The sequence below is a fragment of the Lampetra planeri genome, chromosome 8, assembly GCF_965212315.1.
Source record: "Lampetra planeri chromosome 8, kcLamPlan1.2.h2, whole genome shotgun sequence".
Taxonomy (NCBI): domain Eukaryota; kingdom Metazoa; phylum Chordata; class Hyperoartia; order Petromyzontiformes; family Petromyzontidae; genus Lampetra; species Lampetra planeri.
In genome coordinates, this window is record NC_136114.1 from 10,433,452 (window position 1) to 10,671,975 (window position 238,524).

General features: G+C 40.7%; 2 protein-coding genes, 1 long non-coding RNA gene and 1 pseudogene across 3 annotated transcripts; 2 read left to right on the forward strand and 2 right to left on the reverse strand.

Moving 5' to 3' along the window:
• Window positions 1–8,775: 8,775 nt before the first annotated feature.
• SND1 (staphylococcal nuclease and tudor domain containing 1) lies at window positions 8,776–229,135 on the reverse strand. Its single transcript, XM_078596968.1, has 24 exons — window positions 228,974–229,135; window positions 225,457–225,606; window positions 222,120–222,240; window positions 220,222–220,303; window positions 215,066–215,226; window positions 214,552–214,643; window positions 213,253–213,411; window positions 186,236–186,342; window positions 178,361–178,451; window positions 176,881–176,994; window positions 173,588–173,677; window positions 166,841–166,941; window positions 157,048–157,158; window positions 145,212–145,284; window positions 128,297–128,438; window positions 121,343–121,452; window positions 34,292–34,480; window positions 29,591–29,735; window positions 25,418–25,541; window positions 24,532–24,601; window positions 23,285–23,398; window positions 17,324–17,527; window positions 10,275–10,319; window positions 8,776–9,568 (listed from the first exon to the last, which is right to left on the reverse strand). The coding sequence occupies exons 1-24, from the start codon at window positions 229,019–229,021 to the stop codon at window positions 9,503–9,505; spliced, it is 2,709 nt and encodes a 902-aa protein (XP_078453094.1). The 5' UTR covers window positions 229,022–229,135; the 3' UTR covers window positions 8,776–9,502.
• LOC144720312 (uncharacterized) lies at window positions 64,410–65,712 on the forward strand. Its single transcript, XR_013585741.1, has 2 exons — window positions 64,410–65,337; window positions 65,545–65,712. It is a non-coding gene; the product is annotated as an uncharacterized LOC144720312 (long non-coding RNA).
• On the forward strand, window positions 65,756–69,332 carry LOC144720311 (leucine-rich repeat-containing protein 4C-like). The gene has a single exon (XM_078596969.1). It carries the CDS (start codon window positions 66,332–66,334, stop codon window positions 68,351–68,353), a length of 2,022 nt encoding a protein of 673 aa, XP_078453095.1. The 5' UTR covers window positions 65,756–66,331; the 3' UTR covers window positions 68,354–69,332.
• A 1,334-nt stretch (window positions 229,136–230,469) lies between the features above and the next one.
• Window positions 230,470–230,586, reverse strand: LOC144720485 (U2 spliceosomal RNA; annotated as a pseudogene).
• Window positions 230,587–238,524: the final 7,938 nt, after the last annotated feature.

Consider the following 238,524-nt stretch of genomic DNA (forward strand, 5'->3'; position numbering starts at 1 on the left):
TTTAACATACAAAATGGTGTACGATGCTGTATTTTTGCCCGGGATTTTTGGTCACGTGAGGCTGTATTGTACTTAGTAATAAGGTCCAATGGACTTAAATTTGCAAGTTACAAGATTCTGATTCCTTATAAAAAATGTTTTACCTTAGGCAAGCTCCTTCATCCACCACCACCACCACCTCCCTCAAGAGCAGTGCATTGCAGCATGTCAAGAGGTCAATTTTTGTGGTGCAACAAAGTGTGAACACTTCCTCCATCCCAACTTGCCAAACACTTAAATATGTAATAACAATGTACAGTACCAAATATCCATGTCAGCTATACGGACCAATAATTTATGAAAATTGTAGTTTTATTCCATCATAAGCTACCATTGACCCTCATACGCCACCCTGTTGGGTAGGCTGGCTTGAGTGTCCATTGAAATAATTAAGGGCAAATTTGGTTAAGCGATTTAGATTAATTCATTTCATTAATTTGTATTATGTATGTTGGACTTCTTTGGCACCGTACGTTGCCAGCCGTGCTAAACGGAGGTGCGGGGGAAGGACGACAAACTAAACACATCACGCAGTTAGAACTAAATTAGTTTTCAATCTAGGTTTAAAAGAGCATAGCTCCAGTGAGTCTAATATTGGAAGAGAGTTTCAGGCGGCCGTAGGAGCGCATCTGAAAGCGTGTGCTTTGTCCGATGGCGAGCCATTTACAGTCCAAATGCCACGGGAGATAAATGACTTAACAGTTGACACCATGCTGACTATTCCATCTGGATTCCAGACACCCGAATAACACTGTCATAACATAGGTCTTTCCTGAACAACTCAACATCCGAATTTGTAAATATCCATTAAGCATTAAATATGCTTCTAAAATCTGCATGCACCTTGTAAAATAATAACTGTTATGCATAGCACACCACCACAGTTGTGATTAAAGCATACAAAAACAGTACGCAACATATGTAGTGTATATGCAACGGCCCAGCCAACAAAATATTAAACCGAATGATTTGGATTAGCACTACATAGGCGATGGGAGGAACGGTGGTACTTTCATAAGAACACTGCCACACTGCATTCTAAACCGAGTGATCTAAGTTAAATTCCTGATCACGTTCAAGATCAGTGGCGAGTTATAGCGGAGGCAAGTCCTGAGTTTCTGACCCTTCACAAATCTGCACTGACCAGCGTGGTGAAGTATGGTTAAACAATTGTCATGCCTGACACGGCGCGGGGTGGGGCGACCTTCATCCAGCAATTGATTGATGAAGGGCTGTAATAATGATAAAAGGGAAAATGATTACAACCTCTCGATTGAAAACTATTTTAAAATGGCAATAGCTGAGGTGCCCAACGTTATTTTTACACACCCGTATGGACAGATTTTATTGCAAGTGTGATGATAGATTTGTGCATTTCACATTAACTCCATTAGTCGCAGCTGACATGGGGATTTCGTAGAGACAGGGATGAAGTCCCTGGGCCTCCATCATCCAGAAATAAAGTGGAAAACCCACAGACGTTGCTGTGCATCGCATTCTTACCTGTGTCAGGTCTTCATCCAATCGTCGACGATACATGTTTCAAATATTTGCACAGAAATGAATCATGTTCCCTTAAATAAAGATCCAAATGTAACTTTGTGGATTAACTTTAACAGTTGTTTTCGTGTAAATTTAAACAGTGCATATCTATGCTTTTCTGAACTATAAAAATACTATTTTTATTGTTTTATATTTTTCTTATTTTATTATTTCCCTTCTACGTGACTTTACCGAAAGAACCAAGAATATGAATATCTGTATTCACGAAAGCTTTAAATCAAAATTTATTTTTTTAAAAATACTATCAAGCTTTATCACCATACAGTTGCCTTTATCCCCAAATTAAATTCAAGTTTTTTTTATATGAAACATTATTTTATAACGAGAGCGGTGGCGCAGTGGTTAGCACGCTGCGCCATAAGCCTCCTGAGTTGAGTTTGTTTCTCGGCCATAGCTAATGTCCATGGTCGAGTGAGATCTGAACCAGCCCTAGGCACTCCTTAGGATCAACCCGCAATTTAATGACATTCTGATAAGGATTACAATATTTTTATTACAATATTGTTGAATTCCAATATTGCGATTACAATACTGTGAATGGCAGTGAAACTCTGCTAATCTGTGGCCGCTATCCCAAGTGTCTAACATCAAACATCCACGGGGCCTGGCTGATCTATGAGTCTTATTCCCCTGCCCATGGAATTGGCGTTCCCCTCACATTTAATTTTGTGGATACGAGCCACAGATGGCCACTAAATTCATCATGTTGATATCCATCACTTGCTCCCATCAGATCACATTAAGGCTGCAAGAGAGTAAGGTAAATACATCCATTCCATTATCCACTATGATCGGTGGATAATGGATACGGTGGTAACAATGATGATGAATGTGTTGCCAATGATGGCTAAACTCTATCGTCGATGTCGCTTCCTTCGTCACGGAACGTGGCTGCTGCCGGCACCACTTGCCGCCGTCGTCAATGATTGATGATGACGATGATGTAGACCAGTGACGTGCGGTGAGGTCAATGGCTGGGGAGGCACTGGTTAGTGTCAGAGCCAGATTCACGCACTGACGGGGGGGGGCGTGTCCTCACGGAGGAGGCGTGGCTTCGATTAGGGGGGCGTGTCCTCATGACGAGACCAGCGAGCCTAAACACATTCCTGCGGAGGGAGCTGCTGGTAGGAACGTTGGGTTGCTCGGTCAATGGCCAGGGTCAACGGCGGCGTGGTGTATTCCGCAAATATGCCCGACTGTGAGGGCGGGCACAAGCCGGCGTGAGTAGGTTAAACGTTGAGTTTTATTAGGGCACCACGGGGTGACCAGCCCCTCCCCACCCAGCCCCACCCCTCCCACCCCCACCCAGGACATGAAATGAAGGGGTCTACAAACATCACATTGGTGACATACTGAGATAGTAACAGGCACGCGCTTATTGCCCGCGCTCCATCCAGTTACTGAGGGGTTGCGCAATCAGAGGGGAGGCTGAGCTCGTCGCTGCCTCACCCCTCGTCACTTCCTGTATTTGCAGCGGAGCTCCGCAAATTTGGCGATTTTGACTATAAAAATTATTGGAATCGTACAGAAATGATATTCATAACACAGATCAGTCGAAAAATCTTAATATTTATTTTATTATTTTTCCTTTACATTTTTTTAACAGCTATTTTCACTGGAGTATGACAGGCGAGGCTCTGCCTGCCCTGCCTCCCCTGACCGCACGTCCCTGATGTAGACTCCAAATCGTCGCCGTTGTATCGTCTCCACTGCCTCCGGTCACTGTCGCTGAGATGGTTTCATGGGACAGGCATCGACAGAAGCATCTCGAGAGGTGGATGACCACACAAGAGACGTGGATAAAAAAAAAAATGACGATCACGATGAAGATGATTCATTAAGGTGATGTTGCTAGGGATTGTCAACTCTGCTTGCCTCCTTCAACCTCTGCCAATGTCATGGCAGTCACACGATCCAACACATTGCAAAGACGCGAAGGATACACATTCATTTCAAAGTTCCACATCTATTGTAAATAAGTCGCAGTACTGCATCGCATGTGAAATTAATCCTATGCAGAAGCCATGTAAAGAACGTGGCAGTGTCGTAGATAGAAGTAGGCAAAACAACGGTTGCGCTTGGTGGGATGGAGGAGGAACAGGCAGTGAAATGGTCTCAATGAGTCCGGCGACCAAAGGGAAAAGAAAACGTAAGACCAGCAGATTGTGGGATACTCAAAAAGGGCATCTTTTGTATGTCTCGTATCTACTGTGCAGCAGTTGTGGGATCTGGTTTTCGGGGAGAGGTTGGTAAGGCGTGGGGGCATCGATGGCTGAGGCCATGGTGACATCTTGATCTTGAATCGTGCGTTACCCCCGGTCGTCACAGTTGAGGAGTTTATTTAGTACTCTTATGAAACAAAGTATTCCATCAAGATTTGAAGTTTTCGTGACTGCAGGGATCTATACTCTTTGGTTCTTTCGGTAAAGTCACGTAGGTATAAAATAAATTAAATTACGACGTTTCGGGCGCAACACAAGCGTCCGTCATCAGGTGGGACAACCACAGCAAGAAACAATTGCTAAAGTGGACAAAAAAAATCGGATGACAGACGCTTGTGTTGCGCCCGAAACGTCGTGATTTAATTTATTTTATACCTATGTGACTTTACCGAAAGAAGCAAAGAGTAAAGTATTCCAAATTGTTGCGGCACTGATGCTCCTCCAATATCCAACACCAATTTTGTTGATCGTATTTCATTAATTCGTGAGGCTATTTTTCCCACACCCCTATACAACGGCATAATGTTTCGCATTTTCTTTCAACAATAAACATCACATTGAGCAGAATACAAGATGTATACAACCTATTAAAATATTTAACATCCAGAGCACGTGCTTTCCTTGAAGGAGTTCAAAAGCGCAAGCCTTCATCGAAGTGAAATAAATTACGCTGAAAGAAAATGAAAGTTTCGTGCTTGTATTTCACGATTGGAGGTCCTCGGTATAATTGGGCAGCTGCCACCAATTGCAGCAATGCTATCGGCCAGGATCAAGTGTTGAACATAAGTAGATGCCTAATGAGCATAGTTTATTATCCATCCGTATTCTCAACACTCGTGTGTTCGGCTGGCAAAAATCACATTTTCACTCCTTGGCAATGTTTATAAACCCAGCAATCCATGAATATTTGTCAAACATATTTTTGGAAATGTTAACTTTTCGTAACATTATTTTTAAAACAATACCTCCTGAAGTAAATGATTTACGATTTATCGACTCCAATACATTCCCATTTAGTGTTTAATGACATCCCCTTGTCGATTACATCCCTTTGTCGACCCTATACCGATGAAGACATTCCCCACACTGCGCTGGTCGTGGGAGTTTCAACTTCCATCTAAATACATACTGGTAGGAACCTCCTGGTTACACCAGCCCACAGGGGATTATTGTGTCCGTCCATCGTACACCCAAAAATGGGAGGGGTGGGGCTGGGTGGAGAGGGGAGGGTGGGGAGGGGCTGGGTGGGGAGAGGAGGGTGGAGAGGGGCTGGGTGGGGCTGGGTGGGGAGGGGCTGGGTGGGGGGGCTGGGAGGGGTGGGGCTGGGTGGGGAGGTGCTGGTCACCCCGTGGTGCCCTTATAAAACTCAACGTTTAACCTACTCACGCCGGCTTGTGCCCGCCCTCACAGTCGGGCATATTTGCGGAATACACCACGCCGCCGTTGACCCTGGCCATTGACCGAGCAACCCAACGTTCCTACCAGCTCCCTCCGCAGGAATGTGTTTTGCAAATTCCTACTGTTCTCAGTAATGAAGAGGTTCAAAGCGACAAGTGAATAACCATTTTTCTTGCTGTGGTTGTTCCACCTGATGAAGATTGCTTGTGTTGCGATCGAAACGTCGTGATTTGTTTTATATTATTTTATTTCTTCCTACGTGACTTTACCGAAAAAACCAAAGAGTATTATACTGACGCTCAGGTAAAGTCTGTTCCAACTCTGGCAGAATATGTTGTAGGTATATATCCAGCAAGAGTTTTGACAGGGTAGAGAAAACATCGCAACTGTCAAAACTTTTAATAAAGTCAGCAAGCCAGGCTGTCATTTAGAAAAAAAATATTCCTATCTTGAGCTTTGTTAGCCTCAGTGTCGCTTTGGCAACAATTTAAAACTCGTTGCACCTGATAATAGGTTTTTCTACTTTCTCTGGCAACAAAACAGATGTTAAGATGTCAAAACACCAAACTGAAACCTTTAACAAGGAATCATGTCTGCATTAACCACAATGCTTGTGGTTAGAATGCAAACAAAAAACACTCTGATAATATATGCATTATCTTTGAAACTGATTGGTCCACACCAGAGACAGCTTTCTTTTGAGCCTCGTCTCAAACGGTGTTAGACCAGAGGACGCCAAAAGGCGTTGCACCTTTTAGACATTCCAAAACAAGCGGACAATTCAAGTTCATAAAAAACAAAGATGATCAATTTAATTGTCCTTAATTCAAGAACACGAAATATTTCGCCTTTAAGAATTTGACTGCATTTAAACGCCGAGTATTAAAACGTATCAGCCGACAATTTTAAGTATTGCTGACGGTCAGTGCTCAATTATACATCACGTTTAGTCTTCACGCCCATCCGTTATTTTGCATCCACAGCAAAATTCAGCGATTCAAGTTAAAAATGTTTTTTTCCTTCACAAATATATGCACCTACATGAATAGCTCAAATGCCAGCTCCATTTGTTTTGTTGTTTATTAAAACCTACCTAAATGCAAGATGATAATTAAGTGTGGTGGCAATTGTGCACGACTGTTCGCGACAAACCATAAGTCATGGTTGTCGCACGGGGAAAGGAATTGGCGGTACATTTCAAATCGAAACATTTCCCGCACCTCCGATGAGCGCGGTTGCATACGTACGGCGAGAAAGAAGTTCTACATGAATACACTGCGATTATGTGCATCTCTAAGATGCGTGTGTGTGCGTGCGACTGTTCAGTTCCTGAAGAATTAAATGCCTGAAGAGGGCCCCCCCGCCCCCCCAGCACGTGGAGTGAAACGTTGGGCATCGTGCCAAACAACACACTGCACAACCCCAAATCACGTCGAGATGCGCTGCTTACTCAGAATACTCTCGAACCCGCGAGGTGCATAATACAAACGTTCGCAATAACTAAAAAAAAAATCCTTCAACGTGCAGTACATTTTTAGACTGAAAACAACTCTTCCTTACGATGGTTCTAAATGGCTTTCCAACGGCTCGCAAGAAGAGATAGCAAACTTTTGAGGTAATATCACTGTAAATGGTTTTGGCAATGCGTTTTTGCCCATTACCATCAATATATCTGTACATTGAGTATATATACAATCGACCTTATAAACCGCTTAAATAGTTTGCTTGAAGAGTGTGGCATATCACAACTCTGCAAACCAGACAGAATCCAAAAAATATAATCGTGATTTACAAACTCAAAAGCTTTTCACCCAAGGCTGGTCGAAGCTGGGATGTTTTCATTGCATATCGGATGGCTGCATTGAGAGCACGACTCTTGAGCAAGGGAGCACTAAATGTAAAGTGTTACTTTTCATGTATGCACGTGTGAATGCGAGTGATGAGGTTTGTATTTCAAATTTTCTAAGATACAATTTCGGATCTTGTTTTTGGACATTCGCATGATTGACACTGTCAGTGTGCCTTTGTTCTAACGAAGGTGATGTAAACGGACACCACGTGACACCACTTTGTGGAATAGCATGGACATAATGATAACATTACATCATTACCTGTGACATAATACTAGGATAAATCCAAAATCTCAGGTGTGGTTTTCTGAAGGTTTAAATAATCCGAAACTTTGAAATACACCAGTAGATACATGTTCTACACCATGCTGTTTAATAAAATAAATGTATTTTAATAGGCTTGTGATTGTAAAATTAAAGTAAAAAAATGACTGTGATTTCAATTGGCAGGTTTTTTTATGGTAGCGTTTAAACTATACCCACAAGAAAATACTTTTGTAACTAATCCAAGCAGTTATTGTTTTAGAACACCAGATTTAACTCCACAGGCCTTGTTTACAGAACTGTTTGTTGTGTATAGTTTGTTGTCTTTCCCCCACACATCCGATATACTGGTAGGAACCTCCTGGTTCCACCAGCCCACACGGAATTATTGTGTCCGTCCGTCCGTCGTGCAGGGAAGGGCTGGGTGGGGAGAGGAGGGGCTGGGTGGGGAGGGGCTGGTCACCCCGTGGTGCCCTTATAAAACTCAACGTTTAACCTACTCACGCCGGCTTGTGCCCGCCCTCACAGTCGGGCATATTTGCGGAATACACCACGCCGCCGTGGATCCTGGCCATTGACCGAGCAACCCAACGTTCCTACCAGCTCCCTCCGCAGGAATGTGTTACCGGTTGGCTACGTACGGTGCAAAAGATATTCAACATACATTGTATATGTAATTAGCTGAAGATCACAGCAAGTAATCCATGCTGTAGCAGAGGCAAAATTAATCCGATACAATTTTTTGGTGAAAGTAGAGGGAAGGCGGTAATTAACGTAGACAAGAGTGACATTTAATTACTGCACCCAATCCAGGCTTGCAAGCATCTCACCACAAGCAACTAGCAACATACCATCCATTACGATCAAAAGCACGGGTGGTATGGTGTGGGAGGGTGTTGCCTATTAAAAAGGAAATAAAAACCAGTCATGATTCATTAAGTGGCTCATCCAGTTTCTTCACAACTTAAAGAATTTAAAACAGCACCATGTGCAGTATCCCAAACCAGGGCAACTTGTTAATTATTACTGTCACATTCTCCAGATGTTTATGAAAGAAACCTGCCACATGCCATCACTCTGACTTCATTAGCAAATAGGAATAGTTCAGGCATGTAAAATATTCCCAATGGGGAATTTTTTTTTTTTAAATGTACAAATAGGCGAACAGAAATTCTATAATGCCATACAAATTATCTGAGAATATAATTCCGAAAATGTAAAAAAATTACAAGCACGAGTTTGTTCAGGAAACACTTGCAATTCTGTTGACTCACAATTGATGTAATAATTGGCCCAGGGATGAATTACAATTTGAAGACATTTGTAATCCATCGCTGATGTGACGTTTCACACATTTGTTTATCATCACATTCAAATACGTGTATAGTCGTGATGTGTGTGGAATCGTGAGAAAAAAAAACTGACAATGAGAAAATGCATTCACTGATATTTGTTTTAATTCATCCAGTAAAGACATGTAGCTTCTATTGGTCAAACAGTAAGCTGCCAGTATACAGCAGTTCAAGGTAGCCAAACCAAGGGTTGTACCAATACTGACTGAAATGGTGAGCATTATCGACGATGATCTTTCACTTCATCAAACTAATTATAATTACATAGACTGTATATACCTTTCAGTCATATAATTAAAACAATGCAACGTTCCAAACAGCTTTCACAGATTCATGTATGGTCGAAGATGATTGTGGGTTTTGATTAAAAGGCAGAAACAACTGCGGGAAGTATGTTCATTACATTAATGACACGGGCACATAACATTTTGGAACAGAATAAGGAAGTTGCAATCGGTCATCAATTACAAAACTATTAAAATACTATTCATGTCACTCTCCCGTGCCAAAAAGAGCCCTGTTGATTTCTTTGTCACAGCTGAAATGTACCACATCCTACCTTAAAAGCATTTGGCATACGAAGAAATTCCCCACAGCCTGAGCAGTCTACCCCCCCCCTCCAACTGACATCACAAGAAAGTAGAAGCAGAACTATCACTAGTAAATGGAGGCTTGAAATGGCACTAAGCAATAAACTGTAGGCAGCTTACAGTATTTGCAGGTTGATAAGATAGTATGAGAAATGGCTACATGCGACTTTTTTTTTTCAGGTGAGTTTTTTTCTCATTTCCCCCATGAGTCTGCTTGGCTCTGTCTAGCGTTTATAGCCAAACTCCACGGCGTCGTCTGCAGTGAAATCGCCATAGCGCCAAATGTTCAGCTGAAAGAAAACAAAAACACATGCAATAATCAAAAGAGCCTCATTTCTTGCTCATGCCACCGACGTCGGAAGGGCCCTCTACTAACTACAGGCAGCTTCCTGGAAAAGGTGACAGTATACAAAACACTTCCCACCACCACCACCACCACATACGACCTACTACTGATCGACTAACTGTGCTATGGCCATTTATACAGAAGGGTGGACAGAGGCGGATGTAAGAAAAGTGGACATTGATTTGACTGCCGTGTCAGATCAAACTGGAGAACCTCTCGATTGGAAGTCCAGTGTGCTAAGCATTAAGCCGTGGCAGCAGCCCATATACAGTTAAACTAATTCTAATAGATATGAAAACGACATCATACAGGCCAGTTGATCAGAAATTAAATATAAATATATTTTTTTAAAGATAAAAGTGAAATATTGAAATTAACAAATAAATGTTACCACATGTGACCAAGCACATTTACAGCAATATATTATTTTATAGTGGTAGTAATGCCACTCCTCCGATTAACACGGTTGGCTATGTGCAGTGCGAAAAAAGTTAAAAATCCATAAAAACAAACATTTTCACAAAAATGTTGTAAATTTGGAGCTTTGTGACTGAGAACCACATACACGGCATGTTTAGTTAGAGTTCAAAGAACTATCAAAATATCAGAACTAAACAATAATACATCTGAAAAGTCAAATGAAAACTTACCCTGCTTCCTTTAGCAGACTCTTGTGCCTTGAAATACTCAGAGACCTGAATAAAATAAAATAAAACAAAAGTTCTAACTAGGTCATGGGTAACACCAACAGTTAGAGAAATCAAAATACAATTATTTTGTGGTAAGAAATATTTATTATTTTCTGTGCATTATTGAAGCATTGTGATGATTTTATATTTTTTTGTTATCCTGCAAACCATTTCACTTATTACTGCCACTGTGTTTTCACAAGTGCAAATTGCACACTGAGTAGACGCTTCAATAACTCAACAATAAAATAATGTTTTTGAAGTTTGAGGATTATTTTAGATTCTTATGAAATTAAATGATTATTTAGTTATTCATAAATAGTGGTTTAAAACTATTTCAATGTGCACTCACATTTATCTCATTACAAGCAGCCAGTTTGCAAATGTAGAGCGTGAATGTGGTGATTGTTGTTACTCGTGGTAAATAAAATACACGCCTCAAGCGGCATTCCTTTTGGAAGCTTGGCATTGTTCACAATTTCACATGCTTATTTAAGATTCACATTAGAGAACAAATTTAGTCAAGATCATGTTTTAAGCTTGGCTGTAAGGAAGCCGAGTGTGTTAACCTAATATTGACAAGTGCTTACCGTAATTAAATTAAAATGTTGTGTCCATGGTGCAATGTGAAATGAGAACTCAAGTAAACAAACCCTGAGAAACCGGTTTAGTTACAAGCTGGTTGGAATCTAGATTCTCAACAGAAATCTCATCAGGGGTGCTAGCTTGGTGGTCTGAGCTCAAACTACCAATATGTTTTAAAGTAAAAATTGAATGTGTGTGTGTATATAGCGCGGTTGGCTATGTATGGTGTGAAAGAAGTTCAACATCGAATGCATTTAATCACAGTCCTCAAATATTTTTCAGGTTTCCCGACTCCACACCACGAACAACTTCGGGCTGATGTTGAAATACGTTTTCAGCACACTCCAAGAGATTACTTGCTTTCAGTATGGGATAATAAAACATTTACACGTGCATGGGAAGGCATTAATATGTTGTGAAGGTAAAATATAAATAGGCAAATATAAATATATCAATAGACAAATACAGGGTGCTTCAAAAATGTTTTAACACTTCTGAAAATTTTCAAAAATACTACGAGAAATGTGCCCCCGGGCTCTGGAGACCACCTGGAGAAGACTCCAGGCACGTGTTGACAATGATGGCGAACAAGTGGAGACTCTTTGACTTTTTGAAGCTATTAACATACATTTGTTATCATGTTACAGTGTTTTATCTGTTCTTTTTCCACTAAAAACGATAGTCTCATATAAGTGTTAACATTTTTTTGAAGCACCCTGTATAAAACCATTTCAGTAAAATAGTTCCCAAAATTAGTTTTTTTTGGAGCCAAAGTGACCTGGGCAGAGGTTTGAAGATCCGACAAAACTCATAAAACGCATGCACCTAAGAAAAACACAAATTCCAATTGCACAAGTCTGTCTTTTTGTTCTCTACAAACATACTGGACAATTCACATTTTTTTCAGATTGTTCTCACTACAACTGTCATGTAATAATATTATATTGAATATGATATTATTAAGAGTTACTTAATATGTAACTGCTAACAGCTGTTTTACATATTCAAGTAATTTTAATACTTGAATTCGAATCTGCAGTATCTATTTTGGAGATAATGGAGGAAATTTGGTCAATTATTAGATTAATGACGTTAACCAATACAATTTTAAAACTGCTGGCGGTCTTAAGCAGTTTACAACGTAGGCTTTCGTGACCAATATCATCGATAATACAGGTTTTTTTAGGTTAGATTGCGTAAATATAAATGTGTCGTTAAACCCGCCACTATCCAACACAGCCAATTCGTAAGGTTTGTCACTTCATTTTTTACTAGTACAGCACACCAGTGTGTTTGAGATTTCTTTTTCACCCATTGCTTATCAAGCCATGACTAGCACTGACACACATACCAACTTGATTATATAAATTAATTCGCAGAACAATTTCCCGTGCTATTTAAAACAACAGCAACCTGCAAAAGATAGACTGCTGTAGATTATTATATTATTAGGTCTTTCGGTAAAGTCATGTAGATAGGTTCAAGGAAAATAACAAAAAATAACCTATCTACGTGACTTTACCGAAAGACCCAAGAATATGAATTGCTGCAGTCACGAAAGCTTTAAGTCAAGATTTGCTGTGGATTGCATACAAAGAAAGCAATTTGGTCATAAGCATGCATTATTATGGAACAGAAAACCTGGTTTTGCTCTATGAACATTTTCCATGTCCACTGAATTTTGCTCTTGCATTATAGCATACTAAAACTCAAGGTAGCCCCAAATTATTTTCATGAACCCGCATTAAGCGCCATTTAATAATGGAAGCAAGCCAAGTCATCCCCATTCTGAAACCTGGAAAGCCGCAAGCCTTGCTCTCCAGCTACAGGTCAATATCCCTCGGAGTGTCCTCCACCTCCAAGCTAATGGAACGTGCCAAACTTTCCAGACTTTCCCCGACTCTCGACCACCAACTGCCTCGCCAATAAGCCGTGATGTCGAACTGGCCATAGCTGCTGCTGCAAACAGACCGTTACCGTCACCATCCTCACAGAAGCTGATTTCCAGCCTCAACAGAAAACTAGCACAGCAATGATTGACCTCTTTTGCTTGGCATCGTGGCCTACTGCCGCTGTTGACCAAAGTCATCAAATACACAATCAACCGTACCTTCAGGGTATACCTTCGCTGGAAACACAGCCACAAGAAAATTATCAACAATGGCCTCCCTCCTCAAGGTTTGGTACTAGTGCCGTCACTATTTAATATACACGGGACCTGCCATTTACATCATTTCGCAAGTTCATATGTGCAGATTACATCACCCTTGCTGCACGTGGCACATACCTTGAGGACATTGCCAATTCTCTAAAATCTGATCTAACTTTATTGGAGGCATATTATTGTCACTGGAGACTCTGACCAAATCCTTCTAAAACGATCACAAGGGCTCCCCATCTCAACAGTCATGCAGCAGATGCCACCATTGATGTGTCCTTCTGTGGTAGCCTAGTATGCTGTGACCCCCACTCCAGGATATCGAGGCGTTATCATGGATAGAAGCCTGACCTTCAAGCCCCACATGAAACAGATCTGCGAAAAACCCAAATCAGGAATTCCCCTGCTTCAGAAACTTGCAGGAATGACCTGTGGCCCCTCGGCTGATGTGCTGCGAACTGCCGCCCTCTCACTGATCCACTCAGCAGCAGAGTATTATGCCCCAGCCTGCTGCAGGAGCTCGTACACAAAACTGCTACATACACAATTAAATAACGTAACGCACATGATAAGCGGAACACTGAAACCGATACAAATCCCCTGGTCCCCTTTATGCCAAACCACCTACCCATAAACCAAGACTTCAACAATGTACCTCATTGCCGATTCAAGTCACAATCCCATTTCTGGGCCCATGCTGTTACTATCCGAGAATCTCATCCAGTTCCAGACGAGCGCTGGCGAACAGAGGGGAACAACGTGGACATCCAGAATATACAACCCGTATGAGACCCAAGCATCGCACCTCTCCTGGCTTTGACATTCCTCTAAGACACTGGTATAACCAGGGGCCATCCATTTAGTACGTACGCAAAAATCTGTTAAAACTTGACCCCTCCCCCCCTCCCTGTACGCACGTGTACTTTTTACTCCCCCCCCCCCCCCACCTGCGTGGGTACGCTTGACGCACCCCCCCGAATCCTATAGAACAGCCGATATTTAATCCACGCAGAAACGATCAATGATTAATAATACTAACGTGTTGAAGCAAACAGATAGTCCACCGCCGGACTATCTAACTCATTTAAAGGCGAATGTAGACAAATTATTATCGAGGCTTCACCCCCCCCCACCCACCGTTTCCTATGCGTACATTGTCAGTAGACCCCCCATACGCAAGCGTACGCATTTGGGTTAACTCCCCCGCCTCCCCCCTCCATGCGTACGTACTAAATGGATGGCTCCCCATGAACAGCATCAGACCTTCAGCGGGCCGATGCGCACATCTCCTTCATGAATGGCAAATGAAGACAAGCCACAGTAGTGCGATCGTGGTCACGCAACTCAAACTATGGACCGTATAAGTAAACCACTGTCATCTGCCCTCCTTCAACGGAGGAATATAAAAACTGCACGAAATCTCACCTGAAGCCCTCTCGTGGCTAGCAGACTACCGTCATTGGCATTTAGCTCCTGAGCATATTGCCGCACGCACGGCAAGAATAGAAGTATGATTAAGGGGAGATCTGTATTACATTTTATACTGCTCTTGGCATTGCCTCTTTGGGCCTGAGGGTTTTGCTCTCACTGTTTAATGATGCCCCTACCACTGCATGAAGATCGATAAATTGCACAGCTGTTAGGTGTTTCATAACCATCACTTATAAAGGTGGCAGAGCAGTCTTAGACAGAATGTCTTTATTTATTTATCGCAGCACACTAACCGATTAGCATGGTTGGCTACGTAAGGCTGATTTGGCTGTCACGTTTCAAACGGCCAGCAATATAAGAAACTTATAATAATGCGTAGTGGCACCTGCTTGAACTCTACTGCAAAGTATACTGCCATGGGAACACACTATAGGCCCCTGATCTAGGCCAGAGGGCGGGTGAAGACTCTTAATAGGCTCCTTGCCATTTACAGGTCAAAGGACTATTCATAGGCCATGCCTACACATCTTGGCAAGCTCCAAACACTACCACCATTATTGCCCCTCGATATTTTTAGAATCTATTGAAAATGCGTAATAGTCTATTATATACTCCAACCAGACGTAAAAAAAAATCACGTTGATAAGAAGGGATGAGGGAAAATGCATTCACAATTTAACCATTAACATGAATATGCTTCGCTTTCTTTATATTTCCTGAAATGTTTATGTATGATCATGGTTGATGATGATGCTGTTTATGTATGTTTTATACATTCTTATGTAGAGCTAAAATTTAAGACTCCAATGGAAACTGATTAATGTGCAATTTTATTGGGGGACTGTGTGTTGTCTTGGTGAGGTCTGGGACTGTTTTTTGCTTGTTTTGCTGCTTTGCCCCAAGCCTTCATTGAGCTGAAAAGTCGGCAGGCATTTATGTACTTATGCAGGTTATATCATACACTTTATATCTAACAAAACAATGTTTATGTTGTTATTTTAATTAGCTACTTTTGCTTACCTTTGCTCTATTTTCCACTCTATCGTTTATTGTATTGTATGTTGTAGCGTGCTGAGCCGCCTCTATTGGACATCTGTGAAAAAGAGCTCAATAGCTCATCGGATTCCTCCAAGATTCCGATTACCAAAGAAAACGATAACCCTGCATTTTAATGATAGTATTGCTTTACTACTTTACGATTTACTCAGCGTTACACAAATTGAGAAGTGCAATGCGAAAATGAAAATAACGCGCTGGATCTCAGGCCAGAATCTAAAATGGCTGGCCCACGTACAAACTAAAAATGTAGCACACAAAGAAACATTTCCCAACACTTTATCAGACGTCTAAAATTAAGTCTTGGCTAAGTTTAAACAAAAGCGTCGGTATCTTCGAGCCCTCTGTGGATGCACACAATAATCAAGTCTAGTCCTACAGGGTTGGTTTGTGCACCCAAACAGCTCATCAACCAGCATGTGCCCGCGAAAGATGGGCATACAACCCGCTGGTAGAGGAAATTGAATCTGGCGGAGGGACTGTACATCACTCCCACTCAGCTTCGCAGCTGAACAAGAGCCGTCCCTGCATGCAGTCTCAGCCTCCCCCATCTTTGGGCTCCACGGATATACGATTAGTCAGCAACAGGATTGGTGATCTTTTTAGTGGCTCGTGTTAAATGTCACTGCCAGATGGCATCGTGGCTAAATGAGTTATCTCTTAAATTGATTGAATGTTTTCCACGTGTCGGTGTGGTACTTTGATAAATGAAGGCGTCGCAATGCAAATGACGACACCGACGAGCCGTTGAGCCTCGTCGCGCGAGCGTCTAGATTGGTGTCTCACGTTCCGTGGCGTTAATGCGTGCAAGGTGAGACGACGAATACCGCAGCTTTGCCAACGAAACTTGTAACGTTCAAATAAACCTTAATAAATAATAACCAACAACATGTGCGCTTGTTTTGTATATTTGGCAAAAACTAAAAACTAAGCCAAATGGCTCTAACTAAATTCGTATCATTGGTTTGGGAAAGCATCAAACTTCACGTGATTATTATAAAATAAATAATGTATTGACATTAACTCACTTTGCCAGCAGCATTATTTTGTTGCTATATGTCAGTATTTCAATATAATTGACTTGTAATACCCTTAACGCACCAATTTTAAATGTGATCAATAAAATGATATATTCTGAAAAAAAATCGGCCAAAATAAATGTTCACTCTACAGTAAGAGAAAATGTAAGTTGCATTTACAATACTTAACTAAATCGTTGCGAAGAGTTCTGCCGTTATTACTGAATCACACTGTGTGGCTCCGCGTGTCACTCAAATAAAACCAATTTTTGTACAAAAATCCTCAAACTCGAGACTGCAAATGCCTCACACACAGTCAGACAGGGGTTTTATCATCCACAACAATAAATGTGAAATGTGTAATCATACTCTTGACATTTTTCGTTGGATTTTGGAATTCAATACTGCCTCTTACTAAACAATTCTAAAGGTTTCGCTTGAGATAAAAAAACAGATTCACAGCTTCATTGAAAAAAGGAAGATAGAAATGATACAGTAGCACACAAACAAACCTATCGGTTTCACACGTTTCTTGAGTCAACATCTCAAAAGCAACAAACAAAATGGTACTGTACGGACTTCCACAAATGCTGAGCAAAGTCTCCAAAAAAGCAGTTTTGGCAATCCTCCTGAACTGCACAGCAATTGTCTGAAGCCAATGACTCAAGTTCACCTTCCTGAACGCCTTTTTCAATGGGAGGGAAGGGGAGAGTGACACAGATGCAAAAGCAGGGGATGATCACATGCAAAATGAGACTCACCAGCTTGGCCAGCCGCTTTTCTTTGCGAAGCTCGACAATGACAAGGCCCTCCTTGACCAGGCCCAGACCCACGTCATCCTGCGTGTCGGCGTAGAGCAGTGTGACGTGGTCGCAGGTTGCGCCGCGATACTCCACGTTGAGGAGACACTGGATGTTCTGAACGTCACGAACCAGCGAGTCCACCGTATCCCCCTTGGCATCCTCCTGACATGCATTCAATCCACAGACACACGCACACGCAACCAAACAATGCACACGCAACCAAACAATGCACACGTTATGGAGTCCCATTGGGGAAACTGCCACTGGCTGCTGCAATATTGTAACATACTTACCATAGGGGGGTATTTATCACATTGCTGACCTTTTAAGCAAGCCAGAGGAGGCATCATAACCTTTTAAAATAAACACTGGGTTGCGAGTATAAAAAAGGAGATAGCTATGTAAAGCATGCAAACACACAATCGCTCCACCATTGATCGTGCGCCTTTTTCTACCATCTGTAGCCAAAAGATAAAGGTTTGTGCATCAACATTGCTAAGCTCTGACTGCTTGAAATACACCTATTTCTTTTTTAAACACTAGTCAAAAATATTTATCTTCAATATAGAAATGATGAACAAGGGTTAAACAGTTGTACATTTTATGTTTGTACTCCTATTAACAATTATTTTTAAAACGTGGCACAATAAACGTGGTACATGGAAATGGTACTTGAACTCACCTCTCAAAACAATCTTTTAATGATTATTATTTTAAAGATATCTAATGCGGTGGTTTAGACTACACAAAATAGTCGTTTTGTATTAGTACACAACTAAAAAGGAAAAAATCCTGTTTGAAAAAATAATAAAATACAACAAATAAACCACTACACAAGAATATAGAAAAATGGTTGAGTGTGTATAACAAGAAAGACAAGCTAATCAAAAACAGTTTTCATATGAAAGCTAATGGAATGCTTTGAACATAAAGAGTCAACACCTTTTATCCAAATGAAATAGAATAGACTATTAATATAGTAAACTACAACGTTCATACAAATTAACAATTTCCACAATAACAATTTCTCCAACCCAATGAGCAGATTTGTTTGCATTACACCAAATATTAAAAACACACACACGGCATATTCTACAGCGCAGAATAGATCTACATCGTCAAATATTCTGTTTCGAGCTGGAAATGGTCTATTTCCTATTGAATGACCATTTTTTAAAATTAGCATAAAGATGAATGTACAGTTCATTCAATAAAGGCATTGCTTTTTGACTCTCCATACCAACAACTAGTTATTAAGTAAAGGTCTTGAACGGAGAGCAGTGGCCGTTTTATTAGGTTTTGCAGCAAAGCGCGGGCAAGCCTGTGAATACAAATCAGCTTGCAAGACAGTGGTGTTTATGAATTACTGGGTGCAGAAGACCTGACCCCCCCCCCATACAAAGCAATAAAAATGATGTTACATTTTCACCAGTGCTATTAGCTGCCAGGGTGCCACACATGTTCAAAGGAATGGGATATTGAGGCTATCTTAAAAATTGATGATGCGACGGGCTGAACCAGACAATTTAAAAAAAAATTCCCGTACGATGTTCGAGCAAGAGCATCAGTTCCATTGCACACGCTTGTACCACCAACACAGCAATCAAAACTTAATGTGGACTGCTGTACATAATGCTACGGCTATATATAACGTATTTGGTACCTTAAGAATTTTATGGAAAATGTAAAACACTTTCGTCACAGTGAGCACACGTTGCATCCTTTAAAAATAAGGTTGCACAAACGTATTGTTGTTTGTATGCATTTTTCAATTGCAAACATTCTTTTTTTCAACTATGTTTGTACCACATCCAATTAATGCATTTCAGCCATGATTACAAATCCCATGAAACACAAATATATTTTGTTTTTCTTTTGAGGCTCAGTTGAATGACCTTTTTGGACAAGAAAATGACTTTGTACGTGGTTATAGCACACTGCTGTCCTTTCTACACAGTACAGACCCGCAGTAGCAGCGTGAGAATATACAACGTGACGTAAGCTGATATATTGCGCAGATGTTTTTTTTTATATAAGATGAAACTGGCAAAAAACTATCCTTATTTTATAACCACTGAAAACTATCATAGGTGTGAAGGTACAGAAATGTTGTTACGTAAAACTGTTTATTTTTTTACGATAAAAATACTAAAACAATCATCCACACAGTGATTGCAGAAATAAGCTATCTAGAGACAAAAGGTAATGTTCATGTAAATGGATGATAATTAACATAGTTAAAAAGGACTATGTTTCAGCAATTATTGGTCTGGAACAAAGACGATCACCCCTCTCTGTTACCTGTGTTACTCTCGCTATGTATCTTGGTAATATCTGTCTGCTAATATGTCTGTCTATAGTTTTCTGGTTAGATTTATGTCGCTATTTCATTATACCTGATGATGATTGCTTGTGTTGCAATCGAAACGTCGTATTCTATTATTTAATTTATTATTTTATCTTTAGACGTGACTTAACCGAAAGAACCAAATAATAATTCCTGCAGTCACGAAAGTTCTAAAATTAAGATGTGAACAAGAGGTTAACAGAAGAATCAAAATAACCAAGACCGCTTTTGAAAAGGTCACAGGAATCTTAACAAGTCAGACACGACACAGTACGGTGAGGATGAAGATATCGAAAGCTTTAGTGTGGAGTGTAGTGGGGATATGCCAGTGAAACATGGACACCGTGAAAAGGATACGATCAAAAGACGAAATGTTTTTGAGATGCGGCATTATAGAAAAATGGACCAAGTACGCTGATGTGACGAGAAGAATAAAAAGCACGTGCTGTAAGAGAATGGCTACTGGCAAAAATCAGAAGTCTGATGAGAAGATGGCTAACGCTGGACAAATGCTGAAGTCACGGCTGGAGTTATGACGAAGGTAATTATGCCAGGGATAATGGAGGGAAGAGAAGAGCAAAGATCAGTTGGCGGGACAATGCAAGCCGTTAGGATGGCACTCTCCAAGAGAGACTGAAGATCACAAAAGATGGAAAGCATTAACATGGACGTCAACCCTCAGTCATGAACATACTGCTTGATATAGACGTCACATTGTTATCATTACGGTGATATGCTTAAATTTTGATTTAAAGCTTTCGTGACTGCAGGGATTCATCTTCTTGGTTCTTTCTGTAAAGTCACGTAGAATGGAAACAATAAAAATAATAAAATAAAACATAATAAAATAACATAATACTATAACATAATAAAATAATATATTTTTTTTATTATGTTTTATTTTCTTATTTTTATTGTTTCCATTCTACGTGACTTTACCGAAAGAACCAAGAAGGTGATATGCTTCTCCCATTTATTGTAACATCCCACAAGTTGCACTTAAAATAGTCAAAATAATAATTTCTGAATTAAGGGCCTCCTCATCCCGTGTCGGCCATGTTGGTTGTTTGACCATGCTTCGCCATGCTGGTCAGCGTGGGTTGGTTTAGAGGGAACAAGGATTCGTTCAGTTATCACCGACGACTGATGTTAGCCGGTGGCTTGGAATCAAACTCAGTTATCAGGTTTAAAGCTTTCGTGACTGCAGGGATTAATCTTCTTGATGGTATGAATGACTCGTACCGAATTATAACTGTGTGCTTTGTGTCAGTATTAATGGCAAACATAAACAAGCACTTCCTGTTCGAGCAGAGCAAAAGTTGTTCAACAACCGCCTGAAACTCTCTTTTCACTTAAATTCCCTAAAATGCGTGTGAGGAAGTGCACACCACCACGCCTGGCACTAAAACATACCACTAAAACAAACCATGACCGTGTATTTTGATGGTTGAAAAAAATACCCAATGCAGGTACATGTGTCGGGGTGGTTACGGGAAGGGAAGCGGACAAACACACAGGGGGTCTACACCCACACGCAGGGGTGTCTACATCCACGTCCGCAACGGTTAACCCTGGGGGGCTATGGGTGGCGCTGTGATCCCCCATAGCCCCACCCCTCGGAGGCGATTCGTATAAAAGGCGGGGAGCCGGAGGGCTCGGGGTCCAGTGTGTAAAGCTTAACCAGAGAAGACTGAAGACCGGCAGATAGGCCCTGGAACTCCCCTGACTCGCTGTCCTTCTCAGGACCGAGCAGGGCAAGCCAGTGGCGCGGCCCTGAGAGCTTCAGGACCGATGCTCTTGTAAGAGCCGGTCTGGTTAGCTGGGTGCCGGGATCCGTGCTGGACCAGGGCCGGATCAGATAGCCTCCCCTAGCACTCTTAGCGGAGGACTGGGATTAGAACAGTCAGGGGATAGTGCTAGGGGTGTTCCCATTTAGTACGGGTGAAGGGGCCATACCCCTTCAAGAATTGTGTTACTGCCCTTTGGTTAAATAAATAAGTGTGCCTCCACTACGTCGTCTCCGTCTCACTGAGAACCCACTACACATGTAAAGGTGCAGAAGGACCTCTGCTAGAGGGAGCTCTGGAGAGGCCCCATCAAGAAGTTGGCCTACTCTTCCATGCTGGGGAGACATCTTCGGAGATGGGCAGACTCTTAAGATGATGCCATCACACGTGATCTGCCGATCGACATAACTGCTCAATGCAGAAACCTGTTAAACTAAAAAAGATAGCGTAGAGTATATTGCAACTGACACGAGAACAAAAATGTATTCTAAACACTGTTCTGTAGATTGTCTTGAGATATGGCTGCATCGTAAATGCTATACAAATACAAATTGGATAGTAAAAGTCATTAGGTTGTGTATTGAGTTTCTGCTCAAACACAGCTCTGAACAGACATTGTGTATTTGTAGAAGTCCTTTGGGCAGGACAATTTTCAACCGCCTAAAATAACGACTTTGAGCATATTATGTCTTCTTATCTACACTCTGCTTGAACTCTCTTTCAGCGTCCAACGGCTAGCCTTGTGAATTATATATGAACCATCTCTTTCGTATAATTATTATGCAATGAGTATGCAGATAAATAGCATGTCTGGAATATAACAGCAACCTTTAATCTTTCATTCTTCCAGCTGAAAAGCACATTTAGAGGCATCTCGCATAAAAAAGACCCGTTCTCCCAGAGCCTCTACTAATATTCGGCAAGAATTGTTTTCAGCGTTTAACATTAAAACCCTCTTTTTTGCAGCAGACACTTCATTTGTAACACAGTCGGAAACGGCGAGGAAACCTTTGTGCGCTGTAAATAAAACATGCAGTAGAGCCTACCCATTTGATCATGTATTCAATCACCTGTTGCCACAGCTGCATTAAAGCACGAGAGCTTGTTAGGCTTGGGAACGGTACAATGTACACCCTAATTGCCTACACGGGAGAATCGGAATGCGTCGCCAAACTTTTTCCCGTCATTCACGACCACGATAAATCTTAACTGCTCAAGCACCGGTACAAATCGAATGTTGCACAATGTATAAAAACGTGCAACGACAAGACGTTTGCATCCATATACCCATTGCATTTTTTGTTGTTGCTTAAATCGTACAGTGTCCTTTCGAGAATATGGTTTCTTTAAAAGTTACTCTCAGAATAGAGAGACAAGTCACTCTTTCTTTTAAATCATCCATGTAGGAAAGCTCCTAGGAAAATAAATGAAACATAACAATTGTAATAATTGTTTTTTTACCCTTTTATCTGGCAACAAAACTGACACCTTTTTTTACAAGGAGTCATGTTTACATAGACCACAATACCTGCAGTCATAATGCAAACAAAAAACACAACTCTGATAATGTGCACTGTCCTTGAAGTTGATTGGTCCACACCCGAGACAACTTTCCTTAGAGCCTAGTCTCACATGGGTTGGACCAGATGACGCCAAAAGGCGCATGTACTTACACATTTCCATTTTCATGGATGGAATGGAAATATTTTAACATTTAGCAACAACAAAAAACTTCACAAGAACAAAAGTGGTGTGTTTGGTGGCCATGAGTGCTCGAGAACTCACGTCGTCCGCAACCTGGATCAGGGCGAAAGCGTACTCTTTGGCCTGTGCTGGGAAGGAATGTACGCTGTAGCCCGTCGGAAGGGCTGCGAGTTTCGCGTTGGCCACCGTCTCCCTCTGCAATGGTGAACGATGACCGGCTTGTTTAACAATAACATCAGACTCATAGTAATAGGTTTTTACCCTTTCAACCGGTACAAAAACTGACACCTTTATACAAGGCATCATGTTTGCAATAACCACAACACAAGCAGTCAAAATGCAAACAAAAAGAAACAACTCTGATGATGATAATGATATGCACTGTCCTTGAAGTTGATTGGTCCACACCCGAGACAGCTTGTCTTAGAGCCTAGTCTCCATTGGCGTACGTCATCTGGTCCAACACCAATGGAGACTAGGCTCTAAGAAAAGCTGTCTCGGGTGTGGACCAATCAACTTCAAGGACAGTGCATATCATTATCATCATCAGAGTTGTTTCTTTTTGTTTGCATTTTGACTGCTTGTGTTGTGGTTATTGCAAACATGATGCCTTGTATAAAGGTGTCAGTTTTTGTACCAGTTGAAAGGGTAAAAACCTATTACTATATTTTGCCACTGGTAAAGAAGATGTCTCATAACATCAGACTCCTTTTTTTTTGCGACAAAGCAAAAAGGCGAAAACCCGCGTGCGCTCAGGGGCCTATGAGTAACGGCAACCGTAAGCCACACGATGCTCAACGCAACAATACTTCTGTCGGCCTTTTAACTTGCATTACGGAATTACCGCAGCTTGTAACGCTTTCTCTTTGCCTACGATTGCGCCAAACATTTCTCAGCGTCATCTAGCCCCCAAAATGTGCTTGAGCAAACGGGGAAATAAATACATTAATGCATCGGCATTATGTAATACATATAAATAAAGTTGCAGCCCTGCTTTACATTTTGTAGATTACTTTTTAACATGAGAACTCAACATGTATATTTGAAAGATTAATGCACAAAAGTACAGTTGCAGACGGCAGAAATATTTTCAAGCATCGTGAATTGAAACATCGTTGAAAAATGAAGCTGCAAAAGCAAAAATATGAATTATTTAATTTAACCGCATTAGGTTCCATCTTTCCTTTAAAAAAAAAGTAACATTTGCTGAAAAGCTACCAATGCTTATGTGCACTGCTTTTCAATCTGACAAACATCGTGTGCATGTAGCGTGCGTGCGCGCCGCTAGTACTTTGAGATTGATGTGGCCATGACAGCTTTGGACTTACATTGCCGTAGTCAATGTAGAAAACGGACACCTTGGACAAGCCCTCCACTTTCTCAATGCGTGCCCGATACCTGTCAAAACAAACACGCAGCCGATCTGATTTGCCATGCTGGGAGACACACACATAATTGGACAGATATATAGGCAAGAACCTGGCAGCCGAAAACGGTAAACCTTCCCATATATTGCAGACAGCAAAAAAGCTAACATTGCCAATGGCAGACTTGTTCAAAGGAATGTGTGTTGTTTCGCCTTTCTGCACCGTAACATTGAATCAAACTGGAAAGTGACACATTTAGCCGTTATACTCATATGTTATGTTTAAATAGGATGTGCAGGCTCAAATGCTTTTAGGCGTATCAATACTGTAATTGCATTAGGGAGGAAACATCTGAAATGTGTTTACAACTGCTTTCACCACCGCTTGAATTTTAATACATTGTAAGTGGAATGTAAACATAAATGGTAGCATTTCTCAACTCAAATGAGAATTGAACTAGTAACATATGACTGCATTAGTGGTTTGTAAACAGCAACCGCAGCAAAAACAAACTTCGTATATTGAAGGCCTGGAGAGTCAAATCGTTTTAGGATAATGAAAATACTTGAAAAAAAAAGATAATGAAATTGGGAAGATCGTATATGTATATACCAGTAAGGGTTAATACAGGCACGTGAACTCAAGGGATAAGTACGTGCACATAATTTCAAATACTTCACCGCCCTATTGTAAATGCTTTTTTTTTCCAAGACAAGCCAACAGTTTGGTTTGCTTTATAGGGGCCAAATGAGGGCAGATGCTCCCACATTAATGTTTAATGCCGCGTGACTTGCTTTCAGTCTTTCTGGCGCAGATTGTGTACATGAGGGAAAGGTGATCAGTTTACCATTCTCCGTCGGCGAAGTTGGAAATGCAGTAGTCTCCACGGTGAGGTGTAAAGGACCCTTCCAGGGGCGGGTTGGCTGCGAGCTCGGACCGCATGCTCTCCATCAGCTTTTCCAACTGTGTGCCTGGCACGTCGGATGCAGGCAGATCACATCGCAGATTTAAGCTTTCCGCAGCCTTTCTTAGCATCGGCAATGGTACACTTTAAACGTGGGTTTTTTACGTAGCCAGTAAAATGATCCGTATATGTTCTTGTGAAAGGCCACGTAGTAATTTCATGTCAAATGTCTTGTCATTAACCTGCCACCACCCAGAAATATTGTCCCAATTTTAAAGATATGATTTGTGTAAATGTTTTACCATTTACAAATACCATTTGGTTCTTTCGGTAAAGTCACGTAGGTATAAAATGAAATAATACAAATACATTGGTGGCTTAAGATATTTCATGACTGATTTTAACATCAACATACTGCTACACAATATTACAATTCATATTCTAAGAACGTTACTTGTGTCAGACTCATCTGTATGGCTTCGTCACTAGAATATAAATTTTAGATGACATCCGAGTTTCCCTTTTTTTATTATACCCGATCAAGCTACCATTCATTTGCACGAATATATGGCACCATAATCATTATGTATATTCAGCAGTGTTTCGATGACAGCGTTCATTGTAATAAATACTTTAAAAATATGCAACCTATCGCAGTTTATTAAAAAAATATGAGCTGCTGATATTTTCTTGGCTCCAATTATTAAATATGACGCGATTATTTTTTTCTCTTTCTGTGAAATGGAAATATTCCATGAAAATAATCTTCTCTCATCAAGCTGCTAGGTAAGAAAATTCTAAAGTCTAACGGAAGCACAGTTATATCAATGGTAAGTACACTTAAATTAAAATCCGCTTTCAAGTGCACCACTAGATTGTATATCCATTGTGTGGTATCATTTGCGACAACGTAAAGGCATCAAAACGCCACCGCAAATTCATGTATGTGTATACATGCTGCAGAGTGGGCACTTAGCCGACTCTGAAAAAGGAAAACAAACTGAGACTTTGTGAATAATCAACTAATTCACAGCTCCTTTTGGCAATTGTCATCTGCTAATAAGTGTAATAAAAAGCAAATTGGAAAATATACCAATGTAAATGGATGATAATGTGGCAATTTAGCTTTCTGATTAATGGCTCAATAAAATACATTTTATTACAGTTGTCAATGACCAGAATCACATACGGCCATTAACGTGTAACCTACACGTATATTTCAACCACAAAGTAGTACAAATCAACAAAATGTGGTATGCAGTGGCCGAGCGTGAATACAGTTCCTGAAGGTGAGTGAATGTATATCTACAGTATTCTTAGTTTTTTTCGGTAAAGTCACGTAGGTAAAACATCAAAATTATCAAAAATAAAATAAAATAAAAAATCACGACGTTTCGGAGGCAACACAAGTCTCCGTCATCAGGTGGGACCGTCACAGCCGGATTAGCTGCATCACACTTTAAACGTGGGTTTACTTGATGCAGCTAATCCGGCTGTGACGGTCCCACCTGATGACGGAAACTTGTGTTGCCTCCGAAACGTCGTGATTTTTATTTTTATTTTTGATAATTTTGATGTTTTACCTACGTGACTTTACCGAAAAAACCTAAGAATATGAATCCTTGCAGTCACGAAAGCTTCAAATCTAGAATTATATCTACAGTTTTGCATCCAATGCTAAAGAAAATCAAGACATCCACTGCAAATGAAAATTCGTAGTTTCCTGCTGCTGTGCAATTATCCACAGACACTGAATAGGATTAATTTAGCGTCTGTCTGCAACGAGTGCTAATTTGTGAATAATGGAAGGAATTGCACATTGGCCCAACCCAGAAAATAGTGGGCAGAGATAAAGGGGAGATTTTACTATGCGAAAATTATATCTTGGTACAGAATGTCGAAGCCCGTGTGTGTGACATGTGCCACATGAGAGTTAATTGGCATCAAAATAAAGCTTTGAATTAACGATCACATCTAGGAAAGGTTTCTATTTTCTTAATGTAAACATAGTTAACTTTTGATTATCCAAGGGTGTATAATCCAGGTCGTGCATTAACCATGCTTGCATGAAAACACACGTCTCTTTGAAAGCAGGTTTAATCACGAGTTGGCCCTTATTCTTCAAGGGTTGGCAACTGTGCGCGCAAGTGACCATACACATGATCGCCAGTAAACCGATTACCTTAAAAACATTTTTTAGATCTTCACTACACTTTCTACGGAGGTAAGCAATGTTTTTTTGTGTGGTAATTTACATGTGATTGTATTATCTGTGTTTTTTTTTATGCATGCCACTCCCCTTGCTCCCCCTACCTCCCCCCAATTACCCCAAATGATCTATAGTTCACTGTATCTGTATGACAGGACAATAATAATATACTTTTGCTCCAAGATGAACAAATCACAATTAATTCCACATGTATTTCCCTTGTTTTACGTGTCAAACACATCTAATTAAGAAGATGCATCAAAGATATTCATGTAATGCAAAACAAAATTCGACAGGTGAAAGCTATTTAAGGATTCAGGCTACAGTGCTCCTGTAAAGCCAAATTTTTTCCAGCTTCGCCAAGAAAATTGTGTTTAATTCAGAAAATGGTAAAGCGTTACAATAATTAGATTCATGTATTTTGCGATGGAAATAAGCAACCTGTTCTGTACGTATGCATGTAGAACTTCTTTCACACTGCACGTAGTCAACTGTGCTATTTGGAGGTGCGGCCCCAAATGGTTAATGGTTGGCTTGCTAATTGTTTTTTTACCCTTCTATCTGGCAACAAAACTGACACCTTTTTACAAGGAGTCATGTTTGCATAGACCGCAATACCTGCAGTCATAATACAAACAAAAGACATAACTGATAATGTGCATGTTATGTCTTTTGTTTGTATTATGACTGCAGGTATTGCGGTCTATGCAAACATGACTCCTTGTAAAAAGGTGTCAGTTTTGTTGCCAGATAGAAGGGTAAAAAACCAATTATCATATTTTTACTGGCAAATGAGGTTCCCATAGGGTTGGCTTGCTGTTCAAGATACCCTCGTCAAAAAGTCTCGGTGCCGCATTGTGAGTCGGCTGTCGGTTCACCTGGAAACCCATCGACTAATGTCTACAGTACTTCAGTTTCAATTCACGTGATAATCCTAGTACTCTTTGAAGCCACATTTTGCACCGTGTGGAAACTCACATCTGGTATTCAATGCATCATCCTACTAAAGATGCTAAAATAACAAAACTGAAAAACATAGCTACACATTTATATTTATATCAGATTTTAGTCGTAATGTTGCAGGTCAAGGTATTCCCAAAGTTAATCAAGATAAATAATTGCTCATTATCACAAAGTTGATTGTTATTTATGAGCACAATTATTAGGCTGAGTTGTCAGTTTAGCAGCAAATCAGATTTCACCCCCTCACAGTGAATTTTTTTGAGAAAACATACCATAAAATAATATCAACGACACGCATCGCCACAAAATAACGGTAACAAATACTTGTGTGCAAACGGTTTAATTCATTAAAAAATAAACATGATAAAGTGACAATTAAGCAATCCTATTGTCAATGTCAAACGTTATATTTTCAATGTCATGGTACCTTTGTAAAATACATTTTAAATGGTTGCTATTAAAATAAATTTTTCTTAAATGAATGTTTTATTAATTAAAAATGAACATTTTCTAATTAAACCCAGAATTACTTCAATACGTTTTTCCTTCCACATTTATCTCAATACATATTTATAAAATAGACGAAATTTTATATATATGTACAATAAATAGAACTTGTTATCCAAACATTAACTAAATGAAATGTCATACGTTAAAATACCCATGAAAGTGAATTTTATATATACATATGTGCTGAACACTTTCAATTAAATAGTTAAAAATGGACTTCATAAGTTACTTAATTGTTTAGAGTTGAATTGCCACAAAGTTCTGCGTTTTTCAGTGGATGCATCTCTAAAAAAGAGGTTCATGGCTCATCGGATTCCTCCAGTATAAATAAATATTCTGATTCTGAGAAATATCCAAGCTTATTTGTCTCAAGGAGGCTCCCCCGTGGAGTGGCGGATGCACTGAATGTGTGTGAAGGGAGACCACGTGCTTACCAGTCTCCACATCCTGGGCAAAGAAGTGCAAGTCATCGTTGATCTCTGTGATGACCACTTGCTTGTAGACGGTTTTACGCTCCGTCTCTTCTACGAGCGGCACGGTTGTCCCTTCCTCTGGCTGTTCCGTATAGTCGGCCCAGATCTGTTCAGTGAGAAGGTTGTCAGTGGATCACACTAACAGGGCTCACGGCGAGTATTTCGACAACACATTTTAACAATTTCAAAATATGCATGTTTTTTTTTTTACTACGTGCAGATTATTACTGTAGATAGTGAAACAGGCAGATACATTGTGATAGTTACGCAGTTTAAATTTCTCCTATGTAGATACATTATCTCCCATTATGTGTAAATGTAATTGATCTCACTTGTACTCCATTATGTGACTACAAAACTCTTTTCTCTATTCCCTCTCCATGCTGGCAATTCACCACTATCTAGATTCACTGCTTCTTGTGCCTTTCAGATTTTATAACGCAACTAAGCAATGCCCGTGCATTTGCACGGGATACATGGCAAGGGTGGCGTATAGTGGTGGGGGGGGAGGCTCCCGGCTAAACGCCGTGGGATGCCTGCCTGCTTGCCAGCCAGCAAAACTTTTTTTATAATAACATAGTATGACACTAAAACCATTTGATTGTCAGTGTGGTGTGATGTCTGGGATTTACACGTACGTGCATACGGATGATAATGTGTAATGTGAGGATATATCAGGCTCAATGACGTATCACAACTTGTCATGATGATTGGCTCTGCCGGTCCTGGTTTATAGCCAATAGGGGGAAGCCTAGGTGCGTGGCCCTGACGTAATGGAAAGGTGACAGCTGGAACTAGGGGATTGGTTCTGCTGGCTTTGGCCACAGCCAATGGGGAGATGAGTCAGGGGCGTGGTCCCGGCAGCTTACGAGGGGGCCTAGAATATTCCATGGAGGCTAGCCAGGATTGGGGGAAACGTACCACGTGACCCGGGTATTAAATAGGGGTGGAGACGAACGACACATGGTCAGAACGGGAACGAACAGAGGAAAGGGGCCACGTGGGAGCGGGGCTCCGGGTTGCCATGTGGCAGTGTGTCTCTCTCGCTATCTGTCCCTCTCACGCTGCCTGTCAGCAGCGTGAAGGAAAAGCTGTATACAAGTTGAATGAAAGACGGATTCCAGAAGTCGTCTCAACGAGCTTTATTACAAATGTAAGGGGCTTCAAATCATTTTAAACTATTGTCATTGTAGTGCGTATTTAATGTGGCGCTGCACTCTGATGTTGTAGGAGAAACATTTATTAAAAAGTCTATTTAATTAAGTAGAACGCGTTGTCTATATTTATTTAAAGTTGCGCATTTTGATGTAACGTCACATTTCTCAAACCCCCCCCCCTCATCACACATCGTCACAAATGTCTGACCTCCCCCCCCAGGTGCGATACGTCATTTATGGACGGCCCCTAACATTGATTTCCTTGTTTACATTTACCAGACCTACCCCTGTGCATGAATTCTCGAATTATGCTAGCAATTTCGCTCACGTATATTAAAGAAGATGTGTGGCTCACGACAACAATATTACATTATTGTCCAGCACAGAATAACATGAAATTATATTAAGTGGCTGTAGAATTGCTTGCGTGAATGTTGTATACTTTAACTATAGATATTTTTTTCATACATCCCCTCCCGTTTTCTTTCCCACAATGAATCAATATGAAAGCTTCCGGTGACTCATTACCTCAATGCATGCAAACGCCTAGAGGATAAAAAAAAAACTCGCCAGCCGCTTTTGAAGTGTCCCCATCGCGTAAGCTGGCGATTTGGTGGCATGTGCTACAAATACCGAGGTGCGTTTTCCACTGAGGATGCAAAACGAAATGAGACACCTCTCTTTCCAACAAGCCCGATCTATACAACGGCCCACACACGATAGCCCCGTGGTTGCCACAGCAGGTGCGGGTCCCCTACACATTTGCTATACATGGGTTTGTTACACCGCGGTCTCATCTGCAGCTGCCAAGTACAAGACGGGAAACATCTTGCGTCCAAGGCAGATGGCATTATGTGTACGGTAATTGTGAAGGCGAGATGTGCCAAATTAGCTTCACACACAATTCCAAGAGCTAATTATTTTTTTTGCCATAATTGTACGAAAAAAGCTAAATGAAAAACTTCAACAGAATGCCACTAAATTAGTAGTCCAGGGTAAATTTCTTTCCCAATTAAATTGTACTTCTGTCTCATAATAAGGAACGCTTAGAAGCTCAAAACATCATCCAATTCAAATGGGATATTTTAAGTCTTCGTGCAAAATATGCTCTTAATTGTAGCAGCTACTCATCAAATGTATAAGGAAGCTGACACCAGGCTCCCAATCAGTCTAACTCATGAGTTCAAGTTGATTTTATATAACCAGGTGAGAACCCAAAGAAACCAGGATAGTCTCACATTTGCAATAGTGACCCTGGGCATTAGGCTGTCAGTACAAGGCAATGATTGTTATGCATGATCCAAATAGAGCAATTTGCAGGTAATTTTAAAATATGAAAAAATTTGGACCCCGATGTCAGCATACGACGGCTTACTCTTGCGAATGGCGCCTTTAACGTCCACTGTAAAGCAGACAAGCGTGTACTATTATGGTTAATACACCCGCTGTAACAATCGGGGCAGGCAGCAAATGGATTCCAACCGCGGACCTCTACTGCAAGAGGGGAGCATGCTGCCTACGAGGCCACGTCACCCACCCAGGGATAATAGTTACCAATTTCTCAGAAGGTACGGTACACATCATGGTGAGGTCTATAAGCAGAAGCAAACCAAGGTAGAAATATTCTTATCAACATGGGATTTTAGAGTGGTGAAAACGGTAAAAGTTGCATGAACATGTTTGTACATGTTTTCCTCAAAGTACAAAACATTTTCTTTCAAAATAATGCACGTGTCAAATCTTCCGCCCCCCCCCACCTCCCTCCCCCCCAAATTAAAATCTGGGTTTGGAATGCCCAAAATATAGCATCCCCTGCAAGAGACATTAACTGTACAAAGCAGAACAGCGAAAATATAAAAAAAAATTGTTCAAAAGTAAATCCATCAATAAATATTTTGCAACCTATGTAAATGGATTTGCTTAAACAGTTAAAACAAAACACATGTTTATACATAACATGGCACAATTATTCTTGGTACAGTATAACATACTGAACATATTCAGACATGTTAAATGACTGAGAAAAAATTGCATGCAATTGCACTGTATATCATATAAAAAAAACACATTCTCAGCTGATGATTCACATTAAGCTATATTGTGAGTTATATTTTGTACTATTGTATCATGAGCACAGAAAGATGTGAAAATGCCCATGTTTATAACAATCCTGTCTGTATATGTGCAGTAAAGTTTCTGGCAACTCGAAAAAAATGGTGAATTGTAATGTCGGTAATGTGCTTCCTCAACCTAAAATTGGCATCAAATTCCATCTCGTCTTTTTTTTCTAGTGCTGTTGTATATATGTCAGTGCAAGAGCAACCTCTTAACAGTAGCATTAAATAACCGACGCTGTAATGCATGTGCCTCCTGCAAACAAATTTACTGCTATTGCCATCGAAAGCGGTCGTTTTTTTTACTTACACATGCTTTATTTAAAGCTAGGACAGCCATACACTAAAAACAGCTACATTTAAAAATCCTTTCACGAACGTCTAGCTGTTGCGCCTGATTTTATAATTGTATTCCAGTGTGGCATCTGTTATATAAGAGTCATCTTAGAATAGATACTTGCAAAACGTATGCTGAATGTCTCTCGTCACAGCATCGTTTTACCCTCCCCAAGATATCGCCCCTGTTGCCAAGCTCCGTTCTTGGTCTTGTTTTTTCTCTTGATGCCAACTTAATCATGTGGCCAGATGGGTATTCTATACATCTCAAAACGAAAAATTACGTAACATCATATTGTTTCATGTAATTTTGAGTGGAATACAGGTCCCACAGTATGTGATATGAGAACAGCAGTGGTTAAATGAAAGGTTCTATGTCCTGTTATGTTAAATGATCAACACTTTTCCATTTACTATCCGCAGGCCCCTCCACGCAGAATACCACACGGACCTAAATGTGCATACAACCACCCAGAAATGTTTAATATTTAGATATCAATTGATTTCATTTTTTTTGAAGTACGTGCTCAACACCAAACTGGCAACATGCTTAAAGCGATCCATTTTCTGAGAAGAGTTGAGCACGCGTGTGGCTATTAGCCCAAATGGACTCAAAAAGGTGCAACTTTTAATGAGCCAAAACAAATGACTGGCAAAAGTTAAATGAAAACAAAAATGCAAATGAACCCAATTTTCAGTTTGCCTGATTTACAGTTTGGTGAATTCAGAACTCAAACAGATGTATTTTTTTGCCCATGCGCTTTTTTTCCAGCCCCTTACCAACTCCTCTAATGGTTATTCAAATGCAGATAAAAAAAAACACGTAGATTATATTTTAAATATCATGGGGCTAACAGCCACGAGTGTTGTTTCATCTACCATTACGTCGAGATGTCTTGGTGAGCTGCCAACAAGGTGGCATTTATCACCTGCATCTAAAAAAAAAGTCTCGGAAACTGTCAAGGGGACAATTTTGTCCTTCTTGTCTCAGCATTCACCCGGTCTGAAGGACGCTAAGTAAATCCAACAAAAAAAAGTGGAGGGCGCGCATTTACCTTCTCCTTTGCCTTCTTAGCAGCTTCCTCGGCGACCGTGAGATTTTTGAAATAGGAGCTGCGCTCGGCTGTGAAGTGCACCCGAGAGAGTGCGTGCTCAACCAGCGCCACTGACAAGTTGACTCCTTCCACCTGAAGCCAGCCGATGAAGTTTCCGGCCTTGTCCATCGTCTCCACTTCTACCTCCACCTGGGGCACATCGCAAAAGAAAAAAAGGGATGGCAGAGTTATGTTTGGTGAAGTTTTTGGACGCGCGTTGACGCGTCGTGCGCAGTGTTCCGAATGAGTAAGGTACTTTTGTTTTAGGCAAGGCTTTGCCCCCCCCCCCGCCTTTACTAAGCTGTGCTTATCAACACGGTGAAGTATGGTCAAACAACCGCCGTGACCGACACAACGCAAGGAGGTTGCAATGGGAGGAAAATGTACATACATTTTTATGGTATTATATACATTGATGAACGTATAATATACAAAAAGGTATTATAATTGTATATTATATTAAATAAGCATGAATATTACGTTATTGGTGTTATATAATTGGCCCATTTATAATCAATAAAAGTAAAAGTGTTTTGCAGTGTTGTGCCCAATAAAGTGACATAATATATCAACCTGTACATTGTATTGCACCTGCGAGGTGTTCTCTGAAGACTCTTCTTATGGACATATATTTTGTCGAGGTGATACTTGAGGCAAATTTGGAATGTCCCATATGCTGTGTGCCAAGGAATTATATGGGATTTATAACACTGGCAATCAACGTAACGTGCACACGCACAACACGACGTTGAATAATTTAAAAAATAATCTTCTCTCTGATAAGTGTGTAAATATGCAATTATAATATAAAATGGATAACAGCTGCAGTTGTTACTTTATCATTTATTAAAATATAATAGTTTTAACATAAAACATGCAAAAGGGTATTTTGAAAGTGCAACTGAGACAGATCCATGGAAATTGCATCCTCAAACCAAATTAATACCCTAATCTCGTAATTTGTGAAAACATTTTAAGCAAACTGGCTGTGATCTTGTGAAGAAACTTTCAGAGAGCCCCATTGCACATCGCCTTTGCTCATGAATTAGCTTTACGATTGCCACTTTCCAATTTCGCTAAGCTTGTACTTCAATACATGGTCACTGACCCTTGAGACCTTTTGAAGATGACAAATTCCTTGATATAGTCTTCCATTTCAAAGTGTTTCCAACTCGTGTTGCCCCCCATCCCTCGCTAATTGTGTGGTTCAATCACGCCACCATTCCAGAAAATCCAATGCAATACCGTTTGGATCTTCCGTACGAAACACACAACTATTTACAATTTTTTTTCTTATTATTTATTCTACCAGGTGAGGCCCACTGAGCTATGTAGCTCTTTTTCAGAAGCGACCTGACCACACGTGATAGCCCAACGAAGTGATTTATCATGTGGAAATGTACAGCAGCCAAATACTCTGAACACATATTGATTCTAAATGTGGAGGGAAAAACCGGAAGACCCGGATAAAAATCCACGCGACCACAGGGAGAGAGACATGCAAACTCCAAATATACAGCAGGCGTCAGGGTCGGGATTAAACCCACGACCAGCATACCAGGCGACGGAGTTAACCACTCGCCACTGCATCGCCCCAAGAATGTCAGAGAGCTAAATACTGTGCATAGAAATTACACATGTTAAAACATGCTCTATTAGGATGGGCAAGGCCAATAGTAACAAAATTCGGAAGTGCTGAGCACTGTGGGTTATTCATTACTCGTGGGATGCAAACTGAGATTCAATGGCTCTTTCAACCACCACACATTCCCCTCTCTAACAGGACACACCTAGCCATCATATGATCGTGAAAGGGGGCATTCATTATGCATCAGACTTTTGTAAATGAAAGAGCGCATAAGCAGCAGAAAGGATGGGCAGAATAAGCAAAATTATTGAGGCAAGGGTAATTTTTTTCCTTCATGATTTAAATCTCATTCACATAGATTATGTCATAAGCTTTGAAATGACGCCTCATTTATTTGAAATTGGTGGAGTGGTTTAGGAGGAGTTCTAAAAAATAAATATAAAAATTAGCGGCTTATTTAGATGGTATAAAGACTATATAAGGAGACAGAGGTAAAAAATGATCCAGTACTGAGTTGCAGAAACCCTCCCGGGGATGAGTACCCATATTACATCTCAATAAGAGCTATAAGTCGAAAAATAACGTCCTGGTGCAATAACCAAGGAATTTATTTTTAAATAACGATGTTCCCAATTAGATCTACATTTCCATGCATAAAAATGAGGTCTTACGTTCATGAAATGACAACACAGGACTAACACGGGTAGACACACCATTAGATAACCTCAACTCATCATGTGCAAGTTCAAATCTTGGTCAACTCAAATCCTGTGACGAGTCAGCCCATCATCTCTCTGGGTTTGATAAAATTAGTAGTACCACTTTGTGGTTGTCCGATGGATAGATGTGCTACCGCCATATGAACGTGGAATGTCCACCACTCGTTCGGGGCTGCAAATGGGAGCAGCACGCACGACAATGCTCATTTGAGCAAGAAACAGATTTACTTTTTAATTTAAGACACGGGTAACTCTCTTGTGAAATGTAGGTTTAAACCAGTTGTATACATTCTTACCAACAAACTTTCTCCTGAAATTATACACATTATACTACATAATATCCTAGCCATCAAATTCCATACAATGTAAGGATTACGATAACAGTGTTGTAAAACATTTTTTTCATAGCTCTGAAAATAAATCTCATGTGGCTATCTCAATTGCCATGAGAGAATAAAAAAAGAAACAATCGTTGGAAAATCAGAACCATCTGTCATGCAAGATAATCCTCCCAAGCAATTATTTTTTTCTCCGAGTGACAACTCTGCCATTAGGCCGATTATCACAAGTACTGGACATTGCATTTGAAAGTTATGTGCTACTTAGAAATTTAATTTGAACATTGAGCATATGCCTGAGGATTAACGAACACTTGAGCTAACTGAGAAAACTAATATAGTCGAGAGGGTTTTTCTCACCAAAGTCTGCGAGATGTGGATTGCCAGATTTTCCTACTTTCTTCAAGAATAATCGGAGAGCTTTGAAATGTTTTATTTATATACCCAACAGCAACATATGCATGTCAAGCAATTAAGATTATAGCAATTTAACGACTATCCCAGACGAATAAACACAATTAACTATTATTTTGAAACGCAAAAAAACCTTACATTTAGATGCATTGTGAACCTCACCGTTGCATCTATAATGCAGTGCAAATGTTTTTTTTTACATGTTCAAAAGAAGGCATTGTTTGTGCTAATGTAAGCATTTCTGTTGACAAGCTCATCGTGCAGAGTGCCATGCTTACATTTCTAGCATTGTCAGGGAAACACAATGAGCGTTTAAATAGAATGAACCAAAGGGTAGGCACAGATTAAGTCTGTAAACGACTTTCATTCCACCATGAAAAAGACCCAACCAACCTCAACGTTTCGAATTGCTCCCCAACAACATTGGTGTAAATATGGGAACCTGCAAAAAGGTGAGCCACATCCAATGTGAGATATATATTTCTTACGGTCTATTTATTTCACAGGGCAAAGCTGTCAAAAGGCGTTTGATTGGCCGCTCAAGGGAGCTCCTGGGTTCTCGAAAGCATCTTCATGGTGCTCAAAACCTGCCCAGGAACCTGAGGCACATTTTCAAGACCTCAGCTAATTGACTTGAGTCAGCGGTAACAAAATAACAGAGCCATTTGAAAAACAAAAATTATAGCTTTAAGATGTTTTTTTCTTTTCTTCGTCAACACTAACCATGTATCAAAAAAAAACACACAAATTGAATGTCACATTTGCTGCATCAACCACATGTCACGGTGCGCGCCATTAACCCATATACCCGAGCGGTATTGGTTCACCCCTTCCTCCAGAGAGAGAGAGAAAGAAAGAAGTTGCACCTGCAAACGTCCACGGATTAACTTTGTAAGCGGAACGAACAGACTTTTATAGGGGTGCTTGACAAGCTGGCCGTGGTGTAGACCTGAGTTGGTTTGGCCATCTGCCAGACAGGGGTCTCTGAGTTGCTTCATGTAATGGCTGCAACACGTAAGCCAATCATTCTGATGGGAGGACACCGGCAGAAAATCTGCAACACTGGAGTAATTAATGTGGGAATAATCAGGGACCCCCAATATGATGGGCATTTATGGAAAATGACAATGACTTCAACCACTCACTGATCATCAAAACTAGACTAAACTGGGTTAGTGCATGGAAAACTTTGCATCATGTATATCTCAGGCCTATTTTATGCATAGTGCTTTCCTGCTGATAAATGTGTGTTCAAAAATGTAACGGGAAAAAATGCGTTACTTCTACGGATTTACCACTGCATTAGCATCACAAAGAGTTTAGTCCACATACTCAAAATATCTCTTGATTTTGCTCACTTTAATTTAACAGAATATCCTCAAAATCAAACCAAACACCACATGAAATTCACTGGCTGACTACTACTGTCCAAAAGACACAAGCACAATAATAAAATGTGGGGGTTTCAAACTCTTGGACTACATTACAATTCGAAGGCAGTGCTTTTTGTGAAATGTGAAAAATTCATAGAAGGATAGTATCCAGTGTGTGATGTCAGAGCAAAATGAACTGCTTTCCAGGAGCAATAAATCTTGGGCTACTTAAAAATTACATATACATAGTGAGTGTTCTCACTTTATTAATAGGCAAACTTATACAGTAGCAAGATATCAATAAGAATCAAGAATGTGATATTCAAGAATCTCTATTTACTAGTTTTCTTGACTTCGCAAAAGAAAAACACGCTATAACAGTTTCCATGTAATCCTTTTTCAGCCCTGTCCGTTCCAATCAACCAATTGCTCAGTTTATTGGAGCACTTCAAGATGGACCTATTCACATTCATACTGTTTTGATACTTTAAAACATGTCGTACTTTTATTTAAACCTTGACACATAATTGTAGCACAAAACAACTGAAATGAAAACCACTAACAGATGTAAAAGTGCAAGATGTCATGGGTGACAATTCACAAATCACCCCAGATGCCAAGAAGTAAGGCAAACTGCAACATCAACACCAAAAAGGTTGTTGCCAAATTGAATCGGCTATTTTCAATACCAAAAGTATTTTTTTTTAGATAATGTATTAAAATATTAATCAGACCACTCTCGTACAACAAAGCACATGATATACATACGAACATATCAAAGGTACAATTCTTGCCAATGCTCCTGCTATTCAGTGGATTTACAACAAAGCCCGCGACTGAAATACCGGAATGCGAAAGAGGTCAACATTCCCAAACCCACGGCGCTGCCCAAGGACCACCAACTGCGTCAAGCTTCCTCACCTCAATTTGCCACTCCAAAGCCTGGTTTCACTGGGAAAGGAATGACAAATTTGTAACAAGACCAGAAACGTGGCCGTATAGTAAGGCCTTTTTTTTGGTACTTTTTTTTTCCTCTCTCTCACACCTCCCTTAGAATTTCGAGTTGAAGCCAATTACAGAACACTCAACCACGCTCTAAATGTTAGGCTCCCCCAGCACGGGGTCGTCAGGCTTTGCTCTCATTAGTTTTCTAAATAGCACCAGTGCAGGGGAGGTGAATGGTAGAAATCAACGAGCACCATTGATTTAAAAATACTCGCATTAAACGAGGATTTTAAAACACCAAATTGACCGAGCAATCGAATACCACAATACGAGGGAAGATTATTGAAACAGTAGGCTATGGTTATTATTCTATTATTAGAATGAAAAACGTGTGTTTTTAAAAATCTATTTAAAGTGCAGTCTTAAAAAAACACAATGACCTGAGTGTATTTTTGTTATCAAAGTATATTGTATTTTTTTAAAGATGTACTGGCGTACTGAAGTTACAATGAGTTTAGGAACTAAAATAGATAATTTATTTGTAGAACTTTTGAAAATCCGACATTAGCAATGTGTTATCAATGTAATCCGACACCAAAGCTACATTCTGCTGTAATGAGAGTATGATGTCGTATACATCATTGTGAATTAAGCTATGAACATTGAAGGCTATATTTACAGAAACATAACAAAAACTTTTTCCGCATTGATGTATACAACGTCCTGTTAATATGTATTTAAATCACCTCATTCAGGAGATATGCATTGCATTGTGATTAAATAGATGCAAATCGAACGTTTAAGCTGCGACAGAACGCAGTAAACACAAACTGAGTATAAACCAGACTCACGTTAGAAATAATCCCAATGAGACGAAAAATTATCTGTTTTTCAATCTAATCATGACCAATAGTCATGTAAATGCATCAGACTGATGGGGTGGGAGGGCGGGGGGCATTGCTGCTGGCCCAGTACATAATAATAATGTATCTATATAAATAGACATTTTTATGGAGAATTATTTTTTTCAAAATTTTGTTTTCTTTTTGCTGACAATATTCGAGCATCCTCAAATAAGACAAACTAGTGAGCAAGACAAAGATTGCATCATTTTGCTAAGTTGTGTCTACGTCAGATCAGGACAATGCTTGTTTTTTGTCACTAAACCAAGCCATTTCTGATAGATGTATGTTGAACTTCGTTTGCACTGTACATAGCCAACCGTGATAATCGGAGGTGCGTGGTAAGAACAAAACACAAAGCAGTTCTAAAGAAATGAGTTTTCAATCTCGATTTAAAACTACATAGCTCCAGTGCCTTCCAAAAATCGGAAGGGGGAGCATTCCAGACGGTCGCATAAGCGCATCTGAAAGCACGCGATGCAGTGACCTTCTTTGTTCGATGACTAACCAAAAACTGCTACGGAGAGGATGACCCGAGTTCGCGTAACGTAACAACAGCACCGTCTGTAATGCACTCTCCCTGGATTCCACTTTGCTCATTCCAGCATTCCTCACAGGCAATGCCGAGTGCAAAAAGGAATCCTTGCCGCTGGCAAGAGAAAACCTGCCGAGTGTGCAAGGGACCTGCTCATTTCCATGACATCCTTTTTCACTGCAAGTGCTGGGTTGTCACTCTTTTCTAAACCAGTGTGGATGTACACAGTTTCTATCCGACCGTAAAATTATAGCGGTGTGTGTCACACAGTACAGTGCATTTTCAACAACCTCTTAATTAAATGTGTTTATGCTTTCATAGCCTATACCATCATACTCTCTACTACCACGAAAGTAAACATCAGTACGTACATATAAATATAAACACACAGAGTATATATAACAAAACATAATACCGCGATGGCATGCAGTGTAAAGCAGTAATATTCAAGTTATTATTTGGCCTTTTTTCCCCTAAATAGATTGGAAAGGATAGGCGACGATGAAAAACACAGTTCACTTTCTCAGTGAATGGGCCTTTTACTTCCTGATGACACAAGGCTCAAATGTCAACCGCGGACAAAAGGGAAAAGCTGGTGAACACGAGAAAATGTCATGATACGCACCAGACACACCGTCCTGGCAATGTCAGTTACCAAGAGAAAACATGTTAACAGATCTCAGGAGGGTAATCTCTGATCCTTGAGGTGGGGCTTCAAGTCAGAGGTGAGGAAATTCAAGTTACTGAGCAATTAACTTACCTGTATTACAGATTGAACTGCCCATCTTAAAGAAAGCTTAATTTCATCTTTTCACACCATCCAATTGCAATTTCAGGAAATATCTCTTGGTCTTGCCATTTGGAGAATACGACCATGACTATTTTGAGACGGCTTAAAATGATACTTGGGACTTTTAATGTCTCGTAGGTTTTCAGTGTCATCTAAATCAGAAAATATGCAATACTTTTCAATGTGAAATTTTCAAGGACATTCCATGTTCTTCAAAGAGTGAAAGTCAAATGTTGAACTCAAAACCGTTTTGTTCAGATTATACATTTTAACAGTGGGTATGTCTACAACACGTTCATTGCCCTAGCTAATAATGTGTATTGACTAGCAATTGCCAAGAGTAGGGTTGAAAATGTCCTACAGCCTAATGAGAAGCTGTCGTGCAGCATTAACCCAACTTGTGATCCAATAGCTCCAGGAGAACTGCTGCCACCACATTTTTACGTCCTTGTTCATGGAGACAATATCAGGTGTGATGTCTCGCCGTTTTAGGCTATCACCATTTAATTCCTTGTCCACAGAACTAGCTATTGGAGGACATTTTGTGGAACAAACAAGTGTTCAACGCTTTGTCCCTTTTGTTCATTCATTGACATTTCTTCCTGAAATCTACAAAAAAAGTTAAGCCTACCGCAGTTGCAACAGTAGGAATGCAATTGAAACATGATGGAACAAACAAATAATTCAAAGCTGTTGCAAAGCAAGAAAAAGCACTTTGGTTACGAGTACAAATTATGAATAAAACATGACAAAGCATGGTAGAAATATATTTGCAGTTAAATTGGGGCAGCGCAAAATGATGTTGTTGATTTGAAAAAATTAAGACAACACGTTTCAGCCGAGAGTTTGTACTGAACATCATAATAGTATAATTCACAAACTTTGCAATTAACACTTGCAAATAAAATGTATATTCTGTCCTGAGCAATGCTTTATTTAACTTTAAGGGCTTTACTGTATAAAAAAAATAGAGCGTAGCAATATTTATTTGGTTAAAAACATTTATAAGTAAAGGTTGTGAATCTTACATTCGTTTCCAAACTGACATAACCTATGGACGAATTTCATTGGGAAGAAAAGTATAATGATTTATAACACATTTTGCCAAATGCTTAATCAATAAACAAAAGTCATCAAAAACAGAAATTATTTTACTAAATTTATTTGAAACTATTCATTGACAGTATTCCATAAAATTAATATTTATTCTATCCATGTAAGTAGCAGATGTGGCAATATAAAATTTTGTGGTAAACGTTAATCACGTAGCAATATTGCTCTTCGCTGGCTTGTGCTGGATGACAAATTGCCGAGGCTGGGTATCTGATTCACAGTTTTGCATGATTATATGCAAAGCACCACTGTTAGAGGGCCCAGTTATTGAATATGCACTGTGAAAAAATGTAAGAATATTATATTTATTATTTATGATATTCAGGAAACTGCATAGTGTATTTATGGAACTCTATTAGTCGAAAAGATGTACAAATGCACAGATTTTGTTGATTTCTGCGCACTGAAAACAAGGCTGATTTATAACCACGATGAAGTACACACCGTAACGTACCCTGCCCAACAGTGTCTTATATAAGTTAATGCCCGGAATACAATGCTGTTGCAATAAAAACATGTAACTGTTTTTTAATTGTTGCATTTAACAATCTGTCCACCCAGCAGCATAATTGAGTACATCGCAGTTAGTCGATCAACAGGTCTCATGGGGTGGGACAATGTGTCGGTACTCTCACCTCTTTAAAGACATCTGGCGAATAAGAAGAGTAGGCCAAATACTCCCAACAAGGGATCTCTAGAGTTCCCTCTGGCGGAGGCGGTGTAATACAAACAATGGCAGGATTGCACCCCTTGACGTTAAGAATGGTTACAAAGTACGTACATGATATTTAATAATCTACAACAAAAATACTGGTTCTAGAGAAACACAACCCCTCTGAACGACTAATCGCTAAACGACGGGCCTCGATAGAGCCCAATGTGTATTGTATAGTAGTGTATAGTGTAGTGTATAGTAGTGGTGTATAGTTGTGTAGAGTAGAACCCCTCTGAACGACCACCCTTGTTAAGGACTAATCGCTAAACGACGGGCCTCTATAGAGCCCAATGTGTATTGTATAGTAGTGTATAGAGTAGTGTATATTAGTGGTGTATAGTTGTGTAGAGAAGAACCCCTCTGAACGACCACCCCTGTTAAGGACTAATCGCTTCAGGACGGGCCTCCATGGAGCCAAATTGTTCGCTTACCAACCATTCCCCTGTTAACAATGGGCTGTTGGAGGTACAGAAAATACAAATGCATTTATTAACCATGTTTCTTTTTAATATTATGTGTTTATAATGTTGTTAGTACCGTTATGCATGAATATCCATTGTTTCATAATTACAAACATATTTTTTTGGGGTGAATAAGGGAAACTTTCGATGCTATCGGAACGAATTAAGCCTTGCACATGTATTTCCAATAACTCGTCAAGGACTAAATCACTTAACGACCGGTTTAGTGGAACCAATTACCGTCATTAAGAGGGGTTGTACTGTAATCCCATTGCATGATATCAGCATGTGTAAAGAAAATCAGGTAGAACCCACAAAATAAGTGACAACTGCAGGCTGTGCTACTCAGCAAACATGTACAAGCCTTCTGTTGTAAATTGAGGTATATTCCCTACTGGACATATGCCTCGTGCCTTTAATGGCTCAAGCATATGGAAAATGTGAGTATGCGCTACCAGTATGATACAGAAAAAGTGCAAATTACCCTATGTTCGATACATTTGATGGGATGGAGAGGAGGGCAAACATGTTCAAACTACCGTTAAGGAATAATTTATACCATATGATAAAATTCATCGGTACAATTGTAATCTGTGCTGTTTCCAAGATACAGATCATTGCATTTTCTTCCAAATATACACTTTGTGTAAAAAAAAAAAGTCATGTTCGGTAAGTAGATGTTTTTTATTGCGGGTCTATGTGATATGCAGCAGGGGGCAGTGTAGCAAAATACCACGTCGTGCTGTACCTTCTATGCTCCCATATCTTATGCTCACTGCCTTCACCAGCGTGGTAACGTATGGGAAAGGGGTGGGGGAGGAGGAGAGGCCCTCATCCAGCAGATTATTGACATGCACATGCAAATAAAAACGGTGAGAAACGATCAACGTCGACCGAAAAAAACCTCTATTACTGGGCAGCTCTTAAACCAACGTGCATTCTGGTCCAGGGGGGAGGGGGGGGGGCTGGGTGGGGGTTGTGGGCCTGGGTTGGGTGCGAGCACGCAACGCACGGCGCACGTCACTGGTGGGCTCCTGCGCACTGCAAAAGCTGCAAGGCTCAGCTCTCCCGTGGCTAGCGCCGACTATAAACAGCATCAATCTTGCTTGTGTCTCAATTTTAATTGCCGCATGTGCTCGCAAAGATATGCACACGCCTAATAGGACATTCCTAATTAGCCATTTCAGAAAAGGGGGGGGGGGGGCAAAACACATTTTGCAAATGACACGATGCCTGGGATCCACCGATTACTTTTAAAGATGCACTGTTTTCTTTTGTACACAAATCTTAGCAAGTGTTTTAAATAGCCCTTGCAGAATATCAAACGTGCATTGCTATATTAGGCATTACACCGTAATGCAGATGCATTCATAATGACGTTTTTAAAGCGTTACTATAAAACCAAGACATTTTTACATGCAGTTGCGACAAATAACAACACGTAAACAGTTAAGGAGTGAACAAGAGTCAAATATACTTCCAATATTTAGTTTCATCGTAATTTCAAAAGAATGTAAAACAATTTTTAACAGATCTTTTAAAATTTGCATGGATTAAAACTATTACTACATTGACATCACCCACCACATTACATGAGTAGCACCCTTTCCCCCACACCCCCTTAGCATCCCAGCCCACATCAACTGAAAATTATCATTTAGTTTTTTGTTCATCATCACCAAACAGCCATTCTCAATCCACTGCTGCATGAAGGGTCATACCGTTAATCCGTTGGAAAATCACGTGACGTGGTGTCAAGTGCAGGTACTCGCACCCCTTCCAAGATGTCTACTCAGGGTGGAAAAGTAGGCCAAATACCCTCTAGAGAAGCTATATAAACTCCCTCTCGAGGAGGCAATGTGTAATAGACCTTGACCCCTACGGTACATATGATGAAGGTTAGAGACCCACAAATGTAGTTATTTTACAAATAGCAAGTTAAATTTCGATTTAAAGCTTTCGTGACTGCAGGGATTCATCTTCTTGTTTTTTTCGGTAAAGTCACGTAGAAGGGAAGTAATAAAATAATAAAAATAAAACATAATAAAATGAAACAATTCTCACGACGTTTCGGCCACAACGCAAGCAGCCGTCCTCAGGTGAAGAATGAGACACTTCAAGCTAGGAACTTACATATAAGCTGGGTTGGGGGTGGTAGAAGAGCGCCTTAACAAAAAGAATGTGCATATCAAGATGAGTTTAGCATATACATGGGAAATGCGCAGGGGGCGGGGGGGCTTCAAAGTCATACCATGCCCACGCACTATGCAGGATCAAGAGCACCAAGGGGGGGTGCAGGGATTAGCATTAACAAAGGAAAGGAATGCCAATGATATGTAGCTGCAGTAACTAAACAACACCGTAGAAAACTAAGGTATAAACTACATACAAAGACTATAATATAAACTGCATAGCACCATCAGTATACTTACTATACTCTACAATAAGCTGAGTTACTAACGGCAAGTAATACATTACAATACTACGTCGTAAAAGTTATATAATATGCTTCCATCTAAACTTTATTCTCTTACATCAACCGAGCATATACCGTACTATATACTGCCATAGATAAACCCAACATTAAATTATATACTGTATTGCAATAAACCACATTTCAACATAACACTATGTATTATTCTACCTACCCTAATGTGTATCAAAATGGTTTATTACGTCCTTCCAATGATTGCTAAGCCAGAATCCATCTTCTCGATTAAAATTGTCTCTGTGTTTGTATATGTGGATCGCCTCATGAACGAATCTCTCATGATAGCCAGGTGGCTTGCAGAGAACCTCTGTCTTGGAGAAGTCAATGTCATGTGAGCCCACTGAGTTGTAACAGTGATCTGCCACGGCTGAGGTGTTTGTCCTACCGTGTTTCAGGTCAGCTTTATGTTCACGGATGCGGTCCGAGACATGTCGTTTGGTTTGTCCAATGTAACTGCTACCACAGAGGCAACTTAGTTTGTAGACACCAGGGTGCTGTATGTCTGGAACCACATCTTTTACAGACGGTACCAGATCACGGATTTTATGTACTGTGTTGAATCGGACCTGGATCTTGTGTTTAATCAGGATTTTGGAGATCTTTTTTGTGACCCCAGCAATGTAAGGTAAGGTGATGGTCTTGAAAGGCTCCTCAACAGGATCCTTCTTGATGGTTGGAGAGATGGCTTTGCGGATTGTGTAGTCGGAGTAACCATTAGCCTTAAGAGCTTGGCGTATGTGTTTGAGTTCACTGGAAATGTGTTCATGGTCGGATATGCATTGGGCTCTATGATATAGAGTCTTGATGAGGGAATTCTTCTGGGATGGATGGTGGTGGGAATCCGGTTTTAGATAAGCGTCCGTATGGGTGGATTTCCTGTAGACAGAGTGGCTCATTGAACCATCAGGTCTCCTTTTGATTAGGACATCCAAAAAGGGTAGCTTTCCATCTTTTTCGACTTCCATGGTGAATCTGATGGCTGGATATCTCCAGTTGTAGCTAACATCTTCATGGAGAAATTTGAGACGGACGCCATCCAGACTGCCACTCTACGCCCGACCTTATGGAAGAGGTACGTAGACGACACTTTTGTCATCTGGCCACATGGCTGGCCTGCTCTAGACCAATTTCTTGACCACATCAATTCCATACACCCAGCCATCAGATTCACCATGGAAGTCGAAAAAGATGGCAAGCTACCCTTTTTGGATGTCCTAATCAAAAGGAGACCTGATGGTCCAATGAGCCACTCTGTCTACAGGAAATCCACCCATACGGACGCTTATCTAAAACCGGATTCCCACCACCATCCATCCCAGAAGAATTCCCTCATCAAGACTCTATATCATAGAGCCCAATGCATATCCGACCATGAACACATTTCCAGTGAACTCAAACACATACGCCAAGCTCTTAAGGCTAATGGTTACTCCGACTACACAATCCGCAAAGCCATCTCTCCAACCATCAAGAAGGATCCTGTTGAGGAGCCTTTCAAGACCATCACCTTACCTTACATTGCTGGGGTCACAAAAAAGATCTCCAAAATCCTGATTAAACACAAGATCCAGGTCTGATTCAACACAGTACATAAAATCCGTGATCTGGTACCGTCTGTAAAAGATGTGGTTCCAGACATACAGCACCCTGGTGTCTACAAACTAAGTTGCCTCTGTGGTAGCAGTTACATTGGACAAACCAAACGACATGTCTCGGACCGCATCCGTGAACATAAAGCTGACCTGAAACACGGTAGGACAAACACCTCAGCCGTGGCAGATCACTGTTACAACTCAGTGGGCTCACATGACATTGACTTCTCCAAGACAGAGGTTCTCTGCAAGCCACCTGGCTATCATGAGAGATTCGTTCATGAGGCGATCCACATATACAAACACAGAGACAATTTTAATCGAGAAGATGGATTCTGGCTTAGCAATCATTGGAAGGACGTAATAAACCATTTTGATACACATTAGGGTAGGTAGAATAATACATAGTGTTATGTTGAAATGTGGTTTATTGCAATACAGTATATAATTTAATGTTGGGTTTATCTATGGCAGTATATAGTACGGTATATGCTCGGTTGATGTAAGAGAATAAAGTTTAGATGGAAGCATATTATATAACTTTTACGACGTAGTATTGTAATGTATTACTTGCCGTTAGTAACTCAGCTTATTGTAGAGTATAGTAAGTATACTGATGGTGCTATGCAGTTTATATTTTAGTCTTTGTATGTAGTTTATACCTTAGTTTTCTACGGTGTTGTTTAGTTACTGCAGCTACATATCATTGGCATTCCTTTCCTTTGTTAATGCTAATCCCTGCACCCCCCCTTGGTGCTCTTGATCCTGCATAGTGCGTGGGCATGGTATGACTTTGAAGCCCCCCCGCCCCCTGCGCATTTCCCATGTATATGCTAAACTCATCTTGATATGCACATTCTTTTTGTTAAGGCGCTTTTCTACCACCCCCAACCCAGCTTATATGTAAGTTCCTAGCTTGAAGTGTCTCATTCTTCACCTGAGGACGGCTGCTTGCGTTGTGGCCGAAACGTCGTGAGAATTGTTTCATTTTATTATGTTTTATTTTTATTATTTTATTACTTCCCTTCTACGTGACTTTACCGAAAAAAACCAAGAAGAGAAATAGCAAGTTCTTATTGTCTTTTAATTCGCATTATTAAAATTAAAGATCACATTTGCTTTGGACAACAAAAATAGAGAATGTGTACACACCTCTCATGCTTGTCAAACATGTTACAGCTTTTTAAAGATATTTTATTATTGTTTCCTGATTTTTCTGCGTTATTTTCGACGCAACCTTTGAAATCCAGACAACCAAAAATTAAGTGTATTTTATTCAACCCCAAAATTCGAGCTATCCCCTCAGTTAAAGCAACTGCAAATAATTGTATGTTATGATTAAAAACAAACGGATCAAATAAACATATAACCATCATCTTAGTACGCTTTACGATTTAGTTTTATACAATAAAGAAAAAGAAACAAACCACAAATAAATCTCAAAGCACATGGCAAATCAAACAATGCACTCAAAGCCTGCAGATTTTATTTCCGATTCCAGCAAGTCATTTGCTGTTGGGATCAACTACCAAAACCCTTTGATCTTCTAACCATCTCCAAATTGTGATTTTTAAAAGATGACACTTCAAGCTATGGATGTGGCTTTAAACATTAAATTACTCCATGTCCTCTATTGGCTCGGTATAGTGTTGATTCAGGATATTTGATGAGTTGCTCAGTTATACTTAGTTTTGAATGTTTTCTAGAAAATAAACGTAACGGCAAATTAATTGCAAAATTATATTTTCAAGAACTACATGGGCAATTGAAAGACAAATTAACAATTAAACACTGCTACCAAAAACAATCTTACAAGGCTACGGCCAATGCAATGAATGTTCAAAAAACAAGATTTGCACATATATGCATGAAACTAATTTACAGTCTAACCTAGTTTTTACCTGCATGTTGCATAAATGGAAAAAAACATTTTACGTGAGTACATTTCAAAAAACGAATAACAAAGAAATACAGCTCATGTAGTTAACATGGCCTTGCAATTGTTAAATTTAAATGACTAAATATAAACTAGGGGTGTTAAACAGTCCTGTTTATATGCATATCAAAATGTTGTGTGGCAAACAGAAAAAAAAGAACTATTTCCACAGTTCAAGTCCGTACACCATTCTGCGTCAAAACAGGAGCAGTGCTGCTTTTAGTTTTCACCATTAAATAAAAATTCCAAGCACATTCATTTCCAAGGATCAGCCATGTGGGCACAGACACTTGCAGTACAATGGATTTCAATCAAAGTGCTGTAGACTCATTCAGCCAGGAAATTGTTGCCGTTCCATCAAATGATCACCTTCAAAAGGACTGATATATGAAGGTCAGGGACAGAATTATTGCCGCTCGCTGCAGTACCGTTTTGCCGGCCAGATATGAACTGTTGATATGTTGGAAGGATGGAAAGGGACTGGCTTAGTTTTCCTTATAGACCCAGCAGGATTTGTCAAGATGTAAATTACTGGACCTTATCTTAAAAATGAATGTACAATGAAAAGGTCAATATTGAAGTTTATATGTCCATATTTTATAAGTTCATATGCAAGGTCCATTTTTTTTGTCCCATTAAAATGCACCACATGCTCGCAGGAAATATGAGGTCGTCTATCTGTGACATATAAAAACTAGCATGTTTCCTTTCATCCTGTACCACCTTGCATTTATCAATGGCTTTGTAAACAAACTGAAAGATACATTGGAATATTTAATCAAATCTAAAAATAGTCATGCTTAAATGCCAAGAAAAACAATTGAGCGGCAATAGCTAAACACATTTCTTCAAATCTCTTTTGACATTCTCAAGACTAATCTCACATTCTAGCGCCCAACTAAACAAGAGTGCAGTAACAACATGACAAAAGTGAACGGCCCATTTCACGCCCATTGAACCATTAGAGCAGAACACTGGTAATACAATCGCTCCACACTTATAAAATCTCATTCCATGTTTAAAATTTGAATTGCATACCGTGAACACGGAATTGTAAACATAACGATGGGGACGGTAGGCGGGCGCGTGTTTTGAGAGCCTTTGAATTCACATCTCGGAAATAATGCACCTTAGGTGATACTCCAATGTGGTAATGCTACAGTGATATGCAAAGTATTGGTTAATCATTTAGCATATATATATAACAAAAACCCAGAAAACATTATAGCAATAATAACAGAAAAAAATCCCACCGCATTTATAATAATGAGCTGTGACAGGACTGATGGGACTCGAGGCTTCAGGTTCAAGAGTTTGGAAACCCCTTGGTGGCCCTCATTATTTGGGAACATCGCCCATGAATGTGCCATCTTTATTGAGGGGCATTGAAGTCCCTTCTCCTCCCAACTGTTTCTCTGCAAATTAGGGCGTTGAACAAACACTTGCTGAAGAGAGACATGATCATCATCATCGTGGTCCCTGGGTCCAATGCCAATGTTTGAATGAAAGTTTGTCACGGTCAAGGAAGACCATCCACCACCGCATGGAAGACCGCTCAAAGGCTCCACTACCCACAGTGGTGTACAAGTATGGCGTTTTGTTTCATTCAGCAAAACCAGTTTAAAATGTGCACATTTAAAATCAAAGAAGTGCATGTGTATTTCTAAATTTAATGCTGGTAAAAAAATAAAAACGTCATTATAGTCTGAGGCTAATGTTGGGTAGAAATATTCTCCGAGCTTTTTTTTGCATCCAATATATAAAGCATAGTCAAAACTACTTTAATTGCCACCTTGAGCCAAGTGGTGATGGATACATGCCTGTAGTCTAGAGCTTTGGAGGCCAGAGTTGCTGGGTCACATGTTTATGAAACTCCCCAACCCACTACCAGTACCAACAATTACAGCCATTGTGAAATCACCACAGATATTTTTCTGAGACGATAAGGAAAAGTTATTTGCTCAAACAAAACTAAATCAAAAGCACAATTATATTATTCCAAAAGAATTGCAATACATTTAAAATTAAAATTACTCAGTGTTACTGTTGCTCCCGGTTTGCATATTAAAAACGTATAAATCACTGCAATAAAAAATATACCAGCTTAAATCATTTTTTACACGATAAAAAATAACCCAAAATCACAGCTTTATTATAAAGAAGTCACAATGTATAAAAAAGATAAAAAGGTAAAAGCGCAGTACTGCAGTTGTTTACTCGCAACAATGCTGACAGAAAGGCCTCCATTAGAACTATCTGCCGTGTAGTTGTTTGGCCTACTCGTGCATGCTGGCGAGATGTCTTGGAAGAGGTTGAGTTACCCACACTTTACTCCACTACACGCAACCTGCCGATCGACTGCGGTTGTACCCATTCTATTCTTGCGTATGGCAATATGTTAAAGGGCTAAATGCCAATGTTGAAGTCTGCTAGCCACGAGAGGGCTTCAGGAGAGGGTCCGTGTCGTTTTGCTATTCCAACCCCGGTGAAGGAGCGCAGACAACAGTGGTTTACTCTATGGTCCATGGTTTGGGTGGCATGGCTACAATCACGCTAACTGTGATTCCTCTTTAAATGTTCCGTGTACGGAGGAGATGTTTCGAATTAATCTGTTGATGTTCTCATGCAGTTGATGGTTACACGAGTGTCTTGCAGGAATGTCAAAGCCAGAAGGTGCCATACTTGGGTCTCGAACGAGGCATTTTATTCTGGACAACTGCGTAGTTTCCACTGCTCACTAACGTTCTTCTGAATCTGCGTGAGATTCTCTGAAGGCGACAAGCGCGATCCCACGAGGAGGATTGCGACTTGAGTTTGGCGGCGAGGTACATTTTTTTGAGGTGTTGGTGGATGCATCTCTCTACAGATATTTGGTGCCAAAAATGTTTGCCAGAACAGGGACCATAGGGGATTGGTATCGGTTGCAGTGCTTCGCTTATGATGCGCATTGCGTTATTTAATTGTCCATTTGGCAGTTTTGTGTACGAGCTCCCGGACCAGGCTGGGGCACAATACTCTGCCACTGAGTGGATCAGTGAGCGGGCGGCAGTTTGCAGCACATCAGCTGAGGCGCCACAGGTCATTCCTGGAGGGTTTTGTAGCAGGGGGATTCTTGATTTTGTATTTCACAGATCTGCTTTATTTGGACCTTGAAGGTCAGGCTTTTACCCATGCTAACCCTTAGATATCTTGGGAGTGGGGTCGTAGTCACTGGGATACCAGAGAACGACACATCAAGGGTGGCATCTGCTGCGTGATTGTTCAGGTGGAAGGTGCTTGTGGTCGGTTGGAAGGATTAGGTCGGAGTCTCCAGTGACGTAAATATGCCTCCAATAACTTAAATCGGCTTTTATGGTATTGGCTAAGTTCTCGAGGTATGTGCCGTGTGCAGCAAGGGCTGTCATCTTCATATATATATAAACCTGTGAGATTATGTAAATGGAATTTCACTTATACATGGATATATAAAATCATGACAGTGCGAGTAACGAGGGAGACCACTGTTCATGATCCTCTTGCGGCTGTGTTTATCAATTGGTTGCTGAGCATCATGGCAATTAGGTGTACAATAGAAAGGTATCTGATGATTTCGGTCAAAAGCAGCAGTAGCAGTCAGGCCACGATGTCAAACAAGCATCATAGGCAGCAGAGAGGTCAATCATTGCTCTGCCAGTTATCTGTTGACGCTGGGAACCAGCTTCATTGAGGGCGGTGAAGGCAATGGTCTGTTCGCAGCAGCAGCAGCTGCGGCCAGTTCGACATCCGGCTTAAATGGGAGGCAGCTGGGAGTTGATAATGGGGGAAAGTCATTTATACTGCTGGATCGACAAAGGTGGGTGATATTTAATAAACGTGCACGTTGATTCAACTGCCGTGCCAGGAGATTGAACTGGAGACCTCTCGATTGAAAGTCCAGTGTGCGAACCATTAAGCCGTGGCAATATCCCTTACAACACGATACAAATTCGTTGTGTAAAGTGAGATGAAAAAAATATATTTAAATGTTACAAGAACATCCCGTTTAAGCGGTCAGGGGGGGGGGGGGAGACGCCGGAGAGAAGCAGCCTTCGGCAAACACAGGACATCAAAACCCATTGAATCTTTCTCGACAGGAGCACATGTCAACAAGATATGTCGGCACTATGAATATATTATTCTCGACGCTATAGTGGGAAAACCATAGCCATATGTTATGCAAAGACGATAACAATATACAAGTAACCTAAAACATTCCTCCACCTACTACTTTATCAGGTTACCAACTGCTTCTGGTAATCAGATTGTAGATGTATAGCTAACGATCAAGTCACTCAGCACAGTAATAAAAAACTTGTATTTTACGTAATCTGCGTGGGACTTGTATGTAAATGCACAAACATGTTTATTTAAATGCTAAAGCAGCATTTGTTTAAGTAAACGTGTGTCTAATATATAAGTCACCGATGTGTAAACAAATTCTGCTTGAAAATACTGTCTATATTGAGGCTGAAATGAAGAAAAAAAAACGACCAATTTCGGAGATATGAACGAAAAGATGTTTTTTTTATAACACATTTCCCCCCTCAAATCCTGAAAATGTATGAGCCCACTCCCATGTGGGGGTGTGTTTGCCAGGTTAATTGGCACAGGGCTCTGCAGTCATACACAAGGGAAGACCTGGTCAAGAGGTTTAGCCCTTGTGGATGAGAGGCATTCCCTCTTCATAGACCTTCTCATGCTTGTTGACCTTCACCATCTGCAACGGTCACAGCCGCACCACTGGCTTTGAGAGGATGCCTCCGTGATTTTGTGGCTTTAGTTTTTAAAGTTTTGAAAGCTTTCGCTTTATCGGAAAACGATCAGAAGTAGCCTTGGAGCAGTGTCAAGGTTCAAAGTCTGACAGGCAGTCAATAGCAACAAAGTACAATTATTTTGAGAGATCATATTTTTTAAACCTCATGTTAGGATGGCTAAAATGGGCAATTTAAATAAAACACACACATTTTTTCAAATAAACACTCAAATCACAGATTAATCCAGCTATACGAACAAAGATGAATCCAGCTCACATTCCTTTGCTGCTTTCCGCTTGCTTACTCAGCACAAGAATGCCATATGCTGGGTGTGGTCTCTTGCAAAAATGGGTACGTTTAAAAATGTCCCATACAGATATACAAACACATGCATGTGTTAAAAAATATATATATATTAGATTGTATTGGGATTGATTACATTGCACCATGGTAGCTATTACATATTCGTCATTTAAAGTTTATTTTTTTCAAAAACAAATGTGTTGTCACTGTTGGCCTCAGAACCATACAGAAGATGAATTTGCCATTTCTAAATTTATCCATGAGTTTTGTTTACAAACAATGTTTGTAGTACAGTGTCGATTGGGGATAGCAGTTTGCTGCCATATTTCAGGGAGCTATTTTTCATCTTTCAGTTAGCTTGCTTTGTGATATACTGAATACCCACGGCTTACGGCATGATTTATTCATTAAAATATTTTGCATGAAGATAAAGCTTATCCTAAGCAGCATATAGATGATATCTTCATAATATCACTCTTCAGCTGTGATGCACGCAAAAAATCAATTTGTTAAAATACCAATGTAATGTAAATGCTTTGAAAGCCTGTGCCTTATCAAATTATTGATCAAATTAAAATTGAAGGCTTTTGGACCACAATCGGAAATATGTGGTGGCTGAGGTACTTTCTGAAGTGAAACATTAAAAGGCAAGCAACTGTTCAATACGTCCTTTCATATAGCTCTGCTCTCAAATGCCAAATCAACTTCATTCAAGTGAAAGAACAATGATTAGCACAGTTTCCCCAAATGATGCATGAGTAATCTTTTTTTATTTCCAAGCATTCCACAAATACCTCCCTGGCAGCATTAAATAAAGTACTGCTGTGCATCCCTATAATAAGTGTAGCTTTGAAAGAGCACATTCACAAGCCTAATAGTGGGTCGATTGTAAATGGCCTTGACCTGAATGTCAGCCTCTCGTTGAGCAAAGGGACCGCGAGTTGAGCATGTTGCCGAAAGATTTATACACTCAAATGCAGAATGGGGTTTCAGGCAGCCGACTAAACTTGCGTCCAGGTGGCAGACAAGTGGCGCCTGCCCACACTAAATGGCCACAACTTCTCCAATGGCATTATCCAAGATCAATTGCTTATTTTGAAGCAATCAGCCCTTAATGTTGTCACAGGGCACTTTCTTTGCAGAAAATTACATGCTCTTTTCTAAAAGTGAGCAATCCGAATACAATGCCACCATTGCACAGCGGTCCCAACACAGCATTAAAACAGCTGTGCCAGAAACTGTGAATTAAACGGCGGCTTAACTACTTAAAATTAAAAAAAACTGTAAAGACAACGTATTCCTAACGACCAGGTACAGTTAAGGGCGAATTGCTATATATAGCGATGGACGTAATTGTGAAGTAAGAAGATATGTGAAAATGAGATCACAATAAGATGAATAACTTTTTATATTTCATAGAAACTAATTTTCATTACAATCATAGAAGGAGTTTTTCAAAGTCTATGTAATCATCTCTCAACTCAGTAACATCACTTCCATCATATAAAACACATCAATATGAATCACTATACCAATGACATATTTCTGTGATGATTACAAAAGCAATGTTCAGTCCATTCAATTCAGCGTCGCACAACATTGAGCTTCCTGTTAAAAATCAAGCAAACTGCACATCCACAATCACACAAACACACCATTTCCCTCTGCTGCTATTCTCACAGTAATATACAGTTTGCTTAAAATAAATAAGATGTCAATATATATTGAAGATATTGATTGACACAAATTTGTGCGAATCAGCACCTGACAGGGAAAAAGATCAAATCCATTTCTTTCCGCTTGGCATCCTCAGCCACAATAATACTCCTGGGGCCCTGCACAAGGTTACAACAGCAGTTTTCTAAATGCTCTATAGATGCGTCTGTCTTCCTTCAACACCTGCCAGATGGAAGAATGCTTTCTGCTGCTGGCTATGTTGTCAAGTAAGCCTCGGATAACTAAAAATAAAATACACCTTTCAAATCTGATTTAGAAATAATTTGGAGGACAGCGCACTGCTCTACATACCTGCACCCTTGAGTTCAATTCTGGCCATGGATATAACTTGAGTGGTGAGTGTGGTGATATCTACATCGGTCGTGGGTGCCTCGCCATTAACCTACTCACACATGGTGATGTAAGGCCAAAGAACACCCATGACCGATATGGTACTGGATTGACAAAGACCTGGCGTTAATTTGTTGACCACTGTTAACATTTTATTATCAATTTTTTTTGCACCTCAACCATCGCCCACTTACACAATGGTAATTAAATACGTAAATCAAATTGAACTCCGAAAATGAAGATGATTATTCGAGTGCACGCAACAGGTTTTATTAACTGTGGGTAAAAATGTATTTGTATTAATCAGCGGACTCTTAAGCAGCAGCCCTTCAAACCTAAAAACACATTGATCAGCACCCACAAGAGAAACAATCAATTTCTCACAAGGAATTTGTTTTAAGGGCCAGTTTATGCATAAAAGAACTTGCCTCATTCACCGACTCTCTCTTACCATTATTCCGCTGCCTCCGAAGCAGCCCCCAATGTGACACTCATCAGAAATCCATCAAAAAGCACCGGGCGAGAAAAGGAGGAAATCCCTGCGTATTGTGGAGAGGTAAATGGCTGCCATCAATCAAGGACCTGAACGTGCACTGGACACGTGGCACGCTTCCTCAGTCAGAACATCTTTCCTTCTACAGCCCAATCAATCCTGATGTTGCTCCAAACGAGCCCCCCCCCCCTCTTATTACCTGCCATGTAACATTCCATGCTGCATTATTTAAAATCAAAGCAAGTCACTCTGCTCGGCAAAATGGCAGAATTTTGTATGTACATGACACTGCACAATAATGGAAACTAATCACCATCGCGCTGCTGAGACACTCATTCCAAGCCCGTGTTACTGTTATGCCTTTCATGAGAATATTACAACATTTTATTGTTTCCACGGCTATTTCATTTTACACTGTTTACTTGAAATATTCCCAGACTATAAAATGTATTATTTAAGAAAATACACAAAATTATCTCGGGCATACATGTTTGTTTTTCAGAATGATGTGCCTGTGTTTTCTTATTGTTTTATACTCTGGTAAGCTATATCACTGCCTATCACTGTAATGCTGGCCATCATTTTTTTAAAATACACTCCATGGCACAGCATGTTCCTAACAAACATGTGTATCTAAACAGGATATACATTTTACAACATTAAATAGAAAACAATAAAAAAAAATCTGATTCTAGTGAACCCTGTGCTGGCAGTTAGATATTGACACATTTAGCAATAATTAAACTGTAATCTGTGCATTGTATTCTCTCGACTTCAAGAATCGCTCAGCCATGAAAATGCTTGCCCACACCACTGTTGGCAGACGTTCGTCCAAAGTAAACTCTAAGAGAGCTTCTGTTGAGGATAATAATATGGCCTGCTCGTGCATGCTGGCCAGATGTATGTAATTATGTATCTGGAACTTCTTTCGCACCGTACGTGGCCAACCGTGTTAATCGGAGATGAAGAGGTGGGGGTACCCACACTTTATCCTACTTCACGCAATCCGCCAATCGACTATCTGTGCTATATACCCAGTTTTCCTGCTGGGTGCACAGGGGCAGGTGATTTAAGAAACTTGCACAACTGTTTCAACTGCCACACGGGGAGATCGACTGGCGAGCTTTGGATTTTAAGTCCAGAGTGCTGCTAACCTTTGCGACCACGCCAGTATTCTACAAGCTGAACCAATGAGTAATTGCTCACAGTTCACAAATATACGTATTATGGCGTTGCACCAACATGCACTACATTGTGTGGAAGACTGCACACCTTGCCCTTAGCGACAAGACATATATCTCACTTTGACAAAAACAGGTTTAACAATGATAGGTAGCACAATAGAAGAGGGGACTGAACATTAATATTAGACTTGTAGGTAAGCAAGGTAAGGATAGAACTAGCAGATGTCAAGTTTGTGAATTATAAAATCCCAATTTTTACCACACTTTGTGATAAAAAAAAATGAAACGCACTTGGAATCTTACAATTATGTACAAGTGTAAACAAAAAATAAACTATAATTACAGTTACCCAGGTCTCCTTTTGCAAGACGGCTATACAAAAAAAAAATCTCAATTGGAGCTTACCTGAATGTATTCCATTTCGTAACTTTACCACTTTTAAAATAAATATTTTAAAAGTTTGTTATGAGGTCAGCAACCCGAGTTCAAATCGTGCCCTATAGCTGACTCAGTGACAAGTGGTGGCTGAAAAAGTCCTAGGCCCTCCGACACCAACTCGCTCTGACCAGCGCGGTGAGGTATGGACAAACAACCCTCCCTGCAGACTCGGCTGAGAGGCAGTCATCCAGAAGCACATAAAGCACAGCTGTAAATTATGCATTTATTTATTTTATTACGAATGGGCTCATGCAACGTCTGATAAACATTTCTACTTTTCTGCCTCTGTAAGGACTGCATTGAATATCAAATATTGCATTTCAACTTTACTAATTTTAATAACATAGCATACCTCGGTAGCTCATTATAACGCATAACAAACTAACATTTTAAATATAGATGAAGCATTTGCAAACAAAAGTGCATGTGAAATAATATACGCAATTAATCTGAAGTCTTTGAGATGTTTCACATACTGTGTGTATTTCTGGCAAAGCCACCACTCTTAACTAATTACCATAATGGCAGGGCAAATTAAACAGTGCAGTCTGTTTCATCAGTACGAGATGCATATCAAATGCACAATGTGGTTCAAGTAGGACAATTGAACTGAAGCTTAAATTGTTTCCTGAAAAAGTTGTATTTCCTTGTAACAGGAAATTTGCACAATGTCATTGTATATCTATCAATACAATTGCTTTATGAAGTACAAATAACTCAACTCCACATTTCTTACAAAGCTATTAAAGTAATAAGAAATAGCCACAATTTCTCAAACGTATACACAACCAATGACATCCTAGACATAGTGCTAGCAATGGGTAAAATACTTTGTGTGCAAACTAAGATTTGTGTTTCTTCCACGGTACTTTTGTTCTTGGTTACTGAGATTGCCTCATTGAATTTCTTTAATGTTAGTAGCATCACTAAGTAAATTTTTCTATCATAGCTTGCTATTGGATTCTTAAACAGTATTTTTCGAGCTAAATATTTTTGGAAAATGTTTAAATACCATATACTGCCTACAGACAAACTTAGCCAACCCTTCATTATCTGTGCGGCACAGACATCCGCGTCATTACTATTCAAGTAGCTTGAAATTGCTCCATTGTGCAGTGTCAAGCTGTAATACGGGGTATGATAATAGAGGCTATTGATGCCCTTAACATTGAGAGATTCCAAAAGACAGGTCGCTACGCACACACATTGCAATTTGTAATAATCTGCTGGCAACAGTTGTAGCTAGAGTCAAAATTTTAAAATATTTAAATGCCACACCATTTGACATATTTTAGCTGCTATAAAGTGATTTGACAGCAGACTCATCTCCCCAATCCCCACTTTTGCCATAATGTACCCTCAACATGGCACTCAACTGCTTCATCAGGTGAGGCTGACAGTGGATTTTAAAAAGTACACAAAAACTGTTGTTTTGCAAGAGATAATTTAATCAATTATTATTGTGTACTTTCAAATAGTTTCTTTCAACGATTCCCTAATTAACCCTTACATTTGCCATGCGTATCCCATAAAATATTTTTCTCAACTTTCCATGCCTCTACTATCAAAATAGTTAAATTATGCTTAAGCGGTTTTAGTTTATCAACATTGACAATTGTTATATTTTTTTGGAATGGGAAAAACTGTAAATTTAACATTGGCTCACTGACCTTAATATTTCTAATTCACTTCTCACTGCTAGTATTTTTTTTAAATTAAACTTTTAGAACATATAACAAGTCAATTCTCTATAACAATGAACATGTGCAAAGCATATGCTGCCATAACAAGTAGACACGTACTGTATAGTCAAAGGGACCTATTGTGACTAATGCCATTTTTATCGCTCTCTTGAAGATAAAAATATGTCTCTTGAGTCTCTAGCCACTAGATCTCAAAGTCAAAGCTCTTTTATTGTCATCATCCCTCAGGACTTTGCAAGCTTCCATGTTGATAATCGGTTTAGCTGTGTAAATAACAATACAGTTAAAATCTGAAATATGCCACTAATCTATATATTTTAAGTCAATGACTCCCAAACCTAACCGGTGACACAAAGTCAATACTTTACCAACATCTTGCTAAAATAGCAGGCACAATGGAGCCATTTTACAAATCTTCCACAAACTCTACATTTTCCAACTTACAATGTACAAGCAATAAGTCACCAATGTAGGATTTAAAACAACTGCTGAAGACACAATAAGATTATATTAAACGGTTAAGAATATTTAAGTTCACTCAAACAAAGGTAATATCATTAACATTTATTTAATACCGCATTTATTTAATAAGTAACCAGATCCATTTCATCGCAATTTTTTTTTCAAATATGCCCCTGTAATATGTTTGCAAAATGGTCAAGATCTATCAATATTCGTTCTAGGACAAATATGTTTACAGTAACAGTTACAGAACAATTGAGAGTAAGAAATCAAATAAGTGATTAAAACCTCAAAACATTGAGACCAGAGGAGCCAAGGGAGCATTTTTAGAAACAATCAGGCCACTTAGAGCAGACAATGTGGAGAGCTAACTGGGCCTCCAGTCAATAGCCAATTAACAACAACCAACAGCTGGAGAATGTTAAGGGTCAGAGCTTAGGCTGTGTGTGCACTCACTAATTCTTGTGCCACAAATAAAGGTTCTGCTGAATTAACCAAAATTTGCTTTTCTTGCATGACCCCAAGTGAATGTGCAAGGTCTTGGACAAGCACGCACTACAAAAGCGAGGCTCTGCATCGCGTCAGAATTGCAATGTTCCAAAGCAATCGAGCATTACCGCTCGAATAAAGGAAAGAGTTGTATTTATATCAGACATAAATTATGCGTGAAGTAAATTCTTCTTCAACAAAGCAATTAGTGAAACTTGGCTACCAGAGACACTTAAGCTCTTTTGTTTTTAATTATAAAAGAAGACTGGCAAAATGGTTTTGTAAAAAAGAAAGTCGTTATGTCATTATCGTCGTCATCATCGTCTGTCATTCTTCCCCATGATCCGCGATACCACAAGCAATCAAACACATCGGTTGTCGTCTACGGTGCATTCTCTCCTTTGGCTTGTGCATCAGCCATCAGCTCTCTCCTACGTTTGTGTCCTTCCCATGCCACTGCATTTCTTTAACGATCAATATTATTCTCTGATTTGCATATGTCCCCTTAACCACGTGGTGCCCTTCTCGTCTCTCGTCTTAATTCCGAGCACGCATTTCTCGCACGCTTCTTTCCAAACTGTTCAGTTTTTGTTCAATTTTCTTTGTCAGTAATGACATATATATGAACAGACTTTTGCTTTCAACTACAACTAATGCTCAAGTGTCTCGAAACGTTCATTTATCCTGGTGTTCGAGTAAATGTCATTTAATCAAAGCGCATAGTAAGGCAGTATATTATATTAATCATGTCAAACTTTCAAAATACAGGAGTCAAAATACATTAAAGACTGCTTTACTTTGAACGAAAAATAAACGGTTTAAATCTTAAGCGACTTTCACGAGCCCATGTTTATTGAGAACATGAATAATACCATTGTAAAATTAAGAGCATTTTCATAGAACGTTGCCTCTCATGTAAAGATGAAAGTGTGAATTGATTTATGACTAAAGAACATCCAACAGTCAAGGAGGCTAAAAACAACCATACTATTTTTTGTACAAGTCTTGGATGTGTGAGTCATCTACTTTGAATGCCCGTTTTCCATCTCGGTGTACTGTACTATAAATGCTAATTCAATCACAATGTCTGCCAACGGAAGATGTACTTAAATCAAGGTTACACGGAGAAAATGAAATTAGAAAGCTGATCAAAAAACAACAACTCAAATACACACAAAGGGACTGCCTTTTTAAATGACATTATTTTTTTGTTGGTCACCACCAAGCTGTACAAAAAACATTACAAGTTCACAAAGTAATCCAAAGGAGAAAACAAAAATGTCAACATGATCCCTCTCCCAAATGACACTTTTATTGCAGCCCACACACACACAGCCCACACACAGCACACAGCACCACCAATGGGTGGAAGCACATCACAGCAGGCGGCTTTCGCTGTGTGCTTGCCCGTCTGTCTCGGGTGCTTGGCTTGGTTGGTGGTGGCGGTGGTTTGAGAGAGAGAGGAGGGTGATTTTAAAAAAACCTTCCCACGCTGCAGAGAGAGGTGGCGCAGTCTTAAGACTTGCAGGGAAAGGAAGGAGGAGGAGGAGAGGAGAGGGGGTGTTCGATGTTCGTCACGTGGCATTGCAGCAGCCACGTCATGCGGTAATCCAATTGACCAATCAACGCGGAGATGATGGGGAGTAATTGGATGATTATGTTTTATTCATCACGTTGGGGGTGGGATTGTGAGCGGGGACGAGAGCACGGGGGGGGAGGGAAGAGTGAAAGCAAAGCCGACGGTGTAGCACTGGGGCTTGAAGCGAGCGGGTGAGCCTGCCCGGACGGCCGGCCAGCGAGAAGCGCTGCGGGATTAGTGCGTCTCGTCGTCGTCCTCCTCCTCCTCGTTGGCGTCTGTGCGAAAGCATCGCAGCTGCTGCTGCTTGCTGTGGCTGGCCGAGCAACAACATCAACCCCCCCCCCCCATCGGCCTTCGGAGATGCTGCGAGCGATTTAAGTCAACGAGCCCATGAGGATGACATAAAATAAAGAGAGGTGCTTTGTGGTGGTTGAGGGGGGGGGTGAAGAAGGAAAAACCCTCCACCCGTGGCTGTCTAAAAAGACTTTCTCGTTGGACAAGAGAAGGCTGTTTTATCAAGAAAAAGGAAAGAGCCAAGAAAAACCGGGCGCTTTGCGAAATACGCGTTCGCGCGCGTTTGCAGTATACCTGTGGACTGTTCCATTTATTATTTTCGTTTTTTTTTCTCCCCCGAAGAAATGAATGAAAATGCGTCAAAGAGCCTTGCTGTTGATTTTCATTTCGTCGCCGACTACGACGAAGTGAACGCGCTGTTCGCGAACTAAAGAGGAAAAGGTAGTGAAGGAATGAGTATTCAGAAGAAGACGACGACGACAACGAAGAAGTGAAAAAAAAAGAATTGCGCACCGCTGGGCCATTTAAACTTACCCCTGGGGATACAAACGTGCTCGCCCGCCACTCGCTAGCACACACCACCACCACCACAACAACACCACCACAACACCACCACCACCAACAACACCACCACCACGACAGCTTCGCAAACAACACTTCTGCCCCGGCTGCGGTCTCTTGCTCCGGCACTCATCCTCTGCGTGCTTGCGAGCGCACCGGGTTGGGGGGGGGGGTGATGGGTGGCTGAGTGGTGGTGCTGGTGGTGGTCACAGCGAGCGCACGAGGGAAGGCGGAAGGACCCCGCGGGCGCACGGGGGGGGTTGGAACGGAGATCATCGGCGGCGGCAGTAGCAGCAGCGACTGCCAGGTGGTGACTTGCTGCTACGGTCCCCATCTGCTGCACAGCTCTTCTCGGACATTTGGAAGTTTAAATAACCAAAAAACCTTCTACCCCCCCCCCCCGAGAGATATTGGGGGAGCTCCCCCACCGGACGACGAGCAAGAGGGTTTTTGGGGGGGGGAGTGATGGAAGCGAATGATTGAGAGCTCCACACACAACAAACTCTGCCTGGGAAGAGGCTCGCGGGCCGTGCCAGGGTTCGTTTCAACCGGACAAAGGGGAGGAGGAGGAGGGGGGCAGTGAAAAGACTTTTTTCGAGCGGCAAAAACAGCAATTGTTGTTCGTGCACCGTCGTCGAGAAAAAGAAACGAGGCATCGAGACAAAAAAATCGCCGCCGCTGCCGCCTCCTCAAATTCCGCAACGTGCAAAGTGACGGCGCTAACGAATGGAAGTCATCATCTTCAGAAAGGTACCGAACGCTGAAGTAGTTATTATTATTGTTGTTGCTGCTGCTGCTGTTACATCGTATTTCTGCATTCGGCACGGCGGTAACGCACGTAACGCACGCGCAATGGCTAAACCCTGATGCGTTTCTTTTGCTGGCTGATCTTTATGTCTTTCTCTCTCTGTCTGTGTGTGTGTCCCTCCTCTGTGCCTTGTTCTTTTGATCGCGAAGCTGCAGCTTGCGCCCGCCACACTCTCGGAGCAGCCTCCAAACGAAGGGGGCAGCAGCAGCAGCAGCAGCCGCGCGAATGAAACGCGAATTTGGAATTACGCGAGCGAGCGAGAGATCAACCTCGCCAGAAATACCAAGAGCTACACTTAAACCCATCGCCGCTTGAATGAGAAGGAAAACGCAGTAAGTTTTATCGATACGGTTTTTTTTTGTTCTTCATCTAAGAACGATTTTTTTTTGCGTGTGTAAAGTACATCCTCTGCGAATAAGAACAAACGACAAAGCATATTGAACAAACAAAAAAAGTACATCTATCCGAGGAATAACGTAAGGGGAACGTAGAAGACGCCAATAAACCCCTTGTTTTTGTGCGTGCGCGCAAGCTCATTTTGGTGAACACGGCACGGGGACCCCCCCCCCCCGTCATTCCTCGTGATGTAGAGAAAGAGCTGAGAGCAAGGACGCGCTCCTATGAAAAGGTTCCACACGCAGCCATTTTGCTGCAAAGAAAACCGCCCTGCCGTCAAAAGATGTGGTCGGTACGTGTTGGACTGACATAATAGCTGTCGCGTAATTTATTTGCCAAGTTTCGACGGACTGCGGCTAAAAAAAAAATAACCCATCCCATGGACCATACATATGCGGAGCAATGCATCTTTGTGGACGGCGAGTGGAAAGTTGTACAGCACTCTTCAATGCACACTGCAATGTACATAGATTTAAAAAATTATGAACGTTGTCGGCGAGCTTTTAGAATCTTCTCTTGCTGCTTTAATCAGTTGCATTAATGATGACGTCAGATTTGGAGATTCCAAGGCAAATATCCGAGCTCCGGTTGCCAACGTCTATCACGCAATCTGTGACTCTGCTGTGCCTCTTTGCCATGGTTGTGACTTTATTACCACCAGTCAAGGGGCAGACCTGTCCAGCTGTGTGCTCATGCACGCAGCAGTTCAACCGTGTCATCTGCTCCCGCAAGGGGCTGAATCAGGTGCCCAGTGGCATCTCCAACACGGCGAGGGTTCTGAACCTGCAGGAGAATAGCCTCAAGATGGTGCAAGCAGACAGCTTCAGAAATCTGCACAGGTTGGAGGTGCTGCAGTTGGCGCGCAATGCCATTCGGCAAGTGGAGGTGGGGGCTTTCAATGGGCTGACGAGCCTGACCACTCTGGAGCTTCTTGACAACAGGCTTACGGCCATTCCCAGCGGAGCCTTTGAATTCCTTTCAAAGCTGCGTGACCTGTGGCTAAGGAACAACCCCATCGAAGACATCTCGGCATATACATTCACCCGCATCCCGTCGTTGCAGCGGCTGGACCTGGGAGAGCTGACAAAGCTGCAGTTTATATCGAATGAAGCATTCGAGGGCCTCAGCAACCTGCGCTACCTGAACCTGGGCATGTGCAACCTGCGTGAAGTGCCGAAACTCTCTCCACTGGTAAGACTGGAGGAACTGGAACTCTCGGGGAACCGAATTGAGGTCCTGAGGCCAGGGTCTTTCCAGGGCCTCGCCAACCTCCGCAAGCTGTGGATCATGCACTCCGAGGTGCGACTGGTGGAGAGGAATGCGTTTGACGAGCTGCAGTCCTTGAAGGAGCTGAACTTGGCGCACAATAGCCTCATGTCTCTGCCACATGACTTGTTCAGCCCTTTACAGAAGCTGGAGCGGGTCCATCTGCACCACAACCCGTGGACGTGCGACTGCGACATTCTCTGGCTCAGCTGGTGGCTCAGGGAGAACGTACCCAACAACGCCACCTGCTGCGCACGCTGCGCCTTACCTGCGGACCGCAAGGCAATTAACCTTTGGGAGCTGGACTCCAGCAGATTTACTTGCTACCCTCCATTAATCGAGGTTCCTCCGTCAGACGTGAATATCAGCGAGGGAATGGCAGCCGAGCTGAGATGTCGAGCGCCATCATCTGCAAGTTCCGTGACGTGGATCACCCCAAACGGCACGTCAATGACGCATGGATCTTACAAAATTAGGATTTCTGTTTTGCACGACGGGACTTTGAATTTTACGAACGTTACTGTGCAAGACACGGGGATTTACACTTGTCTCGTGGCCAATTCTGTTGGCAACTCTACTGCTTCGGCAACATTGAATGTGACAGCACCGGACACGGGCACCAATGGATATACCTATTTCACCACCGTGACGGTTGAGACGAGCGAACCGACGCGCGGCGGTGTCAGGGACGGCAAGGGGTTCACGCACTCCCCGCGTTTGACCACCACGCCGTTTTCCCTGAACGGGCCGTCGGATGAGACCGCCGTGGGCACACGGCCAGCGGCCGTCTCGGTGAGCCCCGGGGACGAGGCGTCCACGGCAGGGCTCGACGAGGTCATGAAGACCACCAAGATAATCATCGGATGCTTCGTGGCCATCACGCTCATGGCGGCCGCCATGCTGGTCATCTTCTACAAGCTGCGCAAGCAGCACCACCGTCAGGGGCGGCACATGATCCAGGCACGTGCCATCGAAATCATCAACGTGGACGAGGACGTGGGGGCTGGCGCCAGCGGGACTCTGGGAGGTCGGCATACGCAGCAGCACAACCCGCACTACCTTCACCATGCCTCGCCGCTGGGCCTGGACCTTTCGCTGGGATCGCCCAAGCAGAAAAATCACGACGGGGTCATTAACCCCACAGGGCTCTACAGCACATACAAGCCCATGTACGGCTACAGCAACCACATGGGGACTCTCAACCACACGGCGGTCAACTCATTTCACCATTCCATACATGAACCTTTACTGATACGTACAAACTCGAAAGAGAATGTTCAGGAAACGCAAATATAATTGCAGTTTGGGACTAATGTATGTACGTATGTATGCGTGAAAGGACTGCGTGGGTTTTAATTGTGCAAAAACTCAAATATCTTGTAAAAGATTTATTTTATTCAAAGAAATATAAGGATGTGGTCACAATGTCCTGATAAGGTGGCCTATGTAAGATTAACTGGTCAATTTGCCAATTAAACCTCTGTTTTATATAAAAGTACAGTTCTTACAAGGTAAGTTAGTTATGAAACAGTTGTGGAGATATACATTGTTATTAGTTAATTTGGTGAAGTGATGTACGACTACTACACAACAATATGCGTCTTTTAAACATTTAAAAAAGACACAATTTGTAGCATTTGTCACATTACCAAAGTTTATTTTTATGTTGTCAGATCATCAAGCATCTATTCCATGTGAAGTTTGAATATTTACAAATGTAATTATGAACTGATTTGTAGTAGACATGCCAATAGAATTAAATAAAAAATTGATAGTTTTCAAACACTGATGACAGTCCTGTTTTAAGAGTGTTTTTACAAATGGAGAAAAAATATTTCTTCCAGGTTGATATAAACAGTATTTTACTTTACCACCTGTGATGGGAGGAAAAAAAGAGCTGCATTTCAGTTCTTCATTTATTTCATTTATGTATATCTTTAGTTCAATATGTGTACTAGGTAGCATCACTAATCTGCACACTGATAGAATCTGTTTTGATTTTGGGGAATGAGCTATTTATTGTGGCTGGTGTAACTGGACACGGAAACTGACATGACAGCCCACTTTTGAATCTGTTGTCGTGTGTTCTTTGGCATTCACGGAGGAAAACATATGACGCACTTCTTGATACTGTGCCCACGGAAAGGTATCGCAAGAAATGAGTCGAGGGCTTCTCTAATACTTCTAATGCATTGTCATAGAAAAGCCAACAAAAAGCTGCATTGCATATAAAAACAAATATTTAAAAGAATAATAAAATAAGAATGTTGCAGCCCATATGCCCCTGACAGTATTTTTGTGCCGGGAACAGTTTGTGATTTACTTTGCCCATTCCTGCAAAAAGCACACAACTTACACAAGATGCAGTACTGAATTTACAACCTGCTCTTTCATGGGGAAAAACAAATAACACTTTAATTTGAAGAGGTCGAATAGCAAAGGTGAGAAGGAAAAGAAAATTAAATCAATGGTTACTGCAAATGGCTATATTAGTGTTCCCCTTGTCTGGATGTAGTTATGCCATGCCACCTCGCGTCATACGCTTGGGCAGCGGGCATCGTGTTCGGATTGCGCACAACTCCTTTACGATCTTTAAAGGGATTGGTTAATGGGGCTAAAGAAATAAACACCATTGGAAAAATGAATGTAGACAGGAAAGGCATTAAGGAGCCCCTACAGGGGACAAAAGGTTGTTCCCAAAAGGTTTGTCAATCCTCTAATAGTGGACTATCGACCTTCAGAATAAGCAGCCAAAAAAAAGTCTTATCATTCGTTCTTGACAGGCAGCTGGCCCCCTCGGGCTCACCATCATTCTAAGCGCACCGGGGTGCTCACTATTGATTTAATTATGTTCACATTCTGTGCCGTGACTTTAACTGTCATCAACACGATAATTAAGACAAGCTCTGGGTGGCGAGGCACGCCTAATGATATCACACCTAAGACTCATTTTGCGGTGTACGGTGCTGTGACAATTTCATAAATCCTAAAGGGTGAAAAAAAACGATCCCGTAGGGTCTGAAAGTGAGGATTAACATTTCCGTGCAACAGCTGTTTGGCAGGAGAGCTAATTTTTCATAAACAAAAAAGGTTGACGAGGTTTGTGTAAGAAGGTGGCATTGGTGCGAGCTGCCTACCATTGGGCTTTTTATTTTCGCAAAGTGGAGCCTTCCCAATTGCAGCGAATACCGCTTCTCTTTTTGAGCAGGCGCAAAGGCCGCGTGTCAGAAGGCTGCCCACGCCACCCACCAGCCGTCGCGCTTTCGCTTAGAGGCTCGTTGCAACAAAAGCGATTTTTTTCTTTCTCAGTCTTGGTCTGCTTGCTTTCAATTTAGTATGACTAGGTATACGCAATGACGTGACGTCACGGACTTCTGGTAAATTCTTTAAAGATGTAGATGTCCCAATAACGTAATGTAATTTTCTGTCTCCCAGTACTGGTTTTAAAAAAGGGAAAATTATTGAATTCATTTGTAAATATGTTCCAGCTAATAGGGTTTGTAAAAAAGAAAATAAACGTGAAAAATATACAACATCAGAAGGAACCGATTTAGAAAACGGATACTGTTGACAACACAGTACCAAATAAGCAGCTCTAGAATTTGGAAAGAAGCTCTTTTAGTTAAAATCGAATTATGAGTTTAAGACCCCAGGCAAATGTTCTTCAAAAATAATCTCTTACCTGATACAAAACCCAATCAGGTAATAATTCGTGGTTTGAACGTTTACACTGAACAACTAATGCATCTCCAGGTTTTGAAAACATGAGTGAATAAGATTCATTTCAATGTATTTTGCCCAATGCAGGGCAATGTCGTAGAACTGCCAAACAGAATTGAAACCCTTGATGTTAATGGCCATCGATATATTTTAGCTGGCATCCGTCTGTCTTGAGAACTATTGATACCCCGCGAGTGTGGAAGAGGTTCAGTTACTCTGCGCAGTACTGTGGCGTACTCACAAGTCTTCGCCAGAGTGTAAGGTGCAGGTCCAGGGCATGAAGCTGGTTCATAAGCGGCACTGGAGTTACTATATATGAGACATATTTCTGAATTTAAAATGTACAACTTGAAAGACAATTAAAAATTATATGTACATAAACATATGCTAATGAACTGATATAAATTATGTTTATTACATTTATCCCAGAAAAATGAAAATGCGGTTTCTATAGCTTTTATAACATTTTTCAATGACAACCGATTGTTTTGTTCAAACATAAGCCTTGGTAAAAAAAAATGGTTTGCCCTTTAATTAAAACCTATTTTTTGCCTACAAGTGCCATTACAATACACATTCCTAATTCTGTTGCTATGCAAGTGAGCATGTTTGAATCGCAATTTTACATCAATAGCCCGCTGTCCTTTCGGCTCCACCAGCACACAATGTTGACTCTAATCTGCCTGCACAAAAGGCCCAGCTAGTTGGTTTTTTGAATTGCATAATACTGCGTGTTGGGGATTGAATTCGAATCAAATGCAACAATAATTATTATATAATTGGTCTTGCCAGTCTCACCTGATATGGGTGCTTTGCAGAAGAATGTGTTGCTATTTGCGCAGCTGGTAACTCTAACCACAATACTGCGGCAAATGCCTGATGGCATAACCTATAATTTTAAATGGCATGGCAGATCCGTATTGAACGACCAAAACACCGCAAACCATTAAATATTCCACGTCAGTTGTACAAATATTAAATACTGCGACAAGATGAAAAATAAAAAGTCAGTCAGTAAATCAAGAAATCAACCAGATGAACATATATTGTCAGAATTAGGTAGGCAGCGAGCCCAGATATTCAACAGAGAGAATGATGGTCACATGAGCAATAAGGCGTAAAGCAATGTGCATTGACATTACTGCAATCTTAGAAACAGGTGCACACTAAAAAAAAAATGTTCCCAATTTTTCACGAATCAAATATGAGCAGGACCATAAAGGTCCACCACCTAGCCTACTGATTGCCTCTACAATTTCCTCTAGCATGGGTCATTACTTCCATTTGTTTCCTGACAACTAGTGCATACAAAACATAAACATACCATCGTTCATAAACAAAACCCCAGTAATTCAAACGCAGGTAGCTCGCTTTTCCCCTAATACTTATTAACCTTGTGGTGAATAGATGGAACCACACCAATGCTTATTTTTTGTGACAGGCGTCTCTTGGATGCCTATTTTTACTAATAATTGCTTTCAAATTCAGCAAGCCCCTGGTTCTTATACGTTCCCTCATAGATAATACTGCCAGATGACGCCCGGGGTAATAGTAGGGTGTAGTTTTGAAAGGCTGTAGCTCAAACATAATGACAATGCGACACGTTGGCACTTTACATTCAAACCAAAGATACGCAGAACTATAACAAACGAATTTTAACACTTGACGTTTCTTTTAAGCAATCTTGCTGAACGTATATTGTACTTCTTAAGGACAATTAATTGGCACATTAGGAAATTAACCAAAATGTGTGTCCCTATTTCATTGCGGATATTGTCCGAATTCGGTGACACACCAATTAGCCAATAACTGGACAGTACACTGTACTATTTAAAGGACAGCCCAAGGAGGTGTTCCATACAATCCCCCACCTCCTCCCCTCCCACCTCCTCCCTTTCCCTATTCTCCTCTCCTTGCCTGAGGCATGTGTGCGTCACACAGCAGTCAAGATACCCAGGTGCCAGCCCCCTGCGAGGCGGGAACTGCCTTGGTATACATCAACGTTCCCGACCCGTGTATACCCCGTGTAACGGATATTCTACTGCACACACCACGCTACAAACTTACTATCTGCATCATCCATTGCTCTGCAACAAGCGCCTCACATTACCTCGCTGGTGCTCTGCAACTACAGCAGCAGCAGGTTAAGCTTCAAAGAAAACATGGAAACGCAATGTATCCAATGTCCATCAACACCTTGGAAGACGGTCCTTGGCCTCACAGCAATATGTCACAACCCCTGGCCCGCAGTATAAAACTAGGAATGTTCAGCTTTGAAGGCCTCAAGTGACAGGATGTCCTACAGCGACCTACCTTGAGACACAAATTATTTTTCGCCATATGAAGTGTTGTAACGTGGGATCATAGCAAAGGATTATAAGAGGGGACCGACATCCTGCGCTGCTGACAGCAAGAGCCCAAGCTCACACTGCGAAAACAATTGAAGCCAAAACAGCTTCAGTTTTATGAGAAGGAAAAAAAATTGGGAGCTACTTGAAAGCCAGATGCTTCCAAAAATAAGAAAATGGACAGCACTGGCATTTTAGTATCTTATTGCATCAGCAGGGCACTTCACTTATACCAGTTCACGTGTAGCAGAGTGGCTAGAATAAAAACGTGGATAAATGGATACACAGATGGTAATGGAAGGATTGATTCACGAATGGGAACAAACAGTCTAAAGTGTGGTCCTCAACTCACATTCCCACCACTTATGTCACAGGTGGAGAATATACAATCATACGGTGGAGATGGCTTCCCCTAAAGTGGTACTTATTTTAGACCCTTAATGGAATAAGGGCTGAGTCAACCTACGACTGGCATTCAACTGGCAACCTTCTGATTATAAGCCACATGATCTGACCACTCTGCCATCCAACTGGATGAAAATATGGTTGTAAATGGATGATATAAAGATGAGGGCATATACAAAGGAAACAAGGATCGGGTGAAAATGCAAAGATATACCAAAGAAATGCTGTTATTACGTATCACTAATTACCAAACGTTCACAATTAAATACAAAATGTTTAGTTGAAAACATTTAATTAATACTATAAATCTATCACAATACATGCTATTTTCATTGAAAAGCCAGTGTGTACAGAATGTCGAGAAATCATAAATATTTTCACGACCATTTAGACGCTGGCCTAAGTTATATATTCCCAAGGATACTCGACAAAACAAAATTGTGTACATCTACAACGGTAAGTGCAGCAGCCTTGCTGTGCAACATACAGTACTCGACGCACGTATACTGCACATCAGCTGGTGTGTCAGTCACACTTACGTTCGGTTGCATGCAGGTGCAAAAAGGTATATACGGCTGTACAGCCAAAGCTATGGTATCATTGTTAATGCGATTACCTTACGCGTAACGCGCGATAAATTGCGATGCGACTTTTTTTTGTTTAATCGCACTGCATGCACCACTTTGCATTACTGCCCGTCGTTAATGTCCACACGTTATTGATAAAGACAGCGCGAGGCACCCCCCCCCCCCCGCATTTCAAAACATTTTTTATTTCTAGCTCTGGACCAAATCCTGCTGCTATTTTTATACTGCAGAGAAGGCAGAAAAGACATTTTGTACCATCAACGAAAATACAGAGTTGACAGGAAGGAAGCAGAAGAGAAACAAAGTAACCCCTGGGGGCTCTATCCAAGCATGCTCTGGCTCCGGCTCATCTTTACAGTGGAGTACACCTTCAATAACACCACCACAAGCCAATGTGAACACACACTTACTCTGTGCACACCGTCTAGCACAGCAAAGATAATTTTCCCAATACTCGGCACGAGTTTTTAATACACGCTGTACACAAGAAAGGAATGTTTCTCGTGGAAGGTGTGGAATAACGCAGAGATGAAACCAAATGGACGATGCCATCAAAAACCAGTGTGAATTTCTGAAATGTGAAGAGTGCTGTTATAACCATTGGCTGGGTTCATATAATGAATCAATAAAGGACATATTTTATTTTATCAGTTTCTTTGGATCAACAAAAACGGCATGCTGTGTCATTTCTTTCCAGTTTTATAAATATTTGTATTAACAAATCAATATGATAAATATTTTAGTTCATACTCAAAAAAACAGTATATATGCTAATCCTTTAAACTTAAATTTATCGTGGCTTCATCCTTTAATGGACCCCTTTCTCCAATATTTTTTCCCCCTCAGTAAATCAATATTTTTGAAATGACCTTTCTCAGAACAAATGGTAATCCACAAGGTTTAAATAAGTGTCAAGATCCCAAAAGTGCGGGTATGCACCGCCAGCGACGGAATCCTCTGTGGTACTGTGGGGGCCTCAGTGCCTGGTAGTTAACCTTGGGAATGCCCTCCCTATTCAAAGACCAGGTCTGAACTTATCAGCACCGACAATTCCAATATAATTGTTGTTCATCACCCCAACGACATCTGAGAAATGTCATGGATCAGGTAACAATGCCTGTGCAATTATGAAAAACACATTAATGTCTGAAAATAGTGATTAAAAGGCTGCATTAGCCAAAACAAATTTAATGGTTCGAAGCTTTGATTCAAGGTGTAAGCATCGTCCGAAAAATGTGAGGATTTATTTTCTAATTTTAACTTTTATTTATAATTAAAGGAAATAATACGCCGTGTGAGATTAATACAACACAAACTGTGAATTATTATATGAACATTGTATAGCCTCAGATGCCAAAATTAATACACTACCAAGCAGATACAAAGCAGTATTCAAACAGCCTAATTAAATTGAGCATATCTTCTGTTAAACTGCTCTGTTGAACATGATACAAGGTGCACAAAACGGAGCATGGGCTGGGGGGGGGAGAAAGACAAAGAAAGAAGAGGACACGGCCAGAAGCAGCAGCGCAGAAAGGACAAGAAAACTGCCGAGCTCTGACGGGGCAAATTAGTGCAGCCTTCCCCTCACATGGCACTTTGCCACGGACAGCTTCCCCGCTGCACACTGCCTGCAAGTCACCCACATGGGGCCTTGTAAGCCAAGACTGGCCAATAGAGTCCAAGCTACAAATCAGCCTAGATTGGATGGCTATTTATTGGCAAGGCACATTGTAGAATTACCGTGGAAGCTCCTTTGCAGCTTTTAGCAATAGACAGAATGCCAGAAAAGCAAATTACTGGAAGTACTATAACTGCTCACAAGTGCCAAAGAACTCTAACGTCAGCAAATGATTTACAACTATTCAAGTCTAACGGATTGCCTATTTGATTCTAGATTGTTTTTTATATAAATGGACAAACTGTGCAGCTTTAATACCAAGCAATGAATTGGAATAATGTTTGAAGCTTTCAACTGTTGCAGGTAGATGTGATTCATATTCCCTGGAGCTTCACTTCTTTGTTAATTGCCATACTTGTGCTGTGTATTGAGACTCCAGTTTCCATTGGTTTTACTGCCTCCCTCTGTGCAAGCTTTGCAAGTATTCCCTCACCAGTCGAACATCTTTGGAAGAAGGTTTTCCTTTTCAGATTCCCCAGTGTCTACTTAATCAGCGTAGATAACTGAGCATATGTCCAAGATATTTATTTGTGCCCAATATGAGAAAAGAACCCAAGTATTCCCACAAGATATTACTCATTCCATTTGTTGCTATGCGTTAAAAACGATATTGCACATACGCCTCATCGTGTCTCGAGACTTTTCAGGAGGATTCTGCAAACGTTTTTCGCAGTGGGAAATTATTGCTTTCATCACCCAGTTAAGTTAGTTGTTTCCCAATTCAAGTAATTAGAATATTTTTTTCGGATGTGGACCATGATGCCGGCACAATGGTTACTCTTTTTCGAATTATATCACGGGCTCTTGAACGTCAACTGTGGCCAACCTGCAGTATTAACCAGGGTGGCCAACCAGACTCATAAACCACAACCTGCTGAACCAGCGGCGAATGCACTACTTCCGGACCATGTCACCGCCCCAAGACAATGCACCTCTCCTTAAAACAAAGTAATGACATCGTTCAAATCCCTGATATTTAACCCTGGTTCATTGTGGTTGACAAATGGCTCCACTTTTTTTACGTCAACAAAATTAAGAGCCTCACTAGCATCTCACATTCTGCTCTGCAAACTCCAACATGTTTATGCAGTACAGTACAACAATGGTGTATCCATGTCTCTGGGGGCGACTTGTGTGGTCAGATGTGTGAATATCTGGAGAAAATGTAATTACACCGTGCACAAATAGGTAATGAGACAAAACTAAGCACAAACTGCTTTAAACATTCTTTAGTGTACTTTATAAGTAAGCGAATATATGTGAGATTAAGAACACCTTACATATTTGTGAAAAGGTTCGTTTGTAAACACCTTTAGGAAAATGACAGTTACGCCATGCACATACTTCCTACGCTGGGTGCGGGCGGTTAATTGGGCACTGGGTGATGGTTGGATGTGCAACGCTGTACTTAAATATACGTAATATTTAACATTGCATCAAAGTTTCACACTTAAATGCATACATACATACATTCGCAAGCTTTATTTATACCCAGGTCAGAGCCCATTGCGGTAAAAAAGTATATTTTTCAAGATGGACGTAGTATACGATGCCCTCTGGACACATGCATGGAAGTGATTTAAGTGTATTCACTAGGGGAGGTAGGACAGTCTCCCGCTGGAAAAAGTCTAGTCGCTCAGACACGCCCCATCCCTAGCCCTTGACCCCACAACTGACAAACGGGGAGATTTTAAGTGCTGTGTTTGCCACCGCTAAGATTGTGGATTACATTACGTAACCCCACAGAATCCCCACATGATGGAATTCTCTGCCAAAGAAATCTGCACTGACAGTTGGGAATGATAAAGCTTGGACGGGTGTTATTATATGGTGCTTTTATGCACTTTGTCTCATAGTTCTGAAAGAATAAACAAATAAGTTCACTGCACTGAAGCTAATAATGGATTCTGATGCAACATTTTTCAAACAATCTATTTTTCCACAAAGTTGCGGACTACTCTGCCCTCCCTAGGTAATTTATGTCACTCGTATTCCCCCTGGCGGCCTTGCAACCTATGAAATATGGGCCTTCCCTGTCTTTCAGCCTGTCTATTTAGTTGCTATATTTCTGGAGGCATGTACAGACACCCACATCAACAGCTGCCCATTTTCTAGTCCATGTCCCTATTGTTAAGTTAATTAAAAATCCACCTTTCCGAGGTCTTTTCAGGGTAATGAAGTGTGTTCTTAAAATAACGAACCAAGCCCCCAATTTGTGCTGCAGTGGACATGAATTTACAGCGATGGGATTTCACGGTAGCAAAAAATAAAGCACAATAAAAAAAGAGACTGAAATCAAATATTTTTACAGTCCACACATTTCACTGCCATGAGAGCTCCACTATAAACTGGCCTTTGGGGTCAGTTATTTATATCAATCAGTACGAGTGCCAGGATAGAAAAAGTATAGTTGAGGCATCACATTTTTTTGAGAGCGCTGCATATGTCCACACGTCAGTTTACCCACAAAAATTCACAGTGGATACCTTCATACCAGCTACAGCATAGACACGTTCAAAGTTATTGTAATATCTCAAGAATGCGCATGCACAGCTCTTTGTCAATCAACTGCTGGAGAAAGGCCTCCCACACCATGTGGCTCATGAAGTTATTTGATCATACTTCACCACGTCAGTCATCGCACACATCTGTATTGGTGGATGTGGGGCGCAACGACGCAAGGTCATAGAATGTGTGGTGCAAAGTTTCTTCACGATGCGCCACACTAACTCTGCCACTTACAACCTCCAGTATTTGTGCATGGTGGTCACGCATCCAAGTACTATCTAGCCTCAATCAACTCAAACAGCTGATGCAACTGTGTGCTTTCGGTGTGATTTGGTCACGTGGACATATAAACAAGAGCTGTACACATGAATGACAATTCATTTAATTACCTTTGTTAATCTACTACAGTATGAAGGCTGCCCCAAATGCCCCATCTGTAATGGAAGTTTTTTCCCTTACCATAATTTCCATGCAGGTTGGTAAAGGAGGTGGGCCCAGGACCAGGACCAATTCGTATATCATGAACCTCCGATGATAGCTGTGCCTGGGAATCTGATTCAGGTGGCAGGGTTTGCAGTCCAATGCGCTCACCACTGTGCCACTACTGTCTCCCACCTATACGTTAATATATAATTCTCTTTTTTTCGTGGCCAAAATGTCAATTGTACCTATGGAAGTTGATAGGAGTTTACATAGCGTAATGTGAGCCATTAATAAGTACTCTGCAGCAATTTATTAAGTGACCGCATGAGAATAATAGATTTATATAACCGAACGTTATTTTTCATGTAAAATGATAGTTCAAAGCTAGGTGCAGAAATATGAAGACAAATATTTTAGGTCATGAGGTTGCCAAGTAACCTCTATACATGATCATAAGCATTTATTGTTGCTTCATAATTTCATGAGCAAGACACAAAAATCCTGCGGAGGGAGCTGGTTGCTCGGTCAATGGCCAGGGTCAACGGCGGCGTGGTGTATTCCGCAAATATGCCTGACTGTGAGGGCGGGCACAAGCCGGCGTGAGTAGGTTAAACGTTGAGTTTTATAAGAGCACCACGGGGTGACCAGCCCCTCCCCACCCAGCCCCACCCCCCACCCAGCCCCTCCCCACCCAGCCCCTCCCTGCACGACGGACACAATAATCCCCTGTGGACTGGTTTAACCAGGAGGTTCCTACCAGTGCCAGAGCTGTGTAGTACATCTACTTTGAAGGCGACAGTAATACGCAAAGAATGCAGTGAGATTTACAATTGTGGTAACAATACCCCAAAAAAATGTTTGAGTGACGTATGTCAAGCATTGTGCATCTAAAAAGCAGTGTGAGATAACGGATTGGTACAAAAGTGATATCTTGACAGTGCAAATGTGTGATGCTGAAATTCCATTACATGTGCAATATACAGCCTTTTAACCAGATCCCAAAAAAATTTGCTGAAACATTTTTTTCTTAACAATACGGTTATAATACTTGTACACGTCAAGCCACCGTGACCACAAATATATGACAAGGTCTGATAAAGATTTTTTTCCAGCAGGCATCAAAAATAAGTGCTCGATTCCAAACATGTGGTGACAAAATTGTTATCTCCACAGATGAATGTCTATCTATGATGCCCGTGCATTAGTTTGCGAGGCTAGTCCAAGTTCTTCCACTTCTACGACTCTTCAAAACTTTTAATATGCTTATCTGCCGTTGGCCATATGTTTGTGTGAGAAATTGTAGGCTGTTGTAAACTAGAAACCCAACGAATCTGCCTGACTTTGAGTATTACGAATTTAAATAATGTTTTAAATCTTCACACATGGTTCAAATTGTTTTTATCACACGGGAGAATATGTACGCTTAAAAACTAAATATATTTGTTGGCACATACTGTCGTTTTGGATTTGTTTAGTTTTGCTCAGTTAGACTTTGAAACAGGAAATACAGGCAGGTGCTCCTGAAGTTTAAAATCCAGTTTGCCTCACTTGAAAGGGTGAGGATTAAAGAGAGAAATAGAAACTATATTGACATGGCAGTGACCAAGAACTTAAAAACGTAACAAAGGCTGCACACATAAAAAATGTTAATAGTCAAAAACGAAATTTACCCTTCAAAATATGCAAACCATCATACACAAACAAAGTCGAGTTATTGGCATTACCATCATCAGCCAATGTCTAACACTATCACCATTACTCATGGTTTTGTGATGCCACAATCCACCTCACTCCGGCACTTGACCTGATGTCATAACTCCCATGTTCACGGTGGTTGTCTTCTTTGGCACTTCCTCACCTTTGGCTGCCACTCTTTCATCAATCTGTTTCCCTGGCCATCATCCATTCCAGAAATGTGTCCTGCCCAATCCTATTTACTTCCTCAACAGTGAAGACGATGTCTATAATTAGCGTTTGTTCCCTGATCCATGCATTCCTTTTTCTGTCTCTCCGAGTAATCCCCTGTAGAGCCCTATGATTTTTTTGTCAGCTTTTGTTCCATTTTCTTTGCCAATTTCCATGTTTTTTCGAAGACACTTATCATTGCAAGTAATATTTAATAATTGAAAAATAACAATTTTCAGGCATGGTGAGTGGGTTGTCTTTCATGATCAAAATTCAGTTTTACAAAATCACTTAATTCTGCCTAATTATTTCATAACTTTGATCTTTATTTGCTTAAGTATACATATTCTGTCGTGGTTTTCCAGTTGATTTCCTCCAACAAAATTTTGGCAAAATAAGTATTGGCATAATGTTATTTTATTACGATGTGCTTATGAAATGGCTTCAGTTATTCTCAGTGGGTCTCACTGCTAGGTCTCGTTCTGAACATTTTTATCAGCAGATGTGATTTTTGTCAGTCAAATGCCACTGTTACCTGTGCAATAAGTCTTATTGAGTAACATAGGTGAATTTACATAAAGGCCCAGTTAATTCAGACCAAAGAGCTTGAATAACAGAACCTATTTTCAGGTCAAGAGCAAGTTGCTTCATAATGTATGATGCAGGGCATAAAAATCTAGCACATGCCAGCAGACAGGCAATGAAAAAAAATCATAATCGCATTTTTCAGAAACAGATGGGTATCATGATGTCACGAACACCTGCTACCATGCCACCCGGTCACGGGCAAATTTTTACTTAAACTCCACCAGATTTCAAAGCTCTTACCTCCCTTCAGGTCACGTAACTGCATGGCAACTGAAACCGTCATAGGTTCGTATACTACTAAAAGCAAATTTTTATTAAATGGAGGTTTTATTTAACGTGGGGTGTTATGCAATTTAAAAAAATCTCCTACATTAGTATTGCAATCATGGTTGATCAGACTTTTTTTTATTTCACTTCAGCCGACTTGGACACAATTAAATAAAATACAGTGACCTAAGGGATTAAGATACAACATATTCCCATGGAAGAAGGCTTCAAGTAATTAATCTCATTTGGCTGTATAAAGCAAAGAGTGACATTTTTCAATTAAGTAAAAGGTATACAAATATATTGTTATTTGAATTCTCCAAATTGCAGTGGTTCAAAATAGGTAACCACATGTATACAGATGTCCAGCTCTTGCTAGGTAAACAATTTCATCCATTAATTTTCCTAAACAGCAGTTGACCTTTTAGGTGAAGATACCCTTGCTCAAGTCGAGTTGTATCAGAGTTCATAACATTTGCAGATCAGTTAGAACCTCAGATTTACATTTCATATGAAAAATGTTAACTTTCCCAGCAGAGAATCCTGAATCCCAGCCTCGACAGAAAAATACTCCCTATTTAAGCTGCTAATGCAACTCACCCACAGCGACCTGATATTTCTTTGGTGCTCACCCATGCAAGTAATTATCTGGCTCGACACTGCTTAGCTTCTGAGCTATGATGAGATTGTGTTACAAGGTGATTTACATCTTTAATAATTACATCTTTCAACATTACAACTCCTGGACAGAGATTTCACATGTTTGTGCTTACATTCCCAAAAGGTCAAACGTGAGGAGAAATTTGAAAATGCACAATCAATTATATATTTGCACAAAAGCTGCAGATATATGGAACAGTACAATTTAATTGTTAAATATTTTTTTTTACAAAAATGTTACTTCGTCAATTATGCACTTTTATCATATATTTCTCGGTGTAGAGAACATGTTCATGAGGAAACATTACAAATGATATTTGCATTCAAATGTATTCAATATGTTTCAATAACATTGATTTGCATATAATGCAAAGCATGTAATTCATGCAAATTTAAACATTTACATCGGGCATATGACACAGGGCTAAGTGGCATGAACGTCTTTGTTTTTTTTATATAAAATCTACAATGTGTCTCTGTAAACCGACTCGAAATGTCACCACCTTTGGATACCGCAAGCCTAGGAAAAGGCCAATTAATTCAGCTCTTGTTTAACACGCCAGAGTATGTGCTGATACAGGGTAAATTAAGAGGCACTTTTGTAGCCTAATAATTTATGAAGCCGCTGCTACCGCTGACAAAATTTAAAACAAGCCTGTGAATTACGCTGTTACGTTTTTTTGTGACGGTCACCTGAAGCCGTCTTAATCCTCCACTTTTGCCCTCTTTAGTCAACAATCTGCATGACCATCTGCAGGTAGAATTTACTACGACAGAAATGATAAATTACTTTTTAGCACCAATACACAACTGCAACTTAACAAAGCGGCCCACTGTTGCCCTCAAAGAGCTGATCTCATCTTGGCCGTGGTCATTTGCAGTCTGACCTTGCTCAGTTTATTAGTCTGCTTGAGCCAGTTTTTCATCGTTGTTCAAGCCATGTTTTACCATCCCAATTTTTCCTAGTGAAAATCAATGAGCTGTCCAAATACGACACATTTTGCTTCCTGTGCAGCCTTCGAAATGAAAAAAATAATCAGATGTGATGTTCTTGCAGGATTAAAAAAAGGGTTGTGCACTAAACAACAAACACATTCATTATCAGAAAATGAGTCTCTTGCAATATTGCAGCAAAAAACAATCAATTAACATTTTCAAAAGGTGACAATTAGTATAAAGATGTCAATAATTGTAATGAAAATAAATAAATAATTTTGCCTATATAAAAAATGTCGGCATTAAACTAATTGATCTACCTGTGATAAATTCACTAGCAGCCATGATGAATCCACTCCTACATGAAGGCCACCCCCCATTATCACCATCCCCCTTTCCAAGGTTTTGGCGATGCCCTAATCCATCCCCGCTCCTGCCCACGAGCAAATCTGATCACTCCATCTCTGTAGTGGTCGCTCTCTCAGGGTTCCATCAGCCACCATCCCTTCTAACAATGTGTCCTGCAAAAGCCCACTCGCCCTTCTTAAGTCAGCATTGTATCCCTAAATTGTATTTGTTCTCTGATCCACGATTTCCTCTTTCCATCTCTCGTGTAATTCGAGGCATACTTCTCTCCACACTTCTTAGTATACTTTTCAGTATTTGCTCCATTATCAACGTCCATGTTTCTGATCTATGTCACAGCAGGCAATATGCATCGGGTGACAACTGTCCTCCTCAGGCAGATTGTTACGGTAACTTTCATCATTAAACTCCATTTTACAAAATCACTCCAACCTGTTCTCACTTCTTCAGGTGAGGTCTTCCAATGAATTCCTGCATACATTTTAGTTGGTTCTTGTAACTAGAGTTAGAAAATCTGGAATGGGTAATGCTTTCTCTATTATGTTTACCTCTTTTGATTATGCAATCCAGTGTTTTGAAAAATATCTTCTTTCACTGAATTTCCCTGGTAAAAGCCTATCTCTCTGCAACACTTCTCTTCCAATTTGTATTTTATTTTATACAATCTCAGTGTAGCTGTTCCATCTTTGAGTGGTTTTGATAATATCTATATAATATAATTTTCATTCAGGCCTTAGGTTTTAAGAGTATGAATGACTACATCAGTTTCTACTGAATCATATGTCACCATCTTCTACACTCGGCGTAATGATGATATAATGTCATTTAATATTAAGTTGTCTATCAATCAAATTCTAGAAAAAAAGACAAATGGAAGATTAGTTCCATTAATTAGTCGGAGGAAAATTCATTTTGCACAGTACACGTTTTCAAATCCTTTATATTTTTACTTGAGCGTATAATGTGCATTAATTACATTAAACTAAAAATACATCAGAATGTTCTCTTAAAAAATTATCACATTCCTCACTACAAATTTGGCTGGAACATCATTATATATATGCTTCTCTTTATATATATATAAAATGTCAAGGTAACGGAGGTTTCTATTTCCAGCAGGAAGCATCTCGTTCTGAAGTATAAGTCCAGTTACACCCATTATTCGTTCTTTCCTTAATATCAGCCACGAAACACACAGTGCATCTTGAATAATCTCCATGTTCCCTGTAGAAACCGTCCTAATGAAGCACTATAAACTGCAAAGAAAACGTCCCCAGAGTGCTCACACCGGCTGATGCTGCAACACTGTCAGGACTTCCACTGAATGCATTGCTCCAATCGTACAGATTAGGGGGGGGGAGTGAGATAACGGAAATGCTGCTCGCATCTCCCCGTGTCATAGTTGCGCGGAGTATACACGCTCATTACACTTAGATAAACGGAGGGCAGAGTTCACACCTTTTAATATGAGTGTCAATTAAAGGCACGGCGATTGCCCGAAAGAGTAGGTCCTTTAAAAGTGCTTTTTTTTGTTTTTCCGGGCAGAAATTACCTTGGCATTATAAATAACAAACTACGGCTAGAAATCTTACCGCTGTGTAATGCCAAGAGGATTTTTTTTATTTCCTGTTGAAACTGAGCTCCACGACTATATTAAACATATTAAAACGTGCATATCATGTTACATTCTGTTTTTATCATGCCGTTTAAAGCATCCTTTGTCAACTGTACAAGTTAAATGATGCATGATGTTAGCTAGAAAATTATAACCGATTTTAATTTATCACAATGTGCCTTCGATTGTAAAAAAAAGATTTGATCAAAATAGATGGAACCATCCCTTGGAAAAGGTTATTTTTAATCTTAAAATTTTTGCAATAGATAATGCAACAATGCATAAGCAAAATGACAGTCAAAATGAATCCGACTGATTTATACATCAATGCCAAGTAAAAACCTCATGGTTTATACCTGCATTTGTGGATTGCATTTTGGACTTTACGGTCCATGATAGCCATCATATGATCACAATTTGTTCAAATATATCCAAAGTAGTAAAAGCGATTTCATTTTTTTATGTTGCAATCCAAGATGCAGGTTTTTATGTACATCCGGTTCTCCAAGTGTGACTGCAAAAAACGTTAAACAATTCGAGCACAACGCCAAAAGATATAAGCCATATTCTATCCACTGCTAGATGAAGGCCTCCCCCCATATCATCGCCACTGTTCAAAGTCCCACGGCGCCACAATTCCCCCCCCCCCCCTGCTTGCTCATGCTTACAAGGCCGACGTCATTGCTCCACGTCCGCAATCCATGCACGTATCCTGAACTTCTTTCACGCCGTACGCAAGCCAACCCGTGCTAAGCGGAAGTGCAACGTTGGTCGGGTCCTCTCGGGTGCACTCCCTCCCATCGGCTGCCACTCGATCACCAGTCCGTCCCTCAGCCGTCATCCCCCTGCTGGTGATGTCTCCTGCCCAAAGCTCACTTGATTGCCTGAGCAGTTAACGTGACGTCTCTAATTCTGCATCTGTTGTCCGGCCCGTGTGTTCCCTCTTTATGTCACTCAGTGTTATTTGAAAGCATGCATCTCCTCGGGCTACTTTTGCACACTTTTCTGCATTTGTTAAATATTATTTGTCATAGTCCATGTCATGGCTAGTTTTGTGCACCAATTAAAAACGTCATCATTCAGCACATTCTTTTCTCAATTTTCTGAAGTTTTTGCAAAGCTGTGTGCATTTCACATCGTGTTTTGCATTATTTGGATAACTTGTTCTCTGCCTTTCATGCCTACTTCCCCTGTCGGCATACACTGTCCATTACGATCTTATATATTTCACGATTGAATGTGGTAACATGTATTTAATCATTTTGCTTTTCTATGGATTTAATAAAGAGTTTAGAAACAGCCTAAATTCTCCTACCTCCTGAGCTAGTTTTTGATGTCAACCGTCATGTTCGTTCCTGTAATTAGCTTTGCCTTCTCCTTCGCAATTGTAAAAATGTAACTCACATGCCTGTCAGCACTTCCTGTTTTGAATTTGCTTATTGAAGATACATCTTCCGATAACACTGAGGTGTGTCTGTGATAACCAAGTCAATGTAATTTATAATTTCTCCATTTGGGCTCATCCGTGTCGATTTTGATCGAATGCATTTCAAACAAGATGCTCATTCCATTCCTGTCCTTGCTAGCTGGGAACTCAAGCGGACTCCCACTTCTTTTTGCCCTCTTTACAATGATACATTAGCCCATCATCATCCTCCCATCTCTGCTCCTTTCACCACCTACCTTTGCACAGAAGTTGCACATTATGATACTCTCATTTGTTTCGCCTTCGTTTAGCAGTTGGTTATTTTTCTCATACATCTGTCCGATATTTGGACATGTTTGCAGCTTCTTGTTCGAGTGTACACTTTAATAACCTTCAGCTGAGAAGTTCGAGAACCCTAATGTTAGCCGAGTAACTCAACATAAAGTGACTCTTTAAACTTTCTGGAGAGACTACGAATTGCACTAATATCCCCTCTATGATATACAAGGCTACCATTATTGACATTGATTGAGTTCCCTCCTTGTTTTACTCACTGCACCAAGTACAACTACGTCCCAAATTATTTACGTGAGTTTTGTCTCCAGTTTCACACGGTTTCATTTGTTCTCCACATGTTTTCCACATGTTTTCCACATGTGTTAAAAATAGTTGATACTGAATCTCCAGTTGATAATATTAACTTATCTAGTGCAATGAGGCTTCCTCAAATGAGCAATTTTACTTTCACAAGAGTAAATAAAAAAAAACATGTAGGTACGTATGTAACGAGAACAACCTTAACACGGTCTGCTGCAATACAATTCACATGTGATCATTTTAGGTTAAATATACTTCACACAAACCAATTGCATCGACACATATTTGAGCAAGATGGGGTTTCTAAACTAACAATGCTGACCCAGCATAGAACGATGATATTACACAGTGGGAAATTTAACAGGCAACCAGGCATATTGTGTGATGAACAATAACATGACCTGGTCTATCTAAAGCTTTTATTTTTACTTCAGAAAAACATTGCTCAGTGTAGTTTACATTTTTTTTTACACAGAATGCCATGTGACACTTTAGGACACCGTTGCTTCAAATAAAGACATAAATGAAAACAAACAAAACTCACTGCATCTTAAAGATGAGCCTTTCAGTTCAGACAAATGTTGGTCCTGTGGAACCTGAAATATAGCAATGCTTTCAAAATGAAAATTAAATAAAATTGCAATAATATATATATTTTTTTATCAAAATGCTACAAACACGCAGTATCCAGCCTGCCACCAGGAAACAAAGCCACAACATTACACTTTAAAATGCAAATATTCCATCTCAAGAGAATTATTTTATTAAACATATGCCAAGCTGCGATGTGCCTTCAATCAAAGCTTTTTCAACTCTTCAATTAAGCAGCTCTGCATCAATCACAAACGAGGTATTGAAGTATCATTGGAGTGTACAGCAGCCGTATCACTCTTCTCCCTTTCTCTCATCTCCCCCACAGTACACGTGGCTTTGATGAAATATTCCTACAAGTCACCTGTCATATGCTCATGATGTCAAAAGCGTAAGACTCGGTTGTTTGCTAAATGTAAAATTTTATGGACTATAATTGTGGGTGGCACTCTTTTGTTGAATTTTAACAAAACAAATATCGTATATAAGCTCAGGCACATGGGACGATTAGCAATCTCTGCATATGCATTAGTTACAACAATGCTGAAGTCTCATGCAGCCAAAATAAATACCTAAGTAAGGCAAGTAAATTCCATTCCTGATCAATAAACAAGACACAGAACTGAAAAGGGTGGTCAAACAACTGGCACAGAGTTTGGTGACATTTAAATCTTACATAATAGAAATTTCAAGGTAATGGAATTCATGAACAAATACATCTATTCAGCTATAAACAAAATTCTGCAATTTTAATCGGGAATAATTTGCAAAAGTACCTATCCCTGCAACGGTTTTCATTTGAAAAATGTTTTATATAAGATAATATTTTATGCATTGCTGGATGACCCATCGTACAATCCATATCTTCATATAGCTGTGCAAAACTTACATTGCTTAAAAAATATACCAAAAAAAGATAACGTTACAAATATATCGAGTTTAAGCCACGTGAAAATCAACCAAACGATAGATTACAGTGCATATCAAAGCAACACCGGTGGCATGGTGGTGCTGTGGTTTAACGCACTGTGCTATGAACTCTGCAACCTGAGTTCGGATTCCCAGCCATGGCTAACGTAAGTCACAAGTGAAATGTAAACTAGCCCCAGGAAGATGACTACTCAGCGTGGTGATGTATGGTAAAAAAAAACAACGCCGTGACTGACACAGCATGTGAAGGCCTTCATACGTCGGTGAATTGACAGAGGGCTGATAATTATTGCTTTCATTATCCACCAATACGACGCACACGAGCAAGCGCAGGGCATGCAAACATGAAAAAGCCACAAAACGTAAATGACACGCGCACGTTATTACACGCAAAATAACACGTGCTCCAAGGGCACATGACCAATACGTCGTACAACACATGCCCTGTAACCCAGCCACTTGTTATGTGGATGACAAGGCGAGACCAGCCTCCAAGGCATGCCGAATCGTCCTCCTCCGACGCCTACAGCTTCTCCGAGCCTCGAAATTGAGCGGTATGCAAACCTAACGGTTCAATTAAAGATATTCACTGCTGTGCGTTACCATGTGCAGTCATGCAGGTATTCTTTATTTAAGCAAGAGGTGAAACGTCACGTGAGAGATCGCGCTTCCTTGGAAGCAAAAAGGTTTTGGTAAGTTAAAGAATGTACTATGTATGTATATACAGTACTACCATTTTGAAAATATACGCTGCACACATAAAAATTGGACAACATAATCCTTCTTTCAAGATTAAAGAATGTGTAAGATGTATGTGAATGCAAGGACCCTCAGATCAAATTAAATTAAATGGAGACGCTGACCCATGTATACGCAAGCGTCAATGCATATTTATGCAATTTTAGAGAAAAAATACAAATGTATAACATATTGTGTTGCTAGGCAACTATAGAGTTATGCAGTTTGTTGAATATAACGGCATCGTCAAAATCGCCTTTTTCAACCAGAAATAATGTGGAAAAATCTGCCCAGAACCCAAGGAAAGTTATTAACTGACCAATATATATTTGGGAAAGCACTTCAGTGACGTCGACCTAATCCGATAGAGGAACAAGGCAAGATGAGGACAGTGTTAGATGAGGTGCAAATCCACAACAAGCCAAAGAAAGGTTGCCTCATGAATTCCAATCCCAGTTCCCTCTCTCTCTCTCATTCCCCCCACAGTCCAACCTATTACCATGGGCTGTGTGGCAGCTCCATTGTAATGGCCATGAGACAGGATCTGCATTGCAGTGGCTTGAATGGCAGCCATGGAAACCCTAACAAGCCACCCTGCATGATACCACAGCACTGGCTTGCATCGTGTGGTACTCCAATGTGTGCATGGGGGGGGGGGGGTTGGGGGTGGCGTTGGGGAGGAGAGGGGGGGAGGCAGATGGGTGAAGTTTAAAGTGAATGAGTTGCTCAGCAAGCAGGAAGGACTGATGAAAAAAAAGAATACCGCGCAACAATAATCAGAACACAATACTCGGAGGAGAAAGCTGTGGGTGACGAGCGGGCCGAGGAAGACGGCAATAAAAGGAAACAGCTTGCAGTGCTTGCCTGAGTGGCAGAAGAAAACCGTGCATACACGCCATGCATAATACATTTCTGTCACTCCGAAACTTAACGCTGCCAAATAAATAATCAGGTTTTGGTTATGAGACAATGAATGAAGTCCGCTCTAAATTGAATAAAATTAGCTCAATCTTGGATTAAACCAAAATAATAATTTAATATTGATTACAACTTAATGCACTGACATATTCACAACATTCTTATGTTTGGTTGGCTAAACCATTTATCAGAATCTTTTGATACATATTTTGTTGCTGCTTGGAATTACACCCAGTAGTGGCTTGGTGGAATGCAGTAGAAATACTAAATAACCTCAATAAAAGCGGATTCGAGGCAGCTAATTTCCAACATATGTGCTGTGCTAAAATAGCCTCGAGATGTAATCAATATTTTTGTGTGCATAATGTATCCTCCGTCTTGCTTGAGTGAAGCCAATTAATAGATAGTTTTATAAGTGGCATGCCTAGGTTTTACAAAAGTAATATTTTAGAGAGATTTTGCTCCAATATACATGTTGGTAGTGACCATCTCTAACTACCAAGGTTGGCACAAAAGGCAGTTCTATCAACAGTTAAATAAAGTTAACTGGAAATGTTGTAGTGACAATAACCTTTGCAAGTCCAAAAACGTATTTACCACCAATTATTCTTATTGCTGGCATCAATCTAGGCCTCATGTTAAAAAAAAACCCAGAAAAGACCTTACATCTTGTGAAAGAAAATCTGTACCATTTAATTGGCTCGCGGGTTTATATCCTTTTCCAGCACTTTTTCAGTGAAACTCAGAAAGTATATATCAATTTATCGCAAGTCCACACGTTTTTCACTTTGTATGCTTCTGTATGCAATTGTAGTTATATTCCATCGTACGTATGTTTAACTTCTTTCACGCCAACCGTGCTAATTGGACATGGTAATTTGGGTCACCACACATTAAGTGAAGGGGTAAACTTCACTCACTATAACTTGAGGCGAGAAGACAGTGTGGCAACAACAATGTCATACGGAGACATTGCAATGGATCCCGTGTAAACAACCATTATTTATTTTGTATTACATTGTTCTATTTATTACCACTCACCCAGAAGTTTAGGGTGTATATCATTAACACATTTTCAAATTCCATGGTCTTAATCACTTTTTTTACATCAACTACATAATTAATTATCTTGTTGCCATCATAAATTATATGAATTAACAAATATGCTAAAGTCTAAATGTGATTTCAAAGAAAAAAAAAGGTCAGGTCTTCTGGGTTCACAATTAATGCACAATTTCACCATTGCAAACGGATGAAATTTAAGAGTGCATTTTAATGAAAATGTTGAAGATTATTTACACATTATATGGTGAAAAATATATAAATTTGAACTTATGGGGTAAAAATCAAATTTAAAAAAAAAAATTCTGACACTGCTAAGAACCTCTGTAAATTTATATGCAACTCAGACCTCCAAGCACTTTCTTCAATAATGAACAAAATGGATTTTCCTGCCTGCGTTTGCCTGAAGGGCACATCAGGAAAATGCTAAGCAATTCTGCTCATAAACCAGCAGCCACCTTTACCCCGTGTGTTTGTAACTATGAAAAAACATGTTATCATGAATGTCCAAAACACAAGGTCGAAAATATTGTAGGGATGCTATATGACAAGAGGACGCGATGCGGCAAAAGAGGACGCTATGCAGCCGAAGCCTCTAAAGGCAACCATCTCAGACGCATATGTGCAGAGAAAAAAAATACGAGGATGTTTCTTTTTGAAGATGATGCCTTTGGCAAGCAGGCAAGCAGACAATCAGCACACACTTGTCAATGTGTTAACCAATGCATCTAATGCCATATCCGTACAATTTCTATGCGAGCTTCTGCAACACTTCAAAATACATTGACATTTCTGGGTCATTTAAAAAAAAACCTTAAGTAATTGTTTTTCATCATATATTTAAATGTGACAATTTATCAAGAAACCATTTTTTCATTTCGCATTCTCTGCACTGAGAATGCTTCTCTTCTCCGTGTTTGTTGAGCAGAGATGTTCGCTCCTGCGGAATATCACCCTTTAGTGGACACTACTTATTATTGTTTCTGTAACCTTTTCTCTGGATCTCCACATTATTTCGAACAGCATACAGCCATTCCCAAATAAGTGTCCTATACTTAGCTTTATCTATTTTAAGAAAGCTCTTTGATCATCTCAGATTCAACACATTTTCATCTATTCCACTTGAGTGTATCTTGTAAAAATAAAATCTGACTTTTATGCCTAAATATACCTCATCATTTTGGGAAATCTAAAATTCCATATGGGACATTCAGCCTTGAAAGCAGCCTATCAAACCACGTAACAATCGATCCTCCTTGTTTTTTCACAATCCCCGGACGTATTTGCAATACCTTTGTGCTTAGTTTTATTCAAAATAACAATTTTGTTTATTCAATTTGGGGCCACAATGGTGGTTCTGCCTTTAAGAGTAAACACGAAATTATACATTAATATTCCTGAATACACTAAATTATATCACGAGAGTAACATCCTTGAATTGGCTTTGTCCAGGTTTAAACCAATATAGTTTGATGCATGTGCAATTTTCTGATCTACAACAACCATCACAGGCACTCATTCATTAAAACACACATTATTATACCCAAATAAATTACAGCCATGTGTCCATCCCCTGCTGGATGAAGACTTCCCATGAACATGTTAGTCAGAGGTGTTGTTTAACGAGACTTCCCCATGCTGGCAACTGTAGGATGATGACAGGAGGGATTCTGAGCACCGGTAAAGATTTGACTCACCACTGATATTAGCCAAGCGTGGGAATAAAACCCAGTAGTTGGCGAAGCGCACTAAAATACTACACCACAACACCAGCTCATTGAGAAATTACGAACGTCACGACAGAAACTATTCATTGCATTTGCGTACGTAACTTATTCATCACCACCGGTGGTGGGGGTTGCTTTATGATGCGAAGATGTTCATGACGTGCAGCACCGCTGTTAAATCTGCCCAACAAGTTATTTTGTTTTATTGTTCTCCATCGTTAAAATTATTTCACGTTCTTGCCGTGTTGCGAGATCTTTGCTGTGCAGACTTTTACATAAATAATCTGGAGCTGCTTTTTCATTGGGGATACTATATAAGTAAAAAACATTGACGTTTCACTGACTGTCAATGAATCATTGATTGCCCAAACAAAACTTTAACTATCAGAGAATTACAAATCCATGTTCTCCATATGATATGCAAACATATGCATACATTGCAATTTTTAAGAGTTTGTTGTAAAATATTAAGACTGAAGCCATGCCATATATTAAACAGCAATGTTAACGAAATATTTTAGGTTCATTATAATTACTGTAAACCTTTGATTGTAAAAGAGTATGGCAGATTTATTTTTACAATAATTAGCATGCCATAGACTTCATTATTTTAAATGTGCTTTTTGAGATGTATTTTTTAAGCATCCATCAGAAATAGGATGGAACACCTAGATCAGATAGCATATACAAGTCAGAGGCCCCAAATGTATTATAAATAAGAGTAAATGGATTTGGATAAAACATATCAGGTCAAGACTAAAGACACATTGGCACGTCAAATGAGGCAACACACTGGCCACAATGGAGATGGAACATTGAAATCAGCTCATGCGCAGGTGTGAGATGGATTGTTACATCGCAAGATACTGAGAGATTTTTCGATTTAAAGCTTTCGTGACTGCAGGGATTCATCTTCTTGGTTCTTTCGGTAAAGTCACGTAGAATGGAAATAATAAAATAATTATAATAAAATAATTCTCACGACGTTTCGGCCACAATGCAAGCAGCCGTCCCCAGGTGAAGAACAGGTCTGTCGGGAAGAATGACGCTGTCTTCCCGACAGACCTGTTCTTCACCTGAGGCCGGCTGTTTGTGGCCGAAACGTCGTGAGAATGATTTTATTATGTTTTCTTTTTATTATTTTATTATTTCCATTCTACGTGACTTTACCGAAAGAACCAAGAAGATACTGAGAGATGGTGAGGGCTTTGGGAGGCCCCTTCATCCAGCCATGGGCACATTGTGGCTGCTGATGATTTTGAGATAATAATAACAATTGAAAGGGTAAAAATGCCAGAGATCGTGGCAGTCGCGCCAGCCAGAGCATTAAAGGAAAACACCACTCTGACCAGTCACACAATGAGCGTGAAAGATGGAAATCCAACACATTCCTCTCAAATGGACCGAAACTCGTTGTTCCAAATCCAACCGTCACCAAACTGACAATGAAAAGGACCAAAAAACCAAGTGCTTTCTGCCATCTCATCTATCATGGCTTAACCTCTGTTGCAGTAGGGCTCAAAATAATTTCCAACCCTTTCAAGGTTGGCCAAACATTTTTGGGTTTGACACATTATGGCAGATAGACTTATGGCATTGACCATGACCTTACAGGACACACTTTTCCCTAAAAGAATATATATCTTAATTTAATATTTAAAAAAGTGCTTGTCAATATTATTTTTTCTGTAAACATTATTTTACATACAGCAAGGAATATACACGGTATATTAACATTCAATAAATAGTCCAACGCTCAAGATGGAATGGTATAATAGTACTTTGAGTTCATATAAATACAGCAATTCAATGCAGTTTAAATCCAATGTATCCTGCAAACATTTTTTCATTAACATACAATTAATTTTCACAACAGTTTTTAACACTTAAGCGTAAACATTTTTTTTATGATAACGTGTGGAAATAACAACAATGGACACAACTTAAAATTTGGTATTGAAATAAACATACATTTGGATGTGGTTAAAAAATATAAGGCATTAAATATAGTGATGCAAGGTTTTTGTAGTCACTCGACATCAACGTACTATTATTACATGATTATTACATATTTCAATGGTGTAAACTGTCTATAGGGAACAGGGAGATTATATTCTTTGGGTCTTTCGGTAAAGTTACGTAGATAGAACAATAAAATAATAAAAATGAAAAAGTGAATAAAAAATAAAAATAATAAAACAAATTCAAGCAATCAGGTGATGACGATTGCTTGTGTTGCGATCAAAACGTCGTGATATTTTTAATTTTTTATTATTTTATTTACTTTATTTTAATTTTTATTATTTTATTGTTCTATCTACGTGACTTTACCGAAAGACCCAAAGAATATGAATTCCTGCAGTCACGAAAGCTTTAAGTCAAGATTTAACGGGGAGATATTCAAATTGAAATAGGGTCCATAACCCAATGAAAAATGGGTTACTTTTCGAAGCACTGTCATTCTCTCCCCATGCATATCTATGCAGACAGTGCTCAAATACCACGCACAACAGAGTATATGATGGCGCACGTTCGCACACCTCTGCCTTTGTGAGGACCCACGCTCATGCTATGCACACAAAATACAAGATTGTGTACGTTCGCAAGTGCAGCATGATGGAGACAATACATAATTCATAAGCAATAAAAATTCGGAATTTGTGCAGATTCTGTAATATTAAGTGCTTCGCTGAGCAAGCTTTTTGTACTTGTTCAACCAGCTTTAGCCCTTCCTTTGCACGCCCCTACAGAAAAAAGGATTCTAATGATGTCCCGAGAGAGATTAGAACGCAGATACCATCTCAGATGGGCAGATTTTGCAAGGACTGCGTTTGAATAAGGTCACCCCTCCACACCCTCCTGCTGTGTTTGCCTTGTGACAAACAGTTGGGTCTCCCAGACCAAAGCATCCACAACTACTCGTCCCAATTTAAACACCTGACGTGCCCCTCTGCTGCTCTCAATCTTAACTAGAGCTTAATAGGCCTGATGAACGGGAACATTTTTGCTAGGGGATGCATTATTGCATCAAATGTGGCATGAGAGGTTGTAAATACATTGGTACTAGGATTTTTATAACTTTGTACGACAATAACTCCAAACATGTAATATATTAAATACATCGTACGAGCAGATTAAGCCTATATTATGCTATATAAACCGACATTGTTGTCTTTCAAGATGGGGAGTCAATATAAAATCACCATTAATTATATCAAACAATTGTTAGAAAATTATCATTATCAAATCCTTTTGTGTGTCCCTCCTAGTTCTATACAGGCAAACCATCTATTCACACGAACACCACGGGGGCTCCTGTACAAATACAGTTGTAAGAAGGCGACTAATTTTTTTTGCAAATGACTGAACGTTTGTTTGCAAAATACATTATGTAATGCACACATTATTATTACCATTGATAATCTACCCACTGTTGGATGAGGGCCTGCCCATGTAATATCAGTGTAGCTGCACGCATACATAAATACACAAATACCTAGAGATAAACCACGTGCACCATCGATACATCTACTGCTGGATGAAAGCCTTCCTAAGCAATCTCGGTGTAACCAAACATTCAATACCCGGTGTAAATTTCCAGGGAGATACCCCCCCCCCCGCGACCTGATTCGTGGCCTCTCCTCTGCCTCGTGGCCCGACCGTGTGCCCCTCGACCTTCTTCGAGGAAAGCCGAGATTGACGCCGCTCTTGACCCTCATGGCCAGGACCGAAAGTCTCCTATTGAATGCTTCCACCAATAATTTTACAATCTGTGCCAAATCCGCAAGACTCGAAATTTGTTCCAGTGGAAATCGTACACTCGGCAAAGTGGACCTCCTCCTGGGGTCCAGGAGTAAATCCTGCACCCCCCCCCCCCCCCTTTTATGTCCAGACCTAATCTGGAGAACCTGGCCCAATAAATGTCCATGCCGTCAAGGTCAAGGCCTGCAGGTCCTGATACCGCAACCTCCTCTGCTAGAGTAGGTCTGGCCTCGACGGACCCTGCCACACTTCACCCACCAGAATGGACCTCAGGTCCAAAAACCAGGATCTACTTGGGCCAGTTCGGGGCAATTAGGATTGTTCGAGCGTCTTCCCGGGCGATCTTCTCAAATTGCCTTCGGAATTAGTTGGAATGGAGGCCACCCCTGACCGACAATCGGACATTACGTCCGTTACCACAACTTTCTCCTGTCAGTATCTCTAGGTAAATCACCTCACTTTTGCGTTTTCTTTGGACATGAACCAGACAATCCAGGGCATCTTGAACCTCCTGGTGACCAACTTAAAAATCTTATGATGTAGTGACCACTCGGTCAGGCCCAGGGTTTCACAATTCAACAAACCTTCTTTCCACCCAAGCCAAAAGGCGAGCTGGCTCGCCCTGCTCGTTCACCATGGCGACCGCCGCCATATTGTCGCATCTCAACAGCACATCAGTTCCCATGACCATCGCTCCCAGTTGTTTCCGACGATAGCCTTGCCGTCCTGAGATTGATGTTCTCCATTCTTTCCTCTGCCGACCATATGCCCTATATGGCTCTGCTTTAGCAGCATGCTGCCCAGCCGAATAGGCTTGTGTATATCTCTGACCAGCTGCTCCTTGATGAAAACCCAGGGGAACAGCCTCATGCAAGCAAGCATACTCAAGCCACCACAGGGGGACCCTGCCTTGCCGGCAGGGAAAGTGCCTAATGTTGCCTCAGCAGGTGTCCCAATCCATTAGGAGACACCATTAGAGGGCCCTCATAAGTAACCTCACCCAAGGGAGCATGTCTACTGTTGCCGCCATATGGCCCAGGGTTACAAGGAAGCACCTCGCGCTCCCCCTGACCGCCTCTGCTTTGAAGTATCAGACCTCCACTGCGGGAAGAACCCTTCCTAGGACGGTGTTGTTTATGGCTCCCATTCCCAAGTTGCACTTGGGGCCGTTCAGACGAACCCGTGCTCCTGCAAGGTTCGAACCACCTTGGACACGGATTTCTCCAAGGGCCACGTCGGAACCTGCTTTTATCAAGAGGTCATCTGGGTATGGATAGACGTGGATGCTGTTCTTCCACAGGTGAACACGATTAACACCTTCGTCAATACCCTCGGGGAAGCCAAGTGTCCGAATGGCAGGACTTAAAGAAACACCCTGTTTCTTCTTGAAATGATCAAATGCAAGAACTTGTGGTTGCTTTTTAAATTTGACAAGTGCTGGTGCACGTCCTTCATGTCTACTGACACCATCCAGTCACCGAGCCTGAGGGCACTTGTGATCAATGGCAATGGGTCTAGTGTGAATCGGCAACATCTGAAGTACCTGTGGAGCCCGCTGAGATCCAGAATGGCCCTATAACTCCCAGATGCTTTGGGGGTCATTCATAAGGGTGAGTTGAACCCCAACTCCCACAGCCTCCCTGAGACGTCTCTTATAGCCCCCATCTCCAATAACCTTAACACTTATGCGAATAAGTCTCCCTTCATATTTGGGTCCAGCATAAGTTGAGGTTCTACCCAGGCTATCCAGATGACCCTGTAAACTCCAGCCCATATCCTAGCCTGACTTTACTCAGGACCCATTTGACTTGAGTAGTCTTCTCCATGACTGGGGTGAACTGCATCCAGCTCACCTCCCCCTCTCTTCGTCGTTTGAAAGACGTGGGCTCGGAGGTCTTGTCACCTTTACCCTGAGAGGGGGCAGCCTCCACCTCGAGGTGCTTGGGGACTCACACTACAGAAAGGCCCAGCAGCAGCAACACTAGCTCTGAAACCTCTTTACAAGAGGCTCAACATTTCTGCCACCAGGCTACCGATGAGCTCCCCCAAACCTCCTAACAGGCCCCCCCCCCTCTCTTGGGCCTGCCAGAAGTTCTCCTCAGTCTGAGCTGGTACAAGCTCTGCCACCGTCAATGACACCATGACCAATTCCCCCCGAAACTTGAGGTCCCAGTTAAAGGCCTGCTAAGGGGCACTTGACATAGGGTACATGGGCCATGAGTGCGTTGTCACGCAAATTCAGCCCTCCTGGCAGCCGATTTCTGGAGCGCCGTCGCCCAACGACGGTCAATGGCCTCCATTATTTTTACAGGCCTTGGCACTGCGCTCCTCCCCTTCCCCCCACCATTGCATGTGCGTACATCACCTTGGAGGGGCTGGGGATGCTCCCCGTCAACTCCACGTCGTCTTCCCTTGGCGGGCCTCGATAGCTCGGCAGGCGTATTACGGGCTTGCTGACGCATGTCAACCCCCGCCTCGGGAGCTTACGGGTCTCTGACAAGTTTTTTTTTTTACCCAGGAGCCTCTACCTCACCTGGCTGCTCTCTCGCAACTAGGGGTGTCCAGTGCTAGCTCCGGTTGCCCATGTGCCTCAGCGGGGCAACTGCGTACTTTGGAGCCGCTTGGTGCGCTGCCTCATTTTCGAAAAGAGCAAGGTGGCCTCTTGCCGGGCCGGCGCCGGCTATTCTCCATGGCATTTAGGTGGCAAATACACCGTACCTCCATGCTCCATCCGATCTGTCTCGTGAGGGTAATGGGCTGCGGTGAACATAGATGTGCTTTGGGTCCGAGGAAGTGAAAACACCGTGAATGCGAATCGCTTGCCCTAATTACTGATCTGCAATTGCGGCAACTTTTGGTGCATGCAGGCACGTTGAACTGCCGGCGTTAAATACAGCACGTGCACACGCAGCAGTAAATTCGACCAAAAAGGCTGCATTGTGCTGCTAACAAGGGGTAAAAACCGCTATGATTACCTGCAGGACGCTTTGTACATCTCACCTTAGCAAAGACTTCAACTTGAACTCTCGCATCTGAGCCAAGAACTTTAAAAACTTTGAGTAAGTGTTTAGCGGATGGTGAGGGAAGGGGCAAAGGGGCAAACTGCTGCTCGTCCAGTAAAAATAATTTATCAATTTAGTGATTTCTGAGTCCCAGTACAGGAATGTATGTATATTAAACCTCTTTCGCATCATATGTAGCCAACCGTGCTAATCGGAGGTGCGAGGAAGGTTAATTAAACACAAAAAGCAGTTATAAAGAAATTCGTTTTCAATCTAGATTTTAAAAGTGCATAGCTGCAGTGGCTTCATAATATCGGAAGAGCATTCCAGCCGGCCACATGACCGCATCTGAAAGCACGCGATGTGGTGACCGTCTTTGAACATAGTTCAACCGTGTGGATTCAGAGCGTGTCAATGCATGAAAAAAATGTAACAAACACATTTCTGGTGTTTGTTCCACTGGAAAAGGCAGAGCGAGATCAGACAGGGCTAGGATAAAAGACTTTGGGGAATTAATTGAAGCTAGGGGGCTGCCCCTCGTATTATTATTTAGGAAACATAATTTCACGTAATTTTCAAATATGAAGACACACAAAAATCGATTAAATGTTTGTTTGTTTCATATCTATCTGAATTGTTAGTATGTAATGCTTTTATTATGCAGGTTTTGGTTTTAACATCGAACAATACTTGTACGTGCGTATGTTGAACGTCTTTCACACCATACATAGCCTCACCAGGTAAATTTACTTCCTTGCAGAGGTCGAAATCGGATACCCGATACCCGTACCCTACCCGATACCTGGCTACCCGTACCCGGCCGGGTACGGGTACGGGTACCCGTTTGCGACCCTGGTGCGGCCGGGTACGGGTAGCCGCACGTGACTCACCCCAACCCTACCCGATACCCGGCTACCCGTACCCGGCCGGGTACAGGTACCCGTTTGCGACCCTGGTGCGGCCGGGTACGGGTAGCCGCACGTGACTCACCCCAACCAATGAGTGAGAAGGCCGTGAGTCACTGGTGATTAACCGTTTGTCACTCATTTCCCAACGTCTTGTCTCTTCTCACAATTCAAGTTCCTAGAATCAACCCACCCACGCCTGCAACATGGCTTCATCCCAGAGGTCGCAATTGGGTACCCGATACCCGTACCCTACCCGGCTACCCGTACCCGGCCGGGTATCGGGTAGGGTACGGGTACCCGTTTGCGACCCTGGTGCGGCCGGGTACGGGTAAGGAATCAAAACCCGTTTGCGACCTCTGCTTCCTTGCTGGTTTAAAATCGCATGTAGGCACCTGTATTGGCACAAATGGTGAATAAAATAAACTTGGAGAGTGCCAAAAATAGTTTTGTTTTTTTCTCATAAAATCCATACCACCTTCAGATTTTCGATTTAAATGTAACACTTAGTGGGATGAGATTATAAAAACACAAACTCCGAGGGAAAGGATACTTCCATGAAGGTGCTACCTCTATAAAACAGGCAAGACTGTGTTGGTCAAAACAACTTTAGTTTATCCAACCCCTGGCCATAAAAGCATATTAACGGCCATCAGTAGAGGCAATTTGCCTAACCCTCTTGCCCTTGCACTGTCATATTTGTTACCAGCAGCACTCTGGCAGATGAAACAGAGTCACAGTGACAGCAAATCGATTGCTGTGTTGTTCTCTGCAATGCCATCCCCATAACAATGTTAAATGCAACATGCAAGCCATGCAACTAAAGATTAGTCGTATAGCCTATTCGTTTAAGCTTAGAATTTCGGATTCCATCTTGTAATGAGCGGATTATGGTTCCGAAATATGAATTCAACATGCTTGTTGTCAGCAACGTTAATGAGAAACAATAAATTTAAAAAAATGCTATTTCATTTTCATACGCACAGGAAATGGATAAAGCATATTTGATGTTGATGCTTTTGAAAACAAAATGATTGAGATGTTTATTTTAAATGTATTATAAATTACTAATTATACCATGATCATAAATGGTATGCACCTGATTCAAAGCATAGTCACTAAAATGTATTTAAAATCTTTGTGCATCAGTCACCCACAATTTATACAGCACATACATTGTAGTATATTTATACGTATTGCATTTTATATTTTGGCAAAATCAACAGCCAATTTCAGTTACAAGAATATTCTTGTCAATAAAACTGAAATATTATGTGGCATGGGTTTATAAGTCATTTTATTTGAAAACAGGTATTTATAACACCAATAATTTGTGATTTAAACAATTGGGTGCATCAATAAGCCAAATAATACACTCTCAAGTCATCAGAAACGGCACATGCCTCACTACATAATCATAAAACTGGGCCGCATTCATTTTCTGAGAAGCCTCTCAAATTTTTCTACGTAGAATGCACAATAACTCTGTGGGTTATAATGGGAGGCAGTCAAAATGCATGTAATACCCTGCGCGTCTACATCCTCTTCCCATTCTACACAACCACCACCACGACCCCCAACCTTATTTCCTATCCTTGGCTCTCCTTAACCCCAGGCCCATTAGCAAGGGCGAGGACACTCCACAGAAAATAGCAATTCTTTACACCTCAAGCTTTTGTTCCAAATGTTAAAAAAATACTCATCAGATTGCAATGCAATTCCGTGAGAAAATATTTGCCGATACTCAATACTACATTCTCTCCAAAATGAAAACTGTCAGTGCGGATGATACCAGCACCACTGTATGTCTACTGTTAGTGTCCTTTAGAAAAGGGCCTCTATATTTTTCAGCAACAACAAAAAATGCAGGTGCCAAAAAAACAAAGTCCAAATTAATTTCTAACACACGTATTAAAAGCTTCAATTAAATCAAACAACTATGTATTATTTACTTTCCATTAAAAGAGTGTTTTGTGTAGATATCTAAATCATCATGGAGTATATTGTTCCAGTACACACTATGATCCATTACAATTTTGGCTGAAAAAATATGACAGGTTGTGATGACTACTAGGGTTTGGCAGAGGATAGGATGAAAGGTGGTGAAGGGCACCACTGCTCATGTCATTTTGCTTCGACATGGGCAGGTGTATTGGATGCCGGGCTTCATAAACATCAAGGAACTCCTGAAGGTAACCTTGTAATGCTTCTGAAAACGATTCCATTGTCTTTGGAAAACTAAACTGGAACACATTTTAGATAAAACAGCAACGTGGGGTTGCCTTCTTTCAGAATCACATTACATTGTTGACACGTTCACACTTAAATTACAAAGGGAGATTATCTGAGTTTTAAGCTTCATGCCAAATTGCATGTCAGTATAAATAGGTCATGGTTTCAAGTTTTGTACATTACCCACATGACAAGCTCGCACCTCTACTACTTTGTCGCATTTAATGTCAGTAAAAGTATAACTAAAATGTCAGACCTACACTGTTAAAATATATACATGCAAGTTAACTTCTTTAAAATAATTCCTTCTTTCAATAAGAAACGTGGCTCAAAAACAACTTCATCACGGGATCCAGTCGACGCTCCATGTGGATTCTGGCAATGTTTGTAGTCCCACTTTGTTTCCAAACTTTAGCACCAGTTTCTGAGTCCAAGGTCACCGAATATGCACCCACAACTTGGCACTCTTGATTGCATGCTGTGAGAATAGCATCAAAAAACGTGTAGTCCTTTGAAGAGAATGTTTGCCCTGCTGTCCCATCAGCTTGCTTCCAGGATTTAAAGATCCCACGGTGCTTCTTTAGATCTTAAGGCCATTGTTCACCAGTATAACAGCCAAATTTATCCTCTCGCAAAGGTGCTTTCCACATTAGCGCAGCATACATTTCCCGCACTAAGTGTCACGGCCGTAACCTCACATTAACTGATTACCACCTGATTGAAGCCCTTCAGTCAAGTGACAAACTGCGAATCCCAATTAGATCAGGGCAGTAAAAACAAGTGTGCATCTGTAGTGCTGCTTGAACAGAGATTTCTGGAAGAGGAAATACATGAAAAATGGTCACGTGCTTGTAAATTATGGTTCTTTTTCATATAAATTGATTAGTTATGGTCAAAAAAGAACTTGTTAAGGTTGATTGAATGAATTGATTGAATTAATTAATAGCAATAATTATTTACTTTCTATAGCGATTGAAGCCAACCAATGCATTCATCTTTTTGTTAAAGAAAATCTTTCATAAAACGTACATAACATTTATGCAATTTTGTGAAAAGAACATATTCTTTATTAATATCTAAAAAAAGATACGTAAAATATTATTAAAAATGTATGCAGGATGGAAAATAAAGAATTGTGCTGCAAATGTAATGTTTTGCAGGTGTAAAAAGTGTACAATGTAACTCTTGCTACCTGAGGCCATCTTAACCGCAACTCCTATTATCTGCCGGTCCGGGCTTTCACATTCATTCATATTATCTGTGTATCGGCCACCTAGCTATTACTTTGGAAAATTCATCCTAGGTTATCCTTGGTAAAAAATATGAAGATGATGATGATGAATGACGATTATGGTTATATTGATGACATTGAGAATTCGATATTTATTGCTTCCATCTCAAAGTCACCGGTTTACTGCAAATTACACCATATCGCACCACAATATATAGCCATGGCAAATCCTATCATCCATCTGTAGTGTGCTCAGAACAAAGCTGCAACACTTAAATAATATGCACATGCAAACCTACCTATTTTTAAATGCCAATGAATGCAAACACTACGTAAGGTGGATGAGTGGTCAGTGCACTGAGCCGCCACTAATGCGATCCTCAGTTTCAATCCAGATTTCATTAGAGCAATTAAACCGGTTTCTCAAGTGTAGTAAGTGTTAGTTCTCTGAGTGCATAAAAAAGCCATCATAATGAATTTGCTTTGTCGCGAAAGTTTACTAAATTACAACTCTGAGAATTTATTAAATATCAGCTTGACTACCATATTTGGCAAACGTGTGTTTGGGATATTGCATGCATATCAACATAATCCAGGCCCTGCATCGGCATTGGTGTAGAAACACTGCCACAAACGGTATACAACAAAAACGAGCACCGCACACGTTGTTGTGTTTATAACATTCCAGTAAGCTCGTGTGAAATAGCTTGAAAATACGTAATAACATGCATTGAGAATTGAGCACGATAAATTTAAAACAAATAAAAAAAGGGGCAGATAAGAGTCAGCAAATATTTGTGGAACTCACATTGACTGAAACTATTTAGCAACATGGGGAATTCACTCCTAATTTAAAACACTGCATAACAATTGTAGGGTGCGTGTCACAGTGGAAAGCTATTTGTATATCTGTAAACAAGATATTAATTGCCCGAAGGGTTAAAATGCCTAATGATAAGCAAAATAATACAGAAATACCAGAGACATATGGCAATTTAAAAGAAAGTTGCCACTGTTTGATATGCCAATGAAAGCAAAATCATTTTTTTTACTTGTAGACACTCTCTGAAATCAATATCAAATAAATCCGCAAGTAACAAATTGCCTAAAGGGTGATTGTAGTATTCAAAACAGACATGCTGTGCACACGCATGCACGGATGCAGGCAGAAGCGGCAGCAAACACACAGGACGTGACACAATATCCTCCAATGCTGCAGTGAGCCTACATTTGTCTCACCCGGTATCGTAAGATGAGCGGTCGTGGTGCAGAATATCAACCAGGGCCTCTGCGGCTCACCATAAATTTTCATTACTTGGGATCAAGCACAAACGATGCTGCTCTCAATTAGGCAGGTTCTTAAATCAAATTCTGTTTGGCAGGCCACGTTAATCTTTGTTAAAAAGCATCTATCCAAGCAACTTCTTTGTGGGTTAGCTGTCTCTTCAGCACAAAGATAAAACACATCCCTTTAACCAAGATGAACCTGGAAAAAGGTTGACTTAATTGGGCATGTATGCAGTTATTTGAAACAGCAAGAGACTAAATTGCATTCATCAAATACATTTGAAGCATTAACATGTGGCTTATTGTGCAGTGATAGAAATCTACATAATATTTGTTTAAAGGCATTTGTGCGTATTACTTAGTAAAACACATCTGTTGTCCTGTATTATTAATATACCAAATTAGTATAAACTATTTCTACTAAAGAAAAAAAATCCACATGTCCCATTTTCCTAATTACAATTAAATTAATCTAACATGGTTAAGTGATACATTATAAACAACTATTTGTATCTATCCAATGTCATAATCTACATGACAATTAAGGTCTAGCTGAAGTAAGATCAATTGAGAGAGCCACCACAACTTAACATACAGCTTCCTAGTTCAACACGAACATAAGATGAAAGGGATATTAGAGTAAGGGTTTGTGATTCAATTACACACATCTTTAAACCTCGTGATTTGATCCAAAAACATGACATGTCCCAAGCATGTGAATGATGTTAAATGATATCTAACTTTTAAGTTTCATAACTTCATTGGCTCCTGGATTTTACTCATCAACTCAGTGAAACCATGATCAACGAAATGCAATGTGTACGATCTCAAGTAACATGACAATTTCACATCTGCCATCACAGCATGTGTAACCTACCTTTGGCAAATATTTGATGCAATGGAACGTCAATATAAAACAGTCTAGCTTAACAAGAGCATATCACCTATCATTGCTATCGTATTATTATGGGTAAGGAAATCTACATGAAATACGATGCCCGTGCCTTTTTTCCATATTAAAAGATGAACAAAAAAATACTACTTTCGGGACAACCTGCCCGCCGCCCCCCACCCCCCAGCGAAATTGTCTCGTTAAAGGAAGGAGTACAACACACAGTTGCTGCTGACTCACGAGAAAGTGAAATCCAAAACAAACACGGGCAAAAAAAACAACATGATTGTGTTTCAGCAGGCTATTCTTACGCAACATTGTGTGGCTAAAAGACAACGTTTCTAAAAACTGTAGTAAACAAACCCTCGTCGTGGCCACCATGGAGTCATGGGAGCTCTAGAATTGAAGCCGATAACTCCAATGACACAATTTGTTACAACACGAGGACGTTAACAACAGCCGATATTTGCGCACTTTTCTTTTACAAAAAAAAAACTAATCGCACATCACGTTGTAATAATGACACGTGAACGAGAAATGTAAATGATTTATAAGCACGGGTAAGTAACCTGCATTTATTTATTTCAACGCATTCATGTCCAAGTGAAGAAGTCAGGATCCCAGCATATTTAAGTAGCAGAATTAAATTCAAGAATTAACAACTCTGTTTAATGAATTCATCAAAGTCATTGTAAGAGGTCACGGTCTTAAATTGCCAATATTAAATCAATTCTATTTGCTCACAAGTGAAACGTAACTAAATAAGTTGATCAAAAATTCTCAGCATGTTTGCAAACTACACATTTTTCTCTTTTTCAAACTGAAATTCAGTCAAATGGCAGAGTTACTGAAATCATGAGCCTCTGAACATAAAAAAATCCAGTTTTTATAATGAATCGTACATTCTCGAGTGAACAATGTTGGCACCTTCTTTGGCACATAAAGCAACGTACAGTCACATAAGTAAATAATACCATTGCAGACCAAAACAGTGATGCAAGTCCACACGATGAATTTCTGAACACAATGCTAAAAATATCTGTCAAGTGGAAATTAAAACGAAAACATTTCGTGAGACGTCAGATTCGGCACAATCAGATTTGACAATAATACTGTATAACACTTGGGTGGAGCATATCAAATATACTATATGCAATTATTTGTTGAGAATCAATATAATTGAATTGGTTTACAAGGGACTAACGTCTACTTTGGCAGTCCAATAAAAAATGATCGAAGCATTTAGGCATGACAGTGTGAAGTGTCACCAATGAACTGCATTTGAACAGCAGAAAGGAAAAATAAACAATCCAAAACATCTGAAGTGACCGTATCTTAAGAAGGAAAGTCTATGAAATGTAGCCTTGACCATTGTACCACTCGTAGCACAACACAAATGAAAACCATGCCTGCCATTACCTACAATCTCATACAATTTTTACATGTGACATTACTAAAGCTCGCATGGTGTAGAAATTCTAAATTTGAAGCTTTCATGACTGCAAGGATTCATACTCCAAGGGACAAGCTCTTAAATGTGGTACCACATTCAGATAAGCTCCTCCCCCCTCCAACTTGTATTTAAGAGCTTGTCCCTTGGAATTTTGCCTCACTTGATACAGTAAATTTAGCTGTGACGGTCCCACCTGACGACGGAGACTTCGTGATTTATAATTGTATTTCTATAATTATTTCTATTATTTTCATTATTTATTCTTACCTACGTGACTTTACCGAAAAAACCTAAGAGTTTGGTGCAAAAACGATTTGCCACGTGCGCGATATTGTGAATGCAAATGTAGAGGCAGCAGGATTGCTGTATCGTGCAGAGATGATGCCCATCGAGTGTTTGAGACACACCAACGAGCGCAACAATAAGGTAACTACGTAGGATTGAAAGTGCAGGTAACAAAAGGCCAAGGTTGCAGCCCTGCAATTTCTTGCTCATGCAACTGCTGGCAGAAGGGCCTCCCCTGAGAGGGGTTCTGTTGGAGAGTCCTCTGGAGGGTATTGGAGAGACTGTCCGGTCAGTATATGTAATTATACATCCCTGCAGTGAGCTGCTGCTGGTGACATTTTATCCTGGATGAATTTCTCCCAGTTCATTACAAGAGTCTTTTGGATTATTTCAGTGAAATAAAAATATAGCTTCAATGGCATTATGTAGAAGCACTTTAAGCTTTTTTTTTACCTGACAAGACATAAAATGTATGAAAAGGTCACTGTTAATATTGAGACACTGGAAATACTACTGGTTTTTAATTTTCTTCTGCCACACAAATTCTCGAACACAGAACATAGACTGCATGCAAAAAAATTGCAGTGTTGTATGGCAAAGCGGCATCCTATTTACAACTCAATTTGTTGTATCTTGCGTTTCAGGAGCTTGCCACAATGTATCAGGAATGTAATACAAAATGAAATTAATAAATAGGACTCACTTGATCATGCGGAAACCTTAACAGCTATCTATTTACTGGTGGCAGTGTATGTTCTTAACCGACCAAATCAAGCAATGCAACTTGAGGTCTTTCGATGCCATGAAACAATGACCTTGATACGTCTCATTCCACACCATTTACTCAAACGAAGCACATGCAATTATTTAACCACAAACACGTATTGTAAATTAGACTATGGGGGATATACTACACGCACACTTTCAAATCATACAAAATATAGCCAAGTTCATGGTCCTGTACCAAATCAACTAAAACAAACATTACATCGTTAAATTGGCACACCAACCAGAAATGAATTATACTGGTTGCAATATCACCACTGCATGCTGATGTTGCCCATCCGTGTATGGATTCAAGTTTCAAAAAACAAAAATCTTTCTTTCGTCACATTTCTTGCGTTGTAATTTATTGGGCAGTGATGGCACACGTGCACTTTAAGTACTGCAACCAATATATAAGTACGGGAGTAGTTTCCCCGAATGGTCTCATGGGCAATATAAAATATATACGGTAAGCTTTGAGCAAAATACTTCCTCACATCGAATTCCCCAAGGCATGCCAACTTAAGGCAATGAGCAGAGCCAACATCATGAGCATTGCACTCAGCATAAATTATTCACACTTTCCCTGCAGTCATACTGTGCTTCTAGACTACCAACAGGTGAGCATATCTCCTGCAAACAACACTTTCACAATTAGTCTGCCGCAAATGTGGGGGACCCCACCCTAAATAATTTATCGCAGCTTGACTCGCGCTCTCACATTTTTCTGGATGAGCAGCTCTCATCGGCTTCGATTAGCAAGCACACCAAGTACAAAAATAAATGATGCATGGTCCATCATTTGCCGCACACATTTTGAAGTCGCGGACAGCCATCAGTTGTCCTTAATTAAAAGTGATCGTGTATATGTTGTGTATGTGCGCGCGCATGTCATCCCGCAATGCAAAATTAATGTACAAAGTTCACGCGCGCAACTCATTTTGCTAACAATTTATTAAATGTGAATCCCTCGTGAAGCATATATGATGACTGCAAAAATAAAAATACGCGACAGGTAACAAAAAATATGCAGGACAACCGACAATACGGGAACCATCAAATGCGATGAACTATTAATTATATGGGTGGATAGATATCCCGGTAGTTAGAACTTACCAGCTCAACAGAAGGTGTGTACAGGATTAACTGCACGTGTGGTAAATGTTATGTTGGGCAAACAGGACGAATGAACAGCACGAGACTAAAAGAACATCAGATAAATATTAAATACCTCCAAATACAACTGTCAGCAGTAGCAGAGCACACGTGCCAACAAGGACACTCCATTGATTTTGATGATGTTGAAGTTCTGTGCAAAACTAGCTACTACTGTCCAAGACTAATTAGAGAATCTAGCGAAATTTTAAGAAGTAAAAATAACTTTAACCGTTTGGATAGCTACCGCCTTAGTGTTGCGTGGAAGTGAAACATAAAATAATACATTATTTAAATGCATGCCCTCAAAGGGCAGCTTACTTCAATAGGGATTACTGTTGATACGGCTATTTTAATACACACAATAGACAGGAAAGGCAAGTTCAAAGGGCTCGCATAATGCATAATGTGCGTTGCCTTCGTTATCCCCCCCACTTGGAACAAGAGCGCAGAAGCTTGCTCACCAAATCTACGCCTCTATACAAGGAACAAAACAGCTAGACTTCTCCACAAATCTGGCTGTTGCCTGATGAAGCTAGTTGTAATTACTGGCGAAACGTCGTACTCAGATTGTAAATATTGTGGCTTGGCTCTCCAACACACCGGTGTGCTGTACTAGTGACGAATTGGCCACGTTCTGTTTACGTGACAACCCTTACTAGTTGGCTGTGTCGGGTGGTGGCGGGTTTTAATGACACATTTATATATTTACGCGATCTAACCCAAAAAAACCTATATTATGGCTGATATTGGTCGCGAAAGCCTACGTGTTAAGCTAATAAAATAACTAACATATTAAAGAGCCTTGCATTTTACAAAAGTCAATGTCCAGGTTTCAAATCTGAAGGAGAATAAGTTCCTGACAATCCCAGCGGACAAAAATAGACTATTTAAGCTTACATAAAATTAATTTTAAAAGAGATCTTGTTAGCAGGATAATTGGTGTGAGAGCTGAATGTGGGAATTTTGGCATAGGATCATTTACACAAAAAGTGCTAAACTGTTGCTCCATCTGGGCTCCCGGTACTCTCTACCATAATGTTTGCGTTTGTTATTTGAAATTGGTGGCTTTGTGCGGTTAACCTTTTACCCTTGATTTTCTTAGCCTTACATTTCGATGCACTTGCACACTCACTCTTAATCCCCAAGAGAAAACACAAACACACACGACAGCCCAGTACAGCGACCAGAGAAAACACATGCCAATCGCGCAGACCAAGAACACTCCCGTTATCTACACAATTAAAACAAAATATCTGCACGAATGCATTGATTTTACAATGTCCTTCATAACTATAGTAAGAAACCTTCCAAATGCGATGCCTTTTTTGCAAAGAATACGCCGATAATTTGAGTTACGTAGTCACAAGGTCTTTTTTTATGTGGCTACAACACTTGCTCGTGATTGTCCATTCTTATAACTGATGTTGCAGAATCTTGAATATCCAGTTAACAGCAACTAGTGTACTTTATCAATTATATGTGCAATATGCCAATTCATTTGTTGCATGAGCTGAACCATCAATTCCATGCAAATCAACTGTCCCGCTTTAGCGGCAATCACGCTCGCAGCGCGGTGATTGAAACAATTGGCACGTTCCTTAAAAGCCCACCCCACCTCTGTTCACCGAGCAATATAAATGGGTACACCACAGGTTTAGACGATCGGCAGGTCCCCCGTGTGGTGTGGTGAAGTGTGAGTACCCACACATCCTCCGAATATCCAGTTCACAGCATAGTACTAATCACATACCTGCATTTCCCATAAATATGCTAAATTCCTCTTGATATGCAAATTATTTTGTCAAGGCGCCCTTCCCCCATTCCAACCCAGCTTAAATATACGCTCCAAGCATGGTGGTGTTTCATTCAGACGCTGTCACCCCGACAGACCTGGTCTTCACCTGAGGACGGCTGCTTGGGTTGTGGCCGAAACGTCGTGAGAATTATTTTATTATGTTTTATTTTTATTATTTTATTACTTCCCTTCTACGTGACTTTACCGAAAGAACCAAGAAGATGAATCCCTGCAGTCACGAAAGCTTTAAATCGAAAAATCCTCCGAAAAGTCAGACCAGAGGCCAAAACATCCTCTGGTGGAGGACCATCCACCAGCAGTGATGCGAGCCAGCAATTGCAGGGCTGCGTCTCTACATTGTTCACCTTTTCCACTGACCCAAGTACTGTCTCAATCCTTATAAATGTACCGCCATACAAAAATTTGACACCTCAATATTCATGTACTGTATATTTTAAAAAATCACCAAGTAATGCTGGTGTTGCGATAAACAGTATGCATAGAAGACCGACCCTGTCAGTCAGATTAAATGCTTTGCCAACCAATTTTACATTTTTAATCAATCCATGTAATCACTTAAGCGGTAAAATGTCCACCCTTCTCTATTTTCATACACACATGCCCACAATTAGACATGCACATCTGTAGAACATAATGGGATGGAAAATCTGTCTAGAGAATTCTGCTTGGAAGCCTCATATCCTACGACGCAATAAATCAGCCAAGATAAGGTAGGTTGCCTGGCTTGCTGCTCTGTGTGACATCGTCTTGGAGGAATAACAAGCAATGCACAAATAGCTTTCAAAGAACAGCATCGGGTTTGTGCAAGGAAATGAACTCCTTACACTCAAGAACCCACAATGGGGCTTTTCTGAACACGAGTCGGGGGTTCTCTCAAAATGTTGCATTATGTTAAAGCTCACACGTGAACGACTGCATAATTACAGTACCACCATGAGTATCATTGAAATGGCGGGACATTTACCACATCCCTAGACATCTGTCTTTGTTCTGCCACATTAAATACATATACAGTACAAAAACTCAGGGGGAGGGAGAAAGATTAAGAATTTCTTCCAAAGCAATTACATTCGTGGCCATGACAGATTCAACAACTCTTGCATATTGTATTAAAATGTTGCATGAATTATGTATAATTCTTTGATTGTGCATTAATACTGTAATTTATATAATTAACTCATATTTCATTTTACTTCATTACATGAATTGATATATATTTTTATAGTGCCCTATTTACAAATTAATTTCCAGAAAACAATAGCGACTATGTAAACTCCGCATTTCGAACACGATCTGTTTGTAACAATATCAAAACAATCTCAAGAGCCGCTGCAGTAATTGCCTTTCTTTGCCTAAATCAAATCTAGAGACCCTGAAAATCCTGCCTTGCAAATTTTATTTTCCTATCAACAATTTTCACAACCGTCCTTCAGTTGACATCGACTATAGCTCCACTCAATCCGCAGATTCCAACTCTCCAATCAGCACCAAATCACTTTTTTTGCGGATTACAGTTTGCTGCGCTCGCCGGCTCAAGCTGTGTTACGTGTACGGCATAAAAGTAGAAGCTCCATCTCATTGCCACCAAATGGCATTTTCCCAGCTCCATTAATACACACTGCCCATATATCATGGCGCATACATTCACAAATAGTACAGTGTGTTATTTCAGTTCATGTTTGAAGGTGCCTTGTGCATGCCTGGAAAGAGCTTCACAATTGGAAACGGTTTCTACAGATGCAGAATATATATAATAACACGGTGAACCACCCTCTTTAAAGGAGTATTGTTAAGACTTGTTTGGAACAACTGATCAAGTTGATACATGAAGAATGGTCTTTGGGAAAGCTAAGGGATCATATTTTTTGGAAAGGAAAGTAACACAAGAATGTGCATTGTATTTTGGAATTAAATCTTTGAAATATACCAATGCAAATTGATAGACCTGACGTCCAAGTACTCTGTTCTAAAATGGCTTTACAGCTAATTGGGAAAACAAGGAAATTGCAACAACATTTTTAAATGTATATACATTAACAAATATAAGAAGTGTACAGAAAATATATATTTAAAAAAATATTAAATGGATTCAAATTTACCAGCATCACCCCGAGCATAAAATGTAATAACAGAAGTGTAATACCGTGTGATTAAAAGCTGTCCGAAAACTGATAAAATATTCTCCATTTTTTATTTCACCAAGTCAATAGGACATTGCGGCTGTATTGAAACAGCAGTGGAAAATATGTTGTTGGAAGATTGGCTTGGCCTTAATTATAGAAAATCACATTCTGATCCAATTACAGAAGAAACTGTGGAATTTTTCCAATATCATAGCCAGTAGTGGGGGGGGGGTAAGGACAGACATTGCAGCCTTGGCCCTTCCCATCGGTTGCGTGGAAGCCAAGCGTGCAATTACAGGTCACCAGGGCCGCACGGCGCAAGAAGAAACAATTTTAAAAATGCCGACAACACTGCACATTACGAGTCCCACCGGCATCCACTTCTGCTGCCGTTTAAATCACGGGACGCAATTATATCAGGATTCTAGTCGATCAATACATCTGGATTTGCAACTTTGCATTGCAATTTTTTTTTCTTCTTTCTGCAAGGGTATGCCTTGCAGAGTCTCAATGGACACGAAGTAACCCTCTTTTCTAGGAGCCAGAGGCTCAATTACTCTAATGAGGTTCAGGTTCCCAGACTCTGGTGTCATTCCTATCGTCTTTATTGCATCAACCTTGTACGCTTAACGGCTAAAATGCAAAACCTATATTAATGAGATAAGCAAGGCTTCAAAAAAATACGTAAATTTAAGCACACGTAGCGAATCTATGTCCAGCAATAACGTAACTTAGAAGCTGTCTGGAAGCTGCGATATTATTATGCCCCATTGCAATGCTTGACCAGAACTCGCGCTATTCAGCAAACATTCTGGGTTGTTTTTTCAATGGCGACTGGACATGGTACACAATTTCCAATTACTGCTGTTATTCAACGTGCTAATCGGGTGACAGACTGTGATAATTACATGGAGTAATCCTTACAAGTGTGATAGAGCTTGGATATAATTGATCAAATACATTTCCAAAAAAGGGAATGCAGCCTCATTTGAAATCACATCTTACAACCCAACAAGAAATCAACTGTCAGGAGATGCAACCACTAATTATATTTTAAATCAAACCCATATTTTCTGAGCACCATTGGCTTAAAAGAATGACGTTATAGCATGTCGGTGCTGCGCAACGATACATAAATAGCCCGTGATCATTAACATTTAGAATGCTTTTAATTCTCCTCCGGGCCAACCTGGAAATGTCCACTCAGCAGCACTGCCAAGATATCCACAATTCTACAACTCCTTTGTGAGACGTCCGTACAGCACGTGGACTTAGCAGTGGTACGAGGAATAAAGCACATTAGTCAAACACTTAGGCCCACAAGAGGCTCACGGGGCCCCAGATTAAAAAAAGAGGGGGTGGCCCCACAGATCAGCTCCAATTCAAATCCAAAGAAACGTATCGTCGTTAACCTAACAAGGTAATTAACGTCTCACAAATTAACATCTCATTGCTCTTCTTGGTTCTTTCGGTAAAGTCACGTAGAAGGAAAATAATAAAATAATAAAAATTAAACATAATAAAATCATTCTCACGACGTTTCGGCCACAACGCAAGCAGCCGTCTTCAGGTGGAGAACAGGTCTGTCGAGAAGGCAGTCAGACAGACCTGTTCTCCACCTGAAGACGGCTGCTTGCGTTGTGGCCGAAACGTCGTGAGAATTATTTTATTATGTTTTATTTTTATTATTTTATTATTTTCCTTCTACGTGACTTTACCGAAAGAACCAAGAAGATGAATCCCTGCAGTCACGAAAGCTTTAAATCGAAAATTAAATCTCATTGCTCTTTCATCTTATTCCATTTTAGTTGTCTACAATCTCTCTCATTTTGCTACATCGCTGTTTCATCTATGGCTCTCTTCTCTTACGTCATTATATCTCCGTCTTGTCTACATCTCTTCTGTCATATCACCCGGATTTATAAATGTATAAACTCCTGCTTAGGGCTCCCATTGAACCAACATTGCCATTGGGCCAGCAACCACCAATTCAATGTATTCCAGTTAATGCCCACTACCAAATTTACAACAACAAAAAGTAATACCAGGCATGTGACGATTCACATCCGCAAGTTAGAAACATCATATTGAATAGTGGGCTTGGGCACGACATATTGCTAGATGGGTGGTGGTTGAGATTAATGACAGGGTGGCAACCAAAGGAGGGAGCGTATGCCTGAGAGGATGTCGCATGCTGAGGTGGAGTGATTAAATCAGTTTGTGTGGAGGAGCCGGATGGATATGATGGCCTCAGGAGTCCTTCATCTAGCAAGGGATAGATCACGGACGATTATGTTGAATTATTTAAGTCAACAATTTAAATTCTCACAGTACGTGCGTAAAATTGTTCCAATAAGAATCCATTATTTACAATTGATGTTGTTGGTAACGACGGTGGTGATAATGATCATGGTGATGATGGTGGTGATACATTAAAACCCTTTCACACCTTCCCATTATCCGTATTTACTTGCAGGTAGAAGGAGTCACCTTGAAGTTGTCTCCCATAATCGCCAACTTAATGAGCTATTTTGCGGACGAGAGGAAATCACCGAAAAGTGGCAGCAAATTCATCATGTTATCTACATTTTCCAGCAGATAACCATGTGGATTACAGGAATGTCAATAATGCCCCTACATCCCCACGGAGAGCTGGAGTTCCCATTTTATAATAATTGTGAAACCATTGATTGTCTCCATCATGTACAGCACACATTGTGATGCATGCCTTCTACTTCATATGTTTAATTACACGCTTTTTATTAACTCACTCCGTTGTAGTTGTTGTTGTCGTTGTTGTATCCTCAAATCTTGTAACTCAATTTTAACCCACTTCCAAATGTGGTATCGACTGCAAACTTGGTATACTAATGTCGTACTGATGACAATACTATATTCTATAATTAAAAAAAAACTAATTTCAAACCATCTTTTTACGTTATGTTTCAGCTTGGGTCTAATTTCCCACGCTCAACTCACGTTGGCTGTAAATCACCACAGTCCCTTACGTTATGGCAAGCCTCGGGGCCACCTCGAGTCATGGAGTTCTGCCATTACTAGTACGGTACATTTAATTAAAGCGTGTTTTTTTCAAAGTATTTTTAAATATTACTTATTTATTCATACCGATGGAACTCCCATCTCATTCACTTCTCAGTCCGAAAAGCCACATCAATGAGAGATATAGGCACGACACAAGTGCTTGATGCTAATGTTATCTTTTTCTATCATTAATTCATTACATTACAAAGTATGTGCTTTAGACGTGTACAAATATATTGCTATGATAAAAATATACAACAAAAATGAAGGGAAACTTTAGGATTTTAACAAAATTACCGTGGACAATTGTACACTTTTACATGGTGAAGATTGTCAGCTTTAGCAGTAGTAAACAACTATACATGTATCATGGCAGGGAAGCTGCATATCCCTGATGTTGCAGGTGGTCGTCAAGTTCCTCGCACGAAAAAAGTCTGTTTCATTAACCAATGTTTTTTTTTAACAGCTCATTCACTTCAACAACCTGATGATTTCACTATTCCAAAGTTGAATGCAAGTTGTTGATTAAAATATGTTTTTCTATATATATAAACAAAAAACCCATAACAATTGCATGAGGAAACCCCAATTTATGTTTTTATGTGGGTATGCTTGGAAAAAAAATGATGGCAGTGAGCATGATTGCTGTATTTTTAGACTAAAATTACAGTCGTATGAAGTGTCTAAAAACCACACACTGGGGAGTCTACATCTTAATGAATGTACCCAGAAGGGGTCTGAAACTCAATTTTCTTTGGACTAAAAAATGGTTGGAGCCTTTTTCTGATGGCAAACAACTAGATAACTGTGGAATCTCCATAATGGAGTAACAATAGAAATGTGTTTTCTAAGCTCTTTAGATGCACTCTGCCTAATGGAAAAATGTAAGAATTCGGTGAGTTCACAGTGGTTATGTACATAAATGTTTATCAAACAACATACAGACAGAGGCTTATCTAAATGCTGAATGTGTCGTGGTGAAGGTGTGCTCCAACAACACATAGAAGCAAATTATTACATCGGCGTCATTCATTCATCATTGGTCACATGAGCTTGCATAATAATGCGAATTATTCCCATTTCAATTTATGAGAAATAAAAACTAATCTGGAGATGCCAGGCAGTGGAGCTGGCACCAACAATTGCTCTGCAGTTCTCTATATTTTAAGATGTTCTCTGCCAAACAGTGTTCATACATGTGGGAGGAAACTGGAGCATCCAGCAAAAAAACCTGCACGGGAGGAGGCAACACTCTATCCCATACAAAAAGGACAAATGATATCAGTCCACACTTTGTTATCCTGGGTTATTGTACTTTTATGCCCAAAACTGGATCTTATAAAATGTGGCAGTGCTGGATTAGGCATGCATAGCCTCCACAACCCTTACCTTGCATTGGAAATATCAATATGTATACACTAATATACTCATTGTACGTATGTTTAATTTCTTTCACAACGTACGTGGTCAACCATGTTAATTGATATATGATGAATACAATTATTATAAATGCATGTGACTTTTATTTTTGTGCACTCAATTTATAATTGTAGCAAGTGTACTGCATGATTAATTGAATTAATAGTCAAGGTTTGTCTTTGTTTAGACTATCATAGGTGCTTTCCCAATGAACCAAACACAAATACGGAATTAAGAATATATAACATGAATTAACCAAAACACAACATATGCTACAAATTTGGGTAACAGAGTGAATCAATTCTATATGTACCCTGAACATCCTCCCACGCATCGATTACAAATTCAACAGGTACAATCTAAATGTTACATGTATAATACCTGTCAAGATGGTAATACAAAGCACATCCTTTCAGTGTCAGAGAAGGCATAATAAAATGCCACACATAGGCAGGGTTTAACAATGTGCCTTTAAAATTTTAATTCTGGAAAAATCCTACACAAATTCCCAGCAGCTGCTTGAATAACAATGACTTGACAGGAAACAAAATAGGCCAGAAAAATATAATCCATATTACATTGCCATTCCGTGGGCTATTCAGACTCATTTTTGCACCATCAGACACATGCGGATTATATAGTATCCAATTTTTGTAGTAAACTGAATTTATTCCGTATGAATATACAATATTTTTGACGTTAAAACCTTTTTTTTTAATGTTATCAGTCTTCCTCGCTCAAATATACTGCTGGCTGAAAAAAATAAATCACAGGGTTCTATTTATTGCAAAAAATTGTAGAAAATTACAGGTTAAACGGCTATATTTTTTTACACGCAATTGTGCCCAAGATATCTTTGGAAATGTCTGCAGCTATTCCCTCACTGCACAATCTGCTTGCTCATGCTTCCCACTACACTTTGTCCTGGCCGCTATGCCCTCCGTCGAACCCTTGTGTTGAATGCAAATGTGCTCCACGGCTAAAACAAAGTTTCCCTCATCAGGACTTTTCAAGGTCTGGCAGTACCCTGGGACCAGCCAGCAGTGGCAGAGCTATGCATCAAAGCTCTTATTCTTCTTCTTCATACAAGAGCTTCAAAACTGTCTGCTTTCCTGTGAAACACTGCACTCTGCTTCAGAGTCAATGCACGGTTACAGGACTAAATTATATATATATTCCACATTCAATGTGAAATACCTTCTGTGACAATTCTGAAGTTGATGCAAATGCTATCCAGCTTATACACTGTAATATATACGTAAAACATGGTAGTCTCTTGTTTTTTTTATTGAAAAAGGAGGTAAAATAATATGAATATTTCTTTCATATTTTAAATAATTTGTGGCATTTTGTTTTTGGTTGGCGAGCCTTAGAGGGGACTGCAGATTGTTAAGAGTTGCACCTAATTCGTATGTGGGTTGAGGTGTTCGGGGGAAATAACCTTCCTAGCAGGGATGCATACATAGGCATCAAATTACAAGCGCGTCACAGCACATGAAACGGCCATAACAATGACCCCGTTTCTCACTGTCAGAGATGCTCGAGGCTGCAGCCTCAGGACCCCCATCTCAGGAACTGATGTACGTGAGCCTGGGGAGCATTGGTAGCCTTCAAGGGCACAAGTCACCAGAGCATCCAGAAATCAAGCGACTAATTTACTGACAATAGCCTCAGGAATTCATAGGAATAATTCACTCGTTGCTTCTAATTAGCACCATATAGGGGGCAGCCACAGTTTGATCAATACTCGTGCTTGTTAGTCAATGTTGTCAACAGCGATGGGTCCATCATACGGCAGTGTCGGTGACCTTTTTGGAGATGAACCGTTGCCATACGAATTCCAACATATGTTTGTACCCTTAAGATGAATACAATTGAATTTCCAACTTATTAGAAGGTTTTGTTGCAGGTGGTGGTACAAAGGACTGCAGAAGTGCTCAACAAAAGGGAATACTCCCGCGGGTTTCCAAACAGCAAAATGAAGCACAGATGTCACAAAGGAACGGCGATAGCAAAATCATAATCCTGCAGGGATTGCATTTCGAGATGGCACGAGGGGTTATCGTGCACAGCAGCGTCCATGAAACCCAGAGGTGGCACCTACCAAACTTATCCATCACCAAGATATTCCGGTGACATCTGTGTGTACTTACCATTTCCTGCAGCCTCTCGAGATTCAGACGGCTGCTGCTTTGAAGATTATAGTAAAATAAAGTACTAGGAATGTTCAATGCAATTCAATTACTTTCGCTTCATAATGCAAAGATAACTGTTGCAATTTATTATAATGTTCATTAACATTAAACAAATAGGTTTCGTGAAAATATCCCCAGCTTTTTCAATTCCATCCAAAATGTCCAATTACCATAGTCACTATATATTTCATTGATATGCATTTCATTATTTAATGAAAATGTACATGTACAAAATGCCATTGTATAATCTTCCCTGCAGGAAGGACACACTCACCTTGTGTGTGCATTAAGGAATTCTTGTTTAATAACCTTTGTCAGTGGAATTTAAAATATGTTGTTTAACCCCTTCGATATATCTTGATAATAGAGGTTTTCCATTAAACGTGCAAGGTAATGTGTTACCCACAGTGCTTCATGTCATCCACATACAGAGGAACTGGGTTCACACAACTGCGGATTAAATAATTCAATGCTTGTCACACATGACAACTGTGGGTAATGGCAATGACTTAATGCTTTCAAATTTTATCGCCCCCTTTAATGTCATGCGTATTTTTACCCCCGCAGAAACTTTACACAACGCCTTCCACCGTGTGTGCCCAACACGGTCACTTGCGCAAGAGCACGGTGTGCACTGGAGGCAGCGAGATGCGTTCCAAACACAAATCAAAGCAGGCAAAGCTCAACGCGAGGCTTCCTGCAGCGCGAGAAATGACTTGCCTCTCTGTGAAGGACCATCTCCTTGGTGAACAGCATGGCCTCATTGCTGTAGGGCTCACTCTCCTGGGCTCCCCCTGGGCCGTTCCGAGCCATGCGTGGACACTCAATGCCTAAACAAAAAACAAGCGGGGCATTGTTGGCCAATATCACAAGCAGCGAACACTGTTGTTGTTGTAAAGACAGCCAGCAAGACAAAAAGCTCGGAAATAAACAGCACACGTATCACCCAACAGACACTCTGAAGTTGCCATGTGACAGCGAGATACAAAAATAAAATTGGAAAGTTCATAATATATAAATAACCGATTATCTCTCAATCCATTATGGATCAACATAAAAAAGCTTATTTTATAAGAAGCAATTCATAGTTATGATTACAAATGTTGTAAAGTAGTGAATTTAATTTATCAAATTTCACTGTTAATCTCTAAATATTTTGAGCTTAAAACACAATATATTCAGTTAAGCCAACAAGAATGACTAATATAACACTAAACCAATTAAGCATGTTAATGTAGCATTCACAGCTGGAGAGAGGAAAAAATGCTAAACTTGTAACTGATAAATTATGACATTTTAGAAATGAAAGTCTAAAAAAAAATTATTGTCAAATTTGATTGAGACTCACAGTTTTACCATTATCAAACTGTAATGATGTCAGTATTTTATGTTCTGGAAAATAATTACAATGAATGGGACAGTTAACTATTTAATATGTAAACTTTTTTTTTATTTAATTTGCAAAAATTCATATGCCGTTAAGTTAATTTACTTATTTGGTTACGAATTAGGCTCTTCCATGACTTTTCTCTTAATCAAGGACTTTATGAAAAATTACCATCATTGTTCAATTCATATACTTGGCAGGATCGATCAAGCTTCAAGCCACATCCTTTGAAACAGCCTCACTGTTAGTCATATTCGAATTATCAGGGAATATATTTCATGAATTAGGATAAATGTCCAGCTGCAATATATTCTTTTTTTACAATATGAAACTTTAAATGTTATTTCTCCTATTAAGTTAAAGCATATTTAATTGTGCAAAGAATTTCATACAAACAATGGTAAAAATAGCAGCAACATTTCTGAAAATAAACGGGAAATACATTTTATAATTCTGGCTTCACTGCCAGATCATAACCATTCCATTAAAGAAGAAACTTGTCTTATTTAGCTATTTCCCTGAATGATATCCATGGCTAATCCGTGGACCAACTGTGCTATGCAGAGGACAATTGTGCCATACACCTCAGGCTTCTAAAACATCCACTTCAATAAAAATTGATTGCTTGCAAGGCAATTTTTCGACAAATGAAATTATTACTGAAGGACTGTGAGCATCCATCCATTAAAATATAGTGAAATAGACTTCTCTTTGGGGCACACATCAGTGAAAACCTCCAATTCATCCATTCACGTCTCAGTGCCACCAATATCGGATGGAGCCACTCAAAAAGAATTGCATGATACATGTGGGACTTGCTTTCAAGTGCTTTGACACCACTCATTATTGTGCAAAAAAAAAAAAGACCACGTAAAAAACTATTTCTATGGAACATTAGTGATATCCCCAAGAATACATGTACGTTATTTACAGACGTGTTTAGCCCTCAAGGGAAGAATTTATTTACAAATAAGCCAATGCAAGCCATCTTCAGACAAAAGCAATTGTCATGATAAAGGCAACAGGTCCCTTCGGAGTGGGCAGGTAGGAACTTGGTTGGACAACGCATTCGTGCACGACAAAAAAATTTGCACGACAGACAGACACAATCCCTGGTGTGCAGTGTGGAACCTGTTGTTCCTACCTGTAAAAAATGGTCTAACGTTGAAATGTGTGTCATTGGGTCATTAGTATTTACACCACATATAGTGCAAGACATTGGATTAAACATGTGGTAATAATGACTGAATATGGGACTTAATGGAAAATCTTGAAATGTACTATCCCATTGGCAAGCCCATTAACTGCAGAACTACCAAACAACGTGTTTTATTCACGAAAATATTATTACAGACTAACCTCAGATCTAAACACACATACCAATTAGTTTTGAGTCAGCGGTATATGAATGAAATAATGAATGCATAGTATTCATTGCAATTAAACACTGCAGGAACAATTTCAATAACTAACAATATTTTTTTTTTTACTAAAACAGCTAATGCTGCAGATACGATTTAAATAAGCAAAATGGCCTCAGCTGTCAGGTGCGATGTATAATTCTGTTCATGTTTGAGAGTCGTGTTCTTTCAATAGTACATTTAGGAATGTGCCAATTACAATTGGGAAAGAGGTGATCCGTCTGCTTGTTTATCTTGTTACTTATATTCTCCACAATGACACTTATGATTATTTAACACGTAGGCTTTCACGACCAATATTATGATTATGTTATGTATCATATAGTTTAGTGTCGAACTAAGGCCCATATCATAAGAAACAAAGTCCTTGCCTATAAACATTGGACAGGTGACCAGTCACAGGTTTAAGTGAGCTTGACTGCTGATGAGATGCTGAATATTAAAACCGGTGCAGAGTTTTGCTCGTTTTAAACCAATGCTGTTGATAGAATGCACTCCCAGAAGCCAGTGTGGCCAATGGGATGGGATTATGTTCGTTTGTTAATTTTGCTACTTTTATTCTTCGAATTCTCAAATTATCTGGAAAGGCCCAGACCAATCAAAAAAGTTACTGATATCTGGTTCAGAGTTCTATAGGTATCTTCTTTTATGGCAAAAGCTTAAAAAGCTTCAGGCATTAAAATTTTAATTTTATCAACATCAAATATACCGGGTATATAAACAATTCAATTTCAAAATACAGATGCCATATATTGAGCTTAAAACATATTCTTTTCTGCCTCCAGCACATAATATTCAACAATAAATATACCTTTTGATTTAAAGGTTTCGTGACTGCAGGGATTCATATTCTTGGTTCTTTCGGTAAAGTCACGCAGAAGAGAAATAATAAAATAAAAAATATATAAAACAAGAAAATTTTCTTGCTGTGGATTTCACACCTGATGATGATTTCTTGTGTTGCGGTCGAAACGTCGTGAGAATATTTTCTTGTTTTATAGTTTTATTATTTTATTATTTCCATTCTATGTGACTTTACCGAAAGAACCAAGAAGATGAATAGGAAAGAACTTTAAGCCAAAAAAAAATTGATCACTGTTCCCCCAAATGTGGACTTCATATGTATAAGACACACCATGGATTTAGATAAATGTCACAAACAGTACAACAGTGTAATAAAAAGAAAGCTGATAAATATACACGTGTAAAAAAAAAACATGTGACAGTTACAAAAGGCAACAAGAAGAGGACACTAATGTGACAGATAGATAAAAACTGTTGATATTTTATGTCTTGTGCCAGAACAGCACAGATATACAACACAAGCAACACCCATCCAAGGGCCAAGAGCTGCTCATGTGAACAAGCCTTTTGACAGTTGACAAAAAAAAAAGTGTGAAGATAAAGAAATAAAGCAGGAAGCCTTCCCGTGTTGGAATAGCGCTTCGACTGACAATATTCAAAAACACAACATTGTTCCCAAAGCACTTGAAGATGCCATAGCAACGAGAACAAAGCTACCATGTGTATGTACTAACAGGATACATTGAATGCAGCTCTGATGTTTGTGAAAGTTTCCAACGATGATGCTTGAAAGGAAACCTCAAAAAGGTACCACGTGTCTCCAAAAGATAATTCTGAATTCTAAACACTCTCGTGTCGCGACCAAAATATGGGTTCGGGAACAAAAAACAAGCGCCGCTGCGAGATTATATTTCCCCTCAGTGCTCATTGGAGCACGAATACATTATAATTGGATATTAAAATAAAGCAACGACTAAGGAGTCAGTGGCGAATCGTCAGCACTGCCTGAGATAGCTCTTAATGACCAAACAACAAAAAACTCCAGGTCACTAAACCGCGGTTGGATCTATGATAATTAGAGGTGCCATGATTCACCACCGTCCCCCACACTCCTCCATGCTCTCCTTGGTGATTCAAGGGATTGGTGCGAATCAGTCGCAATTAGATTTGAACAAATCTATTCTATTTTGAACTTCGTGGTGAGTATATACATGAATCACTGCAACCGTTTAAAAACGACAAATATACACTTGAAAGAAAACATATTATCCGAAACACACGATTCCATGCGTGTAAAATGGAGATTTTTGTTTCAATTTATGCTGGAGGAATCCGATGAGCTACAAAGCTATTTTTCACAGATGTCCAGAAGGAGCAGATTATAACGATACAACAAACAATACAAAAACACAATAGTAGTGCAACATCTGCAACAATCGATTAATTAATGCATCGTTAAGAGCTCTAACAATGATATGCAATTTATGGTTATATTCTTTTTTACAAACATTTTGTCGTTTGTTTTTTTGACAGCTTGGATGACTGCATGAATTTCTGCCGAGTCAACGACTAGGCACAATGGCAAGTCTATTTAAGAATCTGATTAATGGGAAAATATGGTTGCAGAGAAACCTTCCCTAAACCTGCTTTGCTTGAATAGTTGGGGGTGGCATTGACCAACCACTCTTCGCAATGTTATTCGTCAACAATGTATATTCGTGCAATAAATGGTGCATCATTTTCAAAGTAAGCTTCATTACCCATTTGTTTTAAATAAAAGGATGATCGAAATATAATTTGATGATGACAATATTGTACGTCTAAGCCAGGGGTCGGCAACCAAAATAACAAGAAGAGCCATTTCTTTCCAATTCGGTACAAAATTCAGTATTTCAAGAGCCGCAATGCATCTGAGTACATACTGTACATACGTACATATCGTCAAGAAGCAGTCCGTAAAGAGCCGCATGCGGCTCCGGAGCCGTAGGTTGCCGACCCCTGGTCTAAGCGAACCATTTATATTTAAAAAAACTGCTACACGAAAGTACCAAAATACTATAAACATTTTAGTCAAGAAGAGTGACACGCTTTCTCCAACATTAATCAGTGGCTAAATGAGAATATATTTCCAAACATTGGTTTGGAGAAACAAAGGCATACATATAAATGGAGTAAATACTTATGCAACTTAGATTTTTCTGACGACACGGTCATGATAGCGTTCCGGCATCAACTTAAGGAAACGTGACAAGAAATTAATAGAGAAAGCTACAAAGTTGGGCTCAACATAAATGAGCAAAAACAACATTCACGTACAGTTTCGTTAGAAACTGGTGGAAATGCCACAAGGAGAAACTGGAAAAAAACACGGAAACATTGGCAAAAAATAAACAAAAGCTGAAAAGTACGCAAAGAACTTGAAATTACATTGAGAGAGAGATATAAAAACACGGATCAGAGAACTTAAAAGATTTAGACACAATATTGACTATATATTATTGGTTCTTTCGGTAAAGTCACGTAGAAGGGAAATAATAAAATAATATAAATATAAAACAATAAAAGTTCTCACGACGTTTCCCTTCTACGTGACTTTACCGCAAGAACCAAGAATATGAATCCCTGCAGTCACGAAAGCTTTAAATCAAAACACTATTGACTGTAAAAAAACACTAAATGGGATTGGACCAGGCCCGTCACTCGAAAAGATAATGGTGAATGGTCTAGAGCAGGGGTCGGCAACCAAAATAACAAGAAGAGCCATTTCTTTCCAATTCGGTACAAAATTCAGTATTTCAAGAGCCGCAATGCATCTGAGTACATACTGTACATACGTACATATCGTCAAGAAGCAGCCCGCAAAGAGCCGCATGCGGCTCCGGAGCCGTAGGTTGCCGACCCCTGGTCTAGAGTAATGTCAATGGCATCCAGAGGAGAATACACCTGAGTCACTAAAAACGAAACTTTTTATTTTACCAAGTAGGGCCCACTGAGCTATGCAGCTCTTTTTCAGAAGCGACCTGGCCACAAATGATAGCTCAGCAAAGTGGCTTATCACGTGGAAATGTATAGCAGCCAAATACTCTAAACGCATGTTTCTAAATGTGAAGAGAAAAACCCAGAGGATACGGGGGGAAATCCACGGGGAGATGAACATGCAAACTCCAAATATAAAGACTTCAGGGTTGGGATTAAACCCATAACCTCCTGCATACCAGGCAAGGTAATTAACGTCTCGCCATCACGGCGCACCAATAAGGCCACCAATGAGATGGAGCCATGAAATCAACTCATGTGCAGAGGTCCTAGATGGATTGTTACGACTTGCAAACTATGTAAATAGCCTTGAGCTCAGGCGCTCTGTAAATATAAGATAAGATAAGACATGGCAGGAGCCCTGAGAAAGTGTCAGCTTGAGACCTTCATCCAGCTGTGAAATGATCATGGCTGAGGATAATGAATTAGTAAAAATTGAATTGAATAATATACCAAATAAAAGAGCATGTTTTATTACAACAAATAAACGTGTTATATTTCATTGCTTGCTAACAGCAAGCAACCTAGTCCTTAGACAATAACCATAGAAGCAATAGCCACATATCTTTGATTTCCTGAAATTTCTTTCATGTACAATTAAAACTCGCATGGGCTTATGTTACCCATGCTTTCACTGTAATATGACCTCATGCAATGCAAACATATTATTCACACATACGCACAAACTAAAGTTCACATCAGCAACCTCTATAAATCCAGTCAACCACAAATGTTCAGCTCTGGATGACATTTACAATTAAATACTATGGACAAATGAGTAACTATTTTAAGTGAATTCAATATCTTCTTGGTTCTTTTGGTACGTGACTGTACCGAAAGAACCAAGAAGATGAATCCCTGCAGTCACGAAAGCTTTAAATCGAAATTGAATTCAATATAATAAGGGGATTTCATGAAGTAAAAATTCAGTACCATACTGTCAACTAAAACGTACTTGCAAGGGTAACCACAAGGAGGAAACTGGACCCCCATTACTACCTGTAAGCAGGGAAAGGGGGGGCTTACCAGCCAACAGGAATGTGATGAGGCAGGTTTCTTTGGGCAGGAAAAGCTTGATGCGCGATCCACTGAAGACGTGCTCCACGATAGCCTCGCTCCGGCCAGCTCGCTGAAGGAATGGCAGAAACTGCTTGGCTTTTTGAACGTCCTGTGATTGAGAAGACGAAAAACATGTGTTGATTTACTTACTTACGGCATTACGCATTTCACACACACACACGTTTAATGCGGAGCTCGTGCGATGCGGAGAAAGAAAAACAGTCCATCCAAAATTTCAACCAAATGAACCGCTTTCCGTGACTGTATATCGGCCGTGGTTTACCGACAGATGGATTAAGGCCTTTTCCACATAGCTTGCCCACGGTTCTTACAATTTTACTTTCTATCTCACTTCTGCTCATGGGATGATCTCATTGCTCCATCTCTAAAAAGTTTCACTCCCTCAGATATTTTCCCTCCTTTTGCAAATACCATCACCAGTCTCATCCATCAGTCATCATCCCTCCTAGCTAGGTGCCGTACACAAGGGCACTTTTCTTAAGTCAATTCCCATTGGCATTGGTTTGAATTCCTAGTGTGCAACTTAACATGCTTTTGTAAGTGTCATTCTATTGTTGTGTTCCATGTTTTTACTTTACCAAAGGGAAATTTAACTCATTGCAAAAATAACCATGATTTAATATTACTATATATATTTTTTATATATGTACATATTGTAGATACCAAGCATTTTACCAAAAGGGGTCAATGTGCATATTACATGACCAAGGGAACTTGACTTTTCTGTTAAGCGAAGATTAACCTCCTGGATTAGTGCTCACGTTTACAAAATATTAGCCGAGAGCTCAATGTGTTTTGTACACATTCAAGCCAGTATTGATAAGTTTCCAGACCACATCGAATACACTTACAGTGCTCCAGGGATATGCCACAGAGCAAGGACAACACTGGAAAGCATTCAATACGTGATATGAAAAACACAATGGGAAGCCACTGCACAAGGGAGGGGAAAAAAGAATTGCAGCTGGAACGTGAGAGCATTATTCCTCAATTCCGTTTCTCCTGCAGTATGTGCGTTTGCAGTCCCTCAACTCCTCTCAACCTTTAACACCTCCCTCATCTGTTCCCCCATCCCCCCACCTCTACCCATCACTTCCCACGACTACCCTTTTCTTTCTTCGACCATTCTTTACTGTTTCGCTGTAAAAATAGGCGATGCGTGGGCGTGCATAAAATGTGTGTGTGTGTAATTTTTTTGCATATTACGCGTGTGAATTTAGATTAATGTGAAATGTGCACCATTTTCCAGGATGAATTTAATTTCAGATTAAAAAGGTAAAGGGGATGCGGCCCTGCAATTACTTGCTCGTTTCACTGCTGGCTTCCACTAGAAGGAGCTCCGATAGAGGGTATTTGGCTGGACAGATGTTTTAGCAGAGGTGGGAGAGTATTCACACTTTATCCCAACGGAAATTACACGTAGCTTTCTCTGCAAATCTAATCAATATAGAAGGAAGAACATCTTGACACCATGACAATTCCATACAACAGCACTATTTCCAAAAAAGAAAAAAAACTATTGGCACGTTTTTGTTTTAATCGCCTCACCTGTGTTGATTACCCCTTTCTTTATTTTGGCCACTTTCCACCGTATTTTGCCCATCACAGCAACCACCAATAAACAAACGGCTCCACCTCCCGCTAAGTTTGTCGCATAATGCAAGCAACTATAAAATACTAGAACAAAATTCAATCGGCAAAGAAACACTTAAAACCATGAGATCTGGCAGTTAAATTAGCACATGCACTGCAGTACTGTAATTGAGCACTTGCTATGCACGGCCATACCAGCTGCTGTTACACATCGCACTGCAAGAGCAAGTGAGAGAGAGAGGAGAGAGAAGTGTGGGTAAGGAATGGAGAAAGAGCAGAGCAAGCGAGCGATGGGGGGGGGATGTCAGCCATGAACATCAGCGGGGACATTGGCAGGACCAGGATAGCCATCTGGTCTGTGAATGTCTGCTGATTGGGAGTGCTAGCTGAAAACAACCAATGCAGCACACAGGACAAAACTAAGCGATGATAACTAAGTAAAAAAAATCCTGTAAATATTTTGGCTTGTTCAATTGTTTTACTAAACAGTCATCATAAGCTGTCACAATTACTAACCGAGTGATTGCTGTTAATACACAAAAGTATTTACAACTGTCAAAATATGCCAGTTTATTATAACCACTCACACTTGCCCACAAGGTATCGAAGAGAGTTGAAACGGTTTCTAAATATATATTTTACACATGGTAGCTCAATAATCAATACAATTTACATCTACGTATTACAATGTGGACATTGTCTGTTGTCCCTCCCCCCTCGCACCTCCAATTAGGACGGCTACAGACGGTGGGAGAAAAGTTCAATGTACCTAGACTGTTTAATTAAAATGTTATGCAAAGTGTGTTTGTACTGATGTGTACACAGTGCCAGGTAACTCAAGCCTCATTCTCTTAGCAAGACAAATATGACATGGACACCACGACAGAATAATGTTGAGGTGCAATACAGACGAACTTTCCAGAACTTCATAATGACATGAGTAAAAAAAATCCTCACTTGACATCGTAAAAAAAAGTCTAAACTGAGACCGCTTGCAATTGATGAAAAAGTCAAAAGTTTTGTTGAGGAATTGACACTTCTCTTTAAATAGCGGTCATGTAACCTGCAATGCGTGCTTAATCGCGGAAGCAGTCTTGACAGGGTAGTCTTGCGGTACTAAATAGGTCGTTTGTAATATCAGGTGCTCGCTGGGTGACCTACCACCGATAATGTATTTGTAAACCTTTTCTACCAGCCCCTATTAAAAATTCTGAGATAATAACCCAAGGTTGACAGGCAATTGTGGTACAAAATCTGAGTCATCCAGTTCATGACTTGGAATCAGCCGGAAAGGATAAAAAAATATCCCACAAATTGTACATAAATGATATCACACTTCTAATGTCACCCTATAGCTAAATGCGACACATCAATAGCAAATTTGTACAGAAGCATTTTTGAAATGGCCCGTTCCTTCTCTTAACAGCTCGATAGCGTAACCGTAAGTCGCAAATCAATAAAGAGTAAGGAAAATACTTTTGCCGCAAACATCAATTTCAGACAATTCCTGAGCAAAATAAACTAATAACACAGATGTTGTTACGTGTCACCGACTCTTCAAACACAAATGGAAGGAAGAGTTTTGAAAATAACTTGTTGTGAAGCTCGTGCAATGACTAGCTCAATACATAACCGACATAATAACACACAAGCCAGCTCTGTGTGTGCAAAACAAAAGTGCAGTTGTCAATAAGGAAGGGAGAGAGAATTGATTTGCCATTACTGCTGCACCCCCTGCCAAAAAAAAGGTTAAAGTGTTGATGGTCTGAGCGTTATATAGCTACATGGCATGGTAGGAATGTAAGAAAAGGTCAGGGCCTAATGTTGGATAATCATTTCAAAAGCATTTCTCGAGCTAGTGGCAAAGAGATAATCAACCACCCGAACCGGCAAGGCAGCTTACGGCTTGTAATTGTTTAAAGCCGATCCCATTAGGCTACCTAAGCTGTATGAAGATCAATTGCTTTTTTTATTTGTCTTCTACTTTTTGCCAATATCGCCCCACATATTTATTGCCGAAGCTTACACAGAAGTCTGAATGGATGCCGAACCTGTTAATTTACGTGGAATTAGTTCAGTTCAATGTTTAAAAAGATACGCTAACACCTAAAACATACACGTGGTTTTATAAGCAAACATTTGCAACACAAGAAATGGGAGTTTACATAAAACATTAAGCAGTTTTCGGGCTAACAAATGGAATTAAACCAGGTTACTTATTCAGGCTCTTGAATCGAGCTGAAGTGAGTAGCATATGAGTTTATTAAGGCCTTGCCCTTTTCATGACAAATGCCTCCGTCTCTTGATAGGTGCCCTCAGCCCTTTAGACCTGACATATCGTCATACCATGCATATGAACTGCCAATATGCTCAAACATTCACTCTGGCAACCGGGACAAAAAAAAAGAGCATAAAAAATGTGCCAAAACGACAAAGAATGAGAATGAGTCCACACCCTTTGCAATTATTTCTAGAGCAATGATATATATGAAGTAGTTTAAAACTATCAAACAGGGCTCGGTCAAATCAAACATCCGTTTTGGGCCAGGGATGAGAATGGAAGATAAATGCGGCAACAAGAATGATTGCTTTGGGATTGTGGGTCGCTGCAAATTTAACACCAGTGCTGCTCGGGTCCGTACGGGAGAATATGATCACAGCAACTTTGTTTGCTGAATGAAATTCTCCAACTTGGCAGTGTACTTGGGGATATATTCATCTTCATACAGCGGACGTCTTGTACTTACACAGTCTAGAAAGCCCGATTGCTAATTTCCTATGAGCAATATCAATGTGAATGTGCACGTTAAAAAAGTTAGGTGTCTGCAAAAAAAAAGAATCACTCGACAGTTTAATTTGAGCAAAAGTACACTGCAGAGAGTAATACCACCACAAAATTGGTTGACGTTTGGGGAGTACACATATTGTTATATTGCATAGAGGGAGAACTATAATCATTGTACACGGCCATGGGTGTTGTCATAGCGACATCAGTGAACAGAGGGAGAGGTTGTTATTTCAATATTAACCTCCCTGTACAGACCAGACACAGCTGGGTATAGACATTGTCCTCCTTCTCATTGACATTACAACAGCTGGGGAGAAACTGCCAACATACTAAGGTATGTTGAGAAACACGCCAATCGTGTGCCCCCTGCACACAGTACGTCGCACATCTGACCCTCACATATCCGCCCATGTCAATCAACTGCCCACCCATACCCAGCTGCAATCTTTGTGCACGATGTAACTGTCACTTTCCATAGTTGTTCACGAATAGGATTTTTTTCACAGGCACGCTGTGCTCGTACCTCAAACCGTATTTTTTACTTATTTTACAACGGGTCAAAGTGTACTACACATGTGTGACAGTTAAAAAGCAAATGACGGATCTTTGTTGGGGGGTCGACGGTCACCGACGTAAAATCGGGTTGAGTCCACGCTTCTATGGCTGGTATAGCAACAAACCTCTAAATTATTGTTTCAAGTCACTGCTGATGTACAAGTCTCCAACATAGGAAGCTCTGGATAGCCACCTGGAGAGGGTGTTTTCGGCCTACTCCTCCATTCTGGCCAATTATCTGGGAAGACGCACGAGTACCCACACTTTCTGGGTGGGCAGAGGCATTTAACTAAACTTGCCCAACAGTTTCAAATGCGATGCCGAGGGGAGAAAAAAAAATCCGCATTAAAAAGTACATTTTCACGTTGCCAATGACGAGATATTTCTTCCCACGTCTCGATTTAAAACTTATATATTTTTTCTTGAGCAGAGTAGACTAAACTGGTTACAGAAATTGTTATCTTTGGCAGGCGACGACACATTTCTTTAATTGTAAAGAGGCAGGGGCGGTGGCAACCCAATGGTCAAATTCAATCCCAAAGCTGTACACTGCAGCAGTGCTAAGAAAACCGATGTGGCCGCTCCAGCAAAACCCCACGTGTGCCCATCCGGCCCTCACTCATCACATCCCACCCTCTGCTCTCCATTGGTCGGGACACAGTACGGCATGTGGCCGTCATCCCTCATCCCACCCCCCCGGGTCCTCTTAGCCCCCCCTCGGTCGTGCGCGAGCAGTTGGGCAAACGACGTGCCGCTAACTTGAAGCCAGCTCAAACGTGTGACGTGGAATGAGTGAGGTTGAGAAGCACTGCATTATGGGATAAAAACACACCCCCCCCCCCGCCGCCCCCGTCTCAACTCGATAAAGTGTATAGAAATCCTGGAGCAACTTTTTTGTGTGTCAATTCATATAATGGCATTTTGGCAAATGTCACAGGACAGTATAGGTAAACAAATTATAAATACAAAGCGAAAACAAAATTGTCAAACGTCGTGCCTTATTTCCATTTTATGATTTATTTTTTCATTATTATTAATTGATGCAAATTTCTGTTAAATTGCTGATTTAGACAATTTTCGAAAATTCTGAATTTCAACAACGCTGTTAGCCACAAGTCATTAGATTCATAACATGCACCGTAGAGCACCTGCGCTTAGAATATGCTGTGTGGAGAGAAAGGCGTACAGAAATACTCTGTCAATCATCCCTCAACAAAAATTAATACTCCTTTCCTTCGACACATTTCATCTTCTGCACACCACAACTCCACAAAAGGCCTGCCAAAAATCTTCTTAATTAATATTTCGTAGCACGATACTTCTACATATATCTAGTTTTCGCTTCCGTAACCTTTAATTCACAAACATCCTCGAAATGCGTGCAAAAAAAACATACATAAAAAATGCCTGCACGCCGGTTTCACCATATGGTCTAATGTAATGGATCCATCATTGCCATCAACATCATTATCTCCATCTAGCATGCATCCCAAGGCAAGTTAAGTGTTTCATGTGTAAACACATCAAGGAATTCCGGGATTTATTCCTTTTCTTCATTGTCTTCAAACTTTATTTCTGTGCTTTGGCTACTGAGCGTGCTGAATATTAATATAAAAAGCATGCAAACATTTTATGGATTATAATTTGCAGCATATGCCACCTCCACACCCATATCCTCAATCCCCAAAGAAAGCAAATACCACAAAAATAATTTTACAAAAAATTAACAACTTTGGTCAGACCAGTGGTAGGCACACTTTACTGAGACAGTTTAGGATAAAGACAACCGTTAAATACCAAACTAAGCTTTGGCGATCACTATAAAAGTTACCAAAGTGCACCGGCAAAACTAATATTGACTTTAAAGGCTTTAAAGACCCTTCAGCCTAGCCTAATTCATAGGAGCGAAAATATTCTGTGCTGGAGTTCAATATCAATAAAAAAATGATTTCCCTCGTGTAAACAGTCACTGAGGACTCCTTTGCAAAAAGGTAATGAGTGTATGAGACTGCCACATGAGCGTACAGATTTGCATTTATTGGGCTCTTAAATACTGTGGCTTCTCAAAGCACCTTACAAATCACAACCATGAAAATACTCCAACATTGCACTTACACGTAATGCACTCGCACACAATATACACACGCAGCACACGCAACATGCATTCATTCACATTGCACAATCATACACTCTCCCTCACGGACACGGTACACTCACTCACGATATGTAATAGCTAAATATAGATGACAAAGCTTGATTTCAAGACCTGCCGCACAAGCCCTGCTCATGGTGAGAAATATGTAAAGGTGGTATTTCCCCTGAAGCAAAATCATCCGTTGCAATGCATTACCCAGGAGCAAAGAGCATCCCCCTGGTGAATAAACTCACGGATAAAAGGAGACTTAATTTACCAGTTTATAATTTATGGCAATAGCTGAAGTAGCAAAACATTAAATACAGTCCATATCAGTCAGTCGGGCTGTCAGTTTATTTTGGTTACGGCTCACGTTGAGCTTAGCAGTTCTTTTTCAACGACGACCCACAATGCATTAGCGGTAGAGCGAGCGGCTCGCAAGCAACTGACGAGTTCAAATCCTGGCCGGGGGATGATGCAGCCCATCATCCCTCTGGGTTGACAGGTAGGATAACCATTTGTGGGAAGTCACCAGCGGTAGCCGTATGCATGGACAAGCTCCTGTCACAGACATGTGGAATTGCCACGCACTCGCTTCGGGCTGTTAGCAGGGGAGGAGCACCACCTCAGTGCTCGTTTGAGCAGAAAATAACTTTGACCTTTTATTGTTGCACGTAAGCATATAAGTGGCACTGAAAGATGCTTGAAAGAAAATGTATTGGAGAACCCAAGGTATAAATATGAAATGGAAAAAATATAACCATCTAAGATTTGCTGATGACAACCATAATAACTGATGGGAAAAAAACTTTCAGCATATGACAGAATAACTCAACAAAGAAGGCTGCAAAGTGAGGCTCAGGATGAGAAAAACAATTGAAGATCTCTCTCTGAGGGACCCAAGGTGAAGTGCATGAGAGTAGAGTCCTGCATTAGGTCGGGTGTGGTACCAGCAGAGCAACATGGAGCCATGACGTTTTAAATCCTTTATATTAAGTTCACTTGCTTGCTTGCGCGCTTACGACCGTGCAAATCTTTCGGTCGTTTTTTAACCCACTTTCCGCCGTGATCCAATCGAGCTGACATTTTGCACACAGACTCGTTGTGCGTGACAATTTCTTTTCGTGAAAATTTTTTTCCAAAACTTTACACTTTTTAGGTAAAAAAAAATTATATTTAATTACCAATTGCTTAATGGTGGCAGGCAATAATCTGACCCATAGGTGGCAGCCATCTCAAGCCAGAGGACGAGAGGACTCTAGCCGCCCGTTTCAAAGACCAATGTGGGCTGGGTTGTGGCCCATTGAACACGCATATAAAGGATTTATAGTGAAAAACTTTGTTTTTACGGGTTAATTTTTTTACTGCTTGCTGTTCGCGGGTGCGGTCAGGACACGGTCATCATATCCTTGTTCGCGTCATGACCAGACCCACACCCAAACGACAAGTCGAGAAAATTGCTTGGTTCCAACTCGCTTTGTGCAGGTTAAACTATTAAGCTACCATTAAACAATTTTTTTTATTTTAGCAGGCAAGGCACACTGAGCTATATAGCTCTTTTTCAGAAGCGACCTGGCCACAAATGATAGCTCAACAAAGTGGCTTATCGTGTGGAAGTTTATAGCAGCCAAATTATCTAAACGCATGTTTATAAAATGTGGAGGGAAAATCAGAAGATGCGGAGAAAAATCCATGCGACTACGGGGAGAACATGCATCCTCCAAATATACAGAAGGTGTCAAGGGTCGAGATCGAACCCATGACCTCCTATATACCAGGCGAGGGAGTTAACATCTCACCACCGTGGATACCCGCGAGGACCCAACCCGATACACGACTCTTCATTACAGTAGAAAAGGCAGTTTTTTTAATAGATTGTTGAAGGTGGACAATGATCAAATTTTCAAATAAAGAGGCAGACAAGAGCAGGTCAGAGTACATTTGCAAAACTGAACCGAATCATAAAAAAACAAATAAACAATTTGCCTCAGCAAGAACGTTTTCATTCACCATTGGAACCTCATTTGCCAGTAGCAAAATATGATAATTGTTTTTTTACCCTTTTATCTGGCAACAAAACTGACACCTTTTTTTTACAAGGAGTCATGTTTGCATTGACCACAATACCTGCAGTCGGAAAGCAAACAAAAAACACAACTCTGATAATGTATGCATTGTCCTTGAAATTGATTGGTCCACACCCGAGACAGCTTTCCTTAGAGCCTAGTCTCACATGGTGTTGGACCAGATGACGCCAAAAGGCGCCTTTTAATTATTCTATGATGTGGAGCCGAAACAAGAAAACTGACAAAGAAAATGGAACGACAGCTCAAAGGTGTGTAAAGAGACATCACGTTGACTTTTAAGAATGTGAGTAGACTTGGGCAAGACACATCGCTAGAGGGGACCCGTGACTGGTGGTCAAGACTAATCACAAGGTGGCAGCCAAAGGAGAGAACACGCATGAACAAGTATAACCCGTAAAAACAAAGTTTTTCACTATAAATCCTTTATATGTGTGGCGGCTAGAGTCATCTCGTCCTCTGGCTTGAGATGGCTGCCACCTATGGGTCAAATGATTGCATGGCAGCATTAAGCAATTGGTAATTAAATATAATATTTTTGTCCTAAAAAGTGTAAAATTTTGGAGAAAAAAATTTCACGAACATTAATTGTCACGCACAACGAGTCTGTGTGGAAAATGTCAGCTTGATTGGATCACGGGAAGTGGGTTAAAAAACGACCGAAAGATTTGCACGGTCCTAAGCAAGCAGGCAAACTTAATATAAAGGATTTAAAAAAGGATGCCCACCATGGTGATGCAGCGATGGAAAAATAAGCCCGTGCGAAGGCGCTGGACCGATTATAAAAATTCTGCGATGCAATAATCGCGGAATTATGAGAGATGGCGATAGTTTGGGGAAGGCCTTCATCAAGCAGTGGACAGAGCATGGCCGATTATGATAAGCAAAGGCACATGTATGCTGACATACTGTGATCACCGTGAGCATTTTAATCGGACCACAATACACCATGGCAGACCCCTGCCACGACACAGCAACCTTCGAATATCTGAAATCCATTACACAACACTGTGTGTGCGCATTCCCCACACATGCATTTAAGTCACTGCCAAATTGATTACAGTGCACTGCGTGTACCTTAACACAAAGCTTCCTAAACATATTATGCTCGACTCCCCCGAATAAAGCATTCATTAATTACAGAGACATAACCTGATAAATGACAAGCCATCATGAAGGAAAAAAACATAGAATATTAAGAATACCACAAAGTTACTGAAAACATACCCATATTTTAGTGGTCGAAATCACTCATGCATTGTAACAAATGTGCATAACATATCAAGTTCGCCCAGCCCCCTCCCCCTCCTTCTGGCACAAGATGAAGAAATGCGTAATGTTAGAAGAAAAAAATCATCCAATACGCAGTATTGTATTGCATCTTCCCCGGTTGTTTATAGGTGAACAATGATGTTTAGAAGACATTCTAGACCATTAATCAATATTTTCGGTGTCTATTTGTGGAGTTCAAATATATATTTAAAAATATCTTAGTGCAAACAAATAAAAAAATGTTTTTTTTTCCAGGTTTGGATCTTCCTTTTTCCCCCCTGCCGCTTTGATCTATCTGCCCCTGGTTCATACAACCTTATTCTGGGGGCCAGTGGCTCCATTGAAATTATAATTTATTTGGGCAAAGAAATCTCCTCCGTATGGAAAAGCAATTACCTTCTCTCAGCCTCTGCCCACTGCAGTTTAATCAGTGTAAGGACATCTGCTCATAAGGCAACTTAAATTAGGCCAACTTTTAGAAATAAATGTATAGAGGAAAAAATCAAGATGTAGTTCCATTGGATTATCTCAAAAACAATAAACTTGATTACTCAATTGGTCATAAACAAATTATATCCGTATTTACATTTTTTAAAACGCTTTTGTTTTACATCTGGTTACCACTCAACATTACTTGAGGGCAGATAAAAAAATATATTAAATCCTAAAAAGAATTATGTGAACACCATTTTAATTACCGAAATGAAGTGTGTTTAGTACAGTTTACATTTTTCCATAAATATGCCATAGTAACTTTTAAAAAAATGTGTTTTATTTTCAGTGTTGCCTACAATGAGGGAGAAACATCTGCCCACAGCAATTTTAAAGACAACCTGAGGAAAGGCAAGTGTGTGTGTTGTATGTAATCAACCTGTCGTGCAAGACACACAACGCTTTGCCGGAGATGCCACGGCATTTCTTCCAAACCCATTAATAACTGGGTACCAGAAGATGGGGAAGAGCAGTGGAAGGCCTCAGGAATTCTTGTAAAATATGAGGGGAGGGTGAATGTGTGCAAATAATCGTGTCAGCCTGTAATTTTGCAGTGTGTGAATGTATCTGACATTTAAGGTGCTCCTCGTGCGGCCCTCGTCACCCACCGTATGTCATACTTCTGAAAATCCTTCAAAATCCAAAGTGACTTACATGAACAAACCCAAATTAATCAATTAGGTAATGGTGCACAGCATTTCAATATGGTAAGTACACAAACACACTTTGAAAATTTATCCTAAGCCTCAGCAAAAAAAAGCACTTTAAAAATTTTTAATTGACAAAGTAGTATGTTAATAATCTTGATTGGTAACTTTAAATATGTACAGCAAATTTAAATAAGCAAATATAAATAGTGGTGACTTCCAAATAAGTGTACATATTTCATAACATTTGTACATTTGTACGAGACATTTTACTTGACAGTATGCCTGTCGATTATGGCTAACATTTGGCCAGGGGTGGGAGGGGAATGCGGGTGGCTATTCACATTGACCCCCCGATGGCATGTGATGGAAGGACTTCACGCTCATCTGACATTGACTTCCATTAGACAAAACTCGTCTCCCCCCCCCCGGCAAACACTGATAATTAATTATTTGTCAACAAAGAGCAATGAAAAGTGACTCCCTTTCCAACCCTATCCTGTCACCGCAGCAGTGTGACTTAGGCCCAAGAATTGTGTCGTCAAAATAAGAGAATGCAACGTAGGTATATATTTTTTTCAATCGATCGCTTGCAATGCCGTGGAAATCCTTCAGCTGGTTGTTAGGAATCATAATCCATGACACACGTGTTGAGCGAGCGGATGTTTTCTCATGGTTTATTTAGCAACTGATGACTGAGCTATCAACTTGTCAAGAAAAACAACCCCTGGCGATCAGTTTATCACCGTCGATATATAACAGTGCTATAACTCAACACATACCAAGCTAAATAATAAGTTTAGACTCTGCACAACAATGAATATTCTTACGCAAGACAATGTGCATGTCCCGACAGGTAATGAACGGAAACTCAACCCCATAGCACACTAAATAACACCCTTTTTGTTTGCAATGCTTTTCTGCTCTAAACAAGTTCTGTTTTATTCATGTCTTCGGCATGTAAACAGAACACTTGTACGTACATAAACAATTACACGTGCCATTGTGATGTCGAGGTCAAAACATGTCCCTGCACTCAATAATTAATTATATGTTGTCAAACACCAGCTGACAAGACGACTACAAAGATGCATCAGCTGGGGCTATCTCGAAAAACACAGACATGAACCGTGAAACAGGTCAAAATGGAAGCACCACAAATCTACAGCCATGAATTACTGATGAAGGTACAAATACCTAACCCAAATGGAAAAAAAAAACTCACTCAAATATCCAAACCATCTAAAATGTTACCTGTAAAGCACCTGTACACCATTCTATGAGATACAGTTCAAAGAGACACATATCACATGGTAAGAGTACATTTCATATATTTCCTAGATTTACTTCGAAGATCCGGCCTGGTGACTCAGCGATCGAGAAAATGAAAGCAGCGAACAAATGAAAGGTTGTGCGTTAATATCCTTGGTTTGGGGGTTAGTTAACTCGGCCAATTATATTATCCATCCAGGGGCGAATACAACGTCATAAATACTGCCTTGCTGAGAAGTCAACAAGTAGCTGTCCTATGGATAATCTCAAACATTAAATAGCAACGTAGAATTTCCACTGCTGGCGTATGCCTGTAAACTAGGCATGGAGCACCACCTCAGTGTATCATGGGGGGAAACGATGACTTGGAATCCAGCTCCCAGCATGCAGCAGGTACAACTGTGTGGTTGTGACAATATTTATACACGGACAAACGGTAACGTTCTCAATGATTAAACAAACAAAAACATTATATTCGAACGTATTTGTAGAATTTCCAGGATTTAAGAGAGAAGGGTTCATATAACAGCTCTAAACGTGATGTATTCTGGGCAAATGCATAACAATCAATTTTCTGTCACTCTCAGAGCAATACTACTGACCTCTAAAATGTTCACATACGTACTGTACTTAAAAAGTATAAAACGTTGTACTTAGCAGCGAAAGTGAAAGCACACAGAGCACTGATCTGGCTATTCAGAGGCTATGGTCGGAACATCAATACAGGACAACGCCACCGCGTGTACCATTATGCTGGCAGCTATGTATTACTGATCAAACAGTGACGCATGCGGTGAAAATGCCTCCGTATACATTTTGCACACTCATGTGCACAAATAAAAAAAACCGGATGTTTCTATCAGTCCAAAAGCGGGGATTTTATATATACATAGAGCATACTGTGAAACACTTTTAGAGAACTCCATTTATGCATATGGTGAAGCGGTACAAAGGAACGGGAAAACTGAAGGATCATATTCAGACATGATATACAATTTTAAAGGCATATTATCTTTAACAGAGCAACTCTACGACTGAAGTCAAGGTTATGTGTCATCACGGTTGGATTTTTTTGCTGGTTACCTATCGAATCAGGGAGAACGTCAAATTATCACTTAAACAAAAACCAAAAATGTTCCTGTCTATAATTTCCTCCAAAAACATATTTTTAACTCCAAGATAATTAGTTCATTTACTGCAAGCTCTCAAAAGACCCACCTGGCTCCACACAATATGATAATGTAATTTATGCTTACCAAGGGCTATTATTATTATAATTTCAAATTGTATTATTCTCATTCACTATGTAACATAAAATAAACACAGCTCATTACATTTACCTCAGTCGATGTACCCGGCATATTCAATGCGTACATGTTAATACGTTCAGCGAAAACATAGCGCCATGGGTTGAAAAACCACCCACAGCCCCGTGAAAGAATTCTCGTAGCATTGCCATCTGTTACGCTGAACCAATCTAAGTGCAGTTTGTGAATTAGAACCAACTGCCAACAACAATGGCGTTTGGCAAAACGCTTGGACACGACACCCTCAGCAATTGTGTGTGTCTCCCCTGGTGCGTCCAGAAGCCTTCGTGTGGCATTATCTTGGCTACTAGTGCGGCAAAAAAGAAGGCGACAGCGAGGCAGAATCGACGCCACCACTGTGCACAGCGATGGCCGCTGGGGCCCTGTGGGAGGCTTCTCCACCTGTCAGGTCGAGCAACTCATAGCATCAGTCCCTCTCCCCCAGTGCCTTCAGCATAACTCAGCTCCAGCGCTACTCTTTCAATCTCCATTATTTGAGGCGAACACACGCGCACGTTACTGAAATCAATGCAACCGAGTTGCATTTGACTAAGCCAGGGTCGTTTCCAAATTCATCAAGTCAAGTTATATTTTAATGATGGGTTTCCCCCCCGCCCACCCCCTATCAAGAGAGCTACGGGTAATAAGAAATATTGTTTAAGAGCAGTGCTTTTTCTCTCGTGTCCTTTTTTTCTTTGAACAGAGTTGTGGGTTATTTCCATATTTTTATTTTTCAGCTGTGACAAATTTTTTCGTGGAATTTGTAATGTCCACTTTAACACGTAGGCTTTCTCCGATGCTGGATGCAATTACCAGCGAAACGTCGCACTCCAATTGTAAATGTTGTGGTTTCACGCTTCAACACACCGGTGGGCTAAAGCAGTGAACTATTTGTCTTTTGTCAACGTGACACTTTTTTATTGATTGGCAGTTTCGGGTGGTGGAGGGTTACGACACATTTATAAATAACGCGATCTAAACCCAAAAACTTGATTATGAATGTCCATTTTGTTCATAAAAAAAATGAGTTAGTAGATCCTTGCAGACATTCTGAAGCACTGGCTGTAATTTAAGCGTTAACTCTACGTGAAGTGAATATGTGTGTGCTGTGTGAAGAGGTAAGTTATTCAAGCCACCCAGAGTGACAATGTCTTGGCAAGTCATTCTCAAGGTCTTGGAGCAATTCCTCTATAATGCATGACATAATCATAGTTACAAAGCAAAAATGGTCCTCTTGCAGGTGCACAGAAACAACCGAGCACTCGGGATTTTTTTTTTCAAAATTGGCATCTGCTGTTCCAATGACCTTCAACGAAGAGCCTTCCCCCAGTGGTGAATTTTTGGTTCGAGCAGTGAGGTGTAAAACGACCACTGCAAGCAGCTTCCGTGCAAATGTCGATATACAAGCATTACCCCTTGAACAGCTGGTCTTCACTGACCCAGCAGGCTTTCTTAAAGTCTCAGGACAGTCTCAGGACACCACAAACCCAAATCATTTGCATTTGAGGTAAAGAAACTTGTTTTCCAGTCACACAGCAGGGGAAAGCATTTGCGGCGAGGTGCGTAACAGACAGGTACGTGCAATCACAATACTGCTCCCAACAGAACAGGTTTTAAGAATACATAAATCCCCGCATTACAAACTGGAATCGTGAGAATAATAACGGCTCGTGGCATGGATATGATACTTCTTGCTGTGCGTTTGAAGGCTGTATGAAACAGCGAAGAAAATGTACTTGGTGGTAAAGAGTTGGCATATCAATCGGTTTCATGATATCCAACTGGCATATGACAGTGGCCCCCAACTGCCAATCTGGGTAATTCAGCAGTGCAATTTATGCTGGAAAATTCTCACCGTAGGTAGTAAACAATGAAGGTTATTCCATAAATCCCACATTCAACAACGGAGGTGGAATTGCATTTCAAGTCATGTTGCTTACCCGAAACTTTTTAAATCAGATCACTTAAAATAAATAAACTTGTACAACTGTCAATCGGACACCAAAACAAATGGAAGAAATTAGTTATACATTATTCTGTGCATACTTCAAGTAGCCACCGAATTTTTTGAATGTTTGGACTTTATCATTCGTAGTTTGATAATTGCTCTTTAAAGCACCCCCAAGAAAATGTGAAAACCCACAATGTACAATCGTGTGCAATGTATAGCGTTAACATAATTTGAATAACACCTCACAGAAGAAACAAGCGTCAATGAATGGGTCATCAAGTTGATACTTTCCGAAATCCTGAGGGTGCCTTCCGTTTTGCATCCTAAATTATACGGATTTCACGTGATACGCTCGGCTTGTTTTCCATTATTGAATCATTTTTTCATTCCTCCCCATTTCGTGACTTGTTTCATAGATGATGAAAAAAAACGTTAAAGTTTGACAAAAGATGTGAGAGGAAGGGGAAAAAACCTCACAATATACGAGAGACAAGCCAGGTGGAGCCCCGTGCATGCCAGCTGTCCGTGCTGACATATTCCATCTATGCTATAATTACAAACAAATCAATTCAAGATTTTTCTGTGAAACATACAATCAGCTGCATTTGTCACCATCACCAGCCAGGAAATAAAATCACTTTGTTGAACACCCACAATGAGGAATACCAAAACTGAGCTTTTGTTATCCACGATGCCGACGGTGTGGAGGTCGACTCAATTTATTTTCACGGCTACCGAAGCGAACACGCGTTGGGGGTTGCCTTACCCCAGACAGGTCAGCCACTCGGTGAATCGGAATCTCCTTCTTGCTGTGCAGCCCCTTGGCATTTTTGATTGCCCTGTGAATGAAATGGCAGCAGAAGGCATGAGGAAGTTGCCTGCCACGCCACCCTTCTCAGCAAACGCGTTCACCTGTGCGTTATACAAGACACAGACAGCGTGCAAAGGCTGCAATCACAGAATGCTTGCGAGGTTGCAGTCTTATTTTTCTGTGAGAAGCATATGCAATTTACCACTGCAGTTGCAATGACATTGAAGATTTAGTGATGCTTGAAACATTCAGCCATGTCCACGTGTATTCATTGTAAGAATATTTTCTGATTATTAAAAACCTGCATTACCTTTCACATTGTTTATTTTTATATATATAACAAAAACCAAGGCCACATGCATTCAGAACATGCTTAGATGGTTAGTTTACATGCATATGCAAATATTAATCATGAATAACTGCAGACACAGTATTTACAATTCATCACAGATAATATACTACATTCTGAAAATACTGTACTTTTACTGATGTAATTCCAGAAAAGTATTTGCCTGAGATTATATTCCATTGCCAACACAGATCCTTAAATTGTATGAAATCTATTTGCATATACAGAACACGCATACTTTAGAAGAAATTCACATAGCACAATGTTGTGTATAAAGCCCTTTATCAATCCACTGCCAGAGGAGGGCCTATCCATGGCAGAGCCATTCTGGAATACGTATCCGTTATTTAATCAGCTTTTTTTCCATACGTGCCCCCATCAAGCACACTCCCAAAGCCCTTCGTTTGATATATGACATCTGCAATTATTCGCTCAATCTTGCACGTGGCAATTATTTCTATTCAACTCTATAAAACACTCTTCCAAGCATCTGGCCAGCTTGGAAGAGTAGGTTAAACACCCTTCGCCAACACACAAGCATTTCGGATTTAAGATCAGTTATGCTCACAAGTGTTAAGGTGACTTTTGCCTTTTATAAAATCACTGAAATTATAGCACGACGTACAAAAAAAATGTCCTTTGACAATCATATAAATAATTATTATTTTACCAAAACAAAAACCACGACCTCTTGAATGAATGGTGCCATAAAATTATACCCTACTGAAATTGCATCCTTAAAATAAATCAAGTGCAAAAAAACTTGCCAGAGCAGGAAGACCATGGGAGGCAAATAGATAGGCACCATTTGGAAAGGACGCGTTTTGAAATTTACGCTGTACAAAGCCTGTCCTTTAGATTTCCACGGCTGTCGCATTACTGACAAACGTGTATTTGTTGTTATTCCCCGTCAAGGTCAAAATTCTGATGCAATTTTTCTTCGCCTGGCCATATGTGCCCCCATCAAGCACACTCCCAAAGCCCTTTCGTGATTAAACGCACACATTATCGTTTTCACAAACGCAGGCATTTACCTCTCACGCATGCGTTGCCCTGACAACAAAAAACGCGTGAAGATGTTTGAAATGTACGTAATAAAATTATTTGTAATTGACAAAAACTGGCAGCATAAAATTTGAGCAGCAATAGCATCCAACGTGGTTAAATGGTGTCAAGGGTGCAAGAGTTAAATACATTTGCAAATAACTCAAATTATGGGTTAAATAAAAAGCTATTTTATCTACTTTCCTCCCATGCAGACATGATTGTTTGCATTAAGTGCTTTTAGACTGGACCCATTATCAACTTAACCTTAGCAGCCAAATTAATCTTATCTAAGAATAACACAGATGACTACAAAAAGGTAAAAACAGATATTTAATTCATGTTTATATTAGAGACTAAGTTAAGGAAGTGATCAAAATTGACACTCGTGCTTAAGATATTACCTGAAACATTATTTGAACTAAAAGCACATTTAACTGTATCTGAAGTATTGAAAAAACATCAATAATCCATTCATGGGCATTAAAAGAAAACACAAGCGGTAAGGGTAGGAAATAATTACTCCACTTCGCACCAACTTCAATAAAAAAAATACGCATCAAAATAAATTTCGGCTATATCGCACCACATTTGAAAGAAATAACACAATTGTCTAAAGTATCAAAACATTTCCTTTGCTTCATGCTCTGGCACTGCAGACGGTGAAAAGGTATTGGATGCCAGAAATAGGGTGTACAACATAATTTGATCTCAACATTGCTTCTTCGTGTCTAAAATTTTAAAGATTACATAGATATTAAAAAAAAGAATCATCACATTTGGAGCCGAACGGGGTCATTATTCTTGAAAATACCTTGTGAAATGTAGCATGTATAAATATATGGTTAAGAAGCATACACAAGGCGACAACAAACGTGATATGCTGGACATCAGAATGTACGTTTTTCTCAGCTGTTTTTCATTGTTAATAAGGTATTAATATATCCAATAGTAACAGCTGGTCCCACTTTTTTGATGATGCTCAGGCTTTATTACATTTTTTTTTTCATACTGTAAAGGGCACAGTGGTGGTTACATTTCAAGAGTGACATCTCGACCATCACCCTCCTTGCTTTATTTTGTTTAACAGGTCAGAACTCACTTGAACAAAAATGTATTGTTTCTTGGGGAATATACGATTTGATTTCCTAATAGAAATCGACGTGAAATCCCTTCCGCAGGACAACCACCACGGAGATGGGAGCAATTATCCCTCATGTAGGAATGCAATGGACTTGTGGCCAGTGGTAGAAATGGGCCAAAATGGACGTGAAAGCCCTGAAATGAGTGAAAATTTGAATCCATTCCAGAAGGAATCAAGGATTCATCTGTTTTATTTAGTTAATTTCCCTTCTCCCTAACTTTCCGCTCACGTAAAATGTTTCCATACGCAAGTATAAACCTGTTCATCATTATTAATGAGGGGGGATGGCCGACGTAGAGCGACGTCACGCGTGGGACAGACATTCTAGGCTCATTATAGTAGTAAATAGCGTGTCATATGACCCATAAATGCCGTCTACATTTGAGTAGACTGGAAAATTTCTGAGCTCCTGTTGCTTTTGTTTCCGGTTTCATTTTAATTATATCTTTCTTTATTTGAAAATGAATAACAACACTTCAGAGCAACGACGATTATTCTTTTGATGAAGATTTCAACAGCATAGAAAATGTGTTTGATGGACATATATGGGCGCATGATCGGATTACAAATTAAATTAAGTGCCAAGCTAATTTCCCAAGCAGACACAACACCACCTGCATTCAACAACCATACCATGGTTATAACAGATGAGAAAACGTTCAATGACAACATTGTAAAACACGTGACGCACGTGCCAACTAAATGCCTCGACTTGGATCAAGGAAAGTCATTTAGGAAAACATATGTTTGTGGACACGAAGCAAACGTTAAAATTAAAAAATCATATTCATCGACTATGATCAATCCACTCCTGGGTGAAAGCCTCCCTCCGCCCAAAGCTGTCGCCATTACGTGTGGTTTGCAATGCAAAAAATCCACCCAGCAGCTTCACACAAACTCTTTTTTTTTCCGGTAAAGTCACGTAGGCAAAACATTTAAATAAATTAAATCACAACGTTTTGGAGGCAACACAAGCTTCCGTCTTCAGGTGGAACCGTCACAGCAAAATTACTGTATCAATTACTGTGACGGTTCAACCTGAATAAGGAAGCTTGTGTTGCCTCCGAAACGCCGTGATTTAATTTATTTGAATTTTTTACCTACGTGACTTTACCAAAAAAAACAAAGAGTATGAATCCGTGCAGACACGAAAACTTCAAATCTAGCTTCACACAAGCTGTTTCAGAGCTCCGTCTCCATGGAGGATGTGACCTATTAAGGGTGCTCCCTCTTCCCTTGCATGTAAGCTGAATTTCTTTCACACAACACGTAGCCAACCATGCGAATCGGAGGTGCGGCGGGGGGGGGGGACAAACTAAACACAAAAAGCAGTTCTAAAGAAATTAGTTTGGCAGCCACTCTGTCATTATTCTCAACTACGAGCTTATCGCGTCTTCGAGCCAAAAGTCCTCCCGCCCAAGCCCACTAACTTTTCTGAGCAATCAATACTCTAATTTGCCTATGTTCTCAAAACCATGTGTCCCTCTCACTCTGTATCTCAGTGTAATTCCAAGAATACACCAAACGATGCCTCTTTGCACTATTTTCAGCTTTTGTTTGATGTTCTTTGTCAATGTCCATGTGTCTGATCGATGTCATAGCAGGTACAGTAACATGCACTTATAAAAAAAAGTTTACTCTGAAGGCATGACGATTTCATGAATACGTTCGGTTTTTAAAAAAACTTACTATTTCTTTGTCTATTAGTTTTTTTACAGTTGTGTCTCTCCAACAGATGAAATCAATTGATAAGCGAATTCGTTGTTCATCACTATTGTCTCTCTCATATTTATCCTGGACTTGCACTTTTGAAGTATTACTTTATATTTTTCTTCATTTATTTTACATACCTTTGGTTTGACAATCAATTCTCTGTCAAATAGCTTACAATGTCAACGTTAATACCTTTGGTAAAAGTGCATCTCCTTGTCCGAGTAGCCTTTTGGTACTATCATCATGCAACGTCTGTGTAGCTCTTACATTTTTGAATTTGGGTTTAATTATTTCTATATATTTTCTTCCATTTAAGGGCCCTTGGTATGTAAGAGCTTGAATTGCACGCGACAATTTCCACCACATTAAACTGCTTTCCAGAGCGTACAAAGTTTAGACCATAGTATCGACACTCATTAATAATTTTCCAGAATCTGATTAATAGAACATATGTGGTGATCAATATTAGTAATCCCTTTCCTAAATCTAGTTTGCTCACGTGGTTGGTTGGCCTCTAAAGTACCCATTATTCTATTCCGATTGATCTTTGTGAACAATTTATGTGCTATAAAAAGCGAATGGGTCTCTAATTAATAAAGTCTAATTTACCACCATTTTTAATACCATAATGATGGAAGTAGAATTACGTGATTAAAGCATTTCATTTTTGTATAAACTTTTAATAAATAGATCTTGATTTAAAGCTTTCGTGACTGCAGGAATTAATATTCTTTGGATCTTTCGGTAAAGTCACGTAGATAGGTGAACCTAAGAATTTTAATAAATAGGGCTGCTAATTTTATCCCAACAGTTCGTTCCACTTCTTCGATAATGTCCACCGCCAAACCATCTTACACAATGAATTTTACACGATGAATTCAACAAGTGAAGTGATCACAGGGTAGCGATGGAAGTAGAACTTCAACATAGCCAAAGAGGGGACAAAGCTAATTATAGGTTAGATAACAAGATAGGTAACAATCGAGTCTACGTCAGGAGTCAACCAATTTCTAAGCAACAGATCAAATGCATTTTACATAATGAAATAACTACTATTGTAATGAAGAGTGCATTGAAAGCGGTGGAAAAGGTTGAAAAGGATAAAGGGAATACAGTATATTGAACAACAGAAGACATGTTTATGGCAAGGAGATGAACACAAAGAGGCAGAGATGCGAAACAAAAGTATGAATACGCAGAATCCTGTAATTTGATCAGGTAACAAATGAAAAAAGATCATTGACCAGATAATAGCAAGCAATTGGAGCATGAAAGCAGAAAAACGTTTGCCAAATACCAATTAGCAAACGGTACTTCATATGGAGAACAATGGATATCAGCTTTAGCAAATGATGAATTGCGATACCTTATGAGAAAGTATAAGAAAATGTCAACAAAAGTAGTGAGTTTCAACATGAAAGCCAATGCCTCAAGCACACCTGCTGAACAATAAGGGCACAGACAGCTCAAAATCTGATCCACTCCTGAGTATGTTTTGTGTGCGTATGGCCTCTGGTCCTACTTATTTAAAAAAAACTCTCAAAAGCGTGAGCATTTTTTGGAGTCTAAAATCAGATCAATGTCTTTTAACCAACTACTCTCCATTATTTGGAGTACGCAGAACAATTTGAAATAAAAGATAATTTCGTTATTGTTCAGCCCCATGGCAGATATGGGGGTGTGTGTACACAGGAACTTCCTGATATGGTGGTGAGTTTGATCACGTGACCAGGAAGTTACGATTTAAGGTTCTTTAAGCCATGAGGCAGGGTGTCAGCCATTACACAGAGTACAAAATGGAGGCACAATTAGCGTCTCGGTGAAGATAGGTGCATCTGTTCATTGTGGGTCTTTAAGAAGCATTATCTGTAAGTTCGTTTATGTTCTTGTAATACTGGGAATGCTGTTATAATGTTAGGATTGCCGTTATAATGCTGTAATTGCCTCTCTAATGCTGTTAAATTGTTATGACGAATATGGGGCCGAGCTCACAACGAAGCCTACCACTTGCATTATTGTGAAAGTTATTTTTAGTTGGATAAGTCGAGCCAGACTTGTGCCCATGTAACTTTGATGTGATCTTGAGAGCAAGGATGAAGAAGTATCTTATCCACAGTTCAGTGTTATATGCAGCACTGTACGTTTAGGCTGCAGTATGGTGATTACACAAAGTGACCTTATTTAACACAGTAGCTTATTATCTTGTTGTATAGCTATTCAGTGCTCGTGTAGGTGCCTGGCCCATCCAGGACCTTTTTGTTGAGATTCATGTTATCTAAGACAATGTTATGATGCTGCAGTGTTCATTCATTGCATTGATATTGCAAGTATTAACAGGTGCTGTATTTTGTGCTGTTTTTCCATCAGTTTTACCTCATTTCATTCATTAAATACATTGGAGTCGGATGTTCACCCTGGCTCTGAAGGTTTATTGAATGCGAGGTTATCTACTCGGATAGTGGTGCAACGCAGCGCACAGTGAGGCCGAGACAGTTAATTTCAAATAGCAGCACACCAGACAATCAATTACCAGGTTTCCTTCTTTGGTTCTTTCGGTGAAGTCACGTATAAAGATAAAATAATAAATTAAATAATAGCATACGACGTTTCGATTGCAACACAAGCAATCATCATCAGGTATAATGAAATAGCGACATAAAATCTAACCAGAAAGCTATAGACAGACATATAAGCAGACAGATATCACCAAGATACATAGAGCGAGCAACACAGGTACAGAGAGGGGTGATCGTCTCTGTGGGGTGGCCTTAAATAGACAAGAGGGGGGCGGAGGCAGCGAGAGGGAGGGGTTAGAGACAAAATTTACATGTCAATGAGTACGAAGAGACGCGTAGAGAAGTACGCAGGCTTAGAGGGAGAAAGAAACACACTAAAATTAAATAACCTAGCAAAGTATCGAAATGTTTTAAAGCAATGAGTGACTTTTACTACATTTAAATAATTTGCATCACACAATGGAGACAGAATACACCTTTCAGCAATATAGCTTTAGCTATCCAAGCAACGTATTGTCTCAACACAAAAAAAAGCCTACGGTATATCCCTCTTGCTCGTAAAAATAAAAAAACCTAAGTAGCAAATTTGTAAAGGACTCGGAATACGAAAAAAATGTATTTCAGCAAAAATTATATTTAGATATCCGCATATCTTAATCCAGATGTATTTTGTCCTCCCCACCACAACTCCACAATCACCCCACCCAGCCTGCCCTACCACTGTAGGCCTTTGCATTCAGCTGCGGGAGAATGATTATAAGCAAGCAATTTTTTATTTACAATCCAAACGGCACACGGCAAGACTTCTTAAAGATAAGGCATCACACACTGGCTAGGCCCTGTAAGCTTGCACTCGCAAAAATTCTAAGCCCCCCCCCATCCATAAAAGAAGGCCACTGTGTGCCGGCCAACACAAACCAGCCCCCCGTTAAGTAATGACAACACAAAAGAAAAGCAGACATGCCTTGAATGATTTTTCGCACCTTAAATTTCCCCAGTATCCACGTTTGCATTTCTTCCTCTAGAAATGTAATTTGTACTCAAAAATTGCAGTTAATTTCCAAGGGCTCTCAATTGCACACTTCATCGGAATAGTTTTGTCCACACTGTGTTAACAGCAATCAAGATGCCTACTGTACGTATGTGAATTCGTGATTTCATTAAAGTAAACACTAAGCCTGCAAACGAGCAAAGTTCTGTTGTGCCAAGTCTAAAGTAAGTGGAAGAAAATTAAGTACCATTTCGTATTGGCCTTATTTTATGGAGGCTTTCTCCTCTGGTGGATGCGGATTTACGCTGCAGACCCCAGCGCTGCGTTGCAACCTCGGATTGGACCCCGCCAGCATAAATCTCTCACTTTCACTACCAAATAAAAGATGTTCCGTACATGAAACGGAGTAATGGAGCAAGGCAACAGACGGTCCCATGTTTACTGTTCTTCCCTTAACATTACTTCAAAGCAAACAACGACTTTGTCAGCTTGAGTAAAGTGTCCATGCAATTAAATTGTTTCTAAACTTGACGTGAAAATGCATTTGAAATCCCCACCACTTAAGGTTCCTGACACCAAAGAGACTTTTCAACATTTTGTGCCATCAATTAGACGAGAGCACTTTCAGCGTATTTTTGCCCCTTCTCTTTTTATTTTCCAGAAGCGACCCGCTTGGGTGGGGCAAAACAAAGCAGCACTATTTTCTTAAACAACAAAAACTCAGACTTAAAACTTTCGTCACTGCAGGAAATCATATTTGCTTTGGTTCTTTCGGTAAAGTCACGTAGATAAAAAAAAGTGAATAACAATATCACCTTTCTTTTATTTTTTTCTATCTACGTGACTTTCCTGAAAGAACCAAAGAATAACAAAAACACGTATTATTACACGTGGCAGTGGTGCACAAGCACTGTTAACAAACGCCAACCACAAAAAACTCACATTCGTCAATAACAATACCATTAAATGGAAAAAACAAATGTACGTATAGATATATTCCGTGACATTTCTAGCGATTGGATGGTCTCTCTGCTATTAAAAAGGGTTGACTGCCCAAACCGTGTTAAAGAATGTTGAGAAAAAAAAACATTCGATTGCATCTACCCTGAAACATTAAAAACTATTTCTGGTAAGCAATTCATGCTGTAGGAATACCCAAAAATATAATGAAAATGTATTCCACTATTCGGAGAACCATTAACACCAGCATGTGGCTGCTGGTCAATTTCTCTTCATCACATTAAATTAATAAACGCATGCGTGCAGCATTTGGGTATCTCAGCATGACTGCATTACACTTATTTATTTAACATTTTTTATGACACATTAAGTGCCACCTGCATTTAGATATTTTCAACACTTCCATAAAATGTGGAAGTAATGTTTTTTTCTCTCAAAAAAATAATATATTTAAAGCATATGGTTACCTCGGAATGGCTGCATGATACTTGTTATTCTTGGTTCTTTCGGTAAAGTCATGTAGAAGGGAAATAATAAATAATATTAATAAATAATAAATATATAAAACAATAAAATTCTGACGACGTTTCGACTGCAACACAAGCAATCGTCATCAGGTGTGAAATCCACAGCACCTGATGATGATTGCTTGTGTTGCAGTCGAAACGTGAGAATTTCATTGTTTTATATTTTTATTTTATTATTTCCCTTCTACGTGTTTTTACCGAAAGAACCAAAAATATGAATCCCTGCAGTCACGAAAGCTTTAAATCAAAAATGATACTTGTTTTTAATTTTTTTTGCCATCGTTTCGTACCACCTGCATCTGTTGCTATTAAAACAGTTCCACGAAACAAAATGGCGATTACTCTTTCCCTCACAAAAATTCGGTAACTGCGTTGGTAGTGGCGTGTCAGTGTATTTAAAAATTAAATTCATGCATCATTAACGGTGCCTTATAACAGAAACACACAGTCGGTGGACGTTCTGGGCAATTGCCACAGAGCTCCTTGCTCTGAAGGTCGATTGCCTGAATTGTCAAACAACTGTAAATGCTTTTATCATGAGAAAGTGTCAATGATGAATGTGTCAAGGTGATTCGGTGTCATGTATATATTCATTGGAAGCATTGGTAGATGCCACTGGAATTTACAATACATTTTTATTTTCGGACGGTAACATTTATCAGACATTATTTTATTAGACGCTCGTTTGAAATAAAATATTTTTTTGGTCGAATTATATTATACACAAAGATAAATGTTTACTTGGCAAAAGGTTTAGTCCGACGTACTAGATTATGTACGTACTGGATTATGGAATCCACCATATACCACAAATATTTCACAAACTTTAAAAAATAGCTTGACAAAAAATAAGGAAGCAACTAAAGAAACATAATTCATGAAATTGCAGTAACATTAGTTTAATAAACATCCCTCTAAAAAAACAGATTTTCTTTCACAAACATAATAAGTTAAGTGGCAGTATGTAAAGAAAAATTGCCGAATAAATTACGTAACAATCACTCGGGAGTTTTTTTTTACCGAATTGCTCGTCAACTAGCAAACAAAAACATTTTTCTCATATACGTGCCACTTTCAATGCAAGTTTCACAGTTCACACAACGTACCGCATGATTTTCTGTGTAATTTAATGCTTGCTATCAAAATACCTTAATTCTAAATGCATTGCTGTCCTGTTTATTTGGTAAATACAAACTGCCTAATAATTACTTTAATTCGATGCATCGGCAATGTACTTTAAACCTTTCTTACAAGATTGTTTACTATGTAATTATTCACTAATTCTCTATAGCAGATATGCATTACATGTACTCTTGACTTTTAATAAAATTGTATTCCATCCTTTCTTTTTTGTATACAATTGTGGTTATAGTGTAAGGGATCCTTGAACAGCCATAATTATGGTAGGAAACACTTCACATACAAAATCACGACTGAAATAATGCACGACTATTATTTGATTTGTAACCACTACCTTTGCAAAAAACAGGTATATTGTAGTCCACTGACTAGTAATAGCATGCAGTTCCTAACTCTGCAGTATTATGAAGGCCTAACACGGCCAACCAAGGCGGATATAATGACATCGGACAGTTTGGCTTCCCTTCAGAGGTAACAAAACTCACTCATCAATAACTCGACCTTAAAAGGAAGAAAAAAAACGACGTTTATGGCAATAACGCTTCTGTATGCATGTATAGGCTAAACTTATTTCGCGCCGTACCTAGCCAACCGTGCTAATCCGAGTATATGGGCGCTTTGGAGAAGAGTTACCAGGCAGTTAACCTTTATTTTAATTATTAGAGTTAATACAGGTGAGCAGCAGCAACACACTTTAAACATGACAGTGGCCTTCAAAAAATACAAAATGGACACCCAAAATTCTAGCCACCGCCTACTCACCCACTGAGGAGGTAAAGGTCGAGGTTACAGCCCTACAATTTCTTTCTCACGCCACTACTAACAGAAGGGCCTCCAACTAGTGGGAGCTCTAAAGACCTCCCAACTAGAGGATACTTGGGCACTCTTCCACAACTTGCCAGAAATATGGCAATAAGTGGGAGTACCCACAATTCACTTCCACACCACATGCGACCTTGTTGATCGACGAGCCGTGGTGAACCCAATTATACTGCTGTATTGCTTCCACTACCGTCCCGAAACAAACAAAAAATCGAATCGGCGTTTAGATTATTTGGCTGCTATAAATATTCACATAAGCCACTTATTTGTGCTCTCATTTGTGGTCAGGTCGCTTCTAGACAAGAACCTAATAGCTGGTAAGTTTTCTTTGTATATATATTTTTCAGTGATTTGCTTTACCTACATTTTGCACACCTATTGAGTTTTTGTACTCTTTGTTGCTGTAATATTCTGGCCCGCCCTTACTGGACATCGGTGAAAAAAAGCTTTATAAGCTCATCGGATTCCTCCAGTGTAAATAAATATTTCCGATTTTTATTGAGTCCAATGTTCCGACCACGACACCAACCACTGGGTAACACTCTGCTCATTTGTGAACGGCGACAAGTCAATGTGTGTAGATACCTGGACTCGGCAGCAAGCAGCTCGTCATAATGGGCAGAACGCTGGTCATCATCTTGGCGGTATCGCAGGACGGTGGCGAAGCCTTTACTCACAAGGGCTTCGGCAATATTCCTGCAAAACATCCCAACGGTCCAAAATCAAACTGGGAAGGGGCGACAATCACAAATAGAAAGTCCAGCGTATAACGGAACAGCGGCCACAACGTTTAAGTTTTGCACGACAGCAAATTACAATAGAATAATTATTGACTTCATAATTGCTATTTGACATTTCATTGCCATACCCGACTAATCACAATTTTTTACCCAATTTTAAAACTGCTCAAAGAGAGACATTCCGTATATTGGTTAGGAAATCCTTTTTATCGTAATTATGATGATAGCACACTCAAGACGTGCACACAGAAGCAATTATTGCGCCAGAATCGCAGCAGCCATTCCACCATCGCTACAGGGTTCACAGAATGGTGATGCTGCAAAGAACATGATGCAATTAGTAATCATCTCATTTGCCTACAAGGGATCAGTTGCCTTGAATTTTTTAAAATGTAAAACACTTTGGAATGGATAATCTCGACAATTTTAAATACATTCTGGAGATGTTAACATTTGCATTTGCGATCACTTGTAATAAAACATAACCATTTTTCGACAATAATAATAAAAATAAAAGGGTCCTGATCAGCGTCAAGCTGTTTGCAACATGTTGGATTTATTAAAAACAATAAACATTACATTTCTTCCTCTGTCTTAGGATGAACACTTAAGATAATTATTTTCACGTGGGTGTCCTTAGTTTCCAGAGACAAATGAAGGACATAAACAAAAGTTATTCCTATCGTTAGTGAGCTTAGCAAGGAAATCATTAACGTGGCAATATATTACCCTTAACAGGCTGCACGTGTCAATGTAGCCTGGGTTGTTGTCACAAGGCAAGAGACATTTTATCTACGAGGGGAAAAAACCCACCATTATTCAAAAAGACAAACTGTAGCCGTTCCCATGTTAGTTACACGATCAGAAATCAATATCCTTGAATGCTACACTCTTGTAAAAATGATTGCTGCATGAACGCATGAACAGTGCAATGCCTCATCGAGGCTGGCTTTTAAGGCACGCATTTGTCTTTTTATTGTCCAATATGCGCAGAAGCACTGTCGAAGGCCTGCTGTGACGTCTGTTCCAACGCAGACGGAGAGGACACCACGTGATGATGTCAAGCCAACGATCCACGGCAAACAAAAATGGGCTTGAATGGATTCACACAGCACGTGTACCATTTCCCCCATCAGTACAAAAGTGTTGCCCTTCTGAAGAAGCCCCCAAAAAAACGGCAACTTTTGTCTAGAAATGATTCATGCGCTCCCAAGCGCAAATGATTTGTAGAGGGTGCCGTTAGCTGACACTTTATTAAAAATTCTACCCATATGGAGGTTTAATTCATCACAGTTAATAATGCATAAACTGAATTTAACCTCTCTGGATATAACAAAGAATCCTAACGGATTAAAAAAAAAGATTGTAACATTTAGGGACCTTTTCAGAGGGTTGGTATGATTTAATCAGGTCACGACTTACGAGCCTCAATAGACTAAGTGATGAATCTCTTATAGGAAGGTGGCCACAGCATGTGAGATAAAATATTCAACGTTTTTTGTATTTATTTCAATTACATTACAGATTTTAAATCTGAACCACAATATTTAAAAATGTGAAAATATTATGAATTTCAAAACTTGCACCAAGGTGGCCATTTTAACACATCTCTAGGATGCAAAATTAATAAACATTTTAATTTAGACCCCATAAAGAGACAATCAAAAGTAACCACCAATTTGGGCATATACATACGAATGAAAATTCTCCTCCGTAAAATGTCCATCAAGCACATGGAATAAATAGGCCAGATGGATTAGCCACAGGACAGGTACCTGAACATTTACGGGTTACACGACACGTTTAAATGTATTTGATGAGTAAACATAAAATTCCAAATAAATAAATAAAAAATAAACTTCACATTGTACATAATTTCTCTGCGAGATTCTGCGCTCAAATGCATGAAGGACAACATTATAATACAAGCTCCATCAGTATCCCACTGGTCAGCAAATTAACTTAAAATGTTCTCGTACTTCGAACTCTTTCAAGGCATTGTAGCTATTACGCATCTGATGCCCCTTATTCCTCAATAACACACTTCCTGCTATAACACTCTCACTTTAAAACCCATGCACAGACGGTCGACAAGTCATGTCTACTACAGATGACCAATCGTGTTTAAAGCATGCTTCATTCTACTTCTTGGTCCACCTGAGATTGAGCTAATTTTAACAAAGAGGACACCCATCGATTCCAAAAGAGTTTGGTTGTAAGACATGTATATACCCATAACTTAACCGACCGCAAGAAATCACCTAGAAAACTTTCTGGAACGGTACAGCTAATCAAACCTGAACACTGTATTATCATCCGAACAAAATTTAATTGCATCATATAGTTCTGATATTCATGAACTGTAAATCGCTCATCCCATGGCCTTTACAAAAACCCTGCATAAGAAATACTTATAAATAAAAGGTGCACTTTCTTCAAAACAGGTTTGCATTATTTCAACCACAGTGCAACAAACGAGGCTCTGTTTTGTATGAACGTGTATAAAATCAGCTCGTGACCACAGTCTATACAAAGGACGGAGCTACGGGGAGGGAAATCTAGCCAAACCCTGGGTACAAACCATCACTGCTGTTCACAGAAAAAGGAGGTTTTAAGTTCCATTACAGCTTTAACAAGAAATGGCATGAACACATAAAAGAATTGGCATGTAGGGAACAGCCTTTGGGCTAATCATTTTAAATGTAGAGAAAGAAGCAATTTTGAGATAGGGGTTCATATCCCTAACTGCCCACAATAATATTACTTAATAATAAGTCAAAGAAAACATTTCAACACACTTCAGTGTCCAATCCTATGGTCTATAATCTGTCTATATAACTTGTGTTTTACTTCAGTACCAGTTAAACACCAAATCGTTATTCTTTGCTCAGAAATAATGTTTTTTTATGAATGTGTTAACGGTTGTAAAAGGGCACCTGCAAAGGTTTTGAGAACAGGATGAATTTATAAAAATGCTTATTCATTATTATTGCTTTGAACATAATACGAAATTTATCAGAAAACGTATCTGGTAAGAGCCTGTCTTACAAGGCCTATCTGACAAGGCCTGAGCACAGGAGGTGCATCTGCCAGTCATATTAGCAAATCAACCCATAGCACCTGGGTTTGTCTTGTGATCTCCTGCCAGTGAGCCTTCGACACTTAACGTCGCCTCAAGATCCACTTAGCCTGGAACAAACGCCGTGGTCACATCACTGCTTCTTAGTGGTGAACAGCGGTGTTTGTTGTCTTACAAGGTTTGCCACCGATTCTTCATGTACATTTTGGAGAGGCCTCGTGCTTCATTTAAAATAATACATTATACAGATTTGACTTAACTATCCATGGACTTTTATAATGGGAAAGCAATTTACTATGAGAAAATTACGTCTCTAGATATCAGGTACATAAAAAACACACACCGGGATATTTAAATGGGGTGGAAAGGTGGTATTGCTGGTTAGCACAATTACATTTTAAACTCAATGACCTGTGTACGATTCCCAGTGATGGATAACATCAGAGGCAAGTGGCATGTAAACTGGTCTTGGAACCCCTTCGCCAACCCACACCGATCAGCGTGAAAACCAATGACCGACATGGGTTGGGGAAGGCCTTCAAAAACCAGCGGTGGATTTACAGATCACTGCAAATTATTCATAAATCATTACATAATTGAGTCATGATATTGGTCGCAAAAGCCAACGTTTTGAACATAAAACAATGGTTATGAAAGTTTTAGTATGCAGGAAGGTTTGTTTAAATGACCAAGAAGCAGGCTCCAAGGTTGTTTCCCATAATTGTTTAAATGTTTGTTAGATAAACATCCCAAATTCCAATAGGACAATTTTACAAAAAAAATATTAAGATGCACCCTGCAATATTGAACCAGCATTAAAGCGTATACATGCATTTATAATCGGCCATGATACATTCACTGCTAAATGAAGGCCTCTCTAATTCGTTGCCATCTCTCATGGCCACAAAAATAGAATAATCCACCCGACACCTGCACACGACCTGACCTCGTTGCTCCATCTCCTTGGTGGACGTACTCTCGGATGTGTTCCATTCCTTGGCCGCCACTGCGTCATTAATCCTAGCCGTCACCCATCCCACATTTTACAAATGTCTCCTCACCAACCCTTTCTTTTCTTCATAGTTTGAATGGGTGCCACAGTGACGAGATGTTAAAAACCTCGCCTGGTATATTCCTTTGGGTCTTTCGGTAAAGCCACGTAGATAGAAGAAAAATTATAATAAACAATAAAAATATCACGACGTTTCGATCACAACACAAGCAATCGTCATCAGGTGAAAACATATAACGGGAGAGCTGCCGAGGCAGGCGTTATAAAGGTTTGAGATGGGTGTAGCCCAAGGGCCATAAGTGAAGTGGGCGGGGCTAGTGATGAAATTTGCATGTCAATGTAAGATCGGAGAGCTGGGCTACCTCCACGACGACGAAGCTGTGGAGGTGGCCATTGTATTGTGAGAGATTAGCATGTCAATGTAAGAAAAACGAACAACACGAAAACCACCGCCACATCGAGGAAAACGAGCAACTGTGGCTGTTACAGAGACATTTAGCCTGTTAATGTAAAGACATTTAACCTGGTGGCTTTACCAAAAACCCAAAGAATATGAATTCCTGCAGTCACGAAAGCTTTAAGTCAAGATCTCGCCTGGTATGTAAGAGATCGTGGGTTCGATCCTGACCCTGACGCCTGTATATTTGGAGTCTGTGCGTCTCTCTCCACGTGGTCAAGTGGATTTTTCTCCGGGTGCTCGGGTTTTTCCCTCCACATTTACAATCAACATGCATTTGGAGTATTTGGCTGCAACACATTTCCACACCATAAGTCACTTCGTTGAGCCATTATTTGTGGCCAGGTCGCTTCTGAAAAAGAGCTACATAGCTCAGTGGGCCTGACCTGGTAAAATAAAAAAATAGAATGGTGCAATTAGCCCGCATATCTTCTCTCCATTCCACGCGTTCCTTTTTCTGTCAATGTAATTCCAAGCATGCATCTCTCTCTCCATGCATACCAATGTGCCTAAAAAAGAACGTTTTTAATCAGCGCTCACTATCCGCTATGACATACACCATGAACTATAATGCATCATTTTGTGAATCAAATCGTGAAATCCAAATCACGAGAATTAATTTGCACCTGCGGAAGAAGCAAAATCTTCCCACCTGCAACCATCGCAGTGGAAATATATTTTGCAACTGCTAATGCCGATGCTTCTTGCTTTAATTACCAAAGAGCTGCTATTATTCAGCAGGTGAAAATCCCTAAGTCATTCCAGCTGAACGTGGAAAGTATAATTTTCTATTCACACCACAGTTGGCATGCAGGTAATGTTTCATCATCGCGTTATCTTTTTTTATGAAAGGCAAATTTTAAATTCAGCGCAAGAGGCTCGAATTCTACATTTTAATTACACCCGCTGAGGTTCACACAAAACTACAGCACGTAAGCACCGAAAAAGTGCAACACCACAACGGTTAATAGCTAAGCCCGTTGCTTTTACAGATACTGCGTAATAGGCAGCCACGAACCTTTTTGTAGTGAACATCTTGTTTCCTTACGATGCTCTTACAGGGGAACATATTGTTCTCAAGAGCACTTCCCAGCTTTTAAAAGTTCCCTGTAGTGGAGGATATGCCTCTACCGTCCGTTTTTTTTTCTTTTGTAAAATAGCAACGAGCCCACGTAGGCGGCGCTCGGTATTTGCGATAGTCTTGACAGCCGTCACCGTGTCCCTTCATCTCCATTATATATGCCACGTATCATGAAACCGTGATATTAAAGGTGTGCAAACTAACACTTACGACTTTATTTTTCGACACCGTTAACCCTTTTGATTTGGCATAAAAGCACAATTTGCATGTATAAAGCATCTCGATACAATGGTATCTCTCAAGAGGCTATGCAGTGACAGGAATATTAGGTGGGAGTTATCATGAAAGGAGGATAAACACAAGGCAGCTGGGCAGCAAGGGAGGGGAGAAAGGGGTCATAATTAATTGATGTGAAGAAGAACGATTGCATACGGTACAGTCAAATTACAACAGAAGACACACAGAGTCGTGTATGGTGCAAATGTTTCAGAGGGATGGCAAAGAACAATAGTGCATGCAGTCTGACTGTCCGTCAGTTTCAATATGCATAACACACACCGTACATATGTTTGATTGCGTATGTATATGAAACATATACACTTTGCACATGAATATAAACACGTGAACTGTGTGTGTGCTCGTTACAAAATATGCTTACTGGCCAAGTACGTCCTCACCATTAACACAACTGGGGAAAAAAGTATAGAATCAATTTTTCACGGCCTTATGTCAATCCATCGCTGGATGAAGGCCTCCCCGATTCTGTGTTGGTTACAGAGGTTGCTTGTTGTTTTGCCACGCTGGTCAGTGGAGCGGGGGAGGGTTGGTGACGGTGGGAAGGGCCCAGGAAAGATGTAATTATCACTCGCCACTGAAGTCGCCATGGTCGGGAGTCGAACTCGAGTGTCTGGGTTCATAGTGCAGTGCGCTTTTCACTGTGCCACTGCTTCCCCCAATATAAAAAAACACCTTAAAACAATGTATAAAATCAGTGGTTATATTCATAAAACGCACCGCATAACCAATATATTTCAAGCACCGCATAATTTTACACAAGCTACACGGTTTGAAATTAAAACCTAAACATGGTTTGAAGCAAAATTAATCGTTTGAACCACTGATAGCTTTCACATTTGTCACTGAGTTAAACACAATACGACCAAATATCAACTTGGCCGAGCTATGTAATCACTGAAGTCAAAGCCCTGGACAATTTTTTGTTCGACTCCTCCGTCACTAGGATTTGATTTATTGCCAAAAACCTCTTGCCCTCTTCCCAACAACAAAAAAACCACCACCCAAAAAACAAGGCTTTTGCACCTTTTCACCGTCTCCTTACACATCATAAATCTTCACACTTATTACACAGCCATTGGTCATCGGGCCAGCCTACTTGCTCCCCCCTAAAGTTCTTCTCCTGAACAGGATTTCCCGATGGAATTGCCACATCACGTTACTCATCAAGCACCCACAGTTGTGAACCGGGGGAACCATGGACAAGGGGGGGGGGCACATATCCCGGAGAAGCATTAAAAAATCGCGACGTCGCCAACACGCGACGGGCACGTGGATTCTACACAGTGTGTTTCAGTTTCACACGTGGTAGGCTTTCGCGACCGATATTATCCATAAGAGGTTTTGTTTTGGGTTAGATCAATTGTGGATAATCGCCAAATACGGCTGGTTCCAGCAAAACGTCGTACTGGAATTGTAAATGTTGTGGGCTTACTCTCGAACACACAGGTGTGCTGAACTAGTAATTAATTGGCATGTTCCGTTTACGAGGCAAACCTTACTAATTGGCTGTGCCAGGTGGTGGTGGGTTTAATGACACATTTATATATTTTCACGATCTAACCCAAAAAAAGCTCTATTATGGATACCTGTGTTTCGTCTTCTCTCTCATATTCGGAAGCCACTGGGAGCTATATGCACTTTAAAATTTCGATTGAAAATTCAATTTATTTAGAACTGACTTTTATGTCTAGTTTGTTGTCCTTCATCCCACACGTTCGTTTTGCGTAGTTGGCTACATGCCATTCAAAAGAAGTTTCACATACGTACATGTGAGCGTGACCAAAAATGAAAAACAAAATCTGCTCTTAAAGACAAATACTAAGCTGAAAGCCAACCCCTCCAAATAACTAAATATTAAAATTCTGAACAGTGTATCCATCAGATTGAAATGTAATACAAATGCTTGTAATGCTTTAATAGATATACATCTCTGTGCAGCATTAAGCACTTTAAAAATAACACCATTTATTTGCCGGTTTAGGCGATGAATATAATACGTGATAATTTCTTGGCAAATGCAACGGCGCGCTCAGCTTTCCGCACTTTTAATTAGGCAGAAATATGAAGCCATCAACAGGGCGGCACTGGGGGTCAAAAGCATCGCTGGTACACACCGAGCTGATGTCGGAAAATTTCTTCACGTGGCAATGCATTTGCACAGCCACAGCCTCGAGGCCAATCATGCGTATGATTGATACATAGCAAACACACTCCTTCCCCCCCCCCATACACGTAGCAGCTCAATATTACCCACAGCCTCCTCTGGAGAGCAGAGCCTGGCCGATGCATTCCTAATGTAAGCAACCAGAAGCCCCAGAAGCCGCGCATCTTGGATAGAAAACTAAAGCCTTGGGGAAACGTTTCAAGAGAAATCTACCCAGCGCATTGCCTTGCCAAATACTCCCACAACGTTTTAACATGCAAGAAGAAACATTCAAGGGAACCCACCTGCACCAAAATCTTAGATTAGATCTACTTCAAAAAGATAAATTAGTCTATTTATGAGTTCCAACTTTCTCTCTTGAATCAATTCTCAAAAAATATTTAGGTCCCACTTTGAATATTCCACAATAATTGAGAGAAACGAGCACTGTGGGGTGATCAAAAGGTACAGGACGGCCGGTTTAATCCGCACACGCAAATCTCCAACGGGAACATGCAATTATTAAATCTACACCGCTAAATAAAAGAGCCAACAATTTTAAAATGCTGCAGCCACCGCAATAGCCAAGGACCCATCTTGCTCCCGGCAGAAGCAAAAGCCGGTGCGGGCTGACTTTCATGGACCACCGAGTGAGGGATTTAAAAACCAACACTGCACAAGGGTGGGTGGGTGGGTGGGGGGGGGGAACGACAACACAACGGAGTCATTGTCGGGAGGGTGCCTATGAACATCGGTCCGTGCGAGCACTCGCACTCCATCGCAGACACTTTATCACAGGTGCTGGGAATGGTCAAGGCAAATTCCAACATAAAGGGGCGTAGTGGCCGAGAGCTGTGTTGCTCCAGCTTCAGAGCTGTGTTGCTGTGCACAATATAAAAGTGAGGGGGGGGCCGTCTGGGGAGGGGGGGTGGGGAAGTGTTGCCGACATGAGAATAATTTATAATTTAAAGTGAGCAATTTAATACAGAAATTTATCTCATTTAGGGAGCAAAATACTTCCACATCATTGTTGCTCAATAATTGGCAGTGCATGTTGAGGCAGTTGTTGTTGTTTACAACGATGATGATGTTGATGATGCCTGGCTCGAGGCACGGAAAATGCCGATCTTTGTCAATTTTTGGCAAAAACTTTTACCCGTGTCGGCTTCCAGCCGAAGATGCTCGCCAGAGCTGTTGCCTGTAACACGCCTTTCAAAACAAAGTTAGCTAAGGATTGCTCATTTATATTACATGAAGAAGGATTGTTGGCCTCAAATGGTGGCTGAGAAAACAACAGGGTTTATCAAATTAGCGCACATCCGTGTTTCTAAAGCTGAAGGTCAGAGCTAAATTGAAGTTAACATCCAGCTGACCGCATAAATCCTGAATGATCCTTAAAGAGCAGTGTCACCATACTTAATTATCTCGCACAGGGAAAGGGCCGCAGAGAAGAGCCAACGCCGCGCTCACAGTTCGCGTGCGACGCAGCACGAGGTCCCCAACGCAGGACTTGCGCTGGAGCGCAGCCGACGGCTGCAAAGAGAATTGGATCCCAGGCCCCCCACTTACACTCCGCCGATTGTAATGGTGGCGCACGTCCGCTCGGTGAAGGCTGGCGTGGAGTCCGTGGCAGCCGACGCAGCCCGAATGTAGTCCACAGAAATGTTCACCTACGCACGCACGCAACAACAGCAGCAGCAGCAGCAGCCCACAGCGGCCACAGCAGAAAGTAGAACACAGTTCATAAAAGTGTGTTTGTGCAGAACATTCTAGGCAGGCTACTTTCAATAACCGAGAAAGATAGTCCACCCACATGCAATAACGTATTATTTTTGGGGGTGCTACTGTGGAGCGCAATTGTCCAAGTGTTTCTGTGTCCCGCTTTATTTCACAATAGTTTTTCATTGTAATACAGACAAGTGATTTACACTGGACAATTCAATAAAGTTTCACTGTGGTTCGATGCATCCCTGCACCAGTGTAAATAACAACAGACACATCCCATGGGTCATGTAAATGTAATTTCTTGATGTAATCTCTTCCTTTTTCAGGATGAATCGTTGTATAGCTGGCAGAATGCTGTGGATTCCTGATGAAAATAGTTCCTCTTGGTGCTGTCAGAATGCTGGGAAAGCCTTTAAAGGTCATTTTTACTCTGAAAATATTGTCCTTAGCGGTTGTCCTTCAGTTTGGGGAGAGAAATGAAAATCCATCGGTGTGACGTTTGGGCTAAAAGATGGGTGGAAGAGGACTGTCTGTGCGCAAATGCATGTTTACAAGCAACCCAAAAGGGCTCCACATAAAAGCCTCCTAGCACTGACCTTGTAGAATTTCAAATTGCCATGAATATCTACAGGACCAACATTTCGATTTTCACAGACCCAAACCTACGTACACCCATAGATATGTTCTGGAATTAAGTGTTTTGTTTAAATGTGCAATTCAAGTTTGTGTCCGTCAGGAGCGTCGGACACCTGTCCAACATAAGCACAATTACACGCTCTTCTTGGCATCATTGAATTAGTCTCATCACTTGACGTATTCTACAAAATGCTGCCAACAGCTCTTGGTGCATGCACTATAAACGCATCAATATTAAGAAGCATTTTCAACCCTTTGTTAATTCACTGCTGGATAAAGACATCATTTTCCGTATTTGTCATTGGGGGCTGTGAACCACGCTTTGCCACACCGGTCAACGCGCGTTGGTGAAGGGAGAGAGCTTCAGAACCAGTTCAAATCTCACTCACAACTGATGTTAGCCAAAGCCGAGAACAGAACTCAGGTCACTGGTTTTATTGCACAATGCACTAGCCAAGGCACCACTGCGCGGCCACTGCTCGTAAGTGCTGCGATTGCATCATAAACGTGGGTTCATGGTCAAATATTCTCAACGCTCGTGTAAAATAAACCAAACAATATTAAAAATGTGTACTTTATAAGGTCCAAGAGGGCACGTACATCTCTTCCAATATCGTGACTAAGGCAGACAACAATCCATTAAAACGTTCTCACATACACAAATTACGTCAACTTTTATATGACATAAAATGTATACTTTTTTTTTTACTCTGTTTAGTAGGCTGCAATAATGTGCAACTTGTTTAAGGAATTGATCAGTGTTATTCAGTTTGTTAATTTCCTAAACGTCTCCAATATAGTTTTGGCAAATAATCCCAAAGACCCGCGTGGCATTGGGAGGCCCTGATCCAGCAGAGCGAGCGACGTACGTACTTAGGAGCCATGCTCAGGGCTCCTTTTTTGCTTCTCGAGCTGAACCGCTCGATAATGAACTGTTGCATTTTTTCGCTGCTTGAAGTCTTTTAATTTTATTACATTACACATGAGACTGAGCACGTGACTTTTTGTTCAATGTATTTTTTTCAAAGCATATTAATTCAAATGACATGGACTTTTACACAATGAGCACAAAAGAGAGTCTCAATGTATTCCACAGGAGTATTATAACCTCAAATGTTTGCTGATAATAGCGCATATGACCAGGATTTCATGCGATTATAATCATCATAAATATTCATACACAAATGGAAGAATTAATCATAAATACATTTCCCAAACCGGCTACCTACCTCCATGCAACTTACTATTTCGGCACCTTCCCAAACGGAGAATTTTAATGACCTTCAGACAGCTGTCTCGAAAAATGTCTAACATTACCAAAATAAATTATTTTCACTCGGCCCACAGATTGACCTACAGATGGGACGAGTGCGCCCAGAAGATAGGCAATTACACAGAAAAATTAAACGCAAACAACAAACACCAAATGTGTTTTGAGGGCTTTATCTACACTGTGCGCGGAACATTTTGTAACTAGAAAAAATATACATAAATATATCATCTTCCTTTTCTTATACAATAAAAAATGTATTAGCATGATGACTAAACAACCATGCATGTTGCTTCACACAATTCCCATTTGGTCTATTAATAAGTACCAAAAAAACAACCAATCATTTCAATACCCATTCATTAATTATACATTCCATGCAATATCTCCATTGCCTTTTTAAAATGCTAGTGGCTTCCCCGCATCCGTATGCAGTCCGTGTCTGTATAATGTATTAATTCAAGATTATTGTTCTTCTTTATGCACACAATCCCAGTGACACCATTGCTACACTAACACGGCTGCTGAAAAATATTCTCCTTGGCCAAACAATTTTATACACTGGATCACAGAATTAATTTTTGCAGTGTCAATGTGTATATTTATCACATCGCACAATCAAAGGTCACTTAATAACTCTAAGGCCACAATATTTATGTTTCCGTATAATCTGTATGGCATAAGCACATTAAAATTGACAAATCGTTTAGGTGTTTTATCAAGGTTTTTTTATGCAAATTGAAACCTGTGTCAGGACGTACGATTTCATCTCTTTCATTTTCAAGATTTTCTGTGTACAGAGCAGCACGAAAAAACGCTGAATCATAATCAAACGATGAATGTTTCAATGTTCGGTATGTTACAAACTCAGTATTTTGATATGCCAAGAGCACTTTAGGCATAATAATGCACCGATATCTTAAGCTGTATTTCATATTAATGCTATCATTAAACAAGACTGGGAATTTTGCCTTTTTTATTTATATGATATTGATAGACGTGAAAGAAAAACGACTGTACGTCAATCTCAATCATCAGGCCATCAATACTCAATTACGCCAACTGTTTGTGCCTTGCTTGGGCTTTGGTGCGTGGAAATACACGGCAGGCGACATAGCCCATAGTAACAACAAACCCACCTGGCACTCTGATGTCACACTATGCATACATTAACCCAGGGAAGCACAGCAAACAACTATTTATTTCAAGACTGCAACAACAAAACTATTTTTTTACTCATTATTTGTCGTATGAAAAAATGCTTACTTCTTCTGCAGCTTGGCACACTCGTTTTAAAAACATTGAAACTGTAAGATAAAACTACATCCACTTGTTTACGCCGGAGGTGTATGAACATAAGATGTGAAATGCGTAACATTTCCAGAAAAGCAATTTTAAAATTCACCAAGATCAGGCTTTAAGCTCTTTCTTTATTGTGAGGCCTCAAAAATGGCATCCCTGGTCCAACCTCCATTTTAAACTCCATTTTAGCCCGATAGCTTATCACTTCCAAACATCTGGATGCATTAACTAACAGCAACTTTCAGCAATAACAATGTTAGCTTGGGAATATTGTACTATAAAAAGGATAATGCAAACACCAGCTCTGAATGCTTATATACGATATTTTAGAGTAATTTTAGTTGAGTGAAATATAGTGCATACATAAATTATACAAATAGAGTTACGGCTAGCCTAGTTAATATACCTGCCAGACAGCTCACCATCCTTGCTCCCCATCTGCCTGCCAAAGTTGTGCCGTTTCATTTTGAGCGAGATTAATTTTCTTGCATTGCGCATATAGCTATTTTCATTTGACATCTCCCTCCGCCCTGATGTGTTGAGTCTGCACTTTGGGGGGGAAATGTCATGGCAGCAGAAAGGTTCTTCAAAGAAAGTTCATTTATTGGTCAATCACCTTGTTAGCAAGGTTGGCAACCAAAATGGGCCTCGCAGCAAAGGCTACAACAATGAAACAAACCAAGGTGACAAAAACGACCAATGTTTTCTCACCATCTGAAAAATGGATGTGGGGTGGTTTTTGGGGGGGTTATGATATGCTGTATGCATACTGTAGACACTCCATAATAGTTTTTTTTGGGTTAGATCGTACAAATATAAATGTGTCGTTAAACCTGCCACCACCTGACAGCCAATTAGTAAGGTTTGTTCACGTAAACAAAACGTGCAAATTCGTTACGAGTTCAGAACACCGCTGTGTTGGAGAGCAAACCCACAACATTTACAATTCGAGTACGACATTTCGCCAGTAATTACAACTAGCATCACGAAGGCGGACAGTCAGAGCTGTAGAGAAATCCTCTTGCTTCGGTCTTAAATAGAGAGGATAAATGTGATGTCATCACTTGTGAGCCAATCAGGTGCGAAGGCCAGGGGGAGGGTTAACGTATTACAATGGACATCCATTACCGGTTGGGTTCTTCATAGGGTAATCAACTTAAATAATGCATGCACGCCATGCCTGTACATCCTGCCGTTTTTGGGTAAAGAAATCGCAATACCTGTAGTCTGCTCACAGGCTGTCCGCCTGATGATGCTAGTTGTAATTACTATTTTGTAATTCCTGGCGAAATGTCGTACTCGAATTGTCAATGTAAATGTAGTGGGTAACAAACCTTACTAATTGGCTGTGTCGGGCGGTGGTGGGTTTAACAACACATTTATATTTACACAATCTGACCCAAAAACCTCGATAAAACTGTACACATACTGTACGTAATGTTCATTTACCCTGGAAAGCCTCACCGAGAGTCTCAAGACAATGTCTTCAGGAGTGCTGCATTGGGACATTTAACAGGCTCCCTTTAACAAGTTGTTTTTACGAAGAAAACACAAGGCACTCGCAGAAAGCCCACGAACACAAGAATATAACTCAAAGGGTACTTAACTTTCGGACCCACGCACACGGGTCACAAACCCGATTTCTGTCCTGCCATATCTAGCTAATTCTGCTTTGAATTTTTTTTTTAAATACGAGCAAAGAATCTGAAATGGCTTATTATAGAATCAAATATTGATATGTAATATTTTGAATCATACATATATAATTACTTTAGGCATTAGCTAAAGGTCATAATATTTTTTCTTGTGGAAGGAAGGAAAGAAGCAATATTTTTCCCACCTTATCTTGCAAGGTATGATAATTTTAATCCAAGGCAAAACGAATCCTGTTGATACTATTCCGGAACTAATTTGAGACTAATTGATAACGCAGCAGTAGCAGCAACTATATTGCACATGTATGTACATGTACTTTTCTATTCTTTCGCAAGACATCTAAAACGCACAAATATCTTCTTCTTTGTTTTAAAGGCCTAAAAGTAGCAGCCTCATTTACTGCACCACCGCTAATGCCAGTTCCCTTTTTAAAGTGCTGATTGGACCAGAATATAATTAGAAGAGGCCAGACTTGAGTAGGAGAAACGTTTGTTATGGTGGCCCCCTGCCAACTCCCAGCTGGTCTTCAGCAGTGTTGATGGATGGCACAGGGCCATGCTGAGCTGCATCTCTTGTTCTCGATATCAGCCTCCATGACACACGTTATACCCCCGTCCATTCCAAACAATGTACTTTAAGCGAAGAGTACTCTAATCTTGTGTGCAAAAAAGTAGAACTTTCGCGGGAAAAAGTGTGGCCAAGCATGCCTGTACGTGATTATACTTTACGACAAAAATACAAAGCTGTCATTCTGACCGTGCATGTTGCACAGTATGGTGCAATTTACCTGTGCATATATATAGCTGCATCTGCAAGTACTGCAGTGCAAGAACGTATCTAAGGTGGGGATATATTGCCGTATGGGATTTACTAATTCGGTGCGCCAAAGTCTTGTGAATATTAACAACCCATAACGGTGTGCGCAGAGTAAATAATTTAGACGTGCTCTGTTAAAATTAGTGTGTTTCAGGGGATGGCACAACAAATGGTAGTGCCGAAGTAAACCATGAGCAAAAACACGGCCTCATCATGCCAAACGAGCAGCAAAACACGCAAGGACTGAGAACCCCCATCCGCTACTGACTTGACACTATTGCAGTAGTCCCCATGACATAAGAGCAGTCTGTTGTTAAGCCACCAAAATGGAGCTCTGACCGAGTAAAAATACAACATACAAAAAAATATTCGGAGCAGGATGAAAGGCGACAAAATAATGTTTTTATTATATATCAATTGGATCAACCTCATCGGAAATAACGTGAGACCGTGGCGGTATTTTGTACAAGTAAAAATGGCAATGTTCAGAGCTGCACACACAGCTCTTCTTACCAGAATAAATCTGAAATTGATTCGCGCTTTTACACTGGCCAGTCGTGATAGGTGGTGTATCCAACCCAATGCAATTCACCAACTGACTTGCAGCTGGTGCTGATTGCACAGACATAACATCTGCTGAAAATAATGTGTCCTACATGACAGCTACCTTGCCCCAGAATAAAACCATGGCTTGTACAATTGTGAGCCCATACAGCCGTATATATAAATATAAATGTAAAAAAGCTGCTTCTTCCACCCCCCCCCCCACAGATCGCACAATGACTGTGAGTTCAAAATGATTGCTGTGTTCATGTACAAGTATGCAGTATACGTAATGGCGCACTACGCACAGGAACACACGGTACCTCTGCTCAGTACATTAGTATGCAAGAAATGTAGCAGACACTTGCCTTCTTTCCAATGAGCTTCTTCCGGAGAAATTCTCGAGCTTCAAACATGTAAGGAATGTCATACAGAGGACGTAGCCTTCTGTTCTTGTCCTGTATTAACAATCACACACATGCAAAAAAGAAAAAAATCTTTATTTATTTATTACAAAATGAGACCATTCATCATACACATACAGGCTGACTGTGGACATGCAGTTTGTGTACAATGTCAATTTGCAGAATATAATTCTGACAATTACTAATCTGATCGAGGCACATTAGCATTAATTTGCAATACACTCGAGAATGACAACTGGCACAAGAAGAGCTTTCAAATAGCGTACACAATCTTACTGTCAGATGTGCTCCGTATTCGCTTAACAATTCACTGAACTTTAATGTCAAGCACTCAGTCTTTGAGCTGAGTAAGTGATCACACAGGTGTGATCTGTTTGCCAAAATGCACCATTATGTTGTTGTCTGCTAAAACAATGCACAAGTGGCCAAAAACGTCAATTCCGAATGACACGAAAAACTGCCAATGCTATTGAACAATCTTTGAACAAAAATTTGCTAAAAACTTTGCAAGTGCCATCAAATACAATTACAATGACACAAATACGCATATCCTCGATAAACAGTGCAACAAAAAATGTTGGTATTTCACACAGAAAAGTAACGATTTTAATATTAAGGTATAATAAATTATAAATAATTTCCTACTGTATTAAAAAAATTGTAATATAAGCAAAATGACCAAATTTTTATTTAGTGAAATGCTACATTTTAAAACAAGATTTATTATTGCCGATAATAACCACATACACTATACACTGACATTTTGTTTAAAGTCACTTAAACTAATTTTTATAAATAACTTAAACTCTTGAAGAGTTAGACATTTTGAAGCAAAAATTTTAATCACCTCCATCAACATGAGTGAAAATAAAATCAGTTAATGCCTCTTATTCAGCTCTGTACAATGCAGCCATACAAAAAAAAACAATTTTCTTTCATCGTTAGCGGAACACCTGATGATTTGCCGAATTTAATGCCGTAATTCAGCAAGTCGGGTGCCCCGAGCATTTGCACTAAAGTCATGCGGAACCGTGACGGTGGAAAACGTGAAGCGGTTGATGCCAAAAAGGCTTCAAAAGGCTTCAGTGAAGCTGCAGTGGCAACAATGGGGGAAAAATGCATTATATTACTCAGAATTTTTTAATTTTAACTGTTTTGCACCTAGATGGCTCCAAGTGGCTTAAATTCCAATGGATTGTCCACTACGAAACATATGACACTGCTTTGTGACGTGGTTAACTTTACAAAAGCCTCAAGCCATCAGGGCATGACACCTCGAGTCAGCAGTGGCCCCTTTACAAGTCATTAGTCAGTCGTGCCAAAGAAGATTAGTTTGTACCTGGATCACCAATTTGGGGGGCAAAGAACTGATGTGGGGGAAGGGGGGGCGCGGGGGGGGGGGTTAAATCACTGGTTCAGTGGTCAGTACACTGTGCTATGAACCCAACGTCCTAACTTTGATTTCCCTGCAGTGGCTAATGCGAGTTGGGGGGGAGGGGGGTGTGGTGGGGGGGGCAGCGAGGGGAAGTGCGGGTTGGGGGGGGAGTTGGGGGGATGCGTGGGAGGGAAGTACGGATGGAGAGTCACATCCGAAGGACAAGCGTGCAGCTAGTTTAACGCAAACTCAACCGAAATCCCTTTTGCACATTTTTATAAAATCAGGCTACAATTATGAATAAGTGTTTAAAACAACAATAAAAATACACGTCCATAAATAATTCGCACTGTGCTGTGCCCCATTTGCCACACAAATTACTTACGACTGGAGACAATGTACCAGACTGACACATTCATTAAGGATATGACCAAATCACCGATCTCATCAGATCTCAAAAATGAAAGCACGTTTCAGCCTGGTTAGTATTTACTTGGATGACCACCATGCACAAACATGTTTCCATAGGGCTGCAAGAGCAACGTTCTGACTGTAAAATGCATTTTTGTGCCATACTTCTGAGCCCCCGCATCTCTACTTAAACCGCACTGACCAAATGGTAAAGTATGGTACATTAGCCGTGAGCAGAATACAAACTCAGGTTGACAGGCCTCACAGTGCAATGCATGCACTGCTTCCGCACAGTAAATATATAACAGGATAATGTACTAAACCCAAACAAACCATGCTTTACCCAGCGGTGTCTCATACCTCATCACGCCACATCACTATCACCACACACACCGATGCCCCCGCACGAGCAGCTGGAGAGTTCATCATGATAGATAACGGAATCTGCGCGTAACAGCACTTTCTTGCTCCAAAGAATATTCCCCATTTTTGAAAGTGCACACACACACAAGCAAAGCTGTCCAGACACTGCAGAGATGCGGGATGTCTGGTGAGTGCTGGGTTCATGCGCGCGCGTGACGGACGGTGTGCGGGAGTAGCCCGCTGTGCCGAGTGCCACTGTCCTGCGATCACCGAGCGTTTACGTTCGGATTGGCTTCTACCAAATCGACTCTGCTTACTTTGTAACGGAGTACCTTTGGTACCGTGTGCCAACTTCCACACCACGGAAACTAAGGCAGCCCCTCCCCCAATGCACCATGCCAAACCAAAACGAGCGCTCGCGAACAGCGCTCTCACCAGCAGCGCACAATATTTGTAAAAGGAGATATGTAGGAGCAAGCCCTGCAATTGCTTGCTTATTGCTTGCTCACACCACTGCTGACAGATGAACCTCCTCTTGAGAAAGTTCTAAAGCCCCCCCCCCCCCCACCCCCAAGTGTATTTTGGCCTCCTCTTCCACACTAGCCACAAATCTTTGGAAATGTGGGGTTACCCATAATTTACCTGACCACACCTGGCATGTCAATCGACTGTAGGGGACGCATTTATACTTCTGTTGGGTGAAAAGAATCAGGAAGATTAAAGGAATTTTCCGATTGCTTCGACTGGGCACTGGGATATATAACTTGTGGCCTCTACATTGTAGGATCAGTGTTATGACCATTATACAAACACAAGATTCCAGGGGATTTGTAAATATTTACATAAACGTACTTGATGCACATGCGTATGTGCGTATGTATATGCTTTTTGAAACTTTTCATTGACCGTATTTACTTCCAAGTGAAATCTAATGGTCAAACAAGAAGGTACTTTCACACGTGTCATATTATCTCAGTAGCAAAGATCAGAGTCCATTTCAAATCGCATGGCAGGGGCTGTGTCAAGGGCCAACTGCAGTTGCGGGTCAAAATGCTTCTAACACCCATCTCACGCAGGGCCTCCTCACCTGCCCTCCTCCTTCCTCCATCCTGGGCGGACGAATGCTCGAGAGGTGGATCGTCTTGAACTCTGCCGCATTGGTCTTCACCACAATGGCATCCGCATTTAGGATTTGCACCACCTGCACAAAAAGCCAAAATAGCGTTGGGGTACATCAGTTAGCGATTGTTTCGGTTTCATGGCATCACAATACATTCACCAGGATGCACCACGCAAGCACAATAAAGCACGCCACCATCCACAGCAGGCAACTACAGAATAGGGGCCCTCCTGAGAACCATTTATCAGAATAAAATGCAATCCGTATGCCAAAGAAAAGGAACTGTATACAAGAGGTGTTAATCACACTTTTTAAAATTATACTTTAATGCAGCTAAAGCAACTTGCATTTTGGCTCATCCTGAAGCACCACGTGATAATCTCCCCGCATTAAATAACGCTACATTAGTAGGAGTCATTACATTTACGAGATAGAAAGTATCAAGCCAAAGCATATTCTTTAATTTTAAAATGCAATTCGAAAGCTATGTTGAAAATCTTTACTCTAAGCGTGTGCCTTAGCAGCAAACAGTATCAGGCTGAACTGGCACATGCATCGGTGTTATAAATTAATAACCTAAGTTCACAATTCAATTAGTTGCATCGATAATTCACTGGAACGTATACTTGCTGATAATCATTTCCACTCGTTAAATGGCAAAAGAACAGTTAACAATTGTTAAAACGTGTAACTTGTTTTAACACCAAAATATGTATTTAAATTCTCACAGAGCAGAGTGGTAACACTTTTTGGAAAATGTAGTTGGCTGTGAAACTGGCTTAAAATGCAACTTCAACTAGTCAAGACAGTGTCTCGTGAATGCATTTAGGTAAATAAATAAGATTGGGTAATTTAAGAACATTGGTCTGCATAGTCAAATTAAGTTAAGTTGACATGGTGCAGTCTCATTCATTTATACTTGCCACAGTGGAGCTGAAGCGTCACAATGATAGATTGCTGTGGCAAACCTGCCACTGCCGATTTGATAGAATACCCACTTTTTTCGGGGGCTGAAATTTTTGTCCATTCAATATGTACCCAGCCAAGGACATCCTCCACTGTAAAGGTAAACTATATGTTGAGGTTAAAATTTCATTTTTGCACTCTTTCACTATTCAAATTAATATTGCACCCCAATGTGTTTTAACAACTACTGAACAATCAAGAGAATTAACAAAAGGCAACACACAAGGAAATTGTATAACTTGGCGGGCATTAAATTAACAAGCATGCCGCTTTTACAATAACAATATGAAAATGCTCTTAAATTTTCAAGAACTATTTTGTGCACCCATTTTTCACATGCACCTGCTTTTGGGCACTGTAAAAATTCAATTATCAGAGTCACTTTTTTATGATTGGATGTCACCAGGCTGAACATTCAGCAGGCATTGCTTTCATCGATTAACCCAGCTGCTAACCACAACAGCGATTGGCGCGTCCGCACCTTGGCCGTAAACTGCTTGTCCTTGGAGTCCAAATTGGCCGTTGGTGCCACGTAATCCTTCCAGATGCGACGCTTCTGTTCCTTGGCAATTCTGGGCAGACACATGCACACGGGCAGGGGCAATAAGGGTGAGACGTGCAACAAAAAACACTCTGGAGGGCAGGGGCTAAAACAAGTGGACAGCCACCTAACGCACGGACGGGTAGGGAGAGCGCGGCGATGCAAAGAGATTGTGAGTGACAGGAAAAAATTATCGGCACTGACAGGACAACATGGAATCAAAGAAACGGTAGGATTCTTTTTTTCACTTTTTTTTTTCAAAATGTCACAAGGACAAATGCAACCAAAAAAAGACAAGAAACTGTGTGAAGAAAAAAAACTACAGAACTCAGCAAATAAAGACCCTACACGTGAATTATAGATCCAAAAACGCTTAGGTGGAAAAATAAGAATGTTGAACCAAAAATTAAAAAATTTGAAAAATGTTAAGTTCAGAATGTAAAATCATGAAGTATCTTTATTGTGTGTACTAAAAAATATTTAAATTTTAAAGCAACTCTCAGGCTGCGATAAACTTCATTATACAGTTTACAAAAGTGATATGAAATTCAGTACATTTGTCTAAAATAAAATTGAACCTTTGAGTACCTCCCAAATTCCGTTTTATACACCACGAAACATTAGCGTCTCCTTGTGCTAGACTGAAGACAACAGGCAGATGATGAAGCTGCGACCCCAAGACACATGGCCACAGCTTCGCATGTGAAATGTCTGCTTCAAAAACTCATAGCAACCATCGCCAAAGCGTGTCCAACATTGTCACATTGGAAAATTAATAACTTAAAAATGTGTCTATTGCTGAAAAACTATTAAGCTTACTTTTGGCTTCATAAGGAAAGTTATTTCCACGTATTCATTAAAAGTGAGGCATTTCAATCCTTCAGCTGTTTGTAATGCAGATCAATAACTGAAACGGAATGTTATAATTAAGGCAAGACATAAAACAATATTTGAAATCAAATGATTCCACCAATGTGGTGAAAGAACAACCGTTTAATATTCGGTGAAAATGACTCGCTATGACATATGGATCAGAATCATGGACATGGGAGTAAAAATACAACAAACGCTGTAAAGTATGCAACGGTGCATGAAGAGTTACACAGTTGGAATTACAATGAGACACAAGAAAGAGGAACACATCGTGCCGATTGTTAAGAAATATAAGTGGGCTTGGGCAGGACATGCCACTAAAAGGGATGATGGCCAGTAGTCAAGAGAAATTACAAAGTGGCAGTCAAAGAAGGGAACGTGGGAATAACCACCATGGAGATGGAGCAACGAGAACATCTCAAGTACGGGAGCTAAATTGGATTGTTGCAATGCGAGACCGTGAGAGACGTCAATTACTCTGGTAGGTGTTCATCTATCAGTGGATGAATTACAGCTGATGGTGCTCAAATTATTTTACCGAGGTGCATATTTTTACGTCAATTATGATTGTTTTACGTTAGTTTCATAAGGAGAAAGAAATACTTTTAACAAGCGTTGTCTACTTTAACGGGCAGAGAGGGCTTGGAAACTGCTGCCATGTCTATCGGCAAGGACGAAAGGTGCTTCAAGAGGCAGAAGATAAAAGAAAGATACCAGAATGAGACCATAAACATTAAATGTTGACATGCTATAGTATCTTATAGCAGCCTGGTGTCTGGAGTCATAACGTTCACCAAAAAAGAAATTGCAAGGAAGGGAATGGTGTGAGCTCTCATGTGACTGTATATCCAACACTGGCATCTGTCGAGCAGAGAATATTGCTTTCTTGTGAGGAAGATGTAATCAGGACAGATGAAGGCCTACTGAGCAAAGTCATGTTCTAAAGAAAACTTTGAAGACGTAATCATACAGTTCCATAACTTTGCCTTGGAATAGTGGTCGGAGTCATTTAAATAATTAATATTTTACTGAGAAATACATGTAAAATTACATTCATTGCAAAGGGTGGATTAAAGTTGAGGTCTTGGGAAAGTGGAAAACAAGAAATGGTATGCGGTTTAATTTGCTAAATACATCTGTCGATGTCGGCATCATAAACAAGCTGGCATGAAATCTATGCCAGATTACCCAGCTTTCAAAGCATACACTTGGTGTTGAGTACTCGATTGTGTACAAAGGAAACCGCACAAAATACGTCAACATTTTAAATATCGCTTTAGGATAACGCGCAAACCAGAACAAAGGAATGTTTTTAGGAAATGTGGAATTTCCGCTGCTTTGATTTAACGATATTCAGTGGCAAAATTCAGCAAGAACCGCTATTACTTGATGATGTATATTATCCACAGATTATAAACATTGCTCGTAATTATCTTTTGAATATTTCTATGTAACTAAGTAATTATACTTAATATTTGTATCCAATTAGTTAATATTAATACTGCCCAACCAACCGGAGCATTCGGTATTAGGAGCTGTTGTTTATGGCATATCATCACTGCAAAGTGTAAAGTCTAAATCCAATTTGATAAAATGCAACACCTTAAAAACAAGGAGTGTAAAGTGCTGAAAGCCGCTTTGTAGACATGTCCGTGAAAATGTCAAATTTAGAACACAATACGCGTCCAATAAGGGTTATAAATCCGCTAAATAAAAAATAAATTGTATTAACAGCCTTCTCAAATCCATGATATGGCTTAGATTTTAGTTCACACCACCCAACTTGCGTGCAATTATTGTGTGCCACGAGTGAAGTGTTGTTTTCCTGAGTGGTCGTGTACAAATTCGTGTGTTCAGTTTATTCGGTAGCCCATTACCGAGCAATCCTCAACTCGTTCTTATGCACAATCAATTGTAATATTCAGCCACTACCTGTGTACACTGTCACCCACTGACTGTCACTCAATGCATGTGTATGCTGTCACCCACTGCCTGGGTGTGTTGACTGTCACTCACTGCCTGGGTATGCGGCCGTCACTCACTGCCTGAGTATGCGAACTCTCACCCACCGCATGTGTATGCTCAATGTCACTCACTGCCTGAAAAAAAAATTAAGTCCTTTGTAATGGCTAATCGACTTATAATAGCTAGCCTCTTTTATTATGCATATACAAATTGCATTGCCCATTGCAGTACGCTGAAACATGTGCTTTTTGACAACTATCCGGACTTAATTTTAAGTGGAAATAAACAATTTTTTACAAGATGTAAATGCAATTTCAAAGTGAAAATCTCGTTCTAAAAAAGAAGCTGAAAGTGTAAGCCTGATTGCGTCAACAACTATGAACTCCGCTTAAGCTAATGTTTGGAAGTGGAAAAAAACATTATTGTCAGCAGTTAAAACATGCACTGGCAATTATTTCTTCAATATCGCTTCTGCCATTTAATTACTAGATGCATCTAAAATATGTGAACACTTTGTATTTGGATTTAATAACAGTGATGAAACATCAATACACATTATTTTACAATAATTCTAAAACAAGCTAAAATAAAGTAGTTTTCTTGTAAATAAAATTTCCCAAAAAAGTGACCAATGTGGAAAGAAATCCGACTTTGCAAGCAAGAGAAACTGAACATGACACTATTTATAACATTTCAATCCTTAAATTGTAAGCGTTTTTATTTTTTGTTTGGACAGAGGACCTTTATGTATAATAAGGTGAGAGCCAATTAAGACCCGAACGTTACTTTCTCAAGAGGAAAAAAAAACCCGGGTCAATAAAATGTTAAATATAACACATTTAATACAACCACTTTTTTCTCGCACTTCTTGCATTTGACGATGGTGCAAACGCACAAATAACCAACAATACATCTGTCAATAACATTGTTCCTAAAAGGGAAAAAAACACACAAAATATATAATAGGAAATGGTTTTGGCAATGACCCTTCTATGAAGATTGCCTGAATCAGCCTCTTACATATGTTACTGATAAATGTGTTCAATTTAATACAAGTGCATTCAAACAGCAAAACAATATGACAAAAGTGACGCACAATTTTACATTTAGAAATGTAGTGCCCATTTAAATGATATATTAACAAGTCAATTTGATAGAAAACATGCATTACCAACATAAGAGAAATGAAAATCACCTATAAAGAAGCGGTAAAATAGAATGACATAAATAACTGATTCAAGTAAACAGAACATTTAATGCAATATTACACACAAAATGTTAACAGCGCTAAGAGTATATTGGAATAAAAAATTATAATGTAACAATTTAAAAAGTTGAGAAATGGCTCTGAAATGAGGGCCAACAAAGGGTTTTGATAACATATTTTTTGAAGGGAACTAAGAGCGTTGTTATTTAACACTGCAATTACCGCTCAGGCACAACACGAGTTCAGTTTTCTGAGACAAGCACACAACGTTGACGCTTTTCAAGTGAGCCTCACATTAAGTTGCTTGTTTTTCCCTACTCATCTCTACCAAATTCAGCGATCCTGGTTCTGTTTTTTTTTCTACCTTTGTTCTACCTTTGCTGAAAATATAAACACAGCTAAAATTGAATACCTAAATGTGATGAAAGATTAAATTAGTTAATTGGACAGCCTTAAGATAATATTATTTTATTAACTTGCTCCATCTTCTTCATACATTTTGCAATGGAGCTGGCTCCCCTTTGTCTACCAAACATCACCCACTTGTGTGCTCGTCACCTCCGTTCTCATCTCACATGTACACTGACGACACAATTTGTCTAAACGTATGTTTTTTGTGTTTGTGTGCATATTTCTCCAGTTGTGCCCTTGGGAGTGCGCTGTGCATTTGTATGTTTAACAAAAAGAAGATTGCTTTGGAAAATAAAAATAAAACACACACATTGGATGTATATTTCTAAAGCATCTAATTGGGGAAACCTCTATTACCGATTCCTCATTCGGTGGTGCAAGTCTACCGCTCCCATGACCAAAGTCAGAATCCTAAATTAAGGAATGTGCAAGTGAAAACGTTCATTTTGTAGACACGTGGCTATTATTCCTCCCATTGGAGATAAAATTACCTCTTGCAGAAAGTAATAGGCCAGTTACCATGCAACAATCATTACCATCCGATTACTATCAAGTTTGTATTGATGCTCCAGCAGTAGAATTTTACTTTTTCATCAGTTTCTGCACAATAGCTAAAAATATATATCTAGGTTTTTGTTCAGGTTGGCAAAAAAACGGTCCAGCAACTCGTTGCGAATAACCATGATTTTTTTTTACAAAGCAGTGGAATTGAACACTCTTCAACAATAAATATTCCACACACGTATGAAGACAAACAATGTCCATCCACAATATACGAAAAATATCATTCACTATATGGAATTAAAACAACAAATTAATATTTTACAAAATAATAACTGGCTAACTGAAACTCGATATTATTCAGCACCATTAACATAGGGCCTCACAGCGCTTTAAGTAAACAAAATAACCCAACCCTTTAAACAAATGACAGGCCACCTTTGTCCATCCACTGCTGGATGGAAGCCTGTGAACGAGGTCAAGCAGCAGGGGGCTGTGCTTGACCATACTTCGCCACGCTACACAGTGGCGGTTGAGAAGCCGGAGGCACAGGACCGGTTTAAATTCGGTTTAACACGTAGGCTTTCGCGAACAATATTATTCATAATCAACGTTTTTGGGTTTAGATCGCGTTATTTATAAATGTGTCGTAACCCTCCACCACCCGACATGGCCAATCAGTAAAAAAGTGTCATGTTGACAAAGGACAAATAGATCACTGCTTTAGCCCACCGGTGTGTTGAAGCGTGAAACCACAACCTTTACAATTTTGAGTACGACGTTTCGCTGGTAATTGCATCCAGCATCATCGGGCAATTCGCCAGAATGGTAAGGCTCTGCTCTGGCTCCCGGTCTTAAATTATCGCGCTCCACCGCTTACGTGAGCCACGCTCGGGAATAGAACTCAAGTCAGCGGATTGATAGTGCAGCACACTGAACGGCCACGCCATTGCCCTCCACCCAAAGATGAAATATTATCAATAAAATTACATTTAACCAATAATAACCTCGAATATATTCTAAACACTACGTATGTGAAAACTTTACTGTTTCCGAAGGAACATATTGTTAGGTGACTTTCGGTGTGCACTGTTTAAAATTAACAACAATGCTTATGAATGCATTGTGCATCTGTTCCAATGGCAGAAGCATTGTGAAACATTTGAGGTAATACTCCAAATGTTAGCCAATAGGGGAAAAATTGTTCAAATGTAAAAAAGAATAATTAACATCTGTCAAAGGTGTTTTCTAAAAAGCACTGCCGAATCGTTACGCAGCTGGGTGCAACACAATTACCATTTTGCAATCTCAAGATCACAAAACAAAAGCGTTAATTTCTAATTTCACATTCGCAACATTGTCGACATTTACGAACAAAAAACTCTTAATAGAATCAAGCGATAAAACAACATATGGTGCACGGAGCGCTGCCAGACTGGATGGGTGCAATGTGGATATGCACTCGGCAACCTTTAAGGTCGCACTCATTACACACAAAGTGCTTGCAACAAATGAACCACAAAACCTTGCTGATCTCGTCAAGGAGCATAAACCATCACACGAACTCTGGTCATCCTCGCAGCGGCTTTTAGGTAGCTATCCAACAAAGACGGTCAATGCGTCGTACGCTTTCAGGTGCGCTTCTGCGGCCATCTGGAGCGCTCTTCCTTCCGATATTAGAAAGCCACCAGAGCTGTGCACTTTTACAACTAGATTGAAAACTAATTTCTTTACAACTGCCTTTTCTGTGTCCAGTTTGTGGTCCTTCCCCCGCACCTCCGATTAGCATGGTTGGCTACGTACGGTGCGAAAGAAGTTCAACGTACATTCAACCGGAGCTCTTGTTCCTGGCCATGGCTAATGTCAGTGTCGAGCAATACCTCAAACGGTTGTGGGCACCCCACCTTTCAACAACTCACAGTGATCAGTGTGGTGACATATGGCCAAACAACCCGTCATGACTAACATGTATTGTGCAGAGCCAGCATCCATAAATGTGCATATGTATGGTGAACTTCTTTTGCACCGTACGTAGCCAACCGTGCTAATGGGAGGTGTGGGCGAAGGTCGACAAACTAAACACAAAAAGCAGTTCTAAAGAAATGCATTTTCAAAAAGAAAAGCGAAGGGTTTTACATTTACTATATTATGTGTTTAAATTAACACAGCACCTGACTGGAAATGAATTATGTTCAGTGCCTGAAGAATCAACACATGACATCACTCAACATGATATAATATTTATCTCAGGTGCCTTGACATTTTTTTTTTGTTTTACCATGCTTCGGTGGAAATAATGGAAAGCACAATCGAGGTTGTTTGAGAAGGGAACAATCCACCATAGAACACGACTGCATTTCTATTTACATGGGCCATGTGTATTCTTTGTTTAATGCAGACATGACTGTCGCAGGTTTACCAGATGTCATTTTCTTGCTTTAGGTCTCTGTGTGCTCGTGACCTCCTTACAATTATTAATTTTCAAAACAAAAATCCCATCGATAGCTAAACAAATTAAACCAAATTCCAAAACCTCCCATTTGTAATCTTGACTCTTCAAAAAATATACTGTTCCCATAATAAAACGTACAATGTAGCCATGTTTGTTGTAGCAGGTCCACACAACTCATTACAATCCGGCAATATTTCAAGGAAATGGCGCTTTTTTAAAATTACATATGTGCAAAGTAATAAATCACACAAAGAAAGAAAATAAGACGAGGCAAGGCAATGCACAGGGTCGTGTGCATTGCTGCTATCAGGGGCTCCGTGAGAAAATAAAACAAGACCGTAAGCTTAGTAACGGCTTCATACAGATCGGTGTGTTGTGTCGATGCACTGTAGAGTGTTGATCATACCGCTCAGCAGCTCGAAGCTTGTCTGGGCCTTGTGTGTAGATGCCCATCGACCAGTCAACACAGCGTGCAAAGCCTTCCTTGAGGAGGAGCTCTGTGATATTCCCATTCTAAATGAGAAGGGAAATCAAAAAGCACACAAAATATAAAATTTTTTTAAAACATAACAATTATGTATCATCATCATCGTCGTCGTCGCTGATCGCTGAATTAAAATGGTTGGCGAGCACGGACAAAAACAAGTGGAGACCACATCAAATTTTATTCATTTTAGAGTATGCATGACCACTTTCTCAATCACATTTCAAAATAAATGAACTGTGAAATATATTTTTTGAAATATAATATGACTCTACTGTTTGGGGCCCACGGAGCAAGCGCTCATAAATATGAGCGCGAGTGTAGAGGAAGACAGCGTCTATGGGAACTACTACAACATTAAAAGCACGCTGCAATGAGTACGCATTGCACCTGTGCCTTTGCCATGTTGTTACACACTAAACTTTCCAACAACATTATATAAAAAACAAAGATCCCCCAAATATCGATTTAAAGCTTTCGTGACTGCAGGGATTCATCGTCTTGGTTCTTTCGTGACTTTACCGAAAGAACCAAGAAGATAGATCCCCCAAATAGCCTAAACATACTCCCGGGCCAAGTGTTGTTAGTTAGCAAGGCCGGCACGGCACACGAGGAGGTGGGCCGGTCAGCACCACGCCCGGCCGCCTTCATCTCCCTACTAGTGGCGATGTTTACACACCACACCAGGTACTCATTTGAGGCTGAGTCGACCGAGCGTAGGCCCAGGACCGGTTAAGATAATGATCACTGGTGTTGGCCGCGAGCGGGAATCGAACTCAGGTTGCCGGGTTTGCAGCGCAGCAAGCCACAGCTCCCCACAAAATAATACACACACACAACAACTATCATTTAGCAGTGACCATCATCTTATGCAGCTGTTCCCGCAACTTCTAATGAACTGGAGCCAAATTGATGGACCTGAGACGAAAGACTGGCTTATATCTTAAAATAACCATGTCCTGCAATTTTGTTGTGCACTGGTACATTTCGACACACATTAACCAACAAAATCATTGCAGTTACATTTAAATGAGTCACTGCGGAAGCACTACACATAGCAGAAGTGGAAAATGCAATTACTCTTCAATTAATTGTTATTTTCCAATATGCCTATGGCAATTAGTTAACATAGATTTCGCCCACTTTGGACAGGGGGGGGGGGTTACACTCAAGAGCAATTTATTTGGAATGTTTTCACGTGCAATGGCACGATGCGCAAAAGCACTAAGAGAATGTAACACCTGCACCGCATCACTATTTATTGAGGCTCTGCAATTGTTTGCATTATCTGCCCGAGATGGTACATGCAGCTGAAACACGGGAGAGAGAGGGGGGGGCTTGCCGCTGTCACTGGCTGTTTGATTTACTGACGTCAGCAACGGGAGCCAAAGCCGTGGCAGCTGCCTACTGCTTGACTGCAGAGTTACACACACGACGAATTCGTAACGTTCATGCCGTGTTGCGTACATTCCTACTCATTGGTTTTACTCGGAAAATCTGAATCAAGGGTGTGATTCGCGATGCCATTTGACTCGACGAAGGCTTGACTAGAGATAGATAACCCCTCCCCCTTAATATTTTGGGATGAAATGAATTATTGCGGGAGAATGTGGTGGGCGGGGGGGGGAGCGGGGCAGGCAATTTGCTCACGATGACGTACAACATCTTACTCTCGGAAAAATATCGCCTCGGGATTTGAACGTCTGCAACAAGAATGGAACAATGGCCTTTGTGCCTTTGCGGAAGGACGACATAACCCCCAGCACCCCGCCACAATACTGGCACTGCCACCACGCCGCCGTACAGAAGAATATCGAGGGATCAGGTCACCGTTCAGGGTCCCATCACAAGCTCAGCTACTACTGTAGCACCTCAACTATGAAAAATGATAAACACTATTAATTATGTTGATCGTGGTTTATGTCCGAAGGCATTAATAGGCTAGTGCCCAATAGCCTGCGGCGTTAGAAACTACTCTGGAGGACCATAAAGATCCAGTGTTGGTGGTAAACAAGCGCTCACAGGAAAATAATTAAAGCTTCACATGAACATTCATCAGACGCATGCTGTGCACACATTTACGATCTCTTCAGCATACTTCAAGCTGCAATAAATTGGCACCATCATGCATCACAAATTTTGTTAATGAAAAAGATAAATTAGCTCGCTCCTTTGCTAATTCAAAATGGAACCCTTTATATTCTCCACCTTGCCTAGAAAATACGCAAGTCGGGGAAAAAATAATAATTGCGGTTTCTCTCTACGTTGCTAATTAATCTGTCAGCAAGTCCGCGCATGGTGATCTTTTAAATCCTGCACCGTGATGCATCTGCCGAAGGAAACAACTGCCAAAAATAAAGTAGCAAGAACACAGGGCACTTGAATTTAAAAACGGTAATAGCTGATTATAAGCACACAACTAAGAAGGGTCATTTCTCTTTGCGCCGGACGCATGGCAAGAATTGAAGGGAAGTTAATTACTTTAATATCTAACCAATGAACATCATAATCCAATTGTACAGTTACAAGCGAGCACTGGTCCTTGTAATCACCATTGATTAGGAGGTCTGTTGAAACACAAACGGGTCACACACATGAGGCAACGTGAAAGCCCAATCCACTTTTTTATATCTATGCCTCCCCCCTCCCCTCCAACCCTCTTTGCTAGCAGTCAGCCTGAGTCAGCAAGCACACAGACCAAATTACGCCTCAATAAGGTCAACTCAACCCGCAGCCAATCCCATTGGCCATACGGCTGTTGCTGGGGTAACCAGGTTGAAAAGCAATGCATCAGCGATGATTTTTTTTTCTCAGTGAAGTGGGGTGGGGGGGCTGTGGAATGAGGGGGGGGGCAGTGGGGGGGGGGCACAGCTGTAGCTCCTCATCTTCCAGCTCGTACATCTCGACGACAGCAGAGCCCTAAGTCCACGCGCCACAGGCTACAGCTCCCAAAGACCCAAAATTATTTCCTCCTCTCCTCCAGACCGCCCCAGAAAATAAAATATATTATCCCAAGGAGAGCCTTTCGAATGAAAGAATGTGCTGTGCAAAGAAATAAGAAAATGAATGGTTACCATGGGATTAAAAGGAAAGGCTGACTTGCACTGTATTTACACATTTATTGTGCATTGGTGGATACCCTGACATTTTGGGGGAAAGGCCTTGGCATTGATAGTTAGGCTTGCCGCTAAATTATTCTTGAACATTTTGCAATTAAACAGAGGTAATAGCGTGAAGATATCATTTTACGTAAATCCATTGAAACAGAACAACAATATAAACCGCCCATACACCGTGGTACTGCCGCATTACACCCTCCTGGGCCTTGTAATGTCACGACCGGTGGCTTCAACTCGGCGACGCAGTCCCTGACCCCGGTTATCACTTCAGCCAACTGGATTACAGGACAGGCAGCTTCGATGTCCCTTGCCAATGGGCTGTGTCATCAGCATCTCATCCACTTCTGAAAGGAAGCCCTTCAGATCAACATGGACATTTGTTTTTTTTCAAGTCCGACCCTCAAAAGAGAAGCACAATCTGCCACTACAGCCATCGCCAGGCATAGCTACTCGTGCCAAGATACTGCATAAAGATATTATTCAAGGATTACACAAGTTTGCTGCAAAGACCTAACGCTCGCAGTCGAACAAAATAATCCACAAGAGGTTTTTGGGTTATCTTCTTGGTTTTTTCGGTAAAGTCACGTAGAAGGGAAGTAATAAAATAATAAAAATAAAACATAATAGAATGAAACAATTCTCACGACGTTTCGGCCACAACGCAAGCAGCCGTCCTCAGGTGAAGAATGAATTCACCTGAGGACGGCTGCTTGCGTTTTTTCGGTAAAGTCCCTTCTACGTGACTTTACCGAAAAAACCAAGAAGATGAATCCCTGCAGTCACGAAAGCTTTAAATCGAAGTTTTTGGGTTAGATCGCGTAAATATAAATGTGTCGTTAAACACGCCACCACCCGACACAGCCAACTAGTAAGGGTTGTCACGTAAACAGAACGTGATAATACGTCACCAATACAGCACACCGGTGTGTGTTGGAGAGAAAACCCACAACATTTACAATTCTAAACAAAAAACATCTACGATGGATAATATTGGTCGCGAAAGCCTACGTGTTAAACACGATTAGAACCAAAAAATATTGGCCACCAAAATAAGAGTTGTACGGTGTGAACACCACGTACGGAAAAAAGGCGTAAAATTATGTAACCTTGATATTTGTGTTGTAGACAGATTTATTTTAACCTCTTGAAACTCTTCGGATCCTAACAAGCAGAGCTTTCATAGCTTTCGTACGACTGTTGTTCAAAGAGAAACTTTAAAGGTAATCACGTAAATGCCCCCATGCTGTGTCCTGTCAGTGGGATGTACTTCGTGGGAGTGTTCATCTGCCACTGCATTGGTTTATGGAATAGATTCCTCCATGGTGAATGTGATAAATTAGTAAGGTAATCTGAAACTATGATTACATAACTCGCAGGTAATGTGGTTTTGAACTTGCGTGTGGATATGGCAATTTGATAATCAAGGGTGAGATTTTACTTAGCATCTTGAGAATTACATCTTGGCAGTCTGTAAAAAAATGTACATAGTCCATAATTACGTGTTTTTTCGGATAGATCGTGTAAATATAAATGTGCCGTTAACCCGCCACCGAGACAGGAAAACTTTCTTCACGTTTCTGGCAAATCGCCTGATGAAGCTAGTGGTAATCACGAGCAAAACATCACACTCAAATTGTAAATGTTGTGGGTTTACTCTCCAACACACCAGTGTGCTGAAGGAGTAACTAATTGGCACGTTTTGTTTACGTGACAAACCTTACTAATTGGCTGTGTTGGGTGGTGGCGGGTTAACGACACATTTATATTTACGCGATCTAACCCAAAAAAGGCCTTCATTAAAGATAATATTGGTCGCAAAAGACGTGTTAAATTGACATGGGAGGTAACTTTACTTTCCCGTGAAACTAACCTTCAATAACAAATAAATTTAAATTCTTTCACAATCATCAACAGCCATTCTCAATCCACTGGTGGATGAAGGCTTCACCCCTGCTCTTCCGATTAGCACGGTTGGTTATGTATTTTATTTCGTAGAAAAAAATACATATACCTATGGTTGTGATTGAAGGTGAAATGGGATCAATATGATGGCAAATAGGTGAGTAACAGCAGGATGGTATGTTTTTTTTAAGGTTTTTCGTCTGCACGAGAGTACCCACACTGTGACACTATCAGAAACGTGGACACCGACAAATCAAATTAAACAAAAATGCCTGAAAAGTGGGCAAAGAAGCAGAGAGAAATAACACGCTTGGAATTACAATGAGGTGCGAAAGAAGAACACGTGGATCGGGGGAATTAAATACAAATTAGAGACATGATGATACTTGACTGTTAAGGAAAGTGGGCTCAGGCAGGAAACCATCGATAGAAGGGGATGATGGCCATTGGAAAAAGACTGGCAATGGAATGGCAGCCAAAGCAGGGACATATGCCCACGACCGCTCGAGACACCAAGGCACCAAGATCGGTTCACATGAACAGATTCACATGCACAAACCGTGAGGGGACAGCGATGTGGGGAAGCCTTCATCTCGCAGTGGATAAACCGTAGCTAACGATGATTCATGAAAAAAATGCTAATCGTTATAAATGTATGATATGATGAAGTGTTATTTTATACGTTTAGGATATTACACAGCAGAATTGTTCAAAAAGTTGAGAGGCCTGAGAAAATAACTCATATCATATTAAAAAGTAACAAATATAAGACAGAAGTGTAAACTCATTTTTAATCTTACAAAGCAAATGTTACAAAGTTATATTTAAACCCATTGTGTAGGTTATGAAGCATGTGGTTTCAGCAGAGTCCATAAGAATTTAACAGCAGAAACACATTGAAATGTGAAAAAGCCCTTTCACCCATCTGGCTCATGCCGAAATGAATCCAGCTGTTTTCATCCACGTGGTTTAGACTCGTACATTACTGTACATGAGCAGAGTGATAAAATCACAGATGCCAACTATTTTTTGGCCATAATCTTCAAATGGTCAGTTTACAAACATTTTGTCGACGCAGAAAAGCCACTCTGGAGCATTTGCATCTCAGCATCATTACCAATTGATGGTGTTTGATAAAATACACATCCATTAGCATTGCTTTTTTTTACTGTCTCCTATAGCCCATGTCAGATTTCTTTCCGACATGTAAGAATGACCTCTGGTCATAACAGCTGTGTCTAGCTGAAATTGCTCATCTCTGTTAATGCTACCGAACTCAATTACAATTCAAAAACCTATTACATGTCACCACTCAGTCTTCTCTGCTGAAATGAAAACAATTTCGGTTCCCTTAATATTGATTTGTAGCTCATACACCTAAATCTACAGATCATTATCGTAATTCTCATTTGGACTTTTTCAAAACCCCTAAGCAACTTTATTTAATCGGAAAATCCGGATTTATACGTAATAAAACTGTCCCAAGACAATAGTAATTTCAGCCACTCTGCCAGTGAATCGGGACGGTATTTATGTTGGCGGCCAACGAGTTTAGACAACAAGTTATACAAGATATGCAATAGAAGCTTAATTTCTATCACAATATTTCACGCAACATCCTCAACAATGCATGATTATCTCCTGCAGATAACGTTTAACTAAATCAAATAAATAATACATCAAATAAATAATAACGTTGAAATTATAATGCAGAGAGAATGAGGCACAATAAACTACAGACAAGCGCGAGGACAGCAAAACATGGCACCAACGTCTTCTTGGTTCTTTCGGTAAAGTCACGTAGAATGGAAATAATAAAATAATAAAAATAAAACATAAAATAATTCTCACGACGTTTCGGCCACAACGCAAGCAGCCGTCCTCAGGTGAAGACCAGGTCTGTCGGGGAGACGCTGTCGTGAGAATTATTTTATTATGTTTATTTTTATTATTTCATTACTTCCCTTCTACGTGACTTTACCGAAAGAACCAAGAAGATGAATCCCTGCAGTCACGAAAGCTTTAAATCGAAATGGCACCAAACGATTTCCAAGTTCTGTGCTCCTATATTTGGATTTTTGGACCACTCCATTTATATATAACTTAGGGATATAACAAAGCAGCTCTGAGGGACCAGGACTGTCACAAGTCAGAGGCACGATTCGATTCGAAAATCGATTTCCTGAACATACCGTTTCCATTTCGATTTAAAGCTTTCGTGACCGCAGGGATTCATCTTCTTGGTTCTTTCGGTAAAGTCACGTAGAAGGAAAGTAATAAAATAATAAAAATAAAACATAATGAAATAATTCTCACGACGTTTCGGCCACAACGCAAGCAGCCGTCCTCAGGTGAAGAACATGTATGTCGATAAGACAGAGTCTAAATGACACGCCTAAGACGTCTGTCTTATCGACAGACCTGTTCTTCACCTGAGGACGGCTGCTTGCGTTGTGGCCGAAACGTCGTGAGAATTATTTTATTATGTTTATTTTTATTATTTTATTACTTCCCTTCTACGTGACTTTACCGAAAGAACCAAGAAGATGAATACCGTTTCCATTTTACCATCTGATTTAATATGCATTCTTACTTGTTGCTGTCTCGTTGGTACAGTTTTGTTTGCTCCATTTACCTAAATATAACAAGAGCATATTATTTGCGTATCATTTGCGTTGATCAAATAACATTGATTCTCAGAGGCACTGCACTGCAGGCATGGAGAGCCTTAAGAATCCATATTAATCAATGAATCAATGCAGTGACCCCATGCAACAAATACATGGTCAATGCCACTCATTGGCTATGCGTCACGCGACGCTTTAATGGTAATGAGGCTATAAGCACTCGTTGTTTTATGAAAAAAAACATCTGGATCTGCTACTCTCATAGAAAATTTAAAAATGGGTTTTTCAAATCCAAAGGCTACCCCCACCCCTCACCGCCCCATTAATGGACAAAAATTTGTCCAAAGTGTATTAAGTGAGCAACTATTAATGGTGCCAAATTTAAATGGAGGGTTTATAGGGCTATGTCGGAACCTTGCCTCTCTATTCTCATCTTGACACCCCACCAAATACCCACTTTAATCTGCGTCTATCAATACAGTGCAGGTCCAGGCCAGGTTCAGATACCAATCGTGACTGCTGTTAAAATTTACTACTCTTTGTCAATCCACTGATGGATGAAGGCCTTTCAATGCCTTATCGTTCACGGGGGTTGCTTCACCATACTTTTACACACTGGTCAGTGCACGCTGGTGAAGGACCCAAGACCGGTTCAGACGTCACTCGCCACTGATATTAGCCGTGGCTGAGAATCGAACTCGGATCGCCGGCTGCAGAGCGCAGCGCGCTAAATACTATGCCACGAATCCACCACCCCACTGCTATTAATTACAACAAATGAAACAGGTGACTGGAATCACAAGATCAAGGGTTATTTACACCAGCCACCACTCCTGCAAATGCATATACACACACACAAAAGAGAAAGCTTCCCATATAGCCTTAAATAGACTGTTGGGACAAGTGCTGTTAGCGAACACTTATTCAGGCTGGGCATGGCACACGAGGGGGTGGATGACCAGCACCATGCCGCCGCCTTCGTCTCCCCAGTAACAATGTTTGCAAATTGCAGCAGGTATTCATTAGATGGTTGAGTCGACCTAGGGAAGGCCCACAACCGATGCAGACATTTGTCACTGGCCTTGGCTGTGAGCAGAAACTGAACGCAGGGCACCAGGTTTGCAGTGCAGTGCTTTTGCTACCCACTGTTTATACAAAGAGAAAGATCCCCCCTATAGCCTTAACAAACTGTTGGCACAAGTGCTGTTAGTGAGCATATATGAAAGCCAGCATCGTACACGAGGGGGTGGGTGGCGAGCACCACGCCCGAACGCCTTTGTCTCCCCAGTGGCGATATTTACACACCGCACAAGGTACTCATTTGAGGCTGAGTCGACCTATGGGAGGCCCATAACCGGTTCAGATAATTGTCGCTGGTGTTGGCCGTGAGCGGGAATCGAACTTGGGTCGCAAGGTTTGGAGCAAAGTGCGTTAACCCGCTGCGCGACACCGCTCCCCGCTGTATACACAGACAACACGCACTGATAAACAAGCATCAGCTTGCAGTAAAAAAGATATATGCTGTGAGTACAAGCACATGTCAATTTATACTTACAAACAGAACAATATTAAATGCCATAATAAAACTGCGTACCAAGTACATGCTGTACTGTGGAGTACATTGTGCTGTGGTGTTTTGCCGACTAAGCAGTGCTTAATCCATTGCCAGCAGCATATTGCTCTCTAGGGTATACTAAAATGTAAACAGTAGAATGCTTTGATATATTATTATAAATAGAGGTGTCTGTAACGCCAAGACTGTACTGTAATGTAGTTTGTAGATTTAATGTGAACCACGACTATAAAAAAACTAGCTAAATATTTAAACTAAAAAAAGGTTTTAATTATATTAATATTAAAAAAACACCATACGATAGTGAAACAGTGCACAGCACATTATTGGGAGTGAAAAGCAGTACGTATCCCAATGTATCTAAAGAAAAAAGTTTTCAACCCGTGCATGTCAGTGGTGACGAATGGATAAGAAATGTCAACACTTGCAAAGGGAATGGAACCAATGTTGAAAAGTACAGAAAAGCATGAAGATGCAAACAGACAAACACAGATTGACCAACAAAATTTACGTGGATTATGGAGCAAACTAAAATCAGAGGCACCACGTGCGGAGAAGAAACTGGTAATGGAATGGCAGCCAAAGCAGAAAACGGATCTAAGAGGCCAAGCACCATGTGCATGGAATGGTGAGGTCAATCCATGTGCAGGAATAAACGATCTAAACATTCAACAGTTTTTTTGTATTTTACCAGGAAGGAAAAATCGAAGGGAAAAACGACCAGGACGGCCAAAAACGACATGGCTCAGTATCATCAAAACATGGCTACAATTAACAACAGCACAAACTCTACACGCCGTGCTAGACCGGGACCAATATCATCGTGAAGTCGCACACGCCGTTAGGCAGCACTAAAGAAAAAGAGAGAAGGCCCACTGAGCTATATAGCTCTTTTTCAGAAGCGACCTGGCCACCAATGAGAGCTCAACGAAGCGGCACGTCATGTGGAAATTTATAGCGGCCAAATACTCTAAAAACATTTTGATTATAAATGTGGAGGAAAAAGAACCGGGGAACCGGAGAAAAATCCATGTGACCCCAGGGAGAACACGCAAACTCAAAATATACAGGCGTCAGGGGAGGGATCGAACCCATGACTTCTGTATACCAGGCGAGGTAAGAAAGATGTTACCAGTATCGAAGTGTGAGGGATGGTAATGGCCAGCGGAGGTCTCTATCCAGCAGCGGCTAGACAATGGCCGATGATGATTATTTGGGTCTAACAGAAGCCGATCCACGATCAAAATCAGATCCCAATCCAATCAGATCCAATCGGTGATACCTTGTTTATTTTGCCAATCCAATTGTCAGAAAAAAATATGATAAAGTCACGTAGAAAAAGTTGGCTTATTGGGAGGAACGCCTGGGAAGAAGGTGGAAAATATATGCCAAAAACAACTTTTAAAAGTGAATTGGGATAAAAAAAAAGATGTTATGTAAAGAAATAAATAACGACAGCATACCAAATTACCTGAGGAAAACGTTTTAAATCAGTGCACATGGATCGTAAAATTGGACATTGAAAAGAAAATATAACTTTGTTATAAGCATGAAAATTGGCATGGAAAGAAGTATGCTGGAACTTACACTGAGAGACAGAAAGAGAATTGCATGCGTCAAGGAACAAACGCAAGCCACTGTGCAATGGATGATGGCCGATAGACAAGACTGGTGACAGAATGGCAGAGAACCTGACAACTGCAGAAATGGAGTAACGCGATTGGCTCATACACAGGAGCAAGATGGTTAATAACACTGCAGGATCGCGAAGAATGGTGGCGGCATGGGGACGTATTTATTCAGCAGTGGAGAGTCCATGGATCATAATGATGACTCTATATTCTTTGGGTCTTTCGGTAAAGTCATGTAAATAGGTTCAAATGAATAAAAATTAAATAAACCAAAAACTACGTTTCGATCACAACACAAGCGATCGTCTCTGTTGTGATCTCTGCTTTCCTCCTGATGACGATCGCTTGTGTTGTGATCCAAACGTCGTAGTTTTTTGTTTCTTTTATTTGTTTTAATTGGAATCTATTTACGCGACTTTACCGAAAATGTCAAAGAAAGATGAATTCCTGCAGTCACGAAAGCTTTCAGTCATGATGACTCTAGCCTATTTTGTTCGTGTTTCATGGAAATCCAGCAGCAATAAGATATTTAATTTGCACCACAATGGCCCAAAATAATATATCGTAAATCAAACGATAGAAAATCAGACTCCATAGTGTGTTGACGAATCAATAAAATCATGGAAGTGGCGAATCATTACACGAATTTGTAAGCATATTAGAATTGAAAAAACTTTTTAATCCAATCGACTGATCAGGTTGTGACCCAATCTTCATTGGATAACATTCATATCTGCGTTTTATCCGTGTGACCATCTAATCCAATTCTGATCCTTAACAATGGTGCACTGTATGAAATGTGATAAGGTCTGTACACTTCAAAGTCTAGCTTACATCTTCTCTGCAGTGGGCACACTTGTAATAATTTCAACTGGAAACACGTGGGATTCGTTTGTCCTCGGAGAGAAAGAACGACTCATATGAGAGGAACCACAGGCAAAGTGGGAAAGGCAGCCACGGGTGAACCGACGATAATTTATGCTCCCCCTCCAAGCTCTTATGGTCCTCTATATATTAAGGTATTATCGGCTAATGAATGAGTGTTTCATTGTGGGAGGAAGCCGGAGCACACCCGGAGAACACATTCGTGCGGAGGGAGCTGGTAGGAACGTTGGGTTGCTAGGTCAATGGCCAGGGTCAACAGCGGCGTGGTGTATTCCGCAAATATGCCCGACTGTGAGGGCGAGCACAAGCCGGCGTGAGTAGGTTAAATGTTGAGTTTTATAAGGGCACCACGGGGTGACTAGCCCCTCCCCACCCAGCCCCACCCCTCCCACACCCCACCCAGCCCCACCCTCCCCTCCCCACCCAGCCCCTTCCCACCCTCCCCAACCAGCCCCACCCCTCCCATTTTTGGATGCACGACGGACGGACAGAATAATCCCCTGTGGGCTGGGGTAACCAGGAGGTTCCTACCAGTAAATCACACGTGTAGAAGGGGGGCAAGCACTCTATCCCCATACAGATGGTCTTCCACACTTTTCTTGACTGCCTTCTCCTGGCAAGCCAGGGGATATGGAACATCGACGCCCACGGGAAGGGTGTTTCACAACGTTTGTGTGATCCGTCAACCCCCGGGGCCTCTGCAGTGCTAGATTAGGTGTGCGTCACGCTTGAAATCCGCAAGCTGTGTTGTCAAGACTGCATCCACTCGACGAAATGTACCACTCGTTGTGTTTGTACAATTTCTGCAAACCAACTTAACATGAATTGTGCATCTTATGTATATATTAATAATAATTTACAGCTTTTGTCAATGCACTGCTGCATGAAGTCCTCCCCACATGCCGCATTAAACAAAGGACTTTCTTGGTTTTGAGTTATACTCCAATTACAAACATAATGCTGTTTTATGCAGGTGAGCACATTTGTGCACTTCTATTTAACTAGCCCATAGGTCTTAGCCGTTTTCTGGATTTGGAGCTTTTCAACTGGGCTCAACAAAAACACATGCTGCGACTGCTCAGGACAGAAGCCTGTTCCATTCCCTGCATTCAAATGTGGCTTTTGTGGCCTTCCCTGCACAGCTGGTTTCCTGGTTTGGCTAATACACAGCCTTTATCCAAATGAGAAATGAGCCACCCAAGCCTGCACTAATCCCTTTCAGCCTCCCTCCTTTTGTTCGTATTATTGCATTCAGGATGTCAATTGTATTTCGAAGGGCCCATTTCAGCTTTAGTCGTTTCCACATTGCGTTAATGTTAACTTCTCCTCACCCTGAACTTCTCCCCGGCACACCGAAAAGTACGTACGCATGTCGGATTTTGAGTTCGTCGCTTGAGCAGGCCATGCCTCTTTAACACTGGGCAGCTTTCTTCGCTGACAGTGTACATTATTACCGCACAAGCCTCACGGCACACAGTTATGAATGTGTGTACAAGACAATGGCATACTGATAAGAGATGTTTTACGTTTGTGAATAACATGCCGCATCGTACGTATTGTTAAACAAGACGTCTGCAGCCAATGTTGCGGGCGCCTCGGTCAAAAAAAATCGCACCTATACCTTTGCGGTCGGTCAAGAGAAATGCCCATGTGTAATGTAAAAACAGTCCATGTATCGAAGCAAAATAAAGATATAATTTGGTAGCGGCCATTTAAAACGGTACGGCATACTGGCTAAAATAACCTATTAAAAAAAAAATCTCATTCAAGCCGCCCGCTTTTATAGTCAAGTGGCAAAAACTTGCGGGTGTCGTCATCCATACTAAAGCAGACGCGGGGCTCATTAATGTGCATGCCTTCAGAGGCACGTAGACGCTCCTTTCAGCGTGCCACTTCTCTGCGGAGATGTTTGCAAACAGCCAAGGAGATCTCAATGTTGTTTACAGATGGCACGACACTGATGATGATGGTCCATCGTGCACACATCAGCTCACGTTCTCTTATCTTGCACCCATAACGGTCAGGTTCAATGTAACAGTCGATATAATCGCGTGAATTTTTTTGTAAAAGAGAAAAACAGAAACAATTCGCTTTGTAAAATGGAATATACGAGGTATAAAATGTCAATAACGTAATAGCGTTTTTCGTAAATATTTAGCTAAAATTGGTATGTTCATCGTATTTACCAATACATAGCTCTGTTCACGCAGTGTACGTTCTAAAGTTGCTACGTGACAGATTTGGATTTTGTCAATAAGATAGAGTTTTTTTAAAGATCAATGCAAAAAAATATTTGTAAAAAGCAACGCAAAAAAATCCACGAAAAAGAAATTGGTGCAGCCGCACACTGGATACCATATCCATAATAAAGGATCAACAACAATAACTTGGAGAGAGATGTGCCATCACTTTGCAAAAGAGGGAGAAGGGTCTAATAGATTAAAATGCAGAACAGAAATTCCACAGCAAGGGATTAGTGTAAATTGCATTAAATTGTGGATTGGAGAGTGCCTTAAAACAGTTGCATACACATTACATTTGCATATCAGAGAAACAGTCTGGGTTGAGCCGCAGCATGGATAATGCATTCAGGAAATGTGTTCTGCCTTCGCTACACTGTGCCTGGCCTTATTTAAATAGGGACAACCATTTTCTATCCCCTTGATATTACCACTCAAGCCCTCTGCAGCAAAAAAACAATAGCTCTTTTTTTTTAAAAGGAACCACTCTGGTAATTTTGGGTACTGCACAAGCCCATCAATCATCCTTTAAAATAAGTATGTGAAACAATACTTTGGTTTCAATAGAACCAATTATTTTTAATGGACTTTAACCAATAAAGAGAAATAAAATTGAGGGTTGATTTTTTTTGTCATCAGGCAAATTTTACATCAATACTAACACCAAAGCAGGTCAGTCCAATTACTCGTTTTGTAGAATTAACATTTAAAAAGAAATAATTTTAACAATATTTTGAAATATATGAAGCATCGTAACCAACAACAGCACTGCCAATTTCAGTGGTAAATTAAATGTGTAATTCATCACCCTTCTTTGCGGGACTTTCATTTATATATTTGTTTTAAATTTTTAATCTTACCGAACTCGGTGATGTTTTGCACCCAATACTGTGTTGTATCTGAATCTACCAGCCTCGTTGTAATCATCGTGATAGTTGTACAATGTTGATACATGACCTTGCCATTCGGAACTTGACTATGTAGTGGTTTTGTAATGTTTTTTTGCTCGTGTTTTTTTGCTCTAACCAAGTTTCTATTGTGTAATCAGGTCCCCCCCCCATTGAAAAAAGGCATTGACAGCCCAATGGGTTTTACTTGTGCCAAAATAAACCAATTTAAAACAGACGTATTTAAGCAAGCTAAAATCTCGTTAAATAATAGAAAAATGTTCAATACTAACAATGTTTTGGCACAAAATAAATGCATCAGATGAAATGTGGCAGGCAAACATAATAAGAATGTAACAAAACAGTTAACCCACAATCAGCCCAAAGCGTTGATGTATTCTAATCAGAGTTGTGTTGCAAATGTCAGCCACCGTGCGCGGATAACAGCTCAGCGTGTCCCACACGACTGCACCCAACCAATTGTCCACGAGAAGCAGATGAACAACTCCTTTAACGGTCACATCAACACGTAAACGCAACATGTCGGGTTTAACCACGCAGTGCAAATTAAGTCTTTTCGGCTTCGTTTAAAGCCTGCAGAACAATTCCAGGTATCTTGAATTTCATGGCGGGCAACTCAAAGCTATAACGTGCTACGTGGAAATATGTCAGGAGCAGCGTGTATATCCCACAGCTCGGAGGTTTCGGCCTGCCGACCGGCCAGAGCAAAACATAGCGAAAGAAGCTCATAAGCTACCATGTGGGGGTTCATCGTACGCCCGTGCTGTGGTTAACACAAACCCTCAAGGCCGTTCCACCTCTCCCAGTATACAAAACCTCTGCGACTGGTATTACGCGCGGTTTGACAATGACCACGAGTCGTGTCTTATAGATTTTTGTTAAATTCTAAGAACTACGAACGATTTCCTCGCGCGTGAGCATTTCGCTCTCGTTACGGCACGCACGCCGGCTTCGCTTCGCTCGGCATTGCTCCGCGGGAAAGATAGCAGCTCTTTCAAGAGCGCATTTCGAACCTCCAAATATAACCTTCACGCGTAGTTCGCGTATACGTAGGTATGTACACGTTACAACAATATGATTTTCAAGCTGCGTAGAATTATAAGCGTGTCTGTTTTTTTCCCAATAACTACGGTGAAATGCGGCTATTAAAACTGCATCAATAACAAACACGACGTAAGCATGTGTGCCCTGACGTAATTAAAACGTTATATTTTTCATTACAGCCAAACGCTGTAGTTAGCCTCCTCCATTTGTACCGAATCGGAAACATGTAATTTACTGTATACATCTGGCAAAAGCACAAAAAACTCTCGCTGGAGAGCCAGGCAAGCTACCAATTTAAAGAGCGGTCAATTTTACACATGAACTAACCTCCACAGTAAGCCAGATGCACGCGACAAAAAGCCTGCCTACACCATTCAAAAACTAATGTTAAGCAGGTGTTAATACCCGGGCAATCTCAAACTATATTTTTTTAAGGAGGGGGGGGCTCTCTGGGCTCAAGATTAAAGCAATTTATCACGAAGAAATATTAGCGCTGTCAGGGGGGGGGGGGCAGGGGGGCTCTGTTCCGCCCATGTTGGAAGAAAGATGATCCGTACAGAATAGGGGGGAAAGCATGACCAAATTATGACACTCCTTAGCACTTGTCAACAGCTCAATAAACCTACCCCCCAATATTTTCTGAATACGGAAACCTTCATTTCTCTTGTCAGTAATTGTTGCACCCTGCTGTGTGCTAAGCAACATTAAGTCAAGCTATGAATGCATCGACTATCACCGTAAACAAATGCATTGTGACCGATATCTCATAGATAAGCAAAACACAAAAACAAATCTTCTAATGTATCATCATCATGTCCTTTCCCAAATAAAAAACTGATTATCCGGTTGAAAGTCTCTCTCTAAAGACAAAAATTTACACGCACGGTTTTGGAGACATCAACAAAAATAACTTAAATAATTATCTTAAATGTTTACGCGTAGAAAACTTGCAAGCAGGCTTAATATTTAAAGATTGTGCAGTTAAAGGGTATTTGACAATTACATTATAACAACAACGAAAATTGTACGTGTTGTCAAAGCAGCAGGGGAAATAATAAGCATCTGGCTCCCTCTAGTGTCATAATTCAGAACAGGTCACAATGACGAAAATCCTCGGATCTAACCAAGGGAGTTGGGTTTGAAAATATCAGCCATGCTGAACTGAGGGTGCGTTAAGTGTTCAAATATGTACCATCACCTAATGCTGTGGGCGGGGGGGGGGGGGTGAGAAACAACGTGACATGTACGACAGGAAATGTTCCTGACAAGCCCTTAAAATGACACCTCAATGCTGTTATTTCTATTTAAAGTATTCAATTCCCAAAAGCGCACGTGACCAAATGAAACCTGCAAAAGTACAAATTATGATCCTATATTACATTGTAAGGGAAGAGTGGTGTGGGCCAGTCATTTTCCGCACTGCGCTCTGAAGATGTCGGCACGAGCTGAATTCCCGGCCACAGTTAACCATCAGCGGCACGTTAAAATCTGAACTGGTCCTGGACTGTTCACAAACCCGCACCACCTACCAGCATGAAGTATGATCAAACAATTGCCATGACTGACAATGGGGCCCTGGTTATTGTTAATAAAATGAATCAATTCCAGCCATTCAAACTCCACCGTTGAGGGAATGCCACCCCCCATTCAATGTTCATCATGCTTCACCACCCTAAGTCATCGAAGGCTGGCAAAGGGGGTAAAATGACAGGACTGGTTCAGAGATATCTCGCCACTTATGTTAGCTATGGCCAGGGATCGAACTCGGGTCGCCGTGCTCATAGCAATGTAGCACAGGAACCACACTGTGCCACCCCTCTACACCCCTTAAAAAATGATTGTTTACAATTAAACTTTAGTTTTGCACCATGTATGGCTTCCACACATCAACATGCAAAGGAACAATTAAGGAAACGTTCACTTTTTTTTAATGGTCACCTCAAAAACTTTAATAAGTACTGAGCAGTTCCAGCCGAGTTAACTAGATTAAAGAATATTTTATTGAAGGCCAAAGATTAAGAATTTAAATTAGAAATTGCAATTCCAAATAAGTAATATAAAACTAGATTTAAATGTTGGCTTTTTCTCGATACAAAACTTGTGCAGGTCAACCATTATGCTTGGTGTGCCATATGAGTAGACTTCTTCAGTACAGGCAGTCCCTGGGTTCGTAACCCCAATTTTACCTATGTCGGAAACCGAACAATTTTCTCCCAAAATCAACGATAAAATCCCATTGGGAGAAATAGTGGCGTCTCCCCTACCCGATTAAGAGTTCGTTTTCTCTAAGCATTGCATTGCGCTATCGTCCGTTTTCTATCGCTACCTTCATCGTATCGCTGTACATATGCTCTGCACTTCCTACGATTCTTTCATTTTATCGAATATCTACCCTAATACTACCCATAATTAAACTAATGGAAGATATACTGTATGCAATTGTTTATAAATACCACTAAACATTAAAATAGTAATTGTTAACAGAAAGCAGTCACTTCCGAATTTTTGAATAGCGTGCATTAGGCGAGACCTAGACTTCTCTAATCGCGGGTGGCTGAGACCATGAGCAATCAAAGTGTAATTGTGTTAAATAAAGTACATAAGGTAAATAACTCTATGGGAGCATTTCCGTAAAGTCGGACTTCTGTAAGTCGGGCCTTCTGCAACCCAGGGGCATACTGTAATAAGATCATTCATTTCTAACAATCTCACAACACAAGATAACAATTATTAGGCTGTACTTCTATATTTACACACACAGCATGTTTGAACTATACCAACACATGAATCAGTTTTTGTTACATACTTGCACACAGGGCATAATGAGGAATTGTGCCAGCTAAAAGGATTGCATACGTTTCAAACACACACAAATGTGTATAGAGCACACAACCTTTGTGCATTATGCAATGATCATCAGTATTTCCTGAAGAAGTGCATTGTGGTCATCTTGTTTTAAGTCACCGTCAAAATAAATTCGAGCAAATGTGACCAACTGACAGTGGCAGTGATGGACAACTGTGGACTCTTCAGCAGAGTTATAATGTAAATAATGCTAAAGTCACGAATGCTTAGCTCACTGCTGCAAAGTCTGCCTCTGGAAACCATACAAGTCGCGTCCTTACATCCACACTCAGAACATTTCAGAATTATATGTATTTATACTGGAGGAATCCGATGAGCTAAAAAGCTCTTTTTCAAAGATGTCCACACTATGGGGGCCCCCATTAGCTTGGCACATTTGCCAATAATCAAATCTGTAAATAAGAAAAAAAACATCACAACAAAATGGTGCAGGCCGGAACAAACCGTACGTATCAACCAACACACAAAAACGTGTAGCAACCACACAGCCTTTACTCATATGCAAGCTCATGGGTCCCATAAGTGTGCAAGTTGGGACTCAACATGTACGCTTTTTTTTTCCAAAGGTAGACTTTGCAGCAGTGAGCTTTGGTGACTATATTGTGCCGATGCGTCCCCAATGGGGATAAAACCGGTCCAGTTGTCCATCCCTGCCTGCTGTCAAGTCCGTCACATTTGTTCAAATCGATTTTGATGGTGATCTAAGACAAGAGGGATCACGATGCACTCCTTCACGACATTCAGATGGGTTTTTTGCGTACGCTCATAGGCTGTGTGCTTTTTATGAATGTTTGTGTCTCGTGTGAAAGTTATGGTTTACCTGCCTGCTGCGATGGGTTTTCTGATCATTTACAAATTTGATTAGAAGGGTTCCACCAATAGCCATGTTGCAAAAAGGCTGTAATTGGCACATGTAGGACGAAATTATACGCACTCTTTAGGATCAAATATAAAAAACTACACGGAACTTTTGATGTTTAACGATGATCGTTTCAAACTGTGAACACGAGTGTTCTTAGAGCACAAAACAATCTTCAAATTGCTAAAATTTCTATCACATTGAGCTAAAGTTGCTTCGAATAATTAGAACACACACGTGCTCACCTCCCAGCACCTCCCCTCCAACACAGGAGTAACAACATAAAACAAGCTTCCATTAATCCCTTAACATTTGCATATTTTCGATGGGTTTTTTTTTCTTTTTCAGTATAAATTTTACAGATCCAGAAGAGGTGATCGTTTCATTACCTGGTGAGCAATTGGCATTCACGTTATGTTCAAAACATGCGAGATTTTAATTTAAAAACTATTTTGACTGACCACATGTAACATTTTTAAAGATGCTGGTTATCCAAAAAGGAATGCCAGTCTTATTAGCGAGCCCTCTAAAACGTGTCTTTTTCAAGACACTTTACCTTCTATCGGTCTTGTCTCAGGCGTTGTTTGGGGGTGGGGGATGACAATAAAAATTATTCTGAGTGAATATTTTAAGCAGTGCGACATTTTCCTTTACATAAAAAAAAACTTTGTTATATGCATGTATAATGCCTAATTCAGTGATTAATAATTTTTACATCACAAAGCAATTATATACGTATTAAAAGTATGTCTAATTACTTTACAGTTCAGGCCACAAATTCAAAATTTGGTGAATGTTTTTGAGAATGAAAATTGCATTAAAAATGTATCATCAGCGAAATTCTATCCACTGCTGGATGAAAGTCTCCTCCCAACGCTGGCACTATCCACTTAAAGTGCTGCGACCACCCAATTCATTCCTACAAACTCATCGCCGTGAAACATTAAATGTGCATCCTCGCGATACTTACCTCGTTTCACACAGATTTGCCATGCGAACAGATTGCACTCGTGCAACATCCACTTATATCTATGAACAGAATCAATTCTGCTCATAGAATAAAATGATTTCACGGGTCAAAAAATGTAAACGCAACTATTAAACACTGTGAATAAACTTGGCAGTAACGAAAGCATCCCGAGTTGGAGTAGAAGTGTTTTGCGATGTTGCCATCATCAATGCTGGCGCCACCACTAGTCAATGCCCTATGTCATCATAGCCTAGCCTATTGCCCCTCTGTCACCCACAAACCTCAGTGGTCTCTTCCCCTTTTTCCCCCACTCATTTCGGGTCTCCCTCATACAAATGAGGCCACAGCACTTTGAGTTAGCCAGCAGTTCAATTTCTGTGGCTAATGGACTGGGATCTCAGGAGCGTACAAAGCAGAAGCTGGTTGCTCCCTCAATCCAGGGCATTTTCTATTTCAATTCCCCCCACATCGCCCCCCTCCCACCAAACCGCACTTTCCTCACTCACGGGGAAAGCCCTGACAGTTTCTCATGCACCTTTCAGGTTAAATCAATATTCAATATCTTACCGCCTCAAGGTACATTTATGTTGTTCGTACTCATTTAGGGCAATGTGCTCTTGAAAGCGCTTTCTAAAAGAATGTGCAGGGACGCGCCGACACACTAGGACAATGCACGAGCAGTAAACGTCAAGTCAATAAGTAACTCATTTGTACACCTCCGATATTTCGGAGCAAATTGAGTCACAAGGGTGCAGTGAGTCTCAAAGGCCCATCAATTTCTGCTGCACGAGTGCGCGGCTGGCGAGCCACTCTGTGGCTGCCAGTCTCGCGATCGATTCTGTCCCAATGTAGCAGAATCCAAAATCAGCAGATTCTAAACTAGCAAACAAACGCACATACACGTGCACGCGCACACACGCATGCCTTCCATGCACTGGCTATGCGATAAGCTCAATGTACGTCTGTAATTCTCAATTTCAAATACTGCTGCTAACCAAATCTCCAACAAATAATAAATAAAAATTATTTGTGTCTTCACTGTTGGAAATATTCATAAAAAAATTATTTTAAAGGAAAGCATATATACCCAGTTTCTACATGATAAGTATTTTAACCCTTTTGTCAAAGCATTAGTACTTCAATGAGACAGCGCTCGATACTAAATTATAAAAAACACATCACTGTGCCAAATACCACTGGTCCATTCAATATTTGCAACCACCATATAACAAAATGAACGCTAAAGGAAACAGATGACAATATTACGTAACAATACCTTTAAAAAATTGGTCATTGCGCCATAAAATAAACAAGCTCAAAGCACGGCCTCATGAGACTTGTTTTAAATTAAATAAAAGCCCAGGCATCATCTACGTAGAGTGCATGTGTAACAAAAAATCTGCATCTTCAGCTCAAATTGGCCTGCAACACTACTCCATTTTTTTTATGATTGGACAAGGGATAGGGCCCATGACCTTATGTTAACACATATTTGTTCAGTTCTTTGCCTTCAAGAACAAAAAGGACGTGCGATATAAAGGGTCACAATAATTACGTCAAATGTAACATTGGAGCAAACAGCCTGAGATGCATAGTGAATGTCCTTGGCCTGTTGCTGCCACTGCAATTTGTGTCCCCATCAGTTGATACACTTTGCAAAACCTAAAACTGAGTTGACAAACCAAAGTCGGCCCAGTCGATGACTTGATGGCCGTTGTAATCACTTGAAAAAAACACCTCTGGTGTTTTTTTAACTGCCTCTTTACAAACTACCATTTGAGACAATCTGACTTGTTTCCAGGTGCAAATGCCAATTGCGAATGCCAATTGCGATGGACTTGTACAACTGTGGCAGCATTCACTGCCATGCATCATTCATATACCACGAGTCCTCGCTCAACGCATGTTTAGACAATGCATTTTCTCCACAAAACGGTTCTTCCATAAGGGAAGAATTTTCGCATAATGCAAAGCGCGCACAATTGTGACGCAGTTTCTGTCTGGTAGATGACGAACTACTTTCTTCAGCTGTGTGGCTGAGCAGAATGGAAATTCGGGGTGTATGCGCGGAATGATATACGGCACACAGCGGCGTTCCCTCATCTCAGTTCATAATAAACGTTTTTGGGTTAGATCGCGTTATTAAAAAAATGTGTCGTAACCCTCCATACCACCCGACACGGCCAATTAGTAAAAAATTGTCACTTTGACAAAAGACAAATAGTTCACTACTTTAGCCCACCGGTGTGTTGAGTGAATCCACAACATTTACAGTTTGTTTAGTACGACGTTTTGCTGGTAATTACATCCAGCATCATCGGGCAATTCGCCAGAATGGTGAAGCCCTCACTTGCGAATTGCCCGATGATGCTGAATGTAATTACCAGTGAAACGTCGTACTCAAAAAACTGTAAATGTTGTGGATTCACTCTTCAACACACCGTTGGGCTAAAGTAGTGAACTATTTGTCTTTTGTCAACGTGATTTTTTTTGCTGATTGGCCATGTCGGGTGGTGGAGGGTTACGACACATTCATAAATAACGCGATCTCACCCAAAAACGTTTATGAACTAGCTTTACTACCCGGCTTCGCCCGGGACTTGGATTCACCATGCCCGGCCGCCTTTGTCTCCCCAGTGGCGATGTTCACACACCACGCCAGTTAATCGTTTGAGGCTGAGTCGACCTAGGGGAGGCCCAGGACCGGTTAAAATAATCGTCACCGGTGGAGGCCGTGAGCGGGAATCGAACTCGGGTCGCCGGGTTCGTAGCGCAGCGCGCTAACCACTACACTACAATGCGTTACGCTTCCACATGCGTGGGTCACGTGACAGATTTGACATCACAGCTCACTTGCCGTGCAAAAAATATATGCATTATTGAGCCCCCCCCCCCCCCCCAAAATAAAAAAACAAAAGTGTATTTTTATAATTTGTGCATGGTGTACACAGTCTGGAAAGTACCCACATGGCAAATTGACAGTTTGTTGCATGTCCGGAAGTACGCTAAACATTTCGAACAGACACACATATTCACAACTTTGCCTTTTATATATATGGAGATAATATTGGTCGCAAAAGCCTACGTGTTAAACTCATCCCAGTTCTTTGCCCCCACCATGGAATGACTGCAGGGTCCGTCGCTGACGTTATCATTCCGCGCACCGAATCAGACCACTCAGCCGCGCAGCTCAAGAAATGAGTTAGTCGTCGACCGCTCAGATAAGGCACGAAAACGGACGCATCCCGCATTGTACGAAGTGTTCACTAATAATAGAATAGTCTTATAGCTAAAACACGTGTGAAAATGGGTTTAATGAGGACTCAACGCAATGTAAGAGGGGAACAAATAAACAAAAATGATGACACCATCCAAATTCCACAACCAATGAAATAAACTTTCCTCTAGACAGGGTAAAAACACTTGAATTCTAATGATTGTGAGAGACACAAATATAATCGAAGTCTAGACCACAATTGTAATTGTTCTCTGCACGGTACACCAACGTGAACACTTTTAAGCAATAATGGAAGCAGTAAAACGCATTAATTTTGGATGCCCAATTTTAAAAAGTGATTTCAAATTTATATCATAACTGCATCACAGGTGCGACATTAAGCGCAAGTAGCAGTTTCACGGAATTCAACAACATTCCAGATAACTGTACACAGATGAATGCCTAGGACGAGGCGCGAGGTAATTGAGGTCCACGCATGCATGCTGTAAATTAACGGAATTGAAGGATAATTTAACGCTTCCATCGGGGGGCCATCAGCATGAAAAAAAAACAAGACATCTGTACGAAATCCATAGGTCATCGCTTTCATTTGCCTTTCAAAATTTTCACAATTTGCATACATTAAATCAAAGCCATAATTATGTGACATTCACTTCGCCTTTTCTCAGAGTGCTCACGAAATCACTGTTGGCTATTGCGGTCTTAAACACCGACCTAACCACATTTGCTGTCGATTATAAATGAAGCAAACTTTCAACGGGCATACTATTTTCGGGTGACAATCGTGGGATGTTAAAAGTATAGAAAAAAAGTGAAAATTGCATCGTTTTAGGTTACAAAAAATATATTTGCAATCTTATTAAAATGTATTACGTTTTGCAGATTAATTCAGCAATTGCCAATAAACACAAGATAGTACTCGAGTCTTGCAGAACTCCAGCAGACAATTTAAATTTTGAAATTGCCACCCAACCGGAAATCAAACAAAGGGCTCAAACCTATTCTGCAACTTTTAAACCCCACTATAAGGACTGCAAGGCACATCAGCATGTTAACATTTTATAAAGAAGTAACAGGCTCAGATTCCAACAGAACAGTTTGCTGGAGAATCTCAATTGGTCATCTCTCAGTTCAACCTCCACTGGTTTGTGCATCGCATTTGTGTGTTTTGATGCAGATGGAAGTTGCTGGTCATCTTAACAATCTGTTTAAGATTCAAATATGCAAAAAATATTTATGATTGTAATAATACAGCAAAAATCTCTCAAACCGGTTTCAGAATTATAATATTTTAATTACGTGACTTTCATCAGCTTAACCGAGTTAAATTTCAAATGGATGTAGCAAAGGCATTTTAATAAAAACACATTATTAATGTTCATGTGGATTTTTGTTTATTAGCCACCGACTAGATTATGTATTATAACAATTAAAAATAAATTAAACATTTTAACCAGCAACATTACCATGAATGAATAACATTAGTTGTGGAGGTTTACTATTTTGTTTTGGCTTGTTCCATGCATTGATATCTCTTCCGATTCATTTGTTGTAATGTTCTTGTGTTCATGCTGACAATAATTTTGCCATCGATTTATTTTACAGCTGTAACTGTTTTATGTCTTCTTATTCTTACCTGCTAATACAGTTCTAGCCAGTGATACTTTAGTTGAACAACACATTACATTGAAACAAAAACATTTATTTAATTAAATTGCCTAACTTTAGCAGTTAAACAGGTTAACAAGGGCATTTCACACAAAAAACAACCCCTCATATTGTTGGTATATTTCTACACTCCCGTTGGGGCGGCGCTTTTGACTGCAAATACAAGTTGTCATCTGCTCGCGACAAACGATAACAAATGGCATTGCGATCCCCCCCACCTCACTCTCGTCGCCTCCTCCAAACATGCACCGTTGCACACACAATGTGGTGACCACTCACTTATCTATCCCATTGCAACGTGCAGATGGAAATGAGGTGGTGGTTGCAAAAGTTAATTCCCACCATTAAACATGTTTTTATGCCCACTCGCCAGGTCAGGTCACACCCCCTCTCAAAAGCCACACCTGCATTTTGGAAATGGGATTTCTTTTATTACTTTCATGAATTTGTAGTGCATTGCTCATCATCAAATGTAATACTTTTGCTTCTCTGCACTCCCTACACTATTTGAAATTATTTTGGTAGCCGTACTTTACCAATATATAAATGTATTTCCATAAGGCAATGGTTGTACCAAGATGATGATTTAGCCAAGAGGTATACTGATGGTTCCTGACAACAGTATAGTTAGTGCACTGAACTTGCAAGCAGAGGTTGCCAGTTCAACCTCTCAGCGCGGCATTTGAAATGGACACATTTCTTAAATCTTCTGGCCTCTCAACTGTACAATTGTGGAATGCTTTGATGTCGTCTGTCAGCCGAGTCGCCCTTGAAAAAGAGCTTATTAGCGCAGTGGGCTTTACTCGGGAAATACACTGCTAAAATGGGGTACATCACAGTTAATCGATCGGCAGGTCTCGCGTGATGGGGTTAAGGTTGGTGCTTTGACATTTTCCAAGACATTTGGCCAGCGAGAAATAGCAAGTAGGCAGTAGGCCAAATTCTCTCTAGTGGGGCTCTCCTCAAGTGGAAGCCCTCCCCGCCGGCAATGGCATGAGTAATCAGTTAACCCTTTTCCGTTCCGATGATGTACGTCATCAGTTTTTCTTCTGATTCCATTCCGATGACATAAGTATACATCATCAAAACGAAACCGGAAGAAAAACTAAATAAAAAAAAAACATTGGCTACCGAGGCTCCCACAAGGCCATGCAGGAGGGCGTGTGGCAGTTTGGCGCCAGCGGTCATGTCGCTACAGTTCTCTGAGGTGATTACAATGTATCTTAAAAAAACGGCGCTATGCCTCTCGAAATAAAATGTATGCCGAGCCACTTGCACGTTGCGAGATTCAGAGGTGAATGGGATCCACCCTGCAACTTGCAGACGTGTAGGGAATGGGAAAGGGTTAATTAAGGCTGCCCCTAGTAACACGAGGATGATTTAGCCGAGTGACTGCAATGGAGGCCTCACCGGATGAAGGATAGTCCCCAGGATATTCTGGTTGGACACCCCTTCCAGGACGATCTGCACATCGCGCTGCAGCAGACGCGACTCGGTGAAGAACTTGGCCTCTGCTGCGAATGGCTCTGGTGTCTCCGTACCATCGGCCTCGCGCTTAAACATGGGGCACTGCAAGAAACGGACACTATCATTCAGCACTCGCGTGGTCCCGCGTGATACCAATCCTCCCCGCCCCACCCACCAGCATTCACCACTCCACTGAGCCAGACCAACAATTGTCCTAAATCGCAGCTGAAATTTTGACCCGTAAGACGACGTATTTTTTAATAAAAGTGTAATTTGTCAATTGTAAAATTTCAACATGACCATCAGCCATGGTTATATCCACCATCTCTCATGATCTCGTGATGTGACAATCCCGCCCAGTGCCTGCACCACTGGTTGATTTCATCGCTCCGTCTCCTAGGTTTACAGCCTCTAGGCTGTGTTCAATTCCACGTAAATATAAGCAGTGTGCTTTCCTGTGTTTTAACACTGTCCCTGGTGAACTCTCAAATGGCTGGATCACCTAAATGTGAATAAAATAACATGTTTTTAAAAAATTATAATAAATAATACCTACAAATAAGATGTATTTAACCAGGATAAACCTTTAGATTCTCATTCCAAGGGATCTCAAGAAAATGGCAGCAGCTCAATAGTCACAATTAGACTTTAAAGAGAAGAAAAACAACATAAAGAGATAACCAATCAATAATACGTGTCAGAATAATAAATAGGCCATTTTAGAAGTCATTAAACTGAAAAGAAATAACGATTTTTTTGGGGGAGGTTTTATTAAACTAAAATAAATATATGCAATTTACAAAAAACGCATTTGAAAAGTCAAAAAAACCACAAGATAATATAATTGTTCTTTCACAATTTTATCCACAACTGTTAAAGAAACACTAAATACCCCAAGAACCTTTTTTCTTTTAACCTATCTACATGACTTTACCGAAAGACCCATGAATGCCTATATTGCACATTATTATTCGGGGCCAATACAATTGTTGTAAATGGCGGGGGGGGGGGAAGCGAACCCTTTAAAGTTCCATTAACGGCACACCGGTCTACGTCACCTCCCACAAACGTGCGCCGGGCACTATAGAGATTCACTCAGCGTCGTATAATTTAGCTCATGAGCTCGATCGCAACGCAACATTATCCCCAGATTAGCAATCCTGCCGATGGTTAAGGCACGAAATATCCCGCGGGGCATTGTTTGTGGTGACCGCGAAAGGACCGAGGCGGGGGGTGGGTTACCTTGACTCCAGAGAGCATCACAGTCACCATGAAGTTGTCTGGCAGCAGCAGGGCACGGAACGTGCAGCCATCGCGCACATGCTCAATTATGGCTGCGAAAAACAGAGAACAAAATCCAATACAAGTTCATTTGCCAAATAACCTCACAGCAAACAGCTTTTTATAATTTCCTGCGATCCATTCCAATTAACCTTAAATTACTTGGCTCAATCAAATGAATATTGATAACTTTCATGAATGTGTTATTAATTTCAGGCTACGTTTTTTTAATTTGACGCTTTTTTTTGGTTGATAAATAAATTAGCATGAAGTTTAATTCATGATTTGATCTCTCACATGAATAAATGCAGAATAAAGCTCTTGAAGGGGGAAAAAAATATGCTTCAGAATGGATGAAAACACACTGCCCCGTGGCTATGAAGAGGCTATAGAAACTTCACGGTTGAGTTTAAACCAATTACGGTTACAAAAAATAGTGCACTGAATAAAAAAACATAGCATTCTGCAAGCGCACCGTTCACTGGGTTCTGGTGAAAGGAGTCCACAAAGTGACGGGGATTTTCCACGGTGTATTTGAGGTCGCGCGTGGTTTGCGAGCCCGTGCCCTCTCCCCAGACGCCCTTCTTCTGCGCCTTCGCCTGGTCTTCCAAGTCGCACAAGCGGGCTTGGTCTTGGCTGCACATAAAAGATGAAGATTTCCTTGTTATAACCTTATGATATACAAATTCTATGGGAACCTCATTTGCCAGTAAAAATATGATAATTGGTTTTTTACCCTTCTATCTGGCAACAAAACTGACACCTTTGTAAAAAGGTGTAGATGCTTGCCCCGAGCTCTCATACTCTGATGGTGCATTGTCTTTGAGTTGTGCGCCTTTTGGCGTCATCTGGTCCAACCCATGTGAGACTAGGCTCTAAGGAAAGCTGTCTCGGGTGTGGACCAATCAACTTCAAGGACAGTGCACATTATCAGAGTTATGTCTTTTGTTTGTATTATGACTGCAGGTATTGCGGTCTATGCAAACATGACTCCTTGTAAAAAGGTGTCAGTTTTGTTGCCAGATAGAAGGGTAAAAAACCAATTATGATATACAAATTGTTGAGACTAAAGTGCTATTCGTGAGCACCAATTATTTTAAGCCCTGCACAGAGCATATGGGTGTGGTGGTGTGGTCAGCACAATGCCTTTGATTCCCCAATGCTGATGTTTACAAATTAGCACCAGGTACTCATTTAAGGGTCGAATTGACCAAGCACACATATGCACACACAAAGCATGCACAAAAACAAACGACTCCCTCGCGTAGCCACGGTAAACTATTACGGAAAGTGTTTGTTAGCAAGCGCCTATTATGGCAGGTACATCACACGAGGATGAGCAGCTTGCCCGCCTCAATCGTATGCCCAATTTTTTTAGTGTACACACTGCACCAGGTACTCATTGTAGGCCACTGTGAATTAAGGCTACCACTGGGCTAGTTTTAAATAACCAATTTCCTTTGCCTTGCATGGCTAGGAATCAAACACGAGTTACCAAGATTAGGGTGTGCTCTGCACCAACAGCTACGTGATCGCTCCCAACTACGCACATCAGGTCACACACGCGTGGGCATGAAATATCTGCATTCACAGAAACGAGCAAAGCACGTGCATCAAATTGCAAATAAACAAACCGCACAAAGCTAGAGCCTGCACCCCCCCCCCCCCAACTGCCTTTTCAGCAAACCTAACCAACCATGGCATCCACACGCCAGCAGTGCCAATACCGCGTAATGTCAGAGACCCCTCTCTCTATGAAAAAGAAACTGGCCAATCGCTCAAGCGAGCGCGCTCGCAAGCGAGCGCGCACGTGTGAGCACGCACAAGCACCTGCCTTATTCACATAAATGAGCGTTTTCTTCTCGCCTGTTGGGTGAGCGAGAATTTTTTTTTGGAATGCATACATATGTATAGTGCACTGTAAACAGGTTCATGTTTAAACACCAAAACAAATATATAAACGCACATTTGATTCAAAAGGGTCGTCGGCTTGAAATCCACTGTGGATGGATTTCAACTGAAGTCTATATAGCCCGCTCACCGTGGTAAAGGAGTAGCTAATGGATTTGCGGACACTGACTTTTCTCAAGTCTTCAGTGCCAGATAACATGGCTATGAGGGATGGGGAGGCGTTTGGTGCAGGCTTCACCACTTTGAATCGATTAGGCGGTGCAGAGAGCACAAGTTCAAAATGCGGCGCTGCTTTCGTCAAAAGGATACGAACATTTTGTTATCTGCTCGTGGAAGTACCCATCGCTTATTGACAGCATAGCCCCCCCCCACTACCCCCCCGAATCCCCTCTCCCCACCACTGGGTACCCCCCCCCATCACACGTCAGTGACAATCCAGTATGATTTACATCAAACAAGTGGGTACTCCAATCTCTTCCGAGATGTCTCGACATCTCAATACCCTCCACAGGGGATCTCTAGGAGCTCCCTCTAGTGGAAGCCCTTCTGCCAGCAGTGACGTGAACATGTAATAGCAGGGCTGCACTCATATACTTGTAATTAACATGAACCAAAAACTGAGCAATGGTTCCTATATGAGCATATTGTTTGCATACAAGTCATCTGGATTCTACAGCATAAAATAATTTTCTAAATAATGTACTGCCCTCCATCAATCCACTGGTGGATAAAGACCTCTGCATGCCATGTCAGTCATGGGTTTTTTTTTACCTTATTTTACCACGCTGGTGAAGGAGGGTAGGATTGCCACGGCTGGTTTAAATATCACTCGCCACAGATGTTAGCCGTCGCTGGGGAAAATAAAACTAAGGTAGCCGGGGCTAAGTAGCGCCGCACGCACGAACCACTGCAGCACCGCCCCTCCGGTGATAAATCTCTTCCAGTGATTCGTGTGGTGGCTACAACAAAACAATCATTCCACAAGTCTCAGGAGGGCAGGTCTGGCCTATCAGCCAAACTCGCATCTATAGGGGCCAAAGTCTCCCACCACCCCCGCTCCCCAGGATTAAGTAGTTACCCTCCTTCGCTACTGCATTGCCACCAACTGAATTCATTGCCACTCGCCTTTGCAATTCTGTAATTCATGTCTGGTCACCGAAGTAAAGAGAGGTTAATTGTATTGTATGGCGGTTGTGAAAACAATTCTAAGTGTATAGCTCTTCGGCGTGTTTTCCGGTTAATATCGCGCATTGCTCCGCATCATGTCCGTTTCACTCCACGGTATTCGCAGTTTCTTCACATGCACAGTGAAACGCCGGACATCGTGCCGAACAACACACGATAGAAACTAAAGCCATGTTGGAGAGCTATGCGGCCACAACCGTGAAAACCTACGCAGTAGCAATAGTTCCAAGTATAGACCAGCGTAATGTAAGACCCTCGAAATCTTAACTCCAAAGACTGCCCATGGATCAACTTGGGAACATGTGTCACGTGTCTTTTCAAGAGCATGAGAGTATCGCGGACAGTGGGTATGCTGCGGAAAAATTATATGCACTAATACATTTGGAACCATTCCCCAAGGCTCCAGTTTGTTGGAATGCTGGCTTGACGGAGTGGCCGACGCTCACAAACCGCAGATTCTACATTTCCTAACAAGTGAACATGCCTGTCCACATACATAAGCATATCGCCATAACGGCCAGAAATGCTCTAAAATGATGTGAAAATCAATGCCCCAATATGACATTTTAATGCCTAATATATTCAAACATGTTATTACTTTAAATGTTGCTGTTCCAATAAAAATTGGAATGGCGTGCGAGTACATGTTCGTACCGTCCAAAGAAATTTCACATGAATGAATTTGTTGCAGTTGAGAACCATTGTTAAGCCACTGCTAGATGAAGGCCCTCTCCATGGCATGTAGCTCAGGGGTTGTTGTTTTGACCATACTTCACGACGTTAGTCAGCGGATGTCGGTGGAGGCAGGGAACACGTGTGGGAGCACAGACGTGAAATAGAATGGATTTTCCTGCACTGTTCTCTGCTGCCCACAACACAGCACTGCAACCGATAACACTCGTATGTATGTATGCTGATATTCTTCCGCACCGTACGTAACCAACCATGTTAATCGGAGATGCGAGGGAAAGACAAAAATGCATTTTCAAGGTCATATTTTGTTGTCCTGCACTTGACAATTGTGATTTTGATTATTAGTATTTCTTCAACATGCATGTAACTTAAATACACAAAAGACACATTGTCAAGAAAGTAAATTATGCAATTAAATGAATGCATGAAAATTGCACAAGCACAAAGTGATATTCAAATTCTGGAATAACTTTGCTCGGTGCATTTGAAATGATGCATAAGCTTTGCTTTTCAGACATGTGACTTGGGAATCGATTGTGCTTTCCCTTGTAATGTATAGTTAATTTCAGTTTACGAGGTCAAACAACCATAATAGGCAGTGCTGTCTCTTATGTAAGAGTTGTAAACTGAGAACAATAGGATACTAAAACATTAGAAAAAATACAATGCGTTTATTCTATTTTGACCAAAACACAGCTTTTTTTTAACTAAAGCATGGGAAGAAATGTTGAATTCTTCCAGCAGCAAAAATTACATTTGAAAGATTACCATGCACTTCACACATCTAGGAGAATGTGGTATTCTATCATAAAAGTAAAATAAACATTATCACGGCACTAATTTGTCCCAAACAACTTAAAATACAAAAATATTAATTGTTTAACCTTACAGACTGTGTAGGTAACTTTTTTTCTTTACGGTTTCTGAGCACAGGCCTGAAGGCCCAAACGCTGAGTGACCAGTAACAAACAGAACTACCGAAGGTGTAAGAGATAATACATTTCTTGAATTGGTTGAGAACTTACTAAAACTAGTGTGCACTTCCTGGCCACGTGAAGTCACACGCGTCACTCGACTTCTTAAAGCCACAGCGCCATGTGCACGAACGTTTTAATGGCACATGGGCATCGTGACATCATAACGTCTGTACATCATCATTATCAGCCAGGATCTGTCCACTGCTGGATGAAGGCCTCTCCACACCACCACCACCACCATCCCCCAAAGTCATGTGATGCAACAATTCATCCGAGCTCCGGTACACGAGCTTATCTCCATGCTCCATCTCCTCGGTGGACATCCTCTCGGGCATGTCTCTCCTTGGACTGCCACTCGGTCATTAGTCTCCACCACCAACTATCATCCCCACTGACTTTTATTGTTAACAGTCAACATAATAATGAAGTGCACACTTAAGGCTATCCCAGCAAAAATTCTGATTTACAATTGGTTTCTTCTGGGTCAGACTGCATGTTGTTAGGTCAATAAGAGCCATCACCCTCCACCACCCGACACAGCCAAATCAAGTTGTCATGTAGAAAAATGTGGCAATCGATTTTATTTTCCAGCAAAACGCTGAGCTGCCAAGATCCGGTGAGAGCAGGTGCCTTCAGGGTGATTGTCATAAGCAAACCACTCCCAACTATACTACCAAAACACATCGTTGTTACGTTACTGGAAGAAATTTGTCGAGCATTGCCTTTTGTTTAACATCGTCATCATCTTCAGCTACGAACGTCCAATGTTCAGTGCAACGACGCGGCAGCTCAAAACGGCGCATGGAGCCCCTTGTGGCTACAGATGAACGTACGATACCACGACAACGTCTATGCGGCGACGTACTTGCTCGTTCGGATTCCCTCTCGGCGTACGGACACCAAGCCCTCAATCACCAAAGACTCCGTCACGTTCTCCCCGCTCGTATCTGCGGACGGGAATAAGACAACTCAATTTGAGCAACGCAAAGCATCTGCGAAACGACAAATCTGTGAAACTACGATTTTTGCAGTTGCCTAATCTCTGCAAACCTGGCAATTGTCTAGAAAAGGCCGTGACACAATGCTGGTCAGCAGTCCTGGCCAACAAAGTTTGATTTCCGGCCATATATAACCCCTTCCCATTCCAAGACGTCTGCAAGTTGCAAGGGTGGGTCTCGTTCATGGCTCAATCTCGGAACGCGCAAGTGATTAGCGTTAATTGTATTTAGAGAGGCGTAGCACTGCTATTTTTAAAGACATTGTCCTGTACTCACCGCAAAGAACTGTATGTAACGACACAACCACACTCTAGGATAGCTGGCGCCAAACTGTGTCACACGCCCTCCCGCTTGGCCTTTTACTTCTGATTCTGTTCCGATGACGTACGTTAACATGAGCATGCAGCGACATCCGAACCGGTCCTGGGCCTCCTCTTCACCAATCAGCACGGACCACAGTGGTGAATTATGGTCAAACAATCCCCACAATCTACAGTGTGGGGTCGTCTTCTTCCAGCGACAAGATTCACAAATCGTTGAAAATTATTATCATTACTGTATTATTGTTTCTTATTGTACTGCACAAAACGCACACTTGTAAATGCAAACACCATGAGCAGACATGGATATAACGAAGATCAAACTATGAGTAAACGCATATGCACCCTTGATGCAATGTCTAATCTTTTCAGCAATTTGTTTATTGCTGGGGTTGGATCATTTACACGATGTAAAAATGTCACGTGTTTTCGTGATTACAAAAGTAACGTCACGCGACAATGATGCCACTTTTCGTGGGAAAAGCGTAGGATGTGAAGTGACCGAAGTAACATCACGCTCAGTAACATATTCTAAGATCAATCTAAAACAATTTGTATTTTCATTTGTGAAATATATCTAGTCGAATTTTTTTGTTTTTTTCTACTTAAGAGTAAAATCCTGTAAACATCTCTGAAAAACACAGTAAAACCTTAGATTGCAAGTAACTTGGTCTGCGAGTGTTTTGCAAGACGAGCAATTTTTTTAAATAAATATTAATTTGATAAACGAGCGAGGTCTTGCAATATGAGTACTGTAGTACGTACAGTATACGCTTAGTCTGCCGAGCGTCACGTGATCACAACTGAGCCGATGGTTCTTCTCTCTCTCTCGCTGCGGGATTGTGGGTAATCGTATCCCATGCTCGGGTCTCAGTCGGCGTGCCTCACTCGTATAGCCAACATCCGTGCGAGCGTATACTGTTTACTATAGTGTTGTGACCACGAGTGTGTGCATAAAGCGTTTTTTTATTTTGTGTCCAAGTGTAGTGACTGTTCTTTAGTAACTGTACTGCAAGTGAAAGTCGTCCTACACAATAACCCTCCTTCTCCTCTCTCTCGTCTCCCTCACACCAGCCACGATAAAATTTAATTTATAAATTTGATTACTTTATATTAAATTCAAATCATGAAAATACAAAAAGTTATTTTGTATTAATAATTTTTATATGAATACAGTTGTTTTGGGTTGTGGCACGAATCATCTGAGTTTCCATAATTTCGTAAGGGGAAATTCGCTTTGATATACGAGTGTTTTGGATTACGAACACGTTTCTGGAACGAAATATGCTCACAATCCAAGGTTTTACTGTACCTTGTCGGAGACAGTATTTTATGAATTCGAATTAAAAGCCAAGCAGTAATTTTTGTAAGCTTTTTTTTCCAACAAATAAATATTTTGCTATGCTTTTGCTAAGATGTGGTGAGGGGAGAACATTCGGTCTCACCTTTACCGATGTAGACCATTCCATATTCGCGCCCGGCAGGAGCCTTGTACTCCACAACGAAGCACACCTCCTTCCCGATCAACTTCTTCCGCAAGAACTCGCGTGCTGGGAAAGCCCACGGCTGTTGGGCGCAGCAATAAAACAACAATGATGGGGGGAGGTCAGACCCAATTGCAAACACCAGTCCCCACTATCGACGACAAGCAGTCCGGATGGAAAATGTGCACTTAAGGTTGTGCCACTGCAATCCTACATTTTTCAGCTGAATATTTCCAGTACGAATCAAATGGAAAAAAGCCGTTTAAGTATTAAAGGCTGCCACGTCTACACACTTCTTTTTCTTGTGGCTGATGTTGATGTAGAGCAGTGTTCTTCATTGCAAGGCCCGCAGGCTACTAGCAGGCCCCTGGTGGCCTTTAGTGCGGCCCGTGACAATACACAAATGTGAAAACACCTCATCATGCTGTCAAACCCAATGGTTTGAAATGTGTGGCAGCCCTCACACCGACGTCTTATCGGCAAAAATGCCCCCCCTCTAAAATGAGTGAAGAATACTGATGCATAGCAACAACTAACATCTTACATTTGGATGATTGAGCCAGATAACGGGGTCAGGAGTAGCGGGAGTACGTATTGCTGAGATGCCTCGTTCATATTTGTGAATCGAGCAACGAGTTGTTATACATGTTCTATGGTCTGTTCTGGAATGATATACAACACAACCGCGGAAGACCTAGGTTCGTTTAAGTTACAATTATGCATGACATACATTCAGTACCTTCATGATAGAAATAAAACGACAGTGACAACTTGTTGCCACTGTGGAGCAAAGGAGCAACTTCAGCGGGGGATGAACTTGAGATTAAATGAAATGTAACTTATTCAAGGCTTTATTCCATGAAACATCCAAGGAGGACATGGAAAAACATCTTTAAAATTCAGTTTGCCTACGGCCATAATGTCCTGCTGCCAAATGCTGTTCCTGTTGGACACGAGTTTTTACCATGCACATGGGAAAAAAGACGTGTTTACAGCAGCTGCTGCTATACACGTGGCAGCAGACGAGCCACACTTGCACATGCTCAAAGCAAACGCAGGCCGGTCAAATGGAAACACCAGCCATCTCCTGCAGCCCCAAAGTGCCCCCACCTATAAAGTTACACACGTGTTAGTCCGAAGCCAAAAATGAAAACACATCTGCAGAACGCACATTGCATCAACAACAAATTGTTTGGCAACTGACAAACGCGTTGAGTATCGAAAGAGGACGGGGGGGGGGGCGGGAAATAGGTAAATTTTTGTTTCATTCACGTACTTGCTTTAGCCCCAAAAATCTTGAGTTACAAAATTCGCAAGTGACAAGTGAAAAGCGAAATCTACTTTCGGAGCAATAAAATTCGTGTTACAAAATTGGCCCTCTCAGACGCAGCTCCGTGACAGTCAACGGCATCATCCACCAAGCCCGGACACAAATGCTTCAGTGGGTAAAGGTACAGTCCTGCAATTTCTTGCTCATGCCACATCTGGTGGAAGGACCTCCCTCTAAAGAGAACTCAAGAAAGCCCGCCTCTAGAAGGCATTTATACTATTTGGCTATTTGCCACACATTTTCCAGTTGCCACGTATCCAGGAAGTGGGGGTTACCCACACTTTACCACACCACACACAATGCACTCGGTGGACAGAAGCGGAAGGGATTTAAGAAACGTGCCCATACTTTCGGTGTTCATATATACAAGTAGAGTATCTGTGGTTTTTCACACCTGATGATTGCTTGTGTTGCAATCGAAACGTCGTGAGAATTGTATTGTTTTATTTTTATTATTTTATTATTTCCCTTCTACGTGACTTTACCGAAACAACCGAGAATATTCTGATTCTCTCTCTCGGTGTAATTCCATACATGCTCTGTTGCACTCCTTTCAGCTTTTGTTTCATATACTTTGTTCAATGTCCAAGCTTCTGATCCATATTTCAGTGGGAAATATGGACCAAAAAAAAAATCTTATTTACGAGACAAATTTATTGACGGCAGACCCGGGATTAAAATGACAAAAATAAGGAGGCGGACGAAAACAGATTGCAGTGATTTTGGAAAGTTCACCACAAGAATAAAAAGCAACTCACCAAAAGTTAAAAGTAAATGACAAGAGGCCATACTTTTAAATTCATGGGCTTGTTATAATTACGTAAACAATGACACAAATATGCTTTTAAAAGAAAAACAATGAACTCATAACTTTTTAGGCTTCGACTCTTTTGGGAAATAATTAACAGGAATTATTTCAGATTTTCTTGTGGCTGGATGACGAAATTCCCAGCAAATGCAAGGCGTGTTTGTTGTCCTTCACCCGCACCTTCAATTAGCACGGTTGGCTACATACGGTGCGGAAGAAGTTCAACACACATACACACTTCGTTAAGCATCCCCCCCCCTAAGGCAGTGGGTAAGTTTTGGAGTGACTGATTGGCAGGGAATGTGCTTTTATAGAGTGCTGGCATTCATATTATGTTTTGTATATATGTATGCATGTGTTCGCATGTAACCTACATGATGCAGACAGCACCGATTAAAATTCATCAGCATTCTCATTACGAGGGACGTGTTAAACAACAGTTCAACAGAGTTAAATTGGTCAACTCATAAAACCTATACACTGTAGCGGGTCACGAGGAATGCAGTATGGGGGAAACCATGATACAGCCAAACGTAAGAGCCAACAGCAATGATTCAAAATTACATGTTTTCACTTCTCAGACATCAGTGCTCGATCTGCACGTTTGAAGTTTGTACTCGGGCGCATTTTGTGGAGTTTGGCGAACCGTAAGCGACTCGCGTCACATCTCAAACATTTGAAATGGCCACCTCCAGCAGCAGCTTTCCCTGTGAGCATAGGGTGACTCGGCACCAGGCCTGCAAACAAACATGAGTGTACGAGTAGGGGAGCGATGATTGCTAACTGGTATCCCAATTGCATAAAAAGTATGTATGTTCCGCACCGTACGTAGCAAACTGTGGTAATCGGAGGTGCGAAAATGCAAGTTATGTTTCCAATTTGTCAAATTTTGGACCATGACGCTGACACACAATGGGCCTACCCATTTTTAAATTATCCGAGAGGATCTTCAACGCCAACTGTGAAGCGGACAACTCGTAGTTGTATTTTATGGTTGATACACCCACAACAATAACCAGGGCAGCCACAGGGCATCAACCGCCAACCCACGCAACGAGCTCGGCGATCTCACTTCCGCCGAGCCACATCCACCATCACCACCACCCCACGCTTGATAAAGGCGCTCCCCTTTGGGTGCGAGCGGAGGCCCTGTGGCGCACCTCATCGGGGATGTCGCGGGCATCTGGCTGGCTGAGCGCAGCACGGCGGGCCAGGGCGGGCGCCCGCACGTTGCTCAGGTTGATCTGCCGCTCAGGCGGAGGACCCCCCCGGGGCTGCCCGCGGACGATGATCGCGCCGCCGGAGAGCACCTGCGATCCCGGGTGCACAGAGCAAGAAGAGGGCGCGCACAGACAACGCGTTCGCAAAGTTAACGAGTTCGTGGGGGGGCGGGGGGGGAAATCGCACCGCACAAGCAGATTGCGTCACGCTTTACAACACGCATTTTTTTTTGTCCCAGGATGTATTCAAATAGGGCAGTATGGAAGCCGGCAAGGGTAGCTTTCGGCTTTTGGATATTTGCAAACGGTTGTTTTTATGCTGGTTTGTGTCTCTGGGTTTTCATCGATTTGGCCGGTTTTTATTTGGGTCCTTCCGACCAACACCATTATATTAAAGTTGTGTCCATATTGGATCAGCTTTACGAGAGTTAGTGCCCGATCTTACGGACGGACAAAGTGAAAGCACGAATCTGCTTAACCTTGGTTAAAAAAGACGTTAAAAACACAACAGCGTGTAACCTTTCCTTCTCTTAAACAAAAGCTTAATTTGTTTGCAATAAGAGTCCCAGCTAATGACTCTTTGTCTGATCAATGTAAGCCTGAAAGCCTTCGATAGTCATTCAATTATCCACGTAGTTGCTAATAATGGCATATATCTCTTAATGGTGTTTAACACTTGTTTTGTAATGACTTGTTGGGTTAATACAGAAAGAGTCAACACTGAGCTAATCAACCAAGTCGTGCATTCAAGATTTCTAACCCCGTTCAATTCACAACAATCGTGAATTAAAGTTAACTAGATTCTGAATCAAACTTAGTGGAAATTCCTTTGTAAGGAGTACATTGGGTACTGAAAGTAATGTCTTCAAATGTTGCTCATAAATTGCCCATCCGGAGCAAGGTGTACAATGAGTCTTGCTCTGTGAATAGCGGGATAAGTGGCGCTTCATCGAATTCTGCTAACGACGATTCAATTTACGCATTATTTTTGTGGGTGACGTTTTCATTCAGCAGCCCTAAACAAAGTGTTCCCCTTTTGTTTAAAGTTCACCACCACTAGTTATGCATTACACTTGCGACAGGAAGATCTTTGTAACCAGATAAAACACCGTTGAGCCCCCATACTACGTTGGTCTCTTTCGTAAGGGTTGAGTTTTTAATAATTGACAGAACCATTGGGAAAAAAGTTTCTACGTTACAACATTTTCTTCACCTCATTCAACTCTACTATCTGAAAATTCCTAAACGGTCTTTCATCGATATTTTACTTCACTGCACACCACAAACCAAACAGTATACTCCATATAGCCTATTGCAATGCTGTATTACATAACATTACAAACGTCCAAGTTTCTTTGGCACTGTGGAACAGTAGGCAAAAACACCCTCTCTAGTCGAGTCCCTTTCGCCAGCAGTAGCGTGAGTAGGCAATTGCAGAGCTGCGCCTTTTGTTTTTGCTCTGAACCCATACAAAATGTAGAACTGTACTTGACCACTGTTATATATTTGTAATTACGTTTTAGTATATTGTTTACACACTACACGTAACTATGTGTGATGTGAGAGTACACAAGGCAGTCGTTGTAAGATGTCAACTACCTCGCCTGATACACAGGAGGTCGTGGGTTCGATCACGACCCTGACGCCTGCTTGTTATGGATTTATATTTGGAATCTGTGGTGTTTCTCTCCCCGTAGTGGCGTGGGTTTTTCTCCGGGTCCTTCGGTTTTTTTTTTGGGTCCCTCCACAGTTACAAATCAACGTGCGTTTAGGAGTAATTTGGCTGCTATAAACACATTTCCACGTGAATGCGTTTGCGCTTATCATTTGCGATAGTCAGGGTCGCTTCAGAAAAATAGATGCATTAAGCTCAGTGGGCCTTACCTGGTAAGGAAATAATAAAAGAGATAATTTACTTTAAACCGGGTCTGAGTTTAAACTATTTGTCGATTAACACGAGCCGGATGGCGGCCGGGGGGGGCAGCAAACTCAAGAAAAAAACTTTTTTCAAACCTTATAAACTCAAACGTAATATTCATCGTATGGGGGGCGATGAATACTTGTAATTCCAACACGTAGATGAAGGCATAATTGCGAGGTGAAAACATTTCATTAATCGTTAAAAGCAGAGTAGTGGCTTGGCACATGGGAGGGGAGACACGTCAATGGCGAGGAGCGATGGTGGCCAATGGCTCAGAACAGAGTTGGTGGTGAAGGGGCCCTTGCCAAAGTGGAGAAAAATATAGAATATCCATAAGAAGAGGAGACACGGGAACGATGAAATCTACAGCTTTGTAGCTATTATAGTGCCGGGAAGAAGATGTATATATTAGATCGCGACATTGCCGTGTCCACGTTGGCATTTCATCCAGCAGTGGATTTGCCCGCGGGCTTGGTGATAACGGGCGCCGCGTTTATTTAGACGCATTTACGGTAGTTTTTTTCTCAACTTAATCTCTACTTTATTGCTAACATATGCTGCAAACATTCGCGGTTTTGTTTCTTCTTAAAACCTTTATTGCGCCGAACGATGGTTAAACAAAAAAAATTTAGGAGGGAAAATGATTTTTTTTTAAACATTCGCTTCGACTTTATCAGCCAGTCGGCAAAGAGTTGGGCTAGGTGGTGGTGGGGAACGAGAGGCGATAACAACAAATCTCGTAACAAACAAAAAATGTTTAAATTATTGTCAAAATCTTTGCAACGTTGTGTGGATGTCAAAGGGGAAACGGAAACGCGTGGCGCACATGGCCCGGCCCAGACTCCCACTACCATCATCACTACCATCATCATCACCATCATCACCATCATCATCACCACTACCATCATCACTACCATCACCACCACCATCATCATCACTACCACCACCATCATCATCACGGGCAGCGGTAACAACCAAGACCCCCCACCCACCCACCCCCATTGACTCCCGTAGTGCCAACGTGTCCATACATCCCCCACCAGCCGGCGGGGCCTTCACTTCTTTACCCCCCCCCTCCTCTCTCTATACCCCTACAACTTAGTGGATGGGCTTATTTGTGTCGTGTGTTACTGCAAAGATAGTTGATTATTGTTGTTGTTGTTGGTGGTTAGGAGTTATAAGAGAATTGCACGAACGACTTCGTGGCGTGAAACGTGTCAAAAGTCAAAGCTTTTTTAAACCAAATAAATTTAAAAAAACCCACCCCCCGCTAAAAGAAACGCGACGAGTGTGGGCCGATTTAAAAAGAGTTTTCTTTTTTAAAACATTCACAGCGGACACACACACAGAGCTAGAGAGATAAAGAGAGAAATATTTCATGGCTGTGGCAAGACAGAGGAGGAGGAGGAAGGCCCTCCCGTTGGTAGCACGTGAGGTGGTGATGGTGGTGGTAGTGGCTTTGGTTGTTGTTTGAGGCTGAGCAAGGAGGGTCTCTTTGTCCGCCTCTCTCTCTCTAACCCTCTCTCTCTCTCTCACCTGCTTGACGATGCCGCGTTGTGAGACGGGTTGCGTGGGAGCCGCCATGGTTGTCTGTCTGGGGGGGTAGGGGGGGAACTTGGTGGTTGCCGAGCAAAGGAAGTGAAGGCCGCGGCAGTAGCAGCGCCACCACTGATCCACGCCGAGCCGAGCGCGTAACCACGTCCGGGACGGAGGTTACAGACGTGGCACCGCCTCGAACCCCGTCCATCACTTCCCCCCCCACCGCCGCCGCTACCGCCGCCTCCTCCCACAACGTGCTCGGCACGCCTCCCTCCCGGCCTGCTGTCTCCACTCTGCGCGTCACCGCAAGGATGATGGTGGTGGTGGTGGTGATGATGGTGGTCATGATGGTGGTGGTGGTAGTGGTGATGATGGTGGTGGTGGTGGTAGTGGTGAGGTGGTGGTGGTGGTGGTGATGGTGGTAGTGATGGTGGTGGTGATGGTGGTGGTGGTGATGGTGATGATGGTGATTATGATGGTGGTGCGTTATATGGGTGATGATGATGGTGGTGATGATGATGGTGGTGGTGGTGATGGTGGTGGTGGTGATGATGGTGGTGGTGATGATGGTGGTGGTGATGATGGTGGTGGTGGTGATGGTTTGGTGCGTTATATTGGTGGTGGTGGTGTTGACGTGGCTTTGGGGTGGGGGTAGCGGTTAGCGCGCTGAGCTACGAACTCGGCGACCCGAGTTCAATTCCCGCTCACGGCCAACACCGGTGGCGATTTGTCTGAATCGGTCCTGGGCACCCCCCCCCCTAGGTCGACTCGGCCTCAAATGAGCACACCGGGTGGCGATGTTGTGAGCCACTTCATGAATCCCAATGGACACTCATCCCCTCGTGTGCCTTAATAGGTGCTTGCTAACAGCACTTGCCTCTTAGGTCTGTGCAGGCTATACGGGCCACCTTTGACTTTGTTGAAACGTGGCTTCGGGGCACGGGATGCACGCTGCCACGAGAATGTGCGTCTGGGGGTCACGCCCCCCCCCCCCCTCGTTCACAGACCTAAACAAATCTGTGCATTAATAATCATCGTTTTTGAGTTAGATCGCGTTATTTATACATGTGTCGTAACCCTCCACCACCCGACACGGCCAATCAGCAAAAAAGTGTCACGTTGACAAAAGACAAATAGTTCACTGCTTTAGCCCACCGGTGTGTTGAAGCGTGAAACCACAACATTTGCAATTCGCCAGAATTGTGAATTGCCCGATGATGCTGGATGCAATTACCAGCGAAACGTCGTATTCAAAAACTGTAAATGTTGTGGTTTCACGCTTCAACACACCGATGGGCTAAAGTAGTGAACTATTTACAATAATTAGTTAATGTTGTGGTTTCACGCTTCAACACACCGATGGGCTAATGTAGTGAACTATTTGTCTTTTGTCAACGTGACACTTTTTTGCTGATTGGCCGTGTCGGGTGGTGGAGGCTTACGACACATTTATAAATAACGCGATCTAACCCAAAAACGTTGATTATGAATAATATTGGTCGCGAAAGCCTACGTGTTAAACAAATCTGTGCATCTACAACAAAAAGAATTATTAAAATGATAAGAACAGATGCTTCACTTGATCTTAGCCAAAAGGCCGAGGAAACGATGGGGGGGGGGAAGAATTACCAAATGTATCATGGGACCTTTTTTCCAGGACCAAAGTGTGAAACAATAGGTTTTACCCTTTCTGCCAATAGAACAGGTGTCAAGATGTTCAAACGCGTACTTGCTGTGAACCAGTACATGTGGTTAATGCACACTTGATTCCTTGTGATGGGTATCTATTTCGTCAGTTTAACACGTAGGCTTTCGACACCAATACAATCCGTATTAGAGGGTTGTTTTGGGGTTATATCGCGTAAATATAAATGTGTCGTTAAACCCGCCACCAATCGACACAGCCAATTAGTAAGGTTTGTCACCTAACATGCCTGATGATTGTGAATATAGGTGAGGCGACAGCCAGATTTGACTGTCGCCTGATGAAGCTAGTTGTAATTACTAGCGAAACGTCGTACTCAGATTGTAAATGTTGTGGCTTGGCTCTCCAACACACCGGTGTGCTGTACGAATAACGAATTGGCACGTTCTGTTTACGTGACAAACCTTACTAGTTGGCTGTGTCGGGTGGTGGCAGGTTTAACGGCATATATTTACACGATCTAACCCAAAAAAACCTGAAATATGGATGATATTTTTGTGGTTTGAACATCTTAATACCTGTTTTATTGCCCTAAAGGGTAACCCCTATTCTTATTTTTCGAATTGTAAAAGATGTTTGCATATTGTGAGTATAGGTCAGTAATTTAAAGCCACTGGGTAATAGCCAGAATGATTGAATTCACAGTACAGTATTTTACTCTTAAATTATTGTGAAAATCATTTATAGAAATCAGAACAACACAATCATGATTGATGGTGATCTTGACGTCGTCTTACTCATGAACTGAGAGGCAAAAGTTCTAACATCTCATGTGCTATGAAGTTGAGCCATTACCCGAAACGTTGCCTTTTTTTCCTTTTAAGGCGACATTGTTATTTAAAAAACGTGTTGAGTGTTGTTGTTAATTGTGATTGTATACCACTGCCAACGCAGCAGCAAAATCTTGTGCGGGAAAACTCACCGTACCAATTCAAGGTTGGGTATAACAGTGTTTTAAAATAAAAGCAAATGGTAAAATGTCATATCGTGAAGAATAGATATGCTGCATATAAGAACGATATATTTGATTATAACCGGCTGAGAGAGTCCATTCACACTTCAAGCCTCTTTCAAGTAAAATCTTGGACACAAAAGCCAATACCGTACACTCCAATTAAAGCTAAGCAGGCACATCCCTGCAAAGGCCTATTCATGATGGAATGGCCTCTTATGAGTCCAGTTCATCACGAAAACGCATTGATCATACGTTGAAGTAGGCTCTGAAACAACACTGTTTTGAGTCTGTTGCGAAACTGGCTTAGATCCAGGGATGAATCTCGAACATGAGCTGGTAGCGTGTTCCAGGTCGTTGAGCCAGAGACCCAGAAACTCCGCTGGCGGGTACAGCAGCAGGTCGCCGTGAGCCACGGATCGTAGTCGGAGTCGATTTGGGTCTGTTGAAGCTGGTACGCACTGATCGGCGAGATAGGACGGAGCAGATGGATGGAGACTCTTGTGGGCATAATTAGTCCGCGTTCCTGTATTTATTTAGGTGGCCAGTGCAGCTCATCGCGTATCAAAGCTCGTGATGGGATCATATTTCTGTTTCCTATCAGACGAGCTGCAGCATTTTACAACGACTGCAGTGGCCGCAGGTGAACGGAGCTGGCACAGCCGAAGATGGCTCATGCCAGTAAGTCCACGTGGCTGATGAATGCGTGGACGAGCACCATCGGAGTCTCCGCAGATAGGGCACGACGGACCGTGCGCAGTTGTCGAAGCTGGTAGAAGCACCGTCCAGTCAGGCGCCTAATGCGAATGTCAGTTCACTATAGACAAGGACAACAAGGCATGTTGCCTTGGGGGCCGTCCATAAATGATGTCACGCACCTGGAGGGGGAGGGGAGTCAGACATTTGTGACGATGTGTGACAAGGGGGGGGTGGGTTGAGAAATGGGACGTCATGTCAAAATGCGCAACTTTAAATAAATATAGACAACACGTTCTACTTAATTAAATAGACTTTTTAATAAATGTTTCCTCCAAACAACATCAGAGTGCAGCGCCACATTAAATACGCACTACAATGACAATAGTTTAAAGCGATTTGAAGCATGTTTTTTTTTTATTTTGGAAAGGGGGGGGGGCAGAACTTTGTGAGGTCATATTTGAGGGGGGTCTGACTTTTTGTGATGCCGTGTGACGAGGGGGGGGGGGGTCAAAAATCGTCCAAAATCGCGTGACGTCATTTATGGACGGCCCCTTGTCCGACACTGGGATGTCGCAGTTGTCTTTGTGGGTGGATAGGCTCACGTTTGACTCTAGACAGGTGATGGCGGGTCCCAAACACGATGAATTTAGTCTTTATCCAGTTAAGCTTCAGATGGTTTGATGTCATCCAGTTCCGTATGTCGTTGAGACACAATATGAGGCGTGGCACGTGTGAGACGTACGAGTCAGCTTTTGTATGGAAGTAAAGTTGTGTGTGTCGTCGGCATATGAATGCACGCCGATGCTATACCGGCGGGCGATGCCGATGGCATCAGCGGTGTTAAGTAGGAAGAGCACCGGGGCCAAGGACACGTCTCTGCAGCACACCGCACGTCACCGATGACCTGCGTGACAGGTTACCGGCAAAATTGACCCTTTGTATCCGACCTGTAATGAAGGACTCAATCCATGAAAGCACGGTACCTTGTATACCATCATCATTTCGAAGGCGGCTGACTAAGATGATATGATCAACCGTGTCAACAGCAGCAGACAGGTCAAGTAAGCAAATATGCGTGACTTCACCACGGTCAGCTGCCATGAGTGCGTTGTGGTTGACCTTGAAAACCTCCGCCCGCACTCTCTGGCTCATGAGCTCCATAGAGCCACCTGGCGATCGACTGACTTACTGTGGGACGCCCATTTATTCTGCTGGGTGGCCAGTGGCGGGAGTTATGAAACAAATTGATGACCCCAATGTTTCAACTGGGACGCCTGGAGATTACAGGACACGCTGATAATAAACATGTTAAAACAACATAGTATGGGTCGTATTATATACATTTTTTAAAATATACAGTTCAACAAATCTTATATTTTTTTAAAAACATGAAAGAGCAATACAAGTTTACACGCAACTTTAATGGTCAAGTGACATACATTGTGTGATTAAGAAGCAATTGCCCATTAAATCGTCATGAAAAACAGAGAGATGTAGATGCAATATTTTGTCAGATGTAGGAGAAAGCATAAAGCAAGTAGAAGGCGTTACCAGTGTACGCATCTAAATAACATTTTCCATAAACGTTGGTGATTATCATGCTCGTCAGCCTTCATATCAATTGCTGGATGAAGGCCATCTGTCCCCAAGCTATGGCAACCATTCATGGTCTTGAGATGCAACAATCCATCTCGCTCCACGGTCGACATCCTCCCAGGCGTGTTCTATCCCGTGGCTGCCACTCCACCGTTAATCACGATCACCATGAAGTCGTCATGCCTTGTCGCCACATGTCCTGGTTAAACCCAATTACTTCACGAACAGCTACTAAATTATGAAAAAATAAGAATAGGGTTTACCCTTTTTGGCAATAAAACAGGTATTAAGATGTTCAAACACCAAATAGAAATTCTAGATTTGAAGCTTTCGTGACTGCAAGGATTCATATTCTTAGGTTTTTTCGGTAAAGTCACGTAGGTAAAAAATAAAAATTAATGAAAGTAAAATAAAAATAAAATAAAAATCACAACGTTTCGGAGGCAACACAATCTTCCGTCTTCAGGTGGAACCGTCACAGCACGATAGCTGTATCAAGTGATACAGCTATCAACATCGCTCCACCTCATTGCTTGTGTAGTGACTTACTCAGAGACGCTAAAGCTTGGAGGCACTTATTTTATTTAACCGAGCACCCTTTGCACAATGCACACCCTACGCTGGTACGCACTCTTATGTGGCTCGTTTATACACAACTCTACGTGGGTTGCTAGCCTATACACAACACTCGCCATCTAACACTAACGGCGCTGAACCGAGACAGCCAACTACCGTCGAGCAGCGCAATGTCGAGTGGAGAGGGCAGAGATGACAGCGACGAGACGACAGCGACGATGGCGACGATCTTCAACAGCACGACGGGGATCCCACTCCATACGACAGCCCCGAGCTCTTGCTCAGGGCCTCCTTTTATGCTCCCTGCGTGGCCTCGCTCCGCCCCGGCCACGCCCCCTGTCTAGAACCTACCAGCGGGTTCCCAGGGCTTCCCCTCTGGTGTACCACCTGGCCTGCTGACGTCAGGGCTGCTGTAAGCTGCAGATCCCCTTCCCCGCCAGCAGCTGTTACATTACTTATTCTATGCCACTACACTTGTATCTGTGTGTATTATAAATTACCTGTTCATGCTTATTTTTTGTTATATGAGTTGGTGTTAGCACATTTGATCGGTGTGTACTGTATTGGTAAGAACAGTTATCATTTTATAGCCCCTTTTGTCAATCCACTTCAGCATGAAGATCTTCTCACAATGTCGGTTGTAGAGTGGTTTGACCAAACTGCACCATATATGAGTAGTGCAATATCAAAGATCATCCAGATGGATAAAAAAAATACTTTTCACACTTTAAATACGAAGCCCTGTTTAAAATCTAAACAAACTGCCCACAAAACTTGGAATGTTGGGCCAATAATGGCCCAACGATTCCAATTACATGGCAACGTTGGGTCAATGTGGCAGGATTACTGTGTTACGCGTATACTTGTTCCTAGGTATGAAATTTCGAATGATCCGAGGAAAAAAAGCCATTTCGGATTGATCCCAAAATGTGACGTCTCTAAAGCGACGTCACTTCAATTATATCATGCTTCTCCGTGATTTTCCCGCCAAATGTGACAATTTTTTACATATTTGATGTCACTGTCGCTTTAATTATTAAAATATGTTTCATACATTCAAATTATTGTTTTACGAATTGCACTTCATGTTAAAATTTGAAATACAATTATCGATATTTAGGATTATAGAAAGAATTTATATCAGTGCCTAAACAATGATGGTAACATTTTATCCATTTAACATTGGGCCCAACAATCCGATATCCAACAATATTTTAATCCAGAATTCACCCCAATGGTGTGAAGTGACAGCATTGCCACATGCATTACGAGGCTTGAATAAAATAACTCAATCTAGCATGACATGTCGAAAAAAAACACGCATAAAATTTTTAATGTCTTCATATCACACATATCGATTTTTTTTCAAAGCACTTGACTTTTATTTTACATTATGCTGTCTAAGAATATGTGCGTTAAAAGGGCATCGTTCATGCTTTTCGACGGATTCTGGACGTAAGTTGCAATAGCCAAGCTTACACCAGTAAATATTAAACTTTGGATCCAACCACTTGCCAACGTTAATCCAACGTTGAGATGTTTTACTGCATGCACCTTCCATTGGCCTCTCCCGTGCATATATATAAATTCTTACCGTAGTCTCATTGTCGAGAACATAAGTAACAACATAAACAAGCAGGCAGTATATCTCCCTCACGCATCCGTCTCTCAATAACCCGAACGAAAACAAATACGAGTTTTATTTATTATACTTACCGTCCACCACAAGGCCTTTTGGGAGTGCATCTTTTTTTTTTTATCAGCAATTGGTTCAACGCAAGCAAAACTTTGGAATGGTTTCAGCATTCATTGTCTCACCAACAATCAGGCTTGCTTGAACCAGTACTGATGAACTGCCAACTGTTTATAGACAAGGACCCTATCTTTAAGAAATGGGTTCGAGTGTAAATGTACTTTTATTTCTATGCGGAAGGACAGATCGTTTAAGGAGATGCATTGCTTGCTTATTTTTTTTCATTTATCAGAATGAGAAATATTTATTTACACTGGAGGAATCCGATGAGCTCTAAAGCTATTTTTCACAAATGTCCAGTAGTCAAAGATGTCCATTAGATAGCCCACTGACATCTACTCGTGCAGTAGACGTGATTGGTTACAAGACACGTCGGTGCTGTGTTCGATTGGTCATTATTAGCACAATACGAATCGAACCCGACCACCCCGAGTTCAAATCCCGCTCGCAAACCAATAACAGTAGTGAATATTTTAACCGATCCTGGTTCTCCCCTAGGTTGACTCAGCCCTGATGCGGTGTGTAAACATCAGCACTGTGGAGACAAAGGCAGGCAGGCGGGCGGCTGTGGTATTGGCCACCCTGTCTACCCAGTGCCGGATTAAGCTAGTGCGGAGCCTGTCGCATTTGTTATAAAGGGGCTCTAAATAAAAAAAACACACATAAATATTAAAACACGAATTTTTTACTTGCATAGTAAAGCAATTGTATTTTTTCATCTGCTACAGAGCCAGATAATCCAACAAATCGCGAACCTTAAACACCCAGTCGTTCATAAAAGTTGAAGGCAGTACAGTACTATAGTAATAGAGCAAGTGCAAAATTATTGAACCGGAATTCATAGTTTTTAGCGCGGGGCCCTTGAAAGCGTGGGCCCGTAGCATATGCTACTTTTGTTACTAGGATAATCCGGTCCTATGTGTACCGTGCCGGTCTTCATCGATGCTGGGGGACAGCACTTGTCCTAAGAGTCTGTTTAAAGGCTATATGGGGGAGGGTCTTTGTCATTGTACACGACAGAACCCGTGAGACATCGTAAACTTCAGCATACGCATCGTCGCTGAATTCCCAAAGCAAATCACACTGGCTATGCTAAACAACGTGAGTCAGGAGACACGGGTGTTTAACCGATTTGATCAAGTGTATTGAGATCGGTGGGAGACGCGCAGAGGCTTTGTCATGTAAATGATGTTGCCTCTATTTATCTCATTATTTTATATCTATAGGAACGTCGCATATTACTTATTTTCCATTTTCAGGACACCAGTGTTTTTGACGAATGTGTCGGGGTTTTCTTTGGCTAATTGTGCTTGTGCAGCAGCATCACCACAAAATTATTATTATTCTATATGAGGATCACCCAGATTAATAATAATAAGAAACAAACTCATTACACGTTGTTATGTTTAGGCCATCGGGGATTGGGCTTTCCACACAAATGCATTTAAGCAAACAACTTCTGGACCGGTTTCAACCTTCTGGGTCTCATCAGGAGTCAGGCTTGTTAAATGCTGCTGGGTCATCCCATGTTTTTGGCAAGGGTACTCCGTCTTAACTACGGAGTTGCGTTTGAAGGCAAAGAAACTAGTGAATACTAATTATGCATTGTTGCGGCGCATTATGGATATATCTAGCATAAGCTGAACCTCGCTTTTTGCATTATGCTAATCATCACAAGCGCATTACACCAATCAAATTGCTGACATATGGCTGGGTGTGTAGAACATTTGAATAATAATTCCCCCTTTTGAACCTTTTATGAGCTAGAACCGTAGCAGGTTTTAATTGAAATGTTTGGCAAAATAGGGTATAATTTCCGTTTCAATATTGTTAAACGCTGACGTGTAGAATGATGTAAATTACTGTACTGTAAAATGTATAGGGTCACCTTGACGGGGAACTTTAACTAAACAATATATCCCCCAATGTGTAGTGGAACATCAACTGATTGAGTCTTATACGCGCAATAAACATAATGCACATTTAATAACGTGCGCTGGAGGGCATGTTTGTACTTCGCTGTTATGGACGCAGCAATACAGTTGTGATTTGAGATGATATTTCCAAGAAAATTAAATCGCTAACCAAATGGCGCATTTTTTTCAACATTTATTTTAATCTATATTTTCAACAAAGTATATTACAGAGGGCGAGAGACAAATAAAAAAAACCACACAAACAGGATATATCCGGTACAAACGAATGGGTCTTATGAGGAATCCAATTCGTGATATAAAGCAGGAGAAGCGAAGCAGAGGAGAGTTCAC

Bases quoted from the DNA above. Each gene is read 5' to 3' on its own strand.
- LOC144720311 (XM_078596969.1), top strand. From the start codon at position 66,332: ATGATGACGTCAGATTTGGAGATTCCAAGGCAAATATCCGAGCTCCGG.
- SND1 (XM_078596968.1), bottom strand. From the start codon at position 229,021: ATGGCGGCTCCCACGCAACCCGTCTCACAACGCGGCATCGTCAAGCAG. The intron at 166,942-173,587 runs GCAAGTGTCTGC...GTGCGTGCGTAG, and splicing joins AGAAGCTCATTGGAAAGAAG to GTGAACATTTCTGTGGACTA. The intron at 157,159-166,840 runs GTAAGTGGGGGG...GATGTTTTGCAG, and splicing joins ACCATTACAATCGGCGGAGT to GAATATTGCCGAAGCCCTTG.